This window comes from Epinephelus lanceolatus, chromosome 4 (genome assembly GCF_041903045.1).
Source record: "Epinephelus lanceolatus isolate andai-2023 chromosome 4, ASM4190304v1, whole genome shotgun sequence".
Classification (NCBI taxonomy): Eukaryota; Metazoa; Chordata; class Actinopteri; order Perciformes; family Serranidae; genus Epinephelus; species Epinephelus lanceolatus.
In genome coordinates, this window is record NC_135737.1 from 15,508,369 (window position 1) to 15,756,724 (window position 248,356).

At 40.7% G+C, this 248,356-nt stretch overlaps 6 protein-coding genes across 10 annotated transcripts; 3 read left to right on the forward strand and 3 right to left on the reverse strand.

Annotated features, from left to right (window-relative positions):
* Positions 1 to 39,363: 39,363 nt before the first annotated feature.
* arhgap42b (Rho GTPase activating protein 42b) lies at positions 39,364 to 126,552 on the forward strand. Of its 4 annotated transcripts, none has more exons than XM_033630520.2 (25): positions 39,364 to 39,753; positions 63,492 to 63,587; positions 66,502 to 66,563; positions 91,719 to 91,790; positions 102,976 to 103,077; positions 103,319 to 103,429; positions 104,784 to 104,888; positions 105,720 to 105,849; positions 106,255 to 106,355; positions 106,927 to 107,036; positions 108,578 to 108,634; positions 110,996 to 111,074; positions 111,401 to 111,440; positions 111,749 to 111,811; positions 111,964 to 112,038; positions 112,727 to 112,811; positions 113,002 to 113,060; positions 114,209 to 114,314; positions 114,571 to 114,730; positions 115,043 to 115,193; positions 116,611 to 117,012; positions 117,364 to 117,520; positions 120,788 to 120,850; positions 120,950 to 121,029; positions 121,897 to 126,552. In XM_033630520.2, the coding sequence occupies exons 1-25, from the start codon at positions 39,600 to 39,602 to the stop codon at positions 121,983 to 121,985; spliced, it is 2,709 nt and encodes a 902-aa protein (XP_033486411.1). In that variant the 5' UTR covers positions 39,364 to 39,599; the 3' UTR covers positions 121,986 to 126,552. The 4 variants fall into 4 exon arrangements, with proteins under 4 accessions (XP_033486411.1, XP_033486412.1, XP_033486413.1 ...); XM_033630521.2 differs by having other exon boundaries at positions 116,623 to 117,012; XM_033630522.2 differs by lacking the exon at positions 108,578 to 108,634 and having other exon boundaries at positions 39,366 to 39,753.
* Positions 126,142 to 134,779, reverse strand: pgr (progesterone receptor). Its single transcript, XM_033631661.2, has 8 exons — positions 132,938 to 134,779; positions 131,702 to 131,811; positions 130,611 to 130,727; positions 130,056 to 130,361; positions 129,011 to 129,155; positions 128,724 to 128,854; positions 128,189 to 128,346; positions 126,142 to 128,082 (listed from the first exon to the last, which is right to left on the reverse strand). The coding sequence occupies exons 1-8, from the start codon at positions 133,831 to 133,833 to the stop codon at positions 127,927 to 127,929; spliced, it is 2,019 nt and encodes a 672-aa protein (XP_033487552.1). The 5' UTR covers positions 133,834 to 134,779; the 3' UTR covers positions 126,142 to 127,926.
* A 1,154-nt stretch (positions 134,780 to 135,933) lies between these two features.
* Positions 135,934 to 146,231, reverse strand: trpc6b (transient receptor potential cation channel, subfamily C, member 6b). Its single transcript, XM_033631660.2, has 13 exons — positions 146,092 to 146,231; positions 145,586 to 145,664; positions 141,901 to 142,663; positions 141,536 to 141,721; positions 141,228 to 141,392; positions 139,437 to 139,653; positions 138,642 to 138,869; positions 137,995 to 138,259; positions 137,624 to 137,819; positions 137,106 to 137,312; positions 136,815 to 136,871; positions 136,440 to 136,515; positions 135,934 to 136,343 (listed from the first exon to the last, which is right to left on the reverse strand). Exons 3-13 carry the CDS (start codon positions 142,639 to 142,641, stop codon positions 136,195 to 136,197), a joined length of 2,487 nt encoding a protein of 828 aa, XP_033487551.1. The 5' UTR covers positions 142,642 to 142,663; positions 145,586 to 145,664; positions 146,092 to 146,231; the 3' UTR covers positions 135,934 to 136,194.
* A 1,596-nt stretch (positions 146,232 to 147,827) lies between these two features.
* Positions 147,828 to 162,166, forward strand: cep126 (centrosomal protein 126). 2 transcript variants are annotated; one of them, XM_033630270.2, is made up of 12 exons: positions 147,828 to 148,166; positions 148,410 to 148,529; positions 149,922 to 150,067; positions 150,168 to 150,279; positions 151,488 to 151,659; positions 153,560 to 155,236; positions 155,345 to 155,513; positions 158,259 to 158,377; positions 160,608 to 160,677; positions 161,037 to 161,246; positions 161,384 to 161,448; positions 161,536 to 162,166. In XM_033630270.2, exons 1-12 carry the CDS (start codon positions 148,132 to 148,134, stop codon positions 161,617 to 161,619), a joined length of 2,979 nt encoding a protein of 992 aa, XP_033486161.1. In that variant the 5' UTR covers positions 147,828 to 148,131; the 3' UTR covers positions 161,620 to 162,166. The 2 variants fall into 2 exon arrangements, with proteins under 2 accessions (XP_033486161.1, XP_033486157.1); XM_033630266.2 differs by having other exon boundaries at positions 153,560 to 155,513.
* Positions 162,167 to 165,786: 3,620 nt separating this feature from the next.
* Positions 165,787 to 193,008, forward strand: yap1 (Yes1 associated transcriptional regulator). The gene is made up of 8 exons (XM_033631795.2): positions 165,787 to 166,494; positions 167,585 to 167,820; positions 178,929 to 179,047; positions 180,673 to 180,786; positions 187,207 to 187,361; positions 189,379 to 189,506; positions 190,674 to 190,786; positions 192,214 to 193,008. Exons 1-8 carry the CDS (start codon positions 166,294 to 166,296, stop codon positions 192,447 to 192,449), a joined length of 1,302 nt encoding a protein of 433 aa, XP_033487686.1. The 5' UTR covers positions 165,787 to 166,293; the 3' UTR covers positions 192,450 to 193,008.
* Positions 193,009 to 199,345: 6,337 nt separating this feature from the next.
* maml2 (mastermind like transcriptional coactivator 2) lies at positions 199,346 to 245,315 on the reverse strand. Its single transcript, XM_033631919.2, has 5 exons — positions 244,763 to 245,315; positions 209,165 to 210,370; positions 201,095 to 201,259; positions 200,892 to 201,000; positions 199,346 to 200,804 (listed from the first exon to the last, which is right to left on the reverse strand). Exons 1-5 carry the CDS (start codon positions 245,171 to 245,173, stop codon positions 199,975 to 199,977), a joined length of 2,721 nt encoding a protein of 906 aa, XP_033487810.2. The 5' UTR covers positions 245,174 to 245,315; the 3' UTR covers positions 199,346 to 199,974.
* Between the last annotated feature and the right edge of the window lie 3,041 nt (positions 245,316 to 248,356).

Consider the following 248,356-nt stretch of genomic DNA (forward strand, 5'->3'; position numbering starts at 1 on the left):
TTGCATAGATCAGTAAGTGTGTTACGCTAATGTTAAGTGGGGAAAAATTTCAAATACAGTGTACATTTAAAGGAACATTGTGTAAGATTTAGGGAGATTTAGTGGTGTCTAGCTGTGAGGATTGCAGATTGGAACCGGCTGGATCTTCTCCTGATTAGAATTCCTTCAGTGTGGTGATTTATCCGCAGAGGTCTCTTCCTCTCCAAATCAAGAGGCTCAGGTGATTAAAACAGGTGAAACACTGAATAAAGCAGTTTCACATTACAAATAAATGGTTCCCTGATGCTGTTTGGCCTGTCTGTGACAAGCACCAGTTAATTTGTGTTCACCTTTTTTCTCTGACAACTTAATGGGTGCTCACCTTTTTTTCTGATCCGCAGGGTTCAGGAGGTTTTTACCATGAGCCGAATTATCCACAGAGGCCACTTCCTCTCTTAAACAAACAGATCGGGTAAATTAAAGCGGTGAAAACACTGAATAAAGCAGATGTTACAAATCAGTGTTTCTCCGATGCTGTTTGGCATGTTGGAGACTGGCCATTAGCCTAGCACCAGCTAATATGTGCTCATCTTTTTCTCTGACAGCAAAAGATCCAGATGTTTGTTGGGTTTATACTGAGAGCCAAAAGATGTTTTCCTCTCCTCTCGTTCAGGTGAATTAAAAAGGTAAAAACGTGGAATAAAGAAGGGTTATTCATTCATTCATTTTCCGTAACCGCTTATCCTGTCGGGGGTCGCTCACATTCACACCTACGGGCAATTTAGAGTCACCAATTAACCTGCACGTCTTTGGACTGTGGGAGGAAAGTGGAGTACCCGCAGAAAACCCACGCTGACATAGGGAGAGCATGCAAGCTCTGCACAGAAGGGCTCCCCCACCCCTGGGTCCGAACCAAGAACCCTCTAGCTGTGAGGAGACAATGCTAACCACTGCACCACTGTGCCACCAAAGCAGGGTTATGTTTAAAAAAAATATATATATAAAAAATCTGATTATCCAAGGCGGAGGGCAGTTACAAATGTTGGCCAAAGTGAAAAGGCGAATGGCCCTAGATCTAGAGTCAGTGTTTGGTTTGTTCATTCTGGACTACTGTGGAAACATGCCGGGGCAACACGGTGGTCTCGGTAGACGAGAACTTGCCCTCTGTATAGATATTAACAGCTCATTCTAAGGTAAAGAAAACACAACAATCCTTTTTTTCAGGTGATTACATACTCAAGAAAACATACTTATTATATTATATTCCATTTCTGCCAATATATCCCCCTAAATTCTACACACTGGACCTCTGAACTGAAATATTGATTTTTTTTTTTTATTTATTTATTTTTTTTATTAGGTGGCTAAAATACTTTTTTGCTGCTGCTCCTGTCCACAGCAGTACATCTCTTAGCTTCTGTGCCAGTAGATTTGGTTTATCAAAGATGGTAGCAAAGCAACACAACATAAAATAAGCACTGCAGAAATGTCATTAAATGATATAAATGTAATTGTTGAAAGCTGAAAATGACAACAGAAATTAACAGGTTTGCCAACTGGAATCAATCGCCAGTTGTCTACGTCACAGTGATTCAGTCTATACAATATTTCCTGAAGCCTAAGGTGACATCTTCAAATTGCTTGCATTGTCTGAGGAAGAGTCCAGGATCCCAAGACATTCAATTAGCAGAAAGAAAAAAAGCATCAAATTCCCACATTAATTATTCAGTATTTTATCTGTAATTGTTAAATGTCGCTGGTCTATCAGACAGCTGTGCACTTTGAGAGGCCTTTCCCAAGTGTTATGTAAAGTATGAGTTGATTGAATTCCACACACGTGGCATTAGAGGCCACAAAACTTTCTGTGATAAAAGAACCACTGCAGAGCCAAATAGGGCAGCATCAAGAGTATCTCTCCTTCCTCTCGGGCTCCTCTCTTGCCTTGTCTGCAGTAAAAGCTTATCTCTCACTGGGCAGAAATCCAAATGAATTTGCCTCAAGTGTAATTAATGTTAGAATGGAGATCTGTAGTCCTAAAACCTGCTTGCTTGAGCAGACCTTTTGCTTGCTCTGCCTCCAGCTCCCTGGACTCTCCATTACAGAGTCAGAGTAACCTGGCTCACCCGCTCAGGTTCAGACAAGGGTACTAGCTCAACCACAAGAGATAGGACCACACAGAGAAACAGAGGACGAACACTGCTCCAAGCAGTGTCTATCCCGTGGATACTCCTCTTCTTTCAGACCTCTCTGTTTTGGTTACATTCGGAGTGGGAGGATGGCGAGGTTGGTCTCCCCTTTCTAACTTGTACATCATTTCCGTCTGTAGTGCAAAGCATTAAGCTGTTTAATGTGGATGGAGGGGTTTTGCGGTGCTTTTAGCCTGTTCAATGACGTCGGCTCAAACACATACCTCCACACAAGTGCTAATGTACCGACCTTTAATTATTCATGCAGCACCTGTCTGTGTTGGAGCATCTGATTTATGATAATGGATTATGTATCCTGCAAGGGGACCCATTTGGTTCAGAGAGCCAGAAGCTATAGTGTCAGCAATTAAAACATGAACTCCCCCTAGGTTAATGTCAGTGTCTGTGTGAGTGTGCATGTGAGTGCATACTGGGATATACTGCACTTTTTAGTTATCTACAGTAGTGTTAGATGATTTTAGGGCTAATGTATTCTGCTGGAGATCAACAACGAGTCAGTTCCACAGCTCAGAGTACTTCAAAATGGGTTTTGTACAATTAAAAAAAAAATTTAATTAGGCTGTGGTGTATGAAGCTTGGGCTGCTATTAATCACTATTAGCATTAAATATTTTTTTTGCTAATTTCAATATACAGGCAGTGTCAGTGTCTGTTCTATATTAATCTGTTTGAACACCTCATTTTTTTCATGCTTCTTTGTGTCTTTGAAGGGGAAAGAGTCAGATCAGTATAAGCTTGAGGCTTTAGGAGTGGCACTACTCTGAAATTTAATAAACTTCTTTGCTTGATAGGGTTAGCAACACCCATAATCTAACAGCAACCCTGAAGCTGAGGGATTCAACATTTCTGCTCCAAGGACACTCCAACAGGAGGGAAGCTTACTGTCAGGGCGGCAGGAACTGGAAGATGAAGGACACATGCACATATACTTTATTTATAAGGTAATGCTGTTGTGATAAATATTTTACTAATAGTTTACAGTCCAATAGAGATTCAGGGGACATGATTCGTACATGGTATGTAAAGTTTCTCACTCCTCTTCATTTGGAGGACACTCTCTCTGAAACCTGAACCATATACCTCAAAAGAATCCCTTAAATATGATATTTTTAGCACGTATCGGTTGATACTACTTCTGTCTTTATCTATCCACAAATGTCCTTTAGCTTTTAGTCAAGTATTAAATTGTCTCGTGACATTGTTGTTGAAGGATTTGCTCTGTGATTGAGAGCTGAGCTGTGACTGCTTTCCAGGCAGGTCACAGTTTAACACTCATCCTGAAATTGCCAGAAGAGTAGGGTCCTCAAACAGACACTGCTGCTGCGGTAAGAGGTAAACTGTAATATCATACACTAAGAGACTTTCTGTGCAACCTGTAATTTTCTGTCTTGCATTTGATGTTTGAAGAAGAACTGAGTTGCATTTACCAAAATTGTTAAATCACACAGTTTTTGGATTACAGCTGTTTAGTTTTTTTTAACAGTTGACACTGTAAATGGCACTAAAGTGGCAAAATGTAATGGGAGAAGTTCTCAGACGTCAAGGCAGGAGTCAACTTGTAACACATTAGGAAGTAATGCAGTGTGTCTGTGCATGTAAAGGAACAGTGTATAAGATTTGGGGGGATTTAAGCCCAGTTCCCACCGAGCAGTACAGTACAGTTCAGTTCGATGCGCTTTTTTTTCTGTTTCCACTACAGCCCCTTTTACACTGCCAGATTTTCCGCGAATGTTGGGCCGTTTTGCCGGCAAGCTGCGAGCTTTAGACACACAGAGCTGGATTGGCGAGTTGATCCGAGGTGCCCAATTTTCCGCCTCGTAGGGTAGTCATATTGGTGGAACCCTTTTAGTTTAAACAGACCAAGGTGGCCTTCCGCAACGGGAGGGGCTGTTGAAGACTTGTGGGAGGAGCTGTTGATGACGCCGCACGTGCGAGCCATTGGAGGTGGATAAACAGGAAACAGCTGATAGCAGGAATTAGCGAGCAGCTAGTAGCAAGAGGGAAACGCAAACCTGACAGACACTGTAAAGATGAGCAACTGGGGAGACAAGGAATTGAGCGCCCTCCTTGCCCTCGCACACAAAGAGGCCATTAACCGTCAGATGACGGGGACGGTGAAGGCCAGGCCGGGACGAGAGAATCGCTGAAGGACTGACTAGGCGCAGCTTCCCTCAAAGCACGTCACTGTTTACGTGACACGCTGAGCTACACGTTTTGTTACTTGCTCACGCCCCCCATTGCCCCAAAAAAGGCGCATTCTGTATAAACAAAAGTAGGCAGGCGGCATTTTGCCGCCCTCCCCGATTTTGTTTTTATACTGCCAATGCTGAAAAAAGACTGATTGGGCTTTACTGCAAATTTGCACAATTCCTGTCTAAAAAGGGCTTATGAAAAGTTGTATTGTCCCCATTTTTGCTACCTCCTCTGTTGGGGTACCTAGCACACAGATCTGGTACTAAGAGGTGGAGCTGTGAACCCTGCAGTCTGTTGATTGGTCAATAGCGGACGGTCAGTCTGCTCAGGGCTGAGTTGTGGCTGGTTTTGAAGCTCATGTAACCACTGTTCATACCACTGTTCACACCGTGGCAAGTCTCACATATATCACTTAACTGGAACTCTAAAACAAAAGGCTGTTTTGCTGCCTCTTGCAGCAGCTGTAGTCAGAGAAAAAAAAGAACGTAATTCATTGGGCCGACTGCTGGCGGTGGTACGTTAACTCAATACATGAGTTGACGATGTGAATCAATCAACACACCTTAAATGTCACTGTGACAACTTTGACCATTACTTTAGTTTTTATATGACGTACACTTTTAGTAATGAGTGAATCTTCAAGTGTTTTTATTTATTAATATTGAACGGGTTAGGGGAATGGCAAATATTCTTATCCTCACTCGGAGAAAAAGAAAGTATCGTGGAGCGTTGTTCCTGTGGGCTATGGCAACACTGAACACCTGAGCTTGCCTGAGAAGGACTAAATTCACAAACCCACTATTTTTGAATATCCTATCGAAAAAGACTCTTACTGCAGCCTGTTCTATTTTGTTCTGAAAATTCCAGTGTGCAGCCTCCTTCTGTGGACGATAAACGAGGTGCAGACTTCCTTCTGTGTCACTGGTAATGAGGAAATACAGTGAGTGCTGGACGGAGCAACCCCGCCCACATTTAAGAGTACTGTTTGCGGTGGAAACACTTGGGTCTAGATACCATGTCTGAAGGGTTACTTTTGATTCCAAAGGTACCATACCAAAAGTGTTTGGTGGAAACGGGGCTTTAGTGGCATCTAGCAGTGAGGGCTACAACCAGCTGAGACTTCTTCCAGTTAGAAATCTTTCATTGTTCAAGAGGTTTTTACCCGGAGACAAATTATCTGCAGAGGTCTGTCCTCTCCAAAACAAATGGACCAGGTGATTTAAACTGGTAAAATCACTGAATAAAGCAGTTTCACATTACAAATCGGTAGATTTGTATTAGTAACAGTTTATTCTGAGGTAACAAAAACACAATGATTCTTATTTCCATGTGATCATACACTAAAAAAAGTATTATATGATATTCCATTTCTGCTGATATATCCTTCTAAATCCTGCACACTGAATCTTTAAGTTCTAGGGAATTGTCTTTTTTTGAACCACTTAGAGATTGAATTAAAAACCATAATTGTGGTTTCACCCTAATTCAATTTTGCCTGCAATTTTTCTCAATACGCTTTAATTAAGTGTGCTCCATTCATAATTTCCTCCCAATGTATGTCTGGTTAATAGTCTCATAGTATAATTGAAAGCTTGCGTGTGATGTGGAACCTTCTGTGGTAATGAAACATTCTCCAGATAAGATCATTCTCTAAGCTGCTGAGTGAGATATCAGTTGAGTTATTCCCTATCTCAGCTGTGGTACAAGACATTCTGTGTTTTTTGTATATAAATGTAAAAATATAACTGTTGGGACATTTGATACAGCTAGCTAATTTGTGTTTGCTGTAGGAGGTTTTCTGTGATGTTTGGATTTTCGGCCCACTGGTCCCCCCCGGCAGCGGCAGGGATGGCAGAGAATGAGAATTAGGGAAGTGTGCCATGTCCCGCTGAAGACTGTGAACAGAGGGATTAAAGGAGCAGCTTTGCGGAGAGAGTCAACATCCAGCATTGTATTGCACCAGTCCAGTAATTATTGAAGTTATAATTGAAGTTGTCTTTTGACCTCTAAAACCAGCTGTGTTGTCAGGAAGCCACAGTGCACAATGTGTTGTGTTGTTGAGCTTTGCAGGACATAAAAGAATCATTCCTTTTTTCGTCTGATTTTTTAAATCACCCTCATTGTACCATCAACAACTTATTCATCATCTGTTATGTCCCCTTTTTGCTCCACTAGTTCCCAGACAATAAAATCAGATAGTTAGCCAATTAATCCAATACTTTGGTCAAGAGTTCAAGGTCCCTGAAAGGCTGCAGGCAAATCTGATTTGTTTCTCAAATCAGATCTTGAAAACAGACACCCCGCGCTGTTATCTGCAAGTAATCAGATCAGATTTTTGTGTCTAGACAATCTGCATGGGCTGCTGTCTGGTAACGAAGCAATATTTACTACAAAGCAACACTGGGGACGTTGCTTTGTTGCCTCTATGAGAAATAGAGGTCCATCATTTTGCCCTCCAAACAATTTATTTTGGCATCTATCCAGAAGAAGCAGCTTGGATCTGCTCAGCTCCTCCATCACTCTGGATTGAATGTTGTTGTGTCTTGTGGTTAAAGACACTATGAAATCCAATTTGATTGGCCAGAGCGTCCGGACTCAGACGCATTTCAGACCACTTCCAGATGGGGTTTTGGTCAGATTTGTGAAAATTGGATTTTCTTCTGTCACTGTCCAGACTTCCTAAAATTAATCTGGATACAATCCTGATATGTCAAATAAGAAAATAAATGAATAATAATAAAAAAAAAAAAAATTGGCTGGCAGTCTGTGCAATGTCTAAGATTTCCTGACAAATACTTTTCCGTTTTATTGCTTTTTCTGAAGCACTACACCAAAGAAAAAACTAAAGTTCAAAAAGTTTTGCAATAAAATTTAGTGAATACATTTAAGCTCCCCAGAAGATGAAGCTGTTTCATTTTAGATACCCCATAACAAGATTTTTTCCCCGATATCCACCCTAAAATGTCCACTTTACACAGAAGATATGTTGCCATAGCTGCCAAACTAATTACATTTGCTAACTACATTCATGCTCCCACGCGGATAAACCCTTGTGCTTGTAATGACCAAACAGCCTTTCCTCTATACCGCCACTCCCAGAACATATTTTACATTTTAGCAGCACTATTGCCTGTGGGCTACAGTATGCTATAGAACTGCAGTGTTGGTTTTACAGGCCTGCTGTTGTCTCTGCAACACCATTTATTATGTTTTTTGAAAAAGGAAACATCTTCATTATTTAATCCAGATGATGTGCTTCAGTGTAAGTACATTTGCATACAATGATGGTTTTCTTAGAGGCAGGAATTTAAAACGCCGTCATCATCAAACACACAGCATTTAGAGCTGAACGAAAGTTGCAAATCTTAGTTAATTTTTTTTCCAAAACAAATGCTCCTGCCTGTGTGATAGCAGATGGTGTAGGATTAGAGAGAAACTTCTTAAGAAACACCAGCTAATTTGATATGCTGTGAGCCCTCCCTCATAAGAAATTAAAAGTAAAAGTGCCCTGCTGAGAGGCTTCATTAGGGAGGCACGTTTAAGAGTAAATCTGAGAAGGAAGGAAAAAATGACAAATCCTGTTAATTAAACTTTCCACCCCTTGTAGTTCAGTTGTGTTTTTCTACTCCCAAACATTTGCCAAATATAATACTGAAATGAATTGTACGGATCTCTTTCTATCCCTATCTATTGAAGTAAAAAGATTTTTGTCATAGTCACAACCAAAAACTTAATATTATAAGCCTAAGAAAGCTCACATTTATTGCAGGGTTGTGGGATATAACTACATGATGTCTGCATCTCTTTAAAAAATGATGTGATGCTGCTCAAACGCAAAATCAACATTTCCAAGAATACAGTGCAGGTGTAAACCCTTTCAGGAAGTAAAAGAAACATATGGCAATCTGTTTATACAAATCTTGGAACTCAGCCAAATCCATGCAGATTGGCGAAGGTGGTGATTCAGTTAGGAGATCCAGCTACTTTTCTCCGCACCCATTGTGTGAGAAACATAATGGGATGTATTTGTAAATCTGGGGATAATCTAAGTGCGATGTAGGCCGGAATAGGAGGAAGAGGGCTGAATGAGGAGATTTAAAGGTCAAGCAAGAACGCAGTCAGCTCAGCACAGACCTCTGCCAAGACCTTATAATCTCCCCAGTTAACTGTTACTTTCACAGTCAGAATTGTGCCATGTAGATAACTGTATAGGTGTAGGAAGGTGACCAACATTTCACTCAATGGTGGCACTAGAGGAAAGGTCAAGGGGCACCAAAATCCTGATAAAAGCATAAATGTGCAACATAAATGTCTAAGTGATGCTCAGCTAGAAACAATTTGAAACTATGGGGCAGTAATGGTGCATTCATGTGCTTGTTGGGTGGTCCCATTCATCAAGTTTAGAAATTGTTCATCCAATTTTGGCGTGTGCATGGACTTTAAGTTGGACTGTGGAAACAACATGGACGCTACAAAGGAGACGTGTTGTATTTTTTTTGTTGCTGTGAGCATTAAAACAAAATGTCAATAACAGTTTGTCCCAGACTTGTTGCTGCACTAGTACATCCCCCAAAACTACTAAAATATTACTTCACCTGGCTAATGCAATGAAATAACTTCTCTAACTTTTCTAGGTTACTTTACATGGACAGCAAATGATGGTCAAAACCTAATATCATATAGTAAAATACATGAATGAATGAATGAATGAATGAATGAATGAAGGTTTCCAGCAGATTTTGTGGTCCAGTATCACCCCCAGAAATTTATTTTCATATACTCTTTCAATGTTAACATTATCAATACTAATTTTTACTTGCATGCCGTCAGGTATACTTGGGTTTCCAAATAGCATACATTTAGTTTTTTTTCAAATTTAGTGACAATTTATTAATATCAAACCACTGTTTTAGTGAATCCATTTCTGTTGTGACCACCTCCAAAAGCTGCTGCAGGTTTTCCCCTGAACAAAGGATATTAGTATCATCCGCAAATAGGACAAATTTTAACCTTCTTGATATTCTACTGATGTCATCAATGTATAAAATGAACAGCTTCGGACCCAACACTGACCCCTGTGGGACCCCACAAGTAATGCCTAACAGATCCGATTTATAATCACCCATTTGTACGAATTGCTGCCTGTTGTTAATGTAGCTTTTTAGCCAATTCAACACCACCCCCCTTATACCATACCTTTCTAGTTTTTTAAACAGTATATCATGATTAATGGTGTTGAATGCTTTCTGCAGATTTATAAATACTCCTATTGCATATTTCTTGTTATCTATATAATTGGTTATTTCTTCTGTTAATTCCATCAGTGCTAGAGATGTGGATCTTTCGGTTCTGAACTCGTATTGACTGTCAGTTAATAGTGTGTTTCAATGAAGTTATCCAATTCAATATGTGAACTGATAAACAGCAACATCAACTGCAAGTTTAGTTTCTGCACATATGACATCAACTCAGTAACTTGTGTACCAAAATTTTCTCAGACTTTCCGAGTTCTTGTTCGATTTCAGGGGCGTTCAGGTGAATTTTTTCAGTCAGGAACTCTTCTTCCAGTTATTCCAACACTACATGAATGCAGGGCAATGTGTATGACAAGTGTAATGCCAACGTTATACACAGAACAGAGATGTTTTTGGTTGGTTCAGGTTCCTGTGTGCACTTAAGAGTAAATGCTGAATGCTAAAACAGGGTTGATTATTATTTTTTTAAGTTTAAATCAAATTCAACTCAAACAATAACATGGTATAAGTAGTAATTAATGTTTAGCTTGTTATTTAACATGTAAGCTAAATGTCTTGCATTTAAGCATTGTAGGGATCTACCACTTTGAGGAACCTCTTGCTTTGGTTCAGACACGCCCACTTATGTGTGCAAGTAGGCCTTGTGAACATCACTCACCTGGGAGGAAGTACCATGTTCAGGTAATCTGTGCAGCGTTGCCAGGTGTGCGATAATTATCGTATTTGTATGATAATTTGGCCCTCTGTATGATGTACGATCAATAATCCCAAAAAAGGCCAAATGTACGATAATTTGACCATTTCATGAATGTCTGGTTGTTATCAGTATGCTGGAGTTTTTTTTTTTTGTGAGCCCTGAAGGCATCTGTTCCCATGTGACATGTTTCCAGCCAATCACACTTTGCTTAGCATGAGATACGGGTGACGTTTGTCTCTAAACAAAGAGCACGATTGAATGGTCAGTATCTTTGGCTGTACCCGCCCCACGAGGCGCTAGGACCCATCAGGAAGTCGAGCGAGAATGAGATTCAAAACAGAAGAAGAAGAAGAGGAAAAACAGAAGCAAGGAAGATGGGAAAAAAGTAAACACTAGAGTGACTATATTTAAGCAATATCACACGAGAGGGAGTGATGTTGTACTCTGTATATCGTCACGGCTGTGATTGCCTATGACCGAATCACAGCTGTGACGATATACAGTACAGCATCACGACCTCGAGTGTGATATTGCTTTTATATAACAGTTCAACAACAGCTTAAACAGCAATGCTGAGTAAGGAAATGTTAACAAAAGGTGATGAAATAAATTATTTAAGTATGTTATGTAGCTCCGCGAAAACAAACAGTTCCCCCAGTCCGTTGCCAGGCAACGCAGCACACACGCCAGGAACTCACAAGCTACTTTTTATTTACATTGATCTGCAGCTGTGTAACTTCGTCCAGTTCGGCTGATGAAACGTTGGCAAACCTGGATGTTGGCACGGCCAGATTCAAACACACCTGGAGGTCTGCACAGAAGAGTCCTGGCTTTCCTTTTCCTCGTCCTCTCCTGACGACCACTCATAATTTAATTCAAATGTAATTTGGGGGAAAATATCTATCTTCTTGGTGTAACGCTATAGTGTCAGTTTGCGTCAATGTAGCGAGTGTGACAGTTGGTTAATTAACGGTTGTATTTATAGTTATAACACCTGTGAGCGGAGTGATTTTAGTGTTACATGTCCCGGTGATGTTATAGCCTACTCTATATCAGCACTCACGGAATGCCTCTCGTCCAATCGAACTCAGTCGGAACTAACTTGTATAATTGCCTATAGCGCGTCAGTAGAATTGTTATTTTGGTTATGACAGATGTACGATAATTTCCTTCAAAATACGATAATTTTGAGTCTCTGGTACGATAATCCTACATTTCCCACCTGGCAACGCTGAATCTGTGAGACGATTAGCCATCAGGCTAGCTCAGCTAACTCTGGCAGTACCAAAGACCACATGTTGTAGTCTTCAGGTCCTACAGAGCAGCACATCATATCCAAATCATCATCAAACAAGGAAACATCGAGGCTGCCCATCATATAGAGCTGATTGTACCTCAGCAAGCAGCTACTTTAAAGTAAAGGTTCCAGTGATATACACAATTCACTGAAGTTAGTAAAATGGTGGGGACAGTCGACTCTAAGTTTTCCTATGCTAGAATGTTGATTAAGCTACCTCAATGAGAGTTTATGTTAATCAATGCAAACTCTTGACTACTGGGACTGAGCTAAGGGCTGTGATCCACCAAACTCTGGGAAACTACATTTGCACACATATTATTCTTGGCTGGAGAAAAGAGCATTTTGTTCATGCTGTGTGTTTTGTTGCTGCTGAAGTCACTTTGCTCAGATGGTGGTTAGAATTTTGTATTATTGGTTCATGGGTTTGCTCCTCTCTGACTGGCAGTCTAGCAGAAAATCTGGCATTATAAAGTTAACATTAGTCAGAAAATACAGCTTGGGCTGATGGGAATTCGCCGGTTCATTTTAGAGATAGTTGGTAATGAGATGAAAGGTAACCTGTGGCGTTTTTGACCTCCTAATTTTGTTTGCCAAGAAACTTGGATATGCACCAAGAAAGGTGGGGAAGAAGGATTTGAAATGTTTAAAAAGTGTCTTTGTATATTTCCTATGATGAAGGAAATGCATTCAGCACATTTGTCCACTGGGGAGCATCTGTGCCAAACTTTATAGTAATCCATCCAATGTGTCATATATGACATTTAACTTTCCCTACAAGAAGAGGCAACAATTATTTTATTTCAGTTTTTAGTTCAAAGCTCAGATATTATCTACGCTGTTCTTAAATGGGAAGGAAAGATAACCTTTCCTTTTTGAACACAGTGTGAGAAGGTTAAGCATCTGTGGAAAAACACAAATAAATCACCAGGATGTTGCATACAGTACATGAGATTTTGACATTTGTCACCAGTCTGGATGCCAGGAACTGCAGGATGCCTGCAGATGGTCACATCTAATTGTGTCGAGGTTGCCTGGTGGATTTACCCGTCTCTGAGCAGAGAAACATGCTGCCGCTGCTGCTCTCACTTCTTTTAAAAGTAGCCATTTTCCTACTGAAAATTAAGCTCGCTGGGTCATTTTTTAATGGTGCACCTGTGATCCCGTAGCACCGGATATACGGTGTAAGTTGACAGAGCTACATGCGTTTCTCAGAGCTTTCCTGTTTGTCTATAAATCATACTGAATCAGTCCAGCCTCACAGTTTCCTTTATCTTGGTTAAATTCAGTTTTTTTAAGATCTCAATAACAAGTGGATCTGAAGGTAATGCCTAATGTTTTATTCATTGCTTTTAGATTCAGATGAATCAAAGTCTCATCAATTCCTTTAATGCACTGGCTTCTTCCCGGATTGAACTGTCCTGACCTGTCGCTAACACCTTGCTGCAGCCCCCACCCTCTACTTTCCATAGAGGCAGGAGAGAAAGGTAAATGCTGGGTTTATCCTTGGTCTGGAGTCTGGCTGTGCAAGGGAGCATCCAGTTCATTGCTTGGCCTTTTACAGCTTCATTGCCTACTTTACAGTAAAGCCAGGTGCAGCGAACCTTTCACGGGCCTGACATATTACCTGATTTAAAGATTCCCTGGGTGGCAGGCCACAGTAAAACCCGGATCAGTTGAGGCAATCTGAGGGTTCCTTTAAAGTGAAACTAAGTAATAAAACAGTAAAGAGGCCACACTCTCATCGTCTCCCCGCTCATTTTTTTGCTGTTTTTCTCCAAGACTAAATTGGCTGGATTATCAGAAAGCCCCGTATTTGCCAATTTCCAACCTCTGCATTAGAAGAGATCTGAGAATCTCCACATGTGAAAGTTGAAGCCCTTTCACACTGACAACAGCTGTGTCACTTCAATACTCATTTACTAAAATAGCAACTGTCTGGCTGTAATTCTGACACTGAATACTCACTAAGTGCATTTCAAATAATTCAGTGAAGCACTCTTTGTTTCATGATGCATGAAATCAAAATGTATTATCTGACAAACCACATGGAATGTATAGAGAGCATGAACCGCTCATTAAGTCTGATCTCAATTAAAAAAACAGAAGGAACAACAACAGCCTCTATTCACTATTCACAGTGATTTCAATTAACTCATATGATTCCTTGGAGCTAGCATTTAATGTAAAAAGATGAATAAGCTCATTGTATTGTTATTCAGAAAGTCTGTAAACGCTAACAAGATGGAAACCATTACCATAAGAAGGATGAAAGAAAGGGCAGTACGCATGCAAGTACATAACGTACTATGGTATAGACCTTAAAAGGCAAGAAAAAAACCAGATCAAAGAATTCCTTTGACAACACAGCTGAAAGCATCTGTGAACCCACTCTGCATATTATGTTATTGTGTGAAACATGCTACAAAATGGTGAAAATGTCATGGAAGTGTGTACCGAAGTGGCAGATAACTGTTCAAATGAAAGGTCTGTTGTGAGATGTGTTGTCACAGCTACTTTGTGAAGTTGTGAACTGAGTGTGTTGCTCATATTCATCGTACGTGGTTTACTTTGCACCAGAATATGAAATGACATTAAATCATGGTATATATAAATCAGTTGTTTAAAGGTGCCATTTACACAAACTACCAAGAAAAACAGGATCCCTTTAGCTTCTACTTAAAGGAGCAATAAGCAAAATTCATCATTTCTAGATTGAAGGAATTAAAAAATTGCTATGTGAAGAACTAGAGGTGTAATTTCATCTGGAGTATAGCATGACCTCACACACCCTCTCTCTGTGTTGATCTCCAGCCCATTGTTTACAAGCCGGTCCGGCTGCGCGTTCATGTATGTTCATGTGAATCAGCCCAGCTAACATTTGCAATTAGCATTGTAAAATGTAGCCCGGCGGGCAGCCTGGCAGCTGTGTTTAGCTATTCCCCTGCCTACTTCAATGATGATGGTACCTGTAATAAATGCAATATATTTGCTGAAATGGAGGCGAGGCTCAGTGACTAGAAGAGCTGGTAGAAGTGCTCCATAGCTGTAAGTTACTCCAGTAGCCGTAGTAGCTCTAGTGCTAACTCTGGGAGCTAACACTAACATTCCTGTCTTCTCCGTGAGCCTGGCGGGCTCACAGAGAAGAGTTGGAACGTTAGCATGGCAGCCGACTAGTGCTAACGCTAACGTCCCCACACTTAAGCAGGCTCCCGGAACGTTAGCATGGCAGCCGACTAGTGCTAACGCTAACGTCCCCACGGTTCTCGGCTCCGACTCACTGAGCCTGGCGGAGAAGCGTGGGGACGTTAGCACTAATGGGCTGCCATGCTAACGTTCCAACTCTTCTCCGTGAGACCGTGAGCCCGGCTCCCGGCTCAGTTGGAGTTGGAGCGTTACCATGGCAGCCGAGTAGTGCTAATGCTAACAGGAAAGCAGGGAAATAGCTAAACACAGCAGAGAACGAGAGTGAGTGAAAGACATTGCTAACTGCTAAACTAAGCTGGCTGTTTAGGTTTTATTTCCTCGCCCTTGTGGCGAGTGAATCTACCTGCAGTGAAAGCGGGGGCTAACCGGTGCTTCCTCCTCATGCTCCTCTTCACTCAGCTGCTAACACAGCCAGTTAGCCTGTTTGCATCCAGCCGGAGCACCGAGCCCTGGTTTGTTATTCAGGTTAATGTGGGAAGAAGCAGCAGGTATATCGGGCAGCTGAGTGAAGCGGAGCCTGCGGAAGAAACACCGGGACCATCTGGATGTGATAGTCCGTGGAGATGCTGCGGTACTCGCCGGCACAGACGAGGCAAGTGGAGGGGTGTTGGAGAGCAGAGGTAGAGGGAGGAGTGGCTCATGACACACTTTGTTTTGCTCTACAGGCAGTGCACAACAGCAAACCTAGCGGTGAAACGATTTCGCTTATTGCTCCTTTAAGAAAAAAAGTAAGAATGTAAGATGAAGCAAAAATGAAAGCAAAGAATAATTATAAGTTAACTTACTGTAAAGCAAGTTGATACAAAATGGTATTCGTCAATGGTTGTGTCTGGCCACGCTGACAGTTTTATGTTTATCTGCACAGATTTGAGAAAAAAACCACACACAGTCGTCTGAGAGAATTGCAGTTGTAATCATGATTCTAAATAAACATATCAAATGGCCATTATTATTACTACCACCGGTTCAAATTATGGTGTACTGCACTCTGCAAGTAGCATTGATGTACCTCAGCTGTCAATCTATTTTATTAATTTCAAATGTATTACATTATGAAAAACCAATACCAATAACAGATAATTGCCTGCTTCTCATGGTCAATAACCGATTTTAAATAGAAGTGTATAACCAGTAGTCACTGTACAGTGAAAGGTAAGGAAGGCTAAGATGTAGTGAGAAATTATGAATGATTAAATATTCCATAGCCCTGAACGATCCAGATCAAACCAACATCGCTATTGCTAACACAAGATAACAAAGAACAGTTCTGACTCTTCCATACCTGCCAACATTAGGCTGTGAAAAAGAGGGAGATTTTCTGGGGTACTGTCAAATGGCCTACCCCCTGCCGTCATATACCCCTACACTACAGATGAACATAATAAATGCAAGGATGTGAAAGTAAAAGGACTTTTAATGAGTATTAAATTCAATAATTAACGGTAAGAGAGAGATTATGAAGCCCAGTGTGACTGTGTAATTCTCTGGTGTATCAGTCAAGTGTATAAACTACACTGCAGAGTGGAGTCTCTACTAACAGAGACAAACAGTAGGATAGCTGACTCATATGGTCACACTGCATTCTAATTAACACATGCAGGCGCCATCTCGCCCTCTGATAGACTAGCCTACAGCTACCAAGTAGAATGGCGACACGCTATTGATTTACCTCACACATTAACACTCTACTCAGACAAACAAGCGGCTGTGTCTCACACACACGCAGCAAGAGAGGTAATGACAAATAATCGCTAACTGTAACATTATATGGCTAGCAGTTATAAAGACGTTGAGGCAAGTCTTAAAAGCTTTGTGTTGGATGTAAATCTCTGTTGCTAATCAGCTTGTGCTAACATTCTGGAGATGGTCCTTTAGCATGGTGTCTAACCACTATCAGGCAGTCAGATATCAGACCCTCGGCGCAATCCTGTTGTCTTCCTCTGAAACTATGAAAGATGTCCACACTGTGACATGTTTTGCCCTGTAGACAGCGTGCTGCAGTTGGACTTGTGGGCAGTCCTCAATCATATGCTTGTTCCCAAAAATGCCACTCTGTCATCAAAAATTTAAGAACCCCCTGATTCAAAGATTTTGTCTTAAAATGCTTTAAAATGGTCAGTTTAGCAGTTAGGTTTTTAAAAATTTCTCCTGGGGGGGAATTCGGTCGCAGAAGGTGCACCACCATAATACCACGAAAGTCAGTAAAATATATTTATGGTGCTCGCAGTATTCAAAATCTCAACATCAATTTCGTCTTTCAACACCAACATCAGTAACTCTGGATAATCCAGACCTCAGTGTGTCACAACAGTGCACTGGAACCTTAAAGCAATAGTCCTTATGAACACAGTTTGCAGTGAGGTCAAGTATCTGGGACACAGTTTCTGCAAAGATATATTGATGTTGAGTTTTTCAAATGTAATTTCCCATTGCTCACAGGAGCACAAATACAATTACCTCCACTGTATCGGGAAGGCAGCAGAAGATTCATAGACTGAAGTCTCGAAACTACAACAGCTGTAAGTGAGAGAGAAAAATAGTAATTCTGATGAACCAACTTTTTAAAGTCTCCAACTCTGAATGCAAACTTTATTCTCTTTGACCACAGGAACACTTCACAGTCTATACTTGCAGACTACAGCAGGTCATGTCGGTGTACACCTCAGAAGCCCCGCAGTCAACCAACATCTAAAGGGTGGATACAACAATGATACTTGTAGAATCAATGCCAGCGTCGATACCTTACAGGCTGCCAATATGCTCAAGGCTTAAATCATTCACCTCTGATGTCTTACACAAGGTGCTGTCAGTACGTCTTCCCTGTATGACAGTTGTACACCATCAAAGCCCAACAGCAACCCCAGGTGTAGTCCCAGTCGAGCTACAGTGTCCTCCCAGACTGCTGAGTGAAAACAGGTATGCACGCATGCAGCAGAATCAATATACCAGGAGATTGCAGCTGTAAGTAAGACCATGATGAATGAGATAGACTTGGAGGTGATTGAGCATGTCTACTCTGACGGTGGTGCATTTAAATTGGGCTGTGCATGTAAATGTTTTCCCTTAATTGGTCGCCAGAAGAGGTTTATCACCCGAGGTGAATACAGATCTGCAACACAGGCAACTGAAAAGAAATTCAATTCAGATTTAATGAGCTGTAAGGTGGAAATCTAGGTTTACGCTCATAGGTTGAGCAGAGAGCCACTTCTCTTTGTACTGAGACCAAGAGGGTTTCTCTTTTTTTAAACTCCGGTGATTAATGTCCTATGTTTGACCTTATTGACTTAAAGCTCAAATGAGGAAATTGCTCTCAAGAGCGGTGCACTTTACCCTTCATTCAGACCAGTATGTCATATGTGCGGATCGTGTTTCCCTGGATGGCAGATTAGTCAGGCCGATTTTCCTGTGCAGGGGAAAAACAAGCCAAATTAATTTCGAAAATGCACTACAAACAGCTGGGATGGGCCACAGATGGCGGTACTGTCTGTTCAGGTGGACCGGACATCAAGGTCTTTACTGTTGAGAGAGCTTCTTGATTAACGTTGTCTCTGAGACGTATCAGCATGTTAGACAGCTCCTTTATGGCTGTGACAAAACGTAGGCAAAAATACACGACAGGAAAGAGCCATGGGGAGCTGCAAAGTAAAGATCTGAAAACAAAGCAGCTGCCCATACTGAGAGAACTACAATAAATCGTCAAATAATAGTGGGTGCTGTTGGCGCTATCGTCTTCACACATCACAGCATGCAAACTCCTCACAGTAAATGAGATGCCGCTCATTTTAAAATGGCCATGCACACATGTTTGATGTGGCACATGAGAAGATGAGCATATTGTTGAGACCATTTATCTATTTTAACAACCAAGAAGTCTTATCAGGAATGGGAAAAACAAGTTGACTGCAAGAGAGAAAGTGATTTATGAATATCCTTTTTATGTTAGTAAAATCTAAATGATCTGATACTGGGGTGCAATTGAAATTATTGTAAAGGCACTGCATGACAGCACCAACGTCAACCTCATGTACTGATAGATGGCTGTAATAAAGTGCAGCTGTAACATGGCATTTTTCAACCTATGTTGAGGATCGTGAAGGTTATGAATCAAATGGAGACTTTGCATGAATATAACTGATATCAAGGCGGCTATTTATCCTGCAAAACAGAGCCACTGAAATCAATAGAGCCACTGGTATGTTTACTGTATTGTACGCTGGTGCAAAATCAATGTAATATGCTTTTCTGAATATCCTGTTGGATGTCTTTACTTGTGCAATTGGTGGATAATCTTGGGAGATTTCCGTTGGGGTTTCTTTTAGAGCAGCTGCACGGTTTGTTTTTAAGTGGTTCAGTTACAGGGCTTTCCACGCCATTGGAGCAACTGTGTGATTACTGCGCGCTCTTCTGAGGCTCCGTGTAGCCTGCTAGACTGCCGGAGCTAATCTCAGTTTAGCATTTCCACACAAAAGCTGTCTTTGTGGTAACTCAAACAATGGCAGACCACTAGAAGCCTCAGATCAGGCCGTTTTGTGAAAACAATGACATGCAGCCCTCAGTTTTCAATCTTCCTGAAACGGCAGTTTGTACATGTAAGCCGCAGCTCAACTGCTCTCCCACCGGACTGTCCCGGAGCGCTTGATCTTTTGGCATGAATACTGCTATGTATATGAACCATTTAGTGCAGACAGCAGTGGCAGCTATATTTCTACATATTTTTTTGCACAGTGCATCCCTTAAATGAGAGTGTTTTACTGACAAGTACTAGAAGAAGCAAAAAAAGAAAAAGAAAAGCAGGAATATGAGAGCAACATGGAGGTTACTGAGGTCAAATTAATATTCCATAAAGGCATAGAGGAGAATTCATTTGTTAAAATGTTGATACATCTTGCAGGTGATTCCACAGTCCTAACCGCAGGCTTGATCACCTCACCTGTTTTAACTCGAGACACTTTAACAGGCAGAAAGTCTCTGAACTCACACTCTGCAGTTCCTGGCAGGGAGTTAACGCTGCGCCACAACTTTGCAGTTCTAGCATAATGTTCCACCCTTGGTTTATCATTGATGCCGTGCATACTAATGAAACCCGCGCTAACCGACGAATCCTGTGCTCGCCAGCTATTTATAACTTTGACTGGGATCACAAATAAAAACTGAGAGGTTTCTAGAAAGCAACAACATGCAGAGTTTTGAAATCCAAGAAAAGTAAAAACATAACACTGAAAATACTGTAGGACTGTATCCAAAGGAAGAAAAACAAACATAAGATTCACATTAAAGATTTAGTAATTTCGTGGGCAAGAACATACTCTACATTGGCTCAAGGGTTGAAATGTTCTATGAACCTTCAGTGTGCTGAGATTGAATCTGGCCGGAGAACTTTCTACCATCCTCTCTGTCTCCGTCTTCATGTTGCTCTACTGTTTTCTTTCTAATGAATGCAGAGGCAGATCAATGAATGTGTCCCATCCCAAGCGGCAACCTCCAGGGCTGAAAAATGAAGCCAGCACCGAAATAAGTGTGGCAAAAACCGCAGTTCCTTGGATGGCCACTTGAGGCTGGCTCCAGATGCGAGTCAATCCCCAAAGACACCCATATTTAAAATGCCCAAATTTACAGCAGAGATAAACATGTTTATACCCTGGTACAAAAAAGGCTTTGGTCTCTAAAGCTAATTTCCCTCTTCATAAAAACTGCAGGAGGGATGAATTTTTATATCACTCATGCATTTACATTTTATTAAGGCTAATACCAAGGACATTTGGTGCCCTAGGCAAGCTAACAAACAATAGTAATTATAATAAAAGATACAGTAAAAGATTGCCCCAGATGGCTTTTGCCTTTAATATTTTTCTTATTCTAATGCTCTCCACACATGCTCCACTATGTCCCCTATGATTGATTCTGATCGATGCTCCCCCCCTGTAGGGAGACACTGATGAAGGGAATAATAACATTAGCCATGAAAATAAACTGTAGCCACAGTTTTTTTTTTTTTCATTTCTTTTCATTGCTACAGCAAATGATTTAATAATGTATGTGCAATACCTGCTATTGAATTCAATTGTCTAACATAATTTTTTTTTTCTTAATATTTTTTTGGGGCTTTTGCCTTTAATTGACAGGAGAGAGTGAAATGGGGGAATGAGAGAGAGTGGGGGGATAACATGCAGCAAATGGTCGCGAGCCGGAGTCAAACCCGCGACTGCTGCAGCGAGGCAACACCTCTGTATATGGGGCGCCAGCACTATCCGCTACACTACCGACGCCCCAATTGTCTAACATACATGTACATTATATTTATGATTGAGATGTGAGAGCATGTTATCATGGATGTTTAGCAGCTATTATTTTATTCATAGGCTACTTGTTTTTATCCTGAAATAGGGGTAGGCAACCTGTGAACATGTGGCTCTTTGGCCCCTCTCCAGTGGCTCCTTGTGACTTCAAAAAAATTCTATGGAAATGAATACCATATATTTTTTAAAGGTTTTAATTTTCGTTTATCACCGTCGTAGGCCGAAAGTGATTCTTAAATTCTCCAGTTGTAAAAGTGTGCAGCCTTTCCACTGAATGAAAAAGAAAGAGTCAGCTAAAATCTGCTTCGTCAGCCCGTTCCTTTAAATTTTGCCAAACCTCAGCTAGCTATGAATTACTAATCCAAAAAAGGGGAAACAATTGAGACTTTAATAGTGCGTGGACAGGTTCATTTGCTTTCACTACCAACACTGCAAAATTAAAGAACCAAATAATCATAAAAAGACCACTTCATCATATTAAATAATGCTCATTTAGACCTGTTAGCTAAGTTAGACTTAATAGGCTGTGTTACCTTCATTTTAAGCCTCAAATGTGTTTTTTGCGGCTCCAGGCATTTCCTTTCTCTTTTTGTTCTGGCCAAAAATGGCTCTTTGTTAGAAAAGGTTGCAGACCCCTGTCCTAAAACCTGCCCTGTTCCTGTCAGACAAAATGAAAGCATTGCACATTTTCACTGAATGTTTCAGTGACAGAAATATAATTTATTATTTCATCCGGTGAAACAACTTCTCATTCCAAAAAGTGGACATTATACAACATGTGTTGAAAGTAACCCATATCAGGATGTCCAACAGGGTAAATAATATCCATGTATATGATATAACTTGAATGTTTAGTATCATTCAGCTGTGTCACATCCCTCCCGGAGCAGCCTGTTTACAATCTGCAGCTGTTTTCACGATAAATTCACAGAGGGATTTGTCACACCTGAGCATCAGAATATCAGATGTCCCTTCTCACATTTAACAATGAGAGATGTTTGGCAATGCGGCACATCAAATCATATGACACATGAAAGCTAAGGGTATAATCTGCTTTCAAGTAAGGGATATATCCAGACACATACTGGTTGAAAGTGAGGTATTGATAGTGTAGCTTCGCTGTGCACGGTGTTTCTTATGTTAATGGGAAAAAGGTTGAACACAGATGTTACATCGAGCTTTCCTTGGTACAATAAACTACATCCAGTTAGATATTAGAGAGATTATCTTAATTGTTTTGGGCATCTTTTGTCCCGGCGTGCTCATAAAGTGTGACACCATAACAACAGTTGACTTGGCGAGTGCAAAACAACCTTTTAGATTAGCATAAATCTTTAAAGTGGAAGCTGTCACTCAGTTGATTTGACTGGCATTACTGGTGATGTGAGGCAAACGAAAAGTGGCTAGATAAGCCTTTTGTCTTTGTCTGTTAAATGCCCTGACCTTGGATTATTGAGCTTCTGTCAACTGCAGTCTCTGCTCCCCATTGCTTATTTACCAGCTTTGTGCTTGTGTAAGGACATTCTGGTGCAGCGATAGATGACAGTTTTGAAGCTGTCTTTACAGACACTCATGACTGTCATTACTCACGACCTCACCTGGCATTCGGACATATGCTGGGAAGCTTATTTTTTAATGTTTAGCATAATGTTTGTGAGTGTGAAAATAATAACTCGACATTTGTGAGCAGCATCTGCTGCACAGTGAGGACTGTGATGAGAAATGTGGGTCTTGTTTGTCCATTTTGGGACAACATTGAGAAATGGCTGGGTCCATATGTTACTGTGCCTAGTTTACCATATTTATGCCCGCTTGGATACCAGACTGATTTAACTGATGAACCAAATCATGATTTTGTGGCTATAAATTCAGATGTTGTTGCAGCTGCCTGTTGGTTGAAAAAAAGCTCGTAAAAGGAAACCTGGACCCTGTTTTCCCATGTGTTTGTGTCCAAGTGACAAATGGGAACAAGAATTTGTGAAACTAGTCCAGTATTAAGGAAGAACAGGCTGCAGTGTAATCCCTACAGGCAATAGTTCACCATAATTTTACATCCACTAATGATGCTTGTTTTTGCCACTGACAGGCTCAGATTGTTAGTGATTGTAAGTGTCTGACAACATTGTGGACCCCACAGAGAAATAAAATGTTTTCTCTTACCTTTCGCTGGTCTGTGTGTTCTTGTGACCAAATCTCACTCAAGGAGAAGCCTCATTCTTAAATTTCATGAGAGGTGACACGTTGCAGGAAAAACAGTGGTAGAAGCATTAGTGAGAGTTGGAGATAGGAGTGCCGGGAAGAAGGGTACAAAAGCCATAGCTTCATGTTATCTGAAAGGTTTTTGCTGTCATGGCTGAATATCTAGCTGATGTCGACAGTGTAGAAATCGGATTAGCCAAACGTCCTTTCAATAATGTTGTCAGACACTTTTTATAACAATCTGAACCTGTCAGTGGCAAAAACAAGCACTTTTAGTGGACGTAAACTGATGCTGCAAAATTGCCTGTAGGGATTACACTGCAGCCCATTTTGCTGCTGTGGCTGCAGTGGTCTTTCTATACTGGACCAGTTTCAACAATTATTGTCTCCATTAGTCACTTAGATACAAAAACATGGAAAAATAGGGTCCAGTCCAAGTTAAAAAATACCAAAGTTCATCTTAATTCTTGAAATATTTAACAGTGGATTTACATAATCTTATAAATGTGCCATACTGAAAGTGAAAGTATGTTAACAGATGCTGATAATGGACATAGTGACTGTGTAACATTTTGGGTCTGTTTTTACAGTGATGTCAAGTATGGAATTTTATGGACTTTTTGCCTTCTCCTTGATGATTTGGCGGATATTGTGTGTCTGTCTGTCATGGTTTGAATTTTGTAAATAGGCAGTTTGTGCAACAATTACTTGATTGTTATTGTAATTTTAGGTGTGGGTGGTCTGCCTGTCTGTCATCTTTGATCTTCAGTGACGTAAGTCTAAACTCTTGGACGGATTCCCAAAAACAGTAATTTGGTACAAATATACTGTAAACCACAAAGACTTGGTGGTCATTGGGATTCATCCTTACCTTATGTAAGTGCCACGAGGAGGCCTAAACTTCAACTTTACCTTCACTTTCCCTTGTCAGCCTCAGCAATATGTTAAAGTGAAACCATGTAACTTTTTGAAAATGGCGACATCATGATCTTCTTACTGTGGAAAACTGAAATCATTAAATTAATTCAATACACTCAAAGGGACACAGCGTTACTTGGTCTGGTATGACCAGTGATTTATGGTGGCTAATATTAGCAAACATAAAGGTCCAGTGTGTAGGATGTAGGGGAATATATTGTCAGAAATGCAGTATTTTTTTTAATAATATACTTTATTAATCCCCCTGAGGGGAAATTCAATTTTTTTCACTCTTTTTGTCATTAACACACAGGTCCAAAAGACACACACACACACAAACAGGACCTATACATGCACAAAGTGGAGAGATGTCAGAGTGAGGGGGCTGCCTTGGTCAGGTGCCCCGAGAGGTTGGGGTTTCGGTGCCTTGCTCAAAGGCACCTTGGCAGTGCCCAGGAGGTGAACTGGCACCTCTCCAGCCACCAGTCCACGCTCCATATTTGGTCCGGACGGGGACTCAAACAGGCGACCCTCCAGTTCCCAACCCAAGTCCCTATGGACTGAGCTACTGCCGCTCAATGATATAATAATTTATTTTTTTTAGTGTATAACAAGAATTGCCGTTCATATCTACACAGGGAGCAGGTCCTCGTCCACAGAATTCAACATGTTTCTGCACAGTGGATCTAGGTAGGGCCATTCGCATTGGCCAGTTGGCAGCCTCTCCGTGATGTGCTGAACAGTTTTGTAAAAAGACTGATTTTAAACATGAAACTGCTTTATTCAGTGCTTTTCACTAATCACAGGGTTCATTTGTTTTGTAGAGGAATAGACCTGGATAATTGAGTTCCCGCTGACAACCTCCTGAACATCTGGATCTTAAGGTATCAGAAATAAAAGGTGAGCGCACATTAAGTCATCCAAGAAAAAGGGTGAGCGCACATTAGCAGGTGCTGAGATAGTGGCCCATGTGTGATGAGACAAACAGCGTTGGAGAAACACTGATTTGTAAAGGGAAACTACTTTATTTGGTGTTTTTTAAGCAGTTTTAATAACCTGGTTCATTTATTTTGAAGAGGAAGGGACCTTGTGGTGAAAATCTCCTCATCAATGAACACTCAAGGAATCCAAACCATGGTTAGGGTTAGGGTTCACAGTTGGCACGCTGGAGAAGTTTTAGCAGGATGCAATCTGCCGTTCTCAATGTTAGATGCCACAAAATCCTACAAAGTGTTCCTTTAACAAAGACATTATAGTGTTACTGACATTACAGTGTCAGTTTGCTGACTTTATGACTCTTCTTCATTTGTGCTACTGTTACACTACATTTTAGCATAATGCAGATCATAAGTGAGGAAGTCTTTAAAGCAATGGATTCAATGAAGTTTTGGGGAATGTGTGCAAATTCAATGAGCCATTAAGTTGTTATTGCCACTTTTGGACAAAATGGCCACTATTCTGCAAACATAGCTCACTTGTGCCTCAATTGTGGTAAGATTCTGTGAATAGCAAAGACATCTCTTACTTTTTAATGCATCCAATAGTTTACTTGTGGGGTATGTGGGATGTGGGGGAAAAGAAAATGTAATGGAAATACAAGACTGTTAAATTCTGTATAATCAACCACTTTTCCCCATTATAATTATTATTGTTATTATTATTTAGTAGTACAATTAGCAACTTGGAAAGCATTACTACCTGCCATTGGATTCCTTGTTTCTGGGTCTCATTACAAAAGTAGCTTGATTGAAAGGCACAGCTGTGATGCAGTATGGCTCATGGTCTGTGAGGCATCAGACTATTGAGCCCATTCAGGATTATGTAACTGCTGATGAGGCTGGTAGTGTTATGGATTTGTTGTCTCTCATCTGTGCCAGTGCTCAGGATTTAGCCTTTCTTTCTGCTCTATGACAGCATTTAACCTGTCAGATGATATTCTATGCACCGCACTGATGGACTGTGAAAATCTTAAGTTAATTTGAATGCATTATAAGCATGGAAGCATAGGCTATATTAACATCTGTGTTGAAAAGAAAAACAGAGGTGAATACTGGTGTTCCTTTCAGCCACATACTGCTTTTAGTTGTGTGGGCTCCTTTTAGGTATGACCCACACAAAGGCTTTTTTTTTCCATTTCAATTACCTGACTCAAAGCTATAGGGATCCCAGAGAGAGCAAACAAAGCTTTTATCAGTCAATCACTGGCAGTGGAGGCATGTACTTGTGTGCCTTTAAAATTGGAGGCTACGTAGTTATTAAGCCTTTCCTGCAAAGCACATTCTTCTGCAAGAAAAACTGATCTCTTCTGAGGGAGCTTTTCTCAACTCACTCACCGATATATTTTCACATATAATATAGACCCAATAACAGCTAAGCTCCAGCCTGAGTTCCAAAGTACTTTTTGTTCATCTCCAATAACCAAAGATAGCCTTTGTGTCCATTACTGAATGTGATGTATACCTACAATACGCTGCTTATATTAATACAAAATAAACACCTGAAAACATAAAAATGTTGGATGGTGTTTTCCTATGACATTACAGTAGATGTTTATCTTATAAAAAAATCTTTCCCTTACTCCAAGTTTGAGCAGCCACCCAGTGTTACCACATGTAACTGTTCACTTACTGTATCTGCCTGATTACTTCCCTGAGAAACATAATACCCCTGCTTTGCCTCTGGGAATTCACAGCATCCCAGTGGTGCAATTTTGAATTTCAGGAGAACTGTTTGCTTGATTTCATCTTTAGCATGCTCAGTGGAAATTAATCTCTTTGGCCCCCTTCTCTCTGTCAGCAGAAGAAATATATTGGATAGAGAAACTTCAGGTGACATAAAACTAATGGGCTTTAAATTTAACCATGAGAAGGGGAGATGATTGGAAAACTTTTTGAAGAATGTAGAATTATAATTCAGCGTCCCTGAGGAAGAGTCTGAAACATGGGAGGACCTGTGTAATTCTCTTTCTGATGAAAACCCTTAATACTGATTTATCTGATCAAGAGCGTCTCAACAGCTTTCTCCGGTCTGCTTGAGGAATACTAATAAACCAGTCAACGGAGGCCTTGTTCAGCAAAGAGCTGAACAGGACTCAGACCTCACAAACAACAAATTTTGAGGCTGCAATATCTGATTACCCACGGTTTATAACTGTGACTGCTGTGTTAGATATTTTTATCAGTGCTAAAAATAGAATTTGTGACTATGTCTAGCCAACCGTAATGCTTTAAATATAAATGTATAACTCCCCGAATGTTTAACTGACTAATAAAGGTACAGTGTGTAAGATTTAGTGGCATCTAGTGGTGAGAATTGCAGATTGCAACCAACTGACACTCATCCCACTTAGGATTCCCTCAGTGTTCATTGTTCAGGAGGTTTTTAGTGGGAGACGAATTATCAGCAGAGGTCTTTTCCTCTCCAAAACAAACTGACCTGATGTTTTAAATCACTAAAAACACTGAATATAGCAGTTTCTTGTTACAAATCAGTATTTATCTGACACTGTTCAGGTTGTCACAGACAGGCCACCAGCCTAGCACCTGCCAATATGTGCTCACCTTTTTTCTCTTTTTTCACAATAAAGCAGTTTCATGCTAAAAAAATCTTTGTTTTTCTGCCTTTCATGATGCATAGAGGCTGCTAACTATGGTTGCTGATGCGAAAGGCCCAATCTAGAGCCAGTGTTTGGTTTGTCCATTCTGGGCTGCTGTAGAAACATGGCGGTGTAACATGCCAATCTCCACAGACAAGAACCAGCTCCCTATGTAGATATAAACAGCTCATTCAAAGGCAACAAAAGCAGAGTGATTGTTATTTTCAGGTGATTATAGCCTACACGTAGGTAAAAAACATACATATTGTAATATATTCCATTTCTGCTGATATATCCCACTAAATCCTCCACGCTAAACTAAAAAACTTGTGAAAAAGCCAGAGGTCTGACATCTCACTTCAATAAAGAGAAGCAGAGTTTACTGTATAACTGAGTCATGTTCAGTTCATGTTTTTGGAAGGATAAAAAGTTTACCGCTGAACTTAATCAAACTTCTCTCAGCATCAAATCATTTTACAAAGCCACCAAAGCCCAGTATTTGATGAGACAAAAACAAAAGCCATGGCGTCATTTCCAATCAGAATGGCACTCAAAAAGGATGCCTGGTCAAAAGCATGGTGTCCAGATGGAATTAGCTGCCAGAGAGAATGATCCAGTTTTACATGCAATCTGTTGTTTTGTGTTTCGACTAGGATATTGACTGGATCCTTAACTATGAACTCCCAGATGGTAACAATGGATTGTCCAATAAATTACCCCAATTATTTCGTACGCCTGGTTTTTAACCATGATTCTTTGAAATTGTCATTTTAAAAACTAATGAACCAGCTTGTTTGTTGGGTTGGACAACTACAAAAATTTAATTGTGTGATCGTACAGTTTTTCTGAGAGCAAAGAGGTGAAAATTAACCCAGCAGGACAGTTGGAAAATAAAAATAACGATAATAATTTTTGTGACTATTTGGAAGAACGGGTAAGAAAGAGTCACTTTTCACATCATATTTAGTTGTAGAAGTTTTGTTTTTTAATAATTATCACCACACATTTTTCAGTTTCTTCCTAACTAAATTTTTTTTATGATCAAAAGGCAGAGTGGATGGAATCTGTTTTGTTGTGCATTATGAAGAGAAGTGAATCATCCATATCTCAATGATGTATTAGATGTGAAATATCCTTCTTTGAGCTAAAATGGAATCAAAGTCTTTTCTGAGATTCAGAGGAAATCAAAAGCAGCTGCCAGCGCTTAAAGTGCTAACACCTGCATCCTACATCTGGTTTTAAAATAAGAACAAAGGCTTCTCTCTTGTGTAGTTACTTTAAAATCTCTTAAGCACCATCCTCTGTCTCACAGTTGCAGGTTTTCACATTCAGTTCACAGTCTGGTAATGTACCAAAACATCCTCACAGTGTAGGGCCAAAAGATGAAGGTGCCAAACAGTAGTTAATTTGGGTTGACAGGGGCACAGTGCGGTTGAGAGGCCTCTTTTTAAAATTCTGCTGCTCCAAATTAAAGCCAAAGTCCCAGCAAAGCACACAAACTGTTTGCTTACAAAGCTGTTGGAGCATCTCTTGTAATTTATCATCCAGACTTAAATTTGTGCCTGGGGTCCGCCCGGACAGGTATCACCTTATGAAGGTCAACCAAGCAAAAAATAAAACCGCTGTGCTCCTGAGGACAACCCTTCTTATGTGCGCCGAGAAGATTTGTAAGTCAAAAGCTACAGATGCAGAGACACAGACGAGACTTTCATGTGAGCTGGATTACATTTACTCTCTACTGTACCTCTAGCATTTTCCTGAGGATGTGTCCTTTACCTGACACCAGACTCAACTCATATGCAGCCGTGGCATTTCAAGCTAAAAAAACTTACCATCCCAATTTTCACTGTGCAGTGAAAAGCAATAAACGTAATCCCTGTGGACACTCGCATGCTTTAGAGATGCCTCTTTGTGTAAAGAGGAGGTAATCACGCATAACTGCTCAAACGTCATCTGGACACAGGAGTCATAAACGAGAGCCCGCCACTTGCCACTTTGGCGGATTGCACTGTCAGGAGGTAAACAACGGAAAGAATGAGGAAGGACTCATCTGATAGGAAATGTCAGAGCATGATTGGATTAAAAAAACCTTCTAAATTAGGGTCATTAATCATGAGCTGGGAAAACACTGACAGGTCTTGTTCTCAAAAGCTCTCCTCTGGAACTAAGCTGAGTGCCACCCGGAAATTGTGCAATTACCTTAATACCTGATTTAAATGAAGAGTATGCACAGCAGTGTCAATTGTTAATTGGGGAAAACAGCTCATATTATTTATAGGTAATTGCCATCACAAAGAGTCTAGTTATCTAATCCTATCTTTTTTTTATGATGCATCTGTTTGTCTCGAGCGCATAATTAATACAACGCTATTGCCTTAAAGGTCCAGTGTGTCGGGTTTAAGGAGGTTTATTGGCAGAAATGGAATATATTGTGATACATATGTTTTCTATAGTGTATAATCGTCTGAAAATAAGAGTCATGTTTACGTTAGCTCAGAATGAACCGTTTATATCTACGTAAGGAGCGAGTCCTCATCTACGGAGCCATGTTGCACCGCCATGTTTCTACAGTTGCCTAGAATGGACAAACCAGACACTGCAATAGGGCCATTCAGGGTTTTGCATCAGCCACCGAAATTAGAAGCTTCTCTGCAGTGAGAGCATTTGAAAAACACGTTATTATGTGCGGCACAGTGGTTTGGTGGTTAGCACTGTCGCCTCACAGTAAGAGGGTTCCTGGTTCGATCCCTGGAGGGAGCCCCACTGTGCGGAGTTTGCATGTTCTCCCTGTGTCAGTGTGGATTTTCTCCAGGTACTCCGGCTTCCTCCCACAGTCCAAAGACATGCAGGTTGGGGATAGGTTAATTGGTGACTCTAAATTGGCCGTAGGTGTGAATGTTAGTGTCAATGGTTGTCTGTCTCTATGTGTTAGCCTTGTGATAGTCCGTTGACGTGTATCCCACCTCTTGCCCAATGTCAGCTGGGATAGGCTCCAACCCCCCTGCAACCCTCAAGAGGATAAGCGGTTATGAAAATGGATGGATGGATGCATTATTATGTTTTTTACTGGTTTAACTGGCAACCCATTCTCACTCTAACCACGTCACATGTTTATGTTTTGGTCATGGACTTTCCATGTCCACATTCAACATGCAAGGTACCCTGGGTGCGTTGGTTGTTGACATTCTGGGACACCATGTCAAGTTCTGCCTGTCACATGCATTGTCTTCTTCCAAGATACTCTTCCGTTTTCACAGGAAATTTAATCTTTACATACAGTTGCAAATTGACTTTTTTTTTTTCCTTTAACGACCAACACACATGATTAGGTCCAGGAAAAAAGAACAGGGTTTGGCTTTAGAATCTTACAGGATGCTAACATCACTCTCTCGGGTGAAGGTTGGTGTTTGTTGGACCAATCTATCACCCCTACCGCCCACCCCACAGGGTCAGGGGCAGGGTCATGCACTTTCCCCAGTCACTCTGGGAGTGCTCTGATAAGGACTTTTGCCACCTTAACTTTCATCCTTGTTCTGCCATGTTTCCCCCTGAAGCCACCGGGCGCCATTTGACTATAATGGCAAATGGCCTTGTATCATGCCAACGTTAAAGGATGCCTTTTTTCGTTGGTTTCCGACACTGCAAGTCATTGCCCAGGCGCCAGATTTCGACGACTTTGCAGTGAGACCGGGCTCGTTTAAATGACCGTGTCTGTTTGTTTTGGAGGGAGGAAGACCTCTGCAGATAATTCGGCTCTCAAAATCACAACAAACTACAACAAGACAGGACAAAGCGAACAAGTGCAGAGAGAAAACAACCGAGACATAGTATTGTATACATAAATATGTGGATGCATGATATACACAAAAATATATACGTGCATGATACATATTTTACATAGTACAATGTCAAATTGTACCCGATATTATGTACACTAGTTAACACCTAAGATTGTAGGTAACAAAGGGTGCAACTCATCAGTAGAACAGGTTACAGTAGTATAAGGGCCCCATATTTTCATGTAGATGTCTTGCCTATTAGCTTGTAACATAGCCTTTCATAGGAGGAGATTTTAAGCATTTCGTCAAACCGCTCGTTCACTGATATATCTCCTTTAGTATTCCAATGGTGCGGCACTATTCTGCATCCAGTAGTAAGTGCTGTCCTGCACCATGACATTTGATGAGTGTTAAGCCTGCTTCCTTTTGGCAGCGCAGCTAATAGACAAAGCATCGGTGTCTGTACGAGTGCAGAGGACATCACTGTATTGATGAAGGCAATAATCTTAGACCACAGAAGATCTATCATGGGGCATGAGTACAGCATATGCAAGAGGGTTCCACAAATGGTGTCACATCTCCAGCACAAGTCAAAGTTTCTAAGTCCTAACTGTGCCATTTGGCTTCCAATAAATTTTATTGAGAATTTTATAATTGATCAGACCTGTCTGCATTTCTCTTGATACTTTAAACCACAATCCAATAATTTCCCCCCATGTTCCCTGATATCCCTCTCCCAGCATCTCTTTAGACCTTCAAAACTGGGTGGCTGAGAACCCGTCTAGAGGTTGTAAAAACATGATGTTTTTCTTTTTAAGTGCCGATCCTGTTCCAATCTAACCTGTATTTCGGTTTCGGGTATATGTGGCAGTTGTCTAAGGCATGCCAAAATGCGACTCCGGAGCTACAAGTACTTCCAAAAATCCTTACTTGGAAGTTTGCACCTTTCCCGTAATTGATCAAAAGACATAATCACGATTCTCAACTTCACCCATCCAGACCTGTAAAATGTTTTTTCTTTTATCTTTTTTTAAATTTTATTTTTTATTTTTTTTTACATATTTTAAGGGTTGTTTTATGCCCCCTGAATGTTTAGATCTTAAGTTATAAGAGAAAAAAGGTGAGCACACACTAGCAGGGGCTAGCCTAGCAGCTACGTACCAAACCACACAAAAGAAACACCAATTTGTAATGTGAAATTGTTTTACTCTCTATTTTCACCAGTTTTAATCATGGGGTCCATTTGTTTTAGAGAGGAGGAGACCTCTGCACATAACTCGGCTCCTGGTAAAAACTACAAATTTTAACCAGGACAAGTTTCAGCTAGTTGCAGTCTGCAATCCTCACCACTAGATGCCACTAAATCCCCCTAAATCATACACACTGTTTCTTTATATCCATTTATATCTAACGCTGTCCTACACTGAGCAGCTCTGGCTGATACTGAATGTCATATTATCTGTCTTCCTCTGGTGTCCTCAGAACTGTGGGTGCATCCCGGCCAGTAATACACATGTCAAGTGTGACATCTTAAACTCTATCATCTCTGCACTTTCAGATGGAAAATTGAGAGCTGTGCATTGAGTAGCAACTTTTTTTTTCCAGCAGTCCATCTCAGTCATCATCTTTCAACCAATAACCCAGGTCAGTGCTGCAGAGTGCACACAGCAATTAACTCGGAGCAACAGGGTTTCCACTAATGTATCACATTTCTCTGCTCAGTGTGTCGATGTAACAAACTGCACCCCTGAGGGCTGCTGCTGCAGAATGATGGCACGAGAGCTGGAATTGACGAGGGCATGTTAGGAACCAACAACCCCCCACCTCCCCCACCACCAGGAGACCAGACATCTTCTCCCATGCACTGACTGCCCCACTGTGTGATGCAGCGATACCAGAGGAAATCTAATCAGCGGCCGCCTGACTTGCGCATAACTCACCGCAGAACTAATCGATGCTTATTCTGCATGGATTATTGATATCTGATGTGAAACCCAAGCCTTTTTTCCATCTGAGCTGCTGATTCTCCATCAGGCAAGGCCAGAGTGGCCCTGTTTAATGCAGTGAGAACGAGACTGAGGACGTGGGAAGATGTGTGTCTCATATCTAATTTCCTCCCCCACATGTACGATATGTGAAAGATGTCTCACTCACTTAGTGTGTGCAAAGAGCCTGTGTGGCTCGAGCATGCGTGCATGTTGTGTGTGCTGCCCAGCAGTCTCTTTATAGTTCGTGGTTGGTCTCAATAGGTGCAGTCACAGAGACAGACATGTGCAGTGGGTCTCAGAAGACCCATGTTTGCATGACTAATATGAATGTGTGAATGTCTTTATGAGAGGGGAGTGCAGGGACACAGTTCTCTATTGAGTATCATCTTAATTAAACCAAATTTCCCTCAAAGACTCTACAGGCAGCTATTTTAGATTGCAATTAGCCATGCTTCATACAGCTAACCGCTCGTCCACAAGTCTCAACTGGTGTGTTGTTAAGGCAATATTTTAGACTATTTCACTGCATAATTTTTTCCAAAAGCAGCATACAGCTAAAATTCACTGCATATTTTGCTTTATTTTCAGAGAATTACCTGATCACTGAACCCTTGCTTTTCCCATGGTCATGTCCCACCAAGCAGATACTGCATGCAAGGGCATTATTACAGCTGCGGTAATTACATATCCCCAGGCAAACCGGGCTCCCTGGCCAGCTTAGTCACATGCAAGTTTAATATGATTTTAGCAGTGACCGCAATGAGTGTTGCACCTTCCAATGAATCACTCTGGGTTTCATTAACAGACTTGGGATTTCATCACTGTAAATGCATATGTGTAAGGAAACAGATGCAGACGTTGCTGCTGATTCCTCAGGTGCAGCCAGAGGCCAGCCTCCGTTCCAGTTCCATGTCCTCACAGCTGGTTGACTGAAGCTCACTCTTTTCATAACCGAGGCATTTGTGGTGCGTGTGCAGCGTTAGAGAAGGTAACACTGGGTCAAACCTGCAGCATTTAAATCAGAGGTGAACCAATAACCAACAGGAGGCAGAGGATCGTGGGTTATTTCATAACATAATGTACAGAAACAGAAGATAATCCAGGCAGACGTCAGAGCCAGTGTGACCTTAAATTAGTTAAACTATGCTCTGTAGCAGATATACATTGTGCTCTTTGGATCTGATCTTTTGCTGTATGAATTTCAATGAGGATCTTTTACAAATGCATCATGTTCCTGCCCTGAAATCTCAGGAAACTTCGTATTTATGAAATATTTCTAAGTAAGACATAAATATTTGGAAGCCGTAGACCTGTCTCATAGGACGCATAGGCAGTTGTAATCCTAGACTCTGAGGGGCCCCAGGCAAAGAAAGCTACAGAGGCCCCTCAGCACCTCCTGGTGTCATTTTTTTCCCTCCTAATCTTGTTTTTTCAGAAAAATGCTTGTTTCATTGTGCTGAGAGTTAACGCGTGTAATACAGTTACAGATAGCCAGCTGACTGTCCAGTGAGTAATCTAAATCTGCCAATACGAGTGGCCATCAGGGGCCCCTTTTCCAAACATTTTTAGCAGTCCCTAAACATTTGCCAGGCCTGCCCCCTTGTTTTGGCAGATTCATAATGTCACTGTGATCCCCTAGGTGCAGCAGAACATGCTGGTCAAAGCTGAGACAAAACATTCCTGCTATACTGCATATATTATTTGTACCTTGCTAGATGAAGCATCCATTCATATACTTTGTGAGTATAGTATATTGATAGGAAAAAGGTACAATTTATTTTCTGTTTTGAAAATGCAGTTTGATCATAGGCCTACTGGCCGTTGCTGGAATCTGATGCTAATGCACACTAACAACTCAGCTGCAGTCACATGACGCTGCCCAGGAAGGTTATCTGTCTCTGATGATTTATCTCCCCGCTACCTACAGTCAAAGCAGGTATCTTATTAGGAAAGGTTGCTAGTTAGTTATTGAGAAAGACGGGTACAAGGCTACCTTCCAAATGACACTGAGAGAAAGTGCATCCCCACTCACAGAGCTTATGGCCTGCTCTTGATAGCAAAGCATTCAATTATTAATGTTATTTTCATTGGTGTGTGTGTGTGTGTGTGTATTGGTTCCAGCCAAGGCTGCAACATCCGCCGCCTCTCCATGGAGATTGTTTTTACACTTGCTCAAAGATAAAGCCTCTTCTCAGCCCCCTGATGCTCTAAAGCACCATAAGTAGAAAGAGTCATCCAAAAGACTTAGTGCCAGTGGTGACAGAGCCTCCGCTTTATGCCTACCAAAATACTCATTTGGTGCGTGACATCATTATCACTATCCGTCCCGGTTGCATGAAGAGAATGTGACAAATTCCTCTGACTTCAATTAGGCTCTAGTTTAATTACTTCCATTTACCAAGGTATTAATTCAGATCCCTCTCCTCAAACCCTCACTAATTCCAGTATGATGCATTGTCACCCATAATTTCTACACGGCATACAGTTCATTACTTTAAAAAGTAAGCCCACTGGCATCATTTAACAAAAAATCTGGCTGAGTCACAGCTCAAAGGGTGTTATGATAAGATACAAATGAAATAAAGTGTAATATAACCACACACACACAAAAAAAATCAGGTGTTTAATTGGAGCACTGTGCAATGATCACCATTTAAATGATGTGAATTTCTTTAAAAGCCTGTTACAGAATTCAGCTGTTTGTGTTGCTGTGTTTTGATGTGAAACAGAAGCTAATTTGTAACAAAGCTTTGCAAAGAAAAGCCCCCCTCTATATTTACAACATGTGCATTTACCCCCCCTGAAAATAACAAGAAAGTAGCGGAGGACTTTTTATTTTGACAAAACTGAAGACATTTACACCATGAATTCATGCAGAAAAGGCACAAATTGCTGCATATTAATTCACCACAATGCAGGAAATTAAAGATACAGTTGGTAACTTTTATGAAAGTAACTGCGTCATATTTGCTGAAACTGTCACCATATTATTTGATATTATTATAATATTCTATTTTAACAATGTTAGAATTGAATAACATAGTGACATTATTTATGTCACTATAGCAGAGTAATTTTATTTAGCCAAAGCTGACGACCTTTACACCATGAAAACATGCCGAAAAGGCATAAATTGATGCATAATAATTCATCAGAATGCATTGCAGTCAAAGGAGGGTTTGGAACCCCCCCCTCTGCCAGAAAATTCTGAGCATCAAATACTTAAAGCTACAGTTGATAACTTTTATAACAAATTACTTTTCATATTTTCTGACACTGTCAATATATTCACACAGCACTAAATGAGAGAGATAACCTGGGGGAGGGGAATCATCCTCCTCTGCCTACTCTGTTGCCTTGCAGCATTTCTAATTGCCTTACTGCATGTAAACAAAAACAACCAATCAGAGCCAGTCTCTAACACAGCAGTCAATCATGTCAATCACTGCTCATGAGCTGCAGTTAAACTGTCAAACTCAGCAGCGCTGATCAAATATGAATCAAGATTCTGTCACTGCATTGCCTGTATAACTATTTCCAACATGGCGGCTGGGTCACAAACATTCGCGTGAATTTACAGCTAAACAGTCATTGAAATTCATTCATTCATTTTCCGTAACCACTTATCCTGTTGGGGGTCACGGGGGGCTGGAGCCTATCCCAGCTGACATTGGGCGAGAGGCGGGGTACACCCTGGACAGGTCGCCAGACGATCACAGGGCTGACACATAGAGACAGACAACCAAAGACTGTAATCACTGCGCTAATCTCCTCAAGGCTGGACTATTGTAATTCTCTGTACCTGGATGTCTGCCAGTCATCTTTGTCTGGTTTGCAGCTGGTGCAGAATGCTGCTGCGAGACTCCTAAAGAGACAATATTACACCAGTGCTAGCGTCCCTGTCCTGGCAACCCATCACATACAGGACTGATTTTAAGGTTCTTTTATTTGTTTTTAAAGCCATACATGGGCTGGCAACCCAGTATATTGCTGAACTCCTCTGCCCCTACTCTAGCTCCCGACCTCTCAGATCCTCTGAACATTGTCTTTTAACCGGTCCGCGATCAAGGCTGGTGAGGAAGGAAGATCGTGCCTTTGCAGTCGCTACTCCAAAGCTCTGGAATAGCCTTCCACTTGCAATCAAATACTCCCCCTCAATTGACACTTTTAAGACAAATCTTAAAACGTACATGTTTTCAATGGCCTTTGGTTGTTTGTAGTGGTTTTAATATTTTAGTATTTTATAATCTTTTCAAGTTTGTAATTGTTTTCACTGTTTTTTTTATTCTGTTTAATATTTGTGTATATTTTATATTGCTATAAATTTGTGTGTCATTCTTTTATTCTGTACAGCACTTTGGTCAACTGCGGTTGTTTGTAAATGTGCTGTATAAATAAACTTGATTTGATTTGATTCACACTCACATTCACACCTACGGCCAATTTAGAGTCACCAATTAACCTAATCTGCATGTCTTTAAACTGCGGGAAGAAACCGGAGTATCCAAAGAAAACCCACGCTGACATGGGGAGAACATGCAGACTCTGCACAGAAGGGCTCCCCCACCCCTGGGTTCTAACCAGGAACCCTCTTGCTGTGAGGCGACAATGCTAACCACTGCACCACCTTGCCGCCCTGTCACTAAAATATGTTTCTGAAAATATTTCAGGTGAGAAATAAGCAATGCAGTAACAAAATCTTGATTCATATTTGACCGGCGCTGACTAGTTTGACAGATTGCCTTAAGTTCACAGGCAGTGATTAACTGGGTTTCCATCCAAATGTATCGCAAATTTTAAGCGAATTTTGTGAAAATGTGCAAAAGAAAATGCAAACTTATGCACGTTTCCATTCATAATTGTTTTACGAGTATTGGGAGTCAACAGGTCGAGCAGTAGGTGGCGCTTCTTGTGAAAAATAAAATACAAAAGAACACCTGTAGAAGAAAAGGGCGCCGTTCGATGACGTCATTGAGAGCATCTCATGTCCACAACTGATGTAAACAGCTACCGGCACATCCATGACTACGACGAGATGCAAAGAGTCCTTGGGAACTTCTTGGCTATTGCAAGAGCTCTCATCACACTCATATCAGCGTTGTCAGCGTTTTTGACTGTGGACTCGTGGAGCGGATGTGAAGTAGAAGTAGGATCCGGTAGTCTACGTCATCGTTTATTCGCTAAATCTGTTTCCATAGCCAAAAGTCGCATTTTCCTAATATCCATACGCTGACTTTTCCACCCCCTCCAAACGTAAAAACTTTATTGCGATATTTTGTCCTTTTTTTGAATTTCTGGCGTTTCCATTAAACTTTTTTTTTTGCAATTGTTGAAAATGTAAATAAAATATGTGGATGGAAACCCACCTATTGACATGATTGACGGCTGTGTTGGACTACTATGTTTTCGTTAACATGCAGTATAAGGCCATTAGAAATGCTACAAGGCAACAGATTATTGGTCTTATTTAGTGCTGTGTGAATATATTGACAGTAAAACATGAAAAATAAATTTTTATGAAAGCTATCGACTGTAGCTTTAAGTATTTGATGCTCAGAATTTTCTGGCAGAGGAACCCCCCTCCCCCCGCCTTCATATACTGTATGTCCCCCCCAATGTGGAAACGAAACCTACGCCCCTGCTACATATCAATAACGTGGAACTAATAGGAAACACTGACATTTTTTACAGTGTTTTCACTTTGAACAAGGCTGACGGATAAAATCTAGTCCCTGACTGTGAGTCAGAGATGGACCATAAACTGCTGTAAACCATCCTAAACTAACCAGCAGGAGTCACACGACCACTAGTTTTTATGATAGGTAGGAGAGAATCAAAGCGGAAGTGAGCAACTAAGCGGAGCAGGAAAACTTTTTTTGGGGGAACTTGGAGACTGCTGTATCACATCGGAGCTACGTGATGCCAAGTAGCCTACAAACTCTTCTATGCCGAGTTAAGTTCGTAAAGGCAGCTGTTGTCGTAGAGCCACAATGGGACTCCCCACTTTGGAGTTCAGCGACTCGTTCCTGGACAGTCCGGACTTCAGAGAGCGTCTCAAATGCCATGAAATCGAGCTGGAGCGGACAAATAAATTCATCAAAGAGCTCATCAAGGATGGGAATATGCTAATCACTGCGCTCAAGAGTAAGTAGCCCAACACGGCCTTTCTCCGCTCCTACGGCTCAACAAACCATCTCTTCATACTGTAACTACCTGAAAGCCACAGGCGAGCCGTAATTAGAGGATGCATTCATTACAGCTTGTTTAAGTCTACTGTGTTGGTGTGTGTGAATGCTTCCGTCCCCTCTTTGAAGCCAAGCCACCGGGAGCTGAATACCCCCGTGCTCCCTCACTGGGACACATTTATATTGCCTGTGAAAGGGTTGAAATCTGCACAGAGGCCACACGTAATTCATTATTCTGAGGTTTGTTGTAATTTCAGGACATTTGTTTGCCTCTTTGTGTTCCTCCCTGACTACACTGCATGCATGCATAGGCTTGTCTCACAGAGGAAAGATCAGTCTAACACTTTCTGCTGTGATACCTCGTCATAAGGCCACATCCAGGCCTATGGAGATCATTAGTGCAGAGGTGGGATTCACTTCTTTCCATTAATGAAAGATGCTTTTACCCTCACAGGCTTTCAAGTCACTTATCGGGAAGTGAGTGAAAAGTTTCCTTAATGACTGTGTGAGTGAGAGCTGTGTGCTCCATGAGGATGCGAGCACTTTGTCATGGGTCATTGTTCTCTCAAATTCCAAGCTCAATCTCAAATTCCTCTCTGCTGATTAAAGTGGACTTCCTGTTCTGCCGGATCCCTGAAGGAATGGGAGTTTGGTGTGCTCACATCAGAAAGTGTGTCTGTGAAATGGAGAAAGATTAGAAATATAGGCCTAATAAATATGGAAAATAGCCGGCTTGGGAGAGGATGGGAAGGCCACAGCACAGTGTGTTGCAGTGCACTCACTAAGCCATCAATCAGTGCAATAATAATTTCTTTCACGGTTCCACCTAGCATGGTCCTGTCAACTCTGAGTGGGAGAAAGTATTCATTTCTGTCGTCACCATTGCTTCACTGTATGTACTGTATGTGTTTTTGCCTTTTGCTGCTCTTAAGGATGATGCAGTGACTCAGTAAAGCTTCAATATCCCATTAAAGCATCAAATATTTACATTTTATTTGTTTTAACATTCAGCACATTAATCGCCAACACGCGACATTGTTTTGGTGCGCAAAATATTCAGACAAGAAGGAATGCACATCATACCATGAGGTGAAGGTAGACCTAGTTTGTTGTTAGCTCTAGGACTGCGACTAATGATAATTTTCACTGTTGAAAACTGTTGACTGATCTTGTGCCTCCAATGAACTCTTCAGGGTCTGTCTGTGTTTCCGAACCAGCGATGAAGAATCCAAATAATTTCAAACAGCCGATGGCTTGACTGCAAAGATCAGACTTTTAGAAAACGTTTGATTCCATTTTTACTGTGTCAGTTTATTTAAGTGTAGCTGTGCCAGAGAGAGTAATCTGTTGTGTTATTTAGCAGTGACATCACTGTTTCCTGGAGTGTTTAACAGTGCTCGATGCAAATGGCTGCACAAAAAAGGCAAAGACTGATTGATTTTATAGGTTTTTTAAGAAAAGGTGGTAAAAAGAGCAAATGTCGATGTGTGTCTATTATTTTCTTGATTAACCAATTAGTTATGCGGTCTATAACATGTCAGAAAATGTTGAAAAATGTCAATCAGTGTTTCCCAAAGCCCATGATGACGTCCTCAAATGTCTTATTTTATCCATGACCCAAAGATAATTGGTTTACTAAGGAAACCAAAAATGTTCACATTTAAGAAGCTGAAACATTTTTTTCTTAAAAATATTTAATCCAGTAACCAATTATCAAATTAGATGGCAATTAATGTGTTAGTTGACAACTAGTCGATTAATCGTTGCAGCTCTAGTAAGCACTGAACTGAGTTGTAATGAGGCAAAGCCACTGTTATAAAAGTTATTTTAAAAAATGAACATATTGTCCTTACACATGATAGGTTTTTGGGGGGATAATCAACTATCTTGGACTAATCAGTTACTTTAAATATAGGAAAATCATGTGTTCAGTATCCCATTTTTTAAAATTATTTTTCCTTTAAATTCAGTCTGACATCTTAAATTTTGAGCATGATGAAGACATGGATGGACAAATGAACACAAACTACAGAGTAAAGCATTTACTTTACTTGGGCCACACTGGTTAACCAAAGTGACATTTAAGATGGCAACAGTTTGTGTTATTAAGATAATTGATTTTTTTGCTTTCACTGTTCCAGTTCCCTGTCTCTATGGGAATGTTAGATGTAAACAAAAACACTGAGGATCACGTAGTATCTGGATCATCATGCTGCACCGGCACTGTAAGAATCTACAAGTTCTGAGGGCAACCGAAGGCCAAACTTATTTCATACCTTTTCTGCAGGAAGGCTGTTCAGTCAGTGGGCAGGGCACCACAGGTGGACAGGAATACCCTGCTGAATGGTTTATTCATGACAGATACTCAGTAGCAGGATGTCAAAGGTCCATGCGGTTTAATACCAAATTAGACCTTAATGCTCCACGTTGTGTTATGCATACAAGACAGAGTGAAGTGAAGTGAGACTTTGATTGCTTTTGATTAGTTTATTAATGCAGAAAAAAATGTACAGCTAAGGCCCTGTTGGATCCCACTTGCCCCAGGTAACTTGTCTTTTAAAAGTTAAAATAAAGGAATGTAAATAAACAAATGATGAACCTCATTGTGTAAACTAATATTTTACTTAACCCAAAAACTTGGCCCTGTCTCAACCAGTTATAGGAAAGAATTTGGGTTGTATTTATCTTGTATTTGTAGTAAGGAGGGTGAACAGTTAGCGGGAAAGTCCAGTTTCAGTCAGAGGCGGGGTGAGAGCGCAGGAAGTGAGGAGAGGGAAGTAAATTATTGATGGTCTTTAACTTAGGACGCCACAGAGGGTTTATGACCCTTTATGACCCGCCATCAGTGGTGACATTACTGGGAGACCTTTAATGGACCCTTTTTTTAATAGTAATCGTCTCATGTTTCAAAACTGAATAGTGTACCATAATTCATCAGTGTTCACATGTGCTGTCTCGTGTGAATGAGGCCCGTTGAGCCAAGGTTGGTTTTCATGTTAATACATCACCTGTAAAATGGTGCTACACATTATTGAAACTGCTGTAGTTTCTGATACGTGCACAGAACTTAATGTGTGTGTAGTATACGTGTCTATGCTATGTGAATGAAAAGTCACTCATATGTTTAAAGACACTTCGGTGTGGTTGCTTGTTTCTTGGATTAACCATATAGTAATGAGAATTGAATTTTACAGGGTTGTCTGTTGGTTGTAGCTGAAATAATGAAGTCATAAAGGGAGGTAATATCAGCTTTGAGGATAAAAAAGAGGCTCTTGATCTAAATATATGTCATTTATTAATGTCTGTAACAGTTTACCTCCTCTATATATAAACATAGTAATAAAAAAAATGTCGTCTTAGTCATATCTGCATTATAATGTATTTATTAATGCTCGTAATGTGGTCTAAACTTTCCAAAATCCCATTACATTTTGAATTTATGTATTTGTTGCTATGCATGGATAATTTCCTCCAGGTGTGATAGCATCAATCCGCAGATGCTGCAAATGCTGCTGCGATACAAGGCCCAATCTGTGGCTGGCACTGACTGTTCACACCTGGTGTAAATAACAGCCGCTGACTTTTATTAATCCCCCTGCTTGACTGCTGTAATTGAATACACTGAAGGTACTAATTATCCCTTTTGTGAGTAGGGGTGGGAGAAACCACAGATACAAGGCAAATTAATGATACATTTTAGATGTGGTAGGTAAGTGTGTCTACAAAGCACTTGGTCAGGTAGCCAGGTATCATGGAGACGAATGTTGTTTTCTTGAAATCTGTCGCTGTTCAAATGGTGAGAGGAAGGGTAGCATAGGATGCTCAAAATATCAGTTTGGTACAGGTAAAAAATCAACCACAATGTCATTTTTGTTGTTGTTGTTGTTTTGCTGTGACTAAGTGATGGTCTAAACCAGTAGTTCTCAACCTTTTTCATGCCAAGAACCCATAAATTGATGCACATTAAGTCACTGACCTCCATTTGATAAGATTTCGCTTCAGGGACCTCCGTCTGAAAAGATTTTGGCTATTAGACAGGATTAAGACCAGAAACCCTTAGTTTTCAGCTACAGTTGAGGAGATAACCGTGGAGGAAGTGAAGCCTTATGATCAGAATGGTGACTTGTATGAGTCTTACTCACAATGGACTCACTTTCATTGTGAAATAAAAAGTGAAAATACACTCTGAAAAGACCCTGTGGTTGAAACTACTGGTTCCCAACCTAGGTGTCGTCAAAGCTTCATTTGGCCGTCGCCATGGGTTGTTAGAGGGTTGTTTTTCTAAAAAATATACAGTAGGCCTGTGTCTCAGCATTTCATTTATATCTGTAAAGAAAACTAAATTATGATTTCTAAAGTCTGGATTATTACTCAGTTATGAACTTAAAAGAAACCTCACAAGATAAGGGCACAGTGAAAGACCTGAACAAAAGCTTTATTCACAGAGTCTTCATTCTCTGCGAAAAATGGCCAAGCATCAGGCAGAAGAAAACACTCTGTTTGTTCAAAAAAAGAAGCCTATTAAGTATTCATTATTGTGAAAAATTAAAAACATACACAATACAGACAGAGAACTGCATGAAACGTTCCTAAAAACACCAGGCAAACACATCTGATGCAGTACTCAAAAGAAACAATCTGCATCCAAATTGCTTGTTTTACACAAATTTCCTGCAGTTATTGTGCTCACTATTTGAATTAATTGTACAATTTATTAGTTGTTCTGTTCTGTTGCTGTTACGCATCGAATATAATGTGAAATATCCATAAAATATACCAATAAGTCAGCAGTCTTCAGTTTACTCAATGATAGAAAAGGGGTCCTCTAAGGGAAAATGTTGAACCAGTGGTTTAAACGATGACTAAATGAATCAAAAGTGCCTTAAATAAGTAAACTCTCTGGGAAATGTTTATTCTCTTCCTCACTGAGAGAAGATTGATACCATTCTCATTTCTGTATATTGCGTATGAAGCCACTGCCAGCAGCTAGTTAAATGATATTCATGTTAGCAAATAATCGCATAAATAACCATGGAAAATTGAGGGGAAAAAAATCCATTGTAGCTCACATGAGGTTTTCTATATATTGGACATGGCAGTGGAATATTTTGTTCCCCCGCACCTCATCCATCATTGTTGTATATCAGAACACCTCATCATGTTTTATCACTTACATCAAATGCACACAGAGCACCACGGGCATTCCATTTGCAGCCTTTTTTCTCACCACCTGTCATGTACTGTAAATCCAATATTCATTAGCCTTTTAGCCGTGGACTGACTGGCCAGCTCCCAAGAAAAATATTTGAGACTGTTTAGCTCGCTAGATTAATATAATTTTTTTTCAACAAACACTTGGCTTTTGTCATTTCACACTGAGCCTGTAGCGTACAGTTGGCTGCTGTATGAGCCTGTGTCCTGAGAGTGGCTGCTATACAGGAGGCCAATTTGATTTAGAGGACAAGCTTTACAACATCCTTTCAGGGGGCTACGGGTGATGTCACAGTTGCTCCGTCCATGTTTTCTACAGATCGGCTTAAACTGAGTTGCTGGCAAAAAATCCAGTATTGTTCATAGCTGTTCCAAGTGGCGCTGCCAAGCCACAAACATTATTGTGTGACATATTACATTTTGCGCCGTAGAACATGCACAATATGGGTCAGAATTTAATGTCATTGATAAATATGTATGAAAAACCACAGTGAGCTGAAGGCCCACAGCTGGTCCCAGTGCAGTGATGGAGTCCTCTGAGGCTCGCTCAGGCTCGGGCAGCCTATCTGCGATGGCTTGTGTCCTTCACACATAATTTGTACAAATTTGTAAAATAATGAGCCAACTGCTTGTTCCTCGCTGGTAGTGGTAGCAGGTAGAGCATGTGCTTTGTGCATCGTTGCCCTTCCTCCAGATATCCGCTGTTTAGGCCTGGAGCTTACATTTTCTGCATAACTGAAATAACTCTCAAATTTAAGGTGTAATTACACGTTTGAAACTTCACAGTTATTACTTAAACATTTTAAAAGAATGTTGCCTTTTTAAAAGAAGATTCATGAATCCGAGTAAGCATTTAATTTCCATAAGCTTTTAAGAATGCAGCCGGATTAGCTCAGTCTAAACTAGAAGACAGCCCATTATTATGTTAGCTGACTGTGAGTCTCTGCCACCACCACCCCATGCCCACGCCTGCTCACCAGCCAGAGTGATGCTTCCTCCCTGGGATGCATGCAGTAATGAATGGCTGACACGCACGGGTGTTATTATAAAAACTACAGTATTTAGCAAGTGTGTAAACAGCATCTTTACTTGTTCCAACTGTGCCTGCATAATTTTAAGGTAGTCACGCAACTTAATATAGCCTTAATTAGGGACTGTTATTCCATTAAATGAAGACATGACATGGAGGCTTTTTGTTTAAAGTGATTTCACAATAGCGTTGGGAACTCTGACTGTTTGTTTGTCTGAGGACAGATGATGCTCCCAAGGCTCAGCCACAGGAAATGTCCTGTAAACATGCTTGTATAACATCCCCCATCCTCCCTCTGATAGCATTTGGCCGGACATCATTCTGCTTCAGTGTGGGTGTGTGTCTATGTGTTTTCTGTGTATGTGCGTGTGTCGGACTGTGACTGTAAAACAGGCTGTGTGTTGCAGGATTATACCATTTATAATGTATTGCTGCTGCTTTGGCTGCTTTGATGAATTTGAACTCATGTAATGGAAATGAAATACAGGAGTACATTATGTGACTTGTTTAGCAATAAAGCTGAGCGAAGCGGTAAGCAGAGCTCATGCAGCACTGCAAGGGACTCGGGTGTTTTTGTGGACAGATTTTGATAAAAGGATTAGACGTTGTATTCCTAAAAGCTGCTTCCCCTCAGACTGTGCAGGGAAATGTGTTAGACTCCAGATTTGAGGTCTGTTCTGAAGTAACTCTGTTGTTATTCTGTCAGTCAAAGTGATTGTCACACCGAGCACACCATCCTAATGCTTGCAGTCGGCTGGCATTGCACGCTGGCGCTTTTGTTGCTTCTTCAGACTGAAAAAGATAAGGTGATGCGTTTGTGTTTCTCCTCCACAACATTAAAAATTCACTATTAAGAAGTGTTCCTTTCATTTAAGCTAAGTGGTGTGTCTCCTAAAATGCAGTGTTGGTGTATTAAGATGAACTTGGTTACATTGTATTTGCAGTAGGACTGGGTAATATGGAAAAAAAATGTGTCATGATATATTTGACCAAGTACTTCAATCCATAGCACGACAATAGTATAGGGTAATAAATGATTATCATTGATGGTGGCATAGTGATGCAGTGCTTAGCATTGTTGCCTCACAGCAAGAGGGTTCCTGGTTCGAGTCTGAGGTGGGGGGTTTGAGCCTTGGGGTGGGGGAGCCCCTCAGTGTGGAGTTTGCATGTTCTCCCTGTGTTAAAGGCACGCTAAGCACTGTTGGGCTTCACTTCTGATTACGTTCAACAATGTTATCAAACACAACAGAGCTAGCTCGTCCAAAAACACATAATTGAAACCAAAACATATCTCCATACTGCTCGCCCGTAGTGATCCAAGTGTCCTGAAGCACCGACATAAAAAGTTGTTTGGAAAAACGTCATTTGAACTCTGTTTTTAGCCTCATTGTAGCCTGTAACTCTAACTGCCTCTCTGGGCACTGCGTTCACCTGTGTGCGCTTGCGCGAGACCGTGATACATGGGCACTGTGTTCATGTGTGTGTGCTAGTGTTGTCACGATACCAAAATCTTTGTTTCGGTACCAATACCAATATGAATTTCGATACTTTTTGATACTCTTCGGTACTTTTCCTAAGGAAAAGTCCTTTTGGATACAAACCTTTAGAACAATAAATAGTAGGGGTGTAACGATACCAAAAAAATCATGGTTCGGTAAGTACCTCGGTATGGGCGTCACGGTTTGGTAACTCAAATGTTCCACCAAGTTTGTGTTGTCTCGTGTTGTCTCCCTTTGTGATTCAGATTTTCTCTTGCCTTTTTTCACGTGCGCCAGCTGCAAATGTGGATACAGGTGTTGTCATACACACCACTTGCGCAATCTGTGCTCCAACAGGAACAAGAAAGGCATTTGTGTGCATAAATGAGTAAAATAAATGAACTAAATTAATGAATTGAATTAATTTCAAAGTACCGGTATTTTCCAAATGCAGTATAGTACCGTTTGGAATACTCTAGTACTCTACTCTACTATTTTAGTACCGGTATACCGTGCAACACTAGTGTGTGCTTGCTTTCGCTGGTCTCGCGCTGGCTGGTTGGTGCAGCCTGGACCCAAATGTTTTTGTTGCCATTTGCGGAGCCTGGGCTGCCTACAGAGACCGGACTTTTTCACAGCATATTCAGAGGACATGTAGCTAGCGGATCATGAGGAGATGTTTGCTGTATGTGACAAAAACGTTTCAAGCTTAGGAAGACTTAGAGAGCCTTGAATGGCTTCCTCCCACAGTCTAAAGGTTATTTGGTGACTCTAAATTGGCCATCTCTGTGCGTTAGCCCTGCGATAGTCTGGTGTCCCGTCCAGGGCGTACCCCGCCTCTCGCCCAGTGTCAAGGGGATAGGCTTCAGCCCCTCCGCGACCCATAACAGGATAAGCAGTTACGGAAAATGAATGAATGAATTATCAGTAATGTGGATATGTGACTGAGTGTGTAAAGGCTAGAGCTGTCATGATAACAGTAATATTGCAATACCATGCTTTTGACAACCCATCTGCAAGTGATGGCAAACAACCGTCAATTCTGCATGTTCATGATTTTTCAAGCCTAGTCCCAATTAAACACCCAGTCCCTTTTACTAGCCTGGTGTGGCTACACATTTTAACAAATAAACGCCTGTCTCAATTAGATGCCCGAACTGTTTGCAAAGCAGTTTTTTGGATGTATAAAACAGGTTGTCAGCTACCCACTGGAGCTAACCTTAGTTATTTGTATTGCACATACAAATATAAATGTTTAAACTTTTGCCAATATGGAAATGCTAAATTTTGTCAGCTCCGTTAGATTTTCCACAGTTTAAACATTTCATTTTATTGAAAGAGCACCAAAGAAGACAGTAATTCATTGAGATATACGAACATGGTAAACGAGAGATGAAAAAAGTGGTGACTTCCTACCTTTGAAGCAGTAATATAGTCAGAATATGAGTTCATTCCTCGATAACCCCATAAGTTATTCATTTTCCTTCATATTCTATCAAAAGATTCAAAAGGGTTTTTCATAGAAATTATTCCAAGTTGTGAATACTGTTTTAACTGGATAAAATGGTGTTTTACCGGTATGCGAGTTACTGTAATCCCTGGATAACTCTATCTCTCTCTGATGCGCTGTCTCTCAGAGCTAGATCAAATGAATGATTCATAATTGATGTGTTATTCAAAGCCTAATTTTTATACAAGTAATAATCAAACTGGTTAAAATAAACAACTGTATTGCATTTCCCATCTGTGCTGAGCAATAGTTTTGTGTGAAAGGAATTAAAGGCCCATCTCATTAGGCACCTGTCCTAAATATGAGCCTGTTGAGTTCAGCAATTTAAGCAAATAATAGCCTGGGCTACTAATAGAAGTTTTAAGGTATTTACACTTTGCTACAAATGCCATCAGCATGATGAACTGCTCATTTGCCATTTTTTTCTTGCACTGAGAGTTGAAAAGTTTTCAACTTTGGGTGAAAACCTGCAGCTGTGCATCACTTTTACCCAGCTGTTCAATCACAGCAGAAAAGAGACAGGACAAATCCCACAAAGACCAACCATCACATCACTGAAAAACAACAATGGAGGAAAACTTATCACTGAATCCACAGTTTGGTGGGTCCGTCCTTTCTCCCAGTGTGTGTCGGCCTTGCCTTCATCAACGACCCCACACTACCTTGTGCTGATATTTTTACCTTCGCCCATATTCTGTATCATAGCAACCAGACATAACCGCAGTGTCTCAGCTTAGCACTGCTGCACCCCTTATTGCGACTCATTGCCCTTCTGCATTTAACAGTGAACAAGTGTTTTTATTGTTTTAACAATTAAGCTTATGTACAAAGAGCTAAAATTAGAATAAAAAACAACAAAAAATGAAGTAATATGGCACATCACGCTGTTTCTGAACGCTGTTCACCGCAGGGAAATTTCATCACAGCGACAGCCCTAGTGAAGGCAAATAATAGAACAGCTGTAACAGTCTGGTTAATTCAGAAGTTACATTATGTTACTGTAATGCAGCCTCACAATTATATGATACCCAAAATCTAAGACCATATCTGGTCTCATACCATGATATTGATAATATTGTTATACTGCCCAGCCCTGTCTTGCAGTAGTTTTGCCTATGGAACCACATGATTTGTGGAGGCTCCCTGTTGACAACAAAGCACGCAGACTTGGCTGATAAACAGTAGGAGTGTGTGATACATTCTTGTGAGGAACCAGTAAATTTGTGGTAAGAGATGGTGAGTTTGCATGTCAACCTACGCAGATGCTAAACACAGACTTTGGATGGCACATCAGACAGTCACCAGCACCTGGCCCCATGGGTTGCCAAGTTTTAGCAGAAATTGTTTTGGACAATGGGGAGGTTTAAATTAGTTTTGCACACCTTTTTTTTATTGTCTTACTTTGCAGAATGCTCTATGTTAATCGTTCTTGCCTTGATAAAAGCAAGAAGGCCTCTCCTAAAATAGACGTTTTGTGAAATGTTATTTGTGAAAAGTGCGATGCCAACTATTACTACAAATGTGAAATTCTGCTTATTTTTTTTCCTGAGTGCTTTTTCTTTGAGAGGGAAGTTCATCTCTGTCAGAAGTTGTGTCAGATGTGTTGTCTGTGATTCTTCTGAACGAAAATCTCTCAACTCAGTCTAAAGGCTGCAGACGTGGTGATAAATGGTAGAGGCTGGCCTGACTGCCTTTTTTTCATTCCAGCAGAATTGCAGGGCTAATAACTCTGATCTTTTTCTTTGGAGCTTAAGAACAGGCTGTAGCATTGCATCAGCCTCATATCAAAGACCCGGCGTCAGTGTCTTCCATTTCTTCAATAGTTTTAAACAATTTAGATAGATGAATGCAGAAGTGTATTCTGCAGGGATAGGTGGTTATAAAAAGTATATTTCACCCTGTCTTACTTTGATCATCAGTGACCTGTGCATTATTACAAAAATATTTAAATTGGTTGATGTAACTGAGTAGCACACATACAGTAGATTGCTGTTAATTAGGTATTATAGACTACTCGTTATGTTTATGCCATCAAAATACCAGAGACATAGTTTGCTTGAGTGTCATGGATCTAAAAAGAAGTTAAAGCTGTGAAGATGGTCTTTTTAAGAAACTGTTCTGTCTGTGCAGTAGAAAGACACAAATACTTTTGAATTTGGTGCAATTGCTTTTGCTCAAAGAGGTAGAAAACCTGCAATTACTAGAATGCATTGTGCCACACTGGACCAAACAATAAACCCTCCCTCTGGTGGGTGACATACGGATGTACAAAGAGACCTGGGTAGGAGGTGAGGACAGCGTTTGAGACAGGACCCTGCTTACTCTTAGAAAGTTGCTCAGTGGAGCGTCATGACAAAAAAAGCTTGATTACCACAGTATGAAATTACCTGGATCCTCCACAAAATGGGGCCAATACAAAAGGGAACATCCAGTTTAGCACTCCGCTAACCTGAACGGGGATGAAAGGTTTTAAACCATCAGGGGCTCTAATGTTCAAAAAAATGATTGACAGACGTCAGGCGTAGTTTTATCGGTTGCTATAAGTTGGGAGGGGATGTGGGGTTGGTGGTGGCGGTGGGGGGATAGCTTTCTCTCTCGATTCGCTTCTTTATTCTTTGTGTTGGCAGGCACACAAAAATGAGGAAGTACAATGTGTATTTGAGCAACAGTCCTAGAGTCAGCAAAAATCTTGGCTGGCAAAAGAGTAGGAAGAACTGGGCACTGGCAACATGAAGGGAAGTTTACCATAGCTAATTTACACATACTACCCACATTGTTATGATACAAAGCAGGTTGAAAATCAGCAACGTATCCCTTTAAATTCCAAGTTTTAATGCCCAACATGTCATTACACCACCCCAAACTTCCCTACTTGCTTTGGAAATCAGCCGTGTGTAAACTGTTTTAATAGCTACACCAACAGGCATTTTAACAGTAAAGTATACTGTAGGCTGTATCACTGCACCCCAGAGACTGTGCTCTGTTGTCTCTTTCATGTTTTATTCAGCCATATTAAGAGCTCTCTGCCACTTAAGAATTAGTTCACACATTGACCAACTGCTGCTTAAAGTTACTGTGTGCTACTACGGCAGCGAGTGTGAAGTTATTAGATAAGGCTTTGTTTCAGGCAGCGGCCGACAGTGGGAAATGTTCAGTATGCTCCAGGAGTGCAAGGGCCCGTCTGGTTGGCCCTCTTCACACAGTTCTTCTCCCTCTCCTGCTGGGCGACTGACAGGCGAGTGTAAAAGTAAGCAGGTGGAAGAGGCCTTACCTGAAGGCCCGCTCCCCCGTTACAATCCCTCCAAATGGAATCAAAGTGGCACAATGCACCCTACTGTTGCATCAAAGAGATCCCTCCGTCTCTCGTTAAGCTGGGTGCATAGAGACATTCCCCTTTGAAGACCTTCTCATCTGAAATCAGCAGTGTCTCACTGACAAGATAAAAAAAGCTATGGAGTTGCGCACTATGATGTTGATGTACAGACAGACAGTGTCTGTACAAAAGAAGTGCATTGCTGCAGTACGCCTTTGTTTGTCGGTCTCAAAAAAAGACAAACATGTATAGTGAAGTTTGAGAACGTGCCTTGTAAATATTAAACAGAAAATACCTTGAGTGCATTCTGAGTCATTTGAGGGGAACGGTAAATGTGTAGCTGTTTAGCAAAAGCCGAAGATGAATTCTTTATCTTGCAGATTGTTGCTTTTTAATGGAGCACATTTATGCCCGTGACTTGAGGTTTTAAAAGCTTTTCAGCACTAATTTGTGTGTTAAAGCACTTCATTAAAGCCCCTAAGAATATTCGTAGGAGTGAAAGCACAACAAGGATGCTGCTTAGTAATTAGTGTTGGGATGAGCATGTCAGTCACATAACACAGAGTGCTGGAAGTGCGCTACATTGATGTTCTAGCATGAAATGGCTTGAAATACTATAATTTATAAGCTTGCTGCCAAAGTGTCTGTCTTTAGACAAAATAGCAAGAAAACTTTGTGAAAAAACGACTTTGGAGTTAGTTTGTGCAAGAGCATGTTTGTAATGTAACTATTGGTTTATTCCAAGCTCTTTGTTTGCTCTTTGTTAGTGCTGTTTGTCTCTGTTTGGCAGTGTGTTTTTTCAAAACTGTTTATTTAGCAGTTTAGCTGTTTTATGACCAATGCCCTTGCAATTTGGGTCCAAATGCCTCGGTGTCCTCGGAGGCATTTTTTCACATAGCATTGAAACATGAAGCAATTAAAAGACAAATGCTGCTAATTGGAATTCAACTTAGTTTAAGACACCTTTTTAATTGGAGTGCTTTTTAGATATTGAAGTTATAATATATGATGTCCTTCTGGGCAAAAATATGTGTGTTTTGTATTGTTGTATTGTACACAGTGGTGTGGTGGTTAGCACTGTCGCCTCATAGCAAGAGGGTTCCTGGTTCCATCCCAGACGGGAGCCCTTCTGTGCGGAGTTTGCATATTCTCCCCATGTCAGCGTGGGTTTACTCTGGGTACTCCGGCTTCCTCCCACAGTCCAAAGACATGCAGGTTAATCGATGACTCTAAATTGGCCGAAGTTGTGAATGCAAGCGTGAATGGTTGTCTGTCTCTATGTGTTAGCCCTGCGATAGTCTGGCGACCTGTCAAGGGTGAATCCCACCTCTTGCCCAATGTCAGCTGGGATAGGCTCCATACTTGAAATTAACAAGTTTTTGTTACTCACAGAAGAAGCATTTATGAAATATGGTGGGCGAGGAGGAAGAACTTTACAAACCCTGCACTCTAATAAAATAGCAGTACTAGCTAGCTACAGAAGTACTAGCTAGCCGGAATGTACCGGTGACTCTGCTACCCCCTATTGCACGGGCGATGTATTGCATTTCACCCGCGGTGTCACCCGTGTCGCAAGGAAGTGCGTTGCCCGCGTCGCTTGCTCGCGTTGCGTGCCTCAACTATGAAACGGCTCTAAGGGTGTTAACCATGTGATTACCAGAGGGTGGGCTATACCCCATGCAAAGCAGCAGTAATGAGCTAGCCAGTGGGATACACACACGCACTAACATGCACAAACAGCTCCAGACCAGTTTACCATGACAGACCCCAGAGAAGCTCAGATAACAACTCAGACAGAGGGGCAGGACTTCATTCTCTGCTCAGGACTCCATTACTCCACTTAATCTTTACACAGCAAATAGTGGTGTGCTGCTATGTTAATGCTCTGAATGTTGCATACAAAACATTTAATGATATAGATGTAATTATTTGTTGCATGATTATACATTGAGGCAAGAGAAAATACATTGTCATAAAGCATTAGTGTTATTATAGCCACATATCATCAGATAATAGATAGAAAACCCCAGAATTACATATAGCTAGTTTGTGTATGTCAAACTGTGAATATCTAAATTGTTGTTGAAGAATTTCTGTGTGTCCCTAAATTATAATCCTTGTCCTCATAGTTACTGAGGTAAGCATGCACTTTAGCCATTTGCCCGAAAACTCTAGACTTTTCCTGCAGTGTTGTCTGTGTTTTGTCAGAGGTTGTCAGCAGATGGAATTTGGTGGTATGTGGTTGCCCTGGAGACAAGATAAAGGGTGTACCCAGGGGGCGCTGCTGTGTGGTGACTGACAGCCATAGTCTTCTCACACATCTCACACACACTGGGCACTAACTTGGGTAGTTGCTCTATCCCGTCATGTCTTGGCTGGGCAATCAGAGCTCTTCTGTTTGATTAAAACCTGCATAGGAGGACGGCACACCATAAGTACCGTTCTCTTTGTTCCGCCTTTGTGCCTGCCCGCTGTGTGAAGAATCATTACTGCAGGTCAAAGACGGTGTTAGGAATATTGCATGCAGGGTATGATAAAATGTTTGCTGGGTGTAATAAAATTAGAAGGCACTATTTTAAGGTGGTGGTGGTATAAATACTGTATTAATGAGTCAATTTTTTTAAATAGGCTGGGTTTTTTTTGTTGTTTTTGTGTTTATTTTTTGTAACCTCTGTTACTTGTGCCGCAATAGCTCTTTCTTTTCTCATTTCAGTGTTTCACTTCATGTGGTAAATAACATCTTCAGATTCAGACTGAATCAAAGTTACGCTTCTTTCCTTTTATTACTCCCCCGAACAGAACAGCTCTTTTTCACCACACATACTCAAAGTAGAATGCACCAAATTCCTGCTTCTGTCAGAGGAGATGTAGAGGAGTAAGATGAAATATCTGGGGAACCATGAAGTCTCTACTTTCTATACACCTGATGAAGGTGCCTCTTTTTTTCTATCTTTTATGCCTTATTTTCTCCCTTTCTTCTGGGATGGAAGCTTATCTGTCCTGCTGCTTTATGTCCCTGTATTGCATCAGTATAACCTGAGAGGTGTAATTTAATCTAGTCATTGTAATATGGCCAGTAAAAGCATGACAAGCCGGCACAGAGCCCCATCACCATGAAAAGTGGAGTACTTAATGGAGTTTTTGAGTTTTTAATGCACTTGCCCCGTCACTTAGTTTACCAAAATTTGATTTGCATAGTTAAAACGCTGCTACACAAAAACTTAATTCATCCGTGGACGTAAATATTTGGATGCAGAATACTAACAATAAGTATGTAAGCAGCCTGAAAGCTGAGGGTCTTTGCCGGCATTGTTTCCACAACCTGGAGTGTGTCACACTGATTATGCCTTTACTGCTTGCCTAAGGTTAAAAAATGTAAGCTGTTCATTTATCTTCCTTTATACTGATTCCTTTTCCATTTATCTCTGCTTCTTGCTCTTGTGATCACTTAAAGTGAGTTGGTTTCTTTGTAACTGCTTGAGCAATATTTTCTGCAGTCCCCACTAATGAGCAGAGGGCCAAAATCATTTGTGGTGATTCCCGAACTTAGTAAATAATGCATAGGAATAGAAAATAAACACAAAATTGTTGCACCAGGTCTTCTTGAGCATTTTCTTAGTTAAAATATGGTAAATATTCAGGCATTGAGGTAGGCTACTGCCGCAGCAACAGGGTGTTAACAGAGAGCCCTATCATGGAGGCAACAATATTTCCCTAGGTTCTGCTAGTGTCTGCTGTCTCTGAAACCATATAGCATAATTACAGTAGACTATTAAAGGGATATTTCTGATCTTTTGAAGTGGGGTTGTTTGAGTTACTTATCTACAGTCAGTCTGTTACCTACAGGAGATGTCGGTCAGCATACCCCCCGTTTGGAGATGCAGGCAGTATTAAAAGAGTATGCTATATTGAGAATATTTTCAACTGCTTTACTTAACTGCAGACAGCCCTTTTTGATGAGGAACCTGGCTTCAGTTCCTTATCTGTGCGCTCATCAAAGCCACCAGACGAAGAAACATTTTAGCTCACTGAACACGAGAGCAGCTCGTCTACCACTACCTCAGTCAGCTATTTTGTGCTTTTGCGTGACTTTTGAATCTGAACTAACACTTTCAAAATCCAAAGTCACACAATAACACAAACAGACCAGCTGCACGTGTGTTCAGTGATGTTGAATCACTGTTTTTCTCAATAGAGTCTGGCTTTGAGAAGAGGAATGAAACGGTTTCAGTTTCCCATCGGAAATCACTGACGTCAAGGAAAAGTGGTGAAAATATTCTAAATACAGCATACACTTAAACTGATAGTGATTTTTAAGGTGGCTAAAATACATTTTGTTGTTGACCCCTCCACAGCAGCAGATTGCTTAGCTTCCGTGGCAGCACTCCAACCTGCTTCTCTAAACTGGAGCCACATCAACTGTCATTTACTGTTTGTAATACCCTGACTATGGATAAGTACCTCATACAGTTCCACTTAAAAAGATCTGAACTATCCTTTTAAAGTGCATTACTTTAGATTGGACATGCAAAAATAAAAGTTAGTGTTTCAGCAAATTCTAATCTTTTCTGCTTAGGATCAGTCATAATTTGGATACATATAATGTTCTGTAGAAAAAACAGCAAGCCTTACATTATATATTCAAGAGGCACATGCCCAAATTTTTGCTCTTCAAGCTCTGTTTTCTCTCTCTTCCTATTAAACATAATTTAAAGCCAGCAAAAGCAAAAGCAAGCAGCAGGGATGCGTATGTGCCTGCACAGGATGCAGCTGCAGAGAACTAAAGAGTGAGCATGACTGATAGTGGTGATTATTCGTATTATTTTCGATGGCGTCGCTCGTCATCAGTTCCCTCGCTGCTCCAAATGAGGTGAGTGAGTAACTAGCAGAAGGGACCGTGTGGGTAGTGTAGTATTTTGTTACACAGGAATAAAGAGCCAAAGCACTGTCCCACTTCTGTGTCAGAGTCTGCTCCAGCAGCTGTCTCGACCACATCTCCCATGAGCCCTTGATGCGGGAGCGCTGTCAAAGCCCAATGGGAGCTGTCGCTGTGACATGCTAATGATAAAATGCTAAAATGATCATTGTTTTTGGTTTGTTAAGGTGATGCGGTGTTCGGAATTTTCCACCTAGTGCAGTAGCAGATATCACATGAATATTTTTCATTTTAAAAAAGGAACCGAGCACCTGTAATGTTAAATGTTGTCACAACACAAGCAGCCATAGAAGAACTTTGGCTAAATTACTAAATTATGGCCTCATTAATTTTATTTAAAATAGCACTTATCTGACTCAAGAATAAGTAAACAAAACTAATTGGACTGCTACATAGGACCTTCTTGTCAACAGTTTGAGATATTCTACACTGGCTGGGTTGCCAGACTTTACAGTATATTGGATACTGTTACTTAGAATTATTACAAAGAAAGCAATGGCCAGATGATCTTATTAATTTAGTTATGTTAAGGTTTCCTCGTTTCTTTGTATTTTGTGGCTGTAATGAAACAGTGCATTCAGCTGACAGTAACATAGCTTTGTTTTTTTGAAGTTGGGGCTGTCTGAACGTCTGAGCTAAAACATCATCCATTATTGATGGCCCTGTGAGCATATCCAGACAACTGCAGCTAGCTATTGATTTCAAATCAGCAGCTTTTGAGTCAAAGCAGGACTGATAGGACCACATCACTGGCACAATACATCTTCTGGAAAAGTTCCATTTAGTGGCACTCGAGGCCGACTCAGCAACATTTACGAGTGGTCAGACAAACACACTCGATATAGTGTCGATGTCCTTAAGAGCCTCTCAATCTGTGGTCTCATTAAGTGAAAGTCTTGTTATTCTGTTTCTAACAATAACTAAAATGCACTGAAATTCAATATAGCAATGCTTGCTCTTAGGTAGAGAAAAAGATACTCACTGAGAAATCTCATGTGATTGTTTTTTTTTATCAGGCTTTCCAAGCAATTTATGTTTCTGTGGAGATGAGAGCATTGATTTTTGTGGGCTTTTAAGGCGGGTTTGTAGTTTGGGATGCCTGTTAGATAAACTATTGTTGTCACAGTATAGGGGCTGTATAGGTTTTTACACAGTATCCATTATGGACTTTCAAACATTAACACAAACAGACATGTTGGAGCAAACATTGGACATTTGAAGGTTAGTTATCTTATTACTTATCAACAGCTTTTGTTTTTCAGTCGTTATCTTTATAGCTGATAGATATCCCAAAGTTATATAGCCAAAGTTCTGATAATGTGGTAGTACTCGTTTTCCTCCAGCTTATCACAAAGACCAACCATCACATCTTACACGTACAAGCGCTTAGCAACAACAGTGTAGTAGGAATATGTTAATATACTGTAGGCTATTTATAAATATCAAAATAATGAATCCACATACACTAGTACTTGCTTTAAAGGCAGATCATCGAAGCTCAGTTTTAGTAAGTTTTCCAACTTTTGCCAAGAGGGAACTTTAGATATTGGTCCCTAGATTATGTTCACCGAGTTTCATGCAGATCGGTCCCTTCTTCCTAGGAAGAGATCGATTTGAAGTGTGTTTCATGTCTCTACCACACATACGGGGCATGAGATATGCCCATTCAAAGTTCAGTCAGTTGCTATAGTGCCCCCTTTGGCCAATTGATGTAATATTGCTTCATTTGCATCCTCCCATGACCCTCTACCACTGTGCCAAATTTCACATGGATTGACCAAGTCAGTGAGGAGAAAAACGTGGAACAGAGACACAGACAGACACACAGACAGAGTTTTTGTCATTATATAGTAAGATGAAGCTCATACAGACTGAAAAGAATTTGTAACTGTAAATATTCAGACAGAAATTACAGTTATAAACCCTGCAAAGCTTTAAAACTGAGTTACTGCACTACAATTTATAACATTCTCAACCTCCCTTTTTCACTCAGTCATTCATTAGTCTTCTATCACTTGAGCACATAAATAGGAGTCTGCGCTGTATATTAGTGTGTGCATTTTCTTACTTTCCTGGCAAGAGACTTTTAAGTTCACAGTTCTTTGAAGTTAAGACATGACTGTTGGTGTGAGAAGAAGGCAGGAGCGAAGCAATTAGTGAGTCATTGTCAACAGTGGATATGAGAAAATTGTGTACATTTCAAACCGTGTGGGCCGACAGCTAAAATGTCAGAGTATTTTAGAATCTCCATCTTTGCCTTTAATTATAAATTCAGCTGAATTATGAAATGTTAAAAGCCTCTGTGACACACTGAAGCTTCATCCCACTCTTTTAAAGTGCTTGTAAACATAGGTTACTTTCACCTCAGTCAGCAAGAATGTACTCGCGGTGCTAACACAAGCGGACCCACACACTTACCTTTATGTAACTGAGATATGAAACAAATTGAAAAAAGTTGCGTAATAAAAAAATGAAATAAAACCAGAGGTGATTCATGCACTCAGTCAGCTACTCACCAGCCAGCTCTGCAGTTACTCTGTCTCTTGCATTAAAAAGCAGCTTAATTGATTTTTCTCATGTTTGATTTTCTTGTCAGTTTAAACTGAAATCAGATCCTCTCACCACATATGTGTCTGACTTTGAGCATGCAAATCACTGGATACTTTTATAAAGTTTTCATGCACATATGAATCATATTAAAGATACAATCCAGATTTTATTTTACTCACCGAGATAAGTGTTTATTTCTGTCTTGGATGGTACAGTAGTTGTAAAACTTTTCCCCCATCTTAACTCAGAATCCATGCCATTACAGAAAGGTGTTCAATCATTTAAAAAAGAGAATCAGCTCTGCCTCAAAATACAGACATTTTTGATGAGCTAATACATGTTGTTAATTCAGAGGGGAGAATTCCTAAAATCTGAACATCAGTTGTTGAGCCGATTTTGCTGCCTAATTGGGGAGTTCAAGTTTTTGATACTCTTTATCTATCTTGTCTATCTAAGAACTGAATACCAATACAAGTAAAGGTCATGTTGAGGTAGCTGACATTTTGTTTTTTGTTGTTTTTCTTCATTCCATAGATTATAGAGTGGAAGTGAAGTGGGAGGTTTAATGTTGAGTGGGCAGGGTTTAGGAAATAAAAACTTAGTCATTTGTCTGTTTTCATTTGTTTGTTTTTCCTCTGTAGACGTTATTAGGTGAGTGGCTGTTAAAGCACCTCTATCTCTTGAATGGACTTGACGCACTCTGGTTGACTCATCACTACAAACAGTAAACAGTTGCTCTTGGCCAATTCTCATTGCTGATAAGTCAAAGGTACAAGACTGTGTATGTATTAAGTTAACAAGAGGAGTCAGCTACAACTCCCAAGGATCTAACAGCAGGACAGAAGCAGAGGTTGAGTTTTATAGAACTTGTTAAATCCATTCAACAGCTTGACTCAGTTCTCTGTGTTCCTGATTGTTGCATAGAAGCTTTGTGGATATGCTCAGATTGATTTGCATCTTCACTTGGCTTCTTCTCCACATGTCTAAGGCTAATGGGCACTATAGTATTAAGAGTCATTCAACATACCAAACTGGCCAAAAGAAAACCCAAATACATTTTTTTTACTTTATTTTAATTGGTGTTTTCAAGTTGAAGGGAAAAGAAGAAAATAAAAAACGGTGGGTGGGGAATAGAGGTTGGTAGGAGCCACACAGTGGTACAGAGCAGGGTTTTTCAACTAATTAGTCAATAGGTTACACCCCCTAGTGTATATGGTCCATTTTTTACAATAACACTTGCAATGATCAATAGAGCAGAGAATCTGAATACAGAAACCACTTACCTTTTTTCGACAAAAAATATTAGTTTGTTTTTCATCAATGGTTTACTCATATCAATGAATCTGAATTAAATCATTTGGAATTAAAGTTTTTCCAGGTAGTTTACATGGGAAATATTCATTCCGAATGAGGGTTTGCACAGGAGATCAGTTTAATCGCCTTTTAATCACCTGTATTCGGGTCCACGCAAGGTTTAGGGCAGGGCAGGTTTCTGATTGGATAGGGGGTGGGGCAGATGTTACGTGTTTACGTTTACCGGAAGAAAACACTGTAGTCCTCTCTCCGGATAACAAGATGCTTGACGATGTCGTTCTTAGTGCCTTTTTCGGGCTTGTTTTGCTTATATTCTTGAAGCAGCAGTACGACAACAACCTTGTTCTGCTAATGCTTCGTCTGTTGAGGAGGAGAAGGGAGGTAGAACGTAGAAATTAAAAATAATGTTTCCACTCGGGACCATCTCTTGTTTTAAGAAGCTGCCATCTTGTCGCTCATGCACTATATACGTCATCACGCCAGAGGGGCAAGGATACGAGCATGCGCAGAAAGACCGGAGGAATGAGTGTATACAAGTGCGAGAAATTCTTTCATTCAGAATTAGAAACAGAATATTCCAGCCCCTTTCATCGGAATGAATTTTCAATCGCATTGGCCATTTTCATTCTGAATTAGGTGTTTACAAAATCACTTTTAATAGGAATGAATTTTCATTCTGAATGAAAAGGGAATTAAACTGTACATGTAAACACACTCATTGTAGATATATATATAATTCTAGTTGTCATCACTACTCAAAATATCTCCAGAAAACAGTATGTTGAAAATCTTCTGTGTTGAATGTTCTGCTGACATAATCAATAGGATGCATTATAGGTGAATTGTATCATTAGAAAGTTAACTAAAATTAATTAATAATTCATTTCCTGGTGATGTTCGGATCCCCTGTCCATACCAAAGTTTATACCAATGTTTTTTTGTTGGGGTTTTTATTTAGTGAAAAGATATACAACTTTTGTATGATATTTTGACCTGTGTGATAATGATAACTCAGCAGCCTGGTTGTACAGTGGTTAGAAAAGTAGCCTCACAGCACAAGGGTCCCTGGTTCAAACCCGGAGTGGGGTTTAAACCCTGAGGTGGGGGAGCATCGTGTCAACATGGGTTTTATCTGGGTACTCTGGCTTCCTCCCACAATCCAAAAACATGCACATCAGGTTAATTGGTGACTCTAAAATGGTGTGTGAGTGTGAATGGTTGTCTGTCTCTATGTGTCAGCCCTGCGATAGTCTGTCCAGGGTGTACCCTGCCTCTCGCCCATTGTCAGCAGGGGTAGGTTCCAGGGCTCCCAGGCCCCCCCCCCCCCCCAACCCCCAACAGGATAAGTGGTGACAGAAATGAATGAATATAACGACTCTTGTTTACTTTAAACACAATTTAAACCCAAATTATGTACTTCAATATGAATAATATACTGAAATATGCCCTGCGCTTACTTCTTAGCTCAGAGTCGTCCATGCTTGATAGAAAGGGGGCGTGGCTCTACTGCAGTCCACTTTAGGTGATGTGGAACACTGTGATTGTCTTAGAGACATCCTATCAAATAAGTTTGTGCATTTGGGTGGAGTCAGATGACAGTAATCATAGATCAAGACATCTTCAAAAAGCTATGTCCATTAGAGTCAACTGGGGATAAAGAAAGTTTACTGTCAAATGCAAATTTAGAGTAGGAAAAAGTGCTTCAGAGACCGTAGAGATACCAATTTTTCCACTGACATCACCAGTCAATATTTGAATAATATCAGGACTCACCTTTTCTCATCTGGAAAGCTGGAACACAAAACCTCAAATGTCACTCTGAAAAAATTAAGAGTGCACTTTATCACAGCTAAACTTCTGGAATGCAATAAACATCATAAATTTATATCTCGCAGTGTTGGTGTATCCAAAGGTAGATTTTTTCTAAAGATTTTAACTTTGTATGTGTACTATATCATGTTTGACACAAAGGTTAGGCAGCTCAGCTGGGCTTAATTTTTCTGGACAGATCTCAGTATTATGATCAATGGACAAATGGTAAAGTAAATGTAACAGATATTGCAGTCAGTCACAGAACTGCTATGGTATGAATGTCAGTGGGCATGGAATTGGACTATCAGCAAATCATAAAAGTGCATTATTTTGCTTTTTTGCTCCCTGAATTGTCCCTCTACAGTGCCACTGTTTTGTTTTTGTAGTTGTAGTTGCAGTTTCACTGTGCTGATAGGATGTTATATTGAGCTTGGATTTTCTACTTTCTCTTTCTAATTACTCTGCTGCCAATTTTGATCCATGTGTTCAATGATTTATTTATGCAATGTTTTATTCTGATGCTCAGACCCTCTGATTTTCCAGATCTTTCTGCTGCCGTCCAGAAGTTCTCCCAGTCCCTGCAGGAGTTCCAGTTCGAGTGCATTGGTGATGCGGAGACGGATGACGAGGTGAACATCGGTAAGTTCAGTTCGGCCAGTCCCGGGAGGGCACATCTCTCCTTTTGCTGTCTTTCATCTTCTTTCCTTCCTGCTATTCCCAATTAGTTAGATTGTCACCTCAATCAGTACCTTATCTTATTTCCATAATCATTCTCTTGGGAGATACTCGAACACAATGGGCTGTAGTGCTGACACGTATCAGAAGAGCTAATGTCCTCTGGCTAAAGTGCTCAAACTATGATGTTATTATATTTGGGCAATTTCACATCAGTGAAAGTAGTTAATAGAAAAGGGAAAAGCTTTATGTGAGTCATTGGGAGCTGTTTTCAGACAATATTAAGCATACTCTGCAGATTCCTTGAAATGGGACTCGGCTTTGAGTATAGATCTTAAAGTTGTCTACGGTGCATGTATAATTAATGCTATTGATTTGCTTATGATGCTTCCCCTATATCTTTTCAAGCCTATAAGAGATCAAAGGGACTAATTGTGATCAGTGTCAGAGATTAATGGAGGTGCGAACCTCCTAGCCTCCAACAGGAATATGAAAGCAGCTGTGCAGAGGGCTCTTTGGCTCTAATGGGCAGGACTCCCAGTCTGGCCTCTTCTTCCTCTTCTTTTTTTTTCACTGCTCATTATCCCCAGCTTGAGGTCCTTCGCTCCGTGGTGCTGGAGAATGCTGAATTACTGTCCATCTGTGAGGGCTAGACTGGATATCGACCTCCTCTACATGAGGCTGTAATGTTCATCTGAATGCGTAATGAATAGCCTTGCTTTCCTTTTTTTTCTCCCAAAGCTGAGGAGGCTGTATGATAGGCGGGTGGCGGGCAGCAGACCAATTATGCTTATTGGAAAAATTCACACCCAAATCCAAGCCTCATTAGAATCAAGCATGCTTTAATTTGAGACAATGCACCCCTTCCCTGGCCCTCAATCAAGAACGGTGTGGATCTCAGATTGAACAATTGATATTTTAGTTGCCCACCTGTTATGTAGCTGGATGTGCTCGGTGTTTACTGTGCAAACCACTGGCTCCTATTGTGTCAGTGGTTTGGCTGAGCCACAGGCATCTGTTTGGAAGCATCCTATTGGCTGTGTAATGTAGACAAAGGTAAATTCAGTAGGCGATCTCAAATAAAGACCAATCATTTGAAATAACATTATGCAATATTCGGCAAGATTTTAAATTCCTTGCATCCACAACATGCCAACTCAATGCTTACATGCAAAATAACAAACTCAGTCCAATTATGGAGCAAGAAATTAAGTGTTCAATATCATCTTAAAGAGAAATGATTTTCTCATCCTGCAATGCTACTGTGTTCACTCACCATCTCGCAGAGAAAAGGCCATCATTACAACAGCCTGTTGAAATCAATCTAGTCATCAATGAAACTGAGCTTTCTGACTGACATAGCTAGACCCTTGCGTGAATGCCAGCCGTGATCTTGATGCAGTATTGCTATAGTTCACTTTGATGCTCCCAACTTCCCCACATAACATCGAGATCCTGTATGTGCCGCCAGACGGGTTCACCTGACCTTTTATTGATTTCTCTGTATGACTTCCTGCAGTGACATTCACATTCCACGCCAGTTATCTGGGAATCAATGGGGCCAAAAGATTGATGTGGCTATAGAAATTTAGATTTTTTAGAGAAGTTACATGCCCTTCTCTCAGAAGGTCAATCATTTAGTCTCCAAGAGCTGCTCAGAGCCTTTTGGGATGGAACAGGTCAGATAAGGTCTGTATCTGAAAAGTAAAAAATCAGGCAGAAAAGCAGCATGTAAACCCATCAAGTGATTATGTTATTATAGTATCCAGAAAAAATGTATGTTTATAGTAATGTCTCTACTTATTTTCTTATATGAGCTTGACTTCCGTACTCATCCACTCTTGAGGTTGTAAATTTCATTTCATTCAGTGATTCATCAGGTCTATTGCCTCTCCTCCATTTACCAGTGAATGATATGCAAGCTGTAACCTCACTTTGACTCCCATTTCCTTTCTTTGGAGTCTAATCTTGTCCCATCAACGGCTCCAGCTGTGCCCTTTACCCCCTGAGAGGTTTGTACTGTTGATAAAGGAGCTAGTGGCATTAATAGGAGGCCAGCCTGCCTGCAGGATCACTGGCACAAAATCATTGCTTGCTGGTCTTTAAAAGCTTTGGTGTGTAAATGGACCAAAGTGTCTAAGATGATGCATGGGTCCCTATGCCAGGCCATCGTGCCTGATAATGATGTTACTGTGTTGGCAAGCAGAGCAGCTCGGCCGCTGCTAAATGGCTGGACACGGGGTGACACGGGGGCTGACCAACCGAGGCCACACTGTATCTGGCCCTCTATTTAATGAAGCTGTGAAGTGATCACGGCACAATTCTCTGGCAGATAAGATTCGATGTATTGTATGCTGAATTCATCTGGCCCTGCGGAACGTAATATAAGCTACTAGCCCAGATGGGGGGGGGGGGCGACATATCTCGGCCACATCAGTCACTCCTGCATTGTGACAGTATATTGTAAAGCCTAGCAGGGGAAGAAAATAAAGGGAAGCAATCAGTGGGTCCCATTCAATTGAAGTATGGTTTTTTACTGCAAGTCTTGGTTTTAAATTGGACAGCTGCATGATTTTATTAGGTTCTAAAATGTGCTGCACTGAAAGCTCTGAAGCTGCAGTGCGAATAAACATTTTAGCACCATTCTATAGTGCTTGTGGGGTGCCAGGAACATCTGATGTTTAACGACGGAGCCACTGTGTTAAAATATCTTCTTTTTTTATCATCTGTATATAACAACACGGTTGATTACCGTACTTGCCAAATGGCGAGCATATTGTCCAAGATGCATCATATATGTTGATGCATTTATTGACCAAACATAGAGTATGTCACCTTTAATAGGGTGTTGTAAGAATGATCTTTCTGTGTATTTCAGCCCAGTCATTCAAAGAGTTCTCCCAGCTGCTGACTACTGTTGAAGAGGAAAGACGACGCTTGGTAAGAATGCAGTTTTGATTTTCTTTTTGTAGATGATTTTGTGTTATACTTGAGAGAGGAAGAGCACATGCTTGTCTGACTTAAATGCTCTGCGAGGATAACCATTCTGACAGAATTTGGTTTGGTATGAATTCCAGACATCTGATGAAAACAATGGAATCTACAAGTTTCCTACCTCCATTTTTTCCCTAAAACAGACAGTTGTTGATAGTACCCATGGGTTCGGCCACTTTCTCTGAACACCAGGCAGTCTCCTTATTTAGCCGTGGAAAAGACATTGGTGGTATATTGAAGTACAATGAGGTTGGAGAAGTCGCAGTAGTAAGAACTGAAAAACTGAGAGAGAAAAACAGGTACAGAACACACACAGTACGGCTTTTCCTCTCAAGACTGATGCTTTGAATCATAAAATCAGAGTTAATGTAGAATAAACACAAAATAAGTATATTGAAATTCAAATACTATTGTTGAATCTTTTTTAAATTTGAACACAGATTCTCTCCTGTGAATGACAGATTCCTTATTAAACCCTCAACGCCATCAGGTGTGGTGAACCTTTCCTTGATTTCCCATTCATTTGTGAGATCCAGAAAATGATCAGCACGTGAGGCATGTGCTGTAGTTGTGAGCATTGTCTCGCCCTTCTATTTTACTCAGCTAGTGCGAACAAAAGCGGTTTACATTCTTCATCAGTGAAGTGCACAGTGACTCCCAAGTAGTTATCATTATTCACAGAAGTCCAATGATCCACTTTGAGAGTGACTTTCTAGCTCGCTCGAGTATGTTCATTCCCTTTCCTCCATACAAAGTGTGTATTCTTGACGCAATGGTTCCTCTCAAGGGTAGATTATAAGAGGCGTCTCTCAGTCTGTCTTCTGCTGTGATAATAAGGCAGCATTTTTAGCTATCCATTTAGCCAAAGCATTAGTAGCCATCTCATTTGCATGTTTTGATATACACCCACGGATACCACACTGCTGTATTGTAGATTGGTGAAGCCTAGTAGTTTTAGTTGGATGATTTGCTTTGAGGTGATGTGTCAAAGACAAATTACCTCTGTGGTAATTTGATTCGGCTTTGCAAACCATTCAGAATGCAGAGTACTTAAGTTTTTTGTTTTGTTTTTCACAAAGAACTGTTGGCCAACTTTATAAAGATAAACTTTTCTCCTTAAAACTGCACCACTGTCTTTATCCATCTTCAGCCAGGATAGTTCGGTTTGGCAGTACATGTTGTTACACATGTTGGCGACCACAGGAAGTAGACAAAACGCAGCTCCAATAGTTGCGTAAATTTACAATATTTCAAATTAATCGCCAAAATTAGTGTGTTAATTTTGACAGCACTAACTGATATACTTTTACACTGTGATGTGTTGTATTTACTTCCATATGTTTACTTACTTCAGTGTAATTCAGTTCACCAGCTTTGTAGCAGACTGCACCACTTTCTCATTTTTATCACTGTGTTGCTCTGATTGTGCAGGGAAACAACCCTGTCCCTGCACTTAGCATTTATTTTGTAAAAGTAGACATTTTAGAGGGTGCTACTGAGAGGTGCCTCAAGGCAGGAATTACCTCAGTCCACATACTTCAGCTGTGCATCTGATTTACCAAGTCTGATATGCAAATGAGATCAGCTGCAGGTTTGCAGTCATGGGTTTTGTAACTACCTGAGACATTTTCATTAGGATTCCGTTCTCCGTGAAGGAGCAGACTTTTTACAGCCACTTTTTTTCAGTCTGAGGGGGAGAGTGTTTGGCACTGAAGAGATTTAGTTTGGAATAACACTTTAAATGGGGAGCACGGATAGGGCTTTTTAAGACTAACACTCTAAAGTTTAAGGTAATGATAAGAATATGAGAGTAATGATTGGACTACTAAAGCTCTCACACAGTGTGCCATTTCCATATGGATGCACAGATATATTGTACCTCTGCTTGATTATGCATTGTACAGGTTTTACATCAGTAGCTGCGTAAACACAGACTCATATGTTAATATCAAGGCTGGAATATGTGTGACTAAATGTGAGCATTTTCCTCCCAAAATTCAAAGTGCAGCTTAATTTTATGATGGACAGAGTTGCCCTTTGAAGATGTCTGTCACCTCTGTGCAGACAATGTAGCTTTGTGGAATATCTTGTCATCCTAATCCATATGACAAGCATAAAGGCACTGTTCATAAATCCATATGGCCTATAGAGTTTGAAACTGTGATACTTATAAATTATTTAATCGTGTCAGTATGAACTGGAGTATCTTGCTAATTAAGCAATCACAGTGCCTGAAAATGTTTTCTCTAGTAAGGAGTAAAACAGATGTGACATTTTTGCCAGCAAACTCAGTGTGACACAGGGCTGGTTGGCTCTCACTGTCCATGGTGCCTCAAACTAGGCTCTGGCATATGGTTGTGACTCTGTCTCTCTGGTGTAGTGGTGGCTATTTGATGGCTGTCGAAAATGATCAGGGCAGTCTGTGGCACAGCAAGTTATATTGTTTTTAAAGGAACAGTTCACCCCCAAATCAAAAATTCATATTTTTCCTCTTACCTGTAGTGCTATCTTTATAATGACGAAAACTCTGTGGGTGTGTTTGTGTGTGTGTGTGTCTGTTCCACATTTTTCTCCTCACTGACTTGGTCAGTCCATGTGAAATTTGGCACAGTGGTAGAGGGTCATGGGAGGATGCAAATGAAGCAATATTACATCAATTGGCCAAAGGGGGGCGCTATAGCAACCGACTGAAAGTGCAAACTTTGAATGGGCATATTTCATGCCCCGTATGTCGTACTTTGCACAGAGATGCCTCTCCTCATGAGGAACAAATTTGCCTCAAGAACCCATAACTTCCGCTTATATAGATTTTCGTCCATTTTGAATTTTTTGAAAAACACTTAAAATCGATCTCTTCTAGATAGATAGATAGATAGATAGATATTGTTTATTGTCCTTTCGGAAATTTTTTTTGTGTCTGTGACCGATCTGCATGAAACTCGGTGAACATAATCTAGGGACCAATATCTAAAGTTCCCTCTTGGCAAAAGTTGGAAAACTTACTAAAACTGAGCTTCTATAAGGCAATGAATATTGCGCAGGGCGTGGCTCATCACATAAAGGTGTATAACATCTCAAGGGTTTCACCCATCACCACGCAACTTTGTAGGCATATGACCACACATAATCTGAGGGGACCCCTCCATTATTGACCCCATCAAACAAAATGGGGGCGCTAGAGAGCTAATTTCTTATCTAGGCCTAACTTCCATATCGATTTTTACTAAACTTGGTAGATATGTAGAACAGGATGCCTCAAGGTGACTGGAGAAATTTAACTCTAATTGGCAACTGGGTGGCGCTATAACAACAGAAAAATGCTTAAAAATGGCTAAAATGCGACCGATAGCTGTGGCTCCCCCTGTGGCCCAACGTTTTGGGTTTTTTTTTTTCTAATTTTTGGTATGACTAAGTCATGGTATGGTATGCTGTACATAATCACGGAAACTGTCAGTGTGTCATTCTGTCAGTCAGTCATTCTGTCTGTCCCACGTTTTTTAAAAACTCTGTCTGATTACATTGCTCTTCTTAATGGGTACAGTTGACTATTTAATCTGCAATTTCCTATGACCTGTATCCCAAACACACACCATGTGAAACTATACGTGGGCAACTGTGCACTCAATGGGTATGGACTACTTCATTAATCTATTTTGTTTTATTGTGAGTTGCCGAGTGTTGGAGATATCGTCTGTAGAGATGTCTGCCGTCTCTTGGATATAATGGGACTAGATGGCAGTCGGCTTGTGGTGGCAAAAAAATACACTCTAAAAATCAATAACAATGTCTCTTTCCAGAAATCATGACCTAGTCACATGAGATAATCCACAGACCTTGCTGTGAGCAGTTATATGGTGGAACTATTTTCTGTCCACCAAACTACACCCGTCCACACAGTGTGCATCTACTGATAGCTCACCTAACATCACTGAGCTAGCTAACGTTACAGCTCAGCCAAGTATGGCGCCATTAATGTTTACATCTCATGGTACCATGAGAACAAACCTCGTTCCATGAGTCGATGCATGCTTCCTTCTGTGCAGTGGTATCATTGGCAGGTGTAGTTTGGTTGAAAGAAAATAGGTCCTGCATGAAACTGCTCACATTAGGGTCTGTGAGTTATTTTGAGTAACTGGGTCATGATTTCTGGAAAGAGACATTGCTTTTTGGCACTTTAAGCACCGCAAGCCAAGTGCCATCTAGTTCCATTACATCCAAGACATGGCAGACATCTCTATAGCTGATAATCTCCAACATTTGGCAACTCACACTAAAACAATCTAGATAGATAAATAGCACTACAGGTAAGAAGGAAAATATGTATTTTTGATTTGGGGGTGAACTGTCCCTTTAAAACCACCTTTTTTATGAGTGCATGTTACAAAGGTGAATGCAAACGGTACATATTTACCAGAATCTAGCTTGCACAGAGAGGGAACACTGCTTTACAGCTTGATGTGTTTGTGGCATTTGAATGCACAAATTATAGAAACAAAAAAAGTTGACAAATATAAATGAATGTTGGGGGTTGCGAATTTTTTTTTTTTAGTTTCTAATTTTAAAGGGTGCAAAGAAACAATAACTAATCAAGACGACAAGCAGAGACATGGATGGTCTGGTAACAGAAATGAAATGACACCACAGTTGAGTAGGAGGAAAACTGGAAGAACCCAAACAAAATACACAATGGCAATGTAATGGAAATAAACCTAATGAATCAAAGCAGCTATGACTAGTCATAGAGACTATGGGGTGCAGTACTTCATTCAGCTGTGATAGATTTAATAAGTAAAAACTTATTCATAGCACACATGCACCCTCCTTCATATACTGTACCCCTCTCTGCTTACTTGAAAGGCATCCTCCTTGCATCATCTCCTTTTCCTTCACATAGCAGTCTTCTGTCTCATCAGATCACAGGAGTACGTGAGAAACACAGCTCTGATCCCTGCACTTTGAGCTTTGGTTGATTATAATGTTGGCAATGCAAGAAGTAAAGCTTATCTCAACTTTTATTCAAATCCCTTGGGATACAAGCGTCAGCATGTAACTAATGTCACATGTATCAATGTAGCATTGAAAAGCGACTTTATATAGTTATAGGAAATAGTAATATATAGTTTTCCAAGAAGATTAAACTGAGGTGGTGCCAACTTTGACGTTAAAACAATCTTTTATTTTTCTTTGCTGCTCCCATATATATAAAGTGTAAACTGCTAATGACTCACCTCACGTGTGGGTGTAAAACTGTGATTGACACTGCTTTTTGAGCTACTGCAGCACTGTGCTCATTTTCAAGCTGATTTTTATAGAAACAGGCCGTGCATACCAAGTTCAGTGATTATTAGGCAGGTTGCCAGGACCATGACTTACATCAAGCATATTTCTATGTCTCAATTTCATTCACAGCTTTCACAACAGTACCACCTTGGCATACATTGAGCTCCATTATAAATAATTAAACATGCTCTTTTATGTAGTCTAGGCCACATTAACAGACTCAGCACTGAAAACTGCATCACTTGTCCTCATCACTTGTCTTCATCACCACCATAGTAATTCAAACTTCCATCAAACTGGAGATCAGATTGTGCGTATGTGTGCAGAATATGTACCCCACAGGACAAGATTTGGTATCGGAAGTGGTCTGGTTTCTGCTTGTAGTCAGTTTGTAGTCCAAGGAGTGTTGACCAATCACGAATGAACAGCAGGTAAAAGGTCTGGGTGGAGAGGCGGAACACATTGACTGAAATGTAATCTCAGAACCTATCGGCTAACTTCTGATGAAGAGTAAGTTTGATATTTAATTGAACTTTATTTAATTTAATTTTATTTATTTTATTTTATTAAAATTTAATTAATTTATCTATCAGTACAGCATAGTATCGCAATATTTTTGTGTGGCAATATTGTATTGTCACACAGTCCCAAGTATTGTTTTTTTTTTTTTTTTTTTATATAAAGCTTTTTCAGTCCAACAGATACAATTTGCTGCAAAAAAAAAAAGGGCTGAAGTGAGATAAAGGGACGGAAAACTTTATTTTTTTAAGATAAAGCAGAGGTTGACAGTTTACCTCTGGGGACATAATTTACAGTTGAAAGAAACGTAACAAATCGAAATATATTTAAAATCGCAGTAATATTGTATCGTGACTTTAGTTTGTAATAATATTGTATCATGGATCCTCTGGTGATTCCACCCCTAACATTTGCTGGCTTCATCAGATCAGCCCGAAATATTTGCCCTCACCCCCAGAGGCCTTATTTTCTTAGACAGACTTTGTAAATAGGACAACCAGTTATCATTTCACAGATTCACTAGTGAATAACAAAGAAGAGACAGTCTTCTAGAACAAGCATGTGGTCCACTGCACTGCAGCTTATTTAGCTAAGGTAGCTAACTAAAAACTTTTGTTATATGGTCCTTTTTCAATCATAGTGTTTGTTTCCTTGCTATTATTGTTTTGGGATTTCTCAGCCTGTATGACAGTAACTTAAATGGGAATAAGCCGGGAATTCTCACATGAAAGATTATGTCTCAGAAATTCAAAACTCAATTCTCCACAATATGATCACCTACAACAATTTTATAAAACTGGCCTGTCAATATAATTACTTAAACAAGTAATGGTGTTCACATTCTAAATTCGGCAGCCATGGATGGCTAAGCATGAACAATCAATCTAGCCAGCAATCTGTGCGTAAAAGCGAATGTATGGAAGCATTTTGGCATCTATGAAGTTGAAAGGAAAAGCCGAACTGTATGCCAGTAAATTAATCTGTTCATTTTAATTATGAATCATGACAAATATGCTATGTTTTAAAAGTAGTCACACTGAGAAAAACAAATCATGGACAAAATTTGATGCATCGAAAATCACGGGGCATCAAATGGTGAGGTGCCTGGAGATTCCCACCACTACAATTAGCAGTTTTGAAATACTTTAAAAGCTTATTGGAAATTTATTGAACCAAGTTATACAGTAATTCAGCTGTAATATATTGGATATTTCAGCTCTTCACAATCCTTCAGATTGAATCCACATTTTGCTAACACTAAAGGACCCAGGGCATTAACTTAATTCATATTCTAAAAGTAGTGTTGCTATTGAGTTGTGCTCTGTGCTGCTCAATTACAAATACATCCACTGAGCTTTGCAAACACTCAGCAGCAACCTTCCTACAGTCTACACACCCTATAATTTCCAGACAACGACTATGATAAACAGCTTGTATAAATCACATTTATCGAATGAGATCCAGTGGTGTCAAGTCTTCTAAATAGTTCTTTTTGTCTGTGGAAAAGATGAAATGTCCCAAGCTGAAATGGCCTCAGTTGGTGTGACCAGCAGAGTTTATAGATGAGCCTGTGAAGTAAATAATGTCAGATTTGTCTGTTAATCTTGCCTTTTTGTAGAATAAATGCAAAGGAAATACAGTAGACCTCATAAAGGACATATTCAGCTCCCCTATCATTAAATCACTGCTGCTCCAACCCAAAAAAAATCAGCTTCTTTTAAAGCGCACAGGCGGGGATAATCACCCATTTGATGCTATCAAATATCTAACTCATATAGTGTTCTACAGCTGTTAAATAATTCATTGTTTTACAATGAAAGACATGTTGGTAGCAACAAACTAATTGTTTAGACCCCATGAGGACTAGAAGAATACAGAGCAGTCAGTGCTTTGCCTTTCATGACTTGCGTTCATGTGTCTCACTAACAGTGAGTCATGTCCACACACTGTTCATTAGGTTTGATAAAAACGTAGTGGAGCTCAGCAAAGTCACAACAAAAGAAGTTTAAAAGGAACATTTGTGGCAAAACTTACGTCGTTTCTTTACCGTCTGACATTTATTTTGAAAGTGAATCGTAGTTCCGCAGTGAAGTTCAGAGTTTTACCTGCTTTATATGTTGGCTCGTGACAGCTGTATCAGTGTAACATATTATGGCATCTCCAAACAGCGGGTTGTGTATCTCACATTAAGCTACAAAGATACAAAATCAGTGGTGACAGCGTACAAACTACAGTGTTGAGATGAGGTAAGTGTGATTGTCAGGAAGAGAGGTGCCAGACACGCACTCTCAGCTGTCTGTCATCGGCTCAAATATATAGTGTCAGGTTATGAAAGACGAAAAGCTTATTTGTCAGAGCACTTTGCTCTGAACACATTTGATTTCATGATGAACTGTTCACTGTCACATGAGGGAGCACAAAGAGGAAATTCCTTAAATGTTTTCCAGATCAGCGCTGTCATAGTGTGTGCATCTGGTTGGGTGAGAAAGGCAGGCAAGTGCAGATGACCAGAAGGTTTCACTCTGGTCTTTATGTAATTTGAAAGCATTTGGTCTGCAGAACTCAATTAGCACATCTCAAATCAACACATGTTCACCAAATGTATGAAATCTATCTCAACAAGGGAAGAATACGACCCACAAAACCTTTTATATTAAATATTGTCAATCATGCTAGTTGAGACTTTCTGTGATGCTGAAACTGCATCAGCTCCCAGATGGTGTTTCTATTAGGTCTGTAACTGCTAATAGATTACTGCTGACAGATGTGGCGGTGGTAGCCACACACTGGTATAAAGAAACTTATCACTCACACTGAGTGGGTATAAATTTTCACTAGCAGATCCTGAAATAAGACCCAGGTTCCTCCCATCCCTGTTACTCCCATTTCACATCTGGACTAAATCTCCGATCTAAAAATAGAAGGACACAGACTGATAAGAGTCACTGAGACCCAGACGTTTCAAAGCAGATTGAGAGGAAACCTGTACGTCTCAAATTGAGCCTCCTGTACTTTGGGAAATGTTAACTATCATGCTGTATATTGAAGGTGCCTCAGCTGCATGGAAAAGACTTTTCACAGTAGCCCAATTTCTGTTGGCCTTGTCAAGCATGAAGCGTTTTTATTGTCTGTTGGCTTGGCGGGTGGCCAGGCCTGAAATCTTTTTGCTTGTGCACTTTGTGATTGGCTTACCAACTGCCCAAGTGTGTTATTTCACAGGAAGACTTACCAAAAATCTTTTTTTGAATAAGATTTCTGCCATAATTCCCCTGCTGATAACCCTTTCAGCAGCATAAAAAGAGTGAAAGTAGTTCTAGTTCTGCATGGTTTGAAAAGGTTCAGCACTGCTGAGCGCGGATGGCAGTGGAAGGGCAGTGCCCTGATGTTGTGGCTTTTGGAGTGATGATCATATCCCCGTGGGAGGGAGCCTTTTATGGCTGCGGTGGAAAACAGATAGTGCTTTCCTGTTGTGGTTGCTTTTTGTTTTGTTTTTTTCATTGAAAGGGAAACAAATCAGGTGAAGCTTTATAGCCGTGACCAGCAGCTCTATAGCTCAGTTGGTTGGTCTGTCGATCGGTCCACAGAAATCTACCCACTCTTTGGCCGCCACAGTTTTTGCCCTAGGAGACTAAAATTTGGAATGGAGGTTAAGTGTGTGTGTGAAGATGTGTGATTTTGTGTATACCAATAAGTTAAAAGGGGGTGTGACAATGTAAGGGGCCTAGATTTTGTGGAAATACTGACCATGTACCAAAGAACAGCTGATTAACTGTTCATGCCAATTGGCAAAAAGAGGCAATGCATGGATGCATGTGAGTATGCAGTTGCAGCTATTGCGAATTTGCACTTATCCAAGCAGCAGCCTCCAGTACTGAAAATAGAACCAACACAACAGTGCCAAAAACTGCAGTTCCTTAAATGGCCACTTGAGGCTGACACCAGAAGCTAGTCAATCCCCATAGACCTGCATGTTAAACTGCCCAGTGTTACATCAGAAATAAACATGTTTACAGCCTGGTACAAAAGCCGTTTTGGTCTCTATGGCTAATTTCCCCTCTCATGATGACTGTACAGGGGATTTTTTTTAATATAACACCCCCATTTACATTTTGTCAAGGCTTAAAGTTGCGCATATTTGGCTGCTTTGAGCTACAAGGTGTCAGAGTCAGATCCACCCCCCGCTCCTCCACAGCTCCCACAGTCAACCAAATATGATCAATTCTGGTTACAAAAATCCAAAGTCATGGCCAAAATGCCTAACTTGTAGTTTCAAAACAGGAGTCCACAAACCAGTGGGTGACGTCACAGTAGCTACATCTATTATTTTTCTACAGTTTGTTTCCTTCTCTCACACACACATACATAATACATACAGCGTAAAACTGACTTGTAAACAGTTACGTTAACTTGCATTTATTTTAATGAACAGTCATGCTCTTAACAGTAAAGCTACATTTATATTTGATAAAAACGTAAATAAATACGAATTGTGTAATCCTTAAATAAAGTCCCATGTGATAGTTCTTTTTTAAATGATGAGACCTGGCCTGTGCCTTTTATTATGCCCTCTGCTGACCTTGTAATCTGTGTTTCAGTGAAAGAGTGTTACCATGGTTTTAGCTAGGGTGTGTTTAGAGTATTTTCACATGAAGAAAACCTCAGCTAGTCCTTACTGCACATTCAAAAATGACTGCTAGAGATAAACAGCACTTTCGAAATTGCTCAAGGACCCTGGTCATGACAAAGAGAGAAAAAAGTAATGACATATTTTGTGCTCAGCACACTCTCAGCTAAGTAATGAATCTGATAAATAGAATGGCATGAAGTTACTGTTTGGGGTCTTCATCATTTAAGGTCTAAATTAGAAAAAGAAAAGGTGAGAAATAATGACAAACTCTGTTCTTTTGAGCTATCTCTCAAATCTTAGACAATGACCAACAAGCAGCAGCATCCTCATTTTTCTCCCAGCAATATGTGTGAGATACATCTTGTAATTCCGTTCCCCCTTTTCCTGCTCTTGTATGAGATAAACAACAAAAACCCTCACAGTCCCTTAAGTGCTGATTTGCTGCACTGCGTTGCATTTATTTCCCATGTTGAGAGTTTTCCTTTTGGTTTACATTTTCTTTGACAGCCTTTAAACACGTTCAATTATACATAATTTGTCTATGCCACAGAAGTGAAACCAAATGGTATAGTGTGTGTCTCTGTCTGGGGTGGATATTATGCTACTGCTGTTTTCTCAGGATTTAACAGTGCAGTAACTCCTCTCTGTGGGTAACTTGTGTGCCGGCCTGTGAACTGAAGAATGTTCTGTTGACCCTGAAACAACAGTGTGAAATAAAGGCAGTCATTGTTCTTAGCAGCATCCACGGTCGCTTGTTTAATGAAAGTCTGAAAAGTATTTGGAAAGGACAGTATCAAACCTTTGTGCTGTACCAGACAGCCAAAATGAACCTTAGCTAGCATGAGCCAAGATATCACTGTGTTTATCATTATTCACCTCAAGCATAGATATACTGAAAGTCCAAATATTAAACTTAACCAGAATCTGCTTTTTCCTCAACCCATACAGAGTAGGTTCAGAATATAAACTATGTTTTAAGTATTTGTTTTTCAAGATATCCTGGGATGAAAGCTATAACCCAGCTGGCTCTGGACATCAATATGAAATGTCAGACAGACATTGAACTCCTTCTCTGGACAGATGGTAAATTTTGGCTGGAATGAAAATCAGGTTGACAACATTTTTAATGTCTAACAACATAAGAATTTCACATTGTGTAGACATTAATATTGACATTTAGCATGACATTTGGCAGACATTGGGCTTTGTTCTCTATACCTTATGATTAAATGTCATTAGCATGAGTTGTTTGAAAGACATTGGAATTTGGTTACTTCACAGTAAAACTTTAAATCAACAAATATCAGCGTCATCATTTGTCAGTATTCTACATCAAATTGAGGTTGGCATTAGATGTCTTTACTTTGATTTTGGTCACCCTACGTAAATTCAACCAAATATCAACATCTAACAATGTAGGTGGCCAGCTGGAAAACTGAAATCAAGTCTTACAATACATAAATAAATCAATAAATACATGTAGCCTTTATGTTGTTTTGCAAAAACATGTGTTTTCTTTGCATGGAATGAGATTCAAGACATTGTATTTAGGCTTTGGGTTTAATAGCACCTTAGTGAAGGGTAGATAAAATGGTTTCATCAATTTATTCTATCTCAGTGTGTCTCAACCTAAGTTATGTGTAATTCTGACTTTTCACTTAATAAAGAGTCGGACAAAAAATAATAAGCAACTCAGACAAAGATCAAAAAACCTTCTGTCCTACAGATTTCCTGGCAAACCCTAGTAAAAGAACAGTCATTAAAATGTTTGACCACAGGATGGCTATTCTGCAGTGAGCTCTATGTGATTATTTGGGACTTTTAACTTTGCAGCATTGGTGGTGAAACTGCTGTTAAGTTTGCTATTTTCGTCCAAGATATTACCTTTTTTGGATTTGAAATCTATAGCTCGCCTGGTAGGGAAGACATAAAGGCCAAAACACACCAGCAGCGAACACCGTGCATCAAAAAATACGCCCGTAATTTTCAGTGTGTAACCCCTCACTGGCGGCTAGACGCACGTTGGCACACCTGGCACTTTAAAGGACAACTTCGGTATTTTTCAACCTGGGCTCTATTTCCCCATGTGTATGTGTGCGTATGATTCATAGGTACCACTCGTTATAAAATTGGTTCAGTATTGAGCCGCGAAACGAGCTAAAACAGTAATGGGGGCAAATGCGTCCCGTATAAAAGTGCTTTTTTTCGCCACTGACCGGTTCAGATCGCCAGTGTTATCTCTGTAGATAGCATATTGTAGCGGTCCTGGGGCAGTGGTGAGTGTGAATGAGTGGAGTCAGCTGTCAGTCAGCGTTGCAGCAGAGAGGCGGAAGGCGTCCCCGCTTGGTATTGTAAATGAGTATGTGAAGTGTGTGTTTTTTCGCCACTGACCGGTTCAGATCGCCAGTGTTATCTCTGTAAATAGCATGCTAACTTAGCGTTTCCCTTACCTCTGGGCTGTGTGATGTCACAAGCTTTGCTCCACTCTGTCTGTAGCTCTCTTTACTCGTGGGACAGCCGTTTTCTTGAGGAAGAGTTGTTTCGGGATTGGATGTCTTTTCTTCTTCGGCTGGCAGTAGTCATCTTGGGAGAAGTGAGCACTGCAGACCCGATGATCTGCAAGGCACAGTGTCTGGAGAGGAGTGTTAGCATCCATTTATAGCACAACTAGCCACAACTTCAGCATCTCGTCGTCCGACAAAGGCAGCCTGTGAAAGCTGTACGAGGTGTTGCGCGACATCCTGTTCTTGCGTTCGGGAAAAAGGCCCGTTTATTTGAGCACTCCAAAAACTCCGGTAACACTCCAGGGGGTAGCACGTAAAAGACTCCGTCCTCTGACTCTTCTAGTGTAACACACACTTCACACACATACTCATTTACATTACCAAGCGGGGACGCCTTCCGCCTTTCTGCTCCAACACTGACTGACAGCTGACTCCACTTATTCACAGTCACCACTGCCCCAGGGCCGCTACAATATGCTATGTACAGAGATAACACTGGTGATCTGAACCAGTCAGTGGCGAGAAAAAGCACTTTTATACGGGACACATTTGCCCCCATTACCGTTTTAGCTTGTTTTGCGGCTCAATACTGAACCAATTTTAGAACAAGTGGTACCCATGAATCATACGCACACATACACATGGGGAAATAGAGCCCAGGATGAAAAATACCGAAGTTGTCCTTTAAGCCACTGTCCTATTTCTAGCCAGAATTAAATGCAAGTTTCCCCCACTCACTCTCTGCTTGTCCATACCAGCTCCCGTAGCAGCTCCTCTTCTCTGCTCCTGTGGCAGCTCGACTCCTCTCCTCACCACGGATGCATAAAGAGAACTCTGTTGTTGTTGCTGTCTCATGCATGGCAAAGGCTGGATGACGAGAGACTTGATGTTGAGGTCAGGAAATATCCCGAGCTAAGTGACACACAGTCCTGTTATTATAAAGACAATGGCCAAAAAGACATTGCCTGGTGACACATAGCTCTGGAGAGTGGCTCTGCAGGTGAGAAATCAAGTTTAATTAGGGGCTGTCCACACATGATCTTTAGCGAACGCAGAGGTGGAAGAGGTAAAGTAGTAATAACTCTGTATGGTCATCTGTTAACCAGCTGCAGTGTGATGCACCACTATTTAGGTGTGGCAAAATTTAGAGGAAAAGATGCCAGGCCTTAGATGTATGACACATATTTTACTTGACGAGATGTTTAAACATTTTAAATTGGGTTTTTAGGCTATACATTTTCATAACTGGAGAATGTAAGAATTACTTTAGGCCCACAACAATGATACATTGAAAGGTAAAAAAACAAACATTATTCATTTCCATGTAAGTTTGTGTCAAAGCCACATGGAGCAACTGGAGAGAGGCTTTAGAGTCGCATGCAGCTCTGGGGCCACAGGCTGCCTCTCCCTGCCCGAGTCAGTTCAAGAAGAAAAGTCATATTCAGGTGTGTCTTCAGATCAGATATTGGCTGACACAAACCATCAGAACGAAACTGATGAACGTCCCTGTTTCCAAGCTCATTCATGCTGCACTGCAGTGATTCCTTTTAGTCTTACTGTTTTCAGTGTCTTTTTTGCTTTCCACTTGTCGTGTGTCACTTTAATATGGCAAGGTCACACATTTCTCTGATGGAAAGCACTTTCTCTTGTGATGTGAACAGTCAGTCTGGAGACAGCTGTTTCTAGGAACGTGTGGAGAGCAAGAAAGGCATTTAGACAGTCACTAGAAGAGCTGTTTGCTGACATAATGTATTTCCTGCCGCTCATCTGTGCTAAGGAAAGACTGGATCCCACAGAGGCAAGATTTTTTATGTTCCGATATATCAACCTGAAGGTTCGCCGGGCATACATTAATTAATACATGAAATATGGTACTTAAATGTCTATGTTACATCAGCAGACAAATTATCCCACTCACTCAGGGTTCTCAGTAAACCCCGCCTGCCAGCTTTACCAACTCACTGACAGCTAGCTACATTTTTTAGGATCCAATTGAATTTTTTATGACGACAGTTGGGTTGGTGTTGTAAATGTTTAGTTTCAGTGTGCTGGGACTGCAGTGTGGGGGGACAGCTGTACTTTTGCAATGGCTCACTCCACATAATCTGGCCCACCCACACACCTGACTGACACTTTAGCTGCCTGTTTTGACACGCAGGTATCATGAGTAAATAACAGTACTATTTTTAAGTTGCTGCCATTTCCCCCTGCTGGATTAATATTTAATGTGATGTGTTCAGGCTTCATCTGTTCAGAATAACAAAGATTTCACTAAGGCCTTGTTTAGACTGCTGACCCAGATCTTTTTTTTTATTTATTTATTTCTTTTTTGCATTTCCAGTTTGTATCCAGATTGATTTTAGGAAGCCTGGACAGCAAAAAAGAGCCTGAAATGTGATTTTTGCAAATTTGCAAACCACCTTCAAACCCCATTTGGAGGTGGTTTGAAATGCAATTCCAATTTTATAAAAATGTGTCTCAGTCTGGATGCTCTGGCCGTGTAAATCAGATATCAAAGTGTCTGTTAACACAACACACAATGGCAGTGCCAAATCCAGAGTGACAAAAGTGCTGAGCAGATCCATGCTGTTACTAGTACAACACTAAAGAGGACAACATGAGGAACAAAAGTCCTTGGACAGACTAAATAAGTTGATTGGAAAATGAAATGATGCACCCCCATTTGTCATGACTCCACATTGGGGAGCCATATCATCAGCCTTACTGCATAGTTACTGATGCCTACATCGTTACAGCAACCCATGCAAATAGGTGATGTCGGGATACAGAAATCTGATTACTTGCAAATAACAGTGTGGACAATATGTCACAAATCTGGTTTACCTACATTCTGAATGTAGCCTGTTAGAAAAGAAAAATGTGTACTGTGTGTTTTGTTTTGGTTAATCTATAAAATACATGTGCACAGTATTACAAAGTGATTTTTTTTTTTAAGGTTTTACAAATGCTATGTAAACGTGGTTTTGGGATCTAAAACATGAATGGAACACTGAACCGCCCTACCGAACACAAGCCCAGCTGCTTGAGTGTCAGGGGCCCCCTGGCTTTCACCTGCAAGATGCCATTAAAATTAACACATACCGACCAGGAAGAGACTCAAAAAGACAACAACAGCCCCTTTTTCCACCGAGCGGTACGATACAGTTCAGTTCGGTATGCTTTTTCTTTGTTTCCACCATGAAAAGTTGGGGATGGAACCGTTCCGTACCCTTACCAATTTTGGTCAGTCCTCTGTTGGGGTACCTAGCACACAGATCTGGTACTAAAAGTTGGAGCTGTGAACATTGCAGTCTGTTGATTGGTCGGTAGCGGAGGGTCACTTTGCTGAAGGCTGAGTTGTGGCCCATTCCCATGGGCAACACTAAACCCTGCGTTTACCTGAGAAGGACTAAAAGCACAAACCCGCTATTTTTAAATATCCCATGGAGAGAGACTCTCACTGCAGCCTGTTTTATTATGTTCCGAAAATGTTTTGTGTACAATAAACGAGGTGTAGACTTCCATCTTTGTCACCGGTAATGAGGAAATATAGTGAGTGCTGGACGGAGCAGTGAGTGACGACAACCCTGCCCACATTTTAGAGTACTGTTTGAGGCGGAAACGCTAAGCAGACCTAGGGTCTAGGTACCCTGTCTGAAGGGTTACTTTTGGTTCCAAAGGTACAATACCAAAAGTGTTTAGTGGAGATGGGGCTTAAGAGATGCAAAGGAACTGCAAAGACACACAAAACTACCAAAAAGACACAAAATTACTGTATAAACAGGAAAAAATAAAACAACACAAAACAACTATGAAGAGACACAAAGTAACTACAGAAAGTGGCAAAATAACCAAAAAAATACACAAAATGACTATACCAAACAAATGGCAAAGCCACCATTAAGTCTGTGTGTCTTGTGCCTATGTAGGAGAGGTGGTGGGGCCTTTTACACTTATGTGCCCAGGGGCCTATTGTCTCATTATCTGCCCATGATCTAAATGTAATCAGGGTCCCCCAGTTACCCAAACTTAAAATCCGCAGGATTGGAACTTGTTACTGCTTACAAGAACCAACATCAGACATCTGCTAATTCTAATTAAAACAATAATAATCACAACCAATGTTAATTCTATCAGTTCCCTGATGATGAAACTTAAAATTTTTATGTAAATGTGTCTGAAATCTGTGTTGCAAGAAGAACACATTGGCTGTTTGAGTACCACCGCCTTTCATTTGGAGAAAGCAGTTTAAAACACAAGGATAAACACACATAGACAACGACTCGACAGCAGCCCCAAACTCTGGTATCAAAAAGCATTACAATACATCACAGGCAACCAAACTGTACTTAAAACAAACAACAGAGAATCCTCATGGGACCCACAAACCAGCTACTGTCTCCGTTTCAGCGGCTGCTCCAATATCCTTGCTTAACAGCTTACTCTCCGATGAAATATGGAGGGCAAATGTGTCACATCTACTCTCACGCTGTTCTGTGACTCTGTCTGCAGAAGGTTTGCTTTTTATTTCATAGCTCATAAAAGTTAGGGGAGGATGACTTTTCAGCTTGCTGCAGGTGCCAGTGCTGCACCAGATAAAGATTTAGCTCTGCAATGAGATTGGTACCCCCCACCACACATACACACACACAAACACACACACGCACAAACACCTCCCTCCAAAACAATCTGCAGACAGAAGTGACTGAAACAGCTATAGCACTCCCTCTTTTGATAAAGGTCATATCACACCGTCAGCATGAAATGGGACGTTTTATTTTGTCATGATGATGAGGGCAATAATGTTTATTATGCATTTAACACATTAATTAGGTTGTGGGGGCTTTGCTCACACCTGCTTTAATGAGTTAGGCAAATGCACTTCGGGTTGCTGCTGCTGTCATTGTGATTATTGGTGCGAATGATGCTGATATTTTTATTTGATGCTGTTGGCTGTCATTAGCTGTAATACAACTCAAGGCAAAGAAGTGCAGATGTCCGGCACGCAGTATTTTTCACTGTTGGAAAACACACCCGTGTTATTCCACTCGGAAGCTCCACCAGCAGTGCTTATTAACATTCCTCGGCAACACTCAATCTCACTTCTGGATCTTACACTTAATAAATTGACACAGTTGCACATTCACATCAGCTACATTTCAGAGTCAAAGGCTCCAGTCGATCATTCACACACGACAGCTAAACTGAGGTGAGGACCTAATGGGAAAATATAATCACTTCCAAGAACGAAGGCCACTTTCAGTATGCGTTATTAGATTAATAAGTACATATTTGTCCCCTGGAGACCTCTTCATGGCCTCTCAATATCATTGATTAATTCAGCAGATGAACAGAATTACATGACGGGTGCTGTATCATCTGTATCTCGACGTCTCCGTAGCCAGGGGGGAATCACTGTAACTAAATATAGCAGCGCTTTCTATTGTGAAAAATCACCAATAAAAGCTTCCAAACACAACTGCTCATGTTCCAGAAGAAATCTGAAATCAACAACATTGGCAACCAAGATTTCATGCTTCTCTGATGTTAGCATGTGGCTACATGTAGCCATGTAGGCGACTTAATGTAAACACTTGTAGTTGCGTGCCTTAACCAGATAAAGAAATCTGTCATGATCTGATGTCAGTCTCGAAAGTAGAAAAGACCTTTGGAAACAAAGTATTCAGAGCGGTCTGAAGCCTGAGGTTTTTGCTCACAGGGACTACTTTTCTAAAACTTTGGCTATGTTTTTAACATCTGACATTGTAATATTATATATGCATATGGCAGAAAATAAGGGAAAACACAATAGGTCCCCTTTAAAGTAAAGTTTCAGCATGTTGTGCTTGTGCTACTTCTGCTGTTCTGAAATCAATAGTTTGTAAAACATTGGACTTAAACTTTGTGGAATTCTAGATTTGTCTCCACAGGGGCTGAATATTGGTGTTTTGTCACCTCTGGACTCCTCATCACTTCATTTACATTAATTCAGTCTACTTGTCCACACCAGCAGACACTGAAACAAATCAATACTGGCCAGGAGCCTGGTGGATGATAGGGTTGATTCCGTATCATAAACATGGCTGTGCGAAGTTGTCTACACATAGAAAATATAGGGTGGATCGATACATGAAATCATAATTGTGTTGGTTCATGCAAATCACAATTAGGTGACTCACCCACAATATAATCATTTGGGTATCAATTACTCACCCTGTTAGGTTAAATTTGTGGAGAAAATTTTGTTTGTCTCACATGCCCACGCTGAATGAGGAATCCAAAAACAAATACAAAAAAAACTTGTATAGGGATCACATTTAACAACAGCAAAAACCGTATCTAAACATTCATTTACAAACTCTCACAAAACTCGTGCAGTATAATACAAGTCTGATTTATCGAGGCATATGTTCAGTACTTCCTAAACATATGCATTTTTGCAAAAACCTTATTATTTAAAAAACTTCTGCATACAAGTAGAGCACCAGGGCAAAGATGTACGTCTGCTTGTGTGTTAATTGAGCAGAGCTCAAACGCACATCCAGGAGCGCTAGTCGTCTATGTGTGAAATGGGTTATCCAGAGGTGTTTTAATTAGTAAGGTTTTTATGTTAGGAAGTGCTGAGTATAGATGAGTAAGACTATGATCATATTGCACGGGTTGTATGAGAGACTGCAAACAGGTCAAGAATTTTCTCCGAGAGGCATGCAAGAAAACCAAAGTTTTCCTCATGAATTCAACGTGACACGGAGTGAGTAACTGATGATCACTCTGTGGGTGAAGTATTCCTTTAATATTTTCTCTTCTTTCTGACCTGTTTCTGTCAGAGGCTTTTTCCTAAATTGTCATAGTTGGCAGATTTTAACTGGCAAGCACAGACCGTATAAAACACCTACTTGTCAAAGCCCAGTCCCCCATTTTCCAGACCTCACCTCCCTGCCTGGATCCACGTTTGCTTGGATATTGTATTTGAGAGTGAAATTGCTGGACAACAATAAAAAAATATATGCTTTTTTTCATTTGAATGCAGCATGGTGACCGAGCAGGCTTTTATGACGCCTCCTCAACCAGCAAAAAATAGCAGGACCGGTGTGTGGATGTATGTGTGTCTGCGTGTGCGTGTGTGTTTCTGTGTATTCATATACAAAGAGATTCAGTTGATTTGCAGTGAAGAAGCAGGGCTTTAGGTGCATTAAGCAGGCTTTTCATTGTGAGGACATTGTCAAACCAGAACGGGCAAAAAGCCTATGAATGTTATTTACTGCCCAGTTATAGACTTACATACTGTAACCAGTGTGACAGAGCAATTCACAGTTAAATGCTACAATGATTACAACCTATAGGCACACACAAACAGAATAACACAAACAGATCCCCTGAAATGAATCCGACATGTAGTGAATGCACTGGAAGACATTCCAATACATCTTAAACACAATACACTGTGTAATGTAAACATCTGCAGGATGCGGTCTTGTCAAAAATGTGTTCTAGCAGTGTTTTGTCATCCAATGATGTCCAATTGATGAGCGCTATACTCACAGGAGCTTTGGTGGTTATCTGTAGACCTCTCTCTGTTTTGCTTATGTATGCTCACTGTGAAGCGGAATTGTCAGACAGAATATACTGAATGTGTTGGAGAAGCTGTAATAAAAAAGGTGTAATATCCATCAGGGCATATTTTGTATGGGTAGATAGATGAATAAGGCAGAGAAGACTAGTTGTGCTTCTAAACAAGTTTGAGTAGATATTCACATTCGGACAAATACAAAAAAAAATGATATGAAAGGTAAATTTCAATTGGTACACTTTAAACGATTCAATTTGGCCTGGCCTTGGTGGCATTCTGCTCTGTCTCTGCAAATTAACCTTAGAGCAACACTTTTTGATCCACTTGATATTTGTACTGGTAAAAGCAGGAGCAAGGGAAATATAGCACATTGACATTCCTCCCCTATCTGGTAATGAAATTGCTTAGCGCTATTGCATCCTTTCAAGCATCACACTGTGCTCGCTCATATGGATTTAATCCTCTTTAGAGAGGCTGTTGCCGAGGGCATTCGGCACAATGCCTGTTTGAAAGTAATCCATTGAGTCTTAAATAAGTTGGCCTCTTTCAAATATGAATATCTGAATCAGCTTATTGGAAATTAATAATCAAAAGTGATCTGAGATCTTAAGCGTTTCAAATCTGGACATGCTGATTATCTCTTTTGTCCATATTCTGCATTGATTAGGATATAAAGTGTGCTAATTGCCACTACCAGCACTCCACTGTTAAGTCTTTTGAAATTAACAGTTGATGATAGATTTGTTCTAATTTCAGATCAAAGTGTAGATTTAAGCCCAACCATGGATATAAAACACCCAAATGTTGCACATGGGCAGTTTCACATACCAGTAACATTCAGAAATAATTTAACTAACTTACTTCCCTTCAGTTTTAAATATTTCACCACCGTCTCAGAAGCCTATCGTGCAGCAGCCTTTATTTAATTGTCCTGTCCATTTAACTGAAAATGAAAAAAAATACAGTATGGCATTAGAAATCTACATTTAAAGCACGGTATTACTGCAGGTTCAATTAGACTGAAAGCATGGAAGATAAGACAGAGGAAATTACATTATCACACAGGCAGAGTAGTATAATTCTCGCTGTTGACACAGTAGATAACATGATGACTTTGATATGACTGGGGGATTATAACAGCTAGATTTGATGACCGTCAAATGTCTTCAACGCTCCAAATGGAGTATCACTTGTAACCAAATTGCTTTGGTTTATCTTACAGAAGCACTCTCTGCCTTATGCTTCTTAAACCTCAGCCAGTGACGGCCTGTCATACACGCTCTGAGTGGTTATGTATCTGTATATATTCAAATTTATAGCAAGAAATTGCATGTAAATAAAAGTAAAGATAGTGCTTGCGCATGCACTGGTGCACTAAGTTGCATAAACTTAACCTCTGGCTATTTCAAATATATTTCTCTGTGATATTTTAAAAAATCTTTCGTCAAATGTACATTATACACCCTCTTTTGTGAAATCGAGTGTCAGGGTAAGAGTTGAGGGTTCGGTTAGGGGTTAGAGTGTTTGACAGTACACATGTGAAAGTGATGACCTTATCTACAAGTGTGACTCTGAGTGTCGACGGATGTGTCATCGAAGGCACACTGTGCAGTTAGTTCTAATTAACACTCTCTACTGAACGGATGTAATTGATGGTTCTTTAGTGCATTATTGATTTTTTCCCCCCAGTAGTCCAATGATTATTTAGTCTATAATTGGCAAAGTTGCCAAAACTAAAAATACTGCATGCAACCAACAGTCACTGAAGCCATTAAAGGAACAATGTGAAGGATTTAGGGGGATTTAGTGGCATCTAGCAGTGAGGAACTTTAACCTTCTCCCAGTTAGGATTCCTTCAGTGGTCATTGTTCAGGAGGTTTTTCTCTCCAGAACAAATGGACCTGGTGATTTAAACCATTAAAACACTGAATAAAGCCATTTCACCTTTAAAGAAATCAGTGTTAGTCCGATGCTGTTCAGCATGTCAGAGATAGGCCACAAGCCCAGCACCTGCTAATGTGTTGCTCACCATTTTTTACTGATAATTTAAGCTCCGGATGTTGCAGAGGTTTTTACAGGTAGCCGAATTATCCACAGAGGTCTCTACCTCTCAAAAATGAATGGACTCAGTCATTCAAACCAGTTACAATGCTGAATTAAGCAGTTTCATGTTAAAAAAAAAAACTAGGGATGTGCCACCTCATGCCGACCATGATAATACTGGTAAAATTTTTATTATTACAAGAAAAATTCAAATCGTTATACCCACAATATTGTAACTTGTTGACATATTGAGGTCATAATGTTACCTATGGCAACCACAAGCATGGCTGAAAGCGAAATTATTACGACTCTGCGGTGGTTCCAAAAAGAGGAGCAGCTTCAGTAGAGTTGACTAAACTGTGGCATCCTGAATGTTTTCTAAACAGCCCTGGACTTCTCAGACTCTTTTAGTGAGTTACCACTCAGAGGCAACTCATTCAGCAGCTCCGCCGGCAACACAAGTGATTTTGTCATAAACCTTTGGTGATGTAGTCATTCAATCATTTTTCTTTAGTTTTTACTGAATATTTGAAGGTAAACTGGTTAATATGCAAGACTATATCACTTCTTTCGTTGCAATTCTATTTTCTTCAATTAAAAAAATATATATATTTATCGCAAAAATACCTTGAAATATTGTGATGTTATTTTAGGCCCATATCGCCCACCACTTAAAAAAAAAAAACAGCATTTTAGTGACACTCTCTTAGTGGAGGGGATGTTATCTACAGTGGCTGATGCGAAAACGTGAATGGCCCTATCTAGAGCCAATGTTTGGTTTGTCCATTCTGGGCTACTGTAGGAACATGGCGTCACAACATGGTGATCTCCTGGGGCAAGAACCCACTCCCTATGTAGATGTAAACAGCTCATTTTATGGTAACGAAAATGCAACAATTCTTATTTTCAGGTGATTATACACTAAAGAAAACATACTTATTATGTTATATTCCATTTCTGCCTATATATCCCTCTGAATCCTTCACACTGGACCTTTAGTACATTTATGATGATATTGAACAAGCATGTAAATACTTATTTGTGCTGGATAAATGACAGCTATCAGAATTAAAGTAACCAATCATTTTTAATTAATAGCGTCATGGCAAGCACACTGCTTCTTGTTAAAACAGTGCAACACCAGCCTTTTCTAAATGTTGAAATGATCATTATGCAACATTGCTCCCGTCAGTGATGGTGCAATGATTCATGATTCATGTCAGTCTCAGTTTACTGCTCACTATAGAGTATGGAACAGCATTAGACGGCAAATATCTGGAATCGTAATATAGTGTAACCACCGTAACCAGAACAATGATTATGCTTTAGAGTGTGATACGTCTGTATTTGAAGGACCACAAATATCACGGTGTAATTAAAGTACATTATTACAACAAAGCGTCAGATTTACACTACAAGCTCACAACATCCCACAACACTGCATATAAAAGGAGACAGAAACATTGCAGGCTCAGTGAGATTGCAGCTTCCTTTAGAAGTCACTCGTTCTGGTTGGGTGATGGAGCTGACAGGGTTATTTTGGGACAATGAAAATGCGCTGTGATTAATGGTTCAAAACAAAAACTCTATCCCGAGACGATGTGTGTTCAGAGGACTGTAGCTGGGGAGCTGATGGTCCATCTGAGCCGACACCTCTAAATTAGTGCTGGTATCATAGATGTATTATAGAGCTCAGCCCCTAGTTTATCACATACACTCACCACACAGAATAACACCTTAAATCAACCTAAGAGCCATGTCATTTGTGACAGCGCCTCCCGTTGAGCAGCCCCACCGGCCTGATGTCATCTGATCTCAGTGGATGAAAGCCCATCTCCGGGAAATTCAGAAGCACCTTAATGGCACCTTTCCGAAACGCTCACTCGCAAGGATTGGGCGTGGACTATAATTGGCACAATATATCTCGCCTAATCTGTTTCTGTCTGGCACAAGAAGGTAGAGACTCGAGGAGAGACCTTTCACTCCAGTCGTGATGCAGGAGAGGTCACCAATATGTGGAGACATACCTCAAGCATTTAAATGCATTGCAGGCTGCAGTTGTAAAGCTCCCTCATCTGCTGTGCTGTGTCATATTTCACCGAGGTTTGACAATGCTGGTGCTTCACAGCTCACATAAAAAGGCTCCATTTTCTTCTATCTAGCAGAGCCATTGTTGAGAGTCGTATCTCTTATCTCTGCCGTGCTCATTCTGGGTACCTCACAGTAACACATTGTTCATTGTCACCGGCTTAAGAGATATTAATGAATGTGATTGCTCTATCCTCCACTCGTGTTTGGTCTCAATGCATCTGTATTTGACTAGGACTGGATAATTCTCTGCGTTATAATTTCCTGTGTGTCATACACTTTTCTGGCACACTGGTAAAGAAAGACCATTGTAATAAAAGTGAATGACTACTAGATTAGAGGTTTTTGTGATATTTTTTCCGTCTCAGAGTCATTTTGAATTATTCAGAAGGTTACAGTAAGTCAGATCACATCTTCCAGTCTGATGGCTGTCTGTCTGTCTCTGTGTTTTTCTTTATTTTTCATTTCAGATTCAGAATGCAGACGATGTGTTGATTACTCCCTTGGAAAAATTCCGGAAGGAGCAAATTGGCGCCGCAAAGGTAAGAGACCACCTACACGCGCAATTAGCAGTGGAACGGTGGAGGATATTTCATGCGTTCTGACACACTCGCCTCTCGTCCTCACCCCCTTCATCTCCCCTACAGTATGTAAATCATTAATTAAAAGTAAAACGTGACACTGCTAAACATGAAACATTGTGACAAGACAGTCTTCTGTATCACAGTCTAAGTGCTGTTCTCCCTTCAAAGATACTTGATGATCAAGACTTTTTTAATGTATCTATAATCTCATTACTGTAAACTTACAGTATCTAATACATTCACCATTTTTGTAATCAGATTACTATAATCCTCTTACAGGCAATACATTCCTCCAAAACCTATTGGACATAGAGGATTGATATCAGTAGGGGTTCTGCAGAGTGTTGCTCGAAGGCATCCCGGTTCCACAGTGGATATGTTGTCGAAGCCAGAGTTGACTGCAAAGAACAGTGTGGGCTTGTTGCTACAAGCCATGCTTTCATTCCTGGCCAACGCAAAGGCATAAAATGAAAGTACAGCAGCTTGTTTGTGGTCTCTCCCTTGATGAGATCACACATGAACACGCTGGCCAGAACTCTAGCCCTTGCACAGATCTCCCGCTGAGTTTCTGAGTCCGCCGCTAACTCTCCACTGGACTCTGTGAATCATTTGCACATCTTTACATAGTCCTGAACCCTGTGAGGGACATTCCAGCCTCAGAGTCACACTCTCGCCCATCTTTATTTATTTTACATGACCGGACAGCCACTGGTCTGCAAAAGTATTCGTTCTACTGCATTTCTTTGGTGTCTTCACATGACAAGCTGCAGTGTAAAGGAACTATTTCTCTTCTCCGTGCTGAGATATGACCATCAGTCACTTTCTTTTTTACTGCCCAGACTAAATAACCATTGTCACTTCATGTCTCAACTATCACATGTATCTCCCATTATGAAATAGCACATTTTGCAACCACCTCCTCCGCTCAGCCCCCACCACCCCCCACCCCCCATCATAGTGCTCAATGTTATTGCACCGACTCTCTATGTTTATAAAATGGTTTCAAGCCATAGCCCTCGTCACTCCCACTACCCCTTATTTTCTCCGACCACTTCCTCCTAATGGCTCTCTCCTCCTACGGCCCATCCCCCGCTAAACATTAGCCCAACTAGAGTGAGATAAAAGGCAGACATCACGAGTGGCTGAGCAACTTTCCACTGTTCCGAGAATCTGGAGAGATCTGCGGGCTGTCTGACCCTTCCAGTTACTGCGCTTCATGTCTGCAAACGTCAGATGGACAAACGGGGAGCTCTTGCCTTATTTGGGTATACTGCTTGTAATCCCACTGAGGTTACGTACCAGTGTATCAGCTTCTTAGGCACAAGCACAACACTTCAGTGGCCATAACACACCAGCAGATTGAGTGCAGCACTACAGGACATATTAGGCACAGTCTGCTTCACACAAGGCTGTACCAAATGTTTTGGAATACAATCCTCAAACTTTGCGCGGCGTGTAACAAATACACATCAAGAAAGCCACGAGAATTCAAACAATCATGTATTTTCACTGGAACATGGATTTACCATATGTGCAGGCTGCCAAACCAGGATGTAGAACTGAAATATTTGTTACAGGTTTTTTTTTTCAGTTTCAGATACATTTTTGTGAGCTGAAAGTTGGTGTATTCCCAGGCAAAGAACAATACATTCAGAAGTGAAATGAGAACAGAAAATGCATCCTGGTTTCAGAGTACATCTACTGTTTGCAGTCACTGCGTCAACACAGTAAGCTCTTCTGTTCATCCACTAAATTGCTACCTGATCTCCTACAACTTAGACCTCAACCTTGGGCCTGAACCCTCACACAGTCCTGCTGCTCTAAGGGCAAAGCGTGTTGATTTTTTCCCACAAACTGAGAACCATTGGAGGGAAACTGCCTAAAGCTGTGTCCACACTATTTGTGAGTGTGTGTTTATTGGTTGTCAGATTCTTTAAGGCCTTAAAGAATTTAAAAACACCCCAGGGATGGTGTCTCAAGAAAATACCAGGGGGTGACTGGCTGGTGGGTGGCATTCCTGCTCTATGAAATTTTGACAGTATTATATTCCCTTCCCGGGTCTTCAGCATTAGGGGGCACCATAGGGGTCCCTCACTAGCTGAGTGTGAGGAATTAGTGCAAACAGACCCAGATGGGAATCAGATGGCCACCATAATTTGAGCTGTCCTCATGCTACAAAGGGTGCACAGACATCAGATGATTCTTGGCTAGTTATGGACTCTAGAGGCAGAAATGACATTTGCATTCATGCTATGAAATCCCAAAATATGCCAACCAAGACGCTGTGTAGTAAAGGGATCAATTTAAGTGGTTTGGAGATATGCTTGACAGCTGTAGGCTATGCTAGAACTTTTCAATCACACAAATACATGTGGTACATTTTTATATTTTCATTGACCTTGGGATGTTGTGGGGAGTTAGGAAACTCAGGTAAGTACCTATTTCATGCTCAGGAGGACGCAAAATCCTGTCTTCTACCTGTCTCCCTTGCGTTTTGTGAAGAAAACACTGGAAGTTAGGGCTGGACAGAAGTGATTATTAAATAATTCTTTTGTAGAGTTAAATTGTGCTGACTGTATTGTGTTATCATTTTACAAATTCTTGGTGATGTTTATGTGTTTCATGGTAATAATGACATACGATGGTGCCATAGAGAAACCTTTAAATCTTACATAATTGTGACTTTTTTTGTAGACAAACTAGCCTAACTCTAATCAAGTAATTGTTTTAGCACTGAACTGTTTGTGTACACTGGTATTACTGTGCAGCACAGTTAAGCCAGCTGTACTGAAAACACCACATGATGGTAGATGGAATAAATGTCCTGGAGATATGCAAATCCTGTTGAATAATTTGTCAGATTGTCAGATAATACAGTATTGATTAATCAAATAAATGCGTGCTGCAATAAGATAAGAAAACTGCAACATAGCACTGAGACAAAGGAAATTAAGATGACAGCAGTGCGGATGACATTCAGGCTCAAACTTTATGCTGAAAAAACAACCGAATGCATGAATAAGAAGATGGAAATTAAACATATTTCTTTCCATTACATGCATGTCTGTCCCATCAGTTTCCACTGTGCCCTACCCAATAAAGCAGAAACACCATTAAAACAATCTTTCAAAAAGTAATTACTTTTTCTCCTGATCACCAGAATTTCATGAGGCAGTCAAAGTAGACCGTGAGAGGTCGGTCTTTACCTGTTTGAAGGCAGCAGCCATCCATTGTTCATGTATCAGCTTCCTGCCTTTTCCAAACGTAATATGTGTTTAATTAGTTTATATACAAACAGCACCATACAGAAGTGACTTAAAGGTAAAGGGCCTGAAAGTATAGTAAGTCGGGAGTATTATGTATAGTGGTGATGTATTATTTTGAAATAATTGATGCACAATAAAATCTTTCCACATAATCATCAAAACAGATGTTTGGCTCTTAAAGGAGTTCTGTACAATATTCAGAGTGTTAATATACCAGCAAACAGCTAATTGAGATGTAAAGGTAGAGTGGAGTAAAGGCCCATTCATGCTCCCTTTATGTACGAAAATGTATACATCCGTTTCAAACGATGTTACCGTCACTGCCCATATACTTCCATGCGCCCTTTACGTTGGCATGGATGTTAACCAATATATCCACCAGGGGGCAGCCCAGCGTCAAAAGTTTATGACAGCAACAAACTCAAAAACAAACATGGCGACTGTGGAGGAGATATTGATAATGTATCTCTTGCATAAAAGACAAAAACAGAGGCAGCGTTGTAGGAGGCAGTAGTCGGTGAGGCCGTTAAATACAGTACAGGCCAAAAGTTTGGACACACCTTCTCATTCAATGCGTTTTCTTTATTTTCATGACTATTTACATTGTAGATTCTCACTGAAGGCATCAAAACTATGAATGAACACATGTGGAGTTATGTACTTAACAAAAAAAGGTGAAATAACTGAAAACATGTTTTATATTCTAGTTTCTTCAAAATAGCCACCCTTTGCTCTGATTACTGCTTTGCACACTCTTGGCATTCTCTCCATGAGCTTCAAGAGGTAGTCACCTGAAATGGTTTTCCAACAGTCTTGAAGGAGTTCCCAGAGGTGTTTAGCACTTGTTGGCCCCTTTGCCTTCACTCTGCGGTCCAGCTCACCCCAAACCATCTCGACTGGGTTCAGGTCCGGTGACTGTGGAGGCCAGGTCATCTGCCGCAGCACTCCATCACTCTCCTTCTTGGTCAAATAGCCCTTACACAGCCTGGAGGTGTGTTTGGGGTCATTGTCCTGTTGAAAAATAAATGATCGTCCAACTAAACGCAAACCGGATGGGATGGGATGGCATGTCGCTGCAGGATGCTGTGGTAGCCATGCTGGTTCAGTGTGCCTTCAATTTTGAATAAATCCCCAACAGTGTCACCAGCAAAACACCCCCACACCATCACACCTCCTCCTCCATGCTTCACAGTGGGAACCAGGCATGTGGAATCCATCCGTTCACCTTTTCTGCGTCTCACAAAGACACGGCGGTTGGAACCAAAGATCTCAAATTTGGACTCATCAGACCAAAGCACAGATTTCCACTGGTCTAATGTCCATTCCTTGTGTTTCTTGGCCCAAACAAATCTCTTCTGCTTGTTGCCTCTCCTTAGCAGTGGTTTCCTAGCAGCTATTTGACTATGAAGGCCTGATTTGCGCAGTCTCCTCTTAACAGTTGTTCTAGAGATGGGTCTGCTGCTAAAACTCTGTGTGGCATTCATCTGGTCTCTGATCTGAGCTGCTGTTAACTTGCGATTTCTGAGGCTGGTGACTCGGATGAACTTATCCTCAGAAGCAGAGGTGACTCTTGGTCTTCCTTTCCTGGGTCGGTCCTCATGTGTGCCAGTTTCGTTGTAGCGCTTGATGGTTTTTGCGACTCCACTTGGGGACACATTTAAAGTTTTTGCAATTTTCCGGACTGACTGACCTTCATTTCTTAAAGTAATGATGGCCACTCGTTTTTCTTTAGTTAGCTGATTGGTTCTTGCCATAATATGAATTTTAACAGTTGTCCAGTAGGGCTGTCGGCTGTGTATTAACCTGACTTCTGCACAACACAACTGATGGTCCCAACCCCATTGATAAAGCAAGAAATTCCACTAATTAACCCTGATAAGGCACACCTGTGAAGTGGAAACCATTTCAGGTGACTACCTCTTGAAGCTCATGGAGAGAATGCCAAGAGTGTGCAAAGCAGTAATCAGAGCAAAGGGTGGCTATTTTGAAGAAACTAGAATATAAAACATGTTTTCAGTTATTTCACCTTTTTTTGTTAAGTACATAACTCCACATGTGTTCATTCATAGTTTCGATGCCTTCAGTGAGAATCTACAATGTAAATAGTCATGAAAATAAAGAAAACGCATTGAATGAGAAGGTGTGTCCAAACTTTTGGCCTGTACTGTACATCGCGACTGGAGGACGGAGAATTCTTTTCTCTAGTACTGCCGATGAGAGAAATTGAATTGTTATTTCTTCTTCGTGTCTCACTAGAGCTATGTATCGGGTAGTGACAGCAACACTGCCCCCACGGTTCCTGGTGGTACTGCGCCTTTTGGCCCGTATCCGTAAGCTTTATGGAAACGTGCAGAAATACGGACGAAATGAACACAGAGCACAGACAGAAGGCTCCGTCCGTATCCGGATCCGTATTCGTATCCGGATCCGTATATAACGTTGAGCATAAATTGGCCTTAATAGCGTCCTGAGAAGAGAATGAAGTTAGTTAGTGCATGGGAGTCCCTGTGTGTGTATTCTACTGGCTAACTAATTGCCACTACACTGCCCTTATACACTGGTTACCACTAATGACGCCTTCCCAACCCAAGGTGGCAGGACAGCGGTGGTGCAGAAGCATAGCGCACACCCTCTAGTTCCCCCCAAAATAAACACTGTTAGCTCTGTCAGCACTGTTGCTGTTGTAAGCACTGTTAGCGCTGTTAGCTGCTAGCCATTGGCTCAGCCACGTCCATTTTGAGCCGTGTGCAGGTAGTCCCAGCCTCTGAATCATGAGCCCTTTTTACACAGAGATCCTGCAGAAGGGCCACAATGAAGACCCTTCATTACGTCTCCTTTGCTTTTTTATACAGTACCAAACAACACAGGCTTAATGCCACCTCAGTGTGTGATTTTTAGATAGCATGCCAGCATTCTGGAAGCAAAGGAGGCGTGATGGGTGTGACATGTAACACAACAGCATTGGCCATTAGTGTGACATAAAACATACACGTCGGGCAGCACTTTCCAAACAATGACAGTGGGATAACATGGCGATAACAATCATTTACTGTCCCCATGATACGGCAGCTGATCTCATCCTCTGCTCAGAGGGTAAGGAGCTCCTGGACCTTATTGTCTTCTCAATTTGCGGACGTTGTCGGCCCTGTTTTTCTTCTTAGAGTTAGCTGCTAACTGCTAATACATAGCTGCTACTACCTCCACTGCCAGCTTAAGGCTCATTTACACCCCCTTCACATATGAAAAAAGATCCATTCATTTCAAATGTTGTAAATGTCACTGCCCTCATACTTCCATACAACCTTTATGATGACATAGAGTCATCCAATAGACGGCACTAAAGGGCAGAGTCAAAAGTTTCAGACAGCAAGAAATGGGGTGACGGTGAAGAGGGTCATAATAATGTACCTTTTACAGAAGCAGCATTGTAGACGTCAATGCTCTGTGCAGCTATTATATACATCCCGACGTGAATGGAGAATTTTTCATTTCACTACGTTACCAATTTGTTCCATCTGCCATTAATTCAATTTCTTTGTCATCTCCTACAGTTATATCTTGATTGAACTATACTACTCTGCCTCCTCAATCTCCGGTGGTACTGCTTTGTTTCGTTCGTATCCGTAAGGTTTCAGGAAACGTACACAAATATGGACGAAATGAACACCAAGTATGGACAGAAGGCTATCCAACTTCGAGCACAAATAAACCCCTCAAGGTAAAATGATATTGTACATTTTCTTCAGAATGGCAAGGTGAAATAACAGTGCAACAATTCCACTTGAATAGGCCGTATAAAATGGGCCACAGATGTTCTCTGAATGCTGTATAGAGCTCGTTTGAGGACGACTAATCTCAGTACTCCTGGCAGTTCTTAACCTGAGAATTCACTGATTTCTGTTCTTACATACATTTTTTGAAGGACAGTTTTATTCTGATAACATTTTATCTGATACGCGCTGCAGCTGAAGAGTGACTTCATGGAATCATTTTGAAGGATGAGCTCAGCTGAAATAATGGCTTGAAGTCTTATTGTATTTTCTCGCATTGTATTCACTGTTCTCTGGAGCCAAAGTGACACTGAACACAGGAGTTATAAGTGCTTTTCGCTTTTCTCCGTTTTTAGATTTAATAAAGCAGAATTGTTATGAAAAGGAGAAACTTCCTTGATAAACACAAAACTGGCGAGCAGTTGGGGTTAACACAATAACTTAATGTTTATAATAACATATCAAAACAAATTCTTAACCTGACCCTTATTATAAATAGGCTTCTAAATATGTGCATCTATTAGAAAATAGCCTCAGTGCTGACATTAAATAACTTCCTGTTACATTAATCATAATTACGTTGGTCCAAGGGAGCTCCTTAGTCATCGCTGACTGATGATGTCGCCCAAAACAAATAATCATCAGATGTGTCATCTCAACAAGGAGTTCCTTCGAAAACTTTGTGATGACTCAAGTTGTCTTTTCCCACACATTATGTCTCCGGTCAGGCGGTGAGAGCAGGGTTTAGGTTCATCTTGACAGCCATAGACATAAACCATATATATAGAATATAGAACTATATTCACGCAGAGCTTGCCAAGGGACAGTTTCACATCATAATAATAAAGAAGCGTTTGAGATTGATGAAGATGCCAGGTTTTTGCTTCCTGCAGCTTTGCCCAGACCTTCAGAGTTACTCTCAGATCTTATGCAAAGGAAATAGCTTTGTACAGTGTTTACCAGCAACGTGTGCAAAATATATGGAGCTTTTGTTCTCTTATTTAATGACATTAGATTTACTGCATCATATGTCAGAGATAGCAGACGCACTGATAAATGTTAATGTTTTTAACTGAAGCTTCGCAGTTTGCCTCGCACGCACTAAATATGGTACTTTCAGAAGTGTGGGTATTTGTTTTTCAACTCCTCAGAAGCAGATGTTTGTAATTATTTCGTGTTAATTGGCCAACTTCTTGCTGTCTGTGATGTCTCCTCAGGAAGTGGGATTTTAGGTAAGGAGGGAGACATTTCTTTTGGCTTTGCAGCTAAGTAACTGAACTCGAGCTGAAGCCTTGTGTTTTGTCTGCCTCCCTTGTGGAAGTGAGACCAGCTCATGTGTGGTGGAGCATCAAAATAACCCGGCTATTGCTATTTAATCGCCATTCTGGACCCCGGCTCCAATTAGCTTTCTCTAATGAGCTCATAGAGGTAGGCTGCAGAGTTCTGCCTTTCATGTCACTGCTCAGAGTATCCATTTAAACCAAACATGTGGTGAAATATGCGGCACGTGACACCTCGCTAGCCATTGATGTTTGTATTCTTCCAGGGTGTTGGGCGGAAGTGAGGAAGTGTGGTGTGATTGCGTGTGATATCTGGGGTTCTTTCCTCTGCACACACACACACACAGACACATTCGACCTCCCTCGCTGCTTACATCTGTTACCATGGCGACGAGAGGCTCAAAAATGATGGCCCTGAGGCTCGTTAGGGCCAGTGTCAAAACTGGCAATGTACAGCCAGCGTCCAAATATTCCTCCTGCCGTCTTCATGCCTGCTCTCAGCATCCTTTTTCCAGCAAGCTGAGAACACCTGATGACCAGAAGAAAAGCTGCCTGCTGTTTCCCTCATCATTTCCCTCCCTGCAACGTTATATCAGTAATTAGCAAACTCACCCGTACTACAGCTGGCATCAAAGCACTCCTAACAGCAACATGAGATTTGCCAGTGAGAAATTCCACTACAGAGGAATCTGCATGAGAATATTCTCTTCCTGCATCTGATTTATTCATGAGGGCGAACAAAGCAATCAGATGAGGAAATCTCCCAAGTGGTAGGTTCATGTGTGTTTTGTGCACCGCAGAGTGTTGGGAAGTGCTTGGGCTTTATCCATTGCCAGCCAGCTGATTACTCCAGGGCACTGGCATTAGTTTGTGTCAGAAACTCCCTCCTCATGTGTTCTTGGGGGTATATATCTATCCACATCTATGTCCTCTGCCACCGCGTGTTGGGCTTCAGAGCCTCTGCCCGTGCCACTCCCTCCCACTCTAGGAGGGTCTTTGCAATTTAAATCGCTCATATTCCACTCTGATTGCACAAACATATCCAGGGGAGGAATGCGTTCACCACATGGACAAACCAACAAACACCTGGTGTTCTGCTAGGGTATCATTACGGTAGCGCTAGTTTATACACGTCCTGCGTGGATCAAAACAAAGCAGGACACTTTGGGGTGACTTAATCAGGCTGGCTCTGCCTCAAAGATTCATTGCAGCTCTGAGTCACTCCCCACTCTTTGGAAGTGTGAAAGAGTCAGTTCAGACGCACGGAGGAAGGGTTGTTTTTTTTTTTTTTCGTTTGTTTTTTTTTTGCAAGGACTTTTTTTTTTCTTGCTCACACTGGTCAGCAGCGCCGGGAGATTCCTGCTGTGACTGCGGGGCTCAGCTAAACCTAAAGCTCTTAATTTGATGTGATCCCCTGAGTGTGTGTTTGTGTGCATGTGTCTGCGCAGTGGTCGCGAGTGTTTGTGTGTGTGTTGGTATTTTCCCCAGGGCTTCAGTTGTGTGCATGCTCAAAAAATAATGTCACGTCAAAAGCAGTCACAATGGCAGACATTCAGTTCCCTTTGGTTCTCTAATAAAAACCACTCGATCCTTAAGGGAAATTTATTTCCTGTCAGCATGATATCATATTTAATCATATGTTTGTTTTACTTTCCACCTGTTTATTTTCCCTCTTTCTGAATCGTGGGCACATACGCAATTGATCCCCCCTCCCTACTCCTGAAAAGATCATTCCAGGGCTAGACATGACAAGAAAGATGGAAATAAGATGCTACTACATGAAATTATCTATTGATTTTTGTGCTGAATGTGTAATAGTTATGAAGGAGGTTACAGTGTCTTGTGGCAAATTCCTCCAGTTTGTTTAACGGCTGGTGGGAGGGAGTCCGGGTTTGGGGGGGGGGGGGGGGGTGTCGCTGAGGCAGAACACTGTTCTAGGTCATATCAGTAGCTAATAGATTAGACTTGCTAAATTTCAGGGCCATGGGAATGAAAACAAACAAGCAGGATCTGGTTACATCGGCCGTTTCCTCACACTTTCCCCGCCCACACCCTGCCGCCCCTTATTCTGTCTCTCCACCAGCCCCTTTATGAATGTTTGCATAGCGAGATGGGCATTAAGTGGGCAAAGCTTGGTTTAGAGGTCAGACTTGCAGATGAGACACTTGAATGCCCTCACACAGACAGGTTCTCTCTGCTTGGGCTGAGTTTGATTAAGGGCCGCGAAGTGGATCTGTTTTTTTTGGGTGAAATGTTAAATCTCTTAGTCCATATGCTTTTATAGATGGGCATCTGGCATGAAAAGCCCATTTCCTGTTCCTTCCTCGAAGCCTTCTGGGACACCCTGTCTGAATCCTGGGACTCGTGACTATAGAGCTTGACTTGTCTTTGTAGGTGAAGCATGACAGAGAGGGAAAATGCAAACAGCATCCAGACAGGCCGGTCTGTGACAGTGCCATATGCATTATGCTATTGATGATATACACTGTTGTGTATTTTTCCATGAACTTCTGTCCCCAGCTGGGGTTCTTGTGAGAATAACAGCGTGTATCGCCCCTGTTGAGAATGAATGGTCCTTATTGACAGTGCCGACATTGTCCACTCATCATTGCGTAGTCATATGCCCCTTTTATGACCTGTAATAATCTATTGACAGAAATTTTAAATGACATGTGGCAAATGGCATGTGAGAATGTAGTTAGACCTCCACCTAGTGGCAGTCCAAACTAACACACACACACACACACACACACACACACACACACACATCAGGAAAACAACACATTCGTGGTCATCTTTAAGCCTTTCATGTTTTGTGTCTTTTTAGGAGGGGAAGAAGAAATTCGACAAGGAAACAGAAAAATACTACTCCACACTTGAGAGACACCTCAACTTATCATCCAAAAAGAAGGAAGCATATCTACAAGAGGTAAAACCAAAACACATTTTCTGATGCACTAGCATGTCTTTGAATAATGCTGCTTAATGGTTGGCTGTCTCCTAACAATGAAGATGTTGTTTGTGAGCTTTTCTTTGCTCATTACTTCCCTAAGCACACACCGTGTCCAGGTGGTGATGTAAGCATTAACTCTCTGTCCACACAGCGCTCTCCCAGTTTGACCCCGGTCTTTGTTGCGCTACTGACCCTGGTTTTGTTTGCTCATTCTCAGGCTGACACACAGATTGATAAGGAGAGACAGCTCTTTTATGACGCATCTCTTGAGTATGTTTTCAAAATACAAGAAGTGCAAGAAAAGAAGAAATTTGAGTTTGTTGAGCCGGTAAGAAAAGTATCAGTTCCACATGTTTCTGTGCTTAGTTAGTGCTGGATGCATATTGAGGACGTCATTTCTTTGCCTGTGTTACTGTATATGTAGTTAAAAGATTAGTTTGAGTGGCACATAATTAAAATAGCACAGAATCTTTGATGATGGAAGTGGCTTTTAAAACGTCTTGTCTCTTGAAGACATGCGCAATTATACATCTCTCACAGGTATATGTCTAAGTTTGTATTCCACACGTTTGTCATCTTCATCACAAATTCTCTGTAATGTAGTCAATCCATTTGGGGAAGGTAGTGGGTAAAATTAGATGAATTGGTCGCAAAACAAGACGAAATGCAAATCAAAGCCTCTGTAAAAGCCTCCACCTTACAGATATGTGGATTAAATTCTAACATCTTCAGCAGAGAAGTTACCGGGAAACATTAAGTTCTGTAAGTGTAAAACGTCTGGGAACGTGAGATTGGAGCAGAGTGAATGTTTAAATAAAAAAAACACTTCCATTTGTTTATACCCACTGGCAGCTCACCCAGAACCCAGGCCAGAAATGTAAATCTCCAGGCCCCAGGTAGTGGTGAGGAAAATGACAAGGCTCAACCTTGCCTGTGATGAATCTTGGCATAGATAAGATGGTTCATCCTTGAACATTTGATATACCAAGCCTCATCCTAGAAATAAAATCAGTAGGTGTGTTTGAGGATTTGACTGAGAGCAGCTCTGTGTTTACGGGATCCTCCATGTTAGAGATGGGATCAGTTTTCCCTCCAACAATACTGCCACTGCTTTTTTTTTCCTTCCCCACAATGGTCAAGGATGTTTGTGTGTTATGCACAAAGTAAGATCAATATCCGTCAGTCGTAAAGAACTACAACTTTCTGAAACTTTCTTTTTTTTGGCCTCTCAGGTGCAATATTCAGTGTTACAAGTTGGAAATATTTAATTTAGTCAGATTTGCTTATTCGTTTTTCTACAGACTAAAAATGGTGTTTAGGAGAGGTAAATTATATTTTAACTAACAAAGCAATATATACATTATAATTAGAGTCTGATTCCAAAAGTGGATCACACAGGGTGATTGAATGATAGCACAGAATTAAAGGGAATCTATATTTTTTAGGTGATAGTATTCTAATTAAATCCATGGTTGAAGTATAAAAATCACTACAGACAGGATTCCCCACGTTTTAGAGACACTGCATGATAATTGTGTGATTATGGTAGTGATTATTGTCGCGTACAAAATGGAACATTTTATGTTGTAATGTACCTTTTGAAAATGTGCTCTCTCATGTGAATTAGTAATCAAGCTTTATATTAACTCAGTAAATCACCCTTAAATATTGTTCCTCTCCAGCTCCTGGCCTTTCTGCAGGGCTTGTTTACATTCTACCATGAAGGATATGAGCTGGCTCATGAGTTTGAGCCGTACAAACAGCAGCTCCAGTTCAACCTACAGAACGTAAGTCTCAACACCTCAGGGGTTGTACACAAAGGCATCCAGCCACGTAATCACATTCTGCAGCTTATCATACCCCGATATAACAAGCAGAGCTTTCACAAATGGATAGCTGTGTGATTAAATGAGATTATTTGCTGCACAGAGGATCAATATTTTCAGTGTTGTATCGCAGGCAGTTACCGCGGGCCATTTAATGCTACTGTGTCCAAAAAAAAAAGTGTTGGAATTGGGAGTAAAACTACAGCTGCTGCCATGCCCTCTCCTTCCATCACCGTGACCTCACCACTTGCAGCCTGAGGGCTCAAATTTCTCTCTGACCCAAAATGTCAGCGCCATTGCCCTGACAATTTCCACTCCGTAACCCTCTCTCCATGTCCTCAGATGCAGAGGGCTCTAATAGGAGCAGGAGAAGGTGAGGCTGTCTCAGCATCTCTCTTGTAGGGGATATGAAGCTGCCTCATCCTGACCTTTTTGCTTTCAAAAAAGAGGATTCCTGGGAGTATTAACAATTGAGTCTCTGTCCTAATTTTGGATCACCTCAAGAGCCTTCTTCCAATATAAATTCAGTGTATTTGAATTAGATGCTGCGTCTGTATTTCCAAACGGTTTGCCAATGTCTTCTTTCCCCCAAGGTGTTCTCATGCTTTTGCACAAATGTGAAGCATTTGTCAGATGTTTGACGTTTTTTCCTTTATTTGTTTCAGCCCGTTCCTTGATGTAGGCAAAATAAACGTACTTGAGATGAAAAATTGCAAGGGAAAAAAAAAATGCAGCCTGACAAGACTTTCTCTGTTAATGCAATTATAATCCAATCCTGCATTTTCTGCGCAGACACGAAACAACTTTGTGAGTACTAAGCAGGAAGTGGAGAAGCTGATGAAGAGGATAAGGTCTGCAGATCAGGACTATAAACCTCCAGGCCAGTGGACGATGGAAGGCTTCCTGTACGTCCAGGAGAAACGTGAGTCTTTTCTGGCCGGGCTCCCAGCCAGCCAGGCCCTCACATGCACACACACACACACACACACACACACACACACACACACACACACGCACACATCACCTCACTTAGAAGTGCACGGTTTTACATCCATCACCATAAACATGTCTTGAGTTTTCCCAGGCCTCTGCAACAGAGATCCTCTCACACAGAGTTCATAATTCATCCTGTTTACCGATTCACTTTGATGTGCTCTCAAACAAGGGGGCAGATACCCAAATGGTAGATTTTTATCAGCAGTGATAAACAACATTTGATTTATCACACATTAATTGCGAATTGATTTTCAGAAGTCTTTCCAAAAGCCTGCAATTCTGAGAAAAACATTTTGGCTCAAGAACTATTTTCCTCCTTTTTCTGTCCTAGGTCCCCTGGGATGCACTTGGACACGTCACTACTGCACTTACGAAAAAGGCAGCAAGACCTTCACCATGAGCAACACTGAAAACAAGTCGGCCGGGAAACAGGTAGTTGAGTGTAGTTTTGTTTTGTTTGGTTTTGTTTTAGTTCAGTTTAGTTGCACATACAGATGATAAAAGCTGAGAAAAGACTGAGCAAGTCTAGTCTGTGTGGGTGAAACAAAGAGCTCCCTCGAGGCTTATAAGAATTTCTCACCCCGAGGGAAAATAGGAGAAAAAAGTCAAGATGACAGGACTGTGACTTGGGAACAGAAAACGAAAGACTTGTTAACTCAAGGCGGACAAAAATGGTTCAAAGATAGCAAAATCCACAAATAACTAGAAAGAGGATCTCAAGGAAGGGAAATAACCTTTTTAACAGAGAAAGTTTGGTTGTCTTTGCACTTTCAGAAGAGTGAAAACTTCACGAGACTTCATATAGATAGAATAATCAAGTTCTAATTATTTCACACAACAAACTGCCACCATCCTATTATTTCCTACATTTATTAACATGATCATTACATTACTGTTTTTAGACTTGTAGAATTGAAGATGACGGCTTTACAAGTGCATTCAAACTTTTGTCATTTTTTTCCATTTCAGTTCATTTATTAATGTGTGGTATGCTTATTTTTAGAATGGGCTTGTTCTGAACCAGCCGGAGATGTACAAACTCAAGTCCTGCATTCGAAGAAAAACAGACTCCATCGACAAGCGATTCTGCTTTGATATCGAAGTGGTGGAGAGGTCTGTGACTGTCCGAATTATTTGCATGCTACCAAAAATGTCTTATCACTTACATGGACTGAAAACATACACAAAACATGATTAACACTGTTACCACCACCTCTAGCATATCATTAATTTTCCATAATTAGAAGAGTGAATTTGAAGAAAACAACTAGAAGAAACATTACACCACACCAAATTCAGTATCCAAAAATCAGCATGTACTGATTTGTTTTATTTCATCTTAAAGGGTAACTTGGTATTTTCAAACCTGGACCCTATTTTCCCTTGTTTTCTGTCACTGACTAATGGGAACAACAGTTTTTGAAACTGGTCCAGTACATGAACGAGAGGAGTGCAGCCAGTAGCTGTGAAACAGGTTTCAGTATAACCACTTGGGGCATTTGTGCACTGTTAATTGACTTCCACTAGAAGTTCTTGTTTTTGCCACTGACAGGCTCAGATTGTTATGTGTGTCTGACACTATCCTTGTATCTATCCCTACAAAGATAGACCATTTAGTTGAAGTAATTGCCTTTTGTGTTCAACCAGAAACGGCCCCTAAGTCACCATCACCAAACCCACCAGACTCCATTTAAGAAAACATTAATTCTAGCATGTATAGACCAGCATATTTTCACATCTGATTGGGTGAATTAAGGGTTTATTTTAACCAAATCGGAGTTAGTGATCGTTGGAACAGTGGAAAGACAAACCAAGATGCGTTCTGTGAGTTTTATTTTGTTTCTTAAAAGTGAGTATAAGTGTTTCTTATACTGATAAAATTATTGTTTCGTTAAATGGAGTCTGGTGGGTTTGGCGATAGGCAATTTTGTGGTGGTTTCTGGTGAAAAGAAATGGTCTTACTCTATAAAAAGAGGTCTGTCTCTCTAGGGATCCTCTCCATAATGTTGCCAGACACTTAGAATAATAATCTGAGCCTGTCAGTAGCAAAAATAAGCCTACCTTTAGTGGAAATAAAGTGATTTACAAAAATTGTTGCTCCCATTAGTTAAACATGGGAGAATAGGCTCCAGGTTGACAAGAACCAAAGTTACCTTTTAGTACACTGTACACTATCCTGCCATCTGGTAAAATTGTGTAAATTGTAATAGTTACCATGGCATTGCTTTTGTAATTTTACATTTTGAAGTTTAACTATAGTCTGAACATGTTTTTTTGCCAATAGCTGTTATCAAAGCTGAAGTCAGCCACATGGAAACAGTGATGAATTTATGATTTTTACAACTAACCTATTTGAAGATTTCTAAATGGCATGTGGGATTTTTTTGTTCTCATGCATTTTGTGTTCTATTGAACCCAGCTGATACTGGCAATTAACCTAGATTATCATGGGAGTACTCAGCATTGCAAGTTCAGGTTTGATTAACATCTTGAAAGACTCCCTGTTTACCAGATGTTTTCAGCTCTGTTTGTACCCTGCATGTTCCTTAAATCCCCTCCCTCCCAAGCGCCTGTTTGTTGTATGTCCACAACATCCATATTTTCCTCTATTATTGAACCCATTCCGTCTTTTCTCTGTGTTCATGTCAATGTAGAAATGACATCTATCGTGGAACTCTTTTCAGACCGCTTCAGTTTTTCTGTAAAGTCCGGTATGTGAACTGACCAGTGCTGCCCTCTCAGAGCAGTTGCATGTGCTGCATGTGTGCTGCTAATCGTATCATTCACTCACTCTCAAATCCAAACTCTCTAATGAAATACTGTTGCCTTCTTAGCACTTCACAAAATCGCTTGGCCAATATGGGTTTAAGGACACAGACATAAATGATTTCTACTTGTCCACAATTACTCAAATAATACACTGATTTATGTCATTCTGAGAACCAATTGATCATTTTGCCTCTCCTTAGAAGTTTGAAATCTTTTCACTGGATGAGAACATTCATAACTAATTTATATTTAATATTGCACTGGAGAAAGGGGGTAAGGGATTGGCCGAAGATCAAACACCTTCAAGTTGGCCGCCCGCTGCAGAACAGCGGATGAATTGATCAAGTCAGACGTTAGCAGAGCTTGATACAAGCTCATTATTGTGATGTGCGCTTCAGAACATAGAGCAAGCTCATCACTGTGCGTTATTGTTGCACTGCACCAGCGGGGCCGGCACGGCTCACCCTTGGCGAGTGTTGCTGAGCATGGACAATAACTGCAGTTTATTTGCAAGACAACTCATTTATCATAAACGGCGATGCCCCAAGGTGCTTGTTCCAACCACAAGGACAATGTGGGCCAAGCTCCAGTCAGCTTCAAGCTCATCCATTCATCCTCATTATAATAAACATGCTGTTCCACCTAAAGCCACGCCAGAACCGGGCCAACAATCTCCAAACCTCATTTTTTAAAGGGCTGGTCAAAACAAATTACTAAAGAGGTATTCAGCCATGCAAATGAATTTATTTTTATTTGCCCAGATATGAGACATCCACGCCTCCACCCCGATAAATAGAATTTCATTTGTGGTGCTCAGTGCAATGAAAACATGATAAATGGACTTGCATTTGTGTAGCACCTTTCTAGTCTTCCGAACACTCAAAGAACTTTTACACTATATGCCATACTCAACAATTCACACACACATTCATACACTGGTGGCCAACTATACAAGGTTCCAGCTGCTGCTCAGTTAAACATTCACACACAGATGGCACAGCCTAGGGAGTAATTTGGGGTTGAGCATCTTGCCCAAGGATACTACGACATGTGGACCAGAGGGGCCAGGGATCAAACTGCTGATCTTCTTCTGACGACCAGCTTTACCTCCTGGACCACAGAACTAGAGATTCGAAACTAGACACCATCTTGCAAAATAAATGTGGGCCAGGGCTAGTGAAGTGAAGTGGCAGTGCCAATGGCCCCTTTCTTACTTCGAGCTCCTTGCACCCATCTTCAAATTTGCCCTTCATCTGGTCTCAACTACACACCTGTGAAGTTTTCTGAGTGCATCTTGCACTGTTGCGACGATATGCAGACAGACAGATATATTAACACCTGCTATCATACCTAAAATGGCTTCTGTGGTGGACCACACTTTGCCACGATGACACACACACACACTCACTCACTCACTCACAAGGTGAAAACAATACCAGTCATCGCAGTGTGTCACAGCTGGTAAAAATGTTTTTAATAAGTTCAACAGCAATTTGTCTTTGTAGAAAGAGTGTCCCTGATACTCTGGATAATCCACAGACCTCACTGTCAAGATTTTTTGTCATAGGGACTTCAGCTGAAAGCTCTTTCAAAGAAAACTAATAACACTGGGTCACTGTTTCTGAAAAGATGTACCGCTTTTGAATCGTTTAAATGTTTTCAATGTTGTGAGCATCGCAAATAAAATGCCTTCCATCGTCACTGTATTGGAGGGTGGAGGCATCAATATCACAGATATCTCAAAATAAATCCAAAATGATCCGCATGGCGAGATACCACCAGAGTTAACATTATGAGGTTTTTTTTTTCTTTTCTTTTTCATAATGTGGTCAGTATTACCAGTTAATCGCAACACATGCAACCTGACATGGCTCCATGCTAGTACTAACTATCACTACTGGGTGGGGGTTTTTGTTTTTGTTTGCCGGTATCATCATCACATAATGCAATCATTAGGATAGTACATCATGTAGCAGTGCCATGTATCAGCTGCAGATAATGCTCAGAGCAGTTACACAGTGAGGTGAGACGTGAGATAGGAGAACTGCTAGTGTATGCATGTTGGGTGCTAAAAAAAAAAAGAAACCACTGTAATATTAAGCACATGTAGCATTTAATTGGGAGTGGAATGTGAAGCACCGAGCCGACCGAGGGCACAGTTTGAAGTCCAGCATTTGCACACAAGCTATTTTAGTCACACTAGTCCTTTTATAGTGGTCTCAGCCAGTGTAAACAAGGTCTGTCCAGGGGCCCCGAGGCAATGAGATCAGACTGAGACCAGCTTTTCTCTGAAATCTTTCCAGGCATGGTGTTATGACACTGCAGGCACTGTCAGAGTCCAACAGAAGATTGTGGCTAGAGGCCATGGACGGCAAGGAGCCGGTGAGGAACTCTGCCTGTTTGTCTCTGAAATATTCAGTCTGGGCTGGCTGCTGTTTGGCCAGGATGTTTTTTTAGTTATTTGTCTGACAAGAAAACAATACCCAAAACTGAATTATTTGTCACTCATCCTCTTTTGGTGGGTTCACATCAAGTTCTCATAAGAAACCATGACCTCACCATCGCCTTGTGCTAATAATAGGACAGACCACTTAAGGCAGAGGGTCACTGGGAAAAACTGTGCAGCATCATTCTCATCTTTTAGGGATGTTGTTCAATTTAAACCAGGGTCCCTTAATGTAATAATGATTTTTGTAAACTTTCCCTAGATTTACAACCTGCCGGCCATATTAAGCAAAAAGGAAGAAAGTAAGTGTGTTTTTTTTCATGTTTCCAAACCACCTTCATCACTGAAATTCATACATTTAGCTTTCTAAGACTGGAAACAAAATCCCCAACACGCACATCAAACGCATACATTGTTACCTAGCCATCTCTGTTCATTAACACAATTACTTGACATACACCCACTCAGCTGACATAGCAGAGCCTTCCAGCACAGAGGTTGTATCTTATTAGTCAGATCCCAAGCATAGGGGAGAGCTTGTTATTCCTGCATGATGCGTGGTTAACCTAGACAGTAATTGACGTGTCAACCCTGTTCTCATGTTGTACAGCATTTCTTAATGAGGCGGGCTTTAACTTCGTAAGGAAATGCATTGACCTGGTGGAGAGCAGAGGTGAGGTGTTTAAATCTCTCAGCTTTCATCTGTCAAACACCATGCCTGGCTGTGATTATGAATAACAATGCATTTCATTCATTATAGGAGTCTTAAATAAACAGAAATCTTTGCTCCTTGCTGCAGTTCTTTAATGTCATTTTGCCATGCAGGCATTAACACAATGGGACTATACAGAATTGGAGGGGTCAACTCCAAAGTGCAGAAGCTGATGACCACAGTCTTTTGTAAGTAGCTTTGAAATCAGAAAAAGTAACATATTTTCCCACCCACAGCTCAGTAGAATAGAAATGCGGTCTGTGTTTAAACATACTTGAGCCAAAACTAGTATTTCCAGTGTTTATCAAGCTTTGAATTATATTTTCTGTCTGTTTAGAATAAATCTTTGTGCTGTATACACAGCATTAAATGACATTCTCACATGCCGTGCAGCAAAACTAACAAATAGATAATTATGTCATTTCCAAATGCCTGATTGACCATTTACTCTTAGCTCTACTTTCTGAAAAGCTCATTTTTGACAACAATCTCAAGTTGAATCCTGAGCTTCAGCAAACACACTGTGACTCCTCAGAGTGAGGAAAGAGGTCCTCCTTGTGGTGTGACAGTGTAACAGCCATCTGGCCTCACGTTACTCTGTCATTACATTATTAGATGACCCATGGTAATCTTGTTTGCATACATATAAATAGGAAGTGTCTCCATGATTTATTAAATTCTCTCTCAGGCTTGATCTCCATATCTGTGAGACACCACGCTTTATTTCCCATTCTCTTCTTGAGTCTCTCAGCACAAGACGCAGTCAGTATTTTTTAAAGCCCATTTAAGCAGCCTGTCAGGTCGTATTGGTTTCCTCACACAGTTCACAGCTCGCTCGTCGTGGTGCTATAAAAACATAAAATGTGTTTCCAATAGCATCCAAGGCACCTGTGGATATGGACCTGGATCCAGAGACGTGGGACAACAAAACCATCACCAGCGGGCTGAAGAATTACCTCAGGTCAGCTCGCCCCGCAAGATGCATGTCCTTAGCTTTCAGGAATCACCATTACCTCCATAATGCCTCTTTGAAACCTCTCTGGTGTTAGTCATGCATCGAGCGCTGCCAGTGACTCACAAAGGAGGGTGGCTGCATTCAAAAGACCCCTGTCACTCAGAAATAAATGACAACTGTTCTCTGTATTCACCAGGTGTCTCTCTGAGCCTCTAATGACCTTCAAGCTCCACAAAGATTTTATCATGGCTGTCAGTAAGTTCTGAAATCTACCTACAATGGCTGTAGATAGTTAGTTATGATACAATATGTATTTTACAATGCATTATTTTAATGTTTTACATGAAAGAGAGACTCTAAAAGGTACGCTATGCAGGATTGAGACTGGAAACCAACCCCAGATTCACACTCTTTTGGCGTTTCACCTCACTTTAATTGGGTTTATTCTGCACTGTGTCTCCTGTGTGTCTGCTGATTATGGTCTAGCACCTGCTAACTACCTTTTTATAAACCTCAACCTCACCTGAGTGCTGTGGGGGTGCACACCCATAAACCTTCCAAACACAGAAAATAAGAAGAAATTAAGAAAACACAGCCAGAGGGTAAAGTCTCTTCAGAAAAATACACCATCACACACTTCTAGTGAGTCATAAGTGATGATTGAGATGGACCACTTTGCATGAGTCTAGATGTTTTTTTAGGAAAATCCTGCACAGTATATCTTTAAGTGAGCAGATCATGGTCAAATTCAAGACCAGTAATTAAGCATGCACATCTGTTAAGGATGGGTAAATTGTATTTGTGCCAAAAGACGGCACATTAGACTCTGAATTTTCTATAATTTAGGATTTGTTTTGATGCGACTGAATTTGTCTCACATATTGTGAAATTCCTTCCAACTTTTTAGAAGGGAATTAAATTTCAAATGAACTGCACTTCAGATGTATTCATTTCAAATGAGACAGCTTTGTGGGTGCTACGTTCAGGCCCTGACAGGCCCATAATTAAATAGTTTCCATCTCTGAAAATGGCTACATACCATGTGCATCACATAGCTCTCGTTTGATGTCAGATTGACCAGTTAAATTGGTTTAGTCTTGACTCATTTGCTTTTTTCCACACCTCTGGATATAGAGTCATGTTGAATATGAATATTAAGGACTGAATGAATCCAAACTGGCATGTTTGGAAGTTAATATATAACTTTTGTTCATATTGGCTGGACATTACTACATCAATATAGTAATTGCAATAGAATATTCTGTTACTCTGATCACAGGCACTGTAATACTTATTGGACTGATCTAAAATATTACCATTCTAAAAGTCAATAACTGGCAGCTTTGAGTGTGTGCCAGTATATGAAGCTCTTGATCAATTTATATCCATTTGTCTTTCCTCAGAGTCAGATGACCAGAACTACAGAGTGTGTGCTGTTCATGCTTTGGTTCATAAGCTGCCCGAGAGGAACAAGGAAATGCTGGAGCTACTAATAAAACACCTTGTCACGTACGTATTCCTGTAATGAATCAGTTACACTGCAGCCTTGAAAAAAAAAGGACAGCCCTATGAGCGAAGATAAAAATTGCTGAAACTGATTAAATTGTCTTCACAGTTCGGGGACACCGTAATGGATTTGTAGGTGTCTCTAAAACTGTCAGTAGCTGGTGAAGAACAAAACTGTCACGACATGGTTAAGAGTTTTCATTATGAGCAGAAAAAGTGCATCTTATATTTGTGTGACAACCATGTCCTCTACCTGCAGGGTTTCCATGCAAAGCCAGCTCAACCTGATGACAGTGTCCAACCTGGGTGTCATCTTTGGGCCCACCCTGATGCGGTCACAAGAGGAAACTGTGGCCGCCATGATGAACATCAAGTTCCAGAACATTGTGGTGGAGATACTTATCGAGAACTTCAAGAAGGTGAGAATGTGAACGCCTCTGGGTGTATTGTAACTTGCAGCAAGTTCAATGCTACCAGAGATACAGAGAGACAGCTACATCGATATGAAATATTTTGCTCATCTCTGATAGTTGTAAAATTTCTTGAGTGTTGCAGTAAACGTGCTAATTTCATCATTTCATCATTTCATCCAACCTTATACAAGGTAGTAAGAGCCATAAAATACTGGTAACAAACTTCAAAAACGATTTAAATACCAGTCTGTATTAGTAAGGAATACACAGACTGTGTAGTTGTGTTGACTAATCAGTGCCCCTTTTGGGACCTTCCAGATCTTCCACCAGCCCCCGGACCCCAATGTGCCCCTGCTCCAACCCCAGAGCCGGCCTGGCTCTCGCAGGAGCAGGGCCATCTGTCTGACCACGGGGCCCAGGAAGCCCCGCAGCCTCTACACTCCGACACTGTGCCTGGCAGACGCAGAAAGTGAGTACCAAAGCAGTGATTACGGCCACAGGTCATCACACCACCATTTCCCTGTTGGTGGCCTTTAATATCTCCGAGACATGTGCACACACTGTCTCACCAAATTTCATAATGACTCACCTCATATTAGCTGGTTTTTCAAATAATTTTCTATTGAAAGCCAGTAAACCTTTCAGAGGAATTTTATGCCCTCAGACAAAGGTTTTTTTCTCTGAGCCATAAAGTCACTACAATATGGAAGCATATCTCTGTCAGTGTGATAAAAAAAGATCCTGTAAGTCATTACAATGAAAACTTTCTCAAAATAATGACTTAATATCTCAAAATATTAAAAACCAAAATTAAGTCATTATTTTGAGATATTCAGTCATTATTTTGAGATATTGGGTCTTTATTTTAGTATGCTATATTATTATTTTGAAATACTATGTCATTATTTTGAGAAGGTTTTCCATTAATGTAAGATACCAAGTCAACCAGTGCCCCAAGGGTTAAGATATTAAGTTATTATTTTGGAAAAAAAGAAATAAATTTTTTTTTTGAATATTGGGTCATTATTTTGGAACGTCAAGTTATTATTTTGAGATGCTAAGTCATTATTCTGACATATTAAGTCATTGTCTTTGAGATATGAAGTCATTATTATGAGATACTAAGTCATTATTTTGAAAAAAACTTAATTATTCTGAAATATTAAGTCATTATTTTGAGATATGAAGTAATTTTTGTGAGATATTAAATCATTGGAATAAGATTATTTTGAGAAAACTTTATTTTTTTTTAGATACTTAGCCATTATTTTTGAAATATTAAGTCATTATTTTGAGAAAACTTCATTATGAGATATTACGTCATTATTTTTAGATACTAAGTCATTATTTTGAGAAAACTTCATCATTATGAGATATTAAGTCATTATTTTGAGATATTAAGTCATTATTGTGAGATACTAAGTCATTGTTTTGAGAAACTAAGTCATTATTTTAGATATTAAGTCAGTATTTTGAGATATTAACTCATTATTTTAGATATTAAGTCACTATTTTGAGATATTAAGTCATTATTTTGAGATATTAAGTCATTATTTTTGAGATACTAAGTCATTATTTTTCAGATACTAAGCCATTATTTTGAGATACTAAGTCATTATTTTAAAATATTAAGTAATTATTTTAGAATATTATGTCAATATTGTGAGATATTATATAATGACTTAATATCTCTATCTCTAGAATAATTAGAAGTGATAAAGTCTGTCATTATTTTGAGATACTAACTCATTAGTCTGAGCAAGTTTCTTGTTATAATGACTTAAATTATTTTCTTTATTCATCCCATTGGTGTAAACAGGCTTCCTTTCTGCAGTCACTTCCTCACTCAGCAGGTTTTAATGAGGGCTTTGTGTGCCTCTTCTCTGGTCCCTGCATAGGTGACACTTTTAGCAGCAGTCCAAGCAGTACCCCCATGGGCAGCATGGAGTCTTTGTCCTCCCACTCGTCTGAGCAGAACAGCTCCTCCAAAACAGCTTCCTCTGCTCCGGTCAAGGACAAGTCGCTGCTGGACCTCCGCCGAACGCCATCGCAGCTCTCGAATGGCCCCAGGAGTGCTGTGTGTGTCAGCAGCCCAGAGTCCAGCTCCAGGGAGGACGCAGGGCGTACAGATGGAGAGTCGGAGGACGCTCTCAGCCTGTCCACAGTCAGCACGGCACCCAGGCTGTCCCCTGCCCCCAAAAAGGCCCCTCACTGCCGCATCGACCTCAGACCAGCACTGCTGAACCGCTCAGCTGCCCCATCTCTGAAATCACTGCATATATCTGAAGGTAGGATAATCACAGAGTAATGCCGCTTTAAGCTTGCCTGGCATTACTTCATTGATTTTGTTTCCCTTGCAGTAATGAAGTGGAAAGAATCCTCATGAAAGTGTCATTTCCAGGACAGAATTCATAAACTAGATAGTTATATTGTCACAAGTTATTCCTCCAGGATTTAATACTTTCAAAGACTGACACCTCCTCGACTTCAGCATAATTTTAACAGCAGTGTGAAAATATTATTTACATGACTCATTTCAGTTACGTGCTGTGCTGTGTGAGCTGCTTTAATATCAAACTTTAATGTCTTTATTTCATTCACAAGGAGGCAGGATTTATTATTTGCATGTCTTCCTCTAGGCCACAGAAGCTGCTCTGGATCTGTCCAAAGTCTGTCAACACTGGAGCCCAAAAAGAGTTTAAAGCCGACCGAGCACCCAGACCTTCCACCAAAACATGTGGCCCGCTGCAGGATGGACACCTCAGTCAGCAACGGCTACCAAAGACCTGGCTCAGTGTAAAAATCTTATCATTTTGCTCATCTAATACTAATGACAAGGATGCCAACTACAGTGTAATGCCACCTTTGAAATCTTATCTTGGGAACATTGTAGTCATTATTACTCACCTAAAACCCAGTGCTGAGTAGGAATAGGAACTGAGAACCAGTTCCAAATTGTCCGATGCTATAATTAATCCACAAACCAGAGCAGAAATTTTCCGGTAATGACCACCGCTACTTGCTGTTGGCTGTATCATTTCCTGTAGCCTAAATGTAGCCTAAATATCACAATATAAAATGTGTTTTCTGCCTAAAAAGTACAAACATAGGAAGACAACAAGTACTGACACATCTTTCACCCATGAACCACCCGCCCAAAATCCACAATATTTTCTAACAAGCTTACTCAAATTGTTTTTTCTTCTCTTTTCATTTTTATTTACTTTAATTTTGTAAAATAGTGTTCTTTTGCTTCCTCGTTCAGCTGAAAGAAACTATTAGCTTCTGTCATGGGGAAATACTGCACTTGCTCTTTGACAGGTCCATTCATGTTTTTTGTCTCTGTTGAGGAAGCATGTCCTAAAGTATAACTACTACTAACCAGAATACAATGTGCCATGACATTGTTGCCTATCTTCTATAAGCCTCTGGGGACAAGGCCAATATTTCCAGAGATCTAGTGTAGCAAGCGGATATCTGGGACAAGGCTTTGTCATGGGAATCATATGCCTCCGAGCTGATCAATTTTTTTTTTTTTTATCAATGTCAGCATGTTTTTTCTAACAGTTGCACACCGCAGGTCATTGACATCGAACTCATGCATTTACGCTTATGGAAACTTGCAACAAGAAGGATTCATGACATAGACGAAGAAATGGTCCAAAGCGTGGCTCCATTTCACATAGAAAGTTGGCAACAGTGCTGCTGTAATGGCTCTAAAATGATCATTTAGAATAAGGGTGGAAACACCAGAAACATGCTGAAACATCTTAGCAGACAATATGAGCTTTAATTAGTGGAAGCCATATATTTGATGTTCTACATGTGACTGCCACGGCTTCCCAATCGAGCAGCACGTCCATCTGTTACTCAGATAAATACCCTATGTTATAGTAACATTAGCATCATGCAGGCAGGTTGAGTAGATTTTTTGTTTAAGAAAACTGAAATGAAAACGAATGCTGCACAAATATTCTCTTATTTCATCTAATCTGTGTGTTCTCAGAGGTAATTCATCAGTTGCATTGATGCCTTAACCTGTGTAGGCCCACTTTTTTCCCACACAGACAACTGATCAGGAATTTAAAAGGAAATAGATAAAGAATTGGTACCAATAAAATCTTACTAATTCCCATCCCTAGTGCTGAGTCTATTATCCAATTGGCAGAATATCATATCTTACTATATAATGACGAAAACTCTGTCTGTCTGTGGGTGGGTGTGTCTGTGTGTCTGTTCCATGTTTTTCTCCTGACTGACTTGGTCAATCCATATGAGATTTGGCACAGAGGTAGAGGGTCATGGGAGGATGCAAATGAAGCAATATTGCATCAATTAGCCAAAGGGGGGCGCTACAGCAGCCAATTGAAATTGCAAACTTTGAATGGGCATATCTCATGCCCCATTTGTTGTAGATATGAAACTTTGCACAGAGATGCCTCTCCTCACGAGGAACAAATTTGCCTCAAGAACCCATAACTTCCGGATATATAGATTTTCCACCATTTTGAATTTTTGGAAAAACACTTAAAATCGATCTCTTCCTAGGAAGTTTGACCGATCTGCATGAAACTCGGTGAACATAATTTAGGGACCAATATCTAAAGTTCCCTCTTGGCAAAAGTTGGAAAACTTACTAAAACTGAGCTTCTATAAGGCAATGACTTTAACTATCTGCCTTTCAACATGCTACCTTAACTACTAATATACAGTTTTAGCCCACTAACTATCCCACTATTGGCAATGGTACTACTGTACTTTCAATAAAGCAATCATACTATCAAATTCACAAAAACTCTGTCTGAATACATTGCTCTTCTCAATGGGTTCAGTTGACTATTTAATCTGCAATTTTCTATGACCTGTATCCCAAACACACACCATGTGAAACTGTACGTGGGCAACCGTGCACTCAATGGGTATGGAATAGTTAACAACAAAGGGCAAAAGGTAAAGCAGTAGCGCCAAACATTCAGTGGTCCTTAGTTCTCAAATGTGAGGATTTGCTGCTTTTCTTTGTTTAATATCACTGTAAATCTCTTGTCTTTGGGTTATGGAATGTTGGTCTGAGAGAACAAGAGATTTAAAGCCATTGACTTGGCTCTAGGAAAATGTAAAAGTCATTTTCCATTATTTACTGACATTTTACAGCCAAAATGATTCACTGACTGTACAAAAACAAAACCAGCCACATCACTTAATAATGAAATTAACTGTTGATTGCTGTCCTCTGATAGTTTGTGGATAAACACAGTATAAGGGCAGTGTGTACAGGTGCGGTTTCATGTGCCCTCATAAAAAAGCTGCACGTCAGTGAGGCTTGAGGACAGCAGTTCACAGCAACATTTCTTTCTGTCTTCCTCCCTCTCTCTGTCTATCCCCTCTGAGTCGTCAGCCTCCTCCTTCGTCTGTTTATGAGCATTGAGCATTGAGAGGTCTCTGAGATCAGATGAGTATGTGTTAGGCGATTTATGTCTTTTCCTCTCTGGTGGGAGAGCTGGCTTTAATTACGTGCTGCCTGCTCTGGGGTTGATGTGACCCAGCAGCAGTCTGCACTCCCGGGACAAATAGATTGTTTGACTTGTCATGTCTGAGAAGCCAGTCTCACAGTCTCTCAAGTAGTTTCCTTGTATAGCACCCACCCAGCTCGCCCTAGGCTCTGCTGTCCTCTTGACTCTGACGTTGTTGCGCACAGGGTCAAGTGCAGCCTCGTTATGTAGTTTAACTCAATTCAGCACCGTGCTGGAGCTGAGTCCGCCCAGAGGAAGGAAACCTCGTGTCGTTATGCCTTTCACCTCCTTCTAAACAATGAGGCTGGCAGGGCAGGAGAAAGTGGGCAGACTTGTTTTGGAGAAGGTTTAAGTTTCTCTCTCAGGCAACATTCCTGATTTTATAGACAATGATATATTAAAAAAGATAACACAAGTGTTTTCTTTACTCTGATCATCTGATGACATGGCATATTTTTCTTAGGATGACACGACCAAACACTTTGTTTTCTGTTTATTTTATCCTTGATACAATCAAGTGGACTGAACTCTATTGTTTTTCATACTGTTTCAGGGTCGCTGCCAGAGCCTTGCTTTTTGAGAACGCCTCTTCCCCGCAGTCTGTTCCTGTCGGAAGGTGCTGTAAAAACATGACACCATCTTCAACAGTTTAACCTAATTATCCTCACCCTCATCTCTTCAGATCTGACTTTGCCTGTCTGTGCCACTTTTACAGAGACGCCGAGGCCATGTATTCCTGTGAAGCAGAGCACAGCAATGAGCTCAGCTTCCCCCAGGGGGCGCACTTCTCAAACGGTAAGCGGTGCAAGCATGAGACACTCATTATATGCCTCAGCTGATGGTTACTTTGCTGCAGACGTGCTCACAACAGCACACATGCCTCCTTTGCGTAGGCTGACTGGCCATTTGGATAGTGTACACAGACAGTCTGTTGTGCACTGGCAGCACACAGCAAGGACTTGGCTAATTCCCAGTGTTATGTGGAGGGATAAAATAATTCTGCTCTTAGCGTGACACCCCCATATGCATTGCTAAAGTATAAACAGCCTCGGGATTTTTTATTGCCTCTTGCCTTTTCCATGAGGAGATGACTTGGCCCACAACCAGTGCAGGCAGGTCACTGTAACCTAGTGATGGAAAGCACCAGTGCCTGTTCCCTGTTAACACAGGCAGCGGAGCCAGCAGCCAAACGCAAAAACGTCAACAAACGCTCCCTACCATTTACTTACCAGCAGGCAGAGTGTTTTCATTGCTGTCAACATTAACTGGCCAGTTTTCTCTGCATCCTTATTCAGCATATCTCTGCTGGATTGTTTTATCAGATCATTTTTAAAGATGCTGCTCTTAATTTTGGTGCATCTGAGCAATGATTAACCTTGTTGTTTTTATGGTTTATACTGTATGTGATTAAGCAAGGCGATACTGCTTTCAAGCCTGTATAAATACTCCGTAGGGACCGAATTCAAAGAGCAGCCTGACCCAGAGTCTTTCTCAATCTGAAAAATGTTTATTTTTCTGCCTAATAGCATCTTTTTTTTCCCTAAGCCTGGGAAATTGTGTAACTAAATAAAGGCGCAGTCATTCTCATCAGGTTACACAGGATCAAGTGCTCGTTTCTTGCTTCTCTTTGATTTAAGTATTCTCTCTGGTTTTGTCCTGCAGTCTACCCCTCTGTTGAACCAGGCTGGCTTCAAGCAACATTCGAGGGGAAAACAGGTTTAATCCCCGAGAATTATGTCGTCATCCTCTAAAAAGCTGGTAAACATTGTATCTTTGTCATGGTATCCATGGAACAAGAAATAATAATACACAATGTGGCTGGTTGTTGTAATATTATTAATGCTGGTAACTGATATTTCTGCATTTTATGCAGTCTTAGCAGATACCAAGCAGGGCAGTAATTGTGTTAATAGTGCTAGAAGTCCAAAGATGTACCTCCTTTTTGTAATGACTGTATTGTAAAATGTTTGGGGGAATCTGCAGAGATTCATGCCCGGGTCCCAACCTTTGAATCAACCTACTCCACTGAGTTTGAGTTGGAAAATGAAAGTTGAGTGTAACGAGATGACAGTTCTGTCTGATATCAGACAACACAGATTCAGAAGTTAAAGGAATAATTCACTCACAATGATCATTTGTATATCAATCAGTCGTGCTATGTTACTTTGAATTGACCTATGGCTAAGCCACACCCCCCTCCACTCACTCGGACAAAATATTAACATTCAGTGACCGGCGCTATGGCAGGTGTCACAGTACACGGCATTTCGCAGTAGGCAATTCATGATTTTTGGGGACATAATGATCAAATTTTGGTACATCAAAGTGCCACTGAAGTTAAGGTTTTGTTCTCAGAATATGAGAAAAGGATAACAGCCTTTTTACCATCTTTACCAAGAGTGTCTCTCCGTTAGTTTGGTGCTACAGTATTTACACTGAATCATTCAGCATAACGTTTGCCAACCTTTGTTATCTCTGCGACACAGATACGTTAATGAAGCTAAGCCAGAAGTTAACGTTAGCTTAACTAGAGCCCTTCAGACAACAGCTAACAATGATGTACGATCACCAAAGTACAAAACTAGAACAAAATAGGCTAATGAACTCCCAGCAAACAAGGTGACATGATGAACAACGCAGCTAGGAGCTAATGTTAGGCTAACTTTAGCTAGAGATGTTAAAGATAACTTTATATTTCTTTCCAGCAAAGTGACAATATGTTGCCTCAAACACGATGTTGATTTACCTTAGAACAGATGTAGACATCCTTGTTAATCTTACTCACGATGAGTTGATGTTCAACCAAAGGAGACACTTTTCTCGGTTGAGATGTGGCTTAGGAAAGGGTAAAAAATGCACCTCGTCGCCCAGCCTCTCAGGATACCTTGTGTCGGAGTTGCATGTACCCCATGCACACCATTTGACCATTTCTAAATTTCAAATCTCAGAAAAAGCTCATAAAACCGAACAAAACTGACTTTCTGTAATGCATTTCAATGGACGTCCAGGCAGAGAATGTCTGAGTGTGTGGGAATGGCTATAAGCACTTTGATTGGCTCATCGCATTTGAGGGCGGGGCTTAGCCAGAGGTCAATTGGAGAAAACCTTGTTTTTCTTGCTTGCCTCCATGGAAAATGGTGAACATATTATTTTATTGGGGATTGGGCACCAGAGGCCTGTACTACAAAGCAGGATTTGGAATTAGTGAGGTAACTTCAGGGTTAACTCTGGGTTTTCAGAGATGTCTGGTTCTTTTTTTTGCCAGTATAAATCACTGTGGTAACTTATGCTGAACAGCTAACCTGCTCCAAAGCAGGTTAACTTCAGAATATCGGATCACAGCCTGTCAACACCCCTGAGTCTCAGATAAAAAAAAGAGGGGTTTATACATTGTTATCTAGTCAGTAGAATCATTTCATTGTTCCAGGACTCTATTTCAGCTGGTTTTAAAACAGAGCTTTTAACAAACTGAGAGATTGATTACAACACTAAAGATATGATTTAAGCAGGATTTGAACACAGAATAACACGAGACACATAAATGCCACATTTGGGTCAGATAAACCTCATCAGTCATTAACTAGGCTACTTTTCCACTCTTTACTTAAGTAGCAGAAACAATCTTACATTACTTTTAAGTGTTTTATGTGACATATTAATCATCATCCAACTAAATTCGTAATTAAAGTCTCAGCCAAAGGTGAATTTTTAGATAGTATTTATAAGTTTACATTCCACCCCATTGACATTTTACTGTCTTGTAGTCCCAGACACTGTCAGTGCCATTTCATCTCAGGTGATATGAAGTACCTTACTTCATTCATGGTTCTGATGATGTCACATGTAATTAACAGCCCCGCCTCTTTTACATGAACAAGCTCATGGCTGGATAGGAAAACCCAGAGTTGACTGAACTAGTTAATAACCAGCTTTGTAGTGCCGGTTGTCCAATAGCTATGTTTCCATCCAAAAGTGATTCGAATCATTGGGAAATGCGCATTAAAAGAAATATGAATCCTGTGTGTTTCCATTAAATGTACGGACTTTGGTGAAAACTACGAACTTGCGTGAGTTTTCCGCAGAACCAGAAACAAAACAAGTCTTGCATTCTTCTTCTTCTACGTTTGCTGGTGGTTGGCAACCAGCTTGTAAATGTATTACCGCCTTCCCGACCCGGATTGTGTGGCTATCACCATGGAGAGAGGTGCACTACGTCAGACTTAATTCGAACATAACTGTTTCCATCCCCCGTTTTGCGAATCAACATTTTTTCGAATCAACCAAAACCCGGCTAAAGTGAGCATATTTTAGTTTGTGCGAATAAGTGGATTTTAATTTGAATTTTGGCATTTCCATCATAATTTTCCAATGCGATACTTCTAGATGCGCATCTAAACAGGCTGATGGCTAATGTTAGGGTTAGTCAAGCCAGATAACCAAAAGATATCCTGGGTAAGTTGAACTGGCTTCGTAGTGCAGGCCTCAGCAAAACTATATCAAAACATCTGTTTACAAACTCACACATAACTTGTGCAGTGCGGCCTAATCCAAGTGTCATTTAACCAGTTGTATGCTCAGTGCTTGTGCAAGAAAAACGAAGTTTTCTTTACGAATTCAAGGGACCGTGGCATGACTGATTCACAAATGGTAATTTTGTTGGTTCGGAGTTCCTTTAAGAAGAAATGGGTATTATGATATTATTGTTAGATGTAAATATATTACCCATCAACTGCACTGATGTTTTTAGTCCCAGTATTATCCTACAGAAACACAAAAACAATCACATCCAATTTCACAAGTTTTATTCTCAGAAATATATTATCTTTTTTTTAACTTCCTATTCAATCAACACTTGCCTTTCATTAAAGGAAACCTGTAGTTTCATAAACATTTTCTGCTAGCTGTAATAGAACAAACTGTGATTTAAAATAACAATACTAATCTATTAGAATTTAAAAGAAAAAGCATAATGGTTTTGCACCTTATCTTTCATGTTTATGGCCTGTGATCATTGTTCATCCACTGAACCTGCTCACTGCTGCAGCGCACTTTCTGGTTAGCTACACGGTACTGTACTGTACATTACTGCTCATGAGTTCTTCTGTCGTCGCTAATCAAAAATATTCACTTCATCTAACTGTGTATTACTATAAATTATCACACCAAATATATGCAGTATGTAAAAATGTGTTTTTATAATGTCATGAAATGTTCATGAGGTGGAGCTTTCACCTTTCATGCCTCTGTTGGAACTGTACTCTCTGGTACACTGGTGTACCGGTAATAATAACTAGACATGTATCAGATTATATTATGTTAAAGATACCATTTAATATTTAATTTTCTAGTACTGTCACAACATTTCCAAAGTACAAAGTCCATCATTATTTAAAAGGTTAACTTCAGTGATAATATTTCAGAAAAAGATCAAAGAAAGAAAATAATCAACAACACTTTAGCTCCTCAGATATTACAGACTGAACAGACTTTCTCTTGTGACCGAAAATGTATTTTAAAAGGTATTTGAGATCTTGTATACTTGCCAAGATCAGGGCGTTCTTTTCCATTTACATCTTTAAGAATGCGAGATGGCCTTGGACACTGATGCTGGACTAACACTCCCTTACCGTCTGACTTAGCAGAGGAAATGATATTCATATCCTAAATATGTAACATTTGGCATCCTTTTTTTTTATATGGCAAGCTTGTTTCCTTGCAATCATCTACTGTGTCTTGATGGTGCGTAAATATGTCTTTAAATAAACAGCGTGATTTATTAGACCTGTGGTCCAACACTTTTGTCACTGTTGATGAGTATAACTTAAGATCGCCGCAGCCATAAACTTGATTGGACACGCAAAACAGACTGAATATTGAGAATGTACTGTCAGTGCATAAAGTGTTGGAGGGTAAATACAGTTGTCTTTGTGTCCCTACAGTTGTGTTTTTCACTGAAAAAAGCTTCTAGTATGATGTCGATTTCTTCCTATCCATAGCTACATGACAATTTGTTTTAATTGCACAATATTTTTTACTACGTATACCAGAAAAGTTATTTTTGGTCAAAGTGTTTTTGTTTGTTTGGTAAGTGTACAAGTCAAAAACATATTAACTGATGTCAGTTGCATGAAAGTTACAGTAATACCATGTGCAAAGAAGAAAAAGATCAGGGTTTACTGACATGCTGATGCAGACGTTTTTAAAGGTCCAGCATGTAGCCTGACGTGCACCTCCCCAGGAATGTTACTATACTATAGACAATTGTTTTGACAGTGAACGTTGTTGTGCGTTGTAATGAAACCGAATTTTGTAACATTACCTTTGTTAAATGTTGCTGCTGTCCCTGTCTTTATTTGAGTAGAGGAAAAGTCCACTAGCCACTAGGCTAATTTATACAATGTAAAATGCCTTAGGCTTGTGGTAAAAACATTAGCATGTTGTTTTTGTGTAGAAAATGTGTCCAGCAAAAGACAAATACTTTGTCTGTGAATGCTGCGAGTTACAGTGAAGCTGATTTGCGTACTTGTCACTTTTAAGCTATGTTTAATTTGTATTTTGGGTGTGTTTTAAATCAACTAAAGTTTACAGCATTTCACAGAAATGCCACACTGACTAGTGTTTTCGAGGTGTAACGGTTTAGGCCACGTGCGTAGATTATAGCTCTCTACACAGAGCTGACGCACAAGTATAAATCCCGCTTCAGGGGGATATATTCGCAGAAATGAAATAGCTTCATCCATGTTGCACCTTTGACAATAGCCCAGAATGGACAAATGGACAAATTCAAACCAGGAGTTCACGCTTGACACATGGGAGAAGTTTCAGCTGGTTGCTATCTGCAGTCCTCACCGCTAGATGCCGCTAAATCCTACACACTGCTCCTTTAAATGGTTTATTTGTAAAATTTGGCACTTTTAAAAACTTTGTCTATGTTAATGAACTACACTCTCTTCGAATCTGTCACATGCTTCACATTAATGTCTATAACTGGGTGTATTTTGATGCCCATTCAGCTGTAGATTAAAATCTTTCAGTACATTCTATTATGAAAATAACTCATTGGGGGCATGGTGGTCTTGGCAGAATTATGTGTTCTAACTGACTCATTTCTAATTAACTTAAGATGGCAATAATTTGCTATTTGTTGCAAAATTTGTTATTATTATTAAATACTTTACAGATAGTTATCTTCCCAGTTTCTCCTCCCTTGAAGTAGATGCAGTGAGTCACGCTGCTACCATCCCTAAACAATTTCATTAGTTTAAGCAGCAGGTTTCAGTGTCTCCTGCATTTCACTTTCATTACAAATAAAATGTTGGCGAGAACGCTGAATATTTTAACGTTTTGTCAGTACTGTCTTCTTTTATGCAGCGTCAGTACAAAAATATCAGTATCTCGAATGGTTGTCAAAACCCTCTGTATATCAGCGAGCAAGTACCATCAATCAACAGAACTATACGGTGGAGCTTTATTGATTGATGCCTCTGACTTTATGAGACTCAAGATAGATTTGTACTAAAAAATGCATTTTTAAGGAACATGTTCTTCTGTTTCACCTCATAAAGTACAAGGGCTTAAAAGCATTTGAGGCAATTTTAAAGTAAAGATGACTGACTATAATCGTGAAGGCTATAAAGAATCCAGTAATTGTGGGCTGAATGATCCAGTCACAAGATGTCCGTGCTGAAATCATCACTTGGCGTGGAATATGAGGGGCCTCACCATGCCTGCCAGGACCTTGGGAAGCTGGGAGGCAATGACCTCTGACATCATCTCTGGAAACTCCACTTTCATGGCGTCTGCCTGGATGAAGGTGCTCAGACAGAACAGGTTGACCTTTTTCACTATCTGTCAGAGAAAGAGACATTCATGTTTATCTTAGCGCTCATTAAAGTAGCAATTAGATGAAGGCACGATATAACACTGTTGTACTCAGATCTACTTGGGAGCGTACATCGTGCATGGCATCCATCAGTTTGGTGAGGTGGTAGAATCGCTGTGAGCTGGCCACCAAGCCCTTCTCCTTCATGTGGATAGCCTTGGTCAGCTCCCGGATGTAGCTTTGTCTCATTTCTTCAAATGCGGCCTGACTTTTGAGTCCCTCGAGAGGCACTGAGAGCAGAGGGAACACTTATAGACACTTTTGCATGTAGATAAAGGGTTACTTTGTTTCAAAAGCTAACTAAACACTAGAGAAATGTAATAGAAGTGCCAGTAAATTATCTATTTAGGGGTAACATGCTGCTGTTCAAAACAATGTTTTTCAGTAAGTGTAAAAGTAGGAGTTGATAGCAGCTGCTACATAAATCCCGTCAAGGTCCAGTCACCCTGTACAACACTCCCTTTGTTGTGCGGCTCTACAGTAGATGATCATCAAAGCTTCACATCTCAGCTTGCAACATTGTACAAGCCAGCAAGTGCTGTTCATTCAAACGAGGGTAAGAAGTGAGTCATCTTGAGTCTGGTTCAGGAAGTCTCCTGGCTTTTACCTGTGTTGAGTAATATTATGGCTTTCATGCAGAGAAACTCCTCGCGGGTAACTTGGAGATTGGCAAACTCCTGAGGGATGAACTGTATCGCCAGGCAGAGGTCGTAAATGGGAGATCTCCTCATTTGATCCCTAACAGACAAAAAACAGAAAATGATGAGAGCTTCTTTTTCATCCAAAACTATTGCTTTGTGAATAAATGATGACTGCCATGTCCATAACTGCTAATTATAAATTGTAATGAACCAAAAACCAACTCAAATTGTCTGTGTAATGACGGTGACTTACTGACTGAGAACCAGATCAGGCGCAAAGTATAAATATTCACTGGTGACATTCTGGAAGGAGCGCCAGCCCAGAGAGAACACCATCAGGTTCATCCATGAGTACTGGATCAGGGTCATCTGATCATTGATGTGAAGGTTACGAAACCCTGTGAGAGAAAAAAAAATCCTGTATTTAGAGCACTTTTTTAATAGTTCGTGCAACTTGTGTCACGATACATTTGCACGAATATACCATCATACCTCGTGATGCAGCAAATTGGTTTTAGTACAATAGAGTACTGTAGGGAAGACATCTTTTATAGGCTGACATGGAAGTTAATGTTGCCCTAGTTCTCTCGACAAAAGGCTGGTAGGATTTTTCCCTTGGATTCTAGGTTATTGCAGAAAATAAGCTCTGTGGCAAACAAACGTCTATGATGCTTATATGTTTTGTTCAGCAATACACTCTTCACAAATGAGCACCACTTCTATGATTTTTGAAGCGTAAATGCAGTCGCCGGAGGTAAAAGGCTAACTTTAGGCTATAAACAAACTACGTCACAGTGGCTTGACTTAACCTCACCACCACAACAAGGTTGTAAAGCCGTGTTCGGCGTTATGACGTTCTGTAGTTTCATTTAGCCACTCGTTAGCAACTGTCTGTTTTAAGACATCTAAAAGCTAAAAGTCTCTTAAACTTGTGTTAACCACAGATCTTATTTCAGGCATCCAACCAAAAACCCATTAAAAAAACTCATTAACTTCGAGACAAGGGAACCAGGAGTGCTAAAATGCTAACTGATACCTGGGTTTAAGGACCCATTCCTGCACCAGTCTATCTCTGCTCAATTTAAAGCTTTATTGTTTGAAAATCTTCCTTTATTTTACATTTCCTGTGACAAACATAATTTTATACTACTTAGATTCACTTCTCTCATAACCAATATTCTTGGCATCACCAAGCCTGTTATCTCAGTCAGTGTTTAAGACTGGGACCTTCGGGGAGGCCTGCCAGTGAGTCCCCATGGTGACAAATGTGATGACCCTGAGCTGCAGAGAGCCGTTACCTGGCAGAGACTTGGACCACTTGACGATCCACAGCAGCTGTTTCTCACACAGCCTGTTGAGGCTGCTGAGCAGAATATGTGGGGCATCAGCCTGGGAAGCGTCATAACCAGAGTACACGGTCTCGGGTTCAATGTTTTCCAGGATATTGAGGATCGTCTGGGAGAGGTGCACCTCGCGGATGCCTGGTATGCAAGACATGGTCGTCAAGGCCTGATTGTCGCTGGACATGGCCAAGTGGGACTGGAACATCAGGGACGGGGCCAAACCCAAGGCTTTCAAGGCTCCAAAACGCTTCAGCTTCCTGCCTGTGACATGAGTGCAAGGCCTGGTCAGATAATGTGAGGCACAACTTGTGCCCATAATACATCATGCAGCTTATTCTGTCAAGTAAATTCACAGTTTGCAAAAATCCTGTTAAATATTAATTCATTATTGTCTTTTGATCTGAGCAGTTTTAACATAGTCGGCATTACATTACCAATCAGTTTAATATCTGCCATATGGGTGCATTAGCTCTGTGTTACTCTGCATAAAGAAATCCAACTAAATGGTACCTCCAAGCATCATCCCAGCTTGATAGCACTTTCGGAGGCGACATGCGGGGCAATTTTTCCTCCGAATTTTGTCCACAATGCAGTCATTTCGCCCGGCGCAGAGATAGTTATGATGGCCTGTTGGGTGAAAGGGTACAGACAATGCACACAATTTTAACAGCACTTAATTTTCAAACATGTAAGGTGGAGGAGAGGCACATAATGAGAGGGGAAAAGTGTCGAAGGGTTCTTGACTATTAGCATGGTTACTCCATCCACACTGAGGCAGCGTTCGGAGGAGAGATCTAAAGAGGAAAATTAGATAGAGGCAAGGCTGTGAGGACAGAATGACACGGCCGTGGTGAGACATAGTGGCTCTTATATAATCTCTCCTGTTGCAAGATAACAAGAAAAACAAGTCAAAGACGAAGAACACGGTGAACACTGGTCAGTGTGATACTGTTGCTCGTGACCTTTAACAACTACCATAGAAGGTCAGTCAAATTTGATGCAGTAATTCCCCTTGAGTGTACCACATTATCCACTGTAGACTTCAGATTAGAGATTAATAATCAGTTACAGCCTACCTCATTTTTATTTCATTTTCATTTTTTAAGTTATGTGATGCCCACTGATAACAGAAAAAAATGTTAGGAGGCAGATTTTCATTTGCAGGCACCCTAAATATTGAGTATTTACAATATACAGCATACTTAATGAAATATATTAACAACAGTTGGCATCAAACTAAAGAACAAAGGCAACATAAAAAGATTCACTGTCCCAGATTGGAGTAGGCAGATGGAAAACAAAGGGAGCGGACTGATAAAACAGTCATGCATGTTTGATCAGCTGTCCCTGGCCAGATGTTAAAAGGCATCTTGAAATAGAATAAAAATCTGAAGAAAAAAAAAAGGCAGTCAAACTGTTTGCTGTAGCTGAAGTGTTTTTCCTTTCATAACAGTCCCAAAACAGTATGTGGCTCTGACAACACTTGACTGAAAGTGTGTACGAAAACAAAAGAAAAGAGAACGTAGAACTTGTGGTTAAATTGGTTTGAAAATTAGAAATAAACATTTCCAGAAGTAGGTTAAAATGTTTTCTTTGCTCACCTTCGACGGCTCTTTTAAAAAAGACTTTACAGCTCCCACAGGTTAGGACTCCATAGTGGCATCCAGATGCCTCATCGCCGCAGATCACACACTGTCTCTGAGGTGGCATACTGGGGGAAAGAGAAAAATTAAACATATGTTGATGAGCTCATCTATGAAGGTGAATTCATATAGAAACTGCAGACATGTCCAGAACCTCCAAGATTTTAAAACTTCAGCCCTTTTTAAACTTTTTACGTGTAGGTGAAATGTACAGCGCCTTGAGTAGGCAACATTAAGGAGTTCATCATATGAGTTTGATCCCAATTAGAACAAAGGCAAGAACCAAGGGCATAGGTTTCATTTCAAAACTGGTGAGGGGTGACACATATTCAGCTAGAAAATTGTGAGCTTCAAAGACGTAATCTCCTGCATTCTGGTGATTTTTTTTTTCTTTTGCGGTACAAATTTGTGCCTTTTCTATATTATTAAGTTGAAATTACTTTGTTGTCATCAAAATAAAGGTCCTCTGCTACTTTTATCAAATGCACATTATGGATATTTTACTATACTATACTATAATATAATAATAAAACTAATGCTAAATATTAAGGGGGGCCTATCCCCTGCATCCCCCCCGAAATCTACACCTATGGCAACAGCTAAATGAGGCAGCCTGTAGTCTTACATTAATGACTGTCTTGTTTAACCCCTGAGTAAATTCCAAACCTTTTTAAGAGGCCCCTGTCTATGTTTGCAAGGTAACAACTGAGTGACCCAGAGTTTGTAGAAAGATGTATTATTTTTAATGGCTTTCTGCTGCCCTAAAGTGACAAAACTGAAACCAGACCAGAGAGGCTGAGATGTTTTCACACCTACTTATTGTCAGTACAAATTAACTTGTTGCATAATGTTTCCATGAGAGGCAGATGACAGTTTAGATAGGCCTGCTATATAGAAGTGAGCGGATGTCAGTCCTTGTCAGACAACAAGAGTTTGTTCTTTCCATGACTCAGAAATGACCAGACTGACTCATAAACAACTGTCGTGCAGTGGCAAACAGTTTGTCCTGATCATCAGTTTATGTGGGCACATCTGGCAAAACTGTTCCCTTCTATCTATCTTTTAACGCCAACTGTCACACAAGCAGAAAACGTACATTCAAAGTTAATAGGTGTCTCAGTTTTGATTGAAAAGGTCATGGAACTATATTTATATCTGTGACTTCCAGGTAAACTTTAGTCATGAAATATTTACCCTGGGAATGCGGAGAAAGGTGATGAGTTCCTCTGAATCAGGGTCTGGGTCTGGATCCCATCGTAGCTGCTGTGTGTGAACGGGTCCTTGGTCACCCCTGCGCACTGGGACCAGTACTGGGGCTCAGCTGGAGAGGTCTGCACCTGCCAACGGGGAAGCTCGCTCTTGTACATCATCACCTGCTGGGCTGCGTGCAAGTTGGTATCAAAGTTGATGACAGCCTTCCCGGACAAAGCGTACCTGGAGTCAGTCCTCACCTGGTTGAGCGCCGGCAGCTGCTCTGACTGGTTCAGGTCGATCAGAAAGTTTGGAGATCCCTCCAGTCCCGGTCGGGGACACGTCGCGGCAGGTGTAAAGCTGCTCGACTCCACGTCGCTGAGCCCCAGTTGCTGCTTCCTGTCGGTGTCACAGCAGGTGTCGAGCGCAGGTATCTCTGATGATGGAATAAAGTTGGGACAGCGGGTGTCCATGATCACAGAAGGCTCCTTTTCATCCTTGATGAACTTACACGCTCCGGTTGTTGAGGAGAGGCTGACATTTGGCAAACTTTCGGCCACATTCGTCCTCTGAAGTTTTGAAAATTCTTCCCACGGTACACCGTCACACTTCAGATATTCACTGCTACGATCATAAAAATGTTTCCCAGCAAGTGAACCATCGAGTGTGACACAGTCTTTGAAAACGGCACCTTCGCCGCTTGAATTCAGACCGTGGAATGGTGCGCCGGCGTTTCCAAAATTACGCACGGTGGAGGACAGGCAAGTTAGAGACTGTGACTCGTTCTGTAATTTCGTATTAATGAAATCAGCTTCAATCAAGTCACTTACTCTTGTATCGGTGGAATCGGCGATGGAAGTACTGATGGTGCTCATCCTTCCGTTTATTTTATTTTCCATTTTCTAAAGTGCAGAGCGCGCAGCAGAGACTGGAGTCCGCCCGGAGGTCGGACAGTGTGTGATAAACTGTGCCTCACAGTTTTCTGTAATCCTCCTCCCTGTCGAAAAAGGCTGTGGCTACGTCTTTCTTGTACTTAGGAGTCCTGTCCGCACAATTTAACAGCTGTTCAGAGAAGAAAGGGAAACTTTGTGCTGCTGACGAAGAATTAAAAGTGCGCAATTATGAGCTGTTTGACAAAATAAACTTGATTAGTAAATTAGAAGTGTAGTTCCTCGTCCTGGTTTTAAGTGTCATGTTTCAAAGCTGAATGTGTGTTCTTCTTTTAATTAACAGATTTACAATAGTTTTCCTCGTTCACACTAAATAGCCAGTCCTCCAAAGGATGCTAGGGGAGGACTTAATGTAGAGATGGATGGTTCCTTACAGCAGACCTTCAGTAAAACAGACAGCCAATGTGGAGCATGGATCACCTCAGTATCAGGGGCCAGTAGTCTCCACCCTACTTTTTATGAATAAGGTGCAACATGACGACAGTTTTGGCCAAATTAAAAAAAATATTGGAAGATGAGACAATGATAACTCCTAAACTCATTCATCCTTACAGCCTTGTTGAGTTCAACTGAAGGTCAAGACCTACAGTAATTGTCATTATGAGCATAGGTGTATTCTTTAATCTGAGTGAGCTGTGTCTCTTGCAGCCATGATAATGGGGTTTCATTGTGTTTGCATCTAGGAGACAGGTGGGAGAATCAGAGGACTAAATCCCTTCTGTCCCATTTGAGCTTTGAAGTTTTATTCATCACTTTAGGCAACTTCACATCTCAGCTGTTCTAATGGGGTGTTACGTAGGTTTGTGAAGGCTGTAATGAAGTCAAATCAATTAGAAATTTGACTTTTTTTTTTAAATTTCTTGTCCATAAGAGATAATTCCTCCAAGCACTGTCATCACCGTCTCTTGCCTTCTTTGTTCTTGTCTAATTTACATTTCTGTTATCACAATTAGATTACAGAGAGGGTTTTAACTCTTACAGTTAATCAGCTGAGTGTGGATGTTGCTGATACATGTGCTGATGATGCACACACAGACCTTGGCCCTGTTTCCTACGTCATTTGCTTGACGATATCAGAGGGGATTCTCACGCTGTGGCCTACATAATTCTTAGTACATTGTTTCACATGTGATTCGACATGTTTCTCAAATGCTGTAATGGCCTACTTATCAGACAAGAGTTTAATTTTCAAATGTGACACTCATGGTGACCAAGAGCCTCCTGTGCAACCTCATTGTCTGGTACTTTTTACATTAAATTGCTAAAATTGTAGACACTTGGGGTTAATACATTTTACTGGGCCTTATGATGTTTGTGTTACGCAAAAAAAAAGTTATTTTATGAGTGTTGTCCGTCCCTTAGTTTTCCTTTTGTATAAATGCTTCACAGTGGCTCTGTTCAGGGGCTTGACAGTGAGGGGCTGGTGGTAGCTTTTGCACTCCTGGCCCGGCTGTATTTAGACGTGAGCTGTTTGTCTACCTGACAGGTCAGACTGTTCTCAGACATTTGTCTTGCTTCGCAGCAGGCGTGAGGGGGCACAATAGCATCTGCTGCAACGATTTTAAAAACCCATAAACCCTCTGTGCTCTGTGAGGTGAGGAGAACCAACATAGATTTTCACCATTAAATATTACGCTGAGGTGATCAACATTTTAATAAAACACAATATTAAATAATCAAAACGTTAATGCCCTGTATGAAAATTAAAACTAGAGTCCTGCTGATTGATTTTAAGGTTACATTACAGGAGAAAAAATGATGATCTCATAACTTGAGATTCATGGAAAGCTCTGGGGAAAGTGATTACCAACAAGCTTTCATTTATTTTTATGTTATGCGTGACTTATGAGCCCGCCACTGACACATCCAGACACGTGCTTTTTCAGTCTGAACTGCTCTGCTCTGTACTCCAGATGGAAAAATCACCTCTAAATCAAACCACACAAACAGCTGTTAACAGGCAGCACCGTCATATGTTAGCAGTCAGTAGTGCATATTAGTGTCACAGAGCCTGAGCAACAATAATAATAATTAAAAAAAAAAGATCCATTAGTGCCACCATGTGATTAACTGTATAGACACAGGGACAAAGAGAATCTGAGTCTTCCACCTTAAGGAATACATTTACATCAAGTGGAAAAAATCAAGTGTGTTTACCATTTTTAATATTCAAATATCCATTATTATCTGTTGTTTTTGCCCCATAATGTGTATAAGGTCTGTGCCCAAGGGCCCTTTGACCTTTGAGAGTGCAGCATGTCCCATTAATTCATCTCTGATCCTTACATTTTTTAAGAAAGTATAGCCAGCTTATTCTTTCTGCTCCTCTTTCTGCTGAGCATGCATGACTTCCCCCAGTTGCCTGATGAGCTTTGCCAGTGTCTCCGTGTCATGGTTTGCCCTTTCCAGCAGCTCATAGCGCAGACTGGAGATGTCCTGTTTGATCTCCTTTAATTCACCTGCGGGACGGTAAGTGAAGCAGCTTCAAATAGTGTTTCATAATTTGGTCATCCAGACGAGAAAAGCACCGTGTGCAGAAAACCTGCTGAACTCACCTTCATTTATTTCATCATTGTCTTTATCTCTCTGTGCTTTTAAGATGTATCTTTTGATGAGGCGATTCATTATGTCCTGTAGTAAAGAATAGAGGATTGGAGTTTTGAACTGATGAGCTAATTATTCACTTAAAACACAGGTTGGTTAAAGGAAAAGAACAGCCAGCAACTTGCGTCAGTAAGCATGTTTGATTATTACAACACGTATCCATTAAGAACCATAAAGTGTGCCCTAGATATCAGGTGCCGAAATAAGTTTAAAGTCAAAATATCATTGGAATATTTATGTTTACATGTCTGTGTGTACAAAACTTAGAAAAGACTTGACAGCTCAGTTATTAACAGGTTAATCTTTAGAAATGAAAATTGCTTTACTTGGTGGCGGGTTGGACAAAGCGGTGATTCAGCACTCAGGTCTTCCTGTTGCCTCAACTATGATGAGAAACAAAAGAAAAGAAGAAGCACTTTTATTTTAAACATACTTTTATGGGAACTCTTACACCTGCAATTTATAAATGTGACACAAGAGGGCCCTGTAGACCTGTGTCAAAGAATCACCTACAAGAAGTTCTTCTAATGTCTCTAGCCTTTGATTTACATTCAACAAAATTTATTTGGTCATTTCCTTTCTTGAAATATCATTTGTGTGAGCAGCTGATGCCTCACCTTGTTAAGTTCAATCTCATCATTTGAGTTGTCTTTGCTTTTGCCTTTAAGCACATCCCAGAGAAATTCCCTTATACCCAACAGGAGGGAAATGACAGACTTGGGGCTGGGCACAAGGTTGAAGGGCACAGGAAGTGTGCCACCCTGCTCAAAGTACGAGAACCAGAGTTTAGCTCTGGCGAACTTCCACTCAACATCAGCATCATCCTGCACAGACAGGAAGACACGGAAGGAGCAGAGGAAACATTGGATAAGCAAGTAAAAGTAAATCAGTTTGCATTTCTAATGTGCAACCTACATCTGCTCAACATTTGTTCATTAGGTCTGCAATATTATCGTGTACAAAAAATGGACTGAAACATAAAAACTGTGGTATGTAAGCAGTAAATCTTAACATCTATTGACACTTATAATCAAATTATTCCAAGACAATACTGGCCTTATAACAAAATGGTCATTGTCATCACTGATAAGACAAAAAAATGAATGGTAAGAAATGGATGATGATGAAGATGTACCTCAATTTCCTGGAAGGAGCTGTTGAACATGGCAATGAGCATATTCAGCAAGACGATCACCATGATGATGTTGTACACCCCGTAGAGAACATAGCCAATGTTCTCAATGAACTTATGGTCGATGTTAATGACTACTGATTTCACTTCCGACAAGCCAAAGATAGCCCAAAATAGCGTTTTAAAACTCTCCTCAAGCCTGAAGGGACAAAGAAATGAGAACTGAGTAAGTGTAGTGCAACCAAAGCGTTCATCTTACATCATATTCATTCAACACAGATTATATCCAAAGGCATAACTGGAAAATATTTATAACATTTCAAAGCTTTTTTCAGGCAAATGCGTCATTTCAACAGTCTATTGTCGACACTCACGTTGTGAAGGCATCGTTGTGCTTGGCTCCGAGGTAGTATGAGTACAGATTGAACATTCCCACCATGAAAGCCACAAAAACAGTGATGAAAATCACCATGAACTTAAAGATGTCTTTTACTGTTCTTCCCAGAGAGATCTGCAACGGCCCGAAGCTCTCATTGGCAGGCAGGATGTATGCAATGCGAGAGAAGCTCAGCACAACTGCAATTGCATAGAGGCCTTCGGAAATAAGCTGCGGGTCTGAGGGTATCCAGTTGATTCGAGCTGGAAATAAAGAAATGATTAACAGTTTTCATGCAGCAAACTTTCCCTCCATTTAAATCACTCTGTATAGAATAGCCAGAAAATCAAGTAGTCAAAAAAGGCTGTGATAATACTTCAACTAAGTGGAAAATTATTTCTTTATTGTCATGGATTTTCTGTTCCTGGTCTCAAAATTATGGTGGAGAAAAAAAAATCAATTTAAGATCAATAGACTCGGATCAATACCTTTAAAAATCAATATCCAGTGTAACACTGACACAACTAATGATGTAAATCTGAACAAGGAAATCCTCTTTAATAAAATATTGAAGGTCAATTTTTCTGCATAAAAGAAAAAAACTGAATCACTGATTATAAATTGAATTCTTTAGTCTGCACTCACCCAGCTGGAAATATTGTATCTCAGAGGGCAAGGTCATGTTGGACAGGTCAGTATAGTGCTGGTCAACATAACACTGGGCAGAGTACGCATGCCAGAAGGCCATTAATCTGGCAATGAAAGAGGTCATAAAAATGGCCAAAATACTGAAGTCAAGGAGGTTCCAGGGCTCTGAGATGTATTCTCGGATGTCCTGCGACCAAATATCTTTACATTCTTCCCAGATTTTTCCTGTAGGGGGAAAAAAAAATCATTAAAATCAACAGTCAGTTAAAAGTCACACTGATTCTTTCTCAAATGAGATAATGGCTGATATGGTTTTAACATGTATGTATAAACATGATAAATAAGGCTTGAATTGATAGTCAAATCACATAGTATTTATTGATGCTGCATCCTGGCAACGCGTGCGTGATATGGTTTCCAAGTCTTGCCTGTGGAGCTAATTTAAAGTGTCACCTTGCCATTTTTGTCTTTGGACATCCATTACCACTCTGATTTATTGGGGTACATGTGGTAGGAATACATTATTATCTATAGGCTATAGGCAATTTCCAAGCATGATAGATGTGTGGGGATTTTTAAACCTTCAATGACCTGCAATATCCTTGACCCTGCATGCACAGCAGCGAGATGTAAATGTGAAAGTGTGGGAGTGCCAGAAAGATGGGAGAGGAATAAATTTACATAACGAAAAGGCACACTAACGTCATAGGAAAAGATTCAACAGCTAGTTGTGCTTGTATTCAAGATTGTGGAAGGAATAGGATGAGGGCGTGAGGTGTTTACACTCATGACCTATGACCCAGGATATGATGAGAATCTCCATCCAGGTGAAGGGGGTTGTCTTCATTCGAAACAGTTGTGAGGGGTGATCGTGGCTGGTCATGTTAGGCAGCAGCGATGTTCCCTCAAAACGGTCTGCCGCGTTCAGGACCAGTAGGCAAAGAAATATCATGAAGGAGGCTGCGTGGGCCACAAACTTCAGGAAAGGTCCACACATGAGTTTTCCTAACTGACACAAGTCAGGGAAAGGCAAACAGAGTACAGTTTAACATTGTTTTGAGCTGCCCCTCCCCTGTCCCCCGCTGGCCTGCATTCACATTACCCCGAGCCCAAGTGTACTCAAGGACAGGACCTCTTCATCTGACCAATGTGAACAGTTCAATGCCGCCATTGCTATTGTTGTTGGGATGGTCGCATGGTTCATACGTCATCACCACATTTTGCGCGTTGCGTACATAACCTTGTGCGCATGCGTGACCAAGTGTACCGTGCCGTGCTTAAGCACACCTCTTCCAACCGTACCGGGCCAGGGAAGTGTACCGTACTCAAGCATGGTACACTTGCACTCACGCTAGCCAAATAATGCGGACTTTAGGGGGCAAACGTGCTTGGGCACGGTATGATTGCCTAGTGTGAGTGCGTCCTATAAGGATCCTGCAGAGGAAGTTGCTATTCCAGCATTGGCAACAACTGCCAACACTGCAAAGGAACCAAATAAAGGAAGACTGACTTATTGAAAAGAAAGTCTAGAAGTCTGACAGTAACAAAATTAAACACATAATAATATTGGTGAAGTGTATCAGAGACAGACAGAAGATATTGCTGATAGTTTAGCTTTCTGCTAACTGGACCCAAAGGCTAATGGCTGCAGCTTCTTGTTCATGTTCATGTAGCTAACGTTAGCTAGAGCCTCAAATCACAGTGTGTCATCCACCTCACTCTCCACCGCTACAGACCAACTTAGTCGGAGGAGAGCAGGCTGCAGCTCCGGAGATGGACACCCAGTCAGCTGCCTGAATCCAGGCAGCGCGTAACCCAGCTGCGATGGACCGGTCAGCCTCAACTCTCCGCCTGCTGCCTGCTCTCCCCCCGGGGAAGCAGTCCACAGTGGCGGGGAGTGAGGCACAGAGACCGTGGGGAGGCTAGCTAGCTAACTCTTGTCTCATTTGTGGTCTGATAAACAAATAGAGCAAGCCTGGCAAGGTGGAGTTGAGCGCATGAGGTGCGTGCAACTGTACACAGAAACGTGTATATGCCTATGGTCATCTGATGGGAGGGACTTAGGACAGAGAAGGGGGAAGGGTTTAATTTCAAATTCTGCCATTTTGTTGTTGTTGGGGTTTTTTTGCCTTTTCCAGATTTCTGCCTTACCAGCTTTAAGACCGAAACACAGAACACTTGCCTATAGCAGTGGGCATCAGCATGTTGAAACACAGTCTGACCAATTGTGACTAAAACAGTCATCCAAATCAGAAGAAACATGGGTCTGAGAGAGTTTTCTAACTTTATGTCACTGGTTAATGTTAAAGCTGCATTAATTGCAGCTCCACAACAAGCTGACAGACCCACAACCCTGACATATTATTGCCTAATAAAGTTTTTGTGGCTAATATGTTAGCAACATTGACCTATTCAAACGTCGAGCAGACATGGTGCAAATTTAGAAGCACGTCAAAGTCCAACGTTCACTTTCCCTTAAGCTCTGTTAAAAGTGTATAAAATGTTGCCTAAAAGAAAACTAAGACCATTATTGGTGAATCCAACTATTAACTTACAACAGTGAATGGGTTTTTTGGGACTAACCTTACTTGAGGGTGCGATCCAGTACATAAAGGACAGTACGGGCAACCCAAAAGCTACACCAAGGGCAAGAAGGATTTTAACGGCTGTGGTTTGCTGACGCAGTCCTGACAAATTCTCGTACCAGATGGAGAGAAGTTGCTGTTGGCAGTTTGGATGTGCCACAAACTGCCCCATCGACGGTATGTGTGAGGAGAGAGGAGGGAGGGAGAGTAAGGTAGAGGGATTATTAGGGGAAAGAAACAGTATACAGATTATAATATGAAAGCAAGTGCATCGATTCTAATCTTAAAGTTTTCTCACATGCTTACCTTTTTAACTTCATATTTTATTGCAAGTTTTAACCTGAGAAGGTTTTGTCGGCCCAAGGTCTCAGAGCTTTGACATGATTCTGTGTCCCCGTTCAAGATGGCCTTCACTTCCTCTGTGTTTCGACACAAATCCAGGAGTCCCACCACAAAGTCTTTACACTGCATGGATAGTTTCTTGTAATCATTCTATAACAGACAAAGGAAACATTTATAACACCTTATTCTTTTATATTTATGAATCACTACCAGCACAAAAGTCAAAACTTCAAATCCTGTCATAACTGTAGCTTCAAGCTTTTACTTAACATGATGTGCAGCTGTTGTCTTTAACTTTAGTTTAAGGATGGGTACATTTGATACTGTACCTTGAACTCCTTTTCAATGTTGGCCAGAACTGCAAGCTCATTGCTCAGTGCCAGAGCTGCCATCACTGGGTCTTCATTGGAGAGGGACAGATACGCTGGACTGGCCAGACATTTATATGCATTAATGCGGGACTGTGAATGGCTAAATGAGTCATGTCTCTGCTGCTCGCTGCAGGTCCCGCACTGGCAGAAGTAGTCATGGGGCCGCTCTACACGGGCCCCCTTCATAAGAAGTGTATGCACAATTTCATACTCATGACACTGGGAGGCCAGGATGATGGGAGTGATGTCATGAGAGAAGCGCGTGCCTTCCTCATCATAGGCAAAGAAGTCATCATGTGTACCCGCCTGGCTGGGACTGTTAGTCAGCCTCTGGCCGTCTGCAAAGGCTTGATGGCTCAGTAGGGCCTCCACTATACGGATATAGCCTTTACTGATGGCTAACAGCAAAGCATCTCCGATTCTAGCCAGGTCTTTCTTTCTGAGCAGGAGCTTAGTCACCTCTAAATGCTCATTGGCAACTGCCAGCTGCAGTGCATTCTGGCCCATGTAGTTCACACAGTTGACGTCGAATTCTGGCAGCTCCTCTAGAATCCGCTTCACTTCGGGGATGTTGCCATATTCTGCAGCATTTAAGAAAACTTCCTCTGTCTTGGAGAGGCAGGAGGTGGACTGAGAATGATACAGGTAACCAGCTCCCCGTAAAGCTTGTCTCCGAGGTTTGGTCACAGCCTGCATCATGGCTCTGCATTCATTGCTCCACCTAAACACAAACAGGCATCATTTGATTATCTAATATCAATATCATATGAAGACCCTATCTGTTTACAAATGATTAAGGGGGACAAATTGGCAGAGATGGAATATAATGTCATAAGTATGTTTTCTTTAGTGTATAATCACCTGGAACGAAGAATTGTCATGTTTTCGTTACCTTAGAATGAGCCTTTAAATCTACCTAGGAAGAGGGTCCTCGTCCATGGAGCCCGCCATGTTTCTACAGTAGCCCAAAATGAACAACCCAAACACTGGCTCTAGATATTTTTTTTTGCATTTTTGCACCAGTCACTGTAGTTAGCAGCCCCTCCTTGGAGCACAGACTCACTCAAGCATTGTCGAATCCAATGCTTGGGCAGTGACTTGCGGCATCAGAAACCAACGAAAAAAGGCCACCTTAAATGTTGGCATGATAGATGGCCGGTTGCTGTTATAGTTTAACGGCACCCGGCGGTGTCAGGGGGATACATGGCGGGACAAGGAAGAAAGTTAAGCTGATGAAAGTCTGAGTGGAGCTGGGGAAGGGGTGGTGGATGGGTCCAACAAACCCCAACATTCACCCAAGAGAGCAGTGTTCACATCCTGTAAGATTCTAAAGCCAAACCCTGTTCTTTTTTCCTAAACCACATGCTTTTGTTGCCCAAGGACGCATTCACACTGGTGCTATTTGGTCCTCTTTACACGAACCCTGGTCCGCTTCCACGGATAGTTCAGTTCGTTTTGAGTGGTGTGAACGTTCATTCAAACTCTGGTGCGTACCAAATAAGCAAACCCTGGTCCGCTTGAAAACTGGGGGTCTCGGTTCACTTGCAAGTGAACCCTGGTGCAGTTCGCTTACAGTGGGAAATGCAAATGGACTATCAAGCAAACCAAAGAGAGGAAGTGACATAGAGCACAGTGCATTTTGGGTAGAAAAAAAAAAACAAAGCCAACAGCACAAACCGGGAGAAGCAGAGGTAAAAAAAGAAAAACTTGGAAGATGTCTCGTGGGCAGACGTGGAGTAGTGAGGAGGTGCAGGTGCATACTGATATATGGTCAGAGGACTATATATCGCAGTTGCTTGTGGCTACCCACAATGGATTTCCGTTTTCAGTCCTGGCAAGTCAATGAGCTGGGTTTTCTACTTCCTCATGCTTTTTTTCTTCTTGGTCAGTGGTTATTTCAGGCAATACCGCCCCCAAACGAGCAGCTGTTGTAACTGTGTGACGTTGTTCAGGCCGTTTGGTCTGCATTAAAAAGTGCAGTGTGTGGGGCGTCGGTAGCGTGGTGGGTGGTGCCGGCACCCCATATGCGGAGGCCTTGCTGCAGCAGCCACGGGTTCGGGTCGGGCTCGTGGCCCTTTGCTGCGTGTCAGTCCCCACTCTCTCTCTGACTCCCTTATTTCACTGTCCTGTCATTAAAGGCAAAAAGCCCATAAAAATAATCTTTAAAAAAAAAAGTGCAGTGTCAAAGTGAACCAAACCAAATGAAGGTGTGAAATTTTTCGGCATTCCCCGCCCAATCGAACAGAGTCCCCGGGACTATCCTGTGTGAATGGGCCCTAAACCCAACCATGTGTGTTTGTTGTTGAAGATATAAAAACGTCAATATGTGGTGTTGTACCAACGTAGTGAGTTTATTTTGAAAGAGTTTGTAAATGTTAAATTTCCTGTAAAAACAGATGTGTATCTTGAAAGAAGAGAACTTGACATGGACATGGTGTCCCAGAACGTCCACAACCAACACACCCAGGGTCTTCATGTCGTATGTGGACATAAAAAGTCCATGACCAAAATGTCAATATGTGACGAGGTTAGAGTGAGAATGTGATGCTCCTTGACGAGCAGCATTGGAAAACATTTTTAACAGTAAACTGCTTTTTTCTGTGTTTTATTTTACTGGTTAATTCATGTGGTCCGTTTCTTTTGGAGAGGAAGAGACTTCTGCAATAATTCAGTTCCAGGTAAAAATCTGCTGAACAATGTACACTGAAGGAATCCTACCCAGGAATTCACGCTTGGCACAGTGTAGAAATTCCAGCTGGTTACAATCTGCAATCATCACTCCTAGATGCCACTAAATCCTACACACTGTTCATTTAAATTCCTCCTCAGCAGACACATGATTTTAATTAGCCAGCTAGTTTGGGTTAATTCACGTCAGCTCCATGTACATTTCCTAAAAAGGCCTTAGAAATGAGACAGCAGACTTAATGAATGGACAACAGTGTGCGATGGACAGCTGGTCTCAGCTGAATTATAACTCGTCCTACATGTGTGACACCACCCACAGACTCATCATCTGCTCTGCTTCATTTCATGGCCTGGAACTGTCCATCCATTCAGCCTCTGCCTGATCGCTGACCAAATTTATCTTGCATGTCTGGAATATTATAAAAAAAAGTCAACGGTGTTGATTGTTAGTACAGTGGTAAACTTTTATTTACTGATTCTGGTATGATGTATACTCCATTCATTAGACTATAAATACCATGTAACAGTGACCATCTCTGATACTAATCGTATTTTGCATCATTGTCTAACGTAAATCTACTTTACATTCAGTAATTACATTTGAATAACGTGGTTATTCCTGGAGCTAATTGCTTCAGCACAGATGATGATAGATGATGACACAAACATCCCTTCATTTAATCATGATTAGTGTTAATAAGATTTTACATTAACAGGGCAAACTGATGGGCGCAAACACAGTACATACAGAATTCACTCTATTACAGACAAATCACTCATCTTTGGCATCCAGTCTGTATCAGCTGAGACAAGATGAAATGAAAATGGTGTCATGCTGCTCAGCCAGGGAAGGTGTGAAAATCACAACAAAAAATGGATGGACATAAAATAAATAATTAAAAAAGAGAGTAAGTTTTTGCCTTTAAAATGACATAGATGCTCTATGGGAATTTACCTGCCTGGATTTTTGAGAACGCCTTGTTGTTTTGGTCCTGCTGCTGCTCCTCCGCATCATCATGACAGGCAAGGAGACACTAGGAGATGGAGAAAAAACACTGGCATGAATACTTTAATGATAGATAAGATTCTTCTGCAGTTCATGTCTTTGGATGAGCTGTGTGCAGTTACATGTGATGTTAACACTCAACATTGTAGTAACTGAAAAACAAGGCTTTCAGTGTGGAGAGGAATACATCAGTGTTGATTACAGATGACAAGGAAAGGCACAACAGAGGATTTGAAAAATGAGACACTGCAGGATGAGATCACTGAGTGCTACTCTAATACTGTTGTTTTTTAGGAGCATCACGGGCCTGAAGCTTTTCCACAGACGCCTAAATAAACACCGACATTCCTCTATCAATATTTCTTTAAATAAGGCACCGGAACTCCATTATCTTCGACATATTTACTATATGTTTCACATCAATTTTCAGAAGTCTAACAGGATGCTGCACTCACCTCACCGATGTGGCCAAATGACTTCACCTTCACTTCTTTAAATCCAAACTCCGTCCCAAAGCGAGCACAACACACACCGGCTCCTGTCAGCCTCTCCACCACCTGTCTGACTTCACCCAGCGTCCCACCTTGGCTCCTGGTGCTGACGGTGCAGCCTCTGCGCGCCCATTGGCCGGTTTTCTAGCAGCTTTTTTTGTGTGTGTGAGTGTGTTTGGATATTAGCATTTGTTGAACACATTTAGTTCCTATTCTGGAGATTACATTACAGTCTAGATTTCAGTGTAATGTCCTTGATTTCCCATAAATGTGATCAGTAAGCCCCAAAATCAAGATTTTAAAGCACTTTGTCAGACTAATAGAAGGTTTAAAAACAGCAGAAAATGCTGACCTAACTGGTTATGCATTCAATTGAGGCACAATATTATTTTATTACCAACTATTTCTAATCGTCAGTGTGCAGACTGAAGGCAATAGCATCACTAATACTCTATATGGCGTTTGGCACTCTGAAAATAGATCATTTGATGGTGTTGCCCTAGTCCATGGGACAGCGTAAACAATCTGGTAAAAAGCTTTTCTTAAATCCTCTTAACTCATAGTGTCATCAAATGTAACAGGTAATAATAACACCTTTATATTCCATGACAGGCACCGTCCCGAGGAGATATAGACTAAGCTCTGCAAACACAATTATGATTATAGTTCTCCAATTATATATGAGGTTTCATCAATAGGCTAGAGTGTAGCTGGAGTTCATGGCTGGAAATATGTTTGAGCTGTAAGTCTTTCAAATTTAATTTATATTAAGTTTACTCGATAGTACTTAGTTTATTTTATGCATATATATATATATATATATATATATATATGTACGCTTAAGTAATGTAACTTTGCAAATAAATGTTTTAAAGTGGGCAATAAAAACTGAAAAAAAATGTATGGATATATGCTATGCCAAAAGAAAGCAATCCTACACAGCGGAAAAGATGCACACCAACGAAAAGAATAGGGCTATATTCTGATGTAAAACCTTTGTAATCACCAACATTTTGATCAATAACTGCAATTTAAAGTTATTTTTTCCTCAATGACTTTAACTGATTACAATTACATTTATTTTGTAATTTAATCACATTTAACTAGTTGCATGTAAAGAGTTTAAAAAAGAATACAATTATCCATTACATTAATTTTTAACTCACTAAGGAACTGAAATCAGTGAGGTGGTATTAAAATATACCTACTTTCACACACACATACACAGCCTTTTCCTAATCTGTATCAAGAAAAATATTATAAGGCAAATTTATAAAAGAATATATAAAGCATATAAAAACATTACATAATAATAATAATAATAATAATAATGATAACAATAATCATAGTAACAAAATAATAATACTAATAATAATAATAATAATAATAATAATAATAATAATAATAATGGTAGGAAAATATAAGGAGGGAAAGGAAAACTAAAATCAAAACCATATTATACATCGTATGAACCTATTAGTATCAATTTATATCCACCTTCTTTCACTTAACTTATTTATTTTTATTTTGTTTTATTTAGCTTTTTGTTTTCATCCTTACCCTGTTTAGGCTACATGTACACATTACGACACTCCCAGGAGTACCTGAAGGCAGCATGCACGTACAGAGCGTGAGCCCTCTGCTGGACACCGCGCGTGTCCGACAGTCCCCGTTGTCAAGGAAATGCGTCCTCGGTTGCTATCATGGAGGGACTGTACACAGACAGGCTCAGGTGAAGCGGTGACAACTTAGCTGAATTATTTCATACTTTTAAAAACGAGCAAAGAAGCTGCCATTAACCGGGATAAAGTCGCTGCCATGTGGATTCGTACATTTAATTTAGAAGTTTGTCTTCGCCCTGAAAACGGTTGAAGGAGTTTGAACGAGGCACCGTGGACGTTAGCTTAAAAAGGACCCAACAAGCCAAGTTAGCAGCTAGCGGCTTAACAAGGAGCTGAACCTGTATGTCTGACCGGTGTCAACAAGGACCAGCAGCCTCGGAGGATGCAAGCTGGTCAGGGCGACTTCTTCTACCACTCGTATCCTTTGAATGTTCACTTATTTACACTGTAGAGTTATTATAGAAACGTGTATCATGAAACTTAGCTGCACCTGTGTTGATGTAGAGATGCTGTTGACATGTGAACCACTCTAATGACAAAACGTAAACAACCAGCCTGCATAATTTCATTCAGTTTTCATTCACTCAATTCAAATGTTGCGTTCAGGTGCTGTATCTACTCTGCCATTTCAAACTGCTCTCCTCAGCTGCTCCCTTCCAGAAACTCGAGGCTGGGAGCTAATGGAGGTCTCGAAGATGAGAAACAGCTTTTGGTGGAAAAGCAGAAAATATGCAGATCCCGAGCTCGCAAGTTCACACTGGAGACAAACCGACGCAGGAAGTCAGTTTTAGTGAATCACACTTCTGTATTGTTATTTTCATTTCAGCACTAATAGGATGTACCCACAGTTTTAACTGCAGTCTGCAGTGAGACAGTTCCTTGTAAGTCAAAAGCAGCATCTTCCAGAATTTCCTGGAAGCAGATTTGCTGATGCACGATGCACCTCCTGGACAGGCAGCTGATGGTTCTGTCCTGAGCTTAGCACCTTTGAGGGATGGATAGTGTTGACAGGATTTTGCAGTCTAGACCTGGAAATAGATCTGTTAGCCCAGAAGGTAACTATAAGCCAGAGAAGCGACTGAAGCGTCACCTCTCTGACAACTAAAGCTGCCAAGTTAAGCACCATGTGAGGCTCAAATCCCTCACAGATATTAATAACTGTCTAAATTGGTGTTTCCGTAGATCAGCAGAGGCTAAAAGTAAGTGTGGGTGAATGTGAGGATAGCTGTAGGTGCAGGTTAGATTTATTGTGCAATTGTGCAATGTCAGAGTCAGATTTCACACAGGCAGGTGATCATTTTTAATCAGAAACATAATGTAAGTCAACAGTTAAATAGCTTATCACATGTCTGAGCATGAAAAACATACAAAAAATGTTTGCTCTTTAAAAGGGGGGACATATTAAAGGAGGTCGACACATTACGTGAGGTAATCTTAGAAAGCAATATCCAACAAACAACTCGGCTGTGAATGAAAACTTTATTACCTAATCAAACGTTTATAGACTATCAGAGTTTATAAATCAATATCAAATGCAATTGATTATTTGTTTCATGCATTTTTATTGTATCAAATAAGCAGAAAATAAAAAGATTTGACATTGAAAATGAAGATTAATTTTTGCAACATGCTAAAAATGTTGTATAAGTTTGCAGTTTGTATATTTAAATTAGAAGGACTAATGTAACACCTCTTCATGGAGTGTGTTTACTTTATCTGTCTCAAATTAAATGTCATATTACTCACAATGTTGGCGTTCCAAACATTGCAGCTTCAGTAAGATACCTTTATAAACGTTACATTACATAATGAACATAAGATGATGAAGATTTTTTTAATAGAACAGGTTTATGTTGACTAGGAGCTTGCACTACTGTTTGCTTTGGCTCTCAACACAGTTTTAAAATGTACTCTGCTCTTGTCGACAGTGATTACCATTTTGCCTGTTAAAAAAAAAGAACAAAGCATTAATGCTGCACTTGTTTGACCCTGTTGAGGTTATATTGGCTTCCTCTGTGAACCCAGTAGTGAGTGGTGGCTTTAATTTATTAATGACTGTTGAAAACATATCTCAATGAACAGACTCGGGTTTCTGAATCTAAAACACGGCCTGTCTACATTTAATTGATTAAAATGCCTCAGGTTCATGCTCTGCTCTTCTTCATGGCTCAGGGCGCTGGAGGAAAAGAGGAAGCAGTGGGACGTGCAGGAGCAAAGACTGATCGAGAGCATCCTGAAACAGCGCAGACAGCAAGTGCAGGATGCAACTGAACGCTTCCAAAGAGCCCATCTACCTCCTTCTCAAAGACACAGGCAATGTTAGTGATGAAGCTCACACATGACTCTTAGACCCTGAGAAATAACGCACAGCAGTCTTGACACATTTCACTTTGTCTGTTTTTCTTTTTGGTGTTTTAGTTTATAGAAGAAATGTCCCAAATATTGAAGATGCACTCAATCAAATTCAAGGCTCCCTGAGTTCATACATCCGGCAGTCCTCTTTCTTGTCCAGCAGCTCCAGAGTTAGCAGGTAAAATGTCAGATTAGTAATTACATCGCTCTCATGTGTCCTATGCTAAAAAAATAGCCCAGTTGCTTCTGTTAGATTAAAGCCTCTACTCAAATTCTGGTCATGTTTATGTTCATAACTTCTGATTTTTAATATACACTCATAGAAATAAAGGTGCTTACTAGAACCATACAGGGTTCTTCGGCTTGTCCCACAGGAAAACCCCTTTTTGGTTCCTGGTTGAGCCTTTTATAAAGGTTCCACCTGTGCCCCTTTAGATGATACTATCTAATACCCAACATAAAGGGTTCAGGGGTACAGAGAACTCCTCCTTAACATAGCCGGCAGATCCACCGGATCAGCCTCTCAGGTCCAGCGAGAGCAGCGTTAACGTTACCATGACCACACGGCCCACACAAACACATCAAGGGAGACTGATAAGATAAGACTGATGAATGTCAGTCAGGCTTATATAAAATCACACTGTGAACATTACTGTCCATAAAGACAATTATTTTCCATCTAGGAAAGCAACCATGGCTTTTGCCCTGTAGGCCGACAATGTTTTTTGTTTTGTCAGCAGATAATAATGTGGTCGCTGCAGCTGGCTGACAGATTACACTCCATTTAAACAGCCTTCCCAGTCCTCGCCGTTAGGTGTTATGCGGTGTGCCAGCACACTGAAATGGAGCGGATGCACTACTATTATAGCCATTACTACCTCAATGGTGCAGTAGATCTCAACTCTACCAGGATGCTCAGTGGCAGAGTGGACAGTATCTCCACCCATTAGCCAAATGTAATTGTGTCTCTTCCATATAGGTACGGAATAACCTTTTGCATGGTATGAAATGATGGGAAAAATACCAATTATGGCAAAGCACAAGTGCAATTAACTGATTAAGGGGATTCCAGATATATCTACATTTAAAAATACCATTGGAAACATGGGTAAACATTGATATATTTTAGGGTGAGGATCTTTAAACCCCCATGTTTTAAACAACCCTTGAAGAACTCCGTCCTCTAAAACGGGATCTTTGGATGAGAGGGTCCTCAATGGAACCCTTAGTCTTACAAAGGAGGCAAATGGTTCTGGATAGAGCCTCAGCCCTTCAGGGAGAACTCTTTTAAAGCCCTTATTTCTAAGAGTGTATTTGTTGTGTAGCATGTTGTGAAGGCTGGAGAAGTCATGCATTGTATTCATATTTTTCTGTTTACACTTAAAGAAGCTGCACTCCCTCTCCGAAGCCTCCCACAGTTGCTAAATCCTCCCACCGCCCAGCACTCTCTGTTGTGGAGGCCTACACTAAACTGCTCCAGGAGCAGAGCATGAGCAGCTTCAAGAACAGTCAACAAGCTGAAAAGACACAAGAGAAGCAACAAGATCACAGTCCACAGGTATGGCAGTCATTTCATTTGAATGTGCAGGGAACAAAACATTTGCTGCCATTCTCTTAAAAGAATCTACGTCAGCTGACACTGTTATTCCAGAAAAGTTATTTATGTCATTTCATCCCTCCCCATTGAGATGCCTTGTTTTGTAAGATGGTGCTTTGTCTGTGTACACACATGAACACACACCCCACTGATACTGTATGTGAGTGGAGTGACCATTGACTGCTGTTAAAAGATTGTTTAGAAGAGTCTCCATGGTGTCACCTGCTCTAAAACCAGACTGCAATTCATCCAGAATCTTTATTATTAATGATGACAAGTACTTGCTGGTCTTCCATCTTGGCAGTCCAGATGCTTGTTTTTTTTGTATCTCATCCTGCACAAGTTGACCTGCAGGTGGCAGCAGTGTAGCAGTTTGCCACAATCACTTTACTGCACCAGAAACACACACCTTTTTTTGCTGCCACTGTCTTTAGCACTCTGTGGTGAAATGTGTGTGTGAACAGTTGTGTAGAAAAAGAAAAAAAGTTTAATTCCGTGTGTGTGTGTGTGTGTGTGTGTGTGCGTGCGTGTGTGTGTGAGTAACAGATTCTTAATTTGCTTTTGTAAGAAAAAAATTCTGCCTCAGACAGCACATGGCAGATGTTTGTTAGCATGGGACTTAATTTGAAATGCTTGAAAGAGTCGCTCAAAAAAAAGTACCCACATGTGCATAATATATCAATATTCTTTTTTATTGGAATGTAGGTGTAATGCCCCTCTTCAATCTGACCTGTGCATGTTACACACATACTGATCCAGTACTTTTCCACAGAGGAGAACGTATGCATTAAATCTTGTTCACAGATATGAGACATCCATCATGGAGGGTTATGTTAGCAAAAGAGGATATGTTTCTATGCTATTTTCAATGGCAAAGCAGTTTACAGTGAAATTAGTATCCCTGTACTGTCTGTGTTAACAAACTCAAGACCCAAGAAAGTGAAATGCAGTCTAATGGCCGCCATGTAGACGAGAGTCTGACCCCTGCTATTAACCAGAGTGGTTTTACAAGTCTGTTTACCCAATTTAACCCTTTCACAACAAGTTTATTTACACATGAACTACAATTAAGCAAAAACACATACATGGCCACTTTTAATCACTGGTGTGTTTCAGATGATTATGCTGACTTACGTCGCGCAGTTTAAGCATGCTCAACATCAATGGCGATTCATTTTTGCACAGGAGGGCTGTAAAAGGCAGAAAATAGATATGATAGACTTCTTATCACCTGAAAAGTTAACCTGCAAGACCCCATTACTCTGTGAGATTCAAGTGTTGGTGAGGAAAAAATGAAAACATTTAAGGAATAAAATACAATCTGAGCAAACAAGATCACTCTCTGAGAGACTGCTGGTCCATCAACACTATAGCCCTCAATTTCTCCTCACCAATCTCTCCCTCTCAAACACAAACTACTTTTATTTTAGATATGTGTCTCAGCACTGGATGCATATGGAAAATGTAAATCCAGTGCTGGATCTAGCAGATTCAACGCCCTAGGCAAGCTTCCCCTGTCCTTTTTTTCAGTTTGGATTGCCCTGGATGACTTTTGCCTTTTGATTTTCTCTTACTCTAAAGTTCTCCAAATATACTCCACTCCACTATACCCATCAATGGTCTAGCACGTTCTTACTGTAAGGATCACTCACTGATGAACACATTAAGGTTAACCACATTGCAAGGACTAGAGGTGATGCCCCTACTACAGACTAAGCATTAGCATTAGATATTAGATATTTGGATCATGTTTAATTGGTGGTGCCCTTGGCAGCTGCCTACGTTGCCTATAGGAAGATCCACCACATGGTAATTGATATTATTTTCCACTCATCACCCCTCTTTTGTTTCCATATTTCAGGACAGCCAACTGTCTGATTGCTGTAATTCTGAAAGCCTTTCAAGCAAGGACAGTTTGGACAATGAGGACCTTAATCACAACACAAAACATCTACAGTATTCCTACTCATCATTCTTACTTGACTCCGAGAAGCCCAACCCAGACCTGAGAAAGCAAAATGATTTGTGTCCTACATCAGACCTAACTTCCTCCTCAGCTGTGATGCTTTTTGGTGATAACTTAGCCCAATCAAACAAACTGCACGAATCTAAGCAGAAAAAACAAGAGCACTCCGGAGAGCCCAACAATAAAATGCACATTTCTAAAGCTTCCTGGGGGTTCACATCTGTTGAGCAAACGCCTAAAACAGACCACCAGGCTGCTCTGCAAAACTGCAACTTATTAACTCTTTGTGAAATTTTGAGTGCAGACCCTGAGCACTTTGAGCTGAAATCCTCACAAAACATTCCCAACGACAACATCATCATTACCGATAGAGTTGCTCCCAGCAACGCAGCACTTGAGCCTTCATGTCCTAAACAAGATGCTCTGTTGGATGTCAGGCAGAAGGGGGACCATGATGACAGACAATTAAAACCTCCATCAGCTCCAGAAATTATTTTGCCTGCCAAAAATGGTGACAGCAGTGACATTTTGTTTGAGGCTCCCTCAAAGCCCAATATCTTCTTGAACGATAGCACAACAGATAACGCCTCAGAGGAAGGAGCTCTTCAGCAAACAGAAAAAGAAATCCACTATCTGTCACCCCAGAAAGAGCGTAGTGCTTCCATAAACAACCTCAATAAGCTTTCAAAACCGGAGCACAAAACTGAGAAGCCCTGTAACGCAGCATTGCTGCAACACACATGCTTGTCTAACATTCAGTCAGATGCTCCTAAGTGCCTTAAATGTCCTGAGGAGGAAGTACAAAAATTGCCTGTTTCTGTAGGGACATCTCATCCAGTATGTGAAGTCAGATTCATCAAAGGAATCCTTAAAAAGCCGTCCAAATACATGCCAGAAGATGCTACATGTGTGTATGGCTCAGGACATTTGATTTTTGCAAAACAAGGAGCTTTCGCGATCAGAGATAGTGTTGAGTTAACGAGGACAAAAACTAAGGCTGTGGAGGGCAACAGCTCTGTGAAAAAGAAGCTACGTTGGTTTGATGAGGTACAGGACAAAGACCAGAACATAATGAAACAGATTAAAGGCAAGTCTTACGATCATTCTCAGTCCGAGGACCACCAGCTAAGTCTCACTACAGTCTCAGGGGCTTCCAAGCCTGGACCGAGCATGACCCCTCCAGCCTCCACTGGTTATCACTTTACAAAGCAAGCGTGGGCAGATGTTGGGGTTCAAGTCAGCTTGCCCCAGGAACGAGCAGACGAGGTCAAGGTGCCGCGGAGCAGTACCAGGACCAATGGTCCCAAGGGCCCTCGAAGAGAGAGCTCTGCCAGAGCTGGAGCGGGTCCTGTTTCCTCGCGGATCAGAAAGGGCACTATCATACGACCTCAATCTGCCACCGAGGTGAGTCAGATTGCCAAAACCCAAGGGAGGACCATGGTGCCCCACCCGCCTCCTAGGATGGAATTGATGGAAGAAAAGACGCCGTATATCACAAAGACTCCATATGGCCTGGATCATGCTAGTCTCAACTGTAAACAAGCTCTGGCTGTAGAGCAGGTCCTGCACAAGGTAAACTCAGGAGGCATTTTCTCACCTTACACACATAATGTAATTAGAACAGATAGTGCTGTCATGTACACACCACTGCCTCCCTCGTGTACCTACCCCTTCTTAAAGGGCAACATGAAGCGCACGCCCAGCTCAGGTCATCAGGAAACTCAGGGCTGCAGCAGAAGAAGAGGGATGGTGTACAATGAAAAAGGCCTCTGTTTAGATTCCACTCCCACAGATGAAGAGATCTCACAGCTCTGGCACGGTGTCCGCAGTGCCTTAGCCACCAAGGACGGTAATGTATATTTTGGCTGACAGCCCCTCATACTGCTTACGCTTGGTTTATGTGTCTGCAGAGATGTGTCATTTAGATTTACATGCAGTTTCTCTCAGGCCTATTTGTTTCTAACCATTAGCTATCAAGCTTCAAATTATAAGTTAAACAACGTGAGCACTGGCTCCAGTACTGTATACTGATCCCTTGTGTGCTTTATCCTTAAAATACAATAACAATCCCACTCCTTATGATCACATTTAGAGAAACATGCAGTGAATGAGCAGCATGATGTTTGTGTGACTGCCAGTTTTCAAAGTTGTTTATGATCCCTTTCACTGGAAAGCTATTTTTAATAATTTGAATCAATAATCCAAGTCATATTTGGTGCTTAGTGTTCATCTTAAAACAAGTATTTAATGAAATTGAGCCCCATAATAACTGACATACTTTCTTTTTGCATCACTTCATGTTTTGATACCGAAAAGCCAGTGACGTTGAAGTCTGAATTAGTTATCTTGAGAACAAGAAGCCAGTAGTATTTGGAAGAGTGGACTTAGTTGACCCTTAAAACTTCCTGCCTCACAATGGCCTGTTGTCTGCCTTGCCTCAAACCAGCGTCAATCTGTCCCACGTTACCATCAGCTGTGATAGTCTTAACAGCTGTGTCTAAGCCATCACAGAAATGAGTGGCTTCTTTCTTACCTCGTTTACTTGTGAGATCAAACATCAGATCCAAGCCACATTTTCTCCAGTACATCAAAGACATACTATTAAGACTGTACTTTTAATGTAATTACTTGGAGGTATACTATGATACTATGCAGGACAGGGGCTGTCCCCAAAAATTGTCATAGAGGTGGCCAGATGGGGCCACTGAAAGTCCAAAACCAAAGGCGATAACAGAACGTTAAGGAATTCTGTCATGCTGTCAAATTGGAGAGTTAAGGAATCACATACAGATATACTTTGTTTTCTTATTTTAGTAAACGTCACTACTTGTCTGACGCACACAGACTGATACCAGTACAGTTAACATTTTCGGTTTCACAACAATCCTGTTGTAAATCCTGTGTAAATGTGTCATGTACCTATAAACACATGTTAGGCAATTCATTGTCCTGTCCCTTACAAAGACAAATACACAGCTTTAATTTGAAGTAGTACATTGATTGTATCTGGAGGTGAGTCTTCAGGGAACTCCCTTAAAAATTAGCATGCCATTTTTTCCCTCACTAAAATTTGGCCTAAATTTGGAGGGTTACTTAGCCCCCTTCCAGACAAGCTAGTATGAGGTGTTTTGTACCTTAGGTTATCTAGTTTCACAAAATAGGACTATCTTTTTTTTTTTAAAAAAATTTATGTACTTTATTAATCCCCAAGGGGAAATTCAATTTTTTCACTCTGTTGTCATGCTGCTTTTTTGTGCTTTTAAACTCATTGTTTTCAATGTATACGCGCGGCAGGCGAGCTGAAACACCAAAGCAACACCGTCGTGGCATGCACACACTGTGCTGCGCTTTGAGATAAACCGAGTTCAACTTTTTGAAGGCAGCAGCACACACCGCATGTCATGTGACGAGGACCAACCAATCACAGCTGACAGATATCTTCCCCTTCTTCCGTAAATATTAGTCTGTGATAAATATGGAGGAGAAGTTGATCATTTTAGTGCAGAGCTGTCAGAGCTGTACATCTGTTCCACAGATGATATGCCCACACACAGCACCTGGGAGAAGATCAGCTCTGAACTCAGGATTTCAGCTAAACGGGCTATGGTACCATGCTTGTTGAGGTTGTTTAGCAGCCTCAGGTGCAACTTGCTGCCGTACTCTTGAAAGCTTGCTTAAAAAAGGCACCAAGGTAGCGCCCGACCTCGCATTTTCCAGGTGGTTAAAGACGTGGCATGTGTACGGCCCCAAAAACAGAAATGTCCGCCTCTAATTATTTTTGCCTAGGGGGGACAGCAATTGTATCAGGGGGCCATGGTTCCCCTTTGGGATCACCACTGATGCCGGAGTGTCGGTTTGACGGTTTGAAGTCTCACAAAATTTTTGTGTTTTTTTAATGCACGGTGTCTCTTGGATGCCTGCTGCTTAGAGTCTGGCACCTGGTTGCAACCTTTTAATAAAACCCTGACCTCACTTGGGCGCTGCAGGGGTACACACCCAGAAATGTCCTGAACTCAGAAAATAGGAATAAAATAAGACATACAGACAGAGGGCAGAGTGTCTGCAGAAAAATACACCTCCACACCTAGTAGGTCATAAGTGACGATTGAGATGGATAACTTCTGTGTGAGTCTGTACATTGGTTTTAGAAAATCCCTGCATAGTATACCTTTAATTTGACTTTCTTCATATATTTGCACAACATTTAAAATAACGAAGCTGAACAAATTAATGATGAGCTGCACAATATAGACAAATTTAGCTTGCAGTATCACTTTAAGCAGGACAAATGGGAAGCCCTTACAAAACAGAGAACAACAATTATAGTGCAGTGTTTTAAAGTTGTATCCTTTCTTGCATATTGAGGGAAAAAGCTACACATATGCAGCTCTTGATCACAAGATTGATATTCTGTCTTGGGATTCTCTGTCATCTTTATTGCAGGCTTAAGATGGAAACTATTTTGTTATGTATCGTCTTTAGAGGACCACAGGGGCATGGGCTCACCACATACTAATAAACATTATCATTTATGTTGACATACTAATGTTTTTTGTGCTATTTTATTGATTGCAGCAAATATATCTTCTTTCAGCAAAAAACATGTTTAGACGACAGGCCCTGGACAGTGGGCGAGCTGTGAGGAAAGCCTGCGTGGAGCAGAGCAGACAGCCTCCTGGCTCAGGGAACAGAAGACTTCCTCAGCCCTCTCAGGTACATGCATGCAGTTGCCCTGCGGGGAGGAAGAGTGAGAATAATTGCTAAAGATCAGTAAATGGGTGTGTTTGAACTCGTTGAATCAGTTTCACAGTCCCTTTCATGCTGTCCTTAGTGTTTGTAAAACTGACTTGACGCCATGATTTGTGCCTCTCAAGACGAGACTTTCCGGACAGACATGAGTTGCAGGGTTTTACATAAAATAAGCGTTGATGCATAATGTTTTTGTTTAAAGCTTGCTCTACCTGTTATTGTGCTTTATGCCTGTCACCGAAGAATTTTTGCAGTTACTATAGGCCACAGAAATACTATTTAAAGGTCCAGTGTGGAGGATTTAGTGGTATATGTTGGCAGAAATTGAATATAACAGGTACCTCCTAATGTGTGTCGTCCTCCATGTTGCTCTCCCATGTTTCTATAGTAGCCTAGAACGGACAAACCAAACACTGGTCCTAGAGAGGGCCATTGGTTTTTGTGCTAGCCACCATAGTTAGCAGCTCCTCAACAACAAGCAAAGTCAGAAAAACACAGATTTTTTGTTACTGTGAAACTGCTTCACTTGGGGTTTTTACCGGTTTAAATAACCAGAGACCTGTACAACGAAGCCAGTTCAACTTACCCAGGATATCTTTTAGTTATCTGGCTTGACTAACCCTAACACTGGCTGTCTTGATAACTGATATCATGAAGCTGGTTTTCAAGTAGTTCAGTTAATTCTGGGTTTTCCTATCAAGCCATGAGAGCGTTCATGTGAAAGAGGTGGGGTTATTAATTACAAGCAACATCATCAGAACCATGATTGTAGTAGGCTACATTATATGATATGAATGAAACGGTAACAGCAATTACATGTGGAAAAGCCTGAACTCTTACAAAAAAAGATGTAGAACCACTGGAAACAATTTCAAAATATTAAACATAGGCCAATTTTTTTCTTTTTAAATAAAGCCCTGGAACAATGAAATGATTCTACCGACCTACACCAATATATAGACTACTCTTTACCTGTCACTCCGGACTTGTCCATGTCGGGATACTTTATTTCTTCAGTGATGTGATTGGTCAGCGGTTAGAGTGTTGACAGGTTGTGATCCTATACTCTGAACATAACATAACATAGCTGTTTATGGGTTACCAGCATGGTTTATCCTGCTACAAGGAGAAGCTGCTTCATAGTACTGCAAACCCAGAGTTAACCCTGAAATTATCTCGCTAAAGCGGGATATATACTTGTGCGTCAGCTCTATGCAAAGTCTACACCGTAGCCTACGCATGTGGCCTACTCCGGTGTGAGCATTTGTACTTGGTATGCGGTGGTATGTCACTCTGCAGTTACACCTCCAAAATGCTTGTCGGCAGCAGGGTTTCTGTGAAGTGCTGTAGAATTAACTTGATTTGAAACACATCCAAAACACACATTAAACATGGCTTAATAGAGAAAATTTCAAACACAAGTACACAAATCAGCTTCACTATAACTCACAGCATTCACAGACAGAGCATTTGTCTTTTGCTGGACACATTTTCTCTACAAATACAACATGCTAATGTTTTTAGCACAGGCCTATGGCATTTTACATTGTATAAATTAGCCTAGGGAACTTTTCCTGTACTCATACGAAGCCAGGGTAAAAAGCAACATTTAACAAAGGTAACAATACAAAATTCAGCTCCATTATAACTCACAAGGTTCACCAACAATACAACTGTCTTACACTAAACACATTTTACCCAAACAAATATAACATGCTAACATTATTAGCACAAGCCTATGGCATTTTACATTGTATAAATTAGCCTGGCAACTACTGGAGATTTCCTCTTATTTATATGAAGCCAGGATAAATCACATACAAGACTCAACTTGCTATTTTGTGGGGACTTTGTTGTCTTCACAATTTATTGTTTGTTATCTGTAAAATTGAGGTAAATAAACGCACTAAGGTCAGCGTCACCACGATGTGTTGTTACCTACGGCGTAGGCCCTGTGTCAACGCAGAGCCTACACCGTAGGTATGGCGTGGATTCATCGCAGAAGTATAAATCCTTCTTAACTTCATATCCTGCTTCATAGTACAGGCCTCTGGTCCATTTATTTTGGAGAAGAACTCCAGAAGTTTCCAGCTGTTTGCAATTTGTAATCCTCACCACTAGATGCCACTAAATCCTACACACAGTTTCTTTAAATTTAATCTAAAACTTACAAATGTTTGTTTGTTTTTTGAAGTCAACAAAACAGACCACAGAGCCAGCCAGACTGTTTTCCAGTACTTACAACATGGCCTTTCCACATGAAGGTATTGTATTTACTGTGCACCTGTCTTCATGTTTCTATAAGAGTTAAAGCAAACTTTTATTTTTTATTATCGAAAGTAAAAAATGTCTGTCTAATGTAAAGTTCAGCATTTCATAGGTCTTCACTCCTGCATGTATTTTATTTAATGTATAACCAAAAACATGCCAAAGTACCCATAATGTGAAAGCAATATGAAAAGTCTGAGCTAATACCGGTCTCAATTTTTGCTGTATGGACTCCAGGATTTAAAAAGACAACAGCACAGCTGTATTTTACACATAAATGCATTAAAAACAACAAGAGCAAAGTGGAAACAGGTGAACACGCATGCCTTTGATGTGACTTTAACTGTGCTCTCAGGTTTGGTGAGCGCTGCCCAGTTACATCTGGCTGAAGTACATGCTGGAGGCCTCCTGGAAGAAACGGATGTTGTGGCTGCCATGGAAACAGCCCAAACACAGAGGCCTGGCACGGTGCAGCAGCACAGCCAACAGCAGGGACTCACCACCATTTCCTTGGAAGAGCAGAAAATCCTCCTCTCTCTGGACAGACTCAACCACCAGCTGTACTGTGAGTGTTTTGTTAAGGCTGTTTGTTTTAGGACAGAACTTGTCGACCAGATTGTTTTGATCTATGCAAAACAGACAGGTATTAATGTGTCATCATTTCAATGCAGAATAACCACCCCTGTGTGTTACTGTTTGTAGGTGTGCGGGAACATGTGGGGGGTAATAGTGGCATGCGTGGCCTCGTACTTTATGATGCACCCACTGTAAGTATGAATTTATAAGGGATTCATTGTTTGCCTCAACTCTTGACTTTGTTGTTTCATCACTTAACCTTCTTCAACTGTTTTCAGACAGGTGAGGTGAAAGTCACAAACCATCATAAGCACCGTGCAGCCTCGGCTAACAACCGCTCTCGATACCAGAATAAATTCTGATTTAATGGCATGTGTAGTTCACAGTGGTCTTCTCTCCCATCAGTGCATTATACCTGACCTTTTTGACTGTATGAACAGCCAATTTATTACCCTGTAAAATGAGTTGAGTCTCTGCTGAAACAAAATACACCCTTTAAGAGATCAGTAGGACTGTTGAGGCATTAAAACATAACAGCAAAATTCACTCAGTTTTAAAGTTGGTGAGTTGAAATTAGTTTTGTATTTTTGCCATCTGCTTGGACAGGAACAGTTGCTACAAAAAATATATATACATTGTCACTTTATGTTTAACAACTTATTAGAAGCAATGACATTTTAAGTGCCTTTGGAAATGATACTGACTTAAAGAAGAGTAAGAAAAAAGCCCTTTTTATAATTAATGCAGAACTGTTAGCAAAATATATACTGTAGATTTGTACCATCTTATTATTTATTTTCAGTGCTGTCTCATTGTAAATTTGTTTTCTATAGTAAAAGTATAATTTAATGGAAACTATTTTGGAACCATATTGGCAGTGAACTGAATAAAGCTATTTGTCAACCTGCAGATAAACTGACTGGGTGCAGTGTGTTCAGCAGTGTGAGTATTTCCTCAGTGATGCATAGCACAGTCAATAAATGGACTGAGGACCGGAAACGGTTTATAGAGAGAAGTGTTGCAATGTTGAAGGTGTGTTTGTCTTTCTTTGATGGCTGTAGAGAGGACGATTACATCTTGTGGCATAGACTCAACCTACAGGCTCAACAAGGTGAGCCGTTGCCAGAGGGTTTGCAGCCTTCTGTTGCAACTGCATCTGCCCTGAACTTTACTCTTGCCTTAGGTCCTGTTTCATTTTATGGTGTCCTTAAATTATAGTATCATCAGTAGACTAAAGCCTGTTATTATTTAATTTCAGTTGTTAGCTACTGCAGTTTTTCCTGCTTGAAATAAAATGTTCCTATGTCTACCTCGCCAAAAAAATAGGTGCATCAGGGGGGGAAAAGCTGCAGGGATTATTGATGTGAGTTCAGTTGCTCCTCCCTCACCAGCATGTCTGGTTTTGCCCCTCAGTCAACCTGCTAGGACTTGCTCCAGAAGGTGGAGGAAGCCTGAGCTCATTTAAAGAGTCAGGCTCCCATAGCTGATGACTTTTCTTGTGGTTTAACTACAGGTTTCTGATTCTATGCATGCATGCATTCTTGAGTGTTTCAACAAGGAGCTGTAAACAATGATGTGAATGTGGTGTCTCGCTGCCATGTAGAGTCATGCATCATCTTATTATCTTACACGGAAACTGAGAACGGATACAAAGGCAGAAACTATGCTCAGCTTTGGTGTATGATGATACCTGCAGCAGAGAAGGCCCTTTGAGGAGATGTGTGCAAAGAGATTCTCCAGTTAAATGGACAAAAGATGTCCAACGTGGTTATTTCGATGTCACTTCAAAGTCACTGGGCATAAGGTAATTAGAGAGGAGAGGCCTGGCACTTTATCTGGATATGTCAGCTCTGATATTCATCTGTCACTTGCATCAGTAAGTGAATGAATCTGAGTGCACATGCACAGATAAACAAAAAATCCTGTACAGTAAAAGTCCATCTGTACAAACTGCCTCCACAGCAATGACCAAACCTTTACTCACAACACCCTACTGCAGGATTTCCCTGAAATCTCTTCCCTTTGGCCCACAACCATGTTCAGAGTCATTATACCATACAATGGTGAGCTTAATGACATTTAAGCCTTTACCAGTGCAACACCCAGAAACTCAACAAGAAAGGGCAAGAGTGCTGAAAATAAGGGAAGACATTTCCACACACGCAAGTTCAAGCTTGTGCTTTGGTCCGTTGTGAGGCGTAATCTCATGTTTAGTTACAGTCCATTTAACATGCAGTGAATGAGTGTCTGGTGCAGTTTCTGTAAAACTCAATATTCGCTTGGATGCATGTAAAAAAAAAAGAAAAGAAAAGAACTGACGTGACAAAAGGTTACAGCTAATTTCAAGGAAATTGTGCATGAAGACAAAATATTGAAATGAATGTGGGTGAAACTGGTTGGTTAGTTTTTACATCATTGTAAAATAATATCCATTACACTCATGCGACAATAAACACAATACAATACACATGTGTTTGTCAGGTGTACATTGAATGAAAGAAAATCAAGAGTTCATGAATAACACTGAAAAATAATATATGATTTTAATTCCATGGTGTTCCTCACTTGTACTTGAATTATTTCAAAGGAAGGCAGACAGAAAGAGACAAAGCCACTGTGTTTACTGATCTACAGTCTATATTCTGATTAAAGACTGCAGGGGGCACTCAAGCTCCCATCTGCCCAGCTGCCTGTAGCAACACCCTGCGTCACTATATCCGATAATAACACCCGACTGGAGCGTTTTAAACAGGGAGGACTGTTATAGCCGCCCTGCCTTTCAGGACCAAAGATACATTCACTATGACAGAGCCCTGTTTTCTGCAGAGCATCCACCCAAACCCCAGTGAGACTGAGGCGCTTCAGGAGGATGAAGACATGTTGACCAGAAGTGACCAAACTCTGCTAAGTGGGTGGTCCCCTCGGGGCTGCTGGGACACTGCAGTTCATCTCGTTAATGTGTCTGAGTGCGTTACAATGATGTGAAAATGGCCACTTTCACCCAGACAATGGACATCTCTTGACTGGCAGCATGTGTGCACAGAATCTATCATTCATACATCAAAATATGTGGGCCTGTAGCACAATCATTAAGTAATGCACAGACTTATAATAATAATAATAACAACAGGGCTAATCATGTAATCACTTCATGTGCCTTGAATGGAAATATAACAAAAATAACAGGACAAATATAAACCTAACCTGTTGCACACTTCTATTTTAAACAATTTTAATGTGCTCATTTTAGATGTTTCCAAGTTGCTGAAGTTTTAATATTGAATACAAAATGATACCATCTGTTAAGAAACCTGAGCATGTGTATGTGACTGGCAGAGTGAAGCTCTTTAATCTGTTCATCAGGGCTTTACAGTGTCTGCGGGTATTTAATAGGGCTTCATAATCATTCATTCAGTGGATGTATGGGAAAAAGAGTTGAAACAGAGCCTCTGTATCCAAAGAGAGTGGATCTTGACAAAATGATTTCTCAATGGAAGAGGGGCCTCATTAGCATAACAATTGTGGGAACTGCATGGATCTACTTTTCATGAGCACTGTAAAAAAAAAAAAAAAAAAAAAAAAAAAGACACAGGGGAGAAAAAAAAGTGCCATTATATATACGGATGAGAGAAAGTGTGGGGTTGGATTATTGTTACAATGACTAAGCGGTGAAAATGTGTTGCATCATCATCCATAGCAGGACTATAGAATGTTTTATACATAAACACAGAGGGGTTTAAAGATAGCTTTTAGACTGTGTGCTACATAAATAACACCTAAAAAGTAGTAAAAAATGTTGTTAGAATTTTAAGCAGCCCATAACAACACTTAAAACAGAATAATATATTTAAAAAAAACTCAAAGCAATTACAAAACTTGTTTGTTTTTGCAGATTTTTTTTTAGATTTTGATGGTGCTTCCACACACACATTTCCACCTACATGTACATTTTTTAAGGTCTTAAAGTGAGTAGGATGTTACTGAAAAAAAAAATGAAACATGCATGTATTTCTGTTTCCATTTTCTTAACACTGGGGCACAGTCATAATTTATTATTCTCCTAAATGGGCTTCAGTCGGCATCAGCAGGGGTCCTAGTTTTCAAGGGCTTGCCAAAAAATAAAGAATACTTTAATCTGATTATCTAATTAATGTGTGAGAATGAGTGTTTATTTGATTATTGATTAAACAATAACAAAAGTTGCCTTGTCAAATGTTGAAATCCTGCCAAATGGAGGTTTGAGTTGAGAGGATTTTTGACTTTTAAAAGTTGTTACATATGTATAATAAAATGTGGGTGTTATTGTTCACATTATTATAAATTCGTGTTTTAATGTGGACGGGAAAACTGTAGTATAAATAAATCTGGAGGCCCCCGAGCCTGCTCGGGCCCCTGGGCTGCACTGACTGTACCTTTAAAGCCTCTTGTCCCAATTAAAGCCAAGCCCCGCCCCTGAAGCAGACATCCCATGAGTCATAAAGTTTGATGTCCTGCCCAAAGTTTAGACCCGACTGGAGCAAAAGTTTTTTTCTAGAAAGTGAGCAGCAGAGATTTGTCCTGCGAACTATGAATCTTTCCTGTAAGAATATTCTCTAAGTCGGCCTGAGCACAGATAAGTGCGACTTTTCCGAACGCTTGTTGCGTTCGTCGTGTTTTGTGGCTGCGTCTGCTTTTTTTTTTTTTTTTTCGGAAAAGTTGGGGCCGGACGACAACATATTCCAGTGTGGAGTAGATATGCGCTTTGTTGCATTCACAAGTATGCCAGCAAGAAACAACAGGAAAGCGCTGTGTTTCACCGCAGATTTCGACAGCTAACACACTTTGGAAGAAAGCAAAGTCCTCGGCTGTGAAACTTTAATATGACTCGGGATAACTTTTACTAAGTGTTGTCCAGATTTCCTGCTGTGTGAAGAAGAAGAAGAAGAAGAAGAAGAAGAAGGGGAAAAAAAGTTTGGGATTGGCTCAAACTTCTTTTTTTGTGACTTTCTGAACGCGACATTTTCGGACACATAAAGTTGACAGACTGTTTTGGGACAATGGATCCGAGCCAGCACAACCCTCCTGCCGGACACCAGATCGTCCATGTACGGGGCGACTCAGAGACCGACTTGGAGGCTCTTTTTAACGCCGTGATGAACCCGAAAAACACTATCGTCCCCCCTTCCGTACCCATGAGGATGAGGAAGCTGCCAGACTCCTTCTTCAAACCCCCTGAACCAAAGTCCCATTCCAGACAAGTAAGCCCGCCCTGTCTCTCCTCTGCCCCTTCCCAGAAATCACGATTAAAGCAGGGCCCATCCTGTGGGGGCCCAGGCCCACAGAAACGTTACGTGACTGCTGCTACAGTCACTTCATACTTACTTTATTCTACTTTGGAGTCGCCTGTGGCCTTTAGGATATCACTGCTGTTCCTTTAGAGGCTGTTTGTGGTCACATCCTAAATTGTTGGACTCAATAGTTCTGGTTTATTAAGAGTTAATCGCACTATACAAAGTTTATTGACATAACATTCAATTACATGTTCTATTACAATGCATTTGCTTTTCAGTTTCTAGCAAGTTGTAATCAGATTGGTAGAATCACTGCAGAGGAAAGGCCGCTGGGCCCGTGCGTAAAAGTTTGGAGTTGCCAAACAAGCTATTTGTTTGTGCTTGTGTTTGTCGTGTTTGTAAACTATGGATCCGCACAAGATAGGAGTATATTATTCCACTCAAAGTGAGTTGTCAGATTGGCTGAAGCCACACAGCATAACTTAGCTTGCACATTTGTTTTGGTTAGATTTATGGTTGTATTGCCTGTTTATAGAAGGGTGACAACCGTGGAAACAATCAAAGGGAGTCTCTAAATCAGTGTTTTTGTAATCAAAGGTGATTTGAAATCGAGAAATTCGATGCTTGGATTTGTCCTATTTACCCCCTTTCCCCCTGTCCTCCCCCCCACCGTCCCCCACAACTGTTGCTTGTGGTCTCTGTGGAGTTTTGTCGTCAGTGCGCATGCGTTGTTGTGCAGCGAGTCTGCGCTCTCCCTCTGTCCCACACAGGCCTCAGATCCCCCCCATCCTCAGACTAAAACAACTCTTTAACTTGCCTGCACATGCACATGAAAAGAACCTGCTAACATTAATGTGAAGTGATTATAACTTATGGGAAGTGAGTGAAATGATTGTGTAATGTTAACGATATCCACAAATATTCAACCAAACTGAGTTTAAGACAAACTTGATTTGCCCCATAACAACAGCAGAGGAAACTTTAAGAGGTCACTAAGAGAAATCCCATAATTTCAATACATTGGACTAAATTCTCACTGCTTCTCTTCCAACCCCAGGCCAGTACCGATGCTGGGAGCGGCGGAGCACTCACACCCCACCACGTCCGTGCACACTCATCTCCGGCCTCCCTGCAGTTAGGAGCTGTCTCTGGTGGCTCTCTGGCCGGCATGCCCCCACCAGGTGCTTCCCCTCAACATCTCCGTCAGTCATCCTATGAGATTCCTGATGACATGCCCCTGCCACCAGGGTGGGAGATGGCCAAGACCGCCTCTGGCCAGAGATACTTCCTCAAGTAAGTATGCTGCCACGAGTGTCAACACTGTTTCCTGCATTATACAGTCCTTATAAAACCTGGAAAGTTTGCAGCTTAAATGAATGTGTTTTTTAAATGAATGGAAGGCATTGAAAGTACATAAATAGTTTAAAAGATACGTAGTACATGGAGTCATTAATATACCTCAGCCTGACCTAATGTCACCACTTTGAATCCTGAGGAAGGCTATGTAATGAAAATTTGGTTAAAAGAGAATCTATCTTATTCATGTCAAAGAAAATTCAACTACAACACCATGTTAGAAGAGCGGTGGCAGGACGATGGTGAGCGCGTCATCCTGGTGCTTTTTTGTATTGATGTACCTCGTGTGGGTATGTTTCCATGACAACAATATCTTGACACTAACGTTAGCAAGGTAGCTAATGCTACATTAACACAGGTTGACCACACCACAATAAGCTTACAAAGCAAATGGTGATAAAAGCTCAACATTTACAGTGTCCGCCAGCTAGTCTGCTCCCAGAAAATGAGCTTCTCTGTCTTTGCTGTGACATTAGACAGTACCTAAAGAAGCGGCAGTGTCGTCACCGGCGCCTCTTTTTGAAAAGTTCCGAGATTTTCAACTAGAAGTTCTCGGAGCAGCTGCACAAAAAAGGCGGAGCACTCTGAAAAAAGATGATGGGCACGGCACTGTTTCTCCAGGCGGCCACTTATACTCTCTCTTCATTGGAAACAATTGAAGAAAGACGACGATGCGGAGACAAAAATGCTACCACATTCATTTGAGTGTGGGGAACCTGCATAGAACCATGTGTGTCTTTATCATGTCTCAGAATGCAACAAGTCGAGATGCAGCAAAGTGGCTTAATCAAAGGGGTAGAGACTAAAACCGTAAAAGATACAGCATACAAATTATACAACAAAAATAATACTCTAGAATCTTCTCAAAGCAATGACAAGAAACTTTCATTTTGTGTTGGCCCCTGTGGACAAAACCAGTAGATTTTCGTGTAATGAAGACTGCAGTTTCTAAGAACACCATCGTATGTGCATTTGTTTTGAAAGTGAGTGAAGAAGATGCAACTTTGGACATTTCTCAGCCACTCTCTTTGCTAATGGTCTTGTTACTTATGAAGGTCATATAAAGGCACCAGTATTCAAGGTCCAGTGTGTAGGATTTAAGGGCATCTTCTTGTGTCATGGCAGAAATTGTATATAATATTCATAACTATGTTTTTCATTAGTTCATAATCACATGAAAATTGAATAGAATAGAATTGTTGTGTTTTAATTACCTTCGAATGAGGCGTTAATATCTACAGACAGAGTGGGTCCTCCTCATTGGAGTCTGCCATGTTGTTTCTACAGTAGCCCAGAGCGGACAAACCAAACACTGGCTCTAGACAGGGCTGTTGGCGTCTTTCATCAGCCACCATAGTTCTCCTACACACAGGAGAAGTGGAGTTCTGCAACCTCAGTGCTAGATGCCACTAAATCCTACACACTGGACCTTTAAATTAAGACTGTTTCATAACCAGTTTAAAACTCCTTTCAGCTGCTGTAGGGTTCAGCAGAGATGTAACGGAACCTTTAAATGTTCAATTTGTGCACCATTATAAGCACATGTTGAAAACTTCTTTGCAAATTTAGTTTCCACTACTGGTCAAGACAAGTCTTAGTTACCAGAGAAGTGGTCTTGAGATCGGACTCTCATACTGCAGCTCTGTTCAGCGTACATTATGCTGACAATAATTTGCAAATGTGCTACAGTGCACAATGGCGGCCAGTGTGCTCACAAAGAGACAATTGCAATAGTTGAATTGTAGGTTATTAAATTTGGTGGCCTCTGCAAACAAGAGAGACGTCTTTTGAGGGGCTGCTGCTGTATGTAGTGTTCCTTTTCTTGGTCTCAGGTTTCAGTAGAAACAATGGATCATTGTAGCTGCCCCAGACAGCACAGGAGAGACATCTCTGCAAAACTCATCTGCTAACCAGCAGATCTCCTCCACATTAATGATCCAAAGTCAACTTTTTAAATAGCAGTTAGTGGGTATAGCTGAGCCCCGTAGGCCTGTCATTGAGTTCATCTGTAATGTTTTGGGTTGTGTGGGTTTTTCCTTTTTTTTTTTATCCTTTTTACTTTCTTACGCATATTACTTCATTCTCTGTAGTTATGTTAAAGATTGAATAATTCATAGGAGTGACGTCCTTGTCAACAATTTGTGTTAGGATAATCAGCTCATTGTGAAATGTTCCAACCTTTATGAAGTGCTCAGCAGCTCATGTTTAGAGATGATTCAACACTGAAAGTCGTCATCCTCACTCTCCTCTAAGGCAAAATGTTGTCAGTTCTAGGAAATACTACTCCCTGACACGGCGTCTGAACAAACATGATAGCCTCAAATCTACTTGTATTCGAAAAAGAGCTTTCGGTACCAGATGTTTTTTAAAGTCTGACATCTGGAGAACATCTGGGCCGTTTTGAGGAGGCTCTTCTAAAATTGTACAAAAGGACTTGGGGGTTGGAGAGAGAAATTGCTATTCTCATAGACTCTCCCAGGATCAGTGCAGTTGTTTAGAAACTGACTGATCTAATGGGCCTCCAGACAACGGAGCGATTTCGCAAACTAAATTAAAGCTTAGTTGGAAAACCCAATCTTAAATAATTTATAGCTCAGTGTTTGTAGGAATACATCAGTTTTTTAAAAATCGAAACAATGTGTAATTTCACTGTCGTTGTGTAACAGTTGCGTAATTGTCCAGGTTTGAGGGTTTTTTTTACTGCTTTTATTAGGAAAACAAAGCAGATGAGGTGAATCTGATTGATTGATAGATTATTGACAAAGGCACCATATTTTCACAGTTTAGGTCTGTACCATATGTCAACAGACAGTTTACATCCTGAATATTTCAGTTTATGGTCATATGTGTTTACAGGTCTTTCCAAAAGCAGAACATCTTGCTCTCTGTGGCTTTGGAAAAGCAGTTGAGTAACTCTGTTCAGACCTGTGTTTCAACTGGCATGTTATACAACCAGAGTAAATGTAGTACACAGTGTTTGTGTTCCAGTAAGGAAAACTCCAGGAGACATCTTCCATACACCGCACATCAAAGTGCAGATATTTGATCTGGAATACAGGCGGCCTCGGCAGAGCTGCTGGAAAAGACACTCCCCTATTTATAAACAGGGGTTGTCTGAGACGTGTTGCAGGAGGAGTGAAGCAGAGCGAGAGAGTGTGTGTGGGTGGACGGACGGACTGGTGGGGGTGGGGAGTCTGTCACCAGCTAGCAGAGCCCAGCAGAGAGCAGAGGAGGAGGGGGGGTGCTCACATTTCACTCAGGTGACCGCTGTTGTCCTTAGAGATAAATCAACTCAGGGTGAAAGTTTGTTTTTTTTTTCAAGCTTCTCCACCTTTGCTGTTTATAAGTACACTATGTGGTCATGCAGTCCGGGGTGATAGGCCCCTGTGAGTCACAGCGGCACTGTGGATGCCGATGTCCCACTCCCTTTAAAAAGCCAGGCTCCGTTTTGGAATGAATGGAGCCGTGGTGCTGTGATGGTGCCTCTTTTGTGTCAATGGAGTTAAATGGCAGCCATGTGGAGATGACTAGAAGAGGGGCCAAGAGAAACTCCGGCCCTCCCTTTGTCCCAGCAGTGAAACAGTGATCTTTATTCAGACCACAGGCCTGTTGAGACTCATGTGAGCCTTCCCAAAATAGACAAATGGTTGACATGAAGTTTTGAAGATGGCAGTGAAAGAGTGCAGCGGCTTTCTGAAGAGTTTCACTGTGTTCTTCAGATCTGAAATGTGCAGCTCTTGTCAGGTTAGGAGTCGATAAGAAGTGATTGTTGGATTAGTGCAAGTGAAACAGTGTGGACAACTTCAGTTTGGCCTCATTTGAATAGTGATTATTGCTAAAATAGTCAGTAGATCATGTGATTATTCAGTCCTTAGAAAATTAATCAGCAACACTTATGTTTATATATCGATTTCCTGCTGTTCCCAGTTTACTCTTGTTGTAAATTTAGATTTCAAACTATAAATTTAAAGGTTACATATGAGGCTCTGAGAAGTTGTGGTAAAGTTAGGGCTGGGCAATATATTGAGATTATTACAATATTGTGATATGAGAAAAGATATCTTAGATTTTAGATGTCATAATATTATAAATGTTGTCTTCTGGTTTTAAAGGCTGCATTACAGTAAAGTGATTTAATTTTATTGTCGCAGTATCCATATTGAGGTATTCTGTCAAAAATATAGTGATGTTTATTTTTCTGCAGATCACCCAGCCCTAGATAATATATTAGTTAAAAAAATACAATTAAAAAAACAATCAGCAGTTAAATGATTTAGATAACTGGTAGTTGTAGCCAGCCTGGAAATAGGCATCAGATATGAGCAATCCCTGTTACATAAATAACACAGACTTAAAGCTGGGAGAAGACTGGGACAATGTCAACAAAATCTGTTGACCTTTTCTCCTCTTTCTTCCAGCAGTTTGCTGTGGCCTTTGATTTATGACAGCAGGGGCAGGGAGGTTGGGTCACTTTGCTTGGCGCTGGGATGGGGGCAGGGCCGCACTCCCGGGCTGGGTCATAAACTAATGAAGGTTTCTAATTTAGACACACCGGCAAACTAGGAGGGGTAATCACTGTTTCCGGGCGCTTATTAAATGCAGCTTTGAATGAGCTTTTAGTCTGTGGGAAGTCAGCCCTAAGCGGGGGGGGGGGGGGGGGGGGGGGGGGGGGGTAGCTTTTGTCTGCCCTCAGGGGCAGGTAGAGCCATGTGTTGATGGACACTTTTGTCTTTTCTCAATTGGATTTTAAACTGTTTTGATGAAGCAGGTTTCCCACAACCAGAGATTACTTAGGTCTTTTAAAGTTTAACTCATCAGTGATCAAATAATTAACTGTGACCAGATTTGTTCATTTTTACATATTATACTGTATTATATACTAAACAGACTAATATATACTAAGTTGTTTTCTGTGTTTTCATACACAGAAAGCCGCACACTCCTGATTAACCACGACAGCTTGAGAGACTGAGAACAAGTGGAGCTTCAGGGTACACTACTGGGTGTCCTGAATATCTGTTGCATTAAATTCAAGTCAAAGATAACCCCATTAGAGCAGGATAAATCAAATGCTACTTTCCTACCTAGTTAAGAAAAACTACTTTTTACCACCTTTTTCATTTGTTGTTAAATTAAAATGACTTTGTATATACGCCAATGTGTATTTGAATACTACAGTATCCATTTAGAGACAAACAAATGCTGTGGTTATGCACAATGGAGTTGTCAGCTACCTGGTCTGTTGTTAAAATGTGCACCACATTTGTTGTTGACATCTTGTTTCACAGCAGAGTCAACAGTCTGTCCATTGTTTAAAATGGATTTCAGTTTAATTGCTTAGCTAACACCGATCTTATACTCAGCATCTTATGTCAACATCATATATAATACCTAAATATTCTCACTATCAACTTTTATCTAATTTACTTCAACTCTGCTAAATGCTTGCTGTGATAAGTACGCAAATTGGATTCCGAACAAAGCTGTTATGAGCCGAGGCCGCCCGGTCAGTCCCAAATGGTGCTGGGAAGACTGGGTTGTAAGCCTGCGTGAAGCCCTCATTTGGAGCAACTTTGTGTTTGACAAACTTTTGGTTTATTGACCACACACAGACAAGGCCCTTCCTGTTCAACTGGGGCCTGTCAGCTCAGTACACAAATGGGACTGTGAGAAAGTCAGGCTAGTGTTTACCAAAGTCTTGATGTAACACCTCTGTTCCAGACATCAATGCCTCCACTGTCACTGAGGGCATCTCCACAGAGATGTAGTATCTGAGAAGTGGACCCTCTCAGGTGGGGTGTAGAGTTCCCGAAACTACTCAAACCGTAGCACCTCATGGCAACGGCAAGTGCTTAGATAACAAAATAAAGAAATATTTGTTTATATGTTGCATACATTTGTACTATTTCTACTGTTAAAATGCATGAATGAGGTGTGATGTCGCAAGGGTGTCTATCAATTTATTGAATTCAGCACTTACGTGTTGCAGTCAACATTTGTGCACAGTTTTTGCAAAAACAAACTGTTTAACCTTTGAGAACTACTGATTTATTAGTCTCACATGGCAATCCCTAAGATTACTCTTAAATAAATAATGCTTTTGAATTTGTCTTTGTAAATAAACAGCAGTCAAAGTGAACCTTCGAAGCTTCACCTAGTTTCAGTACTTTGTGAATGAGTGGCTTCATTAGGAAGTATGATGCTACAAACCCTTCTTCAAAGGGAACCTTAAAGCCACAATAGGGTCACAGAGATTGCCCCAATAATCTCTCTTGATGATGTCCTGCTGATAGAGAGGCAGCCAGGCATCCCCGGTCAACTGGAGTGGAGGTGGTTATCCTCATCTTAGAGGCCTGATTACATCTCGCCTCCCTCACTGCACTCCTTTAGTCATTGGCTTCAACCACCTTCCAAGCATATACTCCCTGGGTGGAGCCACTGTGGCCTGAGGATCCCATTTTTAACATTTGACAACTCAGCTGTGGGGTGTGTTTCATCATTTGCTACACTCCCCATAGCCTCACTCCCTTGTTTCACACCAGCGAAACGCAGCTTTTGACATCTGGCTATGAAGAGAGACAATTTTGGAGGAATAAACAGTCGATCTGGCCTCAAGTCTCGCTTTGATCTGCTGTTTTGGCAGGTAGCAGAGCTCATTTGGAGACTTTAAAACCACTCAGCGGACTTATTTTTGGATAGAACAGTCTCCTCAAAGCCAGATGTAAACGCTACAGTTTTCATAGATGTAAACAAGTAATCTGTGTGTTAGGAAGTTTGTCGTACTGTTGTAATCAGATGAGGTCTGTGGAACAAGTGCAATATTTAAACTTCTTCACTTTAAAGATGTTGAACCTTTGTTCAGTTTCTCTTTGAAGCTGAATCTGATAAAATCTCTTGATTCAGTCGCAGCCTGAAGTCGATGTGCACCGGCTTCCATGTGAACGGCACAGCACAGAAAAGTCGAATGCCAAATCATTTAAGCAAAGTCAAGTTTAGTCTTTACACAAAAGCTCCCCCTCCCTCCTCCTCAGCAAGACGCATTATAAATAACACTGGTACAATAAACGCCACCTTGATAATTGGGCCATCAGTCAAGGAGATGTCAAGTGCCTGGGTGGATCAAGAGTCCTACCCTGTGCTCTGCAAAGCCACAGTTGACCATGATGATAGCCTGAGCAGAAATTAGTAAGCAAAGCACCACACTACAGCCAACCAGCTTGATAACTGGTCATATTTGAACCACATTTCTGCGATATCTGGCCATTTACAGTCAGTTTCCCATGAAGAAGTTAATGATGGGTTATGTTTTGTTTTAAGTGATTTACAACAGAATACTGAACATCAGATTGAGGCCATGTCCAAAAACGCAGATACGTTGATTATTTCCACAGTTTGGCCTTGTCTTCTACAAGAGCATTGCATGTTGGAACACCAAAAATATGTTTTTCATTTAAAAACATTTGAAAGAGGTTGGTTATGAAAAAATGAAACACTCCATTTATCAAACAGGGCTTTGAAACTTGTTGAAACCACTTGACAAAAATTGCCTAAAGCTGCTGTCTCATCTTTCACGGCTTGAAAGGTGGCTGTGAAAGAGTGCAGTTTGCTTGTTCATGAAGATGAGAAGTACTGGCTAGTTTGAATTCAAATCAGGTGCAACAGATTTTATAGCTCTAAGTTTCAAAAGACTGAAATTATTTACATTAAACGTCAGCCCTAAAATTAAAAAAAAACATTTTTTTCCTTTTACCCATAGTGCTGTTTATCAGTCTAGATTGTTTTGATGTGATTCATTGTTGGAAATATCGGCTGTAACGATGTCTGCCCTCTCTCAAATATAACTACTAGATGGCACTTGGCTTGTGTTGCTTAAAGGGCCAAAAAATCCTAAAAAAAAAATCTCTTATCTCTTTCCAGAAATCATGATCCAGTCACTCAAGATAATCCACAGACCTTGTTGTGAGCAGTTCATACAGGAACTATTTCTTCCTACCAAACTACACCCACCAACCGAATCACCTCACAGAAGGAAGTGTGCATACTGTTAGCTTACCTAGTACCACTAAGCTAGCTAATGCTACAGCTCAGCCAGGGAGGACGCCATTAATGTTTACATCTCATGACACGTTGTAAGGAGCATAAGTCTTTTGTCCATGAGTAGATGCATGCTTCCTTCTGTGCATTGTTGTTGAGTTTTTTAGACCTGTTTTTTTGAGGTTTGTGCACCACAAGCCAAGTGCCATCTAGTTTCATTATATTCACAAGAAGGCCGACATCTCTACAGTCGATATCTCCGATGCTCAGCAACTCACACCAAAACAATCTAAATTCATGAATAGTACTACAAGTAAGTGGACAAATATGTATTTTTAATTTTAGGGTGAACTGTCCCTTTAAAGATCTCAGTGTTTTGCAATGTCAGTCTGGACAACAGTCCTTTAAAATCCTATCAAAACACTGTAGTGTAGTTTGAAAACTTTGAACATTGTTTTTGAAAATAGCTGCATCAGTGTGGACGAGCAGTGACCCACAACCAGTTTGCTCTGTGTCCACTGCCCTGCCCCAGTGATGGAGGTTAGGGGAGGGTGTGGTGGCCGCCCTGCTGAGCTCGCCGTGGTGTCAGAGACATGTAAAGACAACACCGAGCAGTTGTGACTGTGGAGGTTGCAGATCATCAGCAATTCCCTAACAGCAACTGGTGGCCTCCAGCCGTCCCAACAGTTGCCATGACATTGTTTTGTTTTATGTTTCGCCTACAGGAAGCAGCGTATAGCCCTGGCCATATAGGGTTTGGGGTAGGTTGAGTGAATGGATTATCTTTTAGTTTTAAAATCTGGTGATGAATTACAGGCTCTTGGTAACTTATTGACCAGTTCTCTCAGTTCCCACATACAGGGCTCTTTGAATACAGTGCAGTGCTGACTTGGAAGCTCTCGCAGGGTGTGGATTTTATCTCAGGGTCTTTGATTATGTTCTCTGTTTTCAGCTGAAGCTTTGTTTACATCTGTTCTGATTGATTTGAGCTACAAACATTAGCCTCCCAGGCTGTGCTTTGATAGAAAACTCAATATTTGTACTTTTATCTGTGCAAAGAGAAGCACACGTTCAGGGCAGGCGCAGAACAATTTATAATCAGAGTTCTTGGAGGCTTTGAGGTTGTATATTTCCATCCGTGTTTTCCACTTGTAGCATTTCTGTTCGGCTTTGGTGTACCAGGATGTGAAGGCCTCTCATTTACAATAAGCTCTCCCTTCCCTTATCCCAGTGCTCCTCTCCCAGTCTCCTCCCCTGTTCTCCCCTCCCCTCTATAATAAATGTCATAGTTTCCAGAGTGGGAAGGAGGCAGTGAAGGGGGCAGGGCGGGCGCTCCGAGTGTAACAGGACCACAGCAACTCGTGCAGCCAATGGAATTCAGAGGGATTGCTTCCGTAGATGTTTTTTTTCCTCCTCTTTCACTCCTTTTTTTTTTTTTTTTGTCTTTTCTGTAGTTGTCTCACCCCGCTCCCTGTGACCCCTCTTTCTCAAGGGCCCCCTCCAATCTGAGCAGTTCCAGCTATTTTGCTTGGTTTGCGGTGTTTATGTATATGTGCGTGTGTGTGTGTGTGTGTGTGTGTGTGTGTGTGTGTGTGTGTGAGGGCTGGGGGAGGGTTTGGTAGGGGATTTGGCAGCTCCTTTGATCAGTAAAGCATAAACAAGAGGGGGCTTCAAAATGGGTTGCATTGTGTTGGGGGGGGAGGAGTGCTGAGTCAGGCCCTCTCGCTCTCTGGCCTGGGATAGAGAGCAGACAGGCAGGCTGGGATTACCGCAGAGGCCAAGAGAAACTCTCTGAATCTCTCACTTCACCCAGCTGTTCCAAAATCCGGGCTAATGGCACTTTGGGATCAAATTAACAGAGAGTTGTAAAGAATCACAGCGGATGGAAGAACATGATTATTGCAGGGTTTAATATATAGACTGCTGAGGGTATATATTTAATTGCATCATGGACAAACTCTTTGTTTTAGTCATGTGCATTAAAATAATTCAGCCACTGCTCCAATACAAAGAGTTGTGGTGTTGCATAAACAAGCTACTGGAGCTTGGTGCCTATTTGTTTGAGGTGAGGGGGGTCCTTTAAATGGGATGTTTCAAAAAACAAAAAAAAAGAACAAGTGAATAGTGGGGTTTTAGGTCGTAGCTCAGTCTGTGCCTTTGTCAAGCAGGTGAAAGCTTTGTAAATGTGGCGCCAGATTGTTAAAGCCCCTGACACTCCACAGTGTCCGAGCCACTTCCAGGAAAAAGGACCCCCTGCGTTGAGCCCTGGGACTGACCCTCCCTCAATAGAGAGGGTCCTGCTTGGGAGAGGAGGGCTTCCTGTATTAGCTTTCCATCTTAATCAAGCAACAAGTACCAACAAAGCACTAATTATCAATGCCTTCACAGAATGCAACACAATGCCCCCTCCCCCGCGCCCCACTCCTGTCCCGGCGAAGACGAGCCGTAAAATACATGGAGCAACATTGTTTGACGTTACAATAGTTGTTTTGAAAGCAATCACGGGCTCTTAGACACTTTCAAGAAGCGCTCAGTTTAAATACAGTCAGATTTTTTTTTTTACATATTTTTATTTACGCTTATGTACTGTTGTAGCTCGATTTTGTTTTAATCTTTTATAACTTTATTTTAATCCCAAACCAGGGGCAGTTTCTCCATTCTGATTCATGGCGTGCGCTTTAAGTGAATTAAAGAAGAAAAAAATATCCCAGCCCAATCCAAACTAAGAATAAAAGCCTTGTGTGAATCTATATTGAATTGTGGGTTCAAACTGAGTCCAAACAGACACACAGCTGAGTTTGGCTTCCTGTAAGAGTCATCGTTTACAGAAAGCAGGGGTTAGATTCAGTGTTTTCATCAAAGCGCTTGTTGAAACTACTGTGAGTCATCAGTTCCTGCATGTGCTGCTGCTGTTTCACATTGATACAGCCACTGGTTTAAACTCACTACTGATTACTGGTGAAAACAAATTGATATATATTTTTTAATGTATTTTGGCTGTCTCCTTACAGCCACATTGATCAGACCACCACTTGGCAGGATCCTCGTAAGGCCCTGCTCCAGATGAACCAGGCTGCCCCGGCCAGTTCTGTGCCAGTCCAGCAACAGAACATTATGAATCCAGCCAGTGGTATGTATACGCTGACTTTGTTACATTTATTTTCACCAGAGAAGCAGCACAACTTACAGATAATGTTCCTTATTGTGGGTTTTCAGCATTAAACACAGAATTACAGTATTACAGTACCTTGACGTTATTTCTGGGCATTTTCTACCTTCACACCACGTACAGTAGAAATCAGAAGCAGTCTAGTCTAGTTCTTACATGTCACCGAGACTCTGTGTACCTCAGCTCTGTCCATGCTGTTGGAATTTGCCCTAGGTGAGGTAAGACCAAGGTAGAACGTGACAGGTCCTGTCTGACATGTTTGGGAGCTCCGTGACTCACAGATTACAGAGTTTACAGATGAAGTCTTTCTTTATTCTTAGTTATTGACCTCTCAGCATTATCACAGCCTCATGAAAACAATTGTTATTGAAAACACTGAGTAATTTTGCTGTTATGATATGACTTCAATATGAAACAGACCGCAAAATAAAAAACAGACTTACATCATACTATTACTATAAAACATTAATACTAAGTAGCCACAACATTTAAAATGGACTAAACCTTACAAATAGACCCCAAACTTAAAAAAAAAAAAATGCAATTTTCTAATTCTAATTCATAATTCTATGACGATTGCTTATCACAAATCTTTAATCTAAAATCCACTGTCATAAATTGTGTCTGATCCTGTTCATCGCTTATTAAAGAATTCATAAAACTGCCCTCAGGAAGACGCTGCAGAGCTGCTGCAGCAACCAAACCATTTGCAAAAGAATTTATATACTTAATGCATAAATACTATTCACACGGTAACCTTGTCTGATATATTTGTCTGTACTGTGCATGTTGTGTTATTATTGTATTCAGAGATGGGGATAAAAATGATACAGCATAGTACTGCAGTATTTTGCCTGGCAGTAGTGTATCTATACACAGATGCCAAGTGTCTTTTTTCAAAATTACATAAGTAGTTAATATTGCAAATACAAATTAAACTTTTGTAGCCCTCTACAATAATAAAATGAATTGCCTTGTCAGTCCACCAGATGCATTTTGCAGCAATAAAGATGATTTAAGTGACATGAACGGACTGAAAACTGTATCTTATTAGATAAAACATATGTCAAGGCTTTCCTTTGGGGACATAATTTGCAGTTGAAAAAAGTCATGATACATTACAAATGTGATTTGAAACATTTTGCAATATGCTAAGTACTGTGTATGTGTGTACTTGTATCATGGGGCCTCATATTTTTTGGGTGATTTCAGATTCTCAAATTGAGATATTATTAAAGTGTTGCTGTTCTGGAACCCTATAGGTAAACCTAAAAGGGAAATGATGGCCTTGAATGTTGACAAACAGGCTGGTCATTGACAAATGACAAAGATTTATTACACTCTCAAAGATCAGAAGAAGTTGCTGCCATTTTTTTGGCTGTCATTTTCCCATATCGCCTGTTTATTTTTGTCCAAGCATGTGCACATTAGCATACACTTTATATCTGATATTACTGCTCCTTGAACTACTGTATGCTGTAATTATGCCCAATTATGTTGCTATATGTTGCGCTGTTATGTCAGTGAAGAAAATCTGAGTGAACCTCCAGCATCTCTCTAACTTCATTTTTGCCTGCGTCCCTCAGGTCCTCTCCCCGAGGGCTGGGAACAAGCTATTACATCAGAGGGAGAAATTTACTACATCAACCACAAGAACAAGACCACATCCTGGCTTGACCCACGACTTGACCCGCGCTTTGGTGAGTTTGCTATAGACGGGATTTTTTTGTCTTAGTTTAGTTCTTGATGTAAGTAAATTGCTGTGTATGTTCTAATTATTACATTAAGACAATTTATTGTCAGGTGCCTAAAAGTCATTGTAGCTATTTAAAGTTATAATATATGTGTTGTATTGAATTGAATAAGGGGAGCTGTAGCAGCATCTGTTTCTTTAACATGTGGTGTTTGGGGCAGCAGTTTACTTTCCCCAGTAGAAAGCTCTGGCTAATACATAAAGGATGCATCACAATTGTAATAGTGGGTTCAGTTCTGTATGATTCATGTCCATTTCACCACACTACATTGTTTTGGAGTGACTACCCATAGCATTGGTTGTTGAAACCAGATTTCACCGAACCCCCACCCTCACAATCCGCACCTAACCTTTTGTCAGCCATTTTAGTGTTGGAGCAACAGCTGAGTTGGCCATTAATCCCCCAGGCCGAGCTTAAGTTTGACAGTTAGCTTTCAGTGTGTGGTGGCCCAGGGTTGGTGAATTAGTGACAGGACCTGGTACATGTGTTGAGATTTCTCTGTGGCCATGGGAATGAGCTAATCCGCCTGTGCAAGGAAGACTTCCAGAGATGAAGGTTCCTGCTTATGTCACTCTGACTCATTTACGCTTCAGGGGCCGTCCCTTCATTACAGCAGCATTCCCCAGGGAAGCTCACCCTGGTTCACAAAGGCAACATGTGTGAATCAGCACGCAGCCTGTTATCCTGTTTAATTTTAGCCTTACTTTTTATCGCGCCCGGGCACTTAAAGGGCAGTTTTTCTGTAGGCAATTGCGAGTCGCACTCTGAAGGCAGGCTGGAGAGTTCAAAACAGAGTTGTAAGGGGAGTGGGGCAGCTGGGGAGAGATGGCGGCTCTGATCGGCGAAGCTCTTTGAAGATTTATAAGTCTTGAACACACAAGGCTGCTGGGCCCCTGAAAGCGAGTTAACTCATTATGTGCCATCAAACATCATTTAGTTCCACCTTAGAGAAAACATTTTCTGTTTTTATTAATTCTTATAGCTCATATTTACACCTTATGCTGCTCATCTGCTGTAGTTTGCACTTTCTGATACTTAAGATTTTAAGAACAGTTGTAAGTTTTATGCACTTGAAACTACGTGATATTCTTTAAGTGTGGCTCTGTGCTTGAAGAAAACCTAATTGTATTCTTTGAAAAAACATGATTGAAAAATTACTACCCAGTTGTGCATGGGAATGGGCTCCTCAGCTTCAGAAACATCTATACTGCTGCTATGTAGGTCTCCAATCATAAGCCAGCTGCTTTGATAATGGAGGCTAATTTGAGCTTTGAGAAGAAAAGCAGCAGAGCGCCTTTAACTGAGGGTTGTTGCCGGCTGGCTTTCCCCTGCGTGAGGCCCAGCGCAGGCACAGCCCTATTCTGCTCTAGCTCCAGACAGACTTGAATCTCTGCCAGGCCTCTTTATTCTGTGGTCCAACTCTTAATCTGTTCCAGACCTTTTCAGTCAAAGAACTCCAATGTGAGAGGGGAGGTGGGGGGCAGGGGAGAGGCAAGGCGAAAGGGGAAGAAAGAAAAACAGAGGAACAGAGGGAAAATGCCGACGGGATAAGCATGCATCCTCTTTAAGATCCAAGGAGGTGGTGAACAGCGAACAAGCCATGAGTGCACTGTGGCTGAGTTCGAAAGGGGGCCGGCCTATGCGGATAATGTTGTTTTCTGTACGTACTACTCCGGAGGAACAGCAGGGGAAAGCATACTAGGAGGACACTGGAGTGCACAAATAGATTTCCTCTGGGAGTTTAATGTTTTCTTTGAAGCCTTAATGTAAAGCTGCTTGTCAAACACAGTGCTACATTATCTGTCATGTGATGTTTTTCTGCCTCGCCTGTCAGAGTAGGTATCTATTTATATGGACAGTGTTGGTTTTATCTGTGGATTTTTTCTCTCTTTTTTTTCTTGAGATTTCAGCATCTTAGATCTCTGCACCCACTACTACACCATGGAGGTGAACTGAATTTTGTTTGTGGTATTATAGCATTTTAAAAAATCACATTCGGAAGAACTTTCGTGGCATCTACCAGTGAAGATTTCAGAACCTTTCCCGGTTAGAATTCATTGTTCAGTAAGTTTTTACCAGGAGCCAAATTATCCACAGAGGCCTCTTTCTCTCCAGAACAATTGAACTAGGTGATTTAAACTGGTTAAAACACTGAATAAAGCAGTTTCACATTAATAATCAGCATTTATTGACGCTTTCGGGCTTGTCGCAGAAGGCCTACTAGCCCAGCACCTGCTAACATTTGCTCACCTTATTTCTCTGATAACTTAAGATCCAGACATTCAGGAGGTTTTCACAGGGAGCTGAATAATCCGAAGAGATCTCCTCCTCTCTGAAACAGACAAACCCGGTGATATAAACCGGTAAAAACACCAAATAAAGGAGTTTCATGTCACAAATCGATGTTTCTCCAGTGCTGTTCAGCCTGTTAGAGACTGGCCACTAGCCCAGCACCTGCTTATGCGTGCTCACCTTTCTTTTCCCCGATAAAGATCCAGATACTCAGGAGGGGCTTAACTACATTTGTTGATGTGAAAGCGTAAATGGCCCTATGTAGCCAGTGTTTGGTTTGTCCATTCTGAGCTACTGTAGAAACATGGTGGTGCAACATGTTGGACTCCATAGACATGGTCCCGCTCCCTATGTAGATATACAGACAAACTCATTGTGTTGCTATATTTGCATTTCATTTTCATCAAAAAGTTTTAATTTTTTGCTATGATGACAGTACTTTAATTCAACAGGTAATTCCAACAGCTTTGTTTTAATAATTCCCACAGAGGCTGGCCCACTCTGTTGTTATTTCCTGACTGGCTGAATTTTTTCCATCTCTCTCCTTGCCACGCAGAGCCAGGTCAACACAGGCTGGCTTTGCTCAGACCGTACTGTTGTACTACATGATAAAACAGAGTTTGTATCACATCCAGACTGTTTCTCCACTTTGCTTATCTCGACGCTCGAAACACAACACCTTCCCAAGGGGCCTTTTTTTAAACTTGTTAAATCGACAGCAGACAAATATTTACCAAGCCTTCAAAGGTGCTGTGCCCTGGTCACATAGAGAACTTCCCACAGCTGGCACACCCTCAACTCTACCTGCCCCAGGTGATCTTGTGGTGTAATATGCCTGACAGCGTGATTGGCTGATAAGGGCTTGTGTTGCTGGCTCGTTGTTTTGCAGGGGTGCGTGAAGAAGACAAAAGGCAGACAGCATTACCTTGTCTCTTATCTGCCTGGCCCACCAGCTATCACCGCCCATATGTGCTGCTGACTTCAACCACCTCTCCAAAACCACACACGCACACACACACACTGTCTCCTCAGCTGGGACAGGCCTCCTTTTTATGCTATCACTCTGGCCCTGAACTGAACCTGTCCTTCCCTCCTATCTCACCCACAGATGTAATTCCCTGCTTTGATATGCTCATTGTTTGTGCATAGTTCCTGCAGTAACATTGGTTACTGTTAGGTGTTTGGTCTGTGCGGGAGTCCTTGACTTGGTGGTTTAGCAGGAACTCAGCTGCAAGACTGCTTTTGTCAACGTACAGTCACTCTTTCAAAACTCATGATCTTAAAGGAAAATACAACTTAATTTCAACTTGTGTTTTATTTACATAGTTTTAGCCATTGTTTCTGTCAGGTATGATAACATCGTACTCACCACAGTGGTTGCTTACATTTGGGAACATGGCGGTATCAATGCAACACAGCCAACTGGGGCAAGAAACATGACCAGGCACACGATCAGACAGTTGTAAACAAACCAACATTTTATCCACAACTGCAGAAAGTTATAGAAAGTCTGATAGGTCAGAGTCAAACCTGGCAGTCTGTAAACTTTGATGAAAGTTTACCCATGTGACTGATATGCCGTGTGCAGGTTTTTAATTTAAAAAAACGAATATTAAGAGGGATTATTGTTTTAATTTGTGTACCTTTTTTTGCTGCAGTATTGAGTATCATTTTTTACACTGGTATTGTATCGAACCCTTAAAATTCTGGTATCCTGACATTAGTAATAACTTTACAGCAAGGCTGCGTTTTCTCTTTTTAAACAGGTTTAGATGTCTGATTGTAGTTTCTCGCCCTGTCAGACTTGGTATTAGCAGTATTACATGAGTACGATATTATTACAGATAGAAACATGGGTCAAAACTATAAAAATAAAACCCAGGTTGTTTAAAATCAGAATTTTTCCTTTAACGTGTGGCCTTGTCTATCGGTGAGTCTTTCTCCATATGCCTCTTCAAAGCTCAGGCCCTAACAGATCTACAGCTGCCGACATGGCCCATGTGCAGCACCTCTTCCTTGAGAACAGCTAATGGTGCCCTGATGGTGGAGTGATCCAGCCACAAAGGCCTCAGTATCTGCCAAAGATAAGAAACGGAGAGAAGTAACACTCTCCCATGGCTTCAGTTGATGTGTGGGAGAGTGGAGGCGGCTCCATGACTCTGTGTGTGTTTGTGTTCATGTGTATGTGCTGGGGTGGGGTTTGCGGGAGGAGGCAGCATGGGGGGGGGGGGGACAGGCAGGCAGGCGGGCAGGGCGGGCCCTGAGCCGCGGTTCATTCAGCTCCTGAGATAGTGTAAACAGACAGTGATTGAATGGTGATGAGAAAGGTGCCGGGGCGGGCAGGACAGCACAGAGAGGCAGCCCCGCATGAAAATTGTGCCCCCGTCAAAGCTTTGTTTTGGTTGGTGCTTCAAGTGCATAAGCAAACAGCTCTCCTCATTGGTTCCATTACTGTTACACCCCTCGTGGTCAAGCGCATTTGCTTTTCTCTCTCTACTATAGTGATAAAATGTGTGACCTACTTTGCATGCGTAGATTGCAGCGCTGCTTTATACTTATGTTTATTAGACCCGCCCTTGCTAGAGTGAAGAATAACAAAGATTTCACTGGGGAACAGCTGTGTTTTCAATACACACACCTTTGTTCTGATAATGTAAACATGTAGTTACCTCGTTAGAGCACAATGCAATTACAGTTACTCGGTGAAAGAACCAAAACTAATAGTGGCACAGTGATTGATGTTGGTCTATTTTAAATGAATCCGTCTGATTTGCACGCTGGAGCCATCAGGCTTGGGTTAGGAGGCAGTCAGTCTTGAGGGATAATCTGTGATTGTTTAGAAGGAAACCAAGCGCACAATGAAAGGATAAGTCATAACTGATGCAATGTACAAAACTAACAAAGCCTGTCTTAGTCAGTGAGTGGGAGGGGATCAGGTCTTACAGGAACAGTGGTTGTTTCAGACACTAGCTGGAAAACTTGTGTTGGGACTTCCCTTGGCCTACACAACCTGCTGCACTGGCTCCACTCTTACAAGTTCACCTCGTAGACAAAACACTCAAGTTGTCCGTCTTGTTGTGCAGTGTTAAATGCAGCCAAGCGTTAAACGGTGTAGTTGTAGAGACAGTAGTGTATTTATAGTCTGTTGGAGATCCTAAATATATTATTTATACATCCAGTAATGAAAATGGTCATTGTAAAAGCTGCTTGCATCTTATATGACTCATCCTATTTAATTGAGACCCAGAAGATTTTCCCTCTCTGCCCCAAAGGCATTTTGCTGTTGGGTTTCCCACAGAAGACAAAAAGATCTAATTGAAGATCCTTGTCCTCTTTAGTTCTCTTGATATGAAGCAGTCCCAGACCATTTTTGCAAAGCTGAAAGGTATGCTATGCAGGAATTGTTTGTTACTGTTTGTATACACAGCATTCACATTTGGCAACTCTTCCTACATTGGCTGTACATACACTGCAAGCTACTGTACTTTTGTAGGAACCTCACACTAGCTCTAATGAAAAGGCAATGTCTTTAGCAAGCTAATTAAGCGTACTGCCGACACCTATCTATCCAACAGAAAAGCGGTTAACTCTATATCACTCTTTATCCTCTCCCTCAGTGCTCACCAGTGAAAGTGGTCATTGTGAAATTAGCTTTGTCCCCATGGCGTTTAGCCTCACTATATTTTTGTTGTTTTGGTACTATCTGCAATTTTGTTGCCTCCTCTTGGATGCGTGCTGCTATTACCTGGTCACTACCTTTTTAGAAAGTCCAGACTGCCCCTTGAGCGCTGTTGGTGGGGAGCTGCATGTCTATGAATGTCCTGAACACAGCAAAATAAGATGAAAATAAGAAAATACAAGCAGAGGGCACATAAATATGCCACCACACACTTTTAGTGGGTCTTCAGTAATTATTGCAGTCTACAGATTGTTTTTTTTTTTTGTTTTTTTAAGAAAATCCTTCATAATTTACCTTTTGAATTTATCATTTAGTCTCATTATTTAAAGTTTAAAATTACCTGTACATATGATATGATAGTAACAGATCTGAATTCCTTTCTGTCTCTTTTGCAGCCCTGAACCAGCAGAGGATCTCCCAGAGTGCTCCAGTGAAGCAGGGCCAGCTCCCTCCTGGAATCATGGGAAGTAACAACCAGATGAGACTGCAGCAGATTGAGAAGGAAAGACTGAGACTGAAGCAACAGGAGCTGCTTCGACAGAGACCACAGGTCAGGAATCAGAGTTAAAGCATTTTTAAAAAATATTCTGAAACTTTCTGGAAAGTACTGGGGCTTCACGGAGGAGTAACCAATTTGCATGAACACATCACAAGGTCAATACTTTCAGTATGTGAGAACACTGGACCCCTAACTGCTCACTAGTTGAATGAGGGAAGCAAAATGGTTGTTATAAAACCTAATGTATATCATGAATAGACCTTTAAATATGAGTCATCATTCATAGGTATGGCGGCGGATCTTAAGCCCCTTTGATCGGTCTTTATTGTAGCACCACCCTGCAATGAAGTCTTGTGAGTCATATGTGGTAATTTTATCACTTCCTAACGGTGATGTGTCACTGTGCCGCCCACACAGGGTGGTGCAGCCAAGTCCAGTAGTTTACTCAAGGCCGTGTCATACCTACAGAAACAGACCTTTATGATTATGAATGAGGGTGTCGGTGACTTTGTTTACCATGTCATTCACGTGGGTTGTCTAAAGTTGACTGTGTAGGAAGTGACCTGAGAGTGTACATGCTCCAGGCTGTAGAGGGGAAGAGAGGATTTAGACTGTCCTTACTGAAAGTCCTCAGTGCACATGCACTGTAAGCTTAAGTGACCTGGTTATTGTCAACTTTCTGAAAGGTGGTTTGTATAATGGGGTGAGGGATTAAGAGAAACATGGTTGGCACGGATTGATTTCTGTTGGAGAATCCTGGTCTCTCAGCCATGTCAAAACTTTATACTGGGATCTAACTCAGTTTGTACACATCTTTATGAATGCAAACAAAGGTTTTAGAGTAACCAGGTCATTTCAGGACATACATGTTCTATTTCTTGGCTCTCTCCAGGTTTGTGTGCATTGATTATGCAAGAAAAACATATAAAGACGACACATGAGCAGCTCAGGTATCCAAACTTCATACAGCTTAGAGAAAGAAAGAGCTTAATGGAAAATAAAATGAGGAGATGGGATTGTGGACCAAACTATCTGCTATCAGCTAGTTTCCAGTAAACCCCAAACTCCTGTAACATCTCAGATGTTTGGAGTACGGAGGACCTACTGTGTTTGCAAATACAGGAGAGCATGATTATAGTAGGAAATTGTGCAACAGTTCAGGCTATATGCTGGTGTAGGGAGTTCAAGTTTGGGGCAATAATTGCCACACCCAAATGGATTCCACATGGCAGAAGTATGATTAAGAGCGGGCGGCGATGTATGCAACTTGCTGGTGGCAGTCTAGTGCTGACGCTGCTCAGTCATGCACAAAAAGACAGCCAATAAAACCATAAAGGTTGTTTACAGTACACACAGCCCTCATAATCCCGCTTAATCATAACCAGATTGTTTATATGTGTGCATGTGATTCTGGGATAAATGCAGTTGTCAGAGAAGGACACACCTTCAAGCTGGCTGCAAGTACAACTAGGGAAAAAAACAGGATGAAGAAACATCTCATTAGGATTTTTATTTATCTTTCTGAGAACATTGTGTCCATTTCTCCTCAACCAAAACCAATAACAGCTCCTACTAAGCACTTATGGTGTCTCGTGGCAGTTTTACATCCTTACTAAAAACATCACATCCCATTGTTTATCTCTGTTGTTGTCTATGACGCGGTAAAAGTTAAATGAGATCTCAAAACGGTGACACCGCTCAAGTCACTTCACCTTCCCGTTCAAGGACGTATAGGGGAAGGAGGTGAAAAAAAAACAGCATGACCTCATATCCGTGGCCTTATCTGATCTGAGCATGATCTGAGCATGTGTAGAAAACAATTGTCTCCAACTGTTGTCGGCCCCCCTATGTAATCTGACACTCTGTATGGGGAGAAAAGGAGAGCACCGTGTTGGCAGTCTGTGTGTAATTCCTCAATTTACAATTTTATGCGGTGCCAGCATCGTGGTGGGGGTAAAAGGCAGTTGTGATATGTTTTTATGACACTGTAGCTGTGTATAATTAGCTTCTGAGGTTAGCTGTGGGGTCGATTGTGTTGCTCATGGGATTTGTGCTTTATCATTCACAGGAGCTCGCTATAAGAAATCAGCTGCCGACCAGTATGGATCAAGATGGCAGCACGAACCCTGTGTCCTCTCCTATGGCCCAGGATGCCCGGACCATGACCGCTAACAGTTCTGACCCATTCCTCAACAGGTTGGTTTCATACAGAAGCCAGGAGTAGCCTCTGTGGAGCAGATTTTCCTCTAGTACAGAACAATCACAGCTGAGGTGTGCTGATTGACGTCGGTGCACTTGGCAAGTGCTTCCATTCTGGCTCAGCTCTTTAGACTTAATGTATCCTGTTTGAGCGAATCTGTGCACTCGAGCTCTGCTCAGAGCTCCCTGAGTTACACAAGTAGTAAAAACAGAAGGCCAGTCTCTGGGCTTAACCCACTTCACATGGTAATGTCTCACTCAGTCTGTGCTGGAGTTCATTGCACAATGATGACCTCTGGTGTACAACTGCTGCAATAAAGACAAACAGAAGCTAAATGGTGGTGTAACCTGTGAAAAGCTTTTATGAAAGCACACTGTACTCAGAGTGAAGATGTACAGCTTGCACAGATTGAGCAGGAATGACACAAACGACACATGAAAATGGCTATGATTAAGAAGGGACATGCTGTTTCTCTTAACTATCTGTGAATGCTGCTCCGTGGCATTCTGGGTAATCATTTCTAGCAGGTCAAGCTCTAGTTCTTCTGTGAGCGGATGAAGTGAGGAAAGAGCTGAATAGCAAGCAGGCCATGAGAACATGTGGTCCAGTCAGTAGACAGGCCAACCTAATCTCCCCTCCTCCCCCTATTGCCTCCACTCCCCTCCTCTCACAATGGCCTCATTCATCCTGCCTCTGCCATACTCTGCCTACATATTTTTCCTCTGCTAATTAGTATAGGCTTGTCAAATGTCTTCTATCTGCCTCTTTGTCTCTCTGTTGCCCCATTCATCGTTGCTCTTTTTGCTATATTCCGTAACAGAGGGCGAAAAAGTGAAGCTCAGTGTCAGTGTGGATTAGTTGCCATCGCTGTTCAAATAGATACTGTTGAAACGTGGATGTATGCAGAAGCTCCCTGAGGGAATTCAGGCCACGCTGTTACTTTTCAGCCTGTGTGCTTTTCATAACTGAGTGTGTTTGCTTTGTTGGATCGGTTAATTAGATTCACGTAGTCGGGTTTCAGAGTAGTTAAGTGAAGGTCATTAAGGACATCCGCAAACTCTGCTTACAGAAAAAGCTTTTTATGTCCTTCAGTCTGACAGAAATCAGGATGTTTATTGCTGATTGTGTAGAGTTTATAACCCAGATTTCTTTGTATGTTTCAGCGGGACCTACCACTCCAGGGATGAGAGCACAGACAGCGGCTTGAGTATGAGCAGCTACAGTGTCCCCCGCACTCCAGATGACTTCCTTAACAGTGTGGATGAGATGGACACAGGTGAGGCTGGGAGCAAAATGAATATGGTTACCTGTCAGACAGTCTGACCTGCAGCCTGACGTCTCTTTGCTTGGATAGGCTGTTGATAAAGTTTCTGCTGTGGTGCCAAATTTAGTTTTGTATAATGCCACATTATATTCATCATGGCTGAATATGAAAATATGTTGTGACATGAGATCATTATTCAAAGATGGCCACCTGAAGTCGCACCACATATTGTTCATAGAAAAGTTGCTTAGATTAACTATTTTATTCATAAATTCGAATTTGAATCAACTGTAGTATTATTAAAGGGACAGTTCACCCCAGAATCACAAATTACATATTTTCCCTCTTACCTGTAGTGCTGTTTATCAGTCTGTTTTGTTTTGGTGTGAGTTGCCTAGTGTTGGAGATATCAGCCGTAGAGATGTCTGCCGTCCCTCCGCTCTAATGAAACTAGATGGCACTCGGCTTGTGGTGCTAAAAGCGGCAACAATACTTTTGAAAAACTCAACAGCAATGTCTCTTTCCAGAAATCATGACCCTGTTACTCAAAATAATCCACAGACCTTGTTGTGAGCAGTTTCATGTAGGAACTATTTTCTACCGAACTACACCCACCAGCTGTGTCACAGTGCAGAAGGAGGCGTGCATCTACTGCTAGCTCACGTAGCACCACTGAGCTAGCTAGGGTTACACCTTAGCCGAGGAGGATGGCATTAATATTTACACGTCATTAGCACAAGTCTCTCGTCCATGAGTAGATGCACATTTCCTTCTGTGAGATGATACAGTTGTTGGGTGTAGCTCGGTATCAAGAAAATAGGTCCTACATGAAACTGCTCACACAAAATCTGTGGATTATCTTGAGTAACTGGGTCATGATTTCTGCAAAGAGACATTACCTTTCAGATTTTTAATTGTATTTGTTTGATGCTGTGAGCACCCCAAGCTGAGTGCCATCTAGTTCCATTATTTTGAGGAGAAGGAAGACATCTCGTCAAGCGATATCTCCAATACTCGGCAACTCACACCAGTACAATCTAGATTCATAAATAGCGCTACGGTAAGAGGAAAAATGTGTTTCTGATATTTGGGGTGAATACTTATTCAGTCGTTTTTATGTACAATGGACTACTGATAATGACAGTGGCTATTAAGCTGTCTTGGCTTGTTGATATTTTGCAATTCCTCCCACCATGTGGGTGATGCCACAGCTGTCAGAAATCCCCCAAATCTCCTGCTTGTAATTACAACTAGGAGTCTGATGTGACTGTGTTTTTTCTTTCTTCTCACTTGGCTGCTCATATTTACAGTCTGTACCAAGAGAGAGGAATGTGGCTCAATTATTATCTTCACAGTCATGTGCCAAGCTGACAAGATCTTCCAAACCATCTCTAGCTTGCAGAGTCAAATCATTAACAACATGTTTTCCTGTTCATTAGGGGACCCTCTTCCACCTTCCATGGCAACACAGCCCAGTCGTTTCCCCGACTACCTGGACGCCATCCCGGGAACAGACGTGGACCTGGGCACCCTTGAGAGCGAGAGCATGGCGGTGGAGGGCGAAGAGCTGATGCCCAGTCTCCAGGAGGCCCTGAGCTCTGACATCCTCAACGACATGGAGACAGTGCTGGCAGCTACCAAGATCGACAAGGAGAGCTTCCTCACATGGTTATAGAAGATCCGAGCAGGGCGCTCCTTCCTCCTCTCGCCACACTCTGAACTGCTGCCTGCTCTAATCTGTGAAGGAGTCATAGATGCTTTTACAAGACATTTCAGCAAGCCTCTCTGGACTTCTGTCTCTGTCTCGGCGTGTAAGGCCACCCTCTTGTGAGGCAGTATTGTTCTTTTCTTTTCACTGGTGTGTTATCTCTTTATTTTGTCTGTGTCTTCAAGGCTGGCCCATGAACAGACAATTAACGCAAGGGTCCCCAAATCTTTCACAGATCTGTCAGTGAAACTAGGGCATCTTTACCTAGAGCAGGGGCCGCTCCTTACTCCTGGTCTCCCCTCATAGCTACGCTGGGTGGGTGCATGTGCTCTAATGCAAGACCTGCCATCATCAGTTATCACCTGGAGTCTCTGGTGCCTCTCTGTTCTCTTGCAGTATAGCGTGAACCAGCACTACTTAACTGCGTTTGGGACTATTGCATTTAGCTTGAGTAGCTTTATATTTGGCCTTGTACATTTTTATTCTTTTTTTTTGTTTGTTTTCAATGAGCCTGAGAAACCAAAAATGATGTATTTGAAGCATAAAGAACAATACTGATTTGGAGTAAAGGTAATGTGAGGCCCAGTTTGGACATGTTGGCTTGTTGCTGGGAGGGGGGGGGCGGGGTAGTGGAGTGAGAATTGGAGCCTGGGGACCGACTACATTGCTGCTTGGCTGTGCCAGCAAGTCTAAGTTAAACCTTTGATAGATCAAGTGCCTTCAGTTGTATTTTTTGAGACGCGAGCAACACGAACAATTACTAAGTTTCTGTAATGCAGCGGCAAGCATACGGCTGCGTTCATTTACCACACTTTCCTCTTTCTACTGTTCAGTAATCAAAGTTGTATTTTTGTTTTATAAACACATTATAAGGGGATTTAGGGATTTCTGTTTTTTTTTTTAACCCTAGCTTCTAAGTATCTCAGTCTTATCCAAGCCTAATTCAAGATTCATTCTTTTTATCTTTTTAGTATTCCTTTATTTTTTAGGTTACTACATATGTATGATAGCTTAGATCAAATGGCATTTTGCTTCTTGTTTTTCTTTCATAGATGAATTAACGGGGTCGACTCTTATCACAGCACATCACTTCACCACCATGAAGTCTGCCAGGACACAATGATTTAGTTTTGGCTATTTGTTTTTTTAACCATTTAGCTCCTCTTGTCTCTGATTTACTATATACATATTAGTGTTATTGTTTATTTGTTGATCACATGCAGCTTTTTAAAACTATCTCTCCTAAACATTAACCAAAAAGGCAGATCTCTCGGCTAAACAGAAACTACAGCTCTTTGATCAATTAAACCTTGTGACAACATACAGAGAAGGGGCGAGGGTTAAAATGTTTGACGCAGCCTTCCCGCAGAGGGAGCTGAATCCCTCTGCACGACGCTGTGTGTTGAAACGAGGGGTTAACAGACCACAACTTGGACAAGTTTAAGCAGGTTTAAGAGTCATGTCGAGGGGGTAGTGTAGAAGGCCAGGGTTTGACTGACAGCAGCGAGTTACATGGATTGCGGATTTTTTTTTTTTTTTTTGTGAAATAATTACGAAACAATCAGTTATTATCTCAGTCAGGAATTGTTGTGGCAGATTCCAAAGATGTTTTTTGTAATGACGCTAACACTTATTTTTGCTTCCATTTTCACCGAGTCCAGAAAACAGTATGATTTGTAAATCAGCCTCTGTATGAACACACTGTATAAGCTAATGAGAAAATGATGTAGGTTTAAAGTGTTAATGGACATGTCTGAATAGGTCTAGCTGAGAGATTCTTTTTTAGATGGTTGTTTTGAGTGACTAACCCTGAGATTTTAAGGATGAGGTTTCAGAACAGAGAAGCAAGTGATTTTTCTAGAAGCACTCACATGTTTACATTCTCTCTGAGTAAGAGACTGCTACAGCTGCAGTGGAGACAACACACCACACTGACAATTCTCTCATAATCACATTATTGTCATGTTTACACCATGTCTACATCTTTGCATGTAACCTTTGAGTAATCAGCCTGCCGTGCATGCCCTTGGTTGAAGCCTCACAGGGTGTCACACTGATTCTGTTGCCAACCAATACGTCATTGGTTGCATTAACTTGATGGATCAATTTTTTTTTTTTAGATCAGAGAACATGAACAATTTTTTTTATTCTGTGTGAGAAACCTCTTTTTAGTTTTGATTTTACTGATCATTAAATCATGTGCTGATGATGGATTTAAGATGGATAAACAGTGTTGGTGAGAACAATGCAACTAAAATGAGTGGTACACTACAGTGCTTGTATTGCACGGCTACAGAGTTTTCATTTTGATGCAATGACGCATTTTGTCACACAAACCTGATTTTATGCTTACTTAGTGTGTAACTGTCAGAGCATATTAGCTGTTGACTGTCATTGTAGCAGTAGAACTAATCACACAAGTTAAAGGATTTTGTATTTAGAGTTTTCTAAATGCACATGAAATGAATTTATATTCAGTAATGATCTGTTCTTTTTTTTTTTGATAGATATGTGCATGTGTTTTAGAACAATAAATTCTGTTACATTATATCTTGCTTCATATGATACTTTGAAATTGGCCTGAAATAAAGTATATACTTTGTGGTAATATTTTTTCCTTTTGTGGTTTTGTATTTCATTGTTTGTGTATTCAAAAATGGATCCTAAATATTCATACATAGGATATTCTTGGCTGTTCCTACCCTGTAAGCTTTTATTGTGTTCATGGTGATATCTTAAAATAACTGGTGCTTTTAGTTTACATTAAATGTGTGACCTAGATTCAGAAGAATAAACTGCAACTTCTCAGTGAATAATACAGCCTTATTTGGTGTATATGAGTAAACCACAGGTCAATAGAGATGAAAAAATAGTTTACAAGCAAATTAACAATAGTATTATTTCATGCAGTGTGTTTCCTGTGAGCATCATGAGGAGAAAGGTCAATAACCTTTAAATAATTAATTTATAACGTTTTATTTAGAAAGTATTTACTGGAAATTTTGTAGTTCCTCTATTCAACCACTGGGTGGCAGTAAACAGTCTAATCAGTGGAAAGTTACTATTTTCACTTGAACACAATTTTCAGGAACTTTTACTAAAGTTGGGTATTTCAATTTTATGTTGCTTTATACTTTTATGTGGTTCTTATGGCATACTATAATATGACGTTTTGTGACAATCTATATAATGATGTTTATAATAACATGGCTTTTTATGGTATATCATTAACATACTTATCAATGCCTTATTTTAAAACTTATTTTAATGACTAACAATACAATAACTTTTTTCAGCCTTTGACATGACATACTGCACTTAGATTTCTTCTTAATGATGTTTTGAATGACATTATAGTATGACTTTTATACAATTTTTATGGTATACTACACTACCACTTTAAATAATAATTATTATTATTATTTTATAATGACAAACTACAGTGTGACATTTTTATTCCACAATTATGGCATTCTATATTATAACTTAATGACTTTTTTTGGCATATTATTTTACGATTTTTTTGAATGACATAACTATACTATGACATAGTTAATATTTTTTTTCATGACATGCTATAATTTCAGATTTTTTTTTTAATGTCAGAAGTAGTAGTAGTAGTAGTAGTAGTAGTGGTATTTTTATTAATGACATACTGTAGCATGCCATTTTACATCATTTTTATGGAATGCTGAATTTAAAAACAATTCTTTTAAATATAATCTAGATGACATTTAAGTGATTTTTTTAATGGCATTCAATGATATGGCATTTTTATGACATTTTTATGGCATACTATACTTTGGGTTTTTTTCAAGATTTTTTTTTCAGTTTTCTCAGTTCTTAAAATTTTTTGATCACTTTTTTAAATAAACATACTATATTATGGCATTTTAATTATTTTATTTAATGACATATTATAGTATGATTTTTTTCATGATTTTTTGTGGCAAACTATACTATGGCATTTTTACAGTTTTTTTGATGACATATAATGGCATGAAATTTTATTTTTATTGCATATTCAATGGATTTTTTTTTAAATACTAGAATATGTCTTTTTTAAATGATTTTTTACATTTTTTGACATGTAAAAAAGGCACTGTTATGTTTTTTTTTAATAATGCTTTAATATAACATACTATAGTATGATTTTTTTTATCATTTGTTTTGCGTACTATACCATGACATTATAAATTATTTTTTTATAGTATGAGTTTTTTTAATTAAATCCTTTTACTTTTTTTCTGTATGATTTATTCATGAAATATTATAGTATGATTTTGTTTATGCCATTTTTTATGGCATACTATATTATAAATCTTAATTTATTTATTTATTTTTTACAAATTTTATGATTTTAAAATGAAATATTACAGAATGACATTTTTATGCTTTTATGGCCTACTAAACTATTATATGATAGTACACCATAAAAATGTCATACTATTATTACATTTTTTGTTTAATTTTTTTTAGCGACATACTAACTTATAACATTTTTAATCTTTTATGATGAACTGAAGTGTCACATTTTTGTGAACGTTTGGGTACATGTGGCATTTTTTAATCTTTTTGCACACTATAATTTGAAATGTTTAATGACATTTTTTTTGTGGCAAAGTATCCTATGTCATTTTTTTATGTTTTTTTTTCTTTTTTGATTACATACTGTAGCATAACCTTTTCTTTTTTATATATAAATTATTGAGGCATTCTGCACCATGACATTTATTTTATGACGTTTAAGTATGACATTACAGTAAAATATTTTTCATGACATTTTAATGGTTTACTTACCATTAGCATTATGTTATTGTTTTCTAAAGACATAATTAATTAAAGACATACTAAAATGATAGACTATAGTACGACATTATATTTTATGGCCTTTTTTAATGGTACACTATACTATGACATTTTTTCAATGATTTATTATGTCTTTTTTTTCAGTGACATACAATTTTATGACATTTTTATAGCATAATTTATTGTGACATTTTTAATGATTTTTTAAAAGACACTAAACTTCATTTTTAATGATTTTTTTATGACATACTATAGTATGATATATTTATGGCATACTATAATATTGATTTTTTTTTTTAATGACATACTGTAGTATGGATTTTTCATGCCAGTTTTATGGAATACTATACAATGAACCTTTTCTGAATTTTTTCTATGAATGACATTATAGTTTGGAATTTTTTTATGAATCTTTTTTTTTGCATACAATGGCAATTTTATATTTTATTTCAATTACATGCTATTTAATACAACAAAGACATTTTTAGCATACTATACCATGTCATTTTAAAATCATTATTTAATTACATACTGTAGTGTAGTACAAATACTTTAAACAAGTCATACTATAGAATGGCATTATATAATGACATATATATATATATATACATATATATATATATATATATATATATATATATATATATATATATATAAAATGACATACATTATTTTTTATGACATTCTAATGGAGTTCTAAACATTTTTTAAATGAAAGACAGACATACTATATCATATTTTATGACTGCTTTAATGACATACTGTAATATGAATTTTTATGACATTTTTATGGCATACTGTACTATGACTGTTTAATGTATCATATTATTCATTCATGTTGTTTTTTTTATGACCCACTATAGCATGACGATTTTTATAACATTTTCTTACAAATTATACTATGACTGTTACGTTTAATTTTTTTTATAACATATTGTGACATTTTTCATCTTAACCATCAACTCCATAACTCCATCAAGTGTAGTGTATAGATCACAGTATACAGTATATGTTGTGTTTTGTTTTGGGGTTTTTTTCTCCCCTAATACTATATTATTTATTTTCATATTTGTCCATTTCTTTTACATGTTGAATTTATGTAATAGGTTAGGTTATTTTCTGTGTATTATATACAAAGGCAGTTCCTGTTTGTTGGTCTTGGTTAACAAAAACTGAACACTAAATAGAATTCAATAGATAAAGTGTCACTATTGACTCAAGACATCACTACAAGCATCAAGGCAGACATGATAGTATACTAATACTTCCATGGAAGTTTCCTTTGAAATAAACTTTGAAATTATTGCTGAAAGTTAAAGATGGGCAATACAAACAAGGATGTGCTGTTTGGTGGTCAGCATGTGATTTTGGTGATTTGAAGTAATCAACATGTCTTTGTCATGTCAGTGTCAACTCACCTGGCTGAGAGGCTGACTCCAAGTAGGTGCTGGAAGGACAATCTCAAGTGAATTTAAAAAAAAAAAAAAAAAAAAAAAAAAACTTACTTCCGCATTCTTGAATCTGCACTGTATCTAATAATAAACAAGCTCCGGGTCATTGCCCTTCTTAAGGCACTCGAGGCAAACAGAACAAAGGGACAGTTTGGTGTATATTAAGCCATTCCTGTAATTAGCCCTAATGCAAAACATCTGTGTTCTTCCCCTGATCAGAAGCTCATACTCAAGGGTATTGTAGTCTTTTAGTACATGTGGCCTACAAAAATGGAGGGCAAGGACACTATGTATAGAAGAGAGGAAACAAGCATTTAAAAACACAAACAAGTATGATATTCCTTCATGACACCATAAAGAACATAAACTTCCTTTGACCCCACAGCTGGACGAGCCTCCAACACATTTATCTCTAACCTTTTTACATCTCCTCAAATTATCTGTCAAGGAACAGTGGATCTTTGTCAGACTCCCTGTGTTACATCTGAGGACTCCTGATTCAAAAAAATGTATCTGTTCTTGATGTAATTACTGTATTTCAGTAATATAGTATGAGCCACAGAACACAGGGAAATGAATGTAAGAAGAAAACAAAAACAACACTTTATTTATTCATTTATTCAAATCAATTTTATTAATTACATGTATTATAATGTCTTAATACTATCCCAATAATTATTAAATATCACATGAAACAAAAAAGAATGGTTACATTACTTAAATTGCATCAAAAACTACCACAGATGAAAAAGCTTGAACAATTAGTAAGAAAACATTGGTTGTGGCAAGATTCTCTGTGTATGGTAGCAAAACGTCTGAAGGTAAATACCGTATCATGCTAAATAGTGGATACAGATTTAGAAACTGAACTTGGAATACCGAAATGAACTTGAAAGCAACACAGCAATGTTCTCTCCACAGTGTTAATTTGGTATTGTGTCCTAAATGACAGCACTATAGCACGAGTATGACAAACAGACCACAAAAACAGTGACTGCAAAGAAAAGTAGTTTGTTGGCCAATACACCAGGAATAAAATATGCAGAATACTAAAGACAGAACACAACTCCTTTCACAGTAAATACAATACAAAACAATACAGTATACTTGGATAACAAATAATATGAGTTTATAAAATTCCTTTTTAACATTATTTACAAATGTTACACCTTACATCCATGACCTCTATACTTTGAGCTGCGGGTTGATTTTTAGCAATCTGTGACCCAAATTCATGAGTGACTGCCCAGAATCTCATCCAAATTTATATCTTTCATCCAATCATCATTCCCAGAGCCAGACTTGAGAAGAGAGTCTATGAAGTCTGAGTCTGTGTTGATCCCTGGAACTGTGTTGTCTCCCTCGGGGAGGAAGTCAAAGGTCAGACGGTTGGCCCGGTTATTCTGGTAGCTGCTAGAGCTCGAACTGGGCTCTGCAAAGTTGCCTGCTGGTACCCTCTGTTCTGGAGAGGCCTGGTTCAGGCTCCCCACTGCTGATGGAGATCCCATTATCGGCTGGTTTGGTCTGGGGCCTGTGTCTCTTAGCGAAGGGTTAAGAGGGAGCATCCCAATGTCTGGCGCTACCTGGTTGGGAGGGCCGATGTGCCTCTGTTGATACGGATGGTTTGGCATGTCCAGCTGCGCACCCTGAGATTGCAGTGGGTTGGGTAGCCGCCTAATACCAAGTCCAGTTGTCACTTGCTTGTTGGCTGAGCTCCAGCCCATTTTCATCAAGCCTCCAAGACCCTGTCCTGGTACCCCTGATGAATGCAGGTCAGATGTCGTTCTTGGGTGTTGTACACCTCCTACATTGTTCATCCCAAAAGAACTGCTGTGAGTGTTTGGCCCCATGAACCTAGCTTTATTTTGATTTAGTCCGATTCGATTCTGATTGTTATGCTGCTGGAACTGGCCGATACAAGAAGTCGGACGACAATCAGTCCCAATGCCAAATCTGCGGTCCGATGGTGAAGGACTCATCTTTGAACCACTTGGGAGGTGACAAGACAAGGACTGTAGGTCGTTCTCAGGGCCATTGCTGGAAGACTGGGTGGAGTTTTGTCCTGAAGGGATACCAAGAAAAACTGATTACAACTATGGTCACCTGCCAACACTGAAAGCATTTCTGAATTATCAAAACTTTAAAGTACCTGTGAAGATGTTCCCTTGCTGAACTCCCACCATACTTCTTGACTGCTTATAATCAGGTGGCGGCCTTGTGAGATGACGATTGAACTGATCATGTGCATTGTCTTTGTCCTGAAAAAGGAAAGGCAAAATTGTCCATAAATACTCACAAAGTGTGAAGTGCCTATCAACTGGTGAAAGCTTTGTGATAAAGTATGTTACTTACAGAATTGCCGATGGTGTGCTGTTGTTGATTAAGCTGTCTCTGCATGGCCTGAGTTTTCACTGGGCCTTTCTGCTGGTTGTTGGGTGCTGGGGGCCGTGGCTGCGACTGAGCTGACATGACCCCTAAGCTTCCATTGGTGGGCATCCTTGGACCAGGAGGAACACCCTTAGAAGAAGAGACATATGATGGGTTAATGTAAGTGTCAGTGGACTTTTTTTTTATTTTCAAATACATCTTTTTGCCTCTTATCTGCCTAGAGACTGGAGTGGAGTGCCATGAAAGCTGTAGAAAAACACAAAACCAAGATAATGCAATAACATGAGTGACCACTAGAGGGCAAAACTCTACAAGATATCATAGATCTGTGTCAAAGATGCTATTCAACCTCCAGAATGTGGTCAAGGCTACTCCCTCTGCAGATGAAAAAGGGAGACTTGGAGAGAGGCTTTTTTTGGAAGGGGGAGCGCGAGCCCTCCTCAAGGCCTGCTTCTCCCTTGATAATTGTGTCTAAAGAGAGTGGAAAGAATCCCTGAGACAGCAGGAAATGTGTGCCAATGGGGAGTTAAGCGCCAGCACCATGACTACCTCCATTTAATAAGCTCTCCTTTACTGATCACTGTGTTGTGTTTGGCAAGGAGGCATTCCATCCACTAGAAACCCATTTGGCTCCTGACACTATCACACTGATTAAAATGTTGTAGTCGGCAGCACTCAAATGAAATTGAGATAGCCAAACTAGCCTTTTGCTTGAAGTCCCGTCCTGAACGTATGCTTTTGCAGATAAGCTTTCACCATCGTGGGTGTTTGAGATGTTATATGTCCTTGTAATGCATATTTCTTAGCTTTTTTAGGCAGTTGTGCGGACCATCCAAGCACTCCAAGTAAAACCCATCTCTCTTGTGGACACACAGGGACACTCTCACTATGCTCGAGCTTCAACCGAGTGCACGCATTTGTCATGAAGGAGGTTAATGTGCACCAAATCCAAGTCAACACACGCTGTGTATACAATGTCAGTCAATGTGTTGACTTAAAATGTTTCCCAGGGTGAAATGGATTAGAAATCCAACAGTGCATTTAGCAGAAGCTATTACTTAGAGGACAGATTCTTTGCAGAGGGTGAATCTCTACAGGGTGGTGACTTTGTGGTCTCAGAGAGAAAAACAGAAAAAAAAGAGAGGGAAGTAAGTGTATGTGTGTGCATGCATATGTGTGTGTGTGTGTGTGTGTTTGAGAGAATGATAATGAATGGGGCTGAAATTTGAAGAACTAACAAGACAGGATTAGAGAATGAGGGAAGTTGAAACTCATCAGGAGTCACAAGCCATTTCACATGAGCTAATATTCGCCTTCTCGCCGAGTTCAACCCACACAGCAAACCAAGCACAGCAGTGAGGTTACACAGCGACTAAAACATCAAAACAGTGGTTTCTCCTGTTACTCTAGAAAACGGAGTCACTGGCTTTGATTCACTGTACCCAGAGACTGTGAGAAATTGTGACCATCACAAACATTTTCCCTGCAGAGGTACACTGGAGAGGGTTTATTCAGTCTTTGTTGTAAGAAAAACCCAATGAGGGGTGTTTTAGCATGTACAACTGAGTAATCCTCTCTGTCATCCTGATGTGTCATAAAGCTGTTTTCCATGTTTTTTCCCCCCTTTCATTCTTCACAAGCTTGTTGTTAATGAATACCACATGTGGCTCAGGCCTCAGAGAAGGAGCGGAGTGATTTAGTCTCCCATCCTGCAGCAGTGCAGGCAGCTGACAGTGATCCAGGCCCAGCCTTGCCGGCTCTCACACTGCACTTCCTCCAGTCTGGACTCAGGACGCTGTCCCTGGGGAGCGCCTCGGCATCTGGACTTGGCCACGGCTCCCTTTCCCAGGAAACAAGTACTCCCTTCACAGCACTGCCTGAGTGACCTGGTAGGCTCAGCCCCCGTGGCCCCACTCTTATCCTTACCGAGGGATGTGGTGCCACAAGATTGTCAACAAAAGTTGAGGAATCGTTATTTAGTGCAAAACAAAAAACCTTTATCTTAAGTTGCAGTTGTAATTTGGGGTTCTGCATTTTCAGTAGGGAGAGCACTCTAATCTGCAGAATGCAAAGTACCAGCTCTTGTGTAGTATTTAAATGGAAATCTGTATTAGCTGGGGCTAATCACTGGGATGATGAAATTGCTGCCAAATGTCTGTCTTCACTTGATCTAACAGTGCTGTCTTATGCTGAGCAGAAGTCACTCTGGATAAGACTGTATAGAATGTAAATATTTAGATAGGATTAAAATACAAGCGTACATTAGTGTGCCACTTTAGATGTATTGAAAGTCAAATATACAAAAAGTAAAACTCTTTGCAAAAGTCTCATTAGATGCTTAAAATTACTGAAACTAAACAGCTAAAATGAAATGTATAATTCAATAAAGAGGCCTTTCAGTATAGCAGGCCCAATCTCCACGGTGAAAATTAATATCAAAATGAAATTAAAGCGGCTGTATGCAACATTTGGAGCATATCAATGATTCAGTCTCTGGGACAAGATTGTCTGCACACGGCTCTCAACATGGCAGTGGCTGAGCCAGCGGCTAGCAGTTAACAGTGCTAACTCCATACACAGCGCTAAAAACAGACACAGTGCTGACATTGTTAACCTGGGGGGTAAATTGAAGGGTGGGCGCTACACTTCCGAGCCATCCTTATATCATTAGTAACCACAATATGAAAGCAGTGAAGAGTGGCAACAATTAGCTAGCCACTAGACAAACTAACACGGACTCGCATGCACAAACATGCACGTGCAGCAGGACTGTCTAAACAGTCCTGACACACCATGAGTTGTCGATGAGTGTCTGTTACCCTATTTTTTGAGGTGTGTGCCACACCATTGGCACCAGTTGGCCCTTGTCAACTTTTTTTCAGCCAATGAGGAATTGGCATTGGAGACGACAGAGCCTGTCGGTGAATGAAATCACTCTGGTTGACAGTTCAGATAAAGTCAGGAGGGTGTGAGATTGAAACAAATTTGTTATATCAGTTAAGATTTTTCTTTAGCTGCTGAGCTCTTTAGCAGAAATGGTTCCTAATTGTTTATGTTATAGTTCACCAGTGCGCTGTAAATAACATTTGTTATTTTAACATCACGTTGTTTTGTTAATGTGCTAACTGGGCAACTAGCATTTTGAGTCCGTCTTTCACTTTCCCTTTTTTGAATGATGAATACAGACTACCACCACCTACTGGTATGAAGAGTTATTTCCTCTCATGCAGGCGCAGAACATACGTGCTAGTTGGCCGTTGGCTGTAGTCTTTGCAGTGTGTTCAACAGTGTTACTTTTTAGCAGTAACAAAGTAATATAATGCGTTATCAACAGGATTATGGGTAATATTAGTACATTGACAATGTCATGTAACGGGTTACCACCTAAAATAAAGTGTTCATTTTTTCTTTTTCATTCAACTGCATCATGCCACATTGCTCCACTTCTGCCAGTGCGCCACCAGAAAAAACATCCCCAAAGCTTGTTTTGCATTGTCATATCATTCATTACACACTACCTCACAGAAGGGTGCCAATGATCGTGTGAGTTATCATTATCGTGTTTCCATTCATATACCTACAACTTATCCTGTCCTGGTTTTGCGTTCAAAGGCTGCCTGAAAGCAGCAGGGATAAGGAGCTTGCCTCTGGTTTGTTTCTTCCTCATCCCAGTGACAGATATGGGTGATGTTAGTATATGTTGGATTTATCCACTCCCATCCCCTTCAACTGCAGAGCAACTCTCTCTGCAGTGTTGCTGTAGCTGGAAGTGACCAGCACACCTGGAACCAGCAGGTGGGTCCTCCAGCTCTGGTGTATTAATTTGCACTCGTCATAGTGATTTACTCACACACCATTCTGTTTGTTGTACTAACCTTAATATTTGTTTATTGTGTTCCATATCATAGGCCTACAAATACTCGTCCATATCATGATTATCAGAGTTTGATCCTCTGCCTGACCCTCCCTGTGTCCAAGGCTTTTCATTTATTTTAAACGGTCTGGGCTATTTAATTGTTCTACATTATCTCTATTATTGATATAAACAGGGTATCCTAATACAAAGTGGTAACTACTGGATGTGAATGCATGAATGGGCCAGACTGCGCAGCACTGGGTTTGAAATGAACTGTAATAAACTGGAGCTTCTGTGCTTTGATTAGCTGCTGTGAAACAACATGACCCTCATCCATTTAAAATGCCTATTAGATCTTGTGAAGTAATTTTGGTGAAAGTAAGCAAAGGTAATGTAATAAGTAACTTATTACTCTACACAGAGACGTTTAAATGATGGTAACTAGTAATATATGATATAAAACATTTTGAGAGTAACTTGCCCAACACTGGTGTTCAAATGCAACTTCCTGGCTGAGACTCAGGCGACGTGAGGCAACACAACAGTCAGCCTTTGTTGCCACTAGGTCTTTGATGTTGGTTTGGTGTGTTTGGGCCTCAACATGTTTGTAGGCGGGACCGTCTACCACAACAACTAAGAGAGAAGCTCTGATGACAACACAGAGATGTAGCGTGACTTCATTCTCTGCTCAGGATGCAACTACTCCACTATATCTTTCCATAGGAAATAGTGGTATGCTGCTATAGTATATAAATGTTCCAAAGGTTGCAGACAGTTCCTTTAAGAGATGGGTGAGTAACTCAAACACACATTTAGTTTCAATATTTCTTTAATATAGTCCCTTTTGCACCTGAATGGGTAAAGCATGTAGTTACAAGAAAATTTCTGCAATGGCAAAAATCAGAAATCAATTTTATGTGAATGTCAATTATTTCCACTACACCAGAATGAAAAAAGCCATATTTTTCTTTCACTGGCTTAAACACACCACACTCTACTGATGTGACTAGCTAAATTCTGTCCTTGAAATAGCATTGCCCACCAACCACAGTAGCTCAGGTTTCATAATGCATTAGTGTCTTCTACTGTAAGCTGCCAGAGAATGTATTCATATTTCAAGTGACTGAGGTATTTTTTTGTGTGTGTATGACCTCACAGCTAGAGAGTTGCATAGTCGTGGATTTGAATTTTGACATGTTTGACTCAGCAAGCGATTATTAAACTGTAGGAAGCTTCAAACAAGTACTGAAGCTCACATCTCGGGCCGTAAAAATGGTCCTCAGCTTCACTCAGTGGGAGGAAACCCACTGTGAGTTCCTAGTGTTACACAGGCGATCAGGGCACTCTTTCAGGACCTTTATTTCTCTGGCATTACTAATTCAATTCACTGTGGGAAGAAACTCTACTCTTTTTTCTCCTCTCTGTGAGCTGTCCCTTCCTCATTAGCTAGACTTTTAACCCTGTCCGTGCTGAACGCAGAAGACAAACACCATTAAACACTTGTTCTAAAATTACAAGGAGGCTCTTGTTTCTTCTGCACAGTTCCTACGCTATCATATCCCGAGCTTAATGTTTGCATATATTATTTGTTCAAACAAACTGCACATTAAAACACAATGTCCTTGGGAAAGTTGTCTCGCGGAGACTTTACCCCTCATGAACTCGAGCACAGCCGCATGTCCTCAGCATTTTAAAGACAAGAGGTGACCGAGCTTTCACTTTCAGAAGCTCCAGACTTTGGTAACATTTTCTTTTTTAATAATTTATCAAAATTCATTTAAGGCTTTTTCATTATTTGATATCCAGCTCTTCTAAGTCTCTTCTCCCCTTCTTTCACACAGTTGTAACTTTTAATCATGTACAGTGTTTTACTGCTTATAGTTTATTTTAAAATGTGCTTAATTAATAGAACCACAAAAATATTTTTACTAATTATCACCAGCGTTAACACTAATAGTAATAATAATGCTATTTGTGACATAAGCAATACCTTTTTTTTCCATAACAATTTTAGTTAATTAATCGACTAATTCTCAACCAATTAATTGCCAACTAATTTGATAATCAATTAATTGGTTTGAGTAAAACATTTTCAAGAAAAAAAGTCACAGCTGTCTTTTTCCAAATGTTAATATTTCTTGGTGTCTTTACTCAATGACTGTAAACTGAACATTTTTTGGATTATGGACAAGATTAAACATTGTTTTTTGGGCCTTTTCTGACATTTTATAGACCAAACAACTAATCAATTTATCTGTAAACTACTTGCGAAATGAATCACCAGAATAATTGACAATGAAAATAATTATTTGTTGCAGCCCTAATATAGTGAAAACAGTCCTTATAAATGTTTGTAGGCTCAAGATCATTCACTAATTTCAAAGATTTTTCATATTTCTGTCTCATGCATGAATTGAAAGCTTCTGAAAATGCTAATATTTTAAGTTTTAAGACAACCATTGAGCATGCACAGCCATTAGTGATGGCTCTCTGTTACAGTATAGTGGTAAAACAGGTTCTGTTTTACCAATGTGTGATGATGTATTTGCCATCCTACCTTGTTTACTTCCATGTCTGAATAACTCCCTCCCTCTCCCCCTCCTCCCGCCCTCTCCCAGTCACTCAAGCACTTCCCTTGATCTGTAGAGGTTATGAGAGCTCTCTTGTGTGGCTCGCATTATCATTTCACACAAAGACAGCTACAGATACTGTTAGAGCAAAAATGAAAGAGGGGACGGTCTAAATCTCCCCAATCATAACAAATCAGTGATTCAACCTCCGGCACCAGGCTAAGCAGATTACTGTCATTTTCCACCACTTGTCCCTTGTAGCTAACAACCTCCAATTAGCAAATCCCGCTGTGCATATCTGTGCCCTGACGGGGAGCCACCATGACAAGCAGAGAAATTAGAAGTCCTGCATGTTAATCTACCATGCTCTGGCAATCTGTGTCATCGTCAAAACACTTTCAGGGGAAATACATATTCAAGAGAGTCACAACAGCAAAGGCACAGTCAAGCAGCTAGAACAATGAAAATAAAGTCCCAAAACAAACAGCGCAGCATTGTTGCTTTTTCAGACAGCAGGTTGGCAGCTGCAAGCAAACTGAGGCAAGCGATTGATGAGGAAGACTAAAGAGAGCGAGTTTGACTGCTCTGCATCATGTTACTATACCTTCAGTAGAAAAATACTATTGTTTACTTTGTATATAGAGTGAGACAAAATACACAAGCCAGGAATTTAACATCTGAATAAATAAAATCACACAAGAATTTGTAATTATAGTCTATAGTATATGGTTATTGCCATTGACTAAACATAAATCTCATGCTTTATTGCACTAGTTATGTTGTATACTATTCTTATATGGGGGTGGGTTCAGGTAATGTGGGACATCAGGCAAAGAGAGACAGATTGTAATGATGTTATATATGCAAAATTAACAGCCAATAACCAAAACTGTTTTGTATTATATAACATTGTTCAAACGAAAATGGCCATTTGTGCCAAAATATTCTTAAACAGCTCTTTCTACATTGAAGTCGATGTATTTTTTTCTTGTTTAATAAAAGGTTTTGCATTCATTAAGTAGCAAAGAAGCCTGTTTTTTTTAATCTAAAATCGACTTTCCCACTTTACAAAAACAAATTGTCCTGCATAACCTAAACATGCTGTGTGAGCGACAGAGGGGGTCATGGCATGTTTGAAGGTGTGTAGCTTCTGAAACATGGTTGGTTCCCATCTGAATCCAACATAAAGATGTTCCAAAGGCCATAGTGATTTCTAGATTTAAATGTTTTTTTGTCTACATAAAACTACATAACCTGAATTCATGTTGTATTTTTGCTATCACACATAATAGCATGCTCTAGGCACATGCACCGTGAGAACCTTGTAACACCTATGGCATTGTGTTGACTCATATTGCCATAATCACATACATGAAGGTAGATATATGATAGGTAAGACCTTGCAATCACAATTTTGTTGATTTTAATGTTTACCATGTAGCTGTATTCTATGCTCCTCTGTAGTTTTAGAAACATCTTGAGCTTATAATATGCTTTTGGATATGGTCAATCTAAGCTCAAGGTCAATTTGTTCCCTAAACATTTAGAGATACAAGGTTTTCACATGCGAGCAATCATGTGTGAAGTGATTTTGGACAGAGCTCTTACCTGTCGATGTTGTGCCAGTTTAAAAGGCAGCCCCGCAGGAACCGACTTGGGTTGCAGGCAAAGAGCCCCTGACGTAGGGATCTGTTGATTCTGGAAGTGGAGAGCTGAATGTGGTGGATTCTGGCTGGTCGATGGAGGCTGTTGCTGCTGGGATGAAGCCTTGTTCACTGAGCTTGCCATGATAGGCATCGGCTGGCTGGCAGAATGTGGTGCTTTGGGGCTGAAGTGCAACGTGGGCTTGGTGCTGAGAACCTTCATGTCCAAATGATGGGCGCCATTGTGGCCGTTTGACTTGAAGAGGCAGTTGTTGATCCCTTTACTCTGAGAGCCAATTCGCTGCTGGCTCAGCGGGGCCGCGCCGGAGACCTTGTCCTGGGGGAAGGCGCTGGTGGAGGAGTGGGTGCTCATGGCAGGAGCCCAGTTGGTCAGTCCTGCGGGTGGTGTTTGGTGGTGGTGATGAAGCAGAGAGCTCGGCTGCTGTTGGTTCGCTGCCATCTGCTTCAGCTGCTCTGCGTGGGATATTTCTGGCCAGCAGGGCAGGGCTCTGGGGTGTCCTGCCTGAGTGTTAGCTTTCTGTGACGTGGTGGTAGAAGAGGTGCTGGTCAGTGTGAAAGAGGGTCCTGCTGAGGCTGGTCGAAGCTGTGGCGAGCCACCATGAACCTGGCCAAAATCTGGGGAGTGCTCCATCTTTATTGGCTTATCCATTGGGGAACACAGGCTGGCAGCTGCCCCTGCTGAGCTCGGCCTGCCTAGATCCAAACCAAATGTATCATCCTGCTTCAGCATCTTCTCAAACTCCAGGTCATTCAGCGATGGCACTGTCTTTGTCAGCTCATCAAAAAGATCCTGGAGCTCTGGGTCAATCTGACCGCCACCTTCATCTTTGAAATCAAAAATCATCTCTGCGTTTGACTGACCACAAGACTGGGCCTCAACGGGCTCTTTTTTCATTTCTTTCAGGGTCATGTTGAATATGTCTGACCCCACTCCATGGGGCATCATGTAATTCTTCCTCTGCATGCCCATGGTTGAGGACCCCTGCAGAGAATGAGGCTGGCTTAAGTTATGGTTGCAGGGTCCGTGTCCCATACCACCAGCATCCACACGGACCCGCTTAAAGTCTGATCTGGAGAAACCGCAGGAGAGCCCATTCTGCTTTGGTCCTGGTGCATGTCCCTCAATCTTCCTTCGCAAAGATCCTTGAAGCTGCAAAACACAACAGAATGGAGTTTAGAGAACACTTAGTACCTTCATGTCACCTTCATTTCATTCATTTATTATTTATAGGGTAAATGTTTCAAAAAAAAAAAACTCCATTGTAATGCAGTCTGAATTCCAATAGAAGACGAACCCACAAGAAAACATTTTCATAACAAGACTTTAATTATTACACTTGATTAAAAAGCCAATTTAAATCATGGTGATAGTTCTGACTATGGGTGCCTTGAATTTCAGCTCCAAGTATCACCATGTAAATTAATTCAATTTCACAATTTGCTCCAAGGCCTGTAGATGCTGCACACTTGACCAACTTGTGAAATTTGGGAAGATTACTTTTATTAATAGACAGTGTTTTCATTCAGTAGCACAACTTTTGGTTTCACAAAGGCGGTGATGTCTTGAATGCTTTAGTCTGCCATAAATCACCAAGTCACATCCCTTTGTGAAACCATGCAGATACATTCAGATAAGCATCGTATATAATTTTATTTAAATACTCGCAATGCATCAATGAGGCAAAAATGTTTTGATAAGATGTAGTTGAAGCGCAGTGGATGAGCTGAGAAGATAGCTAGGAATCTGATACAGTCGACAGACCGCAGAGAGAAGAATAGGGTCTTTGTTTCCCTCATTTGCATACATTATATTTTCTTCCATTGTGCTTCGTTAGATAGCAGAGTTCCTCCTTTGTGGCTGAGATTCTGTTAACACGCTGGTGCAGATATCTGACTTCCTTTTGTCCTGTCCCCATGTCTTCATTTAAGGTAACAAGCACAGAGCCATGAGTCACAATTCTGACCACTCAGTAGCATCTCCATTAAACTGAAACCCTGACAAAATGTGCATGTTATCATAGAAAAAAAAACGCAGATATTGTCGTATCAACAAAACAAAGGAGTTTCTTCTTTCACTATGAGTCATTAACAACAATTCAGTGAGAAAGGAACTGTCTATCCAATGGCAGTCTCAGGCACACTGTTGTATACACATAAAAATGACTGATTATCTGACCATCTTTTAATGTGGTGCCTGCATGGAAAACAAAATGGCTCGGATTGTACACCAACCTGAGCACAGGAGAGGAGTATCAGTGTGCTGCATATTTCACTGTGGGAACAAATTTGAGTCATTTCCACCTGCTGGCACACATTACATTAAGATGATTCATAGCCTGAGGGTTTGGAGTGAATCCTGCAGTTCACTACATTTCTGCTCTGTTCGTGTCTGTATTACCTCTGCTAATGCTCTTAACAATTGTTCAGAGATGCATCTTCACATTTTAATCAAGGCATAAATATATCTGCGACTCGCCAGGCCTCCTTTATTAAAGCTAATAAGTGTGTAAGCATTTTGACATATTGAATAGATGTGGATGGATGATGATGATAATGTTGATGGAGTTGTGCCGAGAGGGGGTGGGGTACTGAAATGATCAATTCTATTCAGAGGATCATAGGAGTGGCTTTGCATTTAGCTTAGTAAGTAGAAACTGTTAACATGAGCGCACAACATTTTCAAAAGCCCGATTACAAATAGATTAATTTCCAGGGAATCGTTCAGTGTATTTTAGTACAGTAGGAAAATCAACAAACACTTGAAACTTAAGCTTGAGCTCCATGACAACGACCAGTGTAAAGGCGGAAGAAAAACTCGTAGCATTAAAAAAAAAAAAAAAAAGAGCTGGGGTGCATGTGACTAATGTCAGAGTCAAGCAAGAGTGACCTATTTGTTTCCTTTATTTTTTGTCAACAACATGTTGTGACTGTAGTACTGCAGCTGGAGGCAGCACCCCGTGTCAAAATTCTTGCTGATGGTGCATTTACAGACCCTCCTGCCATCTGACAATTAAAAAAATCACTATCTGTGTGGTCAGAAAGTCAAACACAGCAGACAAAAAAACAAACAATAAAACACATCATTAATCTGTTTTGTTTTGGGTTTTTTTTTACAATAAAATGTTTTTGTTTGACATGTGACTTAAGTTTTATATTTCAGAATGTCTTTAAATGCACCAACATGTACTTTACATGTTTGCAACTTCATTATAACATGGTAATCTAATTTAGCAATTTAATTTTAACAGTCTAAACAAAGATGACTAATAGTTCAATGATATGTACTGTATTAGCGAACTAAAAGTTTAGCGCTTTAAAATACTTAAATGAATGGAAATAAATGGAGGGCAAGAACCATTAAATAGTTATGCATGAATACTAAATTAACTATTAATGTAAAATGCAATACAATTGCTCTTAATGAGCTAAAAAATAAAGGAAAGCAACACCTTTAAGTGTAAAGTAACTTAGTCTTTGCCTAATAGTACACTTTCATGTATTTTTAAATAATATATTAGTAGAAAATGCAATGCTAGTGAAAGAAAAGCAACTACTGTTTTGAAGTTAAACATTTCCCACCAAAGCAAACCTCAGTAGAAACGTTCTTAGCAGAGACTAGAAAGAAAGAAATCTTGTCAGATGATGTAATGACAGGCTGAATGATGCCGAGTTAACACAGAAAATAACAGAGGCACGTACACTTTTAACCTGGAGATGTTCCATAAGTTCATCTACAGTAGGTCTAATACACTAGCTCCCTCTTGAAATCTTTACTGAGATCCAGACTATTAAACACTGTGCCTCTCTACAGACTACTGGACATCTGTTTTTCTCCAAATGCAGATGAAAACAGGCCTTCTAGTGTTTGCAGCTCATGCACACTGTCTCTCGTTCCAGAGGGCTCTTTCTGGAGAAAGACAGGCAGGAGTACTCCTCATGGTTCAAGGCACTGTCTGAGAAAACACATCATGAATAATGGAAAGGACAGTGGATGTGTTGCAAAAAGCCATTGTGAGAGACAGGGTTGCCTCACTGCTGCCTCTGTGCCATTTAAAAAATGGACTCTAGTCAAGAGCAGTTCTTAGTTCAAATTCAAAACTGGAGCTTCTTGAGAAGTGCAGTCGATATTTTGTCAAGGTAAAGATCACTGTCATGTGTACATCCTCCATCTGGGTAAAAAAACAACACAATTTCTGGGCTTAAGCTCATTTTTTAGATTTCAATCAAATAAAGGACAATCCTGTTCACTCAGTGCTCTGCACTCAGAGCAGTGGCCTCCTAGCTGGCCTGAAATCCTCATGACAGATCTCCATGTGATCTGAAAATAGATTTTTTGATTAACATTTAATGAGCTTAGAAGCTCTGAATCACTTTGAAAGTGACTCCTGCTGCATGAGAGGCTCATATGTATGTATTATATACCGATCATCTTGGAGATGAAAGCATAACCGCATACAGTCTTTTACTGTGCTGGCAAAATGTAATTCACCTGCTGTCAACATATAGATTAGTAGTGGCAGAACATTTATTCAAGAATTGTATGAATACAAAATCAAGGATAACAAAATAATTTGTTTGCCAGAAGTTAGAAAATCTCTTAACTCAGTTTTTACAGCTACAGTAAATGGAGAGAGCACATTCAGGCTCTTCTCGTGCACTGTTCATTTGTATACCTACAAAAAGTAATGCACTAATATTCATATATAACCCATGTAATTATGAGCCAGTAATTCCTATTTAACCCAGGTAAACATAACAGTTCCAATCAAGTGACGAATCCTCTGATGGAAGTGAAGAAGCAAGTACTAAAAAGCAAAAGTCCTCCTAAGGATGCAGATTAGGGTGGTTGACATGACTTTCCCTCAGAACATAAAGTGACAACGCCTAACCATAATTATTTTCCTACACCTAACCCATCTTTACTTTCCTAACCCTAACATACTTTAAGTATGTAATTTAATGTTAAGTATGTGACAATGCCTAAGCATAATTCTTTTCCTAAACCTATCCCATCTTTACTGTCTTAAACCTAATCACGTAACTTAACATTGAGTATTTAACGTGACAACACCTAACTGTAATTCTTTTCCTAAACCTAACCCATCTTTACTTTCCTAAACCTAAACTATGTAACTTTACGTTTAGCACACAACTTAATGTTGAGTATGTAACGTGAAGACGCCCACCCATGATTCTTTTCCTAACCCTAACCTACATTCCTAAACCTAACCTACCTAACTTTTCTTTAAATATGTAACGTGACGACGACCAACCATGATTCTTTTCCTAACCCTAACCTACCTAACTTTAAGGGCTCTAGTTTGGCAGACCGGGCGAGGCGGGGGCGCAGTGCACCTGCGCCTCGCCAACTGCGTGTGGCCAGGCAGATTTTGTAAGTTTGGCACACCATGCACGCTGGCGCATCTACTCCTCTTTCCCACCTCTGTCCCTCCTACCAGCGCAAGTCGGAAAGAGGGAGGAGAGAAGGCGTGGAGTAGGTTTTACACACATCACACCAATCAAATGAGCCCCTCTCCTCGCCCTTAAATGCGCTGTGCGAAGGCGTAATGAGAGTTTACTCAATTCGCCATGGCAGAAGAGAGCAGCAGCGTCAGACGGCCAAACTTCTCCCAGGAGGAAACTGATGTTTTGGTCTGGGAGGTCCAAGCTCGCAGTGTCTGAATATACGGAACTGCGAGCAGACCTCCACGGGCTGATGATGCAAAGGTAGCCTGGGAGCAGGTCACCACAATTGTAAATCAATGTTGGGTTTCTCGTGCGCGCGTGCGCTCTCTCTTTCTCTCTCGCAGTCTCACTCTGTTTCTTTTCTTTTGACTTTTCTAAGATGACAGATGCTGAATATATACTCCCTATCTGATGCTGTGGCTGTTTGTGGTTGGCTGAGAGGGATGTGAACTCATTAGTTTTGTTAATCAAACCAGGTTGGGTTTCCATTACACGTGCCAAACGGTGCCAGTCCCCTTTGATCTGACATCAGATGTGACGGGACAGTCAATATAGAGATACATTTATGTGCTGATTGCAGATAATTGCATTGAATAGTGTTTTTGGGTATTTATTGCATTGTTAATGTGCCTGATATTCTGGAAACCTGCCTGTGAGGTTTCGGTGACGTGTGTGCACTGTCCGCCGGTCAGCCAAACTTCCACTACACCAGCTACGCTCCACCTGCGCTGACAGTAGACCTGGTTTCAGCTGGCGAGCTTTTAGCGCACCTTCGGCGAAGCCTTTTGGCACGAAACTGTCACTGCGCCAAGCTGGATCTGTTGACACCTCCTCCTGCTGCGCCGCCACACCCATCTCAGCGCACCTCGGTCTGCCAAACTACCAAACTGAGCACGCCTCGGGCTGCGCTGTTTGAAACTAGCTCTGCGCGGGGTTCGCCACCCTGTGCCACCCTGCGCCACCCTACGCCAGGAAACTAGAGCCCAAAGTATTTAATGTGACAACACCTAAACGTTACTATTTTCCTAAACCTATCCCATCTTTACTTTCTTAAACCTAACAACATAACTTAACATTGAGTACGTAGCCTGACAACACCTAACCATGATTCTCTTCCTAACCCTAACCTACGTAACTTTACTCTCCTTAAAGTTACAATGTGTAATTTACGTGGTTGTTTATTAGCAAATATCAACTATTGCTTTCATAAATATGTATTTACTAAAGTGTAATGCAATTCACATACAAATGGAAGCTTTCTCGTAAGCTTAGAATGATTTCTCTATATATTGTGTATATATAGAGAAATCATTCTAAGCAGGGCGCGGTATGCTGGAGGCTGCCCTCTTGCGTTGCCATGTTTGAATACAGTGGCCGAAAGGGACCAGTAACTTGCCGTCACTGGAGACGGTTAAGGTGTAGATCAATTTGGGGTGCTTCTGCGTGAACCTGCTTTGTACTTTCATGATTCTGTCGCACTTTAAATGGAGGACCACACATATGTTTTGCACCGTGAGAGGGAAACCACGCCACCAAATAAAAGAAAAAGATCAGATAAGCGAGGACGGGAGAAAAACGCTTATTCCAGGTGGAAAGAACTCCTGAAGGAGAAGGATTTCACAAGGGATGCGGAGGTTGCCTGCTTTCTGCTAGACAGGTAGTTCAATCTGATATTTTAAAATCATTTTGGCTTCATGCCTGCAACTACTTTTCCCTCTCGTCTAAGTTTGAGTGATGGCTACGTTTACGTGCTAATGTTATCCTAGCCTTGGCTAATGTTATCTCAGAGCTACAGCTAAATGGTTAGCCTAGCCTACAGCCTAATCTGTTGATTCCTCTCGCGCTGCTGCAAAGGCTACCACCCTCTCTCCTCCTCTTCCCTCTGGGTAGCCGAGACACACCTCTTCGCCTGGCCGTTCCTGCGCTGCCTCTACCCCCTCGCCCCCTTCCTCCCCCTGGTCTTCCTCCTCTCCCTCTCCCTCTTCCTCTTCCTCCTCTCCCTGTGTCCTGTGGAAGAACACTCTGGAAACGCATATATTATAATCGTACCAACCTATATTTGCCGCACTGTGCCGTGACTATCACATAAAACGTGTTATTTTAGCATTGCTGTGCTAATGTTTGCTCGTGTTACCAAAACAATTAGAAATAAAACACTCCTAACATGTATCTCACAGATAACCTATATCTCACTGGTAAGCTATAACATACCGTAACATGGTTTATATTCCTAAATAAATATTCACCTCATCGCTAGATACTCGAAAAACTCGAAAAACTCTGTCTGCGCAAGGCTTTTTGTCCTACGAGGCCACCGTCACTTACCCGATGGGAAGGGTAAGTGAGTGAGCGCTGCAATCTAGAATGTGACCGCTGATGTCACTGTTACTCACCATTTTTACACACTGAGGCTTTAACCTAACCTACCTAACTTTAATTTAAGTATGTAATGTGATGACACCTAACCATAATTCTTTTCCTAAACCAAACCCATCTTTACTTTCTTAAACCCAGCATGCAAAACTTTACCCCATCATGATTGTTGTCCTAAACCTCACCCATCCAAACATTCTTAAACCTAACCTATGTAACTTTAAGTTGACTTAACCCATCTTTACTTTCCTGAACCTAAACTATGTAACTTTAAATTAAGCACATAACTTAACGTTAACAACATAACGTGAAGACGCCCAACCATGATTCTTTTCCTAACCCTAACCTACATTCCTAAACCTAACCTATGTAACTTCACTCTCCTTGAATTAACCAACCTAACTTTACTTTAACTATGTAACCTGACGACACCTAACAATGATTCTTTTCCTAAACCTAACGTACCCTTAGGTTAAGTACAAAGCATGAGGACATCCAATCACTTTTCCTAGACCTAACCTAACTGGTATTGGCACTAATTTGCGTATGAGGATACGTTGACAATATACACAATGTTTTCAAGATTTTAGCTTTAACAAGATTGCATTTTTTGTGGAATACATCCATACTATGTGTTTTCTTTGAACTCCTTGTGGACAAACAATACCCAGAAAATAATTTCAATAAGTGAATCAAGAATGGATTTCTTTCTTGAACATAACCTTTTTGATGCTGCTTATTGATGCCCTTTGACTGTGGCAGTGAGGAACATGACCTTGGTCATGTCAACAGAGGCTATCTTTTCCTGGGAGCTGGAGGGCTGGTTGTCCGTGTGTCAAGCTGAGCGGTGTGGTGATGCTGAGCACTGTGGATGGGGCTCCGGGTGAGCCATCACGAGGACGCAACACCAGGCCTCCTGGTACCATCTGTCAGTCCAGTGGCTCGGCCCTCAGAGCCATGAATGCTTGAAGGGTATAGGTTTGAGCGCGTTCAAAGGTTTTGTGTCTGTGTTTGAGTATGAGAATGTGGTTCAACAAAAGATCGAGCTCGCCAGCCTTTAATCTATTCACCAGAGCCCTGAAACATGTTGCAATCCGTTCCTGCGAGAGTTAGAAAACCTTCCTCTCGGCACTTGACATGGAAAAAACAGTCCCAAAATAAAGGAATAAATACGACTATTGTGTTCCTAGGGAGACATAATATTTATGCGGTTCTGCAGGTTGCATACTGTTGCAAGGGGGATTTCAGCTCGTTTATTGCCAGATAAGAAACAAGAGCCCTCAGACCGGTGCCAATGATCAGCTGTCATACAAAATTTCTGCTATCTGCTTACAGAATGCTGAGAAAGTGTCAACGGCTCAGTTTAATTATGGGGTTTCTACTTGCTGTCTAAAGCAGTAAGCCATTATGCTATATACAGAGAAATAGAATAAAACATCCTGGATAACTTGAAAAGTTTAATTATTAAAGGGAAGGTAAGGAAGCTGAAGCTGAGACTGCTGTGATAGCTACATTATGTACAGTCAAATCAGGTCGGGGGGCTGTCACATTCTGCTCCATCTTTCCTGTAACCTGTTTTCTTTTTTTAATCCTTGTTTGTTACCAAGTTATTTTCAGTCAGCACATTTCCGGTAACAGCAAGGTGTGCACAATGTATTTTTTACACTAAAACAAAAATGTTACAGGATAACCACAATTAGGTGCTACTAACAGGAGGAAATACTGACACAATACTGACAGTTTAAGTTTCAGCTAAACTTTAAGTTTTTGGGGCTTTAAGCCTTGTATAGATCTAATTTAAAGACAAGATTTGCATAGCACGAAGAGTAAAGGAAATTTTATGACTCCAAGGGGTGCACTGAGGTGGAAACAAGCAATTATAACTGAACTTATATCTACAAAATATGCCACATAAGCATATATAAGGTGTGTTTTATGACAATCCAGGAGGAAATTATACACTAGATATGCGCTGAGGCGAGGTTTAGCAGACAAATTAGATAGCTCCCTCTTGAAAATCTTAGCAGCTACTTTTAGTATTAAATTAAAACAATTTTTGGTACTCTTTTGAGGATAATTTCATGGCTGACATTGGTAGGCTTGATCCTTTTTTACACATGGTAAATGATAAAAGAGTTGGAATAGAAATCAGCATCATTTCCAGAACAAAAGGAACATATGTAATCTGTTTCTATAGGGCATGTGCCATAAGGTTGTACAGGGATGTGAGTATAGGTTCATGGTGTGCTTCCCTAATCAGGCTGGCGCGTGTTGGGACGAAGCAGCACACTGCAGAGGTGGGCTACTTTTGGCTCATCAGCACTTTGCATCCCCACACTTCCTGACACAGTTGTATTAGATTGAGGCTGCCCTCCAGAGAGCAGGCAGGAGAGAAGGATGAGCAGCAGCAGCAGGAAAAAAAAGAGGCAGCTTTGTGGCAGCCTCTGGGAAATGGGGAGAGATGATAAGAGCTCCTTTGAAGAGAAATCATCCATTATGTTTACTGAAGGCAGATTTTTTTAACAGTTAATGTAGCTCAGCTCCAACATTCCATGGAGAAACTTGCTATTTTAATAAAAGGCAGCTTGCACACACACACACACACACACAAAAAAAATCCTGTTGGAGACACTTCCCATTCAAATATCGGCTCTCCATTATCCACATGCACAGATTAAAAGCCAGCATTCCAATCAGTTCTTGCTTTGGCATGCCTTTTGTTCAGAATCAAGCAGATGAGTTTAATGTGATATCCCTGGAGCTAAAGGAGGCACGAGGAAGCAGCTCCGAAAATATGCACGGACCCTGGCAGAAAATATGTGGGGCCCCTTAAAAAAAAGTAACAAGCAATGCTGGTATCTGCGCAGTCACCGGTCACTGCACACCCATTAGAATGATAAGAGTGAGCAGACAAGGTATGTAAAGCTTCTCTCGGATAGTTTGGGTCATTAGTTAAGCTGTTTTTTTAATACAAATTTATTCCATCCCTTTAAATGATCTTAAACTCTAATTATTGTTGATCTGGACTGTAAGTTTGAACAGCCAGTTATTCATAGTATTCATTGAGTATCTACTCCTGTTACAAAATGTTCAAGAGTTGTGGTTCCCCAGATTCCCAGGATGGCAGAATAGCAGGGAAATGATCCTGGGAGAATATTTGGGGTGTGTGAGTGTGTGTGTGTGTGTGTGGGAGGGGGTAGGCAGATTCTGTCAAGGCATCACCGCAGCACCAGCTAGGCCACGCCACTGCAGACGTACCACAGGTCACCAACATCGCAGTGACAAGCCGTCACATCACATCACCCATGGCCATGTGGCTCACAGAGCTCCTGACACTGCTGTCGCCTCTCATCTACATGTCATTCTTAACCGCAGAGACATTTACTGAGGAGGACTGAGGGCTCCCCGGACTCAGGAGCAATCCCATGCAGCACACATCACTGTAGCTTCCAGAGTAGAAGGGACCCCTTTGATAAATGATTTAAAGCGGGGAAACTACAGGATGTGTTTGAATTCACTGTTCACAACACGCTGGAAAATAATTTCCACGTTTAAGGGAAACATCCTGATCTTTGGCCACAGCATCATGTTTCCTGCCACCCATGTCTTCACTTGGTCACTGTAAGAAAGAGAAAGGCGATGGGCAGGAAGACGCCCAACCATTTAACAAGCCCAGAGCAAGTCACAGATAACCATACAGCTCTTGCCTTCCAACTGCATATAGGCTAAGCTGCTATTGTAGCACAAAGGGTTTAATTTAGTGGTAAGACAGGCTTAAATTCTCATTGGTCCAACACCCTATGAGCTGGAAACACCCTCGATCAGCTCTCAGTATTCCTATCCACATCTTAAATGCTGCATGCTGTGTGCCAAAAATGACATGATGTATCTACCATGATGACATGTTTATTTAAATTGGTACACTGTATGTGCACTGCGTCTGCATAAGTGTGAGAGGCAGGAGGTAAGGAACTATTTTCAGGCTGGGAAACTGCTGGAGGGTGTGGGAAGGTTAACATGAATCAGAACATTAAAGGATTTTTAAAAGCTAAGGCTTCAGAATGAGAAATGATCAATCACTGCTGACACCAGAGGTCACTGTGAGCAGGAAAAAAGAGAAAGTTAACAATCCTGGATGTTAGGATTAGTTATTTATTACATTAGAGGAGGATATAACAGCACCAAAACACAGGTCTTTAAGCAGCCTGGAGTTATTTGACATTGATTAACACATTAAGCTTCCTATCACAGTACACAAAAATGTAATGACTGCAGAGGTGAAACTAGCATGTAAAAATGAGGCCCCGTAAGATAGCAGACAATCTTACAATTTCAGCCTCTCTGAAAACCCTCGTCAAACAGGTTTAAAGCTCTCCGAGAATGTTTGTGGCCTTAAAAGGCCACTGCCATACAACCACAAGTACCTTTTTCCCAGCAACCGTCAAACACAAGGCCTGCCTCCGGTCATGCCACAGGAAAAGGCCCATAAGCAGGGAACAAGTTCCCTTCCTGTTTTCAAAGACGATTCCTATGGCATGCAGAGCCGTTTCCTGCTCGCTAGGCTCATTTCACCATCTCAAACATCTGGCTGCTCTTCAGCATGCAGCTGCAGCACGGTGAGAGCCAACAGTGCCACTGCTGAGTTGAGCAACACAGTCCTGAGCCATTCCAGTCATGTCTCTGGACGCTCAAAAGAAAACCATTATCTTGCTTCAATGCGAGGCATCCCACTAGTGAGCATGACTTGGGATCTGCAGCAACTATTGATGAGATCATCTTTAATTCTACCATATTTGGAACTTGTGAGCTGTTTATGTTTTATCACTCAGCTACTTGATTTATGAATTCCTTGATGCTCCCTTTCAAGCACAGTGACTGCAGTTCCAAATCAGGAAACAATATTCGTCAATATCTGATGTGACTGCAGCAAAGTGCTCTTTAGCAGCGTTGCTGTGGCAATTTCCCAGTGAAACAAGGATCCATTTTATATCCCGTGGGAAACCTGGGCTGAGTGGTTAATGCTGTGCTAATGCTGCTTCACTCAGCCAGGTCTTGATAAGCCTAACGCTTTTAGAGAGGGGAAACACATTTAGTGTTTTAAACCGCTCCAATGGAGAAAGCTTGGAAAAATCCACTAGTTGAAAAGGCTATACTTGTTGAGTTTTGTCATCTCTCTCAGCTTTCACTTAAATTACACACACATGCATTAGACAGGCGAGCAGTCACACTAATCTGCGCTCATGCTCTGAAACAATCCTCCGCTGGTTCGGTTTGAAAAGGGACTGCTGCAGCTCGAAAGTAAGAAGAAAAAATAAATGAGTGGGAAGCTTTGTTTGACTCCCACTCCTATCAGTACTGACATTCCAAATAAGGTCTGTGTAGACCGGTGCTGGCAGAGACGGACACAGAAAACACTGCAGAGCTCTCACAGGCTCCAACCAAGGAAAAAGTGTGTGTGGTGGGGGGAGCATTGGGGATCATGGTGCAGAAAATATGTGACCTCTAAAAATGTATCATCAGCCTGACATTTCCCAGAAGGACAAAAACAAAACATCACATGATACTAATATGTCTTAGATATTAGTTAGTTACCATCATCCATGAAAAACAAACAAGTCACTTGAATTTAAAACTGTTGGCCTTAATTCCAGAAAGCTGTGGCCTGAAAAATAACTAATTTTCTCACTGTTGAGACCTGTGAAAAGTCCTTGGATTAAGTCTGACTACCACAACATTAAAAAGAAACCCAGGAGAGAGATTTTATATCCTTCTTAAAGTTCTATTACTCAAGTGAACTCCAACAATGTGACAGAACTTGCCCTTAGTGACAAAACCCATAGAGAATTATCATCCAGCTCTACAGCGCAGCATTTTAGCCTCTTTTATTGCATGTACAGCACATTTACTGTTTGGTTCTATCTCGCGGATCTCATCAACCATTTCCTGCTACAGGTAGCTGCTGATAAACACACTGCACGCTACATTCCCAGCACCAAACATCAGCCAGAGTTGACTAGCTAGTGAAAAAGTGTAACATCTTGCAGCTTAAGAGCCAGATTTTATTTATTTTTTAGGAGGTGGAGACCAAAACTGAGAGTGAATATTGAACTTCAATTTGTCAGGTGGCAAGGAACATGACTTCAAATGAATGCTATTGTTTTAACAGCATGTATATGGTTGTAGGGTGATATGGTGTCAAGACTGTGTCAGCTCTGCCCCTAGTGGCCAAAAAATGATTTATTCAGCTTTAAGTTTTGATTTGTCACTTTCTTTGATACCATCTGAGCAGCATTTCAGCATTTCATTTAAGGGCAAAGAACACCCACTCTACCTATTGCTGCCCCCAAACTTTAAATGTAGGCTAACATGGGCAGCTGTCATGTAAAAAGTAAAATTAGTATTATCCTGCACATGTAGAATTAAAAAAAAAAAAGACATTTCATTCCAAGGGTTGCCCAAATTGCCTTCCCATAGAGCTCTGCAGGTACTGAGCTCACCAATATCTGGGCAGGCGGTGGCTCTCACAGTGGCAGGGAGAGTTCAAGGTTGCAGCAGCGCCTATGTCTCTGAGCAAGTTTGTGCACGCAGACAGCTCTTGTGTGTCTCTAAGTGGGCCTTGTGAATCAACGCTTTAGGTCTTTTTACATGTTGCAGCTGGTGAGAGAGAGACAAAGTGCGCTCTCAGGTAATCTGTCCAAGTGGGAAAAAAAAAACTTTCCCATGATGTGATCACTGCCATTCATTCAAAGTTTAGGGAAACACTAAGCAACCGTTGCGATTTCAACACGATTAAGAGGATTTGTGCTGATAAAGACACTCGTGGAAATAAATGATCTCCTAAGCATGCTATCTCATCCAAAAATAGTCCATAGCAATTAAAATAAAAAAAGGTTCTCTGTACCTACAGAGGCATCTGGACAAGTAAACATGTAGTCCGTTGCTTGGGAATAGATGAACTGTTTGTGATGGTGAACATTTTGTCAGTGGTTTAAAGGCCAAGTCCTAATCCCACTACAACATACACTACTACTGACTTATCTAAAACAGTCTGAACTGTCTTAAGTCCGTCTTCTCCTCGTCTTGACGTTTCAACAAAGTCAAACATATTCAATATTTTCATAAGTTCTTGGCTTTTGCAAACACTGAAGTCCAATTATGTAAACATTGTCAACAACCAATAGCTGACCTCTCTCCAGCACCAAACAGAGAGCAGCAAATTGGACAGACAGTACACATGGAGGGGACTGCTGGGAGACAGAAGAACATGAACAAGTTTCACTTCTCTTAGACTGTGAAAAAGGATGAGACACTGGTGGAGTTGTGGGGTAAACAAGAGAAAGTGTTAAATTTGGTGTGTATCTGATCCACCAACCGGCACTTCTTTTATCAAGAAATCTTGATCTTGAATTTTGAAACGGTTCACTTCTCAGGCCCAAAGTCTCCTCCCACTATAATAGCACAGCTAACCAGCAGAGGCTGGTAGTGAGGTGAGGTGACAAAATCCAAAATGTTAAGTTTGTAAGCAAACAAAATTCATCTGTATGAATTGTACTGATGCCAAATTGACAAGAATACTGTCGACATGTGATGCCTTTTATCATGTGTCTGTAGGGTTGTGTGCTTTTGTGGATATGTAAAGACTTGTTAATATGTCATATTACTTAAAGGGCGTTTGGCATAATATTTTCCACCAAAAGCAGGATGGGAAGTGATCTCACAAGGAATCTAGTTGTAGTGTTGAAAAGAGTGACCCAGTCTTTGCACAATCTTATAGCATGTGACTAAAAACTAACATTGTCCTTTGATGTTAGAGGGTGTCAAAGTCTTCTCGTGTAAGGTAGGCATTAGTGGACTGGTAACAAATGTTTAAGTATCTTGTCTATGCTTGGTGATACACATCTTAATGGACAGTGAACCCTCAAAGAAAACTGCTCAGATGAGGGACTCACAGCCATGTGGCTATCGTCAAAGCATCTGCTAAAGGAGGAAGCACAGAATTAGGCCATGCTCCCTCGGCCCAGTCTGTAGCAACGGGCTATGGAACAACAATAACCTGACCGGACAGAGGATGTCATATGAAAGATAAACTGGCAGATTGCAGTGATGGTACAAGTTGGAGAAATTGGATTGGGAAGTGGAAATAGAAGTTAATCAATCTCTCACTTCCAGTGTACAAGTTCTCCAGCTAGCATAGTGCTGTTACTGGAAGCTGAGCAAATCTGAACATTTTGTACATTAACAAGTAAACTTGTATTAATGAAGTTCGAGTGCACCATTGTATGAGGTTAACTTCGTATGCTGTCGGTAGAAATGTGATTCAGACAAAGAGCAACATTTGCCTTCAGTGTCAGTGTGATGAGTGTTTTGGGATATCACATTATACATTATGCTGCTGTCACATTCAATTACACCCTGTAAGGTCAAGGTTTGTACATGGAACTATCTGCATTTCCATCCCAGGACATGATATTTGGTCTACGTGGAAGAGATTATCCTGCTTGCTTGTGTGGATTTCACAGCTCAACTGGCAAGGCGTCCCTTCACTGACTAGACAGCTGTTTTTTTCCCTCGCTTTGACTACTTCAGGCAAAACAGATGAGCTTGGTGATTCAAACTCAGCCAAGGCAGCATAATAGAGGGGAAAATTCCCTCTTACCGAGGGAATTAATTCACTGGGAATGACAATGAGGACAAACCCTGATAAACACAAGTGTCAGTATTTTAGGCAGTGCTTTGTGAAGTTGTTCTAGTGTAATGTGCTGACCTGAAGAGAGCATTAGGCTACAAATACTAATCTACTGTGTATTGTGCAGGTCAGTGGTCAATTTAAGTGTTGATTTAAGGATTACTTGTTCAAATATATTAAGAAATAGTAAAAAAATATATATGGAAAACAAATACTGTATCCCAGGTGATTTTACTTTCACATGGACAAACGTTGACAATGATATAAGCACATGATACCAAGCTTATTTTCAAATGGCAGTGCCTTAAGATCCGTTTCAGACCTGCAGATCTAGCACTTTGAGTCAAATCAGTGGAACAAATCAGCAAGATGGAAAAAAAACAAACTGCAGCTCCAACACTCACCTCTAGGTGGTGCATGTGTTAAAATTGTAACAAAGCTGTTTGCCTGTAGGAGGCAACATCTAGCCTGACATTGCTAAATCAATTCACAAATGCAAATTAGTCTGTAACGTCTCAGTACACTTTTGATTTCCAAGGAGCATTATCAACAACTGTAGATCGAAATGCTTCTGGACGCAATTGGATAGACTTACAACCAATCAGAGCAACGAAACGTGATGTAGCATTGAGCAATGGACAAATGTAAGCAGACTACAGTGTGTAGAAATGAGATGTGATGGTGTAGCATCCATTAGCTGGTAAATATGTCCTGAAAATGTTAATCACAATAGTAGGGCTATATCTCGATACATGATACATATCATGATATTTTTAAATCTCCTCGAAAGCGCCTCATCAACGCTAGGACTGGGAGACAGAATCAAACAAACAATATTTCTGACCCTCTCTGATGCGACAAAGTTGTAGGGATGACTATTGTTTTTTTGTTGTTGTTTAATTGTTTTTTTCAGAAAATGTTAACACTGAGATTTTTGATCAATAATCATCAATAAGGTGCATATAAGTACTAAGTGGGTTGAGGCAGGTCTTAAAACAAACAGAGAGGGCTGTTAAGTTGATACTTTTACATCACTTTACTGCAATGCAGCCAGACGATATATAGTCTCAATCTTGATAACAATATAATATCTCCATATTGTCCCTCCTCTTTACTACGCTAGGTTAATGTTAGTGTCCCTGCCAAAAATGACGTCATCAGGTATTTTACTTAAAGTGCAAAGTCTCTGCAAGTTGTCAGTCATCATCAATCCGCCTCCAGTACATAAACAGCTGTGATTGGAAATCTGTCTGTACAGGAGGGGAACAGGTGCATCGGCCAAAGCAAATAAAACATAGGCTTGCAGATTCGTCTGGTTCCCAAACTAGGCAACATTATGAATGAGAGCTAGATAAGGTACTTCCACTTTCCCCTGCAAATTTGTCCCATTGACTGACTGTGGCTCTGCAACACAAAAATCCCCTGTGGCCGAAAAAATAAATTTCCCTGAAGAGGACCATTATAAAAACAGTTTGTAACACTGCTGAAAGGACACGTCAAACTACAAAGTAGGTCAATTGTTATTATTATTATTCAAACCATTAGGGTTTTATATTTACAATCCCTTTCTTTACCAAGCACTCCCCCTTGAAGAGAATCTGCAGCCTGCTACATGCAAAAGATTGGTGAGCTATAAGTCAGTCCATGAAGGGTTAACGTCTAAAATTACAAAAAAGGATAAAAAATTTGGTATATTATGTCCAGACCACAACCAATAGCACTGTGCTCTTACAGCTCCCATCAGCATTTGTGTGTACATACTTTGATTTTCTTACTTACATACTACATATAAAATCAAGATTCCATACACTCTGATCTTGTGTAATTTCTAATTAGAGAACTAATCTAAAACATATTAATTCACATTAAACCAAGGGGCCTGCTGTCTTAAATTCTTATGTAGTCCTGTCACTGATGTTCAAGGTATTAACAACCAATACAAAAGTTAGTATCAGCAAGTATCTTACACTGTTACAGGACTCTGTTTACAGAAAATGTTCTACATGTTCAGTACATGATAGAAACTATTTCTGTTCTTCAAGGACACACTCCACCCAACCAGACTACCTAAGCCATCTGTCTAGTGAAGTGAACAAGGACATGAAGTTAGAAAAGAGTGTGCTTCGATTAATTTATCACATTTGACCGTGCCTATGTGTTGCTGAACCGCAGAACACCATGCCATTAGGTTATGGCATGAACAGGCTGGCTTTGTTGCCGGATGTAGGAAAAACATCCAATAGACTCTAAAAAAAGCACAGGAAGGAAACTGGGGGTGGGGTGGCAGTGAGTAGCAATGGGGGTGTGGTGGTGGAGAGTGGGAGTGAGAAAGGAATGTTCTCTTCACTCTTTCTCCCTCTTGTTATCATGCATTCGCACACATAATAACCCCACTTTCTCACTAACAGCTATGAAAAGAATGCAGCATCACAGTTTTTCTCTGTAAGCAGAAAGGAAGGAGAATGAGCCTTTACTTGCTTAATGACCATCAATTCAAAAAGAACCAGTCAGCCCAAATACATTTAAAGGGGCCCTATTACAGGAAACCATCCACTCTGACTATGTACATATAGTGAAAGATTAATTGTTTCTGAGGTATCTAAAACATCAAGAACAGAAAAATATTGCTGATTGCTGATAATTTTATTTAACTCATCTTACAGAATGCAGTTTAGCATGCAGTAATATTTCTCATTCTTTGGAGAGACTGATACAGTGGGAAATTTAAGGAGAGGAGTTAGATAATTCATTGATTAGTGATCAATGAGAGGCCGCACTTCATCATACACATCTCCCCGCCTTGAGCCAGATATAGTCTGATATGATGCAAGTTTGGCCCTGTTTACACTTGGTATTTACATAGGTCTTGGGTGATCAGATCTCAAGCAGACAGCTCTAAGTAAATTCACCAAACGCATCCTCAATGCATCTTGAGATCTGATCGCTCAGACTACATTCAGAGGTGGTCTGGTCCGCATATGGCCACATTCATTCAGTAGTTTTTGCACAAATGTATCCGGGGCCTCACTGAAGGACCGCCTACTCAGCTGACGTCCTCTGCATACACAGAAGTATTCATTTGTACGCCAACAGTGTTGTTTGATTATGAGTATAGTTAGTACCGGTAGCAGAAATGCCTCCAATCCTGCCTAAAATGTTTGATCGGGTATTGGCAAGTCCTCAAGTCTATGAACCAATAGTACACCACACAATTTACTGATAAACTAGACTTGTTATATTGCACTGGGCAGCCCCTGGCAACTACTGTTTTAGAGCAGCGAAGAAGAACTGATTTCCGGTAAAAAGTGTAATGTTGGTCATTAGCAAAATCTCAAAATAAATAATAATAATAAAAAAGTTTTACGGTGGTCATTCTCTGTAGGTCATACAACAATGACAGCAATCCTTTTGCATCTGTACAGGGTTAGTAGCAATGGTATCGGATCGATACTTGGTATCAGCCAATACGCCAGGTCAGAAACCGAAACCGGTATCTAGAAGGAATAAATGGTATCAGAACTTCTCTAACTACTAGTTTGTCAAACATCTTGGGCAATTTAGTTAGCCTAGAACTTGCCATGGTATAGACTGCATCTGAATTGTTATGATTGTGCTGGCGTGCAAAGGTTTGTGCAAACTTCTTCTTCACAGGAAGTGCACTACTTTTTCTTCTTTTAATTTCCTGCCACTAGTTAAAAACAAAAACACTTTGCAAATGGAAATGATGTACATTTTTAATGGCATATAGAGCGGGCAAGTGAGAGCCGATCACAAGTGGTCACTCGAGATGCCTGTAGAGACGCTTTCTAATGTCAGGTGTGAACAGGCTTAGAGCTGTCCATCTGTGATCGGATCAACCAAGACACATGTAAATACCAGGTTAGGATCCACTTAAATAGCATATGTTTAATCTAAGTGGATTCTGGTGTAGACCACTCACGCCAACTAGCATGCTACACACATGATCTCGTCTTGCACTAACCTTTTTGGTGCGTTATTCTAAACACTTAATCATGCTTTATAAAGATATTGTGCCCTATTTGGATTTACTCCACAAGCCCACCTAAAAGCAGCTCATGCAGTTATCGGATTCACCCCCTTAATTGCTTTAAGACTCATTCTCATCTTCTGGAGGCAACATTCACCACCTGGCTTTACCAGATGGATTAAACATACTTTGGACTTTTTAAGAGTGGAGAAAATGAGATTAAAAAAATGTAAAGGGGCAAAAAACAAACCCTTTTTATAATTCTGTGAAAGTGTGCAGAGCTCTGTCAATGAGAGCAAGAAGGTGAAACATGAAAACCCTTTAGGAGATAGTAGACATTGCTAAACACTGTAATGCAATCCAGTGCAACATTACAAACTACAGCCTCAAAAAATACAACAGTAAACAAGACCTCTCTCATAAACAACTATTAAAACATATCAATTTTTTAAGGATATATTTATCATCATTGCCTAGCATTGGTTTCAATTTTCCTGGTTACTCAGCTTATTTATCTTACAGTTAAACTTCAGGATCACAGTCTCCTATAGCTGCCATGAATGTTAAGCAAATCAAAAAATATGAAATCAAGATGACGGTTACAGTTATATTTACATAACTTAAACAATTTGGCTGACATTACAATAAAACGTCAACCAAAACTAAAAAGCTGAAGGCAAACATGTCTTTCCATCCCTCATCCAGACGAGACTCTGTTACTGTCTGCTACATGATTTCAGTGTGAGGCTCCATGTTTCTGCCTATTACCCCTTCGTGTAATCCTTTCATGGCAGGCAAACAGATTCCTCTCACTTGTCATGCAAAGGGCACATAGCATTTACATTGTAAAACATTATGAATGTTTCATTACATTTTAGAAACAGTTGTTGGCCTCATTTGAATTAAAGGAACTGCTGTTGTTGGCCAGAAATCCTGCACTAAGATATCTGGAGGTAAGGACTTTGTTTAAAATAAACCAAAATGGCCTTTAACTACTTTTTCTTTTTGATATTACAACACAGAGCATTACTTCTAACTGGAGCCATGGTATATTTAAAATCAAAATCATTAGAATCAAACCCAAATCTTTAAATTAGTAAGCGGCTAGCTTTCCAAGATATGCCATAATCCGTGCAGCCTTAAATTAGTCTAAAATAGCCGCCAAACCATGCAGCAGCCCTGTCACTGGAGGCCTGCTTCCTGTTAAAACCAGATTGTAGTCAATTCGACAGGGCAGATAAAGACCAGAGATCGTCCCCTGGTTTCACCTCCCGTGTGCTGTAGATTGAACAGCAGTGTCTGTGTGCCTCTAGGTAAGGTGGAGAGAGAGCAGGCGCCAGAGCATAGCTCAGCACCGTGACACCTCACCACAGCAGAGCACTAACACAAACATTCCAGCTGCCACTTCTCAGCCTTATTGGCAGAGCTGAGGCAAGAAACAAGACCATCTATGTTCCTCCTCTAGACCTGGATCTGAAGCTCTAGACAGGATCGTCTAGCGGTCTCAAACATTTGAATTAGAATTTGACAGTTGTGGAATTTTGAAGGCCAAATACATATTGAAGCACAAATACATATAGGCTATTTCTTAAGCTATTGATTGCCAGAATATTGTGAGTGATATGAAGTCCTTCAAATCCAACCACGTTCATGCCCCAAAATAACAATGATTTAGTAGAGTCCCGAGCTGCCTACACTCAGAAGGGTGGGGGTGCTTCTGAAATTGCTATTATTAGGATAAAAGTCCAGTTTATTGCAGATTTTTTCATTTCTATAAACAGATTATGCAGATATATGCAAGATTTTGGTATCGGTTCTGGTTTCCATTCGTAGCCTGTTTGTAGTCCAAATAGTACTGGTCGATCAGTTTGAAAAGCAGGTAAACAGTCCATGTGGAGAGGTGGAACACACTAGCCAAATTGCAATCCTGGAACCCATCAGTTTTTAATCATAATTTATTTGTATTCATATGATATCTGTTTATAGAGATGTGCCAAAACGACCGGCACATGAAAGAGGAAGTCTTGGCCCGGATACCCACTGGCTACACGGGGCAGCCCCAATGGCAACAGCTGATTCATTGCTTTTTTTTTTTTCTTTGAAATATTTAAATTATTGCTCTGATCTGGGATCACCATAGCATCACTACTGCAAAGTCAAATGGAGCAAAATGAGCAGTCAACTGATCAGACAGCAAACAAGCCAAAATAGTTTGGCCAGATTATCTGACACTTTAAAGCAGAAACTGAAAGCACAGCTTATGTTGTTAATAATCCCTTACTGCACTGGAGAACTGTGTGTGTACACAGCTAAGGCAACTTGGTAGGTAAAGTAAGGTAAGTTAAATTGTGATGGATGTTTACAACTGATAGTTTGGGCACTAACTTTCTTCTGTTTTCTCTTCCAAATAGGTTGGCTAACTTGTGGGTTCATTTTTAACCTGTTTGTCTGATTTGTTTTAAGCAATGTCGTCACATTCCCAGAACAGATATCTTGGTGAGTATAATATAAAACGACTGAACCAATTGCCAGAACTATGATATGATGGAATAAGATTCAAGGTGTTATAAACAGAAAGCAAATCCTTAAAATTCTCCACTGAAGGTCAGGAAAATTCCATTGTTTAAATGGGCTGGCAGCTCCAGGAGGCGGGGTGAAGCTCTAGTGCCATCAATGATGCTCCTAGATAAATTCCCAACACGCTGCACTATTTAAATAGTCAGCTGTCTAAAAAGAAAAATAGCAATTAAAGCATATATATTTTCTGTGGTCTCCATCGAGCTGAAAATGATCTGATATTTAAGATATTCAAATGTTCATGTTAGAAGATAAGATGACATTCATCTGGTGTGTTTTGCCACATATTGTTATTGTCACTGCTGAGAGAAAGGCATATGCATATTTAAAAAAAAAAATCCTTCAAAGGAAAACAAGATAAAGAGCAGGATATGTCAAGGACTAGAGACAAAAAAACTGTAACAACGTATACTTGAGCTGAATTTGCTATTAGTTCCCGACATTCATCTCTTAAACAATGTCAGCAACATCATTTCAGACATGCAAACATTATCTGTGTCAACTGTGTTTGCGACTTTCACCTTTCATGTATTTCACATCTTTAATATTTCCCCAAGGACAACTGTAGCAAAGAACAGAACATTACCACTATGCATTGCAAATGGAGTTGAACTATGACTTAGACCCCAGAGCACAGGAGCGGGAGGGAGAGGAGAGAAGAAAAAGTGAATACTTGTGCCTCTTTTCAGCACTCCGCAACTCTGGAGCCTGGGAACTTCAGCAGCTTGGCCGGGCTCTGAGAAATATCCTGAGCTGTAATGTAAACATGTCTGAACTCTGATCTAGCATGGCCCTCCCCCCCCCCCTCCCAGTTTAACCCGGAATTCTGTGCAAGGGGTTTGCCAGTGACATCAGGAGCCCACTTTCTCATTTCCTGAGCGGGGTAATGACCCTGGGGAGAACAGGCTGTTTGAAGTCCTGCAAATAAAGCTGCTTTGCTCTGAACCCAATTGTTCCCCAGCAGAGGAACGAGATGGCTGATTACATTCGGGCTTCAGATGGTTTTGTCTGATACATAAATCTGGTTGTGAAAAGCCGTGTAGGGCTGGAGTAAAGAATTTCAGCAAGGTGAAGACAACATGGTAACACAAGTGGACATCTACACCCAGTTCTCCAGTGGCCACTGGGATAATCAGATCTGTTTACAGCAGCAGCCGCTACAACAAGTCCAGGAAACTCTGACATATCAGGTAGCTGATTGTCAGATAAGTGTGAGAACAGTTATAGATAAGCTCCTGTTTATCCAAGCGTCACACAGCTGTCAGTGCAAACAAAACCTTCGCAGTTGTCAAGCTGGTGCACAATATGAATGCCAAAATCCAACAGAAATCATTAATACTGCATTGAACCAGTCTGTTTTTTAGGCCTTGTTGTAAACAAGGCGGCAAAGTGCCATTTGTGTTTCATTTTGCATGCAATTTGTCCCCTCAATTCACCTTCCACGCACTGCACATAAAATACACCTGAACATGCTTGTTCCCACAGGGTTCCAGTTTCAGCAATGGGTAGCAAAGCACTTGTGGAAAGACACTCCAAGGCACTACCCTCCACCCACCCTCCCTCCTTTCCCTTTTTTTCCCCCCTCACACACAATCTTGCCCTCTCTACAATTAAGTCAAGCAGGAAAAACCTGACAAACCTCAAAGAGCTCTCTCAGCAGAAGAAATCGCATCAGGCATGAACAGTTACCTCTACAAGGCCCCTCTGAAGATATAGATGTACATAAACACAGTCCTCTCTTGCTAAGTGACTGCCCTGAACTTCACATATATTTTCAAGTCAAATTCCAGATGACGAAAAACCATGAAAAATATGTTTCTTCAGTCAAATAGCTGCGATGGAGCGCTAATATATTAGTCCTCCTAAAATTCCCCGTTGACTTCAGTGGCACAGATGAGATTTTTTTTGTGTGTCTTGAGGTCCACATAATGCTCAAAATTCAAACAAAGTGCTGGCAACAATGGGAAGCATGCTGAAAGCACAAATCAACAACAAAGGGATACAGTGGGGACTCACTAATCCAAACCCCTTGGGAATGGAGGTATTTCAACCCAGCGAAATGTTCACTTGGATGAAACACTGAATAGTAGGGTAATTCATATTCAAAACATGAAACAAGTATCCACGCATATTCACAAGAGTCTATTGCACAGTCTAATTTGCAGTCAGAGGATCAGCGAGGAAATTTAAACAATTGTGCAGCATATTTGGAACTCATTTTCATATCAGATGAACTTATCAGATCGTAGGTTAGAGTATTAGAGACATTTCATATTAATATACAGAAGGTTCCAACTAATATATTTTCTTATTGTCTAGCCTGTGCATTTTGTTATTAATTAACAGATTATTGTTCAGTGGTAAATAATATCACAAAGCACTTGCTCAACACAGTTTCCCAGGAACATTTGAATTGTTTCGAATTGTTCAAACAGCCCAAAACCACAAAAGATTCCATTGACGACAGAATCAAACTGAGAATGGCAGCATTTGAGAACATGAAACCAGCAGATGTTTGGTATTTTTGTTTTAGAAATGGCTTAAGCAGTTATCAAAATTGTTGTATATGAATTTTCTATTGATCAACTACAGGTTAAAAGGGAACAGTGTGTGAGATTTAGGGGGATTTAGTGGCATCTAGCAGAGAGGACTGCAGATTGCAGCCAGCTGTAACTTCTCCCAGTCAGAATTCCTTCAGTGTCAATTGTTCCGGAGGTTTTTACCGTGAGACGAATTATCCACAAAGGTCTCTTCCTCTCCAGTCATTTAAACCATCAAAGACACTGAATGAAGCAGTTTCACTTTCCAAATGAGTGTTTTTCCAATGCTGTTTGGCCTGTAGATGGACCACTAGCCCAGCACCTGTTAATATGTACTCATCTTTTTTTGCTGATTACTTAAGATCAAGACATTCAGGAGGTTTTTACCGTCAGCCAAATTATCCGCAGAGGTATCTTCCTCTCCGAAACAAATAGACATGGTGATTTAAACTGGTAAAAACACGGAATGAAGTAGTTTCACATTTAAAAAATAGTGTTTTTCTGATGCACTCATTGCGGACAGGCTGCTAACTACGGTGGCCGATGCGAAAACAAAAATGGCCCTATATGGAGCCAGTGTTTGATTTGTCCACTCTGGGCTACTGTAGTAACATGGCAGTGCAACATGGTGGACAAGGACCCACTGTCTATGTAGATATAAACGGCTCATTCTGAGGTACCGAAAACACATCGATTCTTATTTTCAGGTGATTATACACTACAGAAAACATACTGATTATATTATATTCAATTTCTGCCTGTGAATCTGTTTTTACACCTGGAACCTCCCATCTACGAGTTTAAGACACATCCTTGTTTTTGAGGACTTGAGGACCAGATTCCGGAGTTACTCCTTAAGGAATCTGATCCCCTTTGTTTCGGCGGTGGGAACCTTTGCTGATGTTGACCCCAGCAGGATTCGAATTCTGGACCTTCTGCATGGAAGACGAGTGCTCTAACCACTACACTAGGGTCTGCCTATCCCCCTAAATACTACACACTGGACTTTTAAATTGAAAGTTTGAGCACTAGACACATCACATTATACGTTCTTTGTATCATGTGAGAATAAACAATGGCAAACACATGACCTGTTATTCATTACTGCCCTGGCAGTAAATTAGCAGAATGGACACAAAGACAAAACCTGCACCACCAGGGAGGAGATGTTGCAAGGTTGATGCTGATCATGTGTTTTCTACAATGTTAACGCAGGGTCTGAAGGTAAAGCTGTTACCTTGCAAGCTCTGCTAGAGGCCGCGGACCACAGCCAAGGACTGCAACCAGATGTCTATGGAGAAAAGGCTTTTAACCTGGGACAGCCAGCAGTTCCAGTGCAACTACAGGCTAAATTTACCCTAAAGGCCAGACTGTTATACAGCTCATACGGCAGCAGAGCTGACCTGGCCCATCTGGACTGTCAGAGGCTTATGTTCCTCTGAGCATGTACCCACTTATATTGTATCATCCCTTGAAGACTGAGGATGAGATGGGTCTACTACATGATTTCGGCAGCTCTCTTCAAAGACAGATACAGCCTTCCCATAGGCTGCTGAATAAAACATGAGGCGTGTGCGGCAGGGTGGGTTGTCTGTGTGTGTGTGTGTGTGTGTGTGTGTGTGTGTGTGAGATGGGTTGGAGGGTGGTAGAGTGGGGGAGTGGGAAGAGGGAAGGAGGATGAGGGGGTTTTTAAGACACCACTACTAGACATACTGTATAACAGATGATCCATGAATGCCTTTGATTTGACACACATCCTCACTACCCTGCTGTGTGTCTGGAAGCTTTTGTCTTTCCTGATTTATATGTTCGTCTTTGTTTATTTTGTGTTTTTGTTGGGGTTTTTTTCATGTGTATTTGTTGGTAGCATGGAACTTGTTAACAAAATCTAAATTAGTCCAGAAAGGAATGAGAAAGTGTGCTCATTTCAGGAAGAGAAGGCAATGCAAATCTTGCCAGGTACAGAGATGTCCCAGATTCACAGAGCACTATTTCTAACACGTTGCTGCTGCTCCTGCACGACACCACATTTGCTGAGCCTAGTCTGTTTAAGACACATTACACTGAGTTTACCATATTTTCCACAGAGATAACACAAAATCTATCATCCAATCATAAAGGCAATATGTTTACATGGATAATTATAACAACTACAATTGACTTCCTTTATGAGAGTGGTCACAAAGTTGTGTAGTTCAAACAAAAGCAAGTACTGTAGGATCAGGACCCCAAAACAGGGAGGTTTTTATGAATTACTAAAACTGCATAATCAATAAATGTTCATTTCTAATCCCATCTTTATTCTGCTTTGCTGCTTTGTGCTAACAAGCCCTTCAATGATATATCTTTCACTCATGGGAGCTTTTACTGTACATAATGTCTCACAGGTCTTTTCTGGGAAGAATCCACTGGTGCACAGGAAGTGATACATGTTTTCTGGCATTAACAACACTGTTTGGAACTGGGTAGTCAGCAGCCATGACCGGAGAGACGAGGAAGAGAGAGCTCCAATGACTGCTTAGATGTCCTCAAAATGAAAAACAAGAATCTCTTGGACACCCACTTAGAATTTCATTTGACATGTTTGGACATTATTATTTTAGAACTAATGATTTGTTGTTGAAGGTCCTGACTTATACCATCATGACATTAATAATACTAAATGCTGCAGTTTATAAGATTAAAACTCCAGCCTCTATAATATCTTAGTAAATATAGTCATTAACTCAAAGGGATTGAAAAATAAAGCTCCTCTGAGAAATGTCAGTCATCAGTGAACTTTGTTTTGTGCCACTTAAAAATCTGGTGTCTGGTTTGGCTACCACAGGAGAAGCTTGTTGAAGCTTGTGCTCCGCTCTCCCCTGAGGACATAGCAATCATGATCACAAAATGTATGAGCAGCTAAGTTGTTTAGAACGCATGTATGCTGATGTTATCATAAAACCATGTTTACTGGCAAATAGAGACATTCATTTCATGCACGATTTAGCCAGAAGATGAAACTGTAGCTATTAACTAAATCAGAATCAACATACTGTCTAAACAAATGTCATCCATAGGCAGTCATTTCCTAGAAACTGACAAGCCACAGCATTACCATTGTGTGTGATATTAACCTACAACTCCCCCCTTCCTTAGAGACAAGCTGTGCTTGCAGAGATCTAGTTGGTGCTAAAAATTTATGAACTGCCCTCGGATATGACTGTGGAATGTCCAGAACATAATGTTACATGGCCCTAACTTTTATTACAGTCGGTAAATCTGGCTGATGTGTATCAGTTAAAAAGCCGCTGTCATGTTTCTCTGAGCAAAATGTAATGGTGATCCCTCCTGTTTATATGGTGTCAGTCACAACACAGAAATTTATGGAAGGAGAGGTCATAATATCCACCTTGGAAACATGTTACTGCCTGAGATTAATCTGGAACTACTTGAGTAAATGAATAATAAAAAGAACTATTTAATAAGCAAATGTCATCAAATGACTCCCAACTTCAATTGCATTCCATAGCGCGTACTTAACTCTTACGCCAGTGGGTATCATTTTGTTAAAAGAAATCTATGGTGGATCATAATGCATTTATATCTACCCATTTTCTGTAATTACTACAATCTTTCAATCTGACGTTAGCAGCATTTGTAAAAGAAGTATTATATTCTCAACCACTTAGGATCCAGTACTGTAAAAAGTCAAACAGCTTTTGACTTTTTTTTTTTTTAATTATTATAATACACTGTATACAGCATATCTGAAAACATCATGAAAACAGAAGACTAAAACATTCATTACATTCTAAATTTAGGTGATAGTACTAAAATATGTACAGCTTGATTAAGACCCTGCTTCTCATATTGTCCTCTGCCCATTAAAGGTCCAGTGTGTAGGATTTAGGGGGATATATTGGCAGACACGGAATAAAATATAATAAGTATGTTTCCTTGAGTGTATAAACACCTGAAAATAAGACTCATTGTGCTTTCGTTACCTTAGAATGAGACGTTTATATCTACGTAGGGAGTGGGTCCTCATTGAAGGAGTTTGCGATGTTGCACAGCCATGTTTCTACGGTAGCCCAGAACAGACAAACCAAAGATTGGCTCTAGATAGGGCGTGTTTTTGCGTCAGTCAGCATAGTCAGCAACAAGAGCGTTGGCAAATCAGTGACTTTTTTAATATGAAACTGCTTTATTCAGTGTTTTCACCAATTTAAATCGACGGGTCCATTTGTTTCAGAGAGGAGGAGACCTCTGCAAATAATTCGACTCCCAGTTAAAATCTCCTATATGTCTGGATTTTAAGTTATTAACAAAAAATGGTGAGCACACATTAGCAGGTGTCTGACTAGAAACACTGTACCTGAACCTGTTTTATTCACTGTTTTTACCATTTTTAATCACCTGATCCGTTTGTTTTAGAGAGGAAGAGACCTCTGTGCGAAATTCGGCTCCCGGAAAAACCCTCCTGAACAATGAACACTAAGGAATTCTAACCGGGAGAAGTTACAGTTGGTTGCAAAATGCAATCCTCTCTGCTAGATGCCACTAAATCCCTCTAAATCTTACACTCTGGACCTTTAAGGAGGCAGTACTGCCATTAGTAGAGCTTGCTTACAACTCTTATTCACACATTAACCCTCTGCCCATTAAGCTGAATGGAAGCTCTGGACATAAGCATATTAGTGCACTGCGGATTTGGGTGCTACATGTATCATTAGCTTGTGTTTTGAGCAACTAGTTGTAATGAGGGATTGCTAAGATATGTCTATGGTTGATTTTGCATTTTCATTATAAAGTTGACTGTATATAAAGATTTACAATAAAATACAAAAGCATTTTTAAAGTTAATATATCTATGTCCTCTATTCAAATAATAGAGGACATTTCAATACATATTCCACACCCCAAAATGCACAGTGCATAAGTAGAATTGGATTGTGGCTGTGTTTAAACCATATCTTGGAATGAGCACTAATCCCAAATAGAAGGAGGAGATTAACAGATGGCTTTACTACAGTATATGGAGGCCTATCTTAATGTGTTTTAATCAGAGCACTATGAGCTGCTCGACTCATCTCACAGCTACAGTCTATACAATGAGACAAGCTTAATCACATCAGGCTTACAGTGTAGTCGTGCTGTCAATAAACAGCACCCGCAGCGATTTCAGTCCTCACTAAAGGGGACTGAAAGTAATTCAGCGTTCACACCAACTGACAGCCTGCTACTCCTAAAAGAAAAACTTTAGCCTTCCCATGACAACATGGAAGTGATCTGTGGGATGAACATGGATCCCTACTGCATCCACAGGGTTGGGTAAAGCCGCAGGCTTCACTGTGGGTGGCCCCCATGGACCTGGGCTAATTGTTTCACATCACAGTCGAGCCAGGCTGAGATCAGACCACCAGCAGCTCTGATTCAGGCAGTTCATCAGCCAAACAGGGTATGCCAGGAAGCACTTACAGTGCACACCCCACCCCACACTCACACACACACATGCACACACTCTTCATCCATCATACATGACCACAAGAGAGTACAAGGAATTTCTTTTTCTCCATGCTATTTGAGTAAGCTGTCAATCCACTGGGCAGTAGTGGTAGTTACCTCCGCGATGATGAATTAAGAGGTGCGATTGTTGTGTTTCACTGTCAGCATTCATTTTCATGTTGGCTGAACAGAATGTACTTGAAATGTAAATACAAAAGGTGTCACACAAAAATTACAATGAGAGTATAATACTGTGAAAAGTGCTGTACAGGAGGTGATGCATTTTGTGATGCTTTTTTTTAAAAAAAAAATGAATCAGTCAATTAATGGGAGATGTGTATTTTTCAACCTGAACGCTATTTTCTCATGATCATGTATCAGAGTGACTGATGAGAACAACAGTTGTTGTTTTTTTCAGGCTTTTTTTGCCTTTAATGTACAGGACAGAGTGAAACAGGGTGAGAGAGAGAGCGGGGGGTGACATGCAGGAAATGGTTGCAAGCCGGACTCAATCCTGCGACTGCTGCAGCGAGGCATTACCTCTGTACATGGGGCGCCGGCACTATCGACTATGCTACCGACGCCCCAGAACAACAGTTTTTTAAACAGGCCCAATATTGAGCAAGTGTGAAATGTGGCCACTCCAGGCAGTAGTGCACCGTCAGTGTACGCCATCTAAAATTGCTTTTTTGCCACTGAGATTGTTATCACGAGTGTTGGACAAAGAAATAAAACATTTTTCTTTATCTTTTGCTTGATCCGGTCTGTCTATTATTGTGTGTAGCCAAGTTTTGCTCAAGGAGAAGTCTCGTTTTGAAGTCTCACGAGTTGTTGCAGACAAAACAAACAGACGAGACAAAGTGAATGGTAAAGATAAACATTTAATTTCTCTGTATGGATCCTCTTGGCAATGTTGTCTGAAACTTACAACAATCTGAGCCTGTCAGTGGCAAAAGCAGGCATTTTTAGTGGATGTTCAGTGACAAAAAAAGTGAAGAAAAAAAAGGGTCCAGACTAAAAACTACTGAAGCAAATACTGAAATTCTCTCAACTGATAATAATCTGACACCACTGTGTAGACATCTGCAAACGTTTTGGTTTGCAACCTTTTCAGATCAAGCAAAGTCAAACTGCGACCCCTCATCACTGTTCCATAGTATAACTGTTCATCCAATTCATGCAGAGTCATTTTCTTTCCTTGTTTCATTTAATCATTTCCTATGTCTGGATGATGGAAATATCTTCTCTGCTTTTCCTACCCTGTTACCCATCTGACTTATCTTGCAACCCTTTTGTGAGGGTCCTGAACCCCAAGTTAGGAACATCTGATCTGTCTACAACACTACAACTGACCCCAGTTGCCCATTTTGACCTTTTGTACAGGATGCTGCAATTGTGCCAAACACATTAAGCTTAGAGTATTTTGGCATTGTGCCTTTCATGGGCAGCTCACAGCAGATAGTGGCAGGAAACATAAGCAGAGAAAGAAGGATGACAAAGTTCTTTGCCCGCATCCGATTTGGGGACATTGCGTTTACAGGGTTTCTGTTTTCTACCACTGTGACCAGAATGCCTCATGCTCCGGCTTTTAAAAAGAGCTGCTGCCGTGCGGTGGACACAGAGTTGCAAGTGGGCAAACACAACAGGCAAACACATCAGCATACAAAGCACTTTCTCCACGAGCGCATGCTGCTCTAGGCCTATAGTTCCCAGATCTGTCACTAGAACAAGACTGGGAAATAACAAAATCCTCCCAGTGCACACAGGACTGTTAATCACCAGGCATCCCTCGCCTACTGCTTTTTCAAGGCCTGTTTGACTTAAAGTAAACACACGCAGGAAATGTATTCAGTGGCTCTAAACATTTATATGGGGGCCTTGTGCTTCAAACAGTTTCATGGCCAGCACATCTTTCAAGAAGGTGCTTAGTGAGCCATTTGTTAAAGGCATGATAATAGGGCATGACAATGCATGGCATGCTACGTGCAGCGGAGCTGTATCACTGTTTGTTAAGCCTTTAGTTCGTGTACTCTTTCTGTATCGTTGATTGACAAAGTAAGATGGTTGCTGAATACTGATCTGATGAAACCTAATGTCTGTACATTGTAATACAGGACAAATGTTTTCTAAGCTCTACTCTGACCTATTTCTGAGCAGAATGTATTAACTGATACAGGTACGAGGGGAAAGACTGAAGAAGTGGTGGTGTAAAAACAGAATCTAGTGAATCTATGAATATCCAAAAGCTTTCGATGAGTTCATGCAAGCATTATGGAAAATCGTTTTGTGAGTCGCTGGATAAGTAAGCTCCCATCTCGTCTTCTTCCCCATTTCTCCAATTTCATCTAAAAGAATATCCTTTGTTAATCTGGTCTCAATGAGCAGCGTTGTTAAGTGCTGCTCACTCTGCACTCCCAGCCAGTCATAATCCATTGTGTTGTTTGCCCCTCACTTGGTGTACATTTCCATCACAAATTCCAATGTGAACAGTCAATAACATGCACAGATGTGGCCATTGTAGAAGCCTTGCTTTTTAATTCAGAAGAATGTAGTATGGAGAACTACTACTGCACCCCAGGAAATATTTGAAACACAAGTTGTGCTCTCTTTATAGCCAGAGATTGTAACAAAATAAATCTTTTTAACTGCAAGAGTTATTCTACACTTTACTCAATTTGAATAAATTCAAGAAAGAACTCCCTGCACTGTTTATGCTGGATAGAAGCCATATAAATGCAATAAGGGGGATTTCTGCAATGGCTGCTGTTCTGCTTCACCCAATCATCATGAGTTGTGAAAAACATATTAACCTCAGGGTTGATATAAACATGTACGCCAGGACTTCATTTCCTCCTCACCATCTTGCTGCTCTCATCAGTTTTATGTAGAACACGCTACTCCAGAGTCAACATCAGTAAAAAGGAAACAGTACATGATCATGATGTTCCCTGACCTCTTTTAGACAGTCAATATAATCCATGATGTTGTTGTGTCTTGCCTCCCATCATGTAGCACGGCTGTATTGCACCTAACAGCATGAAAACTAAATATGTGAAAAGCCAGAAAGCTGCATTTTATATTAGCACTATAAATCATGGAAAATCTACTTTTCTTGCATGTGAAAGTCTCCATCAAGGCTGAGGCTAATACTGTTGCATGACATGCAGCAAAGGCTACCCCGTGCCCAATTCCAGTGATGACAATAAATGAACTGACAGAACAATCATCGCTGCCCTTTTATGACTTTAGTGGAAAAAAAATATTGCATTGTTTATTTTTCCATCCAGCATCTCAAGCAAATCTCGAGCACGAACATCTGCGAGCTTTCACCCTTTTGACATTATATTGAAACGCTGCTTGGGAAATAATTCATAGTCTGGATGCTGAACTCCCTCGTGCCCAATGAAAGAAAACAACAAAATAAATCTCACATCTCTCTGGCTCTGCCCTTAACAGATGCCATACAGGAAGTCAGTCCTATCAGCAGCACTGGCAGACACACAGAAAGCCCTGCTGTGTTTCGCAGTCAGTTTCTCTACCCTATGTTCTTTGTAAGGCTCTGTTGTTGAGGGAGAACATGCAAACTATACTGTTCTTCATTCTCAATATCCTTTTCTCTGAAGACTCTCAAAACTACTCAAAATAAGGTCACACTGCTCCATACTTGATGCAGGATCCCTCAGAAACAGCAACAAAACAACTTGTTAAGAAACACTTTGAGAACAAAGTCAAATGAGGTAGCATCCTCTTGAAATTTTGGTAATTCGTATGACACAAAGGAAACCAGCTTATCTGTACTGCAAAGTGAGATAATGGTGCATATTAAGTGGGTTAAACAAGCCACAGAATGCATCTGCATCCCTCTGTTTGGATCAGCTGCACAGTAGAGATGCTGACATGGTTTGCAGTAAATGCAAAATATCCCCATGGCCCAATGACCCCAAAAACCATTTGCTCTGAATGGATTGCTTTGCAAACACACTTTGTGATCCTGTATCATCCCAACCACTCCAAGGGTCCCTTTAATCAGCAAAACAAGGAACCTATAGTTTATCACTCTTGCTTTAAAACATGTCCTGACTGTTGGGCCATTTGGTCCGGATTTGGTTGTCCTGTAAATTCAGACGGAGCCTTGACTGTTCATCATGAGTCACAGCAAGGCAATTTTGAGTAATGTGTGTAGAAACATAACTTATTACATTAACACTGAAGAAAATGCAGCTCTCAGATGACCAGCAGATTGATATTTTGCTCAAGTACCATGCAGAAAGAATGCTTGTAATAGCTAATGGTCTGAGTTTTGTTCTGCTGGAGGTTAGGGCAGAACTTTGTTTGCTTCGAAGCTTTAGCATCATCATCCTTATAAGCGGCAATGATCATTTATTATCACCACCATCACTAACCGAGATTCCCCCCAGAACTCACCGCTATGCGCGTGGAAAGCTTCTGCTCCCCCTCTGAGCCCGTCTGCTCTCCATTGGCTCTGCTGTACTCTGGAGGTTGTTGGTTCGATCCCCGGCTGCCCTTCGTCTTTCTGTTCCCAGGCCCCTGCTGGACGATGTTGAGCAGGTGAAGCGTACTCTCGTGCTCCCGGTCCGAACTCTCGGCCTGACCCCTCTGGTAGCGGTTCTCGCAGGTGGAGTGGTGCCTCCTGCACAGCTCTATGCGGGCACGCAAACGCTCCACAATGGCGTTGTGCAGCTGTGGAACTGCAGAGCCTCTGGAGGTGGCCGCCACTGGCCCGTTGCCGACCCCACCGGGCATAGTTCCTAAACCGACACCCAACATGGGTACGAATGGCCCTGCAGTAGACTGAGCAGGGGTCGCTTCTCCCATGCCCGCAGGTCCCCGTCAAGTTTGTAGAGACTGAGGTCCACTGAGCTTCTAATGGACCACAGTAGGGGCATGGAAAAGAACAAGACGTATGAACTCAGCTATGATCCCATGTGGAAAGAAAAATACTACACTGCACGCACAAAGTCACTTGAGAGAAAGACAATGTAGCCTTTAAGATCTGTTTGAAGATATGTTCCACAATTATCTAGTCAAACTGATGTTACAGTGATGCCAAAGATTAAAAAGGCACTTGCCTGTGAACTGAGATAAGGTCAGTATAAACTCACACTGGTTTCCACAGAGGCGTTAAAGAGTCCCAATGTTGCAGGATTTTATTAGTGATTTTTCCTCAGGGGTGTTACTATGTCAGTTTCTAATTAAAACTGAAATGATTTACAAACACGAGAGGCTCGTGGATTCACAGCTGGAATGAATCCACTCTTGCTTAACGACTCGACCTCTGCTCACAGATAAATTATATTCAATATGAGTCCCTTGGATGATTCAAAACCATAGCACGCACAACTTCAGTTTCATCGATGGCTACAACCCGGGTATAATGTCATCTTACTTTATCTCAAATGTGCCACACTTATGAAATAGTCCCAAAATTCAAAGAGTAAGACTGGCAATAAATTTAAAGTCAGCGAGTGGTCGCCAGAATAGGAGAATCTACCAACAGACAAATCCACTAAACTTCAAGACTCACGGCATTTTTGTTTGGATTTTAGTCCTTTCTCTCTGTCTTTCTCTTTCCATCCGGATAAAAAAAGGATCTGGTTGCGAATTACAAGTCACAAAGCACGCAGCCGAAACGCAGGGAGCCGTCGCACAAACCGATTGAGATCCGTCTCAAATAGTCCATTGACAATCGTTTGTCCGTGTGGTGCACCGAGGCAATAGCGGAACTACAATACACAGACCCTCATTGTATGAACATTCCTCTTTTGACATGATCCACTCACACAGATGGAGTGGGGTCCACATGCACACTCTAGTGGAGTGAAGGGTGAACTGTCCTGCAAGGCATGGACCGTGACAGGAGGGGGGGAGGACCTCAGTAATGTTTGCTAAATATGACTCTAAAAGGTTGCATTTGCAGATTGACATAGTCAGTGAAGCAGTGGCACATTTAGGAAGATATTTACGGTTTAAAAGATCTGCTTGTGATGGTGTTAGGAGGTCTTTGAATATGTTGTACTTGGTAATTAAGTAGAGGGCACTTCCACGGTTTCTTGTTGGCTACTTCAATGTTACATAAAGCCCATAGACCTACATGTATACATTTAGTGTGTATAGTTTCTACAATAAAAGGAAATAAGTAAATAACATCAAATAAATATTAGAAATAATTAGCCTCTTTAAAGTAAACATACAATTGGATTAGTTACACAAAAAGTCCTACAAAACGTTGGCCACAGGGTGTCAATATACAACAGATATACAGATATAATTTATCTTTAAAGAAACTGAAGTGAAAGCCAAACTATGAACATAGAAATTTTCTGTAACTTGTCAAATTATGAAATAAACAATAAGGCTGCAAATATGTTACAAGGAGAGCTATGTTTCAGGGTGTAGGACACTCTTTTTGAACTACTCTAAATACCCAGCATGCAACTCAAGTTACACATTAAAAGACAGAACACTCACTCATTTACAAGGAGGACACAAATATGAAGCATAGCCTACTTACATGTTAACTGACTCACATAAAGACAACATTTAACTCAAACATATCTATGGACCCCTGGAGTGCACAGGCAGACATACTAAATGAACCAATGTACCAATATACTGCTTAAAGGAGCTGACTGGCCCCAGAGATACTTGTAGGCCACACAAGACCAAATGGGGTCCTCATTTTTCAGTAACTGAGAGCGGCTGTTGTGCCTATAATCTATGTAAACTAACTCTTCTCTTATAATTAGTTAATACAGCTGGCTGGTTGGCTGCTTACTTAATGTGTCCCTCAACACTTATAAGGTAAAGAAAATGTAAGCTTCTTAGTGGGGCTGCATGATATGCAATATGTAAATAAATGAATAAATAATAATTATAAATCATATTATTATTATTTTGACCGATATTGCGATATGAGTCGCAATTGTAGTGGAAAGGGTAATTTTTGCATTCCATCTTCAGTGGAAACATGCATGGAAAAATATTGATAATGTGAATTTTGCTGGCATCTGTACCAAACAAGCATGCTCCCTTACCTGTGGAATATGATTTGTAGGCTGGGGCATCTCTGTAGTATCACCATGCCTCATTTACAATAGTATGTTGTGACACATTTCACTTTTATCAAAAAATTCCAGCCCCTGCGATTTAGATATTGCACTTGGCCATATTGCGATATCGATAATATTTCAATTATTTCTGCAGCCCTACTATTTAGCACCTTTCAAAATGAAATATAAGTAATCCCAGGTGGTTTTGGCTCCATTAACAGACACATTCATTCATTCATCATCTGCTAACTCAAGATGAGGGTCATAGGTGGCTGCATACTTACCCACTATACTATAGATGAAGCCTTACACTCAGGGCAGTAATCATAATATATACTGGGGGGGGGGGGCAGCCTCGGTGCCAGCACAGTAAGGGTTACAAACTCAGACAGGCAAACACACTGACATTTACAGAGACAGGATGCATGTTTTTGCAAAGCAGAAGGAAACTGAAGCACCCAGAGGAAAACCACACAAACAGGGAGACCATGCAAAGTGCACACAGACAGAGCCAAAGAGGAAAGCAATCCTGTGAAACTTTGCCTTTGCCCTTGCCTTGCTGCCCTTTAAAAAGGTAATTAAAAAGTACAATAATCGTAATAATAACACTAACAGTAATGGAGTAGTTGAGGGTTTTGCATCCTGCCCAGGCTGCTTTGACAGGGGAAGAGAGGTTGGCTATTGTGGTCACCAACCTGTTGACTCTGCAGTTGTGGGACAATCTCTTGCCACACTCAGACCACCCTGCTGACCTGGAAGTGAGCCTCAGACCCCAGAGCCATTAGTCTGGCCCTCCTGGCTACTGATGGAAGCAGCATGGCACTAACTACAGCTCAGGCTTTAATTCGATCGTAGTCTTTGGGGGGTCGGCCCCTTCTTGGTCTTAGTAGAGTTATGAGATTAACATGATTAACGCATGAAGATGACAGTTGTAGTTACTCTAAAGACA

Excerpts from the sequence above, each read along its gene's own strand:
- arhgap42b (XM_033630520.2), top strand. The coding sequence starts at position 39,600 with ATGGGACTCCCCACTTTGGAGTTCAGCGACTCGTTCCTGGACAGTCCG. Across the intron at positions 63,588-66,501 it reads GGATGACGAGGTGAACATCG|CCCAGTCATTCAAAGAGTTC; the intron begins GTAAGTTCAGTT and ends TGTGTATTTCAG. Across the intron at positions 115,194-116,610 it reads GTGCCTGGCAGACGCAGAAA|GTCCCTGCATAGGTGACACT; the intron begins GTGAGTACCAAA and ends GCCTCTTCTCTG.
- pgr (XM_033631661.2), bottom strand. The coding sequence starts at position 133,833 with ATGGAAAATAAAATAAACGGAAGGATGAGCACCATCAGTACTTCCATC. Across the intron at positions 128,855-129,010 it reads CCTGATCTGGTTCTCAGTCA|GGATCAAATGAGGAGATCTC; the intron begins GTAAGTCACCGT and ends TTTGTCTGTTAG. Across the intron at positions 128,347-128,723 it reads CATAATATTACTCAACACAG|TGCCTCTCGAGGGACTCAAA; the intron begins GTAAAAGCCAGG and ends CTCTGCTCTCAG.
- trpc6b (XM_033631660.2), bottom strand. The coding sequence starts at position 142,641 with ATGATGCAGGCTGTGACCAAACCTCGGAGACAAGCTTTACGGGGAGCT. Across the intron at positions 138,260-138,641 it reads GATACAATATTTCCAGCTGG|CTCGAATCAACTGGATACCC; the intron begins GTGAGTGCAGAC and ends CTTTATTTCCAG. Across the intron at positions 137,820-137,994 it reads CACAACGATGCCTTCACAAC|GCTTGAGGAGAGTTTTAAAA; the intron begins GTGAGTGTCGAC and ends TTGTCCCTTCAG.
- cep126 (XM_033630266.2), top strand. The coding sequence starts at position 148,132 with ATGCAAGCTGGTCAGGGCGACTTCTTCTACCACTC. Across the intron at positions 148,167-148,409 it reads GGCGACTTCTTCTACCACTC|AAACTCGAGGCTGGGAGCTA; the intron begins GTATCCTTTGAA and ends GCTCCCTTCCAG. Across the intron at positions 150,068-150,167 it reads TTCTCAAAGACACAGGCAAT|TTTATAGAAGAAATGTCCCA; the intron begins GTTAGTGATGAA and ends TTGGTGTTTTAG.
- yap1 (XM_033631795.2), top strand. The coding sequence starts at position 166,294 with ATGGATCCGAGCCAGCACAACCCTCCTGCCGGACACCAGATCGTCCAT. Across the intron at positions 189,507-190,673 it reads TCTGACCCATTCCTCAACAG|CGGGACCTACCACTCCAGGG; the intron begins GTTGGTTTCATA and ends TGTATGTTTCAG. Across the intron at positions 190,787-192,213 it reads TGTGGATGAGATGGACACAG|GGGACCCTCTTCCACCTTCC; the intron begins GTGAGGCTGGGA and ends CCTGTTCATTAG.
- maml2 (XM_033631919.2), bottom strand. The coding sequence starts at position 245,173 with ATGGGAGAAGCGACCCCTGCTCAGTCTACTGCAGGGCCATTCGTACCC. Across the intron at positions 201,260-209,164 it reads AACTGGCACAACATCGACAG|GGTGTTCCTCCTGGTCCAAG; the intron begins GTAAGAGCTCTG and ends TCTTCTTCTAAG. Across the intron at positions 201,001-201,094 it reads AGCACACCATCGGCAATTCT|GACAAAGACAATGCACATGA; the intron begins GTAAGTAACATA and ends TTCCTTTTTCAG.